At 43.6% G+C, this 288,358-nt stretch overlaps 4 protein-coding genes and 1 long non-coding RNA gene across 6 annotated transcripts; 2 read left to right on the top strand and 3 right to left on the bottom strand.

Annotated features, from left to right (window-relative positions):
- Positions 1-2,425: 2,425 nt before the first annotated feature.
- cpda (carboxypeptidase D, a) lies at positions 2,426-60,002 on the top strand. Its single transcript, XM_056282834.1, has 21 exons — positions 2,426-3,081; positions 7,292-7,539; positions 22,575-22,717; positions 24,982-25,151; positions 25,388-25,812; positions 26,449-26,640; positions 28,433-28,600; positions 30,359-30,468; positions 30,701-30,803; positions 31,275-31,417; positions 32,171-32,340; positions 32,883-33,185; positions 34,164-34,359; positions 34,816-34,951; positions 36,413-36,559; positions 37,001-37,099; positions 37,211-37,275; positions 37,548-37,679; positions 38,052-38,237; positions 56,904-57,006; positions 57,267-60,002. The coding sequence occupies exons 1-21, from the start codon at positions 2,426-2,428 to the stop codon at positions 57,491-57,493; spliced, it is 4,122 nt and encodes a 1,373-aa protein (XP_056138809.1). The 3' UTR covers positions 57,494-60,002.
- A 328-nt stretch (positions 60,003-60,330) lies between these two features.
- On the top strand, positions 60,331-118,643 carry gosr1 (golgi SNAP receptor complex member 1). 2 transcript variants are annotated; one of them, XM_056284144.1, is made up of 9 exons: positions 60,331-60,376; positions 61,069-61,180; positions 62,033-62,120; positions 64,413-64,520; positions 64,802-64,893; positions 75,247-75,321; positions 98,858-98,887; positions 117,261-117,343; positions 117,593-118,643. In XM_056284144.1, exons 1-9 carry the CDS (start codon positions 60,343-60,345, stop codon positions 117,715-117,717), a joined length of 747 nt encoding a protein of 248 aa, XP_056140119.1. In that variant the 5' UTR covers positions 60,331-60,342; the 3' UTR covers positions 117,718-118,643. The 2 variants fall into 2 exon arrangements, with proteins under 2 accessions (XP_056140119.1, XP_056140120.1); XM_056284145.1 differs by lacking the exons at positions 117,261-117,343; positions 117,593-118,643 and adding an exon at positions 99,480-99,653.
- Positions 118,644-126,956: 8,313 nt separating this feature from the next.
- Positions 126,957-185,284, bottom strand: trarg1a (trafficking regulator of GLUT4 (SLC2A4) 1a). The gene is made up of 3 exons (XM_056282835.1): positions 184,874-185,284; positions 128,193-128,319; positions 126,957-126,967 (listed from the first exon to the last, which is right to left on the bottom strand). Exons 1-3 carry the CDS (start codon positions 185,282-185,284, stop codon positions 126,957-126,959), a joined length of 549 nt encoding a protein of 182 aa, XP_056138810.1.
- A 1,897-nt stretch (positions 185,285-187,181) lies between these two features.
- aipl1 (aryl hydrocarbon receptor interacting protein-like 1) lies at positions 187,182-193,066 on the bottom strand. Its single transcript, XM_056283907.1, has 6 exons — positions 192,896-193,066; positions 191,427-191,606; positions 189,309-189,497; positions 188,918-189,094; positions 188,598-188,739; positions 187,182-187,647 (listed from the first exon to the last, which is right to left on the bottom strand). The coding sequence occupies exons 1-6, from the start codon at positions 192,998-193,000 to the stop codon at positions 187,448-187,450; spliced, it is 993 nt and encodes a 330-aa protein (XP_056139882.1). The 5' UTR covers positions 193,001-193,066; the 3' UTR covers positions 187,182-187,447.
- Positions 193,067-262,750: 69,684 nt separating this feature from the next.
- Positions 262,751-277,836, bottom strand: LOC130116127 (uncharacterized). The gene is made up of 4 exons (XR_008810539.1): positions 277,779-277,836; positions 276,786-277,070; positions 266,480-266,553; positions 262,751-262,829 (listed from the first exon to the last, which is right to left on the bottom strand). It is a non-coding gene; the product is annotated as an uncharacterized LOC130116127 (long non-coding RNA).
- Between the last annotated feature and the right edge of the window lie 10,522 nt (positions 277,837-288,358).

Raw genomic sequence — 288,358 nt, forward strand, 5'->3', positions numbered from 1 at the left:
TTCCACACATGCTCCTTCTAACAAGGGAAACACTATGACTTAACAGGACAGACATGGATTTGTGGGCTACTTCTCCTCTCGTCCGTCTTTTCCTACATTCCCCAACAGGCATACAGCACCAGTGGTGGTCATTATTAACCCGGGCCTCAACCGATCCGGTATTTCATTCCAGGTCTTGTCAATCCGCATAACGATTTGGCAGAAATTACATCCGATACTGTTCCTGACACAACTACTAACCCTATGGACAGGGGCACAGGTAAAGTGCTGGATGCCACCCCAGTATTCATGGGTGTAAATCCTAGTTTGATAAAATCCTTTCCAAAATCGGCTTGCTGAGAAGCACAATGGAAGAACTCCAAATGTGCCTAACTATGACCGTATAAAATTGCAAGTAGTTTCACTGTACATTACTGTACAGGGAAAGTCAGCTAAAATTACACTACAAGAATCATAATTTTCTCATATTTCAACTGTCATAAAAAAATCCTTAAGAGGTTTGCTGACATTTTCAATGGAATCCTGTTCATAGCAGGGGTCATACTGAACACGATTCCATTGAAAATTTCAGCCAACCTCAAGGATTTTTTTATGACAGTTGAAATATGAGAGGGACATCAGGTTGGATGGTTTGGAGACAAAGCAAGCGAGGCAAGACTGAGACGGTTTGGACATGTGCGGAGAAGAGATGCTGGGTATATTGGGAGAAGAATGCCGAAGATGGAGATGCCAAGGAAAAGGAAAAGAGGAAGGCCAAAGAGGGTCCACGGGAGGTTTATGGATGTGGTGAGGGAGGACATGCATGTGGCTGGCGTGACAGAGGAAGATGAGGAGGACAGAAAGACATGGAAACACATGTTCCGCTGTGGCGACCAAAAGTAGTAGTGGCAATGGAACGATTGTTGAAATTTCAGCTGACTTTCCCTTTAATTTTCTCAAAAACTGTTACAGTAAAATAGCTCCAACTCCAAACGGCTCGGACCCTTTAGTCGACTGGTTAAGGTAGTCGCCCGTGGTGCGGGAGACCCGGGTTCGCGTCCTGGCTGCGACGGTTCCCAACTGCCCCCCCGAATTCACTACATTGCCCCCTTCCTTCGGGATCGTCACAGCCAGGACGCGAACCTGGGGCTCCCGCACCGCAAGCGACTTCGTTACTTCTCCATGCACGTTTACGCTGTGGCGACGGTTCCCGGGCTGCCCCCCTGATTCCTGCATTGGTGTCAGAAGTGGGATCTTCGGCTGTGACGGTCCGGCCAGGGACGCCCTATCCCGAAGGAGGGGTATAGTGTAACTACACGAATAAATAGACCGGACCGTTTAGTCGAGCAGTTAGCGAAGTCGCTTGCGGTGCGGGAGCCCCAGGTTCGCGTCCTGGCTGTGGCGATAAGCGGGGAGGCGAATCCCGAAGGAAGGGGGCAATGTGGCGAATTCGGGGGGGCAGTCGGGAACCGTCGCAGCCAGGACGCGAACCCGGATTTCCCGCACCACGGGCGACTATGTTAACCAGTCGGCTAAAGGGTCCGACCCGTTAGCCAAGGGCTAGCGAGCCTATTTATCCGTGCACGTTACACTACCTCCCTCCTTTGGGAAACGCTTCCGCTTTCTTACCTTCCCACTTCTGGTATTTCCTGCACCGCAGCCAACAACGTTAACCAGTCGACTAAAGGGTCCGACCTGTTAGCCAAGGGCTAACGTGTCTACTTATCCGTGCACGTTACAATATGTTACAGTGTCCTCTGAGTTGCCTTTCCCTGTACAGTAATATACTACAGTGAAACAACTTACAATTTTACATATTCATAGTTAGGAACATTTTGAGCACTTCCATTGCGTTTCTCAATAAACCTATTATGGAAACGGTTTGATCGAATTAGGACTTACGTCACATATTCAATAAAACTTATTTAATATATGTATTTTAATGCAGGTTTAAATTGGTATACAACGGATTGCTGAATTGCGACTGTCCTTTTTTCCCGCTCCAAGCACCGGTACACTTTACCGCAGTGGGGCGTGCGCTTTAGTGAAACGCGCGTGAGACTTACTAAAGGTTGCCATTTGGCAAAGCGTGCGTGCGATTTACATAAAACGCGCCTGCACACGCGCTTCTTAAAAATTACGTCTATGTCACGTCCCCGCTCCGTAAACTCTGTCAAGATCTCCTCGGTCCACCTTAAAACGGCCCCGCCCTGAGATCTGACGTCACTGCACAATACTTCCTATCTGGGGTTAAAGGTAGTTGATATGGATAGGCTAGTGTTGTTTGACAGTGAAGATTGAACGAGCTAGCAGACGAGTCTTAGATTTGACCACTTTTGCTATATTCGTCTTACAGTTTAACGACTAAATGGTGAAGAACCACGTTTACTATATTCATCTTATATTTGTAACGACTAAATGGTGAAGAAGTAGGAAGTACGCAGACATGGCGACACCAGTTTGGCAACACATCCCTGCGAGGCTGAGACGACGCGTCTCACTTTTTCTTCTTTGCGTTGTTGTTGTCGTTTCTCCGGACGTTGGTGAGGCGTCGCTGGGCAGGAGAAGAGACGTTAGTCCCTCTCCGGAAGAAGTCGAGTCCTACAACAGATATTACAATTATGCCGATTTAACCCGGCTTCTTCATTCTCTGGCACAGAAACACCCCCACATCGCTAACCTGTCAAGCGTGGGTCAGTCTGTGCAGGGAAGGGAACTGTGGGTAATGCGAATCACAAAGGACCCCAACACAGACACGCCGGGGAAACCCAAATTCAAGTATGTCGGCAATATGCACGGCGATGAAACTGTGTCGAGGCAGGTGTTGGTGTACCTGGTGGAGTATCTGCTGGCGAAATATGAGGAGGAACCACGTATTACCCAGCTGGTGACAACCACTGACATCTACATCATGCCGAGCATGAACCCAGACGGATTCGAGAGGTCCGTGGAGGGGGACTGCAATGGTGACGCTGGGGGTCGTGCAAATGCAAGGGATTATGATCTCAACAGATATTTCCCCGACCAGTTTCAAAAGATAAATGTCAATCAAGATGATATTCCTGAGATTATGGCTGTTATCAAGTGGATCCTGGAGAAAAAGTAAGTAGTAAGTCTCCCCCCCCCCTTTCTCTCTCACACACACACATACATATCTCCCTCTCACCCTTTTTCGGGTGGTATGTGTCTTCCTCAAGCTCGGGCCCTCTTCCAGAGGCCTGGGAGTTTGAGGGTTCGGCACAGTATCTTAGCTGTTCCTCGGACCGCACTCCTCTGGACAGAGACCTCAGATGTTGTTCCTGGAATCTGCTGGAGCCACTCTCTCAGTTTGGGGGTGGGGGGGGTGTCACAGCCCTTAGTGCTCCTATTACCACTTGAACTACTGTGGATTTCAACTTCCACATCCGATCTAAACTTAGCACAAAAAGTAAGGAAAGTTGCGTTTGGTAGATTATTTCTTTGTTGTAACAATGCTTCTTGGCAATAAATCTTATATCAGGCACCTGATTGTCAACACCTGGGGTACCAGAAGCTCAAAACAAGAGTCAATAGCAACAGCAAAATAAGCCGTTTGGCACTGGCAGAGAAGATTTGGCAAATTTTTCATGAACGCAACCCACATACTCAGCTCTGCTGCTCATCCCACAAATGCATGTTCCTTACAAATATGGCACCATTTAAAAGAGAAATAAATAGGCTTTCCAACGGTATAAGATTTATTGCCAAGAAGCATTGTTACAACAAAGAAATAATCTACCAAACACAAATTTCCTTACTTTTTGTGCTAAGTATAGTTCTTCCCTCAGCCCTTGGTATTTCTCTAGCTTCTTGTGCTCTTGCTTCCTGATGTTGCCGTCACTCTGGATTGCTACATTGATCACTACTGCTGTCTTCTGTTCCTTGTTGACCACCACACTGTCTGGTTGGTGAGCCAGCACCTGCTTGTCAGTCTGGAACTTGAAGTCGCACAGTATGTGAGTGCTGCCATTCTCAGCCACCTTTGGTGATGTCTCCCATTTGGACTTGGGGACTCACTCTCTCTCTCTCTCTCTCTCTCTCTCTCTCTCTCTCGCTCTCTCTCTCTCTCTCTCTCTCTCTATAGAGGGAGGAGAGAGAGAGAGAGAGTATATCTCTTTTTAAAATATATCTCTTTTTAACAACTTCCATGCCCCATATACTGCACGTCCCTGGGAGTACTCTTTTATTCACACCAGCCAGAACAGACCTGACAACATAACGATCCCCCCACCCCCCACCCCCGATCTCCCAACTGGCAACATCAGTCTGAGTCACGGTCCTACAAGTCAGTCAGTAAACAGGCTTCTACTTCGTCTGAGTCGAACCCCCAAACAAGCAACACAACAATAACGCCCCCCCAGCACGAAACTGCTTACAGTCGGATTGACCACCTCCTCCGGTCACTACATAGCCGCCGCCTGAGGGGTCAGTCATCCCCCACGACCTCATCACCCAGTACATAGTCCCTCAGATGTCCAGGGTGTTGCTGTTGGTTAACAGACCACCCAACGCACCGTGTGTCACAGGCCCTCTTCTGCTGCACTCTGGAGCTGGCCCGGGCCTGGCGGGCGCAGGAGTTGCAGCAGTGCACATTCAGCTCCACGTCTCGTTGACAGCCAGGCCAGTAGAACCGCCCCCTGAGATGGTGGAGGGTCTTTGTGATCCCAGAGTCCCCCGCCCCCACTGAGCCATGGAGCATTTGGATGACCTGGGGACGTAGCACATGGGGCACCAATAGCTGCAGGAGACTGCTCCCTTGTCCGGGAGCTTGCCACCACTGTTGGCATAATCTGGCCTCATTCCTCCCACCGCTGGAAGCAGCGCACTCTGCACCGGGGCTCTGAGCCTGCTGAGTGGCAGCTGCTCGGTGACTTGCTCATCGGTCCCTTAGCCCGCTCCTTCCTTGGCTGGACCGGAGTGCCACGGTCTTCATGCCGAGGGTGATGGTTGCCTCCAACACATTAACATGGGCTCCCCTGCGGGTCAGCAGGTCAAGGTTGATGATGCATGGATCCTGGATGTTGGCGAGTCAGAACTTGCATGTCAGCTCCTGGTCTCCGGCCTGGACTCGCAGTGACATTTTCGCTCTCATGCCAGCCTTCTCCCCGTCACTGTCATCAGCTGGGTGTTGGTTGGTGACCATGCCACTGAGAGGGGGCTGGGGGCCGGTGGTGCCCAGGAGGATGCCATGTCGAATTGGGGAAATGGCAGGATCAGTCATTGTGTTGGTAGTCCAAATACAGTCCCTTGGTGTGACTTAGGCGGCCAATCAGCATGCATTGGTCTTGAAGGGGGGCTGGAGACTGGAGTGGCTGTCCCCTCACTAGACCACTCCACCGTCGTTTCCCTGCCAGCCGGTTGACTCTGGCTTTTGCTGCCGATGCTGGGCAATCACGGGCTATGTGTCCAGGCCCATCACACAGTTGGTCGGGGCCAACATCACCTGGATGTTGGAGGCCATCGCCGAGACCGCTGTGGTGGAAGCTGAACTTGGTGGACCTCTTCTACCTCTTTCTCATGATCAGCCAACCTGACGTGCGGTCGAAGAGTGGTGCCTTCTCTCGGTAGGCCATGTGGACAGTACCACCTTGGCCTGTTAAGCTTCGCAGAGAGCTTCACTGAGGGACTGGGGCATGGCGAAGTGAACATGCTGGCATAACCGCTCTGGTGTGAGCCCCCACAGGAAAACGTGCAGGGCCAGCTCATCTTGGGCGGCTGTGTTAAACTGTGGGTAACAGTGTTGGGCGTGTAGCTGCACATCTGTAGCAAAGGTACCCAGGCTCTCCCCCTCTTGGCAGCAGTGACTGGCTAGCTGCTCCCTGCTCTGGTCAGTGAAGAACCGTTGCCCAAATCACCTCTCCAGTGCCATGGTCAGGGCTTGGAGGTCCCGCTGCTCCACTGGGGCTAGGTCTAGGAGCACCTGCAAAACCTTTCTCTCCAATGCCAGAGCCAGGTCTTGGCAGCCTTTTTGTTGCTCCATCCGCTGTGCTATGCCTTGGACTTGAGAAAGGCATGGCTGTAGCTGCTTCATCCTGTTGTACTTGGGCAGCTTGGTTGGTATTCTATGCACAGTATCTCTCGTGCTCACTAGGGGGCAATTGGTGGTGGTGGGCAGCATGCGCGCCCCGGAGCTGGTCATCCTGACCTCTAGGGGGCGATCAGTGGTGGCGGGCAGCATGCACTGTCTCAGGGTGTTGGTCCTCCTGGCCTCTAGGGGGCGGTGGAGCCACTGTACACTGGAACCATAGGCTGGAAAACTTCCATCTCTGGCGGACTCTGTCTTTTGCCATGCCAAGTTTTCCAAGCGCCAACGGGTCTGCTCAATGTCCCGTTCCAGTCTCTGGATCTCCCTCTCCATTCTTCAGCTCAATCTCACTTCTGATACCAATGTGGCGAGCCAGCGTGGAATAGTGAGTCGAGAGGCAGAGATCTCTTTCTAATCTCAACTCCTGTGCCCCATACGCTGCATGACCCCGAGAGTACTCTTTTGTTCAGCTCCCAGCATTAGGAAGAGAAAACACCCTAGTATCCTAAGTCAAGTAGCAGCAAGGTGACATGATAATTGGGCGACACTGCCGTTCAACCAGAGGATGGCAAGCATTCATACTGCTTAAAGGTCCTTGATCAAATTACATAATCCATACCACCTCCAGGAGTGCTATTCTGTAGCAAACCTTGTAGTCCAAACTCCCTGTGCAGAGGGGCATGCCGAAACGGAATATCTATATAGGAATAAAGTTAAGTAAAGTTTATTCATATTGCACTTTAACACACAAACCTGACAAAAGTGCATTCACTTTTCCAATCCCATCTCAAGACACAGTTTTTCTCCATTGCCTTCTCGTGCCCCCCCGTCTGCTCATACACCCCTGGTCTGGGTCAGGCTGGGGACTGAGCGCTTGACCTGCATCTGTGATTTATGTTTGTTTTTCTTTCCCTTTATATCTGTCCAAGTCAGAGAGTACTGCTGGCGTCGTGTGTGGCTGCTGCTTCTCCCTCTCGTAGCCCCCCTTCCCATCCACCCCTGTATGTCTGTGTTATGTTCATCTGTCGTCTTGTTTCACTCCATTTATTGTAAAGTGACTTTGAGTACTAGAAAAGCGCTATATAAGATTGATTTATTATTATTATAACAAGGATAAGCACAGACAACAGAGGATGTAAGATGAGCCAGAGAATGAAACAAAATGTGAGGAAAGGTATGATATAGCATTACTTTGTCTTAGAGCTCACAAATGGAATCAGTTAATCAGGCTTTTAATGCTAATGGTGGAGTTTGCTTTTGCTTTTCCAGATTTGTGCTCTCTGCGAACTTGCATGGTGGCACTGTGGTGGCCAGTTATCCCTTTGATGATTCAGCCTTCCATCAGCAAAGGGGTCAGTACAGTCAGTCATCTGATGATGGCGTGTTTCGTTACCTTGCCCGGGTGTATGCAGAGAACCATCCTGTGATGAGGACGGGCGAACCCAACTGCCCAAGCACCCCTGAGGAGAAATTCAAGGATGGCATCACCAATGGGGCCCAGTGGTATGACGTGCCTGGTAAAGTGACTCTTTTTTATTCCCTTCTTTTCCAGTTTTTCTTTTTTTTTTGCTTGAGATGATCTGAGGGGTATTATTTGGATTGGAGGTTCACTGTTCTGTGTCACCTACTTGTGAACAATCACACACATTGTTCTGAGGAAACACATTTTCCTGTTTCCATGGTGATAAAGCCTGGGAGGTTTTTGTTTTCATCTCAATCGCATCATGTGGTAATTCCATCTGGGAGGTGGTGAGACTGACTGAGTCCTGCTCTGTAGGGTCGTGTCTGTCAGAGGTGCCTCATAAGATGAATGAAAACTAGTTGAATTGCATATATCGGTGATATGGGCTGTAGAATAAAATAAACATCCTGATGTGATACATTGTCTATATGTTGTCATGGAGATAGTGTTAGTGCTTGGTGTTGTGTTGATTGTGAATTTCTCTGCAAGTGCTGCCATAAAGGTACTTGAAAAAAACATTTTCTCATGTTTCCATGGCCTATATCGACTCATGTTGTTGGCGTGCCCTTTGCATGTAGGATTAAGTTGGGTTTAAGTTGGGTATGGCTTTTATCCATTCCTGGACAGCTGGCAGTTAAATCAATACTACATTATTTTGCATGCAATATGTCCTAGCTAGCATATGTGGGTATTTAGATGCTGTTTGTTTTTTCTTGTCGCTGTAATTATTTGAGGCATTTAAAAGAACGAGAGCCCAACTGATAAATCGGCCTGCCGATATTATTGGCTAGTATGAGCTAATTGCAGATAAATCGGTATCGGCGTGTATAACAGCTGATAAATGATAACCCATTAATACCGGATGCAACATTTGTGTATTTATCCCTTTTAAGACTAGGTGCGACATTTGTGTGCTTCTCCCTTTTGAGCTGGGTGTAACGTGAGCATGTTTTAGATGATGTCATCGTTTTCAAGCCACGTGACCAATGAAATGCATTGTACTTTGCTGAAATATACATGGGGAAGGTGAGATGCATTATGGGATGCTTTTTTTTGCGTTCTTGGCCCCGCTTAGCCTCATAGCCTCCGTGTGGACAGCAAAAAAGTTTCTCAAGTCCCCCATGTAATTCGCTCAATGATTCCTCCCTTTCCACCTCTAGCTGATGTGTAGTGAGCGTTCTTGCACAAAATGACTGCCGTGCATCACCCAGGTTGGTGCTACACATTGGTGGTGGTCGAGGTGAGTTTCCCCCCTTCAATGTGAAGCGCTTTGAGTGTCTAGAAAAGCACCATATAAATGTAATCCATTATTATTATTATTATTATTATTGTTATTAATATCATTATTATTATTATTTCTTTCACATTTCCTGTTTTACATCCCGTAGAGCCGGGTCCAAACTATGGACCTGAGGCACTATAGGGCAGATGTCACTTGATTGACAGTACTTGTCGTAATATGTGGGCTGTTCCGAGTAGGGCGATCTTCTTGACTGCACTGATGTTGATGTTTCCTGGGATACAGTTGGTGAACTTTTCCATTCCCTTCTTCATGAGTCCTAGAGCTCCAATGACCACTGGTGTTGTTTCGGTCTTCATTCCCCACATCCTGTCAATTTCAATCTCCAGGTCTTTGTACTTGGTCAGCTTCTCTGTGACTTTCACTGAGGTTTTTTTTTTCGGATGGTATTGCCATGTTGATGAGCATGCACCTCTTTTGCTTCCTGTCCTTGATAATGATGTTGGGCTTGTTGGCTTTTATCTCTCTGTCAGTGTGGATGGGCATGTCCTAGAGGATGGTGACATCATTGTTTTCAGCGACCGTTTTTGGCTGATGTTTGTACCACTTCTCAGTCTTGATCTTGTAACTCCTGCAGATCTTCCAGTGCAGGTATGCTGCTGCCTTTTTGTGCCAGTATATTTACTTGATCTTTGCCAGTTCTGGGCAGCCTGAGACAATGTGGTCGATGGTTTCTTCGTACATTCCACAGATTCTGCATTTTGGGTCTTTTCCATCTTTGATGATGCAATGGTGATAGGATCTGGTTGCCAGGCTCTGGTCTTGTGCAGCAATTATCAGGCCCTCCGTCTCTGCTTTCAGTGCAGTGCTCCTCAGCCACTAGTGTGTTTTTTGTTGGTCAGTGTCTGCATCTTTCATTCTTTTTGAGTCCTTCCCGTGCATTGCTTTGTCCTCCCAGGGTTTTGCAGTTGCCGCTGGCCATGAAGTTTTGCCTTCTGCTTCACTCATTTGGCATAGATGGAGTTGCCTTATTTTTTGTTGGTGGGGTTTCTGGGACATCAAGCTCTTTCTTGAATTGCGCAGCTTCTTTATTGATGGAGTAGATCTGATGTTTTATTGTTCGGAGGAGTGGGTCATCTGTTCTTGTCAGGTATGCATCCACCCCGATAGTGGTAGTCTTGAAGGTCAGTTCGAGTTGGACTAGGCCTCGTCCTCCAGAAGCTCTTGGTAGGTACAGCCTGTCCACATCTGCTTTCGGGTGGTGCATTTTTTCCATGGTCAGCATCTTTCTTGTCTTGGTGTCTAGTCTCTTGATGTCGTTCAGTTTCCAGTTGATGATGTTGAAGCTGTACATCACTACAGGTATCGCTAGGGTGTTGATAGCTTCAATTCTGTTACCGCATTGAGTTTGCTCTTCAGTACTATACGCACTCTCCTGTGGTACTCTTTCCAGATCTTCTCCTTCATGGTTGAGTGTTGTATGCCATGTCCTTCGTTCACTCCTAGGTACTTGTATGTGCTATCTTGGTCTAGCTCTTTGATTACAGTGTCGGTGTCAAGGTCTATGTCTGCAGTCTTGGTAAGTCTTCCTTTCTTGAAAGTGGCTTTGGCACACTTGTCGATTCCGAATTCTTGATGATGGTGAGTAGACCCTTCTGCTGATTGTCGTCCTTGGTAAACGTCTTGAGGTCATCAATGTAGAACAGGTGGGTCAGTTTGCCATTCTGTGATTTGTACCCATAGCTGCTGTTGTTCAGTAGATTGCTGAGTGGTGCTAATGCAAGGCAAAAGAACAGTGGTGGTAGTGAGTCCCCTTGGAAGATTCCGCTTCTGATGTTGATCAGTCTCGGATGTTAATGACCCCTCTGCATGATGGAGATTCAGGGTGGTCTTCCAGGTCTTCATGCTCTCCGTGATGAATTTGACAGTTGTTGGGCAGACTCTGTAGATCTTGAGGCTCTTCTCTATCCAGGAGTGTGGCATGCTGTCAAATGCCTTCCTGTAGTCAATCCATGCTGTTGACAAGTTCTTTTTTTTCCCCGATTTGACCTCTTGCAATATAGCTTTATTGATGAGTAGCTGGTCCTTGCATCCATAGCTACCTTTCTTACATCCCTTGTGTTCTGCTAGTAACAAGTTGTTTTTGTCGAGGAAGCTGTAGGTCCTCTCTGTGATGATGGAGGTGAGGATCTTGTACATTGTTGGTAGGCAGGTGATGGGTCTGTAATTCTTTGGGTTCTGTGTCTCCTCTGTCTTCGGGAGCAGGTACGTGGTTCCCCATGGATCGTTGTCAGAGCTATTGATATGCGTATATCAATGCACATATTCCATAGCTCTGACAACGACTCCTAGAGGATAAATACTGAGTCTCATCACCAGCCAGTCAGACTAGCTTGGTCTAGTCAGAAAGGCACGAACTGAGGAAGCCTCTTGGATGAGAGGCGAAACGTCTTCACAGATATATACCAAGTCCAGTTGCACTTGATTGAACTCCTTTGGATGTTTCTTGTATATGTTTTTATCCTTTTCAGTGCTGAGAATGCTCTCTCCATTGAAGCTGTGGACACAGGGATGGTTAAGACCAGGCAAGAGAGAAGGTGGAATTGGGGCATACTTTTGGTCAGTCCCTTTTGCTGGAGAAAGTGGAGGAGATCAGAAGGGCTCCATCCTTCAAAGTCAGACTTAGCGTACATTACACATAGCTCAGTCTTCAGACGGAATATGTCGAAGAGGCACCCATAACTTTCCTCCAGACTGCAGAGAGCCGTGTTGGGGAAGCTCTGCCTATATGCAGTAAACTGCCGTGCGTCTAGTAGTGTGAGACACAAGAGTCTCTCATGGTCTTTGAACCTGTCCCTCACCTGTGTGTGCAGGTTGCCCATTATCCCACTGTGTAGTTGTTGGTAATGAGTGCGCACGTCATACTGTGCACCAGCCTGCTGCCTTCTGGGTAGCCCCGTCTCACCAACTGTTTCCTCATAGATGGCATGGAAGCTCACCTTCTCCCTCTCAATTGTGTCACAAAAGCCACTAATCCTCTTCAGACAAAACTGCATGTCCTACACTTTAGTCTACAGAATGTCAAACAGTACATCCGAGTGTGCAAAGATGGAGTTGAAGGTAGCCAGAAAGAAACAGAATTCAAAGCTGGACATAAGGTTGACATACCCATCTGCACAGCAAACACTGTCAGCATCAAAGTCCTCGTGATGATCTACAATGTGCTCAAACACCTCTGGTAGCTCTTCTCGCCTCTCGTACACTGTGTTGACCAAGCAAGATGAATACGTCCACCAAGTTGGGGCAACTCTGGGTAGTTGACGCTGGCATATGTCATCCAATAATTTTGTGCATTTAGGTGATCTTGAGAAAAACGCTGCCAGGCCACTGAGATGGGTAAACAGAAGATTTTGCATTTCCTGATATTTGCAGCACCGTGAGACATGACCAAATTCAGTGTGTGTGCATAGCAGTGAACAAACCATGCCTGTGAGATTTCTTCCTTTACCTTGGCCTGAACTCTATGTAGACCAGAGGCTGTCACCACAGCTCCATCATAACACTGAGCAACTACTTTGAAGTGCATTCAACCTTGTTAAGAAAGGCAAGAATATGAGCTGCAACAGCTTCCGCCCACTTGTCCGCAGTGACATCCTTAAATTTGAAAATTTGAAAAATCTCTCCTTCACGCCACTGTCAGTGATGTAACATAACACAAGTGACATCTTTGCTGAGTTACTCACATCTGTTGTCATCAACCATGACCACTACAAATGGTGTGTTCCTCACCTCATCTTTCTTTGCATCCCATAACACCTCGGCAGTGGCACTGATCAAGTCATTCTGGATTTTGCTTGACGTACCAGCAAACACCTTAGATGTTGCAAGGTGGCATCTCAGCTCACTGTCATATTCAGCTAAGTAGTCCAACAACTCAAAATAATTCCCCTTGTTCACCGATTTTCTGCTCTCATCATGTCCTCTAAATGGTAGTTCCTGCTTCCCCAAAAACACCACAGTGTGGATGAACCGTTTCAAAATCTCCCTGTTCTGTTTCACCTATGGGCAGAGATGTGTGTCACTAGAAACTGAATGTGAATCATTTATATTTGAATTTGAGTTGCTCAACTTGAATAATTGCATTAAAAACTGAATTTGAATCACATAATTAGAATTTGTATTGTTTAACTGGAATAATTGCATTGAACAACTGAATCGGTATAGCATAATTTGAAATTGAATTTATTAGTTTGGAACTGAATTCCAGTAAACTTGAAACTGAATTTAATATTGTGAAATTGAATTAATTTGCTCTGAAACTATTTGATCCTCACTGAAAATAGAGTTGAATTTTCAGTGAGGATGAAGATCAAGGCTGACATTTTGCGACCTTTTTTTCAAGATGTGAGTGGTTTTTTTTTTCCGAAGGTAGCACCCGGTGCGACTACACAATTGATGGATGTTTAGAAAAAGAAAAAAAAATCTTTTTTTGCTGTCTGACTGAAACTGTTTTAGCCTGATTGTCAAATTATATGCTGGTGCGACAAACTGGAAAAGTTAGTCTGGTGACATTTCTGCACATACTCACCTTCTGGTTGTGTGCAATAGTATCTCCGGTGTTGCTCTCTCAGCTGCAGGTCAATATGTGTGTTTCTAAATGTTTTCAGAGAAACAGTGGCACGCAGGTGCCTAGGGGTGGACTGGTGTTTCAGAGCTGCTTTAGTTAAGCAACTCAAATTATTAAATCCTATGCTGGACCAGGGCCCCTTGTCGGCATTGAAAAGCAAGCAATCCCAGCAGCACAGCATGGTGCGCAGGCTGCCCGTTAGCCGCGGATAGCAACTGTAACTGCTAGTTTAAAAATTCCTCTGGTAGCTCTTGGTAGCTTGTGCCAATCCTGGCAAGGCGGGTGGTGGTCGACCTTTCTGGATCATTTCAATTTTTTTTTCTCCTGAAAAGGCAATCTAGAAAATGGAGTTTTCAATTAATTCAGTCACACGGTCTTCTTCACTAGCTCCCACCATTTCACTGCTCTCTAAATCCTTTGTTGTCATTCTGTCATCTCTTTTTCCCCTTGCTCACTCACTGACTACCTTCGCTGGTCGCTTATCAAATTCGCGAATACCCGGAAGATGTCAGGATATTGTTCCACCCACAACTCAACAAAATATGGTTGCCCAAGACAACTGTCAAAATCAAAATCAAATGCAGGCCCACAGTGACTTGAATTACACAGGCATTCGGTTACAGCTACCGAAAGTCCTGGCACGGGGGAGCCGCTGATTCACGCAGAGGCCATCGGAAGAAAGATTGTGACTGGTCCATTTCCTGTTCCATTATATTAACCCACTGTTTGCCAAGATATTTTAGTCCAAGTTTATAACGAAGATAATAAAAACAATTGGAATATATTTATTAGGAGTACAAAAATTCTTTCAATATTTTTTCTTGGGTATTCACTGAATACCTTGAAGGTCCAGAGGGTTCGAATAATTGAACAAGCGTTATCAAAGCTTCCATCCAACTCAGAAAGGGTGAAGCGAATCACAAAGTTGATGGCAATTTTTATTGCCAACGATTTGTGCCCCTACTCAGTCATTGAGTACCAGGGCTCTCGCACTATGCTGCACACTTTGGAGCCAAGATACAACATTCCATTTTGACGTTTTTTCACCGACACAGCGATACCCACAATCTACAACGAAACCAAAACCAAAGTCATGGAATCATTGAGGAAAGCGGTTAGGATAGCGATAACACGCGATGCATGGACGTCCATTGCTACAGAATCTTATGTCACTCTAACTGCGTACTTTATTACCGATGACTGGCAGTTCATGTCTCACATGCAGGGGATATAGTTACTGCACAGAGGAGCACACTTAGACCGGAGCATGTAGACCAACTCTTGTATTTACACAAAAACTTACACATTCCAGTATTCACCAGCTAAGCACATTTGCTATGTTGCACTTCCATGCATTTCCATGATTTCATTGTGGCCTATTATTTGTATTTTCTCCATTGTGTATTATTTTACCACACATTCTACAGGAAGTGTTAGTTTTGCATGAAAGCTGGTACAGAATTCTAGTTGTTTTTGTATGAAAGCTGTTTTTGATTTTGATATACAGCAAAAGGATTTTTTTTCTTTTTGTCTGAGGTATTCTGTGCTCACTGCCCATAACAGGAGGATTTCGGTTGAAGTCTTTATTAATCATGTGTGAATGAGGGCAGCTTTTTATGTTATCAAGTAATTGCTGAAGTCTTGCTGAAGCCCGTGCTAATTTACAACAAGGATGCTGCTGCAGGCACGCTTTTGTTTCTTTTCATATTGGTTCTTTGCAATGCTGGGAAATGTGTCAACCTTTGTGCTGACACTTCTATTTGTTACTTACTATATTAATAAAAGATAATGGAAGTAAATTAATCTGTTTATTTTAATTATGGCTCATTACAAATATGCAATCTTTTAAAAGTAGCAAGTAGTCACACAGTGAGAAAAAAAATAAATCATGTATAGAAATAAAAAATGTTGATGCATCAAGCTGCATCAATAATCGTTTTGTAATTGCATCATAGCCCTTTGAATCAGAATCGAATCGTGAGGTGCCTAAAGATTCCCACCCCTAGCACCTTAGGTCATAATGGGTTAAAATAAACAGAGATGAAAGATGGATCGTTCAACCATTTATGAGTGTTGTCGTTGTGTAGTTTGCAACTCCACTGTGGCAACACGTGTATGGAATGCCACAAATCGCAACAATCAGCTGACCCAAGCTGAGTCGAGCAGAGTAGCCCACAACGGAGATCATGTGTGTTCATGGTAGGTTGATAATTGTCACGTGAAATGTATTACTTAAATAATAATAACTATCCCCCATCACTTCTCCTCTTAACCTAAATAAGCCTGACAACATTCATGTCAGCCATGACTGGTTTTGCTGCAATACCGTGAAAGCCGGCACTGTCAGTCAGACTTCAACATTACGCTTAAGGTTACTATAGTTGAGTGGTGTAGGCTAAGCTGTTGACAAACTTGATTGTACAGTGTGGCTGTTCTAGCGAGTAAACAAACAATGTTCCTGTCATTTTTCCCTAGTCACTTCTAAAAATTCTCTTGCAACATCACTTACAGCAGCTTATAATGCTGTCCATTGCTGAATAAGGTTACCCAGTAAGCTAGCTAATGCCATGTTTAAACTATAGCATTTAATTTATTCTACCTAAATGAAGCAATGGTAAATATATATCTGTGACTTGCATGTCTGCAGTTACAGTCGATGCGTTGGAGGGACACGTGAATAAATGTGAGCTGAATAAGTATTGAACATGGCTTGGTAGACAAAGTTATCTAGCTACACATAACAAATAGGCACCAACTGATTGATACTGAACAGTAATGATGCTTATTTAGCTATTTATTTTTATTATTTATTTAAATGGTCAGCAATTGACTGATACTGAACATACAAGTACTGATGTTTATTTTTATACATATTTTATTTTCTCAATGTTCACTTCTAGAATTGGTTAACAGTTTATAATAATGTTAAATTCTGTTTAAGAAAACAGCCTTCTGAGTACCTTTGCATAGTCATATCGGTGCAAAATCCACATAGAAAAGGTCTATTTTCATTCCAGCTAAAAAATTCACTATATCATCCGTCATATCGGTTAATCGGTGAATTTTCCCCTCTGAAATTGGTAATCGGTATTGTTCTCAAAAATCCCATATTGGCCTGGGTCTAAAAAGAGCTGGTTACAAAACCAGCTCTTTTTAGACCCCGACCGATATGGGATTTTGCAGTTGGGGTCAATCTAAAACAATTTAATATTTCATTTAAATCAATAAATCCTTCTGTAGTATTATCCAGTGGTGGTTCTGCCAGATGACTGTCCTAACCTCTAAAATGTGAGCCATCAGGTTCAATGGGCTTAGTCCATTTGATTTTTTTTTTAAATTAAACCCTGTAATTACTGTGTAGCAAAGTAGGAAGCAGGTTTACTATTGTGATGCTCTCCTCAGATAGCCCAGTTGATACAAGGGTGAACAAGCAGGCTTTAGCAGCTAGTGGACTGATTCCCAACAGTTTCCCTCAGCCACTAGCTTGATCTGCTTGCTCTGTGATTGTTGATTTTCTTTGTCTTGGAGGTTTAGGTTACCTTGTCCTCTGTAAACGTGCTGCATAATGTCACTGTGTCAACATGCATGTGTTGGTATAAAGGCTGCCAATGGAATGACTTTTTTATAACTGAGATATTCTAATAATAAAAAATGGTATTATCTGTAATTCTAGTCCCACACTGATGAAGCCATTGAAAGCCATTGAAGCTCACCCCCAGGTGGATCAGTAAAAAGTTCTGTCTTAATGAGATACTTATGGCCTTTCCTGCTGGCGTACAATAGACTGAATGTCAATATTTGTGCATCCAATCTGCATGAGCTAGGGCAGAGTTTAATCTCACAGCCTGTTTCTCTCTCTTTCTTTTTTTGTGATTTCCCCCCCCCTCCCTTTTTTTTTCTCCCCAATTGTATCTGGCCAATTACCCCACTCTTGTGTCACCAGGGGGACGTAGCACGTGGGAGGTTCATGCTATTCCCTCCAGTTCCCCCTCCCCCCTGAACAGGTGTCCTGACCGACCAGTGGAGGCGCTAGTGCAGCGACCAGGACACATACCCACATCCGGCTTCCCTCCCACAGACATGGCCAGTTGTGTCTGTAGAGACGCCCGACCAAGCCAGAGGTAGCATGGGGATTCGAACCAAAGATCCTTGTGTTGGTAGGCAACGGAATAGACCGCTATGCTACCCGGACGCCCTTGTTTCTCTCTTTTGACTTGATGTGCTTCATTGCTGAGAAGCTGCTCTCGCAGATGTAAGTGCTTCCAAACATGCTGGCCATTGAGAATGCAAAATCCCTGAGGAGTGGAAAGCGGGAACTCAGGTAGTAGTCTCTAAAATAAAATTCCTCTCTCATTGCGCTATGTTTGAAAGAAGGAGTCTGAAAGAAGGAGTCTGACTGTAGTTCGCAAAGTTCAAGTTGCAACTCTGGGGGTTGCTCACTGACAGCAGCAGAGACGGGGTCAGGGAATAACGCAATTCATGGCTGCATGGCATGGAAATCTTGAAAGTGCTCCTTGAACTGCTGCTGCAGTGTTTCTGTGTCTGCTCTGTACTTGAGAAATGTTTTCTCACATTTGAGGACATCTTTGCGCATCTCTTCACAGGTGGAAAAATTGCCCAAATTTGGATGGTCAGATGAACAGCCTTTTTGAACAGGGCTAATTTATGCTTAAATGCGTTCATGGGTGCATAGAGATCCGACACGGTTTGGCCTCTTCCCTGCAACTGCATATGAATGTAATTAAGATGTTAGGTAATATCCACAAGGAAGGCCATGTCGCAGAGAACATTTATATCCTTGAATTTACCACAGTAAGCACTTGTATTACATCACATGCTGTCCTCCAAGAACACTGGGATTCCAGTGTGCAGCACAAAAAAAATATCTCCAAGCTCTTCCAACGGCTAATCCATCTGATCTCAGTATTCGTCTGTAAATCCCCATAAGCAGCACTCACTTCATCCAAAAAGGCTACAAACATCCTATGATTGAGAGACCTGTTCCCTCCTTGAATGAGATTGGTAACCTTGGTAATGAAATCCATGACATGGCTGAAGTTTGTTGTCTTGGCACAGAGGTTTCCTTGTAAGATCAAAATGAAATAGGATTTAGCCTATGATAAAAAAATTCTCACAAAGAAAACCCACATTCATAACCATATATTAATAGTTAGCTAGCAATAATGTTACCCACCTGATGTATGATGCAGTGCAATATTGGACAGTCAATGCCGCTTTGTTGGAGGAGAATCCAGTCCGTCATCCTCACATTGAGGCTGTGCCATCAGTAAGAACAGCTGAAAGCTTGTCAAAGCCCCCATGCTCACTTACAACACTTTTGATGCCGTTGAAAACATCCTTGTCCTTGGTAGTGTCATGCAAAGGCACCAATTTCAATAACTCTTCATGCACTTCAACTGAACTGTCAATGGCTCTTGTGTAAATGAGAAGCTGGCTAACATTCATCACATCTGTACCCTGATCCAACGCTAAGGAGAAGTACTTGCAGTCATGCATTGTTTTACTTGTTTTAGCTTTCCCTCAACATGATTTTGAATGTAAAAAATGTCTTCGCGTGACTATGGGATGACAGAGAGACGATTTCAAAGTTCTCCAAAAGCTCTAGCCATCTGTACTGGACATAGCTTCACTGTTTCGCCATCTGACAAAGGCTTCTTTGCTTTAGCAGGCTCGAGGGAAACAGAATAAGATGTCTTGAGAGAAGACTCCTGTGTAGACGTGGCTTTGGTAAAAAGGCTCTGCTGTCGGTGTATTTTTCGTTTGAGGTCAGCGATGATAGTGGCTATGGCACCTCCAGTGTACATGCCATATTTGTCTTTGTGTGTGATATTGTAGTGTCAACTCAAATTGAAATCCTTCATGGCTGATTTTGTTTCCAGGCACACTAAACACAGAGGTTTTCCTTTGAATTCTGTAAAAAGATATTCTGTTTCCCATCTTGCCCGGAAGACACGGTTCTCTAGGTAAAGTTTCCTTTTTTGGCTGCTCATGTCTCTCCTTGTCGTGTGTCATTGTGGAGGAGGCCCACCGAGACCATGTGCAAGCAGTTGCTTGGCTACAGGCCTCTTGTGTTTTGAGGGAGTGCCCTCTATCCAGTGGACAGTATAATTATAATTGGGATCTGGTTCACATGTGGTCAAATGGCCCGCTTACCTCCAATGCCCGTGAAATTTATTGATATTTGGAAATTGACCTGCGGGCCGTACTGAGTGAGGACAGGGGCTGAATGTGGCCCGCGGTCCACCAGTTGCCCATGTCTGGTCTAGAACCAAGGATACAGTTGATGGAAAATGTCACTTCTTTCTATGTCAAATGCATGAAAGGCCTTGTTAATGGGAGTCAATTATCAACCAAAAATGCCACAATTAAGCACAAATGACAGTATTTTCACGATGTGGCACTGATTGCTGGTGATAATGCTACTGCATAACAGACAGTTATGCCTCATGGTCTTATGTCACAGACTGGCCATGGAGAATGGTTGGAGGATGCCTCAAAAAAATTAATCACCATTTACTTTCTGCACTAAATGTGAGCAGTAATTGGATTCTGTTTTAGTTCATATAACCTTCACGAAAGGTGGACCTGTCGAGTATTAGTTCTCCTCAACACCACAGGGTGGGGTTTTCAAGTCTTCATGTTCGGTTTTAGGTTCAAGGTAGGTCTCATGTATTTTGACTTGTATTCCTCTCCCAGTTGTTAAAGACTGCAGCCAAATAATGCTTAAGATTTAAGATGGCCCTTAAACTGCTCTGGAAACCAATGGTAATTCATGGAATGTGTAAATTGAGTTGTGTTTGATCATGAATCGCTTGTTTCTTTCTGGAGCTGTGCATTACCATGAGCGGGATAAATAATAATGAAATGAAATGGAATAATTTTGGTTCACTTTTTTCCTTGTGGCAAAAGCGTTACTTTAATCAGTGCTTGTACTATGTGTTTGTTTGCTGTTTTAGAACTCAAGCGACAATTTTCAGTTAATTATTATATTTTGTAGTTATCGTGCCGCACTAATACACCTTAATTTTTTTTTTGTAAGATCGGTATCTGTTCACCTGGGCTTGTCATCTTGTACCACATTCATCATTCTGTGTCATGACTTGTCTGCCAAGGAAGTGGTTTGGTTTTGGTTCAGGGTGTGTCTGACTGCATCCTGTCTGTGGAGAGGATGTTTAGGGTTGGGGCTGCTATGCTTTGCCTGTCTATGAAGGATGTTTGCTTTAAGTTTTTGTAGACAAAGTTACCAGAGTTACAAAACCAAGGTAAATAGGGAGACAGATGGTTAGCTTGTATTGCTACCCAACACGATCTATCTCAAGCAGGCTCCTAAAATCTTTAGGCTGGGGAAAAGAAGAAAATTAGGCTGAAGATGTCTATGGTTTCAAGGTTGCATTCAGTAACTGACTTGAGCCATATGGGTGAATGTAGTTTGAGGCTTGCTAGCCTAGCAAGACCAATAATCATGCCTGAGCAATTCTGAAACTTTTTTTTAAAGGCTTAGAATGTGATAAGGCAAGGACACTTTTGCCTAAAAACATTTGCCTGACATAGCACAGTGCTGTTTCTAGTGCCGCCACAAGGGGGTTGAAGCCCCTTGTGTACCACTCTGAAAAATCCCTACAGACCACCCCAATTAAAAACAAGCTTGGAGGGCATAGTTCTTTTGATCTCGACTAATGTGCTGCACTAGCAGCTTAGCAGTACTGAATTAGTCTGGTGCTCAAACCCTCCTTGCACATATTGACTATGTTTATGTTATCTTAACTGAGACCTGACCAATAAGATCAATAAGGTCATGAAGCTAATATGTGAAAAGTACATTGGGAAGAAGAAGATGTAAAATTCTAGGTTATATCTCTGGTATTTTTAAAGATAAAAATGGAAGTGAGCAATAGACTGTCAAATAAAGACAAAAATGTTGGGGAAAGGGCTTTTTTTTTTAAGTTGTTCCTTCCACTCATAGAATAATATTAAAACCTGGAAGCAGTGACCAAATTGATTTCCACTTGTATGCTTTCAAGCCGTTTTTGTTTTTTTCCCACCCCAAGATGTCAGTTGGTCATTTGAGGGAAAAATCAGTTGGATTCTGGGAGAAAATGTGGCTACTCTGGGAAACAGTGAGATTTTATTTAACTTTAATGATGGTGTCTTGCAGTATGCATCATACTGCCTGGCAAATAAGTCCCTGACGAGGCTGCCCATAGAAATCAGAGGCTACTTCACTTCATGGACATACTTTATGTGCAGGCAAACCATGCTATAACTTCAAAATCATAGGCTACCTATAGCCAGTCAATGTTTTTTGACAATATAGCTAAATTTGTATCTTTATTTATTGCATGTAGTCTATGAAAGGCAAGCATTTTCTAATCTATCCGACGCTGCCATTGAAGTACATGTAGCCTAAATGTGGTGTGTTTTTAAAAAAAATGTATTTCTCATTGAGATAGGAAGATAGCTTCGCTGGGCCATTTGTTGTTAGTGAAAGTTGGGCACGTGAATACATGCATACACCTACATTGTGTCCAGACATGTTGTGTTTGGCGGTGTGTAGGGAAGCAGCACACAAACTTGAGTTCATTCTTTTTTTCTCTTTTTTTTTAGTGTGCGTATGTGGCAAGGGATATTGAACTTGCTAAAACACCACCCAGTAGGCAACCATGGCAGCCCTCCGGCCAGGGTGCTTCTGTCAGACTGCCGTGTGGCCAGTGAGAAACATGCCTTCCTAACTGTCTGTGTATCTGCCTCACTAGAGGACCAAGTTGGCTCGCAGACTCTGGGTAGCTTGGTGCCACAGTAAAGACAGTCCTTCTTTTGGAACCCTTGGGGGATAGAAGGAGTGCAAGCGATAGGGAGATAGGCCATAGCTGGGACAGGTCCATCCATCCATCCATTATCCAAACCGCTTATCCTGCTCTCAGGGTCGTGGGGATGCTGGAGCCTATCCCAGCAGTCATTGGGCAGCAGGCCAATCTTGCACTTGATTGCACTGATTTGGAGCCAACATTTGAGTTAGCTGGATTATTTTGAAGGGTTTAGCAAAGCAGTGTTTGTGTTTGCGTTGTTTTGTGCTTATGAATTGAATCTGGGTTTTTTGGCTGTGCACTTGTTGTTTTATATAGTAATTTTTCCCCAAACTTTTTTAAAAATGTGGTTTTCTAACAAATTAACCTGTCATTTTTGGCCCTTAATTGCCATTTAGGAGGGATGCAGGACTATAACTACCTCCATGGAAACTGTCTGGAAATAACCTTAGAGCTGAGCTGCTGCAAGTATCCGCCTGCCTCCCAGCTCCATGAAGAATGGAACCTTAACAGAGAATCACTGCTGGCCTACATGGAAAAGGTAGGGCTTAATCTGATGATGGATTGAATAACACTTCTGTATGCACTGATACAGTATTATCTCTGTTCTTCAAGGTTATTAAATTAATCTATAAATTGGGCCTTTTTATTAAATACTTGTGATGTTCAGACATAACTGTCAGCATTGTGATTTTTGCGAAACCCATGCAAGTCAGTATCTGTGTCTGAAATCATTCCCTCCTTCAGTTATTCATTATTCCCTGTGAAACACTCATTAGGGTTCGGGTTCTCTGTAGAGTAACAAATTAGACACTACTGAATCACCATTTTACAGCTTATTACAGCAGCACGCAAATGAACAATTTCTTTACAAACATCCAAATAAAGATAAAGAAATAAAAAGCTGCTTGCTTGTAATGTTGAATGGCAAAGGCGTCCGCCACTTCTCCAAGCTGTTGTGCAATGTTGACTCCTGTACAGCGCACCTCTATTACTTTGGTTTTCAATATGAAGGCACAGAGTTCCCACTCCTGAGTTGTAAAGTGACATGTGACAGCTATGCACGCCTCCATACTCACCAAGGTCCAAATGTCCGTTGTGAAACTTAAGGCAATTGGTTTTCAACGAGAGTTAAAATTTGGTCACTTAGTGGCACAGTGGCGCAGTGGTAAGCACGGTCGCCTCACAGTAAGAAGGTCCTGGGTTCAAGGCCCAGGGTAGTCCAACCTTGGTGGGTCATCCCAGGTTGTCCTCTGTGTGGAGTTTGCATGTTCTCTCCGTGTCTGTGTGGGTTTCCTCCCAGGGCTCCGGTTTCCTCCCACAGTCCAAATACATGTAAGTCAGGTGAATCGGCCATACTAAATCGTCCCTAGGAATGTGTGTGTGTGTGTGTGTGCGTGTGTGCGTGTGTGCGTGTGTGCGTGCGTGCGTGCGTGCGTGCGTGCGTACGTGCGCCCTGTGATGGCCTGGCGGCCTGTCCAGGGTGTCTCCTCGCCTGCCGCCCAATGACTGCTGGAATAGGCTCCAGCATCCTCGCGACCCTGGGAGCAGGATAAGCGGTTCAGATAATGGATGGATGGACATTGATGTACTTCAGAGACAGGGTGTGTGAAATACTGGAGTGTTTGGGTACAGTGTAGTCAGGCTTCATCTTCTTCATTAATTTTCTGAAGCCTTCGACAATGTTCATGGGTGTCATATCCATAGTGATGAACTCTGCTATGGCTGCTGTTATATCACTTTTTTCCTTAAATTTGCTAGCTAGGATAGTCTCAGTTTTTTACACCATATAAGAATAGTCAACTACTTACAGCATTCAGTTGATTTATCATGCTTGTGCCACCATCGAAGGCCAGTTTCAAATTTCATATTTGGCATACTGCCTTGTCATCGCTTAATTTAAAGTGTCGCCACACAGCTGAGATCTTCAGCATTTTGTTTTCCCTTTAACGGCCAAGGTGAACTAAAGCGTGACGTCACTACTGAGCATGAGAGGGATGTCAGGTGCCGCAGCTGAGATGGTATATATTTCCACATTTTAACAGTGCAATTAAAAAGTATAAATATAGTACAAGAGTGGACTGACAGACAAATGTATTTTGCAGTTTGTCTTTATTGATAGCCTACATTTAGCAAAAAAACAAAACAAAACTGAATATCCAAAAATGCCAAAATTGAAACCGAATGCCTACCCAAATGAACGAATGTCTGAATACTCGGCTATTCGGGTCCAGCCTTATTGTGTTGTTGCGTTGTTATTCTATGTTAGGTACACTGAGGGAGCCACAAAACTGGAGTTGAATTCCATGTATGTGCAAACCTACATGGCCAATAAACTTGATTCTGATTCTAAAGACTGCTGGAATAGGCTCCAGCATCCCCGCGACCCCAAGAGCAGGATAAGCGGTTAAGATAATGGATGGATGGATGGATGTATATATGTCGGAAACTACATTTTCAGTTGCACTGGGGACTTTTAGACGGCACTAGATAGTGAATAAATGTTACAGCTAGACTTCAGACACTTAAACAAAATGGAGGAGAGTGAATATAGTGACTATATAGAAAATAAGGAGAGATTTCAATGCTAAGCAGTGTCCCAAAATTTCAATAAAATTCACATTTAAAAAAAAAGTTCAACATTTCTTTCTAAGTGCTTCTATTCTTCCTTTTTTATTGACCCCCTGAATTTGACAGTGACCTTCTAAAAAAAAAGATAGGGTCAATTTGGCACCCTCTGAATCCTGGACCAAACACCGAGCCATTCATATTCTCGTTTATTCATGCAGTTCTGTCCTTTCCTAGGTCCATATAGGTGTGCGTGGCTTTGTGACAGAGGCCAGTGCTGGCACTGCTCTTCCTGATGTCAGCATTGTGGTGGCAGGCATCAACCACAACTTGACCACAGGCCAGTTTGGGGACTACTTTCGCCTGTTGCTTCCTGGTGTATACAACATCTCTGCCATGGCTCCAGGGTAAACAGTAAAATAAGTAACTGCTTAGCATAATTTTTTCTTCTAAGGTTACTGTGAAAGGAAAGAAAACATGGTTCACAAGCTTGGTGTTAAGTTACTTCCTATTGTAGTGATACATTTGAGGCTGAGTTAAGTGTGCTTTATCCGTTTCCTCCTATCTGTCTCATACTAAGGCTTCTTGGTGAATTTAAGGTGGAATTGAATGATAGTCAAGAATATATGTTGCATGTCCACAGGTACACATCCATGGCTGTCTATAACATCCAAGTTTCTGAGGGCAACGCTATCGAACAAAACTTCACCCTGGCACCTGTGGTCAATATACATACAGGTAGCATTACAGTGCCTATGTCCTCCACGCAATCTGCTACCACAGCCCCTATGCCTACTCCCACTGCCACCAGCACTGCTAACTCTACACTGAACAGAGTAAATCTCCCAGGGGGGACTGAGAGCAGCACCCCCCCTTTTGTATCAGAGCAGCAGCCCGTCCAGCCACAGGAATTCCGCCACCATAACTATGCAGACATGGAGCTTTTTCTCCGCAAGTACAGCAGTGAGTTCCCCTCGATTGCCCACCTCTATTCTGTTGGACGCTCCGTGGAGGGCCGTGAGCTGTATGTCATGGTCATCTCGGACAACCCTACAGTCCATGAGCCAGGTATGCTATACAATGTTATGGAGTTGCAGATTCTTTAAAGAGAGTTTTTATTTAATACTGCTATAATTCTTAATCCAGAGAAGTTAAAAAAAATCTACCCACGCCAAAGGGCATGTTTATAATTTAGGATGTCAATCACACATAGTTGGAAATTAGAGAATGATTGCACTTATGTCACCTGGTTGTAAAAAGACTCGATATAAGATATAAGATGTAAGACTTCAACAAAGAAATGTATCCTTCCATTTGACCAGAGGCAGGTTTTCTTTCCAGGGAAAAGATAGGAAAACAATATCCTAAAATATAAATTCCCCAGATAATGCAGATTTTTCAACCTTTTATAGGTTCTGCTTAATTCTAACAGACTCTCTATAGATTTCTTTTAAGCTTGAACTCAACCTTGACCATAGTGGCTAAATTTGTTTGGCTCATCATGAGTAATGTTTTGGTCTTAGCCTTGTGATTGCCATCATCCTTCCTCATCTTGGTTATTTGCTCATTGTCATCGCTGGATTTTGCAACTTGAAATACTTTCTGGCCAATAAAGCCATGACATGATCTTGAAAGGAATGAGCCTTCTTCTTTGCCTGTGTCTTTTTGTCTCAATCTTTCCCTCTCTTTCTCTCACCATGCCAGGTGAGCCGGAGTTCAAGTATGTGGGCAACATGCATGGTAATGAGGTGGTTGGCCGTGAGCTGTTGCTCAACCTCATCGAGTACCTTTGCCGTAACTACGGCAGTGATCCTGAAGTCACACAGTTGGTCAACAGCACACGAATTCACATCATGCCCTCCATGAACCCTGATGGCTATGAGGTAGCCAGGGAAGGTAGGGGGACAGAACAGACTTAAACACATGCATGCACGCATACATACACACACACACACACACACACACACACACAATCTGACATGCTTCAGTGTGTATGTGTGTGTTTGTTTTGCACAGTATGTATGTAAGGAATACACATCTATTGCTGAGAGCTGATTTTCTTTTGTCATATTTGAGCAACTGTATAGTTTTAAATTCAGTGTTAAGCATGTTCCACATTAACTAGTTACTAATGATTAACTTCATTGAAAAAGGTGCTACCCTCATGCTCTGTCAATTTGAAAACTTGTGTACCAAAGAAAAAAAAATTCTCTGAAATTCATCTGGAACTGTATTTATCTTCATGCATATTAATTTAAATCAAGAAAACTGTTATTTAGACAATGGATAAGATGCCCAAGACAATTTATCACTTTTTGATTGTTGACAAATATCGGCATAGGAGCGAAAGGTGTTGTGGGCCATTTGAAGTATAAATGTTCCACGATTTTGCTATATCATATATTGGTGGCACAGTGGCGCAGTGGTTAGAGCTGTCACCTCACAGCAAGAGGGTCCTTGGTTCGAACCCCAGGGTTGGCCAACCTTGGGGGTCGTCTCAGGTCGTCATCTGTGTGGAGTTTGCATGTTCTCCCCGTGTCTGCGGTGGGTTTTCTCCGGGTGCTCCGGTTTCCCCCACCATCAAAAAGACTTGTATGTTAGGGTTAATACTCCTGTCTGTGCCCCTGACCAAGGCATTGCAAGACGAACTGGAGTTGGTCCCCAGGCGCTGCATGGCGGCTGCCCACTGCTCCTAGCTACACAGCTAGGATGGGTTAAAGACGGAGCACAATTTCCCTATGGGGATGAATAAAGTATCTTAAAAATATTAACAATTTCCTCTTGGTCTGCCCAACATAGACGTTGCTTTTCAGTGTTGTCTCTATCTATAAACAGCCAAACATAAAATTTGACCACAAAACTTTAAATGTGATAGTTTGTCTGTCATAATAGATATTTTTGTGTGCTTAATTGTATTCTTGTGCTTGTGGATGTGTTTGTGTCTGCTTAGAAACGACATTAGTTGTAAATGGAAAACAGTTCTATTTCTAAAGAACATTGGTCCTGTCCAAATTAGCTTTCCTTCACATATTTTTGAGGCAAGTGGCCTTTCTTACACTCGTATTCCTTTTCGCTCTGCTAAGTGTTTTGTAATTTGAGCAGAGGTGGACATACATTATTTGCAGCATGTAGGAGGAGGTTTCTGCTTGACATGCTGGTAGAGGAAGAGGCTTCAGTTGTTGTTCTTATGCTTATAGTATGTAGGATGACTCTTGTTTGACATTTTAGTAATTGGAAACCAATTAAATCATGTCTAGTATGAAAATAATATGTACTTTTAGCAAATTGTAATATGTTTAACTGACTTCCCAATCATTATGGTTTAATTTTGGCCAATTGTGCATTGCCGTGTTTTTAAAAAAAATTCAAGACAAAAATGTGAGAGCTTAGTTATGCGGAAGTAACATTATAACCCCCATTTAAAGTTTGGTGCAGAATTTTTAAAATTATTAAATGTGTCAGTATTAAACTCTGTCTCAGTTTGACAAATCCACAAAGCATTTACTGGTGTCACTTCGACTGGTGTAATTTTAAACTGCTGGTTGTTTCTGATAAGTATCAGGGAGTGCACAGCAAGTGGAGCAGAGAAAAATATAGGTCAGTTATTCCATTGCTTTGTTAATTTACTAAACATAGATTATGGATATAGATGTATTGTATAGATTGTTCATCAGTTCTCTCTTTACAGGTGATGTAAAAGGCTACAAGGGACGCAACAACAGCAACAATTATGACCTGAACCGTAACTTCCCAGACCAGTTTGCAACCACCAGGGATCCCAGACAACCAGAGACTGTGGCTGTGATGAACTGGTTGAAGAGCATTCCCTTCATCCTGTCAGCCAACCTCCATGGAGGCAGGGCCTTACCTTGAGCTTGTTCTAACTAAAATAATTTTTGTTTGCATTTACCTTTAGTCGTGATAGCCAGTGTCACCATTAATTATTTAGGTTATGGTGACATTCGTATAATCACAGAAGGTTGAATCAGTTCATCTGGATACAACGTTTATTGACAAATACGTTTCATCACTCATCTAAGGGACATCTGCAGGTGTCCCCACCCTTATAAACAATACATTTGCATAACGACCGAAACCAACGACCAGTTTCATATGTAAATATGGGTGTGACCATTAACTATGTAAATATGGGTGTGACCATTAACTAGAGTTACGATGGCCATGTGTACTATTCACAGATGATTTGGGAATGTTTGCAATCACGACATTGTAAGATACCGACAGATATACTCTAAACCCCCCCCCCCCCAGTTCAGGGATGGTCATTCTGTCTTAACATAGATGACCTCTTTGACTAGGAGTCATAAGTCAGGAAACTAGGAGTCATCGGGACACTGTACCACGGAGCTGACAATGTCCCCACTGACACAGCGGCCAGGCAATGGGCCTTTGTCAAAGCCAGGAAGACGCCCAAACAGTGCACCAGCCAATCGAAGAGAGGAGAAGGACAATCGAAGAGAGGAGAAGGACAACAGCTGCCTAAGTGTAAACCAGTAGTGATACCGTATGTGGTGGGAGTGTCGGAAAAGCTGAGATGCGTATTTTCCAAGCACCGCATCTCAGTTGCTTTCAAACCCCAAAACACGCTGTACCAGAAGTTGGTCCACCCCAAGGATCGGGTCCCCCGGCACAAACAGAGCAATATAGTGTATGCTGTTAAGTGCCAGGAGGATTGCCATGACTTGTACATTGGGGAAACTAAACTAACAGCCACTAACCTAAACGAAACTAAACAGACACTGGCCAAGATGATGGCACAACACAGAAGAGCTACGCATCAGGCCAGGACTCCGCAGTCTACACCCATCTGCAGACCAGTGGCCACTCTTTCAGGGATGAGGACGTGCACATCCTTGATAGGGAGGAACACTGGTTTGAATGGGGAGTCAAAGAGGCCATTTATGTGACGAGAGAACAACCATACCTGAACTGGGGTGGGTGGGGGGTCTAAAAGTACATCTGTCGCCATCTTACAATGCTGTGATTGCAAACATTCCCAAATCCTCTGTGAATAGTACCCATGACCATTGTAACGCTAGTTAATGGTCACGCCCATATTTGCATACAAAATCGGTTGTTGGTTTCATGGTTATGCAACTGTATTGTTTATAAGGGATGAGGATACCTGCAGTCAGTTCAGACTGAAGATGTCACTTAGTTGAGTGATTAAACATATCTGTCAATAAATGTTGTATCCAGATGAACTAATTCAACTTTCTTTGATTTTCTTACCTGAATAATTGAGCATGTATCAAGACACTTTTGTGTGTGTATATATATATATATACATTTTTTTTTTAGATTTTTCTTGTTTGTTCAGCTATGCAATTTCAGAACATTTTTCACAATCTCTTGAAGGAGATTTCTGGAGTTGGATTGGTCTGCAAAATTAATCCTAAAAGATTACACAATAGGCACAATGTTCTATATTTTGATCTGTTAAATACTAAGTTATAAAAATAAATTGGACATGTTCAGAATTCATTTTCATTAAAATTGTCACGTTTAATTTTTTTTGGTGAACTCTGTAGCTTTGCTTCCCGCCAAATCCTCCCTTGACATCTGATCTGTCTATTCCCTGTATTGAACTCAGGCTCCTTGGTGGTTAACTACCCCTATGATGATGACAAAGAGGGCATCTCACAGTACAGCAAATCACCTGATGATAAGGTCTTTCAGCAGGTGGCCAGAGCCTACTCGCAGGTAAAAGGACACCTTACGCTTTTGAGCTTGTTTTGAGCTGGCGATGGTCTGCTAATAATACTGTTATGTTACCGAAGACAAAACACGGATCAGTGGATTGTTGATGTTTGGGGATTTTGTTTTACAATGACTGATTCTCATTATTGTGTGTGTGTGTGTGTGTGTGTGTGTGTGTGTGTGTGTGTGTGTGTGTGTGTGTGTGTGTGTGTGTGTGTGTGTGTTTTACCCACAGGAGAATCCTCTCATGCACAATGGGCACCCTTGTGAAGAACTCTACCCAGATGAATACTTTGAGGATGGCATAACCAATGGTGCCAACTGGTACAATGTTCCTGGTAAGCCTGTCTCTTTTAGTTAATAAAGGTACAATGGAAAAGCATCTGTTTAGCCTGTAAAAGTTTTTGTCCTGTCAGTAACTAACCTATATTCATTATGTCACATATGCATTTTATTCACTAATCCAGAATTTAAATGGCTTAGTGATTTTTTTTAATTTTAATTTTGTAAGAAAATCAGATATTTGTAGAAACATTTTACTTTGGTGACCAATGTAAACAACTCCACCTCAGCATTTAAGACTTATCTATTACATAACCCAGTAATCTGATTTGAGCGGAAAATATGTATTCAATCCACTGAATAAAAATGATAAAAATAAAGCCAGTGTTTGGGCTGTAGTTCATTAGGGAGTTTTTTTTAATGTCATTATGTGTCGAGATTTAACGCTTTAGTATTTCTTGCAGTAATCTTGAGTCTGATTGTCAAGTCAGTGTTTCATTTATTCTGACACGAACTTATCTCTGTAGGTGGCATGCAGGACTGGAACTATTTGAATAGCAACTGTTTTGAGGTGACTATTGAATTAGGCTGTGTCAAGTACCCCAAGGCAAAGGACCTGCCCTCATACTGGGAGCAAAACAGACGTTCCTTGTTGAAGTTTATACAGCAGGTAATCATCAGTCACTAAGATCCAGTGTTGAATCCTTGTAAATCACTGAGTTTTTCATTCACTCATTCGCTTAACCCTTTGAATTCGGCAATAGAAATGGTCCGCCAGTGCCTATATTGGTATTTTTTGCTTATTGTGATTGTGATGTCATTTCCTGAAGTACCTTCAAATGCTTCATATCCCAAACATCTGTACAACCTAAGGTAAAAGGTCATGTAAGTCAATAAAGCATAATAATTGATTAAAGTATTGAAATTGTGTCATAAATTAAAAAAAAAAAAAGCAAAAATCGGACCTGTTTTTTTCATCAAATTTTACTAATTAAACACACAAATCATCTTGATCCAAAACAATTCTGAAAATTGAAAAAATATTTCTTAACACTCCATAAGTTATTTGAACTATGTACATTTTTTTAGTTTTTGAAATATGTTAATTTTTATGAGCAGAGCGCAAAGGCATTTTGATAGTCATCAGACCTCCACAGGCGGCCAGTAGATCCACGGCCGGCTGGCAAGTGCTGCCCACAGATCTCCCACGGGTAGCAAGCATAACGTAACGTAGTGACATCATCAACCTGCAACACAAGTGTACAATATGATGATGCGAAAGACAGAGCCTTAGTTTTCAGCTGCAAAAAGAATGAATGTTCTTGCTCTTACGGTTTTTTTTAAGATCAATTTAAAGTGCTAATCATTTTTATTTATTTATTTATTTTTGTGCATGTGTGTTTGTATGGATTACTCATTGCAGGTTCACAAAGGCGTGAAGGGCACAGTAACAGATATTAAGGATGGTACAGGCATCCCCAATGCCACTATCCAGGTGGAGAAGATAAAGCACAACATCACTACAGCGCAGACTGGAGACTATTGGAGACTGCTGGTTCCTGGGACCTACAGCCTCATTGCCTCTGCCCGCGGGTGAGGCACAAAGAAACATTAGGCAAACGAATCAGGAGAATATAAACTGTATAATTTTACTAGACAATGTATCAGGAGTGGTACGGTGGCGCAGTGGTTAGTGCGGTTGCCTCACAGCAAGAAGGTCCTGGGTTCGCATCCCAGGGTTGTCCAACCTTGGGGATCGTTCCAGGTCGTCCTCTGTGTGGAGTTTGCATGTTCTCCCCGTGTCTGCGTGGGTTTCGTCCAGGTCCTCCGGTTTCCTCCCACATTCCAAAGACATATAGGTCAGGTGAATCGGCCATACTAAATTGTCCCTAGGTGTGAATGTGTGTGTGAATGTATCAGCCATGTGCCGGACTGTCGGCCTGTCCAGGGTGTCTCCCCGCCTGCTGCCCAATGACTGCTGGGATCGGCTCCAGCATCCCTGCAACCCTAATTAGGATAAGCAGCTTGAATAATGGATGGATGGATGGATAATGTATCAGCTCAACATGCAGTTACGAAAACAAGTTTTAAGATTTATGTTTTGTGAAGGAAATTTTATGTTCCCGGTCTCTCAGATACACGTCCGTGAGGATCTATGCCACAGTGCCAATTAATGGAGTAGAGGTGGTGGACTTCAGGCTGACGCGTGTCCACTCAGAGCCGAAAGGCCAGACTCCCAAGGGGCCCGAGGCCACTCAAGACCCATCTGAGGAGGAGTTCCAGAGCTTCATCAAAGATCTCTCCCTGGGCCAGGGCCTGGAGCAGCTGGTCAGGAGCACAGCAACAGAAAATAGCTTCCGCTACAGAAGCTACAAGGAAATGTCTGAGTTTCTGAGAGGCCTCACCCTAAACTTCCCCAAGATCACTTCCCGGCGCTCGTAAGCTGGCTATATCTTCTAAGTAGTCTAACACTTGTTCTTTCTGTTGAAATAATGTTACCACAATACTTGGTTTTGACCTGACTTTATTTAATTAAGCAATAGCTCATGACAGGCTGTGATATAGTGTGATTATATAACAGCTAAGGGGCGTTATTCGGCTCGACGGAATAACGGTCCGTTTCATATGGCAATATGAAAGACCGTTTTTATTAACGTGTTCATAAAGCATTGTTGTTGCAAAGAAATAGGCCTGCCTCACTGCTTACACAGAGTGCAAGGCAGCTGCTATGCAATGTACTAGCTTACCATACAACATACTGGTGGAGTGATGCTGAATTGTGTGAAGAAATTGGACGTCATTGCTGTTGTATGCGGTTACTATACCATGGCTGACAGCCAATCAGATTGCTTGATTTGAGCTATCTGTTTTATAATTGGGGACATTGTTGCGGGGCTTTTATAATTGGGATGGACATCATGTTGAAGTTAAATCTGACCTACGTATGTATTTCAGCATGGTAAACAAAGTAACTTTGAAGGGACTGTTCATGAACATTAAGTTACAGTAGAAATTTGGTTTATGTTGATAAAAGCTCAGTTTGTTTAAAAATAGTAAATGCTAACATCCTCTGAATTTCCAAATTAAATTAATTCAGTATCATCGCATCAGTATCAATTTTCAGGGCTTTAATGTCACTGGATAATTTTCTCATTCTTAATGTTGTAATGCTGAGAGTATTTATTTTTTCATGAAAGTTAGTCAACATAGTTTCTTAAAAATACTTACACATTTATTCTGTTTAAAGTCTTAAAATGTTTAAACCAAAATTCTGGTTATAAACTTAATTCAGTACTGTTAGAATTTACATCTTGTACTCCTCATGATAGCTTCATTCTCCCCTCTGCTATAGGTGGACAAAACTGTGATTCTTGTTTTTCTAAGTTTTCTTCTCGTTCCTTTATTCTGGCGGCTAGTTTGGGGCAAAGTTTAGAGTTTCGAACCATCTGGGCTCTAGAAATCTCCAATAAGCCAGATGAAGCTGAACCATCGGAGCCCAAGATCCGTTTTGTAGCAGGAATCCATGGCAATGCCCCAGTGGGCACTGAGCTGCTGCTGGAGTTTGCTGCCTTCCTGTGTATCAACTATGGCAAGAACCCAGCCATCACCAGGGTGAGTTTTAGAGCCTCACAGGAATAAGGGTGTGCCACTGTGGACACTTACTGCAAGATTTAAAAGATAGTAACTTGATGATTCTTTCAATGTAGTACCATGCTTTTCAAAAGAGATATAAATGATTCTGCACAGTCTTGTACTATTTTTACATTTCTCACCACATTGGCTATTATGCCCATTTTGTAGATTAAAATGGTTGAAAGACAGCGTTAGATAAATTAGGTGGTAGTGCAGAATAGATCTGCTGCTACCATTAAAAAAACAAAAAACAATGTGGGAAACATTATTTTGATTTATGGCAGCGTTAAATATTGAACACTGATTTGATTCTACTTTTGCCTGTCCTTATACTACATCCTCTTAATTATTGGCCAAACATTCTTCTGAATATCCCAAAATTAAAGCCTTGCCTTCAATTGCTCCTACTCTACACCCCCCCCCCCCCCCCAATAGCTGATCAATGAGACACGGATCGTCATCCTGCCCTCCATCAACCCAGACGGACGGGAGATAGCTAAGGAGAAGCAATGTACTTCTACCTTGGGTCTGACCAACGCACATGGAAAAGACCTGGACACAGACTTCTTTGGTTAGTAGTGTACATGGCTGTGAAAAAATGAGCAATTAAAAGAAGGAAGGGCCGCGATAACTGAATGTGTGTATTCAAGCTAACAGTATTTTTGAAACAACAGATTTACATTGTACATTTTCTCATTCGGCAGATGCTTTTATTGCAAGCGGCATGCAGGATAATCAGCAGTTAGCAGATATATTTGTGTATCAACCCATATTGTAATCATATCATAACCAAGAGTGTATGTTGTGTCAGTGCGCAATAGGTAGCTCACCAAGATATGATTAATAATAGTAGGGGATTCCAATTACATCTTATCCAGACAATGCCGATGAGTATAACAGTCATTGTTAGAGACCGTGTATGGAGGTAGACCTGTAAAATTTATTTTTTTATTTTTTTTAAGCCTCACTTGAATGATGTGAGTGAATCTGCAGCTCTGGTAGAAGCTGGGAGTTCATTCCACCATTTTGGGGCCAGGTGAGAGGAAAGCCTGGCCCTAGAGCTTGGTCCTTTTGAAGTGGGTGTTGACAGCAGCCTTCCAATTGCAGAATGAAGAGAGCGATCAGGATTTAACATTTTAATATGGGTTGTAGGTAAAAAGATGCCGTTTCTTCAACTGTCCACAGAACTAACAGTGAGGTTACGAAGTGACTCAAGAGCAGATGTAATGATACAAAGAGGCGAGATGTGCATATCTTGGCAAGTTGAAAACTAAACACATAGTATGGCAGATTTGACTGCATTGTCCTCTAAAGTAAAAGAAATGACATTGGTTCCTTATTGAGAAGAACTTTCCCAAGTTCTAAAACCCTTACCAATGAATACATTTTTACCCCTATACTCTATACCTAATACCACGGCCCGGCCTGGAGCTGCGTCCGAGGAGGAAACACCGAGGGCGGTCTGACAGGACGTGGAAGCGGGGCAGGCTAAGCTAACTGCTAGCCCATGCAGACCGCCAGTTCCGGTAACACTGTGGGCGGTCTGGCGGCGGCCTCGCCTAGCGTTGACTGTGTTTTTGGTGTTGTCGTATGGAGTGTGGGGAGGTGTATCGAAGGTGTCTGGCTGGGAGAGCTGGCGTTCGATCGGCTGGGGGAGCCTGGTCTGCTGTGTCTGGTTGGCAGAGGGACCACGGCCTTGCTTGGAGCTGCACCCGAGGAGGAGACACCGAGAGCAGTCTGACAGGACGTGGAAGCGGGGCAGGCTAAGCTAACTGCTAGCCCATGCAGACCGACAGTCATCCTGGCATTCGCTCTCTTGGACAGTGATTTTTTTTTTTGGACATGTAGCAGGATAAGCAGTTCGGATAATGGATGGATGGATGGATAAATGTATTTTTGCAGTTTGGATGTGTTTTTGTCTTTGTGTTGCACTGCTGTGGGTTGGGGGAAACAATATTTTGTTTAATTTCATGTGCGCAGGTGCATGGAATGAAATGACAAATGTTCCAGATTCCTTATTTTTCTGTTTTAGGCAATGCATCACAGCGTGTGGTGGAGGCCCAACCTGAGACCAGGGCAGTGATGAATCTTATCCTAGAGAGGGGCTATACTCTGTCTGTAGCCTTAGATGGTGGCTCCCTTCTGGCTACCTACCCCTATGACAAACCTGTCCAGCCTGGTAAAACCAAAGAGCAGACGACTGCTTTACATTTGAGTTATATCATCTTCAAAATAAAATCCAATAGCCTTTATTTTCAGGTTTATGCAATTTTACTATTTACTGAATGTCTCAAATATACAATTCTGTTATTCATTTTTACTGTCGTATTTGGAAACCAATTTGATTTTTTTTATCCTATTTGCTATAAAAAAAAAGCATCACAAATGCCTTTTTTCCTACTCGGAATTTAGTCATAGCCCTGATCCATAGTTACATTAGAATGAAAGAGTTTCTATTTTAGACTTAGCATCTTTTTATTCACAATTTCAAATTAAGCAGGTTTTGGCTGATGACAAGTCACAGATTTATCGTATCATGTATATCAGATTTAACTTTGTGTAATGTAATGGCACCTCTGTATATTTAGAAATTAACAATATATATTTTTTTCCTCATCAGTGGAAAACGAGGGCACTCTGAAGTACTTGGCTAATGTATATGCCAGCAACCACCCCAAGATGCACCTTGGAGACACTGGATGTCCAAATAATGGACAGTGTATGTAATTTAAAAAAAAGCTAGAAATCGCTGGCATTGTCTCTTTGAAAGAGTAATAGTGGAATGATGGAAATAATGGGAGTGTGCTGATTGAACTTGTCTCTTCCACAGTGGGCAACATCCCAGATGGTGTACTTAGGGCAGCAGAAAGACAAAGCCATATGGGTAGCATGAAGGTGGGTCTTGGAAGATTTTTTTTTCTGGATGACTTCATCATACAAGGTTTAAAATCATTTAGAACTAAATGTCTTTTTATGTAAAATTTTGGAATCCTATGAAGGACCACTGTGTTGTCTGTTGACATGTCATGGTTGAAGCATAGACTCGAGAGGCTATCGCGCCCTCCTGAAACCAGCACTTCTTGCCTAGTTCATGATTTGTTCTGTTCATTGCAGAAGTAGATGCAGACAACACAAACTGCAATGTGTGTGTCTGTGTACCTTTCCAGGATTTCAGTGTGGACTTTGGCCACTGTCCAGAGATCACAGTGTACACTGGATGCTGTTTGTTCCCCTCCGCCGAGCAGCTGTCCACACTCTGGGCAGAGAACAAGAAGGCTCTTCTTAGCATGCTGGTTGAGGTACAGTCATTTGTAGGTTTTTTTTAAGTGAAGCTCACAGTATGTATTGAAAGTTTTATATGCAATATCAATCCCAGTATTTATTTTAAAATTTTGTTTAAGTGGGGTGGGATGGCAGTTTTATCTGCAAAATATCAGCATATTTTTTACTTTGTCACAATTTAAATTTCCATCAGTTTACTGTAAATTCTGGCAATAACAAAGCTGGGCTCCACTTTATTTCTAAACAGCAGCTGAAAAGTTGTTGATGCAGAAGCATGAAGAAAACTTGGTTCCCCATAGAAAGTCCTTTTGCACATTTGCGAATAAAAAACATTTTTTTTTCCATAATCAAGTGTTCAGTTGTTCCTTTTACTTCCCTTCACCTTCCAGGTCCATAAAGGTGTACGAGGAAAGGTGAGGGACAAGAGTGGGAAGCCTATTGTAGGTGCTATGATTGTGCTGAATGGGGGAGTAAGGGTCTTCACTGCAGAGGGTGGCTACTTCCATGCCCTACTGGCTCCTGGCAACCACAACATTGAAGCTGTGGCTGATGGTTATCAGCAGCAACGCCAGGAGGTATGTATATGCAACCAAAGACAAATGATAAAACATGCAGATGCATTCACTCTCATATAAACCAGGTCAAGACATGGTAGGACAAGCCAAATAATGGGTTTCTTGGTATGATTGGTAAAAACAGGATTAATACAATGTCACTTAATCCCCTCTTGTTTTATGGTATGCAAAAACGAGGCTTACAAGGTGTGTTACTGAGTTAGTTTTTTTATGTTAAGAACAGAAACCCCCTATTCGCAGCCATGCTTTCCCGTGTATATGTGGTAATAATGCACACATTTTAGAAGTTTGTTGGTTGGTAAATGGTGAACAAGACTGCACACAGAGCAGCTGACCGCTGTATGAATGAGTCATAAACTCTTACATATATTGTAAAAGGTAGCTCCTAATTCAGATGCATACATGTAACAAAATTATTCTTAATTCTTTTAATGCTTATGGAAACAACAAACCTGAGTAGACACATCAGGGCCACTCTACAGAACGTCTCTGGACAAATTGCATGGTGGCTCCCCATCAACATCGACCTCCATACAAGGAGTGGAGCGGAGCACACAAAATCTCTCCATTACTTCCACCTTTTCATTTGGCTGCGCTGTAATCTGCAGTGTAGGGTAGGAAAGCGCATCAAATAGATGCTCTTTGATAGTACGGCCCAGCTCCAGGGTGTAGGCTGCAAGTTTCCCAGAGGGTGTGGACAACAGGGGCTCTACCACTGAATGATATATCTGCTGGTACTCTGGCACTGTGTAGCCATGGATCATCAAAGGTCCTGGTTGACTTGTCAGGCCACTTACATAGCCATTTTCTTGAACTGTGAGGGACTTTGTATTGTGGCATGGATACAGGTCAGGAGGAACAGCAGCGTTCTTTGTGTATCTCTCGTCCAGTGGATTCTGATCCTCTTCACTTTTCTCTGGCCCCAGGTCCAAATCACATGTTGAGGCTAACATGATGACAGCTCTCTCCTTAATTATCTCCCCATATTTTTTTGGGCTTCGAATACTGCGTCGCAGGCCATAGGAACGCATTGCATATCTCCTGTAAATTAAAGTGAGATCTGGATAAAAGTCAGTTATGTCAATATACGTACATGCTGCCCCTTAGCCAGGTCATTCAAAATCCCAATGTGCTCAACCGTTTTTATGCTGACGGCACTCAGTTATACATGCCACTAAAACCCACAGATCCTAGCACCCTAGCAAATCTCACAACATGCCTCTCTGACATTAAATCCTGGATGTCTGACAATTTTTTCAAATTAAATGATTGGTCCCGAAAATGCCATTAGCTCTTTTGTTGCTTATCTTGGTGGTCTGTCAGATAGTCTGCTAGGAATCTTGATGTAATATTCGATGCTAACCTTAGTTTAAATAATCAAATCAAACATGGTGTTCAGTCATGCTTTCTCCACCTCAAGCTAATCTCCAGAATTAGGTAATTTTTATCGACTGCCGATCTATAAAAAAGTTGTACATGCTTTTATCTATTCTTGGCTTAACTATTGTAATGCACTTTACTCTGGTATCAGCAAGGGCTCCCTCCACCGTCTGCAGTTGATACATCTCCGTGAAGTCGGCACCCCATGTAATCAGAACATGAATAAAAATATTATCATTCGTTAGTGCTGCGTTTGTGCTGTAGGGTTTTTGAGATATCAAGCATTATATTTTATAGGATGTGATGTCATCCTCCACCCCATTATTGTCCAAATCATTCAAAACTGGTCTCATTTGTGCTCTTTTAGTATTTTAGATATAAAATAACATTTGCCAAAAGGAGTGACGTCATCGTACACCCCATTATCATCCAAATCGTTCAAAACTGGTCTTGTTTGTGCCTACTGGAGCATTACCAATCAATCGACACACAGTTAACCCAGACAAGAACCTGAATTACCTATTTGTACTAATTACACTAACCTTATACGAATAATCTTAGCAACATAGCTGAAATAACAATGAAATCATGTTATGAAAATGAATTCGAGGATTGCAATGCATAACTTTGAAAGGGGAATGAAATGTTTTTTAAAATTCAAGGGTAAATCTAGACTTTGTGTCCAGTTCTCCAGTAGGTCATGGGGAACAAAAGCTTACCTACGTATATTCCAAACTTAAAATAATAAACAAATCAGACACTATTCACCTGATTAGCAAGACTGATTGCAATGAAAAAGGAAATTGACATTTGCTTTGCGTTTATATTTAATGGCTAATGAATTATTCAGAATGTTTGAATGCCATTATTAAAGAGAATGACTGCATCAGCTCTAGAAATGAGTCAAAGAATCTTGCCATTCAGCACAGGACATACAATATACATGTAAGCATACACATAGCTTTGTGATTAGAGTGTGCTGTGTGTGCAGGACGTTCAGGCTCATTGAGTAATTTTTAAATTTGAGTAACACATTTTTCTTATTTTGATCAGATGCCAAGGAAGCCAGCTTCTCATAAAGATGATATATCGTGGAAATCATCTTATCTGCTAGGGAAGTTGTTGAAGGCCAGTGTATAGCACCTCCCTCAGAAAAAGTATGGACACACCAGAGTCAGCTACTCCACAACAAAATCTCGCTAAAGGCTGTATATACATTTGTAAGATTGAACAGGCACAATACATGGAAAATCCTGGGCTACAATGATGATAAACAACTCAAAAGGTATATACTACATAGAGTGGCAGCCCAGATGAGACTGATGTTCATCCCTCAGTACAGGCAGAATAATTATGACCTGCACTTTGAACTTGTACTTTATCTCAAAAGGGGAAATCCTTTACAGTGATACATATTTAAAGTCCCATGAAAGACAGTGCACTCTATTAAAATGTGACACATGGACTCATGTCCTGAATGAGGAGATATGGGAAAAGGGGAAATCTCAATGCACGTTAAGATTTTGGTGGGCGAAGGTGCATCCAAATGGTGCCTCAAGCTATATTGACATCATAGGTAACTGCAGTTAGTGCAACGCAACACTGTCCATTACTACAGATAAGATACCAGAGATTGATCAATCAGTGGTTCTTAAATGCAAAATCCAAAATATTGATGACAGTCTCCACACTGGAAAATATAAACAAAGATTATCTGCTGGAGATGTGTACAACTCTGGGAAGGTCGAAAACAGCCACACATATGGCAGGCTGCTGAAGCTCACAAACTCAAGCCACTTACCAAATTTGGAATTAAGAAAAGCCAAACGAGAGAGGTGACAAGGAGCTAGGAGACCCATTCTTTCACTTCAGCTATTGAAATACAGTGTACCACACAATGGTAGCATACATGACATTGGCCTTGATAATTTTTTTTGTCATTACTGGACTCCCTCCCAGATGCAGGTTTACAAATCACAATCTAAGAACTGAGGCGCCACTTATGAGTGTTGATTCACCAGACACGGTTGTCAAAAAAAATAAAGACCTATTGTAACCTCTGGGTACATTTTTTATACCACGGAGTTCTGTCCTCAAGAGCCGAAACTGCAATTCATATTCCAGTGGTGCAAGTGCTCTCTGAACATCATGACTTAGACTATTTTACTGTCATTGCCTCATATGCATGTCTCATACATACAAGGGAACAAAATTGTGTATCACAAGGACCACAGTGTCACATAAAAACAAAAAGTATATTCAAAGCAAAAATTACTTCACAGACTTAACACCACAAGCACACCTGACACGGACAGCGAGAAAGATGGTCAAAAAGTCATTTTGTGGAAGGTCCAAGTGTTCAGGCTGTTGAGGAACCTCACAGCCTGAGGAATGAAACTATTGTATAGTCTGGTAGAGGCAGCACGGATACTCCTGCCAGAGGGTAGGAGGTTGAAGTGGATGTGGGAAGGGTGGGTGGGGGTCTTTCACAATGCTGAGCGCCTTCCAGGTGCACTGTGCATCATAGATGGCTTGGATGGATGGGAGAGCAGTTCCTAAGATATTTCCAGCTGTCTTCACTAGCCGCTGTAGCGATTTGCGGTCGGATGCCTTGCAGTTCCCGTGCCAGACAGTGATACAGCTGGTCAGAATGCTCTCTATGGTGCCTCTGTAGAATGTGATGAGGATGGGTGGGTGGGGGGGGGGACTCACCTTCCTCAGACACCGCAGGAAGTGAAGATGCTGCTGGGCCTTCTTGGAGAGTACAGTGACATGTGAGGACCAGGAGAGGTCCTCTGATGTGAACTCCCAGGAACTTACACTGCTGACTCTCTCCATGTCCATACCATTGATAGTCAGAGGAGTATGGTGGGCGCTGGTCTTTCTAAAGTCAGTAATGACCCCCTTAGTTTTTCCTATGTTTAGGAAGAGGTTGTTGTTTTTGCACCTCGTCACCAGTTGATCCACCTCCGCTCTGTATGATGATTCATCGTTGTTGCTGATGAGAGCTACCACTGTGCCATCATCAGCAAATTTTATAATGAGGTTGGAGGTGGATGATGCTGTGCAGTCATGAGTCAGCAGGATGAACAAGAGTGGACTGAACACGCAGCCCTGTGGAGTGCCGGTGCTCAGTGTGATGGTCCTGGAGGAGATCTTGCCAATTTGCACTGACTGTGGCCTCCCCGTGAGGAAGTGCAGCAACCAGTTGCAGAGGGGGGTGTTAAGGCCCAGCTGGCTCAGCTTTTTGATCAGTTGTTGTGGTATGATTGTGTTAAAAGCTGAGCTGAAGTCAAGGAACAACATCCTCACATAGCTGTTCTTTCTCTCTGGGTGGGACAGGGCTGGATAAAGAGCAGGGGTTATGGCATCTTCTGTGCAGCGGTTAGTGCAGTATGCAAACTGGAGAGGGTCCAGAGTGGAGGGGAGGCTGGACTTGATGTGCTTCAAGACTAGTCTCTCAAAGCACTTCATGATGATGGGAGTCAGTGCAATGGGGCAGTAGTCATTGTGGCAGGACACACGGGACCTCTTTGGCGTTGGTATGATGGTGGTAGACTTGGAACACGTGGGGATGATTGCCTGGGATGGGAGAGCTTGACTGGAGGGGTTAGCCTTTAGCCTAGCATGGATGCCTCTGCGCACACCATGCTTCCGGGTCCTCTCGCACCTCCTCCAGCGCTTTCTCAAGCGGGGAGCCGCAGGGGGATGTCCTGTAGCAATGGGGCCTGGGCCGCGTAGTAAGCCGAGAAAACACAGATTGTCCAAACAAGCTGGTATCTGATAGTTTCCAATGTCCAAAAGTTCTCTACTGTTGTAATTGTGCTTCCCAATAGAGTTGACGTTCTTTCTCAGTGTCAGACACATTAGACAACAAAAACACCAAGTTGTTTGGTCCAAGTGAGGTCACTGCGTCTACATGCGCTGCTATGTTAAGTTTGACAGCCATTGGAAACTGGCTATCAGAATGGCAGCAAGCAGGTGCTGCTATTGCAAAAGAAGCAGTGTGTGATTTCTGACTGTGTTGCTGGGGGGACTTGTCAAGGCCTTCACCCTGCTTGCTGACTTGAAGGCTTAAATTAATGAATGCTTTGGGGTGCTCACAGGAAATGCACCATCCAAACTACCACCTTTTGTTTTTTTCTTTTATTGGAATGGATGTTGCACTTTGAATTAAACCGATTAGTCAGTGGGACTGTCTCCGGAAAAAGGGCAGTCGAGTGAGGGACTTCTCCTTAAGGTGCATGGCACAACTTATACAATCAGTGACCCTACAAGATGCAAGGGACCTTATATGTTCAATTGTCATTGTTACCTTGAGTGAATCTGAGGGGAGTGATGACGGAGGCATGCCAGTAATCTCTGAGACTTGCCATGTGCAACTAAAAAGAATTTTAGAAGGAATTGTCCCGCTTGCATCCATAAAAGGCAATGACATGGAAGTGATCAATTTTAAAGAAGCTGTTCATACATGCCAAACAGATCTGAAAGCAGTGGGTGATAGAGATCTGTCATGACAGCACAAAGCTTGCAGTGGGTGATGGTGATCAGGACAATTTACACTTTCTTCCTGAGCTTGTCCCTCATATCACACGAAATGGCATGCTACCTGCCTATTTGGACAGGCATAATGGTGCCTCACTTAAAAAGTGAAAACCTTACAGCAAGTTCTGCCAGTGTTGAGGCAGAATTCAGTAATATCAAACATGGTCTCTTCAATCATGATAACTTCACAATCCATGTAGACCGCTTTTGTCCATCACCTACAGCCAAGGCTCGGCGTTTTTGGTTTTTACTGATTTTCACTGAAAAATACCCAGATTTTTTTAAAAGGAGCAGATTGGTTTAAACTGATTTTTATCTGGATGTTATGTTTCCACGGATCCAAAAGTTGTTCCTGTTCGTGTGAGGTTATGTAACAGTGTCCTCTTGTGGCGAAATTCGGCATGCTGGATGGCTTTGAAAAATAAAAACTGAAAACGCTGAGCCTTGCCTACAGCATATTGAAGGCAAGATAAAGCCGTCCTCTGCATCTGTGACGATTTCAGCTCACACTGAAAAAAGACCTTAAAAGTCGGAGGAATCCACATTAGGTTATGGGAAACAGCATCAGGAGGTCCTTGCAATATCAGAAGAAGAACATACAATGGAAGGAGAGCAGTCTACCAAGGGATGAATTTGTTGAAAACTGGAGAGGCCTTGCTCGCCACCTAAAGAGTTTTTCTTACGTTAATCCTTGCCCTGAGTGGTCGCATGTAGATACTAACTTGAAAAGAAAACAAACCAAAGTTTGTTTAAGAAATGGCAACTACATGGCCAAACAGCCTGTTAAAGTCAGAAAAACCCTTGAGTAAATAATACTTGTGCCTTTGATTCCTTTTGCCAATGTCTCCATTGTGCATTCTGTGACAGTATGTTAACAAAGAAGAGAAAATGGAAATTTTTCACTTGGTGAAAACCATCGTCTCAAAGGGAGTGCAACATAATGTTTATGCACAGAGGGCAAAAATACTGTCTTATACATTTGAATCTGCACAGGTGTTAATCAAATGGATGCAGAATGTAACATAGCTCACATCATTACTACAACTATGAAGCAAGTTGCTAGTGTGACAAGTAAGAGTCAGTGCACCTCCCCACACTGTTGCCAAAGCATAGGACATTCAAGGGAAATCCCTCTGCTCCCTGTCAATGTTAACATTTTACAAGCAGGAGGAATGGGTCAGCTACAAGCTGCACTGCAGATGGACTACTACTCAATCCATCCACATGTTCGAGGCCGTTGAAGTAATCTGATGAGGGCCCAGATAGCTTGAAATGTGATCCTTCATCATTGAAATTGCCCTTCCATGGCTCAGTCACACAGCCAACACTACTCGATAACTATTGTGCATACAAACGGGTGCGGACACTAATTACCCACTGTCTGAATTTCCAGTCAACTTGCAACTAAAAATCATTCACACTCTGAGGAATTGTTAAATTCACATCAGGGCCGTCGAGGGATGCTCTTGGTCACTATGTGGCCTACTGCAGAAGATTCTCTGTGATCTGGGAGAAACAGCCTCTGAAAAAACAAAAATACAACCCCACACTGTGTTTTTCCACAAAGGAAGGTTAAAAGCCCGAATCATAATCTGACTTACACAACAGGAAACTTTTGTAAATAGTTTTGAACAAACAGGCTATATTCTATCCCTGATGAACACGTTGAATGGTCCTGAAACAAGGACATTGCATATTTTTCGTGAAGCCTTCGTTGGGAGATGATTTTGCAGCCATTTTTGTATATTGATTTTTTTTTAACTTTTTTTTTTTACTTTACTGCTGTGAGGTTACCTGAGTTGGACGACATGGTGGAGAGGGTACCCAAGGAGGAGAGAGTGGTGATTGGAGCGGACTTCAATGGACATGTTGGTGAAGGGAACAGAGGTGATGAGGAGGTGATGGGAAGGTATGGAGTCAAGAAGAGAAATGTGGAAGGACAGATGGTGGTCGATTTTGCGAAAAGGATGGAAATGGCTGTGGTGAATACATATTTCAAGAAGAGGGAGGAACACAGGGTGACGTACAAGAGTGGAGGAAAGTGCACACAGGTGGACTATATCTTATGTAGAAGGCGCCATCTAAAAGGGATTGGAGACTGCAAGGTGGTGACAGGGGAGAGCGTAGCTAGGCAGCATCGGATGGTGGTCTGTAGGATGACTTTGGAGACCAAGAAGAGGAAGCGAGTGAAGACACAGCCGAAGATCAAATGGTGGAAGTTGAAGAAGGAAGACTGTTGTGTGGAGTTCAGGCAGGAGTTAAGACAGGCACTGGGTGGTAGTGAAGAGTTGCCAGATGGCTGGAAAACCACTGCAGAAATAGTTAGGGAGACAGCTAGGAAGGTACTTGGTGTGTCATCAGGACAGAGGAAGGAAGACAAGGAGACTTGGTGGTGGAATGAGGAAGTACAGCAAATTATACAGAGGAAAAAGTTGGCAAAGAAGAAGTGGGATAGTCAGAGAGATGAAAGTAGACAGGAGTACAAGGAGATGCAGCGTAAAGCAAAGCGAGAGGTGGCAAAGGCAAAGGAAAAGGCGTATGGTGAGTTGTATGACAGATTAGACACTAAGGAAGGAGAAAAGGACTTGTACCGATTGGCTAGACAGAGGGACCAAGCTGCAAAGGATGTGCAGCAAGTTAGGGCGATCAAGGATAGAGATGGAAATGTGCTGACAAGCGAGGAGAGTGTGCTAAGAAGGTGGAAGGAATACTTTGAGGGGCTGATGAATGAAGAAAATGAGAGAGAGAGAAGGTTGGATGATGTAGGGATAGTGAATCAGGAAGTTCAGCGGATTAGCAAGGAGGAAGTGAGGGCAGCTATGAAGAGGATGAAGAATGGAAAGGCAGTTGGTCCTGATGACATACCTGTGGAGGCATGGAGATGTTTAGGAGAGATGGCAGTGGAGTTTTTAACTAGATTGTTTAACACAATCCTGGAAAGTGAGAGGATGCCTGAGGAGTGGAGAAGAAGCATACTGGTACCGATTTTCAAGAACAAGGGCGATGTGCAGAACTGTAACAACTACAGAGGTATAAAGTTGATCAGCCACAGCATGAAGATTTGGGAAAGAGTAATAGAAGCTAGGTTAAGAGGAGAGGTGACGATCAGCGAGCAGCAGTATGGTTTCATGCCACGAAAGAGCACCACAGATGCGATGTTTGCTTTGAGAAGTATAGAGAAGGCCAGAAAGAGTTGCATTGTGTCTTTGTAGATTTAGAGAAAGCTTATGACAGAGTGCCGAGAGAGTAGGTGTGGTATTGTATGAGGAAGTCAGGAGTTGCAGAGAAGTATGTAGGAGTGGTGCAGGATACGTATGAGGGAAGTGTGACAATGGTGAGGTGTGCGGTTGGAATGACAGATGGGTTCAAGGTGGAGGTGGGATTACATCAAGGATCGGCTCTTAGCCCTTTCTTGTTTGCAATGGTGATGGACAGGTTGACGGACAAGATCAGGCAGGAGTCTCCATGGACGATGATGTTCGCGGATGACATTGTGATCTGTAGCGAGAGTAGGGTGCAGGTTGAGGAGAGCCTGGAGAGGTGGAGGTATGCACTGGAGAGAAGAGGAATGAAAGTCAGTAGGAGCAAGACGGAATACCTATGCGTGAATGAGAGAGAGGACAGTGGAATGGTCAGGATGCAAGGAGTGGAGGTGACAAAGGCATTTGAGTTTAAATACTTGGGGTCAACTGTCCAAAGTAACGGGGAGTGCAGTAGAGAGGTGAAAAAGAGAGTGCAGGCAGGTTGGAGTGGGTGGAGAAGTGTGTCAGGAGTGATTTGCGACAGAAGGGTATCAGCAAGAGTTAAAGGGAAAGTTTACAAGATGGTTGTGAGACCAGCTATGTTATATGGTCTGGAGACAGTGGCACTGACGAAAAGACAGGAGGCGGAGCTGGAGGTGGCAGAGTTGAAGAAGCTAAGATTTTCACTGGGAGTAACGAAGAAGGACAGGATTAGGAACGATTATATTAGAGGGACCGCTCAGGTTGGACGGTTTGGGGACAAAGCAAGAGAGGCAAGATTGAGATGGCTTGGACATGTGTGGAGGAGAGATGCCGAGTATATTGGGAGAAGGATGCTGATTATGGAGCTGCCAGGGAAGAGGAGAAGAGGAAGGCCAAAGAGGAGGTTTATGGATGTGGTGAGGGAAGACATGCAGGTGGCTGGTGTGACAGAGGAAGACGCAGAAGACAGGAAGAAATGGAAACGGATGATCCGCTGTGGCGACCCCTAACGGGAGCAGCCGAAAGTAGTAGTAGACTGCTGTGAGGTTACCACATCACTAACCCTCAGTCTTCTGTTTTTCCCTGAGGAAATCTTATTTGCCAACTGTTATCTCTTAAGATAAACATGAAAAAAACAATATACCATTTCAAATGGTTATTTAATAATTTAGGATTAGGGTAAGTGTGGTCAGCTGAAAAAAAAAACCTTCATATTTCTTCAGAGAGCACATGTAATTGCACAAACGAGTCCAAATTGAGCTCAAACGAATGATACCAGTTTGGGACGATTTTGACCACAATGGGGTTTAGAATTGTGTTGTTCCTTTGGTAAAACACTGTAGCAACCAGGGGAGGCAGTCACTCCGATTGTCGGTGGCTCCTGCTGGGGGAGTGCAGGGGCAGATCTCTGTCTCTTAACTTATTCTTCTATGCCGGCTCGCCACAAAATTTTTTTATTTCTGAAATACTAAAAGAGCACAAATGTTTCTTTTAAATGGCACAAACAAACGAGACCAGTTTTGAACGGTTTGGATGATAATGGGGTGCAGGGTGACGTCACAGCCAGGGTTGCCAACTGTCCCGTATTAGCCGGGATGTCCCTTATATTGGTCCAAATTGTTTTGTTCCATACGGGACCTCCCTTGTCCCGTTTATTTATTGCTACTCTAACTACGAGAGGGCACTCTCACAGTTGTATCAAATCTGATACAAAAGCAGTAGCAGCAGTGCTGATCACGATGGGTGAGAATGATCACCTGTCATCGTCCAATCACAGCCCGCCCCTCACATGCATCAGTTTTACATGTACAGTAAATGTGCCAATTCCTTCAAAAACAAGTTCCGGCTATGTCTGGTGCCAGTCAGTCAGTTTGGCATGTGGAAATATGGATTAACCTGCAAATATGGATAAACCTGCAAAAAAAAGAAAAGACTGTGCAGCTACAATAAGCAATGGGAAGTAAAAAAGACATGGGTTAAGCCTGTCAGCAGTGACTCAACGAAAGCCTTCTGTACTTTGTCGCAGAGAATTTTTAGTTGGCCATGGAGAGGAGAATGACCTGACTCGGCATGCTTCCACAGAAATGCACAAGAAGGCCACACTAGCTAAAGGTGCAAGCAATATCAGTGCATTCTTTGTGGCATCTACTGTGTAAAATGACAAAATTGCGGCAAGTGAAGCTTCATATGTGTATCATACTATTAAACATGGACTCAGCTACAACAGCACCGACTGTCTTGTTAAGCTCAACGGCGTTGTTTCATGACTCAGATGTGGTGAAGAAGATGCACTCGGGAAGAACGAAAGCTGAGATGATCACAATTAATGTTTTAGGGCCAAAGACTGTGCGGGATATTCTGGATGATCTGTCTCCGACTGAAGGTGAGCCTGTGTTTTACTCGGTTGCCACCTATGCCTCAAACAATGGAAATAGAAATTTTTTTCCAGTGTGCGTGAGATATTTTTCTGTGTCTGATGGAGCAATTTACTTGGCTTTTATGAAGACAGTGATGAAACTGCACATGGTATACATCAAGCTCTGATGAACAGTCTGGAAAAGTATGAACTGGATGTTAAACACATCACAACCTATGCAGCACATAATGCCAATATCAACTTTGGAAAACACCACTCCGTTTACCAGTTATTGAGCAGTGCCAACAGTCGCATTCTGAAAGCTAATTGCCCGGCTCACATAGCTCATAACACCTGCAAGCACGCCTGTGATCAGCCGTCAGTGGATATTGAGTCACTCGTTTTATTAAAGATCTACATCCACTTCTCAGTATCTGCTTCCAGAAGAGAGGAACTGCGTGCATTTTTTGCCTTTGTTAACATTGAGTGGCATGAAATTCTGTGTCATGTTTTCATGTGATGGCTGTCTCTTCATCCAGCTGTTGATCGTTTCCTGCAGAGCTGGCCAGCTCTCACCTCATACTTCAGGTCCCTTGGGGAGACCTGTCCTGTGGCATTGAAGATGATTTTTGAGGATGAAAAAACTGGAGCTGCTGAGATTTATCTGTGCTTTTTCCACAATGTGGAGTGTGTTTTTGACACACTCGTTAGAAAGCTGGAGGAAACAACGCTCTGCATCACAGATGTTTACGAGGTGGTGGGAAAATTCAAAGCGAAGATGCTTCAACGGAAACAAGACAACTTTTTTGGATACCAGACCAGGCAGCTGATGGACAGACAAGTGTCAGCACAAAGATCAAAGCAGCAAAAGGACTTTCTGTAGTTCTATGACTCCGTCATTGCAAACATTGACAAGTGGTTTGATTTCTCATCAGAAAATGAAATGATGAAACTGAACCCGATTGGCCTACATGAGGAGCTCTCCTTCACTGACCTGGAGCAGGTGGTGGCTGCCCTTAAAATGACAGAGATAGTCAGTATGGACCAACTCTATGAAGAGTTTTGTGCTAGCAGGGAGGAAATACAGAAAGCCAGACAGGATACCACAAAATCCACCAATGAGAAGTGGGTGGCAGTTTTCCAAAAACACAGGGAAAGCCAACTTGATCACCAGGTTCAGGATTGTCTCATTTGTCCTCAGTGTGCCGGGCTCAAATGCTTTTATAGAGAGAATTTTCTCTCCGATGACCATTAAATGGTCAGACTCAAGAAACAGATGCAGTACAGAGCTGATCAAAAATGAACTTCAAATATCTGAACTGTGACTTGTCATGTAAGGACTTTTCTGTTGCTGCACAAAAGGACAAAAGACTGCTTGTATTGGACAAGAGCAGCAAAAAATATCCATGGAAAAAGTAGGCTTGGTGAGCAGAGACATACCCCTCTTTTCCTCTTTTGCATTTAAATGTTTTTGTTGTTGTTGTTGTTGTGAGGGTCCAAGTTGTGATTTCCAACTTATATATAGTTTTAGTAAATAAGAATATGAAGCATTCATTCCCCACCGCTGTTTATGTACACAGAGGGCACACCTGTGAGTCTCTGCTGTTTGATTCCTCTGCAAAACTACAGCATACAGAAGTTATTGATATTTCTAGTTTGTTACTTGCAGGATTAACAAGAAGGCGACAACTTTCTGTAACCTACAGTGCAAGAGTCAAGTGTTTTCACCTAGACTAATAGTAAAGAATGGTTCAAATAAAGGACTGTGTTAAAGGTACCTGCTGTAAATTAAACTATTATTAAACCTACCGTATGTTGCCAAGGCATGAGAGTTGTGTATTGATCTTTAATTTGACTGTAAGCGATTAGCTATCATTATGAGAAATGGCTTAAAACAATACACTGTATATTCACACAACACCATACTACCCACACCGCCGTGGCACACAACCTTTTGTCCCTTATTTGGTAGTGTAAAAGTTGGCAACCCTAGTCACAACCTATATTATCATTATTATTATTATTTCAAACCATTACAGCACAAACGAGTTTTTGCGGCAGAAATCAGCACTGATAATATTGTAGCGAATTCGGGGGGCACCCCGGCCGGACCGTCACTGCCGGGACGCGAACTCGGATATCCCGCACCAAGGGCGACAACGTTAACCAGTCGACTAAATGGTCCGACTTTTTGGCTACCGAGCCTATTCATCGGTGATCGTTACATTATTTTTATTCATGTTCTGCTTACATGGGGTGCCAACTTTACGGAGGTAGTTGGTGCAAAACGTCGCTGCTCGGCTCATTACCAGGATTAGGAGGCATGACCTTATCACTCCCGTGCTTGCCTCCCTACACCGACTCCCTGTTTATTTCGAATTGATTTAAACATTTTATCGCGCACTTTTAAGGCTTTAAATTGTCTCGCTCCTACGTACATTTCTGATGTATTGACCTGGTATACGCCCTCTCGACCATTAATATCTGCAGATGGAGCCCTGCTGGTTATTCCCAGGTCTCAGTTTGTTACAAAGGGTGATGGGGCTTTTGCTGTTAGAGCCCCCACACTATGGAACTCTCTTCCTGATGAACTAAGACAGACCAAGTCTCTACCTTCTTTTAAATCTCGTCTTCAAACTTCTTTTCATGAAAGCTTTTACAAATGTTTGAGATTTATTTAAACCGTTTTTATTTTTACTCTTATTTGGTCTTACTCATTTTTGCCTTGTGAGACCTTGTCTGGTTTTAGTTATTTGTAGAGCAAATGCAATCCATCCATCCACTTTGTAATATTGTTTTAAAAAAGTTGTTATTAATAACTTTACCTTGTTTTCCTTAATATGTTAAGCAAACAATTTGTGCACTTACTGTTTGGCAAGTCTTGTTGTAAAGGCAGATGACGCCACCATTTTCCAGTCAAACAGGCAAGAACACATTTGGAATGCTGGTTACTTGAGAGCCATTAACTTTTCCTTCTTCTTTAAGCTACAAATAAAGCACATGAGTCCTAACTACCCTACAGGCTGCAGAGATGCCACACGTTACGAAACATACCAAAGTGGAGATTTGATGTGTTAATTTAGTCTTTGACTTTCAAAAATAATGGCAACTAATTTCTTATTCTTGCAAGCCTGGCCTCAAATTCTGACTCGGACATTAATGAGATCCTGCTGTTAACCAAATGTAGCAGTCACACCTGCCAATCATTGAGGGTCGTTAATTAGCTAATTGACCATCTGGTTTCTGAAGGACACGAGCGCGGGCAGCTAGACGTAACATGGCGAAGTCAGCCATAAGCCAGGTCGCTACGCGAAATGAAAGATCTATTGTGAGTCGACTGGTGCTCGTTTTCGGTAGCTGGAAGCCAGACCAATCAGCCAGCTATGGGGGGCGATTTGGACGAAGACAAACGAGAAGCGCCGGGCAGGTCAGCGTGGATGCTGCAGTAACGTTAGTTTTATCCGACATTTGTAGAGGCAAGAGTCGTGCCGTCATGCTAATTCGACCATGTTGGTGGTGGTGTCTGCTAGCAGACCAGCGTGTTTGGAAATGTGGCGCTCCGGTTCTACGTCAGTGGAGTTGGACTGACTAATCGTCTGCAAAATAATTTCGGTCCCCGACCACTGACGACGAATACCCTGATCTATAATTAGCTCAGATCAGTGACCAGACGACTATAAAGGCCGTACCTGTGGACTAGCTTTGTGAGGCTCACCTAAAAGCCCAAGCATTTCGTAAGTTTAGCTTTTTCCCCCCTGCCCTTCCTCTCCGACTTGTTTTACTCTAGCCTTTCCGTTTTGGAGTAGTTTGAGTTGAATCTTTGTGTGAAAAATATAATTTATTTGTAAAAAAATTTTGAAAATTTTATGCAGTTATCCATTTTATGAATGAGTATTTATTCAGCATATCCTTAAAAAACAAACGCGGCAGTGCCACAACTGTATTGGGGAAGGAAGGTAGCCTATTGTGATTTTTAACTACGTCAGTGAGTAAAAATGTTGTTCTTCTCTCGGTTTACTGGAGGATCGCAAACAACTTTAAGGTGCATACTGCTACCTACTGTACAAGAGTATGTAACGTCATGTCATTGGACCCTATTTCTTAAAGTCTACCTATCAACCTTGTGTTATTTAAAGCAGTTAAAACGATTCACTGCTTCAGGCATTTTGACCAAACTACCAATTGTAAAAAATGGTTTGAAATGGTGGGTGGCATTGTGGCGCAGTGGTTAGCGTGGTCGCCTCACAGCAAGAAGGTTCTGGGTTCGAGCCCCGGGGTAGTCCAACCTTGGGGGTCGTCCTCTGTGTGGAGTTTGCATGTTCTCCCCGTGTCTGCATGAGTTTCTCCCGGGTGCTGCGGTTTCCTCCCACAGTCCAAAGACGGTTAGGTGAATTGGCAATACTAAATTGCTTCTAGGTGTGTGTGTGTGTGTGTGTGTGGGGCGGCGGCGGCGACCTGTCCAGGGTCTCTCCCTGCCTGCTGCCCAACGACTGCTGGGATAGGTTCCAGCATCCCCACGACCCTGAGAGCAGGGTAAGCGGTTCGGATAATGGATGGATGGAAGGGTTTGAAATGGTGAAATAACACATTGAATGGGGTGGGAAACTTTTTACTTTTAAGCTTATGTGTGTTTGCTGACTTGTGGAATAGGTACTTTTTAAACTACAGTGTTTTTGATGAAATCATGCTTCTCTTGGTGAGAAAACATGTTTAAGAAAGTAAAGAGTGCCTTCCTGGTGATTTAATTCCCTCTCCTTCTGTTCCCAGTATCCCTATCAGATTCCACTCCCGTCCCGCCTCTCGGACTTTATCCTGTAACCTTTCTCTTTCCACTTTATACATGTTACAATGCAATATCACATGTTCAGTGTTTTCTTTAATGCTACAGTTATCACACTTGCCACTGTCCCTTTTCCCTATTATAAACAAACTTTTACAAATGTAAATTATCTAACTTATGACCCTTATCTTGGTTGAAACAGTTTTCATGAAATATTCACAAGGTCTGGAGACCATAATTTTATCTCAGAAATTACATTTAAGCCCTGTGATGGCCTGGCGGCCTGCCCAGGGTGTCTTTCCGCCTGCCGCCCAGTGACTGCTGGGATAGGCTCCAGCGACCCCGTGACCCTGAGAGCAGGATAAGCAGTTTGGATAATGGATGGATGGAAATTACACTACCGTTCAAAAGTTTGGGATCACCCAAACAATTTTGTGTTTTCCATGAAAAGTCACACTTATTCACCACCATATGTTGTGAAATGAATAGAAAATAGAGTCAAGACATTGACAAGGTTAGAAATAATGATTTGTATTTGAAATAAGATTTTTTTACATCAAACTTTGCTTTCGTCAAAGAATCCTCCATTTGCAGCAATTACAGCATTGCAGACCTTTGGCATTCTAGCTGTTAATTTGTTGAGGTAATCTGGAGAAATTGCACCCCACGCTTCCAGAAGCAGCTCCCACAAGTTGGATTGGTTGGATGGGCACTTCTTTGAGCAGATTGAGTTTCTGGAGCATCACATTTGTGTGGTCAATTAAACGCTCAAAATGGCCAGAAAAAGAGAACTTTCATCTGAAACTCGACAGTCTATTCTTGTTCTTAGAAATGAAGGCTATTCCATGCGAGAAATTGCTAAGAAATTGAAGATTTCCTACACCGGTGTGTACTACTCCCTTCAGAGGACAGCACAAACAGGCTCTAACAGGTACTATTTAATGAAGATGCCAGTTGGGGACCTGTGAGGCGTCTGTTTCTCAAACTAGAGACTCTAATGTACTTATCTTCTTGCTCAGTTGTGCAACGCGGCCTCCCACTTCTTTTTCTACTCTGGTTAGAGCCTGTTTGTGCTGTCCTCTGAAGGGAGTAGTACACACCGGTGTAGGAAATCTTCAATTTCTTAGCAATTTCTCGCATGGAATAGCCTTCATTTCTAAGAACAAGAATAGACTGTCGAGTTTCAGATGAAAGTTCTCTTTTTCTGGCCATTTTGAGCGTTTAATTGACCCCACAAATGTGATGCTCCAGAAACTCAATCTGCTCAAAGAAGTGCCCATCCAACCAATCCAACTTGTGGGAGCTGCTTCTGGAAGCGTGGGGTGCAATTTCTCCAGATTACCTCAACAAATTAACAGCTAGAATGCCAAAGGTCTGCAATGCTGTAATTGCTGCAAATGGAGGATTCTTTGACGAAAGCAAAGTTTGATGTAAAAAAAATCTTATTTCAAATACAAATCATTATTTCTAACCTTGTCAATGTCTTGACTCTATTTTCTATTCATTTCACAACATATGGTGGTGAATAAGTGTGACTTTTCATGGAAAACACAAAATTGTTTGGGTGATCCCAAACTTTTGAACGGTAGTGTACATTGAAGATAACTCCAACCCAAAAGAGCGTTCACATTTTATGCATTTTGTTGGAAGGTCTTGTTGATTTTTTTTTTCTTAATGAGCAAATGTGTTTCATAGCTAAAAAACAAGGTGATTTGTCATTAAAGAGACATCTGGGCCAATACAATGAATGGGCGATGTGCATAGACACCTTAGCCATGAGGATATTTATGCATTTTGTAGCCATAACTTTGAGAGCTACTATGAAATAAAGCACACATTTGTAAATGACATCTCAAACAAACATTAGACGTTCACAAAATATGCCTGCATCGTTTGGGGCGTTGACTTTTTTTTTTTTTTTTTTTCTTACAAGACCAGAGCTTTTTTGTACTCCAAACTTAAGAGTAGTTCATGTTTGAGAATCTTGGAACTCCAATCCTTGGAATGACATGGATTCTGTTTTGAGATTATTTTTCCCTGGAAGACTTCAATATTGAACATTCTTTTTGTACCTACCAGGTTTTTCCACCTCCGATCTAGCTCTGATCTGATCATTTTGCCCAGCCTGTTAGCAGAGGCTTAACGGTTATCCAGTATTTTGCAAATCATTGCTCTTGAGTTGGAGCAGGATACTTGTAGAATGACTTAAGGACAAAGAATCCTCTTCGTAATTGGAATTCTATTTGTAATTATTAGTGAAACAAGTTCTCTTGTAACTTCATGTGAGGTTAGGAGAAAGTGAAATATTTTGTCTATTTTCTGCAGTTCGTTCACCATTATATTAATCAATGCTTTGCATTGTTCATTTTTTTTCCCCCTAGGTCGTGGTATCATCATATGAAGCTGCTAATGCTATCCTCATTGAGTTTGACATGGACAACAACATCTTTGGACTGCCAAGGGAGTTTGTCGTAGCCACTGCAGGTAAGCACTTGCATATGGCCTTTTCTAAAAAAAACTTTAACAAATATTCGATGCGTCACTTTAAAAAAAAAAAAATCCCATTTTCTTTACATTGAGCATTAGTTAACAATAAAGTTTGTGTTTAAGAGACGAGGCATTCTTTTGAGGGGAATTTTGCTCTGGTGTGTACTGATTTGATGATTTTATAGTGATGTGCCATTGACCCATACCAGAAAAATGTGTCGACAAACAATGTATCCATTATATTTGTCTCTCTGCAGCGGCCTCCATGACAGCATTGGTGGTAACAGCATGCATCATCTGGTGCGTGTGCTCAGCCAAATCAAACCGACAAAAGGATGGCTTTCACCGATTGCGGCAGCATCGCGATGATTATGACGACGAGATCCGCCTCACCTCCATGGGCTCCAAGAAGTCACTGCTGGCTCATGAGTTCCAGGACGATAGTGAGAGTGATGAGGAGACGCTGTATGCTAACAAGCTCTGAGAAACAATTTGACTTTGTCTCCACCAATTTGTTGTTATACTTTTGTTTTTTTTTCCCCCTGAACTCCTGGCCAAGGAGAACAAAATTCTGGCTAACACTTTTGCCCTTCTCTATGGCTGATATTCCAAAAGTGACAAAGACACTTATTCTGCTATGCCAACAAAACTCTCTGAATATTTGTGCTACTACAGTAATGCTATAAAAAGAACCCCTGCTCCTCTCTGGGACTGAACTGGGCTGGCCCATGTTTGCTCCATATCTCTGCCTGACTGGAGAAAGGAGAGTGAGACGGAGTCCAGTGTGCCGCTTCCCGTCCCCACAACATGCCCTGAATCGCACAAGGTTACACTGATCAGTCAGAATAAACTGCAGAGGGTCATACTGTCCAGTTCGAAATGAACTGTGGCTTATAATGCTTATCTCAGTCCCTGGATGCGTTGCGAAAGCTGGAGGGAACTGCATGGTCATGCCTTCAACAGATACCTGTCATACCTGTACATTTCTTTCATACTACTTTCAGTGAGTATAAATAGGTGATTAGAAATGGAAAGTTTTTTTTTTTTAATATAAGTGATATAAGCATCCAAGCCTTTGGGGAAAGAAATCCAACACTGTGCCTTGGCTTTTGTAGAATTAGACAGCGGCGTTACGCTCTGATACGGATGGCAGCAGCTGAGCTGAAAGATTATTCTTGGTCCAGGTTCTAATCAGATCTGTTCTTTACTCAGGTGGTAGGAAGGAGACACTGACAGAGTAGTTGAGGAGTGCTAAATTGCAAGGTTGCACTGTTCCTGCATAACCTAACAGCTATAGCCTGGGCTGCCAGGATTTTAAGTTTTATCCTTCACTGGGTCAGTGATGTGTCCAAAATCCTGCTGGTACAAGCTTTTCAAAGGCTCTGTGGATCAGGGAGATCATAAAGCTTGGTGGAAATCCCTTCTATTTAGTGCAGGGTTCTCTATGCTTTGTACTAAATAGAATTGTCCAAGGATAGGCAGTAGTGGGAAAGGAGACGAACTTATGATCAAATCATTCAAACGTTTCCCCCCCCTTTTTTTCTTTCAAATAGACCAGCATTGTTGAGGGATGATTTGTAATTTTCTGTAAATGGAAAATTAGTTTGCAGTACATTTTAAGGATGATGGACTGTTTAAACAGGTTTCTTTCGTTAATTATTTATCCTATATTTCAGGGAAAGGGAACCATGTGCCACAGATAGCCATGTGTATGCAGATTTTCATTTCAACCGGACTCCACACCAGGGAACTTCGCTGATTAGCACACCTTCAACCAAAGAAGAAGGACTAATTGGTGAACTTACCTGGTGTGGAGTGCGGTTGGAATCAAAACCTGCATACACATTATTTGCTGTGGCACATGGTTCCCTATCCCTGCTATATTTCAGCATGAGTGTGCATCTCAACTTGGCTGTGATCGATGACTCAACCTATGGAGCATCAGTTCAGGCACTGGAGCACAGCACAGAACAATATCTAATGCCCTTAACTCCATGGTGTCCAACCATGTGCTGTGGAGAGCCAGCCATGTGTATGCAAGTTTTTTTTTCCAGTGTAACACTATACTAGCTGATCTCAACAACTGGTCCTTTTCTGCCTGATTGAAGGTGTGTTAATCAGTGAAATCATCATGTGTTGGGTGGAAAGAGAACCAGCATACACATGGCACATGATTGGACACCACTGCCATAAGTTAAATTAGGCAAATGTTTAGTTTCCTTTATTTATTTCTTAAAAATCTGAGTAACAGACTGCTTTTTATTGCCTTCACCTACTAACCAATAACTGGAAAATGAAAATTGCAGCACTGTCCGTCCATGAATGATCTCATGTCAAAAGTCCTTCAGGGCAACACCTGCCAGAGATATGTTTTAACTCCAGAATCCCCATGCACAACACTGAGATCAGTGATACTCGCTCATTTGCCACGGAGAGCCATGTGTATGCAAGTTTTCGTTCCAACACTACACCAGCTGATTTCACTGATTAACACACCTTCAACAGTGAGAAGACAAGTTGGTGAAATCACCTGGTGTAGCGTTGGAAACCTGCATTCACGTCTCTCCGTGACACGAGTATCACAGACTTAAAGGAATACTTTCTTGTATGATAAAGAAAATTGCGTTAATTTGCAAGAAAAAAATATTTTTGTTTGTTTGGGCCCCTGCACAGGTTGCAACTTGAAAAAAGCATAGCAAATTCAGATTTGTGTGTGTGGAAAATGTGTATTTTTTGTTTTCGTCTCTTTTGTTCTTAGTTTGAACGGAGAGTATGTATGCACATGTGTGTGACTCCTGGAAGTTAGATATGTTAACTTTTTATAAAATGAATCGGCTGTAACTAATGAGATGTTTGCCAATTGTAAATGAAAGAATAAGTGCAATTCAAATTAACCACAAGTCTACACACAACATTTCATATATCTTTATATTGTGCTCATGATAATGTGCTAGCGTGAACACAAATGTATGAAATGAAATAAACCACAAGACAAGGAAGCTCTGCTTTTCCTCTTTAGTGTATGACGTTGCCACCAACTTCAGTACCATCTCTCTCTCTCGCTCTCAACCCAGATGACCACCGCTGATATTCTAGAATTCAAATTTTCACCCTCAAAACTAAGTTAAGCCCTCCATAAGGCTTCTACAGCCTTCTCTCTCTCCCTCTCTCTCACAAAAACACACGGCTTCGCTTTGGGTTACGGAATTAAAACCACTAAATAGCATTAAATTGCTCAGTACGACCAATTGCCACGGGGAGACGCCATTTAGTCACATGTTTTCCACGAACATGTGACGCGCCAGCAGCCGATGACGTCGGTGGACAACAAAGATGGCAGGAGTAGGAAGCAGCAACTATTGGGAAGGTGAGGTGGCGTATTGACTTGATAGCCAATGTTATTTTGATTCAGCCCGATAGCAGTGTTTGGGAAACCGTTATCAGTGTCCAGTAAAACGTTTTCAGTGCCATGGAAAAGGAGCTAGTGAGCCCGTTTTTCCCCGTTTGTGCGTACTACTTCACTCTCGCTACAGGCTAACGCTTGATTTTGGATAACGTCACCCTAACTAGTTAATCCAACTGACACTAGTTAGCTAGCGTGCATCGAAGTTTGGGTACTGAACCTGATGCCTGCTTGTGTCCGGCTGTAAAAGAGGTGGCTGACTTTGTTTAATAAATACGACTCACTCTGTTTCCACACTTCTATTCGTAACAAATCTGCTAACGTTAATCTGCGTTAACGTTGCCCGATGCAGCTCCAAACTGGCTAGGCATAGTTTGAATGACGAGAGACTCGCACATTACAGCAACCAACGTGTCAAAACAATCAGGGTTTTAAGTCGATTTACTTCTGTAAGTAATATTTTAACATGCATGTAAAAGAGATGAGAGTCATGCACGTCGTTATTTGTCAGGGTTAGCAGTTCAAACATGGCAGCCTCCTGCAGCTCTACATTTAGCTGGCTTGTTTACTCTGTCAGCCACATAATTATATACACATTTCGCCTAGATAAGAAGTTCAAATTAAATAGTTAATATCTTTGTTTGCATTTGTCGCAGATCTGCGAAAGCAGGCCCGGCAGTTGGAGAATGAGCTGGACCTCAAGCTTGTTTCCTTCAGTAAATTGTGCACCAGTTACAGCAGCTCCAGGGAGGGACGTCGAGGAGACACGTAAGGCATCCTCTTTATTTCTTTTTCTACAGTGACCACAAACAGGCCGCTGGGCATTTGTGTCCCAGCAAATCTTTGAAACAAGTGTCAATAATCTTAGTAAAAAAGAGTGACCTCGATTTAGTGGTTGCCTTCTGACAGTGGCTATAAAAACTCCTTTCACAGGAGACAATAATATGAATTTCCCTAGACATAAACTGGGAACAAGTTTATTGAATAATTGAAATCCTTAAGCATCACATTTCTAATGTCATCCGACATGAGAGGAATTAACTAAGGTTTCCACCACCTTCAAAATACTGCCATGTTGTTAACCTATAATTCTGACCACAAATGCTCTTTGATAGTCACAGAGGTAACAAAAATCTTAAGGATCATAATGAAGGGCGGAGTGAGACCCTTATTCAATCAGAAGAGCTCATAAGAATCATTTCAATGCATTCAGTACATGAGATACAAATTTAAATAATTTTCTAGGTCAGTGATTCTCAATTTGGTCCTTGGGTACCACAGTTACTGGTTGTTTTCCATTCTTCCAGCTAGTAGGTTACATTCACCTATTTTTTCCAGTTATTCCAGCCACGGGGTTTTTGACCTGGAACAACAGGTGAATGTAATGAACTACCTGGCAGAATAGAAAACTAGCAGTACTGCTGATCTTTGAGGACTGGATTGAGATCCATCTATCTATCCATTATCCAAACTGCTTATCCTGCTCTCAGGGTCGCAGGGATGATGGAGTCTGTCCCAGCAGTCATTGGGCGGTAGGTAGGGAGACACCCTGGACAGGCTGCCAGGCCATCACAGGGCTATTCTAATTTGTTGTTCTGCTTTATCTTTTCCTCCTTCCAGGTCAGACACCACCCCCTTGCTTAACAACTCTACCCAGGACAGAATGTTTGACACGATGTCAGTGGAGATTGAACAGCTTCTGGCAAAAGTAAGACATTTCATAGGACACTGGACTTAAATGGACAAATGCTGCATAAAAACATTGTTTTATTCCATCACAAGAATCTTTATCTTCTACTAATGAAAAGAGGGGGCTGACAAGTTCAAAACTTGTAATGCACTGCACCGAAACCATGCCAAGTGGTTTGTTCTTCTCTCGTTCATTGTTGTTTTTGTTTTGGTGAAGTTCGGACTACATACAGTGTGTGAGTTTTGGACCATGTGTATTTTGGAGCATTTATTTCCAATCTGTATCATGTGTGTTTGTCCGCTGTTGATCCTTCTCTTGGCCCTTTCAGACACAACACAATTTGATTTGCGCTTGCTGCTGGGTTCAGCGTTCATCTGAGTAGATGTTCAGGGAAGTCGTGGAGGACAGAGCAAAATAGGCAGAGCTTTCAAAACTTCTAGCGGGACTTTTCAAAACTTCTAGCAGGACAAGTTCATAATTTTGTCTCGATATAAGCGTAAATTTGTGTTTTACAATTCAGGGAATGCTGACACACAATATTATCTTTTCCTTGATAGAACGACCCAGGCGGTCATTATGACCATTTTGGATTTTCAAAGTTTAATAACTTTGGGGGAAAAAAAGATACAGACCATTCCCTGAATTCTCCAAAAACTGTATATATTTGCATTAAAACGAGTTTTAGACCAATTGCACAAAAAAAGTTATGATAAGCTGTACCTAAAACGACCGTGAGCGGTCGAAATGACTGCTCGTAATTTGCTCGCGATTGTGCGGGTCATGTCACTATTTATGACGTGTTTTGGTCGCATCATTTCCTTTGTGAACTTCATTGCTCTGTCCTAGAAAAAAACTAGTGTTCTCCAGTGCAGTCAAGTCAGGTTTATTTATTTAGCACATTTAAAACAACCACAGTTGAACCAAAGTGCTGCACAAGCTTAAAATACAATATAAAATAAGTGACACATATGAATATAAAAATATATGTATATTTTTGTATACATACAGAGTAATAGTCTAAATTTGATTTTTGATTATTTCCAACATGTCTGGTTACAGACGCCATTTCAGACGCACCATGACTACCACCGACGTGTTGTGGTATTTACAGGCATCAGACAGTGGCAATTTTAAATTTTTTGAAAAATAGTATTAAATTTTTTAAAATGTTAATTTTTGGTGTCAGTTTATTAACAGACATAATAACATATGTATGCATTAATATCTCAATTGGGTATTTATCTTGACAGAATATAGAGTTTAAAAACCGGCAGTCATTTTGACCGCCCATGGTCGCTTTAGGTAGGAGTGAAATCCCGGTCATTCTAGGGTTAATTTTGCCTTCCGTGCCTGACTGGCTGCCTCATTTCTATTGGCTACACGGGTGTTCAGCACAGTGCCCAAAGTTCAACCTATCTCGCCGAGGGGCACGCTTTGCTCGACGCAGTGAAAAGCCGTCATAGCGCAATGCACGTAAGAGTGTAGTTGTGCCCTTGTCATTTGGTCTGCCTGTTGTGCACCAGGCGTACACAGCAGTTTTCAGCTCTCATGGAAAGATGGCCACATATTTACACTACTCTTAAACAAAACCAAAATCTCGACAATTCAGCTTTTTTATTGTTTTAATTTTCTATGAAGATGCACTATCCTACAAAATCACCCAGTCATTCTAGAATGATTCTTTCCAAACAGAGCTATTCAAGTCATCTGGTGAAAATTCCTGTATTTTTCCATATCGCAATATATATCGCAGAAAAAAAAGATCTCAATGTGTTTTTTTTTTCAGTGTCATGCAGCCCTAATACATACAGCATATATTTGAATATAGGGCTGCACTTAACTATTTGGCTAAGTTTAATGCTCCCACATCATCCGTTGCAGCCATAGCACCTGCCATGTCTTTAATGTTTTCACTTCCATAGATATGTAGCTTGCTGCGTAGAATGTGCCATGCAGCTCTGACTAATCAATTTTGAAATTCTTTGCCAAAACGTTTTGTTATTTATCAATTTTATTTTTCAGCCTAGTAGCTGTCACAGCCTTTGAATACCACTGCTATATAGTAACAACCAAATCAGGATGCCGTGTTGACCATTCAACCAGCATGTTTAGAATTATAGCAGATAGTTTAAAGGGCAAATTTCACCCCAGAAGTATTCAATGGTGCACATTTGCAAGCTGAATCATGTTTTCTGTAGGTTTGTGAAGTGTCTGGGTCTTTTCCCAGACACTCTTGTTTCTTGTTGTGTCTCTGAGATTCTCTGTGGATTTGTTATCTTATGGGCTGTCTGCTATCTTCACCTCTATCAGCTCACCGCGGTGAATGACAAGATGGCAGAGTACAGCAGCACCCCAGGCGCGGCTTCTCTCAATGCTGCTCTCATGCATACACTCCAGAGACACAGAGACATCTTGCAGGTCTGCCCCTGCCTTCACCTTCCTCCCCCATCTCTTCCCTTTGTTTATTGTTGCAAAATTTTGTTTCATTTGTTTGGGTTCTTTGTATTGTAAAAAGAACTTTGTGAACATCTTGTTTGTTGAACGTGATTGAAGAATTGTTTGATTGCTTGGTAGAAGTTATAGTCACTACAGTAATCACAAAACACTTAATGTAAGAAGTGGACCTCAATTTTTATTCTTCTTCTAGATGTTAACTTTTTGTAATACCCAAGTTCTCCTGCTTTGTGTTTTTCCATTAGGACTACACTCATGAATTCCACAAAACCAAAGGCAACTTCTTGGCCATCAGGGAAAGGGAAGATCTACTTGGGTCTGTGAGGAAGGACATTGAGTGAGTCGTCATTCATACTCGCATAGTGTTACATAGATTGATTTGCTTATGAAACCAATCATCTGCCTGTGTCATGTATGAGAGAATAAGGCATCTGTAGCCGAATATAGACATGCGTGGTGAGTTCAGTTGACTATTGTGGGCCAACTGCATTGTTGCCAGCTTGATGTAGTTGGCCTTCTACACAGCCATGAACTCAATACCAAAAGGGGGCAGAGTCAAATTAGTGCGTTCTAGCAAGAGGGAAGGGGAAATTGGTTATAGTATAAGCATGTGATTCAATGATAGATCAATCAATCAGTCAATCAAGTTGCATTTTATATAGTTCTTTTCTAGCTGCAACAGCCATTCAAAGCGCTTTATATTTCTGGTCAAATCTGAATTTCAGACACCTGCTATAATAGAACACAAGCAGATTTCTGTACAATCGCTACCTATTTCATATGCATAAAGCCACCGAAATATGATTTACAATGATTAACTTATTCACATGTGTATTCCAAAAAAATTTGACATGGGCCATTTTAGACTATTGACATTAAACGACCAGTGACAGACCTTAGTTGGTATGCAGATATTGGATTGTCGACAGCATGGTATAACATCTTTGGCTTTGAACAGACCAGAACTGCTTGGCATTACTCGATGTATTTCTGTGGTTTGAACATTGATTCCTACCACTGTTAACCTTATTCTTAAGAGGGGTAATTGAACCTTGACCCCCTTCTTGGCAATCCTCTCGAAAAATGTAGATTGTTAAAACCTAAATGATTCATGGTCATCTATTGAAAGAGTCTTGCCTCCTCTTATCAGCTTAGTTGTGAGTGAGAGTATTGAAATGAGGTGGATGTTTGACCAGACCATGACTCTTGGTGGGTTTTTTTAATGGCTTATTGATCTCGAGGACACAGTAGTGAGCATAAGGAAGGCTGTTGCAGGCTCCCAATTGATCCCCAGCAACCGTTCTAGCATGCAGATAGCCTATAGCCTTTTCAAGCAGTCATATATGTTCTGAGGATCACCCTTCATCCTCCAAATTAACTTCTCATAGTGCAAAAATAAAAAAAGTATACATTTAACCAACATAAACATAACAGTGCCTTTGCGAAGTAATGCTGACGAGGAAGGCCTGTGTTGTCATTATGAGCTAAGCCACTGTGTCATGAAAGAATTTCAATATTTAAAGGCAATTTCTTATCAGTTTTCCCTCTTAAGAGATGATGTTACTTAAAAACTATTCATTACAAAATTATTTACATCAAATTAAGGCCATAAGAAAAGCAGCCGAAAAATATTGTTTATAATGAACGGTTGCCCATATGTACGCACCCCATTACAGAATCTGAGAGAAATATTTAGCATGTTCTTATCATTTGCCTGTCATTATTTTTTTAAGAAAAAATAAGACCATAACCGTCCTCTTTAAATACCCTTGTGTTTGAATAGCAGTTGCTTAATTTTGGGCTTTTACTCTAATAATCAGAAACTCCATCTCTGAATTCCTCATTTATATTTGTACTTGCCTTTGGCATCAAGAAAATCTGCTTTTTCCTCTCGACACAAGTAATCAAATGGAGGCTCCAACTAAATAGAGTGATGGGGATCAGCCCAGAAGGTTGATAAATGCTATTTGAGACTGAAACCCCATAGTTCCTTGCTCAGTGTATTTTGGCTAAGAGTTAGTATATGTTTACGGCCTAAAGCTATGACAACACTTGTGAGTCTAGTCTTTTGCTGCTTCAGTATTCCACAATCGGGAACTCTTATAGATAATGATGGTTAAATCTCAATTTGCTTGTTATACAAGTGTTGTGTCACATTGTGTCAGGTTATTCTGAAACAGCTGTTAAAGGTAGAATGAGTAGGATTTTCCTAAAAATCAATGTATAGACTCATACAAAAATAATCCCTCTCAATCATCTTTTATGACCTACTAGACGTGTGTTGCAGTGTCTGTATCTGCAGAGATCCTGTCCTCTGCCTGTATTTTCTCATTTTGTTGTGTATGGGACGTTTTGGTGCGTTAACCTTTGGGCAGTCGGACTGTATAAAAATGTAGCGACCAGGTTCCAGATTGAGATTGTAAGCACTTGTCCAAGCTACGACAATGGTGGACACAGCCCCGAAAAGATGCAAATATAGCAAGGTGAAAACACCAAGTGGACAAAGCTAATTTCAAAGTGAGAGTGAGTCTGGTTTTAGCTTTCACCCGCTGGCAAGAACTGAAGGAGAGGATAGGAATGAAGAGCGACACAGAGTTGGCCTGTACACTGCGATGCGTTTTGGCAACTGCGGTTGGGGGGCGTGTCCTTCTGGTGTCTTTGAGCCGGGGAGGAGGGGCCAACTTTGAATGTTGTGTTTACAAGTCGCAACCAACAAATCCTACTTATTCTGCCCTTAAGGCATTTGTCCATCACCAATGCTTAAATCCATGTGTTCTGCTCTGCATGATCAGTGGCAAGACAAAATAATCAAAATATATTTGACGCAATGTGGAAGTTGACCCCATTAGGCTCCACAGTATCATCTATCATCTACCAAAAATTGTCTTATTAGTTTTAAATACGCAAACACTGTACTGCAGCAATCCATTTTTTGATTATATATCCATTAAATAGGTGACATCCCAATTAGTCCTGCACTACATTCATCAGTTTCCCCAGCCTTTGGCACCTTCTTATTAAATCAAATGGCTATTGAACTCTAACTGACCTTACGCATAGGCTCAGTGTCAGTTAATCTAATGTACAGTGCATCCGGAAAGTATTCACACCCCTTCACTTTCCCCCACATTTTGTTACGTTACAGCCTTATTCCAAAATGGATTAAATTTCTTTTTTTTCTCATCAATCTACACACAATACCCGATAATGACAAAGTGAAAAACGTTTTGTAGAAATTTTTGCAAATTTATTAAAAGTAAAAAACTGAAATATTGCATGTACATAAGTATTCACACCCTTTGCTATGAGACTCAAAATTGAGCTCAGGTTCATCCTGTTTCCACTGATCATCCTTGATGTTTCTACATCTTGATTGGAGTCCACCCACCCATAATAAATTCAATGGACTGGACATGATTTGGAAAGGCACACACCTGTCTATAGTATAAGGTCCCACTGTTGACAGTGCATGTCAGAGCAGAAACCAAGCCATGAAGTCAAACGAATTGTCTGTGGACCTCCGAGACAGGATTGTATCGAGGCACAGATATGGGGAAGGGTACAAAAACATTTCTACAGCTTTGAAGGTCCCGAAGAGCACAGTGGTCTCCATCATTCGTAAATGGAAGAAGTTTGGATCCACCAGGACTCTTCCTAGAGCTGGCCGCCCAGCCAAACTGAGCAATCGGGGGAGAAGGGCCTTGGTTAGGGAGGTGACCAAGAACCCGATGGTCACTCTGACAGAGCTCCAGCGTTCCTCTGTGGAGATGGGAGAACTTTCCAGACGGACAACCAATCAGGCCTTTATCTTAGAGTGGCCAGACGGAAGCCTCTGCTCAGTAAAAGGCACATGACAGCCCGCTTGGAGTTTGCCAGAGAGCACCTAAAGGACTCTCAGACCATGAGAAACAAGATTCTCTGGTCGGTCTGATGAAACCAAGATTGAACACTTTGGCCTGAATGCCGAACGTCACGTCTGGAGGAAACCAGGCACCTCTCATCACCTTGCTAATACCATCCCTACAGTGAAGCATGGTGGTGGAAGCATCATGCTGTGGGGATGTTCTTCAGTGGCAGGAACTGGGAGACTAGTCAGGATCGAGGAAAAGATGAATGGAGCAAAGTACAGAGAGATCCTTGATGAAAACCTGCTCCAGAGCGCTCAGGACCTCAAACTGGGGCGAAGGTTTACCTTTCAACACGACAACGACCCTAAGCACACAGCCAAGACAATGAATGAGTGGCTTCGGGACAAGTCTGTGAAAATCCTTGAGTGGCCCAGCCAGAGCCCAGACTTGAACCCCATTAAACATCTCTGGAAAGACCTGAAAATAGCTGTGCAGCAACACTCCCCATCGAACCTTACAGAGCTCGAGAGGATCTGTAGAGAAAAATGGGAGAAATACCCCAAATAGAGGTGTGCCAAGCTTGTAGCTTCATACCCAAGAAGAGTTGAGGCTGTAATTGCTGCCAAGGGTGCCTCAACCAAGTACTGAGTAAAGGGTGTGAATACTTATGTACATGCAATATTTCAGTTTTTTATTTTTAACAAATTTGCAAAAATTTCTACAAAACCTTTTTCGCTTTGTCATTATGGGGTATTGTATGTAGATTGATGAGAAAAAAAGGAATTTAATCCATTTTGGAATAAGGCTGTAACATAACAAAATGTGGGGGAAGTGAAGGGTTGTGAATACTTTCCAGATGCACTGTATATAAATGAGCCGGTGTTGTAGACTGTTCATTCAGGCTAACAATGACTAATGAGCCAAGAGTCCACTAACAAGGAAGCTTTGTGACCTCACAGGTGAGAAAATAACTGCCTGTGCAAAGTGCAGAGGGATGTTAAATCATATGCTTAAAATCAGACCATCTCCCTTCCCTTGCTTTTTCGGCCCTAAAAATTTGACAGGGCAGGGTGCAAAGAAGAGTAGCAAGATAGCTCATTAGAAAATCTGAAAGCAGCCATTCTTGGATTGCTAGTTTACCTATTATAAGACTTAACCCATTGTCTCATCTTGATTGTAAACCTGCTTGTGTGGATCACAGTATTCGGATATATAGAATTTATCTACTTTACTCTTTTCCTTGGCCAAAGTGGGCAAATGAGTTTAGGGGATCAAGAGTTTGTATTGCTACAAGAGGGTCTTAAAAAACAACCTCTAGTAAAGCTACAGCCTTGACTAGGGGTTTTCAAAGTATAACACAGTAAGCCTCATTTCAGAGAACATCAAGTCACCGGGGCCCTCCCCATTTTAATAAAAGGCATAATAATAATAATCCAATCTGTTTTAAAATAAAGGGTTGCAACCATAAAAGGTTTGAAAATTATTCTTAATACAATCTCCCACATTTTAATAAAAAACAATAAAAGTGATTCGAATTAGAAAATAGGTCAATGTCTATTTGTGCATATTTCTGAAGTTAAAAAACAGAAAACTGAACACATTTCCTAACACATATTGGGTGGCACAGTGGCCCAGTGGTTAGCACTGTCGCCTAACAGCAAGAAGGTCCTGGGTTCGAACCCTGGGGTTGTCCAACCTTGGGGGGAGGGGGGATCCCAGGTTGTCCTCTGGAGTTTGCATGTTCTCCCCATGTCTGCAGTGGGTTTTTCTGGGTGCCCCGGTTTCCCCCACCATCAAAAGAAACATACATGTTAGGGTTTATACTCCTGTCTGTGCCCCTGACCAAGGCAATGGGAAAAGAACTGCAGTTGGTCCCCAGGTGTAATATGAAGGCGGCAGCCTACTGCTCCTAGCTACACAGATCACAGCTAGGATTGGTTAATTTGCAGTAACTCAATTTCCCCAAGGGGATTAATAAAGGAAACTTAATTATTAATCAATCAATCAATTAATATCCATCACCTTTTAACAAAACAATGGAGAACATGAAAATCTGGTGCACAATGCTGCTTCCGGACACAAATGTATCCTCAACCTGACCTGTTAAGTAAAATTTAAAACATGCTCTGAGAAAATACACATTGTTCATTCCTTTTAACCCTACCATGGATAGCCTACATAGCCTTCTCTACCTTAATGGGAGCAATGAGTCTGCATCTTGGCTGCACACAGATGGTGGATGCGAGGCTGTACTGATGACGCTTCCTGCGGTGTTCAGATATTCTCTTGTATTTCCCTGCTTTTTTTTCCCTCCTCCCTTGAAACTCTTTGGCGCCCTCCAGGGGAGGTGGGCCTCACACTTTGAAAAATGCTGGCTTAGACAGAAACGCAGACAAGCATGTATCTAAACTAAAATTATACCTGAAAACACTACTGCTAAATAATGTATTATAGAGGAAACACTAAAGAATTTATAGCCAACTATCCAAATATAGGTCCTTCTGGATCCATCTGGTCTGGATCTCGTGTAGTTTGTTGATCAAAAATTCAGAGCTCTCAACACAGTGGGCCTAGATTAACAAGCCAACAGTCATACTGATGTGACATTATTCATTAATTTTGACAACCAAAGAAAAGCATTTCCTAATTTTTTCACACACTTGTTATAGTGGATGGTGGTAGATGGTATATCCATCCATTAGCCAAGCCGCTTATCTGAATTTGGGTCACTTGATGCTGGAGCCCATCCCAACAGTCATTGGGTGGCAGGCAGGGAGACAGCTCGGATAGGCCACCAGTCCATCACAGGGCCAACACATTCACACCTAAGGACAATTTTGTGAGGCTGATTTCACTTGACCTAGATGTCTTTGGACTGTGGGAGGAAACCGGAGCACCCAGAGGAAACCCATGCAGACATGGGGAGAACATGCAGACTTCACACAGAGGACGACCCGGGATGACCCCTAAGGTTGGACAACCCAGGGGTTCGAACCCAGGACCTTCTTGCTGTGAGGCGACCGTGCCAACCACTGTGCCACCATGCCGCAATGGTATATATAGTTATTCATAAATGAAGAATCATTGCATTTTTCAGTGACTTGACAGCAATGTGTAGACCTAGTATTCATTCCTTGGTGCAGTATTGTATCTGGACTCTGGAGTAGCCAGCAGTCAGTTTCTTAGAAGGGCTGGGCGATATGGCCTATAATATTGCGGTACTTTTAGGCCATATTGCGATACACAATATATATCTCAGTATTTTGAAATCTCCTCTAAAGCACTTCATAAATGCTCGATTTAACCCTTTGATGCATACAATCACAGCAGTATGATAATTCTAGTAGTCCCTGCAGCATATGTCTACATTAAAACATTCTTGTTTATAGTCACAAGTGGTTTCTATTGGAACAATTTTAAACTTGTATGCAAAAAGGGGAAATCACAACCAAGTTAAATTTAACAAGACAGTATTTATTCAAGCCAAGCAATTGCACACATAAGCTTTTAACAGCTGTTTAATGAAAATAAATAATGGCCTGATTTAGGGCTACATACTGTAGCATATTTCTACAGCGATTAAGCTCAACAAAGACCTTTAACAACAAGCATGAAACTGTCCAGATTCACAGTGCTATTTGTTGTCATTATTTGTAGCCCTCCGTGAGTCCATATATCAGTTGCAAGCATGTCCTACTAAATGTCCTTCTCCAGTCATCCATGAGTGGGTGAGTGAGTGACACAATTTCTGATGCATAGCCCACAACGGCAGTTGCACTTGTGCCGTGGGAAAAATGAGCTCAAAGAAACAAATCCAGTGCTGTTTCTTTTCAGAACCAATTCGTCCACCTCCATCTTCTATTACCATTTCCAAACTCAACACGTATAAACTCGCTTTGGCGCTTCACTTCTTTCACCCTCCCCAGGCTTTTTCCCTGTTCCTTCGAGATACAAAAATACATCTCATATATATACGTCAAAACACGCTTGCCCAGGAGAGTGGTCTGGATGGGTGGACAAATGTGTGTGACGTATGCGAGTTTTTTTCTTTTTGTGTCTGTGAGAGGGAGAGCGAGAGAAGTAGAACGCCAAAGTTAGTCTCATGTCGGTGGCTTAAAAAAATTACATGACAATTTATGCTCGATGGCATTAGTAATTTACTACATCCCATGTATATCACCCACCACTATTTCTGAGTAATGTTGCTAAAGCCACGAGGTGCTTGGTATTTATGCTTTTCTCTAACGATATAGTTGGAGTGCAGTTGAGCTCATTATTTTGATTTTTGACACTGCAAGCAACTATTTGTGTTTGGACTGCTTTGGATTTGGATCCAAAATATTTTGATCAAGCATGAGTCAGGTATTATGGTTCATGTCAGGTGCTTGTAAGACATCCATTGTGCAATAGTGAAAAATATACAGTACATGAGCCTCTTATACTTTGTGACAGGTAGATGGCAGTGGAGTGCTCTTACAGCACACTGAATGAGTGCACGAAACCAGGAAGCTGGTCACTCTATTATATTTGATATTTTAGGAATACCGTTAACCAATATATTGTAATAACATAGATGATTATAAATAATACTTTTAAAAACGATGTGAATCATCTTCTTAAGGGAGACATGCAGAAACAGTCGTTCAAAAAGCCGTATAAACCTTTTCCCATATCTGTATCTACATTAACAGCACAGCTTTACCAGTCATTGCATCATTAATAGTGTTTTGTGTACTTTCCAGTTTTGCAATTACCAAGACACACACACACACACACACACACACACACACACACACACACACACACAGCTAGCCATCCATCCTATTCACTACAGCGCTGAGCTCAGGCGTGATGCTCCCTCCATTACTGCGTTGACTCTAAATGTCAGCAGCAAAAATGACAGCTGGCTTCTGATTTACATTGGTGCCCTTTTAAAAAGCCTTGCTGGAATGATGAAACTGTCCCTCAATGCCAAGAATAGTTTTCCTCACCAAAGTAGTAGGACTATTGGCTGGCCATCTAGTTTATAGCCTTGGGGGCAACAACTGAAGTGAGTGCTGTGTGTACCCTGACTGTAGTAATAACATTCATGGCTTGGTTTGACTGAGGTAGTTCTTGGTGGGGGTGGGTTTATGCATTTTTATTTGTTGGTCTTATAGAGTCCACTGAGCCGTGTTGACAGTAAATTATGTGCATGCTCTGTCATTGCGCTGATCTGTTGGTTGACACCCTTTCTCTTCAACCGACCAATCACAATATTCAGCTGCATTAAATGGTCATACTGGGGGGGATGCTGAAGGCTCCAGCAGAGGAATGGGTGTAACTCGCTACTGTAGCTCTGCAAGTTCTGTTGACAGCCCACCATTAATTTTGACTGTCCTGGTGCCTGATGATGGCTTAGGAACAGCCTACAGAGTGAACTGCTTTAGCTCTGCTATCTTATTAACACGAGGTTGCATGCTGCTATCAATATTTGGATGGAATCAATGCATTATGACCATGCATAATGTATACAGAACAGAGAGATGGAATGGGGAACAATCAATAATTTATTAAATAGCCCAGACTCTTCCAAGTCATTCTGAAGCTTTTCTTTCTTTAAAGCAACTACACATTTACCCTGTATTCATTATTAAATAATGCCCCACAAGTTCCTGAAATTCAGTTTGCAAGTTCATCCAAAGTAAATGATGGTTAGTCTAGCTGTCACTTGCCTTTTCTCTTCTTCTGCTGTTTTTCTCCCTCTTATTTGTCTTTCCCTTCCCCTGCTTCTCATATTTATTATTTATGCTTGTCTAAATGCCTCTGTGAGATGGGGTGGGAAATTGGAGGAATCAAGAGCGCAGTGAATGAGTGTGCCCTGCCCTGCTTCTTGGTTGGTGATGTGAGAGCAGGGAAAAAGCCCCGAGAGCTCTGAGCAGCCAGTGTTATTACACCTGCTCTTTGCCAGCTTTCTTCTTTTTACATTCCTTAGTCTGCATGTGATTCAAATTCATAGTCGGGGACAAACCATATGCACCCATGTTTAAAAGAAAACACCATATTGTTTGCCAGCTGGTTCATCACATGTTGAAGACAGATTGGGTTGACGTAAATTTGGCTTTGAAGAGACTCACTCGTTCAAGAGATTTGGTTTCCTTGTGCCCAGTGGTATTGACAGGTCATGGAGAAAGGTTTTTGCAAATTTGATCCATAATGGTTTAGTGTTGAGCTATAATACCTTGATATGATACTTTGCTTGAATAATTGTGAATGAAAGATAACAGGGTGCTCGATGGGAATGAAAGATAACAGGGTGCTCAGTGGAGTTGATGGGGAGAACATGGACTCATCAAATTGAGAAGGTACTGGTAGAACCACAGAATGTGGCAGATGTCTTTGACTGCTTTCTCAAACATTAGGGCCCATTGCAATGTTGTGACTACGGCTGCAACTAATGATTATTTTCGGTTAACCTATCTTTTTTTTGATGAATCAGTCTATAAAATGTCTGACAAATTGCTTGTTTGTTTATTTACCGTTAAACAACTCTAGCTGTACAGTTACATATCTAAAAGTTGTTTTAGTCTGACTATCAGCTTAAAAATTTTTGATTTATGATTATGAATCAGAGGAACGGAAGTAAATCTTAGGATTTTTGAAGCTGTAACCAGCCAATGTTTGGTGGTTTTACTTGAAATTATTACTCCAGTACCAAAATGTTAATATTTTAATTTTCTATCAGTCAACTAATCAACTAATCATTGCTGCACTAGCTGTGAAGGAAGACATCGCTTCAATTTGTGCTGTTCTTCAGAATAACATCGCTGTTTGTACCATTCTGTCAAATGTACATTTCTCAGGACATATAAGAGTGGCTCCGGGGTCAACAACAGAAGAACAGAGCTGTTTCTGAAGGAGCATGAACACCTGAGAAAGTAAGTAACAGACCCCTCCTTGCACACGTGTGCATGCGCACACATCCCTTGTCATATCCATTGAGCTATAATAAATAAATTCACAGATACATCGTGTCATTTTACCCCATGTTTCTTCACCCCAACATCTTCAAAGCCATGGCTCTAATGCCGTTTCTCCCGAGCTTTGCTGTCTTGTAGTGAAGCAGCAGCTACTACTTACCAGTAATCAGGCTAGCAGAGCATCTAAAATGCTGGGATAACTCATCTCAATAGAGCTGCTAAACCATTTGGAATAACCCTAGAAATCATTGTTGCCACAGATGGGTGCTTGCTAAAGCGCTCTCTCACTTTCTCAGTCATTCACAAACTTTGGAAGCTTTACTCCAATTATGAAGTTTGTTTGTATAAATCAGATATATAGATCAAATATAATTTGGATTTGAAACTTTGCGTGGCTAGTTGGCTCCGAGAAAAACATTTTTAGTGCTGCAGTTTATGCTCAGGAAAAAGATATGTGCAGGGAAAGCTTTGCGTTTAAAGGCATCTCTATTACGTAGTTGTCCATTTCAGAAATGGAGGGTTAATCACAACAGTCCATTGTAGAGACAAAAGGTTATGCCATAATCCCTACCCAGTTTCATTAGTATCCTGCCATCATTTGGCACACTCGCAACCACAACTGAACAGCTTGGGATGTTGATATTCTAGGAATCATTTCCTCTGTACCTTTGGATGCTTGTGAGTATCAGAGGTGTCAGAGGCACCCTGCACATGAAGTGAAATAAGATGCCAGCGGGGCACACACACATCAGAGTTAGTAAACTGGGCATAATCACGGACTATAAAACAGTGATTTGTCCACTCATTGCGGTTAAGCATTTCTTTCATGCCACATCCCCTCCAAGGAATAGGGCCTCAATTATCCAACCTAAAGATCTTCACAACCCTCTTTTCACTTATGATTTGGCTTTACATGCTCTGACACAAAATATCAAAAACTCATTCTTTCAGTATTTAGGTGAAGTGGTGTTTGCATTGTAACTTAGAGGTTTTTAAATGTGTCAAATTTTGCTTTGAAAAGAAATGTGACATAATTTGATTTAGCAGCTTTGGGACATTTCTTCCAAACACAAATATAGACTAAAAACAAACCTTTCCAAAATGATCAAAAATAAAATCAAAAGACTGTAGACAGTCTAACCTTGCAACAACAGTATTAGATGTTGATACATGGTCAAGTACTGTGCTTTGTTTTTAAGTTGCTCATACTGTATATGACTTGTCATTGGCACACATGGACTTGACTGACTTGGGGAGTGGAAATGCCCACTGGAGTGGGCATTTCCACTGGGTTGAAATCTTCACCAATAATCCTCTGCTAGCCTCCACCCTGTATTTGTAGAACTCCTAAATCGTTGGCAGTCTGTAGTTGATGACCTGCTCCATTGATAAGATAATGGAGCTTCAATTTGCCTTTGTTTCATACAGATACACCTCCATACTAGTTGTGTATAGAGCAAGGATGTGCTCAGGGATGGCTGTAGAGAGGAAGACAGACTCTGGTCGTAGAATTTGTATGTAATCTTAGTTTAAGATTTTGGCAGTAATGGTCCCTAGATCAACGATTCGCCATGCAGAAGTGTATTCTTGCATTGTCCTAGAAATGTTTTTAGTAAAAAAATTTTTTTTAAAAATTCCTCATTGAAATTAATATTATCGTTATTTTAGTTTTCTTGCTAGATTTTACAGATTTTCACCTGACTGTGCTTTATCTGTCACTTAAAATGTTTTTTTTCAGGGAGCATAGGAAACTCATCAGATTCTCAGCAGTCTTAATTGGCACCAGCAGATATCAATTTACACTTTGGTAATCTTTGTTGGCACTGGATATTTCCAAGAAGGGTTCTACCAGATTGCTGGTAGACCTAAACTAGTGCATAGGATGATTCTTACATTGCATTCAGATGTGCATGCTTCATTCAGAATATCCAGGATTCACTGTATTCATGGTCATAGTTCTGCACCGCTTTTTTTAACTGGTTCTATTGGGAAGGGTTGCCTTTCTGATGTGTAATGTGTAATATAATGTTTGATTTGGTAATGCAAGCTCTGTCACTGAATCCCCTGTTGGTAGGGCTGACTAAAAAACTCGACTAACTAGCTTATATGTAGGGATTGGTATCGTTAAGATTTTAACGGTACTACTACTTTTACCGATACTGCTTATCGATACAGTATTTTAACTGTACTCTAACTGGTTCTTGTTGTTATTTTTGTAAAGAGGAATAACAAAACAAATTAATAACAGAATTAATATTGCTTTATTTTCTCATGTCTGGACAGAGCGTTACTTTTAACCATCAACCCATGTTTGTATAATTTAGTTAACTCCATGTGGGCTGTAGGCTGCTAGCATATGTAACATACCTGGGGTGGATGGGGCAATGAGAAATGAACTATGAACTAGGTGGTCGAAAACTGTTTATTTCTCCGCCTATATTTGATGCACTTTCGCCAGATGTTTTGAAAGATTGCTTGTGTTTCCATCCTTGCATACAAAAGACTTGTTGCACTTGTGGCAACGAGCATTATCAGCATCGACTGTAGTGAAGTATAACCAGACTTTTGACCATTTAGTCTTCTCTTCACCATTGTCACTAAGAGCTGTGCAGATGTGTGGGCGTGCGTCTGAGAGAGCGGCAAAGAGCTGGCTCCGCCCCTCGGCTCGCACATACAACAGGCTTTGAGAGAGAGATCTCTTCTGAATTGGGGACAGTGAAAATGCATCATAAACAAATGTCTTATTCTTAAGCTTATTATTTAGAAATGGCGTTGGTGAGATAAAAGGTGCAAGATAATGTTTATGTAGCCTAAATAAATAAGACTTTTCTTAATTTCTCCAATACCGGTAGCAGAACCACTAACGTCGGAGTTGATTATTAAAGACTGTGGTCTTTAATAAGTTGGCACCGATGCCCGTTTAATACCGGGTTTCGGTACCTACCCCTACTTATATGTATTGAGTTGATGATGCAGATAGACAGTCACGTCTTTCTCCGTCTCTTACTGAAAGAGGCCATGAAAAGACCTTCCCATGCAGAGTGTACACACCTGCTGTGTCCCTAGTTTTGTATGATGACTGTATGGAAAAGGGGAAGGTTTCTGAGTTATCTGCTTTTGAAAGGAAGTCTGCTATATTGAAGCTAGCTGCTTCTTTCTGCTCATCAAAATATCAGCAAATGTCGATTGGTCAAGAATCTCAGAAGTGTGAGCAACATCACAGTGGTCACTTTGCCATAATTTGGACAATCAGCATTCTTCTATAGTTCAGTGAGTCTAGCTTCTGCACCAATCTGATGGACTTGGAACAGGATACCAATGATAGAAATTGCATATTAAACCGCAACCCATCTTATTGGGCTTCACATAGAACAATGACAGCGATAGGAAGGGAGAGAGGGAAGTTACGAGATGATAATTGGGTTACACTTGATTAATCCAATTAAGACCATGGAACAGGAAAGGATGCTTAAGAGAAGAGAGCTAAAATGTGTTACTAGCTACACTAATGGTCTAAAGAGGTTTCCTAAGTTCAGCAAGGGCCAAGCCTTCTTTGTATCTCTTGCTCTCTCTCGCTCATCTGCTTATGGGAGTGTACGCATTTCAGGCTTCCCTGAGCAGTTTAGTCTTTGTCTTCTCTTATGCGTCACTATGTCAGGGCACATCCTCTCTAGATGGCTCTCCATAGGCCACGCATCCCCCTTAAACCTGCAGTGCAAAACTTTTGTATCCCCCTTCTGGCAGTGAGAGTAATTACACACTGTCAATGTGTGCCTAATTAATAGTTACAAAAATACAAAGAAATTGCCACAGTTCCAACACAATAATCCGTTATTTAGGTAGAGTAAATGTAATGGCTACATAACCTACTCCAAATATTTTACAAATACCAACCTGTCCAAGAGCAGTAATGTGATATCTATGTCTGGCCTCTTCTTTCAATGCTCTCCAATGTGGAACAGTTACACCAATTCTTATCCATGTTTGTCTTCGCCGTTGATCACTTTTTTTTTTTGTGGCTTTAATCCTTCCTCTGAACGCAGTTTCTTTTTTCTCTGGCGTATCAGAAGCTACTCCATCGCTACTTCAGCTCTGGCAAAACAGTTGTGTATATAAATTGTCCGAACAACTTTAGATCCAACTTCCGTGTGATGAAAGCATTCACATGGCTCTGACTGGCTAACCCTAACCCCACCTTAACCAATCAGAGGCAGAGTTTGGTGGTTGACATAAAACGCATCACTACCAGTGCTCCAGCACTGGAAAGTCGCCCCAGACACCAGGGATACATCTCAAGTCTCTTATTTGATATTTCCTCGATCCTGGCTTCAGTCAGAAGTAGTTCTGGCCCGCCATTTTGAAGGCTGTCCTAAAACTCTTATTTCTGCTCTGAGGAGTGAGGAGGGATCTCTGAGGAGCCATGAGCGAGGATACACAAGAGCAGCCTTCTCAGAAGACTTTTAGCAGAAGGCCATGACATATAATTACTCCACCCCGCACATTTGATGACAAATGACTCAATAACAATTTAAATACAAGTAAATGTGTCTAAATGGTCAAGGCAGGGGGTGGGGGCTATTGATGGCCACTTTATTCAGCAGAGCTGTGCAGCCATCATCAGAAATGGACGTTCACATGATGCTTCCGAGGAAAGGGTATCTCATTTCTGTAAAAACATTTCTCTCTCCCTGTAACTAGTCTCTCCATGCATCCCTGGTCAGAAGGACTTGGACGCAAGGAAAAGACGCAAGTGAGGGAAACGTGAATGCAATTAAGAGACTTGAGAAGTACCCCAGATTTAAATCACGGTATATTGTGAAATAGAGAGGTTTACCTGGCGGTGATGGGCTTAATCAGCATTGTGTGAACTCGTTTGGCAAGGACCTGAATGTAACGGATGTTCATTTATATTTAAAAGCTCCCACTGTAGCTTTAAACAATCGCTTTGCCAGGGTTGCTCCTGCAGTTTTTCCTTTATCTTGATAAAAATATTCAAACATTCAGTGATCAAGGAATGGATCTGAATGAGAAAGAGCAAACCTAATTTGCAGAACCTAAATTAGTCCTATCCATCTGCAAATATATAGGAAACAGTAGCCTTTTCCTGTTGACATGTTCATAACACAAGAAGACCTTAGGCTGTTTACTCTTTATATGTGCCAAGCCAGAGAGAATCCAGGGTGATATTTGAAGAGGCAAGACTATAAAGGAAACCATCAAACAATAATTAAATTACCCTTTCAATAGGTCAACATAATAGTGTGTGATAATTTGGTGATGTAGTTGGTAGTTTAATTTAACAAATAATTAAATCATTTAGATTTATATATACTTTTAACTGGACAGTGCCCTTTTTTGAAGTGCCTCTGTGGTGTAGGCAGAGGTGTTTTCAGGGAGGAATCCCATGTGAACAAATCTGGTATGTGAGAAAGATATTTTCTTAATTTGTCAAAGTAACCCTCAGGAACTGTGAATTTTATTTATTTGTTCTGTTCTTTTGGCTCAATAGTAGACTTTATTTGACACAACAAATTCATATTTAATAAACATTTCCTGTCTCTGTTATTTCTGCTTGCCTGCCATTTTGTGTTATGTTTGCTTGATCACACCCCTTTCCTGGGAGGGAGGGAAAGGGAGATTTTGCTTTTTTTATCGTAACTTTCTCACCTGGTTGCTCCTGCTAGTAGTACCATGTCTCTCACTTAGCCTCTTTCCTCCATCTCTCTCCAGACTTCTTTCTATACCTCCATCTTTGCCTGTTTCTGTCTTGCTCCTTCTCCTTGCTTCCCTCCATATTTTTTTTCCCCAAATTGCTCTTTGCCATAGAGGTCAGTGTTCATAAATAAACCAGAGGAAGGGAGGGGCAGGACCATTAAGTTCATGGTAGAACAGCTCTAATGGTGGCAGTCACTCTGCTATGAAAACTTGCTATTAAGCGGAGGATGAGTTTTCTCACTTTGATACACATGCTTTTTAACTTTCTTTTGTGTAGCCCAGAAAGCATCAACTGCCTGGTCTTTTACCCCATCCTTTTTTGTCTAGCCTCTCCCTGTCTCATGTACCACTGTTTTCATCCTGTATGAACTCCAACTCTTTTTTGGTTCTCTCTTCATCTCCTTTTGTCCTCAGCTAAATGTCATTGTCTATGTATATTCTCCTTTCACATTTCCCCGTTTATATCATCTATGTGCTACTTTAAGCCATATATTTTCTCTTTAGGCTGAAATACCAGCCTCACTCCAATATTTAATTCGCAATAAAAGGGAAGCTTCACTGCTAGTATTGTGGATGTTTTGTCAGTCTTGAATCTTACCTAAATTTATAGAAGCAAAAAAATCTCAAATACACATGATAATGGATGAGAAAATTCAATTTTTCTGCTTACAGTCAAGTTCTGACTAGATTCAGCCATTCCTACAATATCCAGAATTCATGGTGAACACTATGGTCAGAGATTCAGCCCCACCTGCTCCATTTCACATTAACTCCACCTCAGTGTACTCTAGCTTGTACAAGTACCAGTTGTACTCTAGACTTCTCCAAAATATTATGAAATATGTCATCTTCCATCACATCTAAACCACTATTTACCACTATCTAATTGAAGGAGTCTGCTGTAGGTGAATGTGTATGGTTAGCAATTTTTTTGGTTGAAGTTGATCTCCTGCTCTCTGTGCCTTTTTCCCTCCTCCTGGAGGCATGGCTGAGAATCAGGAAGAGAAGGGGCTTGTTTTTTGTTAGATTGAAATCTCTGTTGGTGTTGTCATGAGTGGGTAGATTCACAACCTATCCACAGTGCTCCCCAGTGACAATGAGTAGACAACAATGGTGCTGCCTTATAGTGACCATTACTGAATATGGATTTTATGGACTGCAAGGTTGGAGAGGGATAAAGGCCAGTGCCTGTAGTGATTGATACTCATGTAACGCCGTGCAAAACCAATTTGATGGTGGATAAGTTTGACTCTGGAAAATGTCCAGAGATGAAATTGAACTAAGGGCCAATTATATTTGCCTCTGTTATCTGAAGGCTTTCATTTACTCTAGCAATTTAGGTCTGTGTTGTAATGATTGTCTGCAGGGCTCAGCATTAACTGTTGTCTGGGACTAGCAGCCTTTATATTCAGACATGTAAAATGCTTTTGGTAGTTGTCCGATCAGACAAGTAAAAATAAAACTGTAAAGTATCGGTAAATCAAATGAAGTTTTCCCTCGTATTTGACTCACACCTTCTCTTTTACCAGTGACATCTACCTGCTACTAAGACAGAATGCCATTGGTCCGATAGGGCTCATGATCCTATTGGGCTCTTCTGCCACAAACACCATCAACCGCCCTGCTGCCAGCACCTTCTTGGATTTGAATTCGGGGTTACCTTCCCCTAGCCTTTGCCTAAAGAGGCAAATCTACAAGGCAGTAGAAACAGATGCAGATAGTACCATTTACTGTCATAATAGTAGCAGCAAAGGCTGACCTGACTTGTTTCACATAACCCAACTGAATATACAGAAAAGTGAGTGTTTTCTTATTAATCAGTTGGCCCAGGAAATACCCCAGTCTAGTATTCCCTTCAAATTATCTAGCACCAGGCTTAAATACTTACGAATAAATATTACTACTTCTATCCACTCTCTATGTGAGGAAAATCTTACCACTGTAACAACAAAGGTGAAAACTGATCTTCAGAGACGTGGAAGTATTGAGACGTGCTGGTGCTGTCAGTGTTGAAGCCCTAATAACAGCCTCCCAGCTCAGATGGGCCGGCTACGTGAGAAGAATGCCAGACAACTGCCTACCAAAAGAGGTTTTTTTACGGGGAGCTGTGCCAGGGAAAAAGGAAGCAGGGAGGCCAGAAGCTATGCTTCAGAGATGTGCTCAAGCGCCACTTGAAGATCTGCGGCATAGATGACTTCAGCTGGGAGACAGTGGCCCTGGACAGACGGAGATGGCGCTCCACAGTAAGATAATCGAGAACAGCTGTTGAACAAAAGAGACAAGAAGCCTATGATAAGGCCAACCATGCAAGACATAACAGACCAACTCAAACAACATTTGTCTGTGACAAATGTGGACAATATCGTTGCTCTAATGCGGGCCTGATGGCCCACAGGCGTGCTTGCCGAGCTTAAACTGCATCACAGTCATCATCGTTTCGATGGACTGCCGAAGAATACTAAGACAGAATACTGCTTCGAGTTCCTTGTGTGTGAGGTTGTCATCAGCGATCGAGCCTCCTCTATTTTCACCTGAAGTGCGTCCTTAATGCTGTCCAGAGTAATGTTAAGCCCTCCATAAGGCTTCTGCAGCTTTCTCTCTCTCTCTCTCTCTCTCTCTCTCTCTCTCTCTCTCTCTCTCTCTCTCTCTCTCTCTCTCTCTCTCTCTCTCTCTCTCTCTCTCTCTCTCTCTCTCTCTCTCTCTCTCCCCCCCCCTCTTCCTCCCCATTACATTTGGGGACAACCACCAGGGCCGAAAGTTGAAGCCAACGTTAATGTGCCTTAAATTGCAGTTCCACCTTGGCCACTAGGCGGCTGGCTTCAAAAAGCGTCCAATTAAAGAAAGTTTAATCCGGTCATCTGGATACATTTATTTACAGATACGTTTCATCACTCATCTAAATGACATCTTCAGTCTAAACTGACTGCAGCTATCCCCACCCTTATAAACAAGTTGTATAACTGCCAAAACCAATGACCAGTTTCATATGCAAATAAGTGTGTGACCATTAACTACAGTTTCAATGGCCATGTGTTCTACTGAAAAGGAGGATTTGGGAATGTTTGCAATCACAGCATTGTAAGATGGCGACAGATGTATTCTTAGCCCCCCCCCCCCCCCACAGTTCAGGGATGGTCGTTCCCTCTTAACCTACAGTGCATCCGGATAGTATTCACACCCCTTCACTTCCCCCACATTTTGTTATGTTACAGCCTTATTCCAAAATGGATTAAATTCCTTTTTTTTCTCATCAATCTACATACAATACCCCATAATGACAAAGTGAAAAAGGTTTTGTAGAAATTTTTGTTAATTTATTAAAAATAAAAAACTGAAATATTGCATGTACATAAGTATTCACACCCTTTACTCAGTACTTGGTTGAGGCACCCTTGGCAGCGATTACAGCCTCAAGTCTTCCTTGGTATGAAGCTACAAGCTTGGCACACCTATATTTGGGGTATTTCTCCCATTCTTCTCTGCAGATCCTCTCAAGCTCTGTAAGGTTAGATGGGGAGCGTCACTGCACAGCTATTTTCAGGTCTTTCCAGAGATGTTCAATGGGGTTCAAGTCTGGGCTCTGGTTGGGCCGCTCAAGGACATTCACAGACTTGTCCCGAAGCCACTCCTTCGTTGTCTTGGCTGTGTGCTTAGGGTCGTTGTCGTGTTGAAAGATAAACCTTCGCCCCAGTTTGGGGTCCTGAGCGCTCTGGAGCAGATTTTCATCAAGGATCTCTCTGTACTTTGCTCCATTCATCTTTCCCTCGATCCTGACTAGTCTCCCAGTCCCTGCCTCTGAAGAACCTCCCCACACCCATATGCTGCCAACACCGTGCTTCACTGTAGGGATGGTATTAGCAAGGTGATGAGAGGTGCCTGGTTTCCTCCAGACGTGACGTTTGGCATTCAGGCCAGAGAGTTCAATCTTGGTTTCATCAGACCAGAGACTTTCGTTTCTCATGGTCTGGGAGTCCTTTAGGTGCCCTCTGGCAAACTCCAAGCGGGCTGTCATGTGCCTTTTACTGAGCAGAGGCTTCTGTCTGGCCACTCTACCATAAAGGCCTGATTGGTGGAGTGCTGCAGAGATGGTTGTCCTTCTGGAAGGTTCTCCCATCTCCACAGAGGAACGCTGGAGCTCTGTCAGAGTGACCATTGGGTTCTTGGTCACCTGGATGTAGATGGATTTTCTGGCTCCCACAACTGACAAGATGGTGGAATAATAAAGCCAAAACTCTAGGCTACAAAATGACCCCTCAGAAACCAATGGGTGATGTCACAGGTGCTACGTTCATTTTTTTTTTAACACAGTTTTTGCTCCTTCCCCACTTTGATTGTAAATCCCTGCTTGAGTTACCATTTCTTCACATGCTAATGTAATCAGTGGAAATGGAGGAGACCTCTGGTTAGTCTGGCAACAATCTGTTTATTCAGCCTGTTCAAAATTGAGACCTAGACGAAGAGAACTTCCTCCGGAAGCTATCATGTTCAACTGACAAAGCTCATCCAACCGGAAAGTATTTTGGCCAATGAAGACAGTGTTCATGAAAATGTATTCCCCTTCGAAATAACCGAGGCAGGCGATCATAATGCTCAAATTTCAGATTGCAGCACTAGTAGTATGCTAGTTGTGTGCATGGCTCATACCTATAATGCTTCAAACCCAATATGGTGGAAACTATACCTGTTGCACCTACTAAATCAGTTAAAAGAGGTTGGTGACAACATTAGACATAATTTGACATACTGATTTGTTTCCCAGTGGGAGTTATTTATGTGACTGAGGGAATCAATGTATTACAGCCGCAGAGAATGCTCACTTCTGATAGGAGTTAGAGAGAAACTGAATCACACAGTCAAATCTAACTTTATTTATATAGCACATTTCATACACAGGCAACACAGTGTGCTTTACATAAAGTGACGATAGAGTCAATTTTTTTTTACAGCCCATTATCACAAATTACAAATTTGCCTCAGTGGGCTTTACACCAATACAACATCCTGTCCTTAGACCCTTGCATCGGATAAGGAACAACTCCAAAATTGAAACACAATCATAAAAATGTAAATGTCAAAAATAAATATGCATATCAACAGGTGTTAGTTACTGATACCGATTTTCAAGAACAAGGGCGATGGGCAGAACTGTAGCAACTACAGAGGTATAAAGTTGATCAGCCACAGCACGAATATTTGGGAAAAAGTAATAGAAGCTAGGTTAAGAGGAGAGGTGACAATTAGCGAGCAGCAGTATGGTTTCATGCCACGAAAGAGCACCACAGATCCGATGTTTGCTTTGAGAATGTATAGAGAAGGCCAGAAAGAGTTGCATTATGTCTTTGTAGATATAGAGAAAGCATACGACAGGGTGCCGAGAGAGGAGGTGTGGTATTGTATAAGGAAGTCGGGAGTTGCAGAGAAGTATGTAGGGGTGGTGCAGGATATGTATGAGGGAAGTGTGACAATGGTGAGGTGTGCAGTTGGAATGACAGATGGTTTCAAGGTAGAGGTGGGATTACATCAAGGATCGGCTCTTAGCCCTTTCTTGTTTGTAATGGTGATGGACAGGTTGACGGACAAGATCAGGCAGGCGTCTCCATGGATGATGATGTTCGCGGATGACATTGTGATCTGTAGCGAGAGTAGGGTGCAGGTTGAGGAGAGCCCGGAGAGGTGGAGGTATGCACTGGAGAGAAGAGGAACGAAAATCAGTAGGAGCAAGACAGAATATGCGGATGATTCACTGTGGCGACCCCTAACGGGAGCAGCCAAAAGTTGTAGTAGTAGATATCAACAGGTGTTAGTGCAGTTATACAGGAATGGAGCAGAATATATAAATATCAAAATATACAAAACACACTCACACACCAAGAACTTAGCCATAGGCTGTTGTGAAAAGTAAGGTTTTAACCTGCTTTTAAGTGTTCAGTGTGGGGGGCCTCTCTCAGGTCCTCAGGCAGGGCGTTCCATATCTACTTGAGGTATAAATACAAAAGGCAGCTTCCCCTGCTTTAGAGTTAGTATGAGGGATGGTTAGAAGACCACTGCCTTTGGACCTGAGTTCTTGCTGGTTCGTATCTAATTAGCATGTCTTTTATATACTCAGGCACAAGGCCATTTAGAGCTATATGTATACAAGTAACAGAATTTTAAAATCAATTCAACTTTTGATGGGGAGCCAATGCAGAGATCTAAAAATGGGTGTAATGTGTTCATACTTTGTAGTTCCGGGGACAACACGTGCAGCCTCATTTTTGAATTGACTGTAGTTGCTGTACAAAACCTAGTCTAGTCTAGTCTACTCCTGGATTAATTTCTCAGTGTGATTTTTGATTGAAAGCCCCTTAATTTTGAAATGTTTTTAAGATGGTAGAAGGCTGATCTTGTGAGAAGATTGATATGGCTCTTAAAATTTAGATCGCCATCGATGATTACACCCAGATTTCTGGCTTTGCTTTTGCACTCCAGAGACAGATAACTAAGATGAGCTGCAGTTCTCTGTCTGAGTCTTTGCACCAAAAATTAGTATTTCTGTTTTGTCTTTGTTCAATTGTAAAAAGTTCTCTAACATCCATAGATCAATATCATCAATACACTGAGTTAGGGAATGTATGGGATCTAGGACATCAGGAGATAGAGATATATACAGTTGTGAATCATCTGCATAATTATGGTAGTTTTTTTTGTAATTCTGTATAATGTATGAGTGGGAGCATATAGAAATTAAATAGTAATGGTCCAAGAATCGAATGTCTCCAATGGACACAAAGAACTGCCTGTCCTGTAGGTAGTTTCTAAACCAGTTCAGAACCAGGCCAGATAGGCCAACTCATTTTTCTAATCTCTCGAGTAAAATATCATGGTCAACATTGTCGAAGGTGGCACTACGATCCAGGAGCACAAGAATAGATAATGTATTAGAATCTGTGTTCATATATAGATCGTTTGCAACTTTGATAAGTGCTGTTTCTGTGCTATGGTGAAATCAAAAACCTGATTGATAAGTGGCTAGAAGGTTGGTTGAGGTTAAATAGTTAGTAAGCTGAGAGTAAACTTTTTTTTTCCAAAGTATTTTGCTGAGGAGTGGTAAATTGGAGATGGGCCTTTAGTTGGCAATAACTGTCACATCAAGGTTGCTCTTCAGAAGTCGTTTAATGACAGCTGTTTATAAGTGCTGCAGGAAATATAATTGACTCGAGAGTAGTTAATAATTTGTAATACCTCAGGTACTAAGCAATAAAAACAAATTTAAAAAGTGTGGTATGGAAAAGATCCAAGTAGCAGGTGGAGGACCCGAGCTGCCCAACAATATTATAGTTTTTTAAGGTCTAGGGGTCAAAGTGTGACATGGGACATGGTGCCGGTGATATTTCAGACAGGGGTAGGCACAAGCCCCCATGTCTGGTATGAAAGACTAGGCTGTCAAAGGAACGCATTGTCTCTTCTTTCTGGCTTGCCTGCAACAGAGGCAGAGAGTGATGGGTCAGTCAATCCATTTTCATGGTTCAGAAAGCCCATTTTAGAGATTTAGCAGATTATACTCTGTGGGGCATTTGGGTTTAATACAAACCCCAATTCCAATGAAGTTGGGACGTTGTGTAAAACGTAAATTAAAAACAGAATACAATGATTTGCAAATCCTTTTCGACCTATATTCAATTGAATACACTACAAAGACGAGATATTTAATGTTCAAACTGATAAACTTTATTGTTTTTTGCAAATGTTCACTCATTTTGAATTTGATGCTTGCAACACGTTCCAAAAAAGCTGGGACAGGGGCAACAAAAGACGGGGAAAGTTGAGGAATGCTCAAAAAACACCTGTTTGGAACATACCACAGGTAAACAGGTTAATTGGAAACAGGTGAGTGTCATGATTGGGTATAAAAGGAGCATCCCCAAAAGGCTCAGTCATTCACAAGCAAGGCTGGGGCGAGGTTCACCTCTTTGTGAACAACTGCGTGAGCAAATAATCCAACAGTTTAAGAACAACATTTCTCAACGTACAATTGCAAGGAACTTAGGGATTTCATCATCTACAGTCCATAATATCATCAAAAGATTCAGAGACTCTGGAGAAATCTCTGCACGTAAGCGGCAAGGCCGAAAACCAACATTGAAGGCCTGTGACCTTCGATCCCTCAGGTGGCACTGCATTAAAAACCGACATCATTCTGTAAAGGCTATTACCACGTGGGCTCAGGAACACTTGGGAAAACCATTGTCAGTTAACACAGTTCATCACTACATCTACAAGTGCAAGTCAAAACTCTACCATGCAAAGCGAAAGCCATATATCAACAACACCCAGAAACACTGCCGGCTTCTCTGGGCCCGAGCTCATCTGGGATGGACTGACGCAAAGTGGAAAAGTGTGCTGTGGTCTGACGAGTCCACATTTCAAATTGTTTTTGGAAATCATGGACGTCGTGTCCTCTGGGCTAAAGAGGGAAAGGATCATCCAGATTGTTACCAGCACAAAGTTCAAAAGGCACCATCTGTGATGGTATGGGGGTGTGTTAGTGCCCATGGCATGGGTAACTTGCACATCTGTGAAGGCACCATTAATGCTGAGAGGTACATACAGGTTTTGGAGCAACATATGCTGCCATCCAAGCGACGTCTTTTTCAGGGACGTCCCTGCTTATTTCAGCAAGACAATGCCAAGCCACATTCTGCATGTGTTAAAACAGCGTGGCTTCATAGTAAAAGAGTGCGGGTACTGGACTGGCCTGCCTGCCTGCAGTCCAGACCTGTCTCCCATTGAAAATGTGTGGTGCATTATGAAGCGCAAAATATGACAACGGAGACCCCGGACTGTTGAGCAACTGAAGTCGTACATCAAGCAAAAATGGGAAAGAATTCCACCCACAAAGTTTCAACAATTAGTGTCCTCAGTTCCCAAACACTTATTGAGTGTTGTTAAAAGGAAAAGTGATGTAACACAGTGGTAAACATGCCCCTGCCCCAGCTTTTTTGGAAAATGTTGCAGGCATCAAATTCAAAATGCGTGAATATTTGCAAAAAAACCCCAATAAAGTTTATCAGTTTGAACATTAAATATCTTGTCTTTGTAGTGTATTCAACTGAGTATAGGTTGAAAAGGATTTGCAAATCATCGTATTCTGTTTTTATTTACGTTTTACACAACGTCCCAACTTCATTGGAATTGGGGTTTGTAGATTTCTGAGTTTTTCACCCAGTGGGTTTTCCAACTATTCTACTCACAAAGAAGCCATTTCTGGACTAAAGTGGCTTAAGTGACACAGATTTTGTTTTGAGAGCATTAACTACACCAGTGGTCACCAACCCTGCTCCTGGAGGGCTACCGTCCTGCGAGTTTTCACTCCAACCCTAATTTAACACACCTGATTCAATTAATCAAGGTCTTGTTAAGTAGGTAATCAGTAGAATCAGGGGTGTTAAATTAGGGTTGGAGTGAAAACTGGCAGGATGGTAGCTCTCCAGGAGCAGGGTTGGAGACCCCTGATAAACACTGTTCCCGGTGCATTATGATTTACATAAGTGCTTGATATTTCTCTACAAAGACATGATGGAGATTAAGAATGATGTCCAAGTTGTAGCATCTTTTTGTGATTGGTTTTGTTTTCATCATTCTTCTTGCAATGCACCACACTAGTGCCATGTATATGTGGTTCTGAACTCCAGAGGGCTCTGGGACACCCAATGCTGCAGGTTTTCTACTCTGCTAGGATGATCAAGTCCCTGATTAGATGGCCCAGATACCTGACAGAGGAGACGTGTAGCTGCACAGGGGGTCACTGAGGGCCACAGTTTATAACCACTGCCATACACTGGCTGTCTCAGGACCCAAACAGCTGAACATTGACATTTGTGAGAAGTTTTTTTAGCCTGTTTTAGCCTATTAGGATGGGACTTCTAAAAATACCGGTGGGGGGGAATGAAAAATGATGCAGTATCAAAGCGTCTCACAGAATCTCAACATTCACATATATATTTTAAAAAAAAACATTTTTTTTTTACTTTTTCCCCTTTTTTCTCCCCAATTGTATTTGGCCAATTACCCCACTCTTCCAAGGCGTCCCGGTTGCTGCTCCACCCCCTCTTCCGAGCCAGGGAGGGCTGCAAACTACCACATGCCTCCTCCGATACATGTGGAGTCACCAGCCGCTTCTTTTCACCTGACACTGAGGAGTTTCACCAGGGGGACGTAGCATGTGGGAGGATCACGCTATTCCCCCCAGTTCCCCCTCCCCCCAGTACAGGCGCCCTGACTGACCAGAGGAGGCACTAGTTCAGCAACCAGGACACATACCGACGTCCGACTTCCCACCCTCAGACACGGTCAATTGTGTCTGTAGGGACGCCCGACCAAGCTGAAAGTAACACAGGGATTCGAACCGGCAGCTCCTGTGTTGGTAGGCAACGGAATAGACTGCTATGCTACGCGGATGCCCAGCATTCACACATTTGACATTTTTTTGACGCATTAAGTTAAATGGGCAACCACAAAACATTTTGTTACAAATCTGGTTAAAAACTCCAATGCCATTTCTCCTAAACATCTCCATGCCTGCACAGGTATGTCATCTGGACCAACCGCCTTTCCACTCTTCATCCTCCTCATAGCTGCTCTCACGTCATCCTTGCTAATCCACTGCACTTCCTGATTCACTATCCCCACATCATCCAACGCTCTCTCCTTTTTTTCATTCATCAGGCCCTCAAAGTACTCCTTCCGCCTTCTCAACACACTCCTCACTTGTCAGCAAATTTCCATCTCTATCCTTCATCACACTAACCTGCTGCACATCCTTCCCAGCTCGGTCCCTCTGTTTAGCCAATTGCTGCAAGTACTTTTCTCCTTCCTTGGTGTCTAACCTCTCATACAACTTGCCATGCACCTTTTCCTTTGCCGCCTGTCTCTTCACCTTACACTGCATCTCCTTGTCCTATCTACTTTCGTCATCTCTCTATCCCACTTCTTCTTTGCCAACCTCCCCCTGTGTACTTTCCTGTACTTTCTGATTCCACCACCAAGTCTCCTTGTCTTCCTTCCTCTGTCCAGATGACACAAAGTTCCTTCCTAGCTGTCTCCCTCACCACTTCTGCAGTAGTTGCCCAGCCATATGGCAACTCTCCACCCAGTGCTTGTCTTAGCTCCTCCCTGAACTCCACACAACAGTCTTCCTTCTTCAACTTCCACCATTTTATCATTGGCTCTGCCTTCACTTTCTTCCTCTTCTTGATATCCAAAGTTATCCTACAGACCACCATCCATTACTACCTGTTTACATTCTCCCCTGTCACCACCTTGCAGTCTCCAATTGCTTTCAGATCACACCCCCTGCATAAGGATATAGTCCACTTGTGTGAACCTTCCTCCACTCTTATACATTGCCCTGTGTTCCTCACTTTTCTTGAAATACATAATCAGCACAGCCATTTCCATTCTTATCACGAAATCCACCACCATCTGTACCTCCACATTCCTCTCCTTGACACCATACCTACCTACCATCACCTCCTCATCACCTCCGTTCCCTTCACCAACATGCCCATTGACGTCCGCTCCAATCATCACTCTCTCCTCCTTGTATACACTCTCCACCACTTCATCCAACTCACTCCAGAATTCTTCTTTCTCTTCCATCTCACACCCAACTTACGGGGCAGATGGGCTAACAACATTTATCATCACACCTTCAATTTCCAGCTTCATGCTCATCACTCTGCCCAACACTCTCTTTACCTCCAACCCACTCTTGACATACTCATTCTTCAGGATTACCCCTACTATCCACCCCTACCACACCATGGTAGAACAGTTTTTACCCACCTCCGATGCTCCTGGCCTTACTCCCTCTCCACCTGGTCTCTTGCAGCTCTCTTCCTTTACCAGTCATAGTGCCGACATTCAAAGTTCTGACTCTCACCTCCACACTCTTACCCTTTCCCCTCTCCTTCACCCAACAGTAGCATAGTTTCCACCGGTACCCTGCTGGCCAACAGTACTGGTGGCGGTCATTGGTAACCCGGGCCTCAACTGATCCAGTATGAAAATCTTATTCATGAACTGCATATTTGATTTGGCAAAGATTTTGCACTGAATGTCCTTCCTGATGCAACCCCCCCCCCCATTTATCCGGGCTTGGGACTGGCACTAAGAATGCACTGACTTGTGTGTCCACAGTGACTGGGTTCAGTTTAACCCTGCATATCTTGCCATATTCCTTAAGTTGCTCAAAACGTGTGCTAAATGACAACAGCAAATGATGGGGGGGGGCAGTCTCCTTCCTAAATGTGTATAAGTCAAAATGGGTTTTGAAAAAATGGGAGAATTCAGCATGTTGTGGGTAGATCATGGATCTTGATGATTAATCTCATCTACCTTAAGTGGCCTAGGTCATTTCCATTAAATATATCATCCAAGAGATTTAGGGGATGGTGAATGGGTGATGGGTCATGCCCTGATGAATCACAGTGGGTCAATACTTGACTGTCCCTGTGACCTGAACAAGATTAACACCCACCCCTATAGGTAGAATTGAATTAGGACCCTTTGTTTATTTTGCTTATGCGTAGTGCATGTGGATTGAAGAAGAATGCTCAGCAGTTTTGTCTTTTCCCCAATTAGCTTAAGGCTTCCAATTATCAGTGCATCTTTTTGAAATTATGTAAAAAAAGATTTGAATCTCTTAAATTGTTAATCACTTCGGACAAGCTTTAGCTTGTTGGAGTAAATGAGACTGCATAAATCCTTGGCGATTTTTCCTTACACCTTTAAAAGTCAACTCAGTGTCCACAGCAATAAGGAGAGTCTCAAAACTCCTGCTTTTGATGAGCTAAATCTTTCTTTCCCCTTGGTGGAAAAACATCTGTCGAATGAAAGAACTGCTAGCTCAGCATATAAGCCTTGATCAATATACACTTACTTTCCAGTAAAAACACACACACACACACACACACACACACACACACACACACACACACACACACACACACATTCAGCTTTATGTTGTCCTCAGCCTAGCAGTTAAAAATTGGGGCTGACACACAAGGGCACCTTTGAACACCTCCATCTGTTTCTTTGAATACACTGTGTGTGTGTGTGTGTGTGTGTGTGTGTGTGTGTGTGTGTGTGTGTGTGTGTGTGTGTGTGTGTGTGTGTTTATGAAGCCACTTATGTTATCTGTGTAATGCCTGTTAACAGCATTTGTATAAACAGTATACTTTTGATTTCCCTGATTGTTGTATTACTTGCTTTTAGAGTGTCTTATTCCTAATGTAATACATCATCAAAGCCATGCCATCAATGGACCTTTATAATTGAGCAGTGATGAACCTATTCAATTGTTAATTTACAATATCTGATTTTATTTTTTTTTAAATTCGGTAGTTGTCGCCAATCTTGGCAGCATTAATCTGCTGCTTGCATCTGTTTGGCTTTGTTGCTGGCACAGTTGCCTTTAACTGAGCAAGCTCAAAAATCCCATAATAAACTTTCGGCAGAACAAGTTAACCTCCTCATTGTAAATATTATCTATGATTCCAATTTTCAGACCTGGTTTAGATAGCAATTGCAAAGATAACCAAATTCTGAACTTCTTTAGGAGGTGGTCACTACTGTACAACCCCTATATTTAAATGGGAATATTGGAATTATTATTGTTCATTATTGCTATTTAAATTATTTGAATTTGGAGAATACAGCTTCTTCTGCTGTTACAATAATTTGTCAAGTCTAGTTTACGCTCTTCATTTCCTGTGAAGCCTAATCCCAACCGATAGCTGCTAAGTGTTTTGTCATTGAGTAAAACATGAAGCATATGTGTTTACATGTGTGTTAACTACAGTGAAACCATTAAGTAATAGGTTGTTTCTTCTGGGGTTAAATGTTTCTTTCTGTTTGCTGTTCTCCAGAGGGAGATGGGCACACAGAATCAGCCCAGTGGGCAACTGTCGATGCAGTTGCCCACTGGGGACCAGGGTTTGCGCCTCGGTCTCGTCAGATCCGACTATGGCCGGACTCGATGAAGCAGCAATAATTGGCAACACTGTCTTTGGGAGAGGGTCGGAGTTGGCTTGTGTTCGTCACGTGAATACGTCTCTGTGTGTGTCGGAAAAAGCAGTGGTTCGACCTGGGCGTCTCCTTCGAGACTGCCGGCTGGAGAGATGCAGTTGGCGAACGCATGCAGTATAGTACGAGGGTGGGTGTTTGCAGTCGGCTTTACTTTTGTCACCGTCGTTTACTTTGAAATATCTCCACATGGTTGACATTGCTCCTCCTCCACCGCCTACCTGCTCAACTGAGAGGTGAATGAAACGCTGCTGTTAAGTGGTATCGGGTGTTGTTTTATCGGATCAGTTTTATGATTACGAGGACACACGCACAGCAAGGGACCGATACCCGATGCTGGTATCAGTATCGGCACATCCTTAAATCATACATAAAAGGACAATGTTACTTTAATTTGTAATCACTGACTTAGGAGCTATTTTCTGCTATCTTTTATGCAGAAGTTGATTTCATCCTATACACTTTGCCTTCTCTGTGCTGAAGAGTGAAACCAATGGAATTTCTCCACATTGAGCCGATGGGAAGTCACACATTGCTCTTGCAGCCGACTTTATGGTTCATCCTAGTGGCATTGAATAACAGTACAAAAACCTTTACAACTATCTCATAAATTGTCTAACGTCTGAAACTTTTTTTTACAGGCTCTCAGTATTACAGGCTACCTTCATGTATGTAATTACTTTGCATTTTCTATTAATTTGAAGAGAGTCTAACAAACAGATTGAGACACAGAATGATTGTTTACGTGAGTGAGTCTGTATGTGTGCTTGTTGGTTCATTGTCCCTTCGAGATAAAACCAAGTAGACTTATTGACTGTGCTGTTGAGGTCGCAGGGGACTCCCTCTCTCAGGGAGCAGCCTCCTTGGGTCTACTTAGCGCAGACCTCTTGAGAGAACTATCCATATGCAAGAAGACCAAACAAGTGATGTATCCCTACTACAAGCAGTGAACAAAAAATTATTACCTGCACACTGGTGATTCCTCTTTCATTAACGTGATGACAACCTTCCTGAGAGTTCAACACCCCTCCAAAATACAAGTCTCTGGCACAAATAACCCCCGCCCAGGTTGCCACAGATCTGTGCTGTCAGTGCAAGCTTCCCTAAATCAAATTTTGTTTACATCACCCTGAGACAGACTGCAGTACACTGTTACTTGTCACTTAAGTGTAATTGATGCATTACTAGTTTCTCTGTGGAGCTACTTTTATAACATCCTTTCATTGGTCTTAACATCAGGAGAATCATATCTAGTTCTTCAATTCTTTGACAGATATTTCATTATAAGCTCTACATAAAGGTGAAGGGCAATTTAAAATGTTTTCAATAGACTTTCACAACTATACCTGCAATGTAGTGTTAAGCTGTTGCATTAGCTCATTGTAACACTCATTTCACTCAGTTCTGGCCGTTATCTATTGAGTGGTCTTTTTTGTTGTTTTGATGACACTACAGTAAGTTGAGATACTTAAGCTCTGCATACTCTGTCCTTCTGCTCACAATCATTTTGCTACTCCATTCTCCATACTTAAAGTATATTTTTCTCGGTGAAGACCAAAAACCTAGACTAAGGATGGATAAGGATTGGTGTGGCACCTATGGTTGTGTTTGGCTAACTCGGGTGAAATTAAATTGTTGATTTGTCTAATGATATAAAACAAGTGAAGTGATTTTTTTTTCTTTTCTTTTTTTTTTTTTACTAATTAGTGCTACTATAAACTGGCCAGAAAACCTGTCATGTTGGACACCAGGAAACCTGCAGTCACAAAATGGCAGCCAAATGTCAATAAATTTCTCCTCTAATGAGTGTAGACTGACAGAGCAGGAGAAGCTCTGTCAGCATAGACTGGGAACCCATTTATAATAAGTCATGCAGAGCCCATTTTGTTGGCTGAATGTGTCTCCATTAATTGTGCTTGAGTCTGAAGAAAGGGCCAGCTGTACAGTAGGACAATACAAGATGGAAACTTTTGATTTAGTAGAAAGAAAAAAGAATGAGTTTTCAGAATCAGAATCAGAATACTTTATTCATCCCCAAGGGGAAATTGGGTGTCTGTGTTAAGAAGATCTGAAAGGATTGCCACTGTTTTCAGAGTTAAAGGGAAGAAGTGCGGGCCTTTTGCTAATTTTGCACAATTCCGATGAAATGTTTTGTTTGCCTTCCTCTGTTTGTGGTTTAAGTTGAGTAGGAATAATTCTAAATCCTGCACCCTTCTAATGTTTTCTCACAGGTGATAGCTTTACACTCGTCCCCTCAGACTTTGACCTAAAGTTGTTTTCTGTACTTGAGTCTCACGAGCATTAAAATAGATATAGTTTAATTAAGACAGGCAAGAAAAATTGTCCAGTGTTACCCTGATTAAAGGAAACTGGCTCACTTCAATGCTCAGACTGATTTATTAGGGATTAGGGAAAATTAAAATTTAAAAAACATCTCAATGTATAATTTTGTCATGTTTTCAGTTTAGAAGAATGTGGCATTACACTTTCATGGAGATTTGTTTTTGGAAGACAGTATTCACCTTATAATGCAAAAAATAATTTTCTTCAAAGCTCCAATAAAAATCATGCTTGCTTATTTTAGCACTCGTTTAGCTTTGGCTTTATAGATAGTTTTCTATCACTTTGACTAAAGTAAATCTACAACTTGGTACAATGCTTTTACAAACCTCACAGTTGAAGTTGGATAGGCCATCTTGGTTGTCTTCCGTCTGACATCTCTAAATAGTAATAGAAATTGTGGTTAAAGGAAAGGTTCTTTATATGATATTCAGCACCAGCATCTCAGACCAAACCAAAACAAACCTTCCTCCTCCCTTTGCATTCCTCATTTCAGTTGGAATATTGATTTTTACAGTATAGAGTTATTTTATTAACATTAGTCATGTATTCAGCTTGGTAAGCAGGTATTTCTACAATCTTCGAGTGACCTAAAATTCATGTAATATAATTATTATCTTGCTAGCTATCCCACGTGCATGCGCAATGCACTAACATGCACATGTGGCCAGACCGGATCCAAAACAAAGAACAGAGACGCTCAGATTATAGCACACACAAGAGGGAGTGTGACTTCATTCTCTGCTCAGGATGCCATTACTCCACTATCTCGTCACGTAGAAAATAGTTGTTTGCTGCTATATTAAAGTTCAAAATCTAGTATATGGCACCTTTAAATTGTGGTTCATGGATTCCAATTTTCAAGCCTATTCTATTGATTAACAAGTCCTCCTCTTAAGACAATTAAAATATGTTTATGCTATAATTCAGAAATTGGCAGTAGCTCTCTGTTGGCGGTTTTTCACAGCAGTGTAGTGATTTTGACACATGATTTCAATCCCAACTCAATTCTATGTTTCTGCTGCTTATTGGTATCATTGATACAGCCCAGTAATTTAAAATTGGAATCTTTGATGAATTTTGTGAGAAATATTGCATTTAAGTTCACCAAATTGCTTTGCGAGGCACCGTAGAACAGCTGTGATTCTAGGAATTAAGGGAAGATCAGGAAGTCCTGCTCAGTGCAAGTAAATGTGCAATGAAGACTTCTAGGATAGCTTGGCATTGATTGCTGCCAGTCTCAACCTGTCAAGCTGTGGAGGGGGTTTAATCATTTCATCCATCCCCTCTTGGTTTTCACCACACTGTTCACTTTAACGTAACTAACCAGTTTCTTATTCTGTTCCTCTCCCCCATTCCCTCCCCTTGTCTGCAGCTCTGATAGATTGATGGATGACACAATAAGGTAAGCCAGGCTCATTTTCACTATGATTTAAATAAAGCAAAATCTTTTTGTGTGATTGGAACCCCCCCCCACACACACACAAAACACATGCATGCACATTGAATTTATTGAAGAATAGCCCCTGGAGATGTAGTACCTCATTTTTAAGGTGGTCCTAGGTCCTGTAGACAAATGCAGAATTATGAAACACATGCAAACAAAAACAGCCTTACAAAACAAACATACACAGCAAATACACAGATTCAAACAACTTGTTAACCCTCTCCCACCCACACCCCCAGTCCTCAGAAGAGGAAAAATTGGATACATCCATCCATTATCCGAAACCGCGTATCCTGCTCTTGGGGTTGTGGGGATGCTGGAGCCTATCCCAGCAGTCATTGGGCAGCAGGCAGGGAGACACCCCGAACAGGCCGCCAGGCCATCACACAGGGCCGACATACACACTCACACACACACACACACACACACACACACACACACACACACACACACACCCACACACACACACACACACACACACACACATTCATACTTAGGGACAATTTTAGTATGGCCGATTCACCTGACCTATATGTCTTTGGACTGTGAGAGGAAACCGGAGCCCCCGGAGGAAACCCACACAGACATGGGGAGAACATGCAAACTCCACACAGAGGACGATGGCTCAAACCCAGGACCTTCTTGCAGTGAGGCGACCGCATTAACCAGTGCACCACCATGCCGCCCAAATTAGATACAATGACCCGGATATTAAATCAATTATTTCAACAAAGAGCAATTCAAGTGGTTTGTCTTCAAGTACACATAAATGAAAGTCAAGTCAAGTTTATTTATATAGCACATTTAAAACAACCACAGTTGAACCAAGGTGCTGCACAAGTTTAAAATACAATATGAAATAAGTGACACATATGAATATAAAAATATATGTAAAGAAGACATAAAATAAAGAATATAAAATATAAACAATAAAACAGAAGAATAAAAGTATATTTGCACAATAAAATCATGGTATCAAACTCAACTTGAATTGAATGCCAGCGAGAAGAGGTAGGTCTTTAACAAAGATTTAAAAGTCTCTAGGGTCTGAGCAGATCTTATGTGTACTGGTAAGTTGTCCCAGCGATCAGGGGCAGCTACTGCAAAGGCTCTGTTGCCCCTATTCTTGAGCCTGGATGTCGGAACGTGTAAGAGCATCTGGTTTGTTGACTTGAGTGCTCTGACTGGTGTATTATGATATATTAGCTCAGATAAATAAGATGGTGCCAGCCCATTTAAAAACTTAAAAACAAGTAATAAAATCTTAAACTGGATCCTAAATCAGACAGGAAGCCAATGAAGGGAGACCAGTACAGGCGTTATGTGATCACGTCGTTTCTTTCGTGTCAGAAGGCGAGCAGCTGCAAAAAAAAAAAAAAAAAGAAAAGCATAAAAGCATAAACAAGTTGTTTTAAGATGAGAAAATAAAGATGTCCTGAAGCAGCGGAAAGAGGTATAGTGGGGCAGCTTAGCATAAAAATTGTGCATTTTGTGATAAAAGCATCAAACTTGGTACATATGTAGCTTAATATATTTAGAAGAAATTTGGATATGGAGCCACTGAAAATTAACCCCGTAGTGGCCATGGCAGGCATAGACGTTATTAGATTGCTTTTAGCCAGGCTGTGGCCTCCATAAATTTCATATCAGCCATTATGACAAGACAGAGGAGAATGTTACCTTTCCAGAGATACCGATATTATTGTTCTAGTCCAAATAGAACCAGAGATATGCCATTTTACATATTGAATGTCACCAATGCATGTTGAAAAAACTAAGTTCCCAGTCACTTTTGAGACATTGTTCATCTATACACTATGTATAGACATCTATACCTAAACACTTCTCTTCTGTTGGTCAAGGTTTAGAACCAGCGATTGCAGGAAACAATACACAATTCAGTACTTCAACAGTGTTTATTGTTTTTTTTTGTTTACAAAAGTAACTGCTTATCAACTTAGTTTTTTCATAGGGTCAATCCAAAGTCCAAAATATTTGAACAAATCAATTTTCTCAAGGGGTGAGCCATCATCAAAATAAATATGCAGGGCGTCCGGGTGGCGTGGCGGTCTATTCCATTGCCTACTAAAACAGGGATTGCCGTTTTGAATCCCCGTGTTGCCTCCAGCTTGGTCGGGTGACCCTACAGAGACAATTGGCCGTGTCTGCAGGTGGGAAGCCGGATGTGGGTATGTGTCCTGGTCGCTGCACTTGCGCCTCCTCTGGTCGGTCAGGGCGCCTGTTTGGGGAGGGTGGGGGAACTGGGGGGGGGGGGGGTAGCATGATCCTCCCACGCGCTACGTACCCCTGGTGAAACTCCTCACTGTCAGGTGAAAAGAAGCGGCTGGCGACTCCACATACTATGTTGGAGGAGACATGGTAGTCTGCAGCCCTCCCTGGATTGACAGAGGGGGTGGAGCAGCGACCGGGATGGCTCGGGAGAGTGGGATAATTGGACAGATACAATTGGGGAGAAAGGGGGGGGGGGTCAATAAATAAATAAATATAAATATGCAAATCAAAGGGATATGAATGACTGTCACGTGCTAAACACCATGCTGCAGGACTTATTCATATAGGTTTGTTATTATGAAACCAGTTTTGGACCAAATTTAAATCAAACTACAAAGAATTCTGGATTTGCAATAAATCAGAGTTCGAAGTGTAAATAAGTGTCATCAGCATAAAGATGAATGAGACAGTTATAGCATATTTTAGGTAAGTCATTAATAAAAATAGAAAAAAGAAGTGGTCCCAGGGTGAAACCTTTTAACAGTTAAATAGTCAGAATGAGAACCTTGAAAGACAACACACTGACATATATTATGAAGATAGGCATTAAACCAGAGAGGAGAGCATTTTGAGTTAAACCAATGGAATAGAGCTTGTCAAAGAGGAGGTAGTGATTAACTATATCAAAAAGCTTTGGAAAGATCGATTAAAATTGCACCTGTGAGTTGGCCTTTATCCAGTGGTTCTCAAACTTTTTCTGTCATGCTCCCTTTAGGAGGAAGAAAAAATGTCATGCCTCCTGCCCCAACAAAATGGTGACAAAACAGGCCAAGTTTCTTTAAATAACATCAACTTCATGAAAATGCCTTTCACTTTTCTTTCAGTAATTTCTGTTGTGCAAACAAACGCAAGTTCCACTTCAACTTTATCAAACCTCTTTTTGTGACATTTGTCACTAGATTGCTCCATCAGTCTGTGTGCTTTTTCAAAAACAGAAAAACGAAATAAAATTTAAAAATCCCTTTGCTAGAACAATAAAGTTCAATCTGTGCAAAAAATAGAACAAATGCAGATATTTGGGAAAAATGATGAGCTGATCTGATGGAACAGCTGTGACCCATCTAGTAGGGTTGGCTGAACTTGATCACATCCATGGAGAAAGAGCCCTAAATACTAACAAGTCGCTACTTGAAATGCAGAGCCACCCAATCCAAACTGGTGAATACACAAAATTAGTGCTTTTGGAGCAGATGGTGCAAGTGTTAACATGGGTGCAACAGGGGGAATAGGGGCACATTTCAAAGGTGATATAGGTGAACATGTCCCATCCTTCCACTGTCTACCACATTGTCTGGAACTGGCAATGCTAAGCACCCAAAGGTCAGTGCCAATGATTGAGAAAATCTATGACCTTTTGCAGTTTGTGTGGAAAACATATTACTTTGGTCCTAAAAGCAAGTGAGAACTGAAAGCAATAGGTGCAGAATTGGGCTGTACAGTATGAAACCCTTTGGTTGTTAAAACTCAGCACTAGCTGCCACACATTTATCGGGCACTCTCGGTTTTCCTTCAGTCAAATTATGCAACAGGGCAGGGGCAATACACTGCTGTGCATCATCACATGGAGCACCTTGCAGCCACATTCAAAAACATTGACATAAAGGAAAAAGGGGGGGGGAAAAGTGGTGTGAGGCAGCCCTTTAACATTGCAGCATATGACATCACTATATTTTGGCCTCTGAAATTTTGATTTGGCTTCTAAATATTTTGGCTTTCGGAGCCTAATATATATATATATATATATATATATATATATATATATATATATATATATATATATATATATATATATATGTATTTTTTTTTGCCAGGAGCTCAGTCTCTTTATTAATCTATGGCCTTGTTCAAACTGTAGGCAAATCGGATTTGTTTCTCAAATTAAAAGACAGACTGTCCACACTGTTATTTGCAACTGATCAGATCAGATTTGTGTCCAGACATCACCAACGTATCTGCATGGATTGCTGTGATAACAATGCAGGCATGAGTAACTATGTACACTGGTGACACGGTTTATGAAATGCGGGAGCATGAGAAATGACGATCCATCATCTCGCCCTCAAAACAATCGCGCTGTCATGTCCTTGTAGTTATTACCACTACCACTCTGCTAGTAGCAGCATGGATGCTGCTCAGTCACTCTGATGCACTTCTGTCACACTGGATTTGATGTCATCGTGTGTCACATTGCGAGTGATGCAAAAGACGGTTTGAAATCCGATTTGGGCAGCTAGAGTGTCCAGACTGAGATGCACCTGACGAAATATGATTGGAATCACATTTCAAACCACATCCAAATGTGGTTTAGATCCATCCATTATCTATTATCCAAGCCGCTTATCCGAATTTGGGTTGCAGGATGCTGGATTCTATCCCAGCAGTCATTGGGCAGTAGGCAGGGAGACACCCTGGACAGGCTGCCAGTCCATCACAGGGCCGACACATTCACACCTAGGGGCAATTTAGTATGGCTGATTCACCTGACTTACATGTCTTTTTTCGGACTGTGGGAGGAAACGGGAGCACCTGGAGGAAACCCACACAGACACGAGGAGAACATGCAAACTCCATATACAGGACGACCTGGGATGACCCCCAAGGTTGGATAACCCCGGGGTTCGCACCCAGGACCTTCTTGCTGTGAGGCGACTGCGCTAACCATTGCGCCACCATGCCACCCAGCTCCATCCGTTCTCCCTTCAATTTAAACAAGGTTCAAACTGGTCTAGATCCAATTTTCAAAAATCTAAGTTTTGCGGTCCAGACTTTTTAAAATCAATCTGGGTATGTCAAAAAAACTGATTTGGGCTCAGCAAGGCCTACATCTGTCCCTGGTCCATAAATTTCCATTTCTTGATACCTCTTCCAATTTATTTACTTTATTTTTGCCAGTATTCTCCTTTTTGTTTTTTCCTTCTTCCATCTCTGTCATATTCCTGTATAAGGAAAATTGCTGCCCACCATAGCAATATCATTGTCCTTCTTGGTTTAAAACCCCATCCACTGAAAGAAAATGATTAACTCTCTTCAGTTTCTTAAAGGAGGAGGTTCGGATAAGCTTAAGGGTGAAAAATTAGATCTGTAGCATTAGAATGCTTTACTGGGCTAGGGTTTGAAACTGTCACTTTGCAAAGATTGCCTCTATGAAAGCATATCAATTACAATTATTTTCTAATTGCCATTTCCTCAAAAACGATCTGAACCCTGGGTACATGTAGTTTGGCAACCTAAGACAAGCTAGTTTGAAATGATAAATTGCTTGCGTTTGTGCTGCATGAGAATAAAACAGTGGACTATCTTCTATCTTTGATTCCCATGAGCAATTTGGCATTGAGCTACAGGCTGATTGTGAATGTCTGAATTGGCAATCGGTTTCTGTCTGACTGTGGAGAACATGATCCACAACAGGGTTGCTCCCTGGCCTCTCCATCCCCCTCTGCAGCTTCAAATGCATGCCACTCTTTATCACTACACATACACACACACAAAACGGGGATCTTCACAAAACTTATTTTTGTACTAATTGTCCTATTCACCCACAACAGGGCACTCATGCAGATGTACAATGCATCCGGAAAGTATTCACACCCCTTCACTTTCCCCACATTTTGTTATGTTACAGCCTTATTCAAAAATGGATTAAATTCCTTTTTTTTCTCATCAATCTACATACAATACCCCATAATGACAAAGCGAAAACGGTTTTGTAGAAATTTTTGCAAATTTATTAAAAATAAAAAACAGAAATATTGCATGTCCATGAGTATTCACACCCTTTACTCAGTACTTGGTTGAGGCACCCTTGGCAGCGATTACAGCCTCAAGTCTTCTTGGGTATGAAGCTACAAGCTTGGCACACCTATATTTGGGGTATTTCTCCCATTCTTCTCTGCAGATCCTCTCGAGCTCTGTAAGGTTAGATGGGGAGCGTCACTGCACAGCTATTTTCAGGTCTTTCCAGAGATGTTCAATGGGGTTCAAGTCTGGGCTCTGGCTGGGCCACTCAAGGACATTCACAGACTTGTCCCGAAGCCACTCCTTCGTTGTCTTGGCTGTGTGCTTAGGGTCGTTGTCATGTTGAAAGGTAAACGTTCGCCCCAGTCTGAGGTCCTGAGCACTCTTGAGCAGGTTTTCATCAAGGATCTCTCTGTACTTTGCTCCATTCATCTTTCCCTCGATCCTGACTAGTCTCCCAGTCCCTGCCGCTGAAAAACATCCCCACAGCGTGATGCTGCCACCACCATGCTTCACTGTAGGGATGGCATTAGCAAGGTGATGAGAGGTGCCTGGTTTCCTCCAGACGTGACGTTTGGCATTCAGGCCAAAGAGTTCAATCTTGGTTTCATCAGACCAGAGAATCTTGTTTGTCATGGTCTGAGAGTCCTTTAGGTGCTTTCTGGCAAACTCCAAGCGGGCTGTCATGTGCCTTTTACTGAGCAGAGGCTTCCGTCTGGCTACTCTACCATAAAGGCCTGATTGGTGGAGTGCTGCAGAGATGGTTGTCCTTCTGGAAGGTTCGCCAATCTCCACAGAGGAATGCTGGAGCTCTGTCAGAGTGACCATCGGGTTCTTGGTCACCTCCCTGACCAAGGCCCTTCTTCCCCAATTGCTCAGTTTGGCTGGGCGGCCAGCTCTAGGAAGAGTCCTGGTGGATCCAAACTTCTTCCATTTACGAATGATGGAGACTGCTGTGCTCTTCGGGACCTTCAAAGCTGTAGAAAATTTTTTGTACCCTTCCCCAGATCTGTGCCTCGATACAATCCCGTTTCAGAGGTCCACAGACAATTCCTTTGACTTCATGGCTTGGTTTCTGCTCTGACATGCACTGTCAACAGTGGGACCTTATATAGACAGGTGTGTGCCTTTCCAAATCATGTCCAGTCAATTGAATTTACTAGAGGTGGACTCCAATCAAGATGTAGAAACATCTCAAGGATGATCAGTGGAAACAGCATGAACCTGAGCTCAATTTTGAGTGTCATAGCAAAGGGTGTGAATACTTATGTACATGCAATATTTCAGTTTTTTATTTTTAATAAATTTGCAAAAATTTCTACAAAACCTTTTTCGCTTTGTCATTATGGGGTATTGTATGTAGATTGATGAGGGAAAAAAAAGGAATTTAATCCATTTTGGAATAAGGCTGTAACATAACAAAATGTGGGGAAAGTGAAGGGGTGTGAATACTTTCAGGATGCACTGTACATTACATGCACGCACTCTTCCTTACTAACATACAAAGTGCTCACCCAATTTGCCAACCAAGTAAGTAAGTAACATGGCGATATATCCATCTTATTATTTGGCCTCATCAGTTTCTTCCTATAGGGCCCTCTCACCCCATGGCTAGAAGCAGCCCTTCCCGATGGGCCATGGCTCACTGCTCATCAACACAGCCATGGTCTCATTGTTGCATAATCCTACCTGCAGAGTAAAATAAATTGGAACAAGTGCCATTTGCTGACCATATTTACACTTCAGATAGTTCATTGGTTTACTTTGCCCTTGGTCTTCAGTAATAAAAAAAAGAAGGTTTGGCTGAAGTGATATCGGTTGCTACATAAAACCTTAAAACCTACATACTACCTTAAAATGAAATTGGAAAGCTACTGAGATGATTGTTGCGGTTAATTTACAAACCCCAATTCCAATGAAGTTGGGACGTTGTGTAAAACGTAAATAAAAACAGGATACAATGATTTGCAAATCCTTTTCGACCTATATTCAGTTGAATACACTACAAAGACAAGATATTTAATGTTCAAACTGATAAACTTTATTGTTTTTTGTTTTTTTTGTTTTGCAAATATTCACGCATTTTGAATTTGATGCCTGCAACATTGTCCAAAAAAGCTGGGGCAGGGCCATGTTTACCACTGTGTTACATCACCTTTCCTTTTAACAACACTCAATAAGTGTTTGGGAACTGAGGACACTAATTGTTGAAACTTTGTGGGTGGAATTCTTTCCCATTCTTGCTTGATATATGACTTCAGTTGCTCAACAGTCCGAGGTCTCCGTTGTTGTATTTTGTGCTTCATAATGCGCCACACATTTTCAATGGGAGACAGGTCTGGACTGCAGGCAGGCAGGCCAGTCCAGTACCCGCACTCTTTTACTATGAAGCCACGCTGTTGTAACACATGCAGAATGTGGCTTGGCATTGTCTTGCTGAAATAAGCAGGGATGTCCCTGAAAAAGACGTCGCTTGGATGGTAGCATATTTTGCTCCAAAACCTGTATGTACCTTTCAGCATTAATGGTGCCTTCACAGATGTGTAAGTTACCCATGCCATGGGCACTAACACACCCCCATACCATCACAGATGGTGCCTTTTGAACTTTGTGCTGGTAACAATCTGGATGGTCCTTTCCCTCTTTAGCCCAGAGGACACGACATCCATGATTTCCAAAAACAATTTGAAATGTGGACTCGTCAGACCACAGCACACTTTTCCACTTTGCGTCAGTCCATCTCAGATGAGCTTGGGCCCAGAGAAGCCGGCAGTGTTTCTGGGTGTTGTTGATATATGGCTTTCGCTTTGCATCGTAGAGTTTTAACTTGCACTTGTAGATGTAGCAACAAACTGTGTTAACTGACAATGATTTTCCCAAGTGTTCCTGAGCCCACGTGGTAATATCCTTTACAGGATGATGTCGGTTTTTAATGCAGTGCCGCCTGAGGGATCGAAAGTCACGGGCATTCAATGTTGGTTTTCGGCCTTGCCGCTTACGTGCAGAGATTTCTCCGGATTCTCTGAATCTTTTGATGATATTATGGACTGTAGATGATGAAATCCCTAAATACCTTGCAATTGTACTTTGAGAAACGTTGATCTTAAAACTGTTGGACTACTTGCTCACGCAGTTTCGGGGATGCTCCTTTTATACCCAATCATGAGACTCACCTGTTTCCAATTAACCTGTTCACCTGTGGAATGTTCCAAACAGGTGTTTTTTGAGCATTCCTCAACTTTCCACAGTCTTTTGTTGCCCCTGTCCCAGCTTCTTGGGAACGTGTTGCAGGCGTCAAATTCAAAATGAGTGAATATTTGCAAAAAAACAATAAAGTTTATCAGTTTGAACATTAAATATCTAGTCTTTGTAGTGTATTCAATTGAATATAGGTCGAAAAGGATTTGCAAATCATTGTATTCTGTTTTTATTCACGTTTTACACAACGTCCCAACTTCATTGGAATTGGGGTTTGTAATTTAACAGAGCTATGAAATGCTATAACAATGCCATACTCCCTCATGTAAGCAAGAAATAGAATAATAAATGTAAGGTGATATTGCTATTTTAATTATGATAAAATACAAGCATGCATACACTAAAAATTGATATTTTATGTAGAATGTGTTATTTTTGTAGAAATCAATAATTTTCCAGATTTTGAGTGATAATGTAAGTATGATATCACTGGTCACTTGAGGCACAGATGTTACTCGTTTCATCTCTGAGGCTGAAGGGAGTCTCGATAGACATTCTCTTAGAAAACATGTGATTAGACCAAGATAGCCAAATCGTTGAATAGCAACTTCGTTACCTAACCTAGACCAAATCCCAACTTTAATCTGAAACATAACCACTGTAACTGTAGTCGTCATCGCTTTTGTATGAAAGTTGACTTTTGCGTGTTCCTTGCATGATATTTTCAAGTCATTATTTGTATGCTGCTTGTTGAGAATGTGAATCTGCAGTCCTCATTGGTCATGTGATTTCCAGGACACAAGCAGCATTGATCACAAACAAACAAAATCTGTTTGTAGCATAAAAGGGGTTGGGACATAGGGAAATCGACCGATGGATGATTTAAAGGGAACTAAAAAAAGAAAAAAGGTTGATGTATTCCATTGTCCAGTTAGGACATCACCTGAATACTACAGAATGAGTCATCATTCAGAGGGAATTGATGTAAAGCAGGGTTATGAGAACATTTTAGTTGTGGAGTAAATCCGCTCTGACTCTGCTATAGAAATGAAGGCTGAAAGGCAGGCTTAGTAGGTTCTATTGATTAGCTTGTGTAACGGATGCCACGGAAGGCTTGTGCAGAGGAGGAGAGTTTTCCTGCGGAGCTGCACTTTTCAGCCCTCAAAGATGCTGAGGTCCAAGTTTGAGGGTGAGTGGGTACAGTGTCACAGCAACCCTATACCCTTCAAGACCCAAATAACTCACTCTGTCACACACAGGCACGTACATACGTTAAACTCACACAAAGTTGAAGGAGAATACTCTTGGGTGACGATTGTTGCACTTGAGACCAAAGTTGTCTGTGGGTGTTAGACTGGATCTTCTGACAAGTGATGAGTTAACACTGCAATCCTTCTCTTTGTCCCAATAGAGCCCAAAGATTTTGGCAGAAAACGGTGTCTTCAACCTAAAAAAAAATGCTTTTTCAAAATATCATGTACAGCACAAGAACAGTGTTCTGTAGTGGTCATGTTTTTTTAAGCAGCACCAGGTAACTTTTTTTTGCTTTAACACATTGAATTCATTTTGGTGGCATATTGTAATGGTTCTGGAATAATGATGTAATGATACCAAAAACTATGATTATGCTACGATTAAAAAGTCCAAGATATGATATGTATCGCGATATTAAAAAGAAAAGAAAAGATGATTTGGAAAAAATGTCCTTTCTTAAATAATAAATCTTATGTGTACAGCGTTGTTTATTCGTAGAAAATTCGTTTTTCCTTTTTTATTCAAGTTTTTTTTGTGTGCATTTTTTGCTTTTATTTGATAGTGATAGAGAGAGAGACAGGAAAGGCAGGGGAGAGAGAGAGGGGATAATGGGATATACAAATAAAATTGACTTGACATGCAGCAAAGGGCCTGGGCTGGATTTGAACGCAGGCTGCTGGATTAAGGACTGTGGTACATGCTCTACCAGGTGAGCCACCGGGGCACTCTGTAAAATTAGTTTTTCCTTTTAACTTAAAGTGTTTCTTCTTTCCTTCTTAATAAAATAAAAGTAGCCAGCCATAACCTAAACATGTGTGAAACATTTGCGTACATTGTCTTGGCAATGAATGACTGAACTATGTACAATTGCAAAACAAAAACGGGTAACACTTTATTTTAGGGGGTCTGAAATTACCTAGTAATTTCCTAGTAATAAGGTGGTAATTATCACGTAATTTCTTAGAAATAAGGTTGAAATTACCTTGTAACTTCCTAGTTATAAGGTGGTAGTTTTTACAGGTAATTTTTCAGCTAACCCTAACCCAATTCACAAGGTAGTTTCAACCTTATTTCTAAGAAATTACGTGATAATTACTGTTGACTACTAAACTTGTTCTGAATAAACACGACGTTTATCTTCAGTGAAACCGACTTTATTCACTCCATTTCTTCACGACACCAAGCGACCAGCAACTTGCTCTCAGCATCCGCACCACCACAACTGCGCATGACAAGAGACTCCCGCTTAGAAGGGGCAATACACTGCACATGCATAACCTGACCAGAAGGGGAGCTGTCCTCCATTACATTAACTAAATAGGGATGCATAGAGATAACAACATGTTAACAATCTCATTCTCTTTTTTAAAGAAATAAACAGAAAACAAAAAAAATGAAATTCACAGCGTGAATTATGGAACATACATTTCCAGAGAAATCAACATGTCATGGAAACATTTGAGAACAAAATCAATTGTCCATCCAACACCCTTTTAACCCGGGTCCCATTGTCCTTCACAGAGTGCCTTTAAGAGCACAAGAGCCGATGCTCCTTTCTTTGTGAGACAGTCAGCGAGTTGAGTTTTCGTGTCTGACCAAAGAAAATCATCTACATGACATGCAAGCACCCCAGTGACCTTACATTGCTCATCCAACCAATAAAATATTGCTGGATCCACCTGAGACACTCTACCACCAGTAGTCTGCATGATTTCCTTCACTTTGTTGTACCAATATAGTGATGCGTCTGCAAGTCCATAAACACATTTCTTAAGTTTCCATACAACATGTTCACAGCCTGCTTCTGTAGGGGGGCGGATATAAATATCCCTGGATAGCTCCATACCCTGTAAAAATGCCGATTTGATGTCCATAGAATGCACTTCCCACTGGTTTTGACATATCACTGATAACATAAGTCTAAGTGAATCAGTAGCACATGTAGGGGAATCCTTTTGTAGCTCTTGAATATTTATCTCTTCAAAACCTCTGGCAACCAGTCGTGCTTTAGGCACAATACCCTTAGGTGTTTCTTTAAGACTACAAACCCATCTAGTAGAGATACATTTCTGACCTGCATCTTTAACTACCTCGAAGACATTATTATTGTGCCAGTTCTTTATTTCTTCCTGTTTAGCTGCATCAAATGAGATGTCTTTCGTTGTAAGTACATCAGCTTCTCTGTCTGTTTCTATGTGGAGATTATCAACTTCTGAGATATCAACTGATACCTTTTGCCCATCACTTCCATTATTCTCTAGATGTTGCATGTTATACCATGTTTTATATTTCCCTGTAGCTTTGCCTGCTCTCCCCAAGACTCTTGCTCTAAGTAGAGTATTGTCACCTCTGTTCATATATGTTACAGTCTGTCCTGTTTTTAAACTCGTACCTGCAGAGGGGACAGGATTATCATGTGCATTAGGCTTATGGGCCATTTCAGTTTGTGCAACATTACTTTCAGGTAACTCATTCTCTCTATTTTGTTCACTGTCTAAATCATCAGCTACATTGTTTATACCTTGTTCATCATTTCCTGTTTCTGTGTCTTGTTCATCATTTACTGTTTCAGCATCATTTTCATGTTGTACCATTTGTTCTTCGTTAACCCTTGTGTTCACCTTGGAAAGTCTAGAGTGATGTACTAAGATTCCACCATGCCTTACAAAAACAACAGCTCCATCCTGACCAATAACAATTCCTGGTCCTTTCCACTCATTACATTCAGCTCGTTTGTAATACACCTTGTCACCCATGTCATATTTTTCATCTGTAGCTCTGAGCTGTTTACGTAGTGCTCGTCTTATCCTTTCTGAGCACTCTGCTTCAGTGAATGCTTTTCTAGCAGCATGTAGGGCCGAAATGTGCTCTCCTACTCTAGCACTCATAGTAGTACCCTCTAGTGCGGGTGGTTTATCAACCAGTACAGAAGGAAGGTTAGGATTCAAACCATACACAAGTTGACGTGGACTGTAGCCGTGCACATTATGCATACTGTTCTTAGCCATAAGAGCCCAGTCCAGGGCCGTTTCCCAGTCACAGCCACTTTCTCGCCTGACCTTCAGAATGATGTCGGTGAGGGTCTGATTATGCCTCTCCAGTAGTCCGTTGCTCCGGGGACTGTATCCCGCTGTTGTTTTCGTCTCAATGTTAAAGTTCTCAGCCATATCACGGAACTCTGCATTATTGAATTCTCCTCCGTTATCGCTGTAGAGCCTCTGGGGGGCGCTGTGGATTCCTATCCATGTATGAAGAAATGACTTGATGATCTCTGAGGACTTCTTGGTTTTTACAATGCTTCCTGCGCTGAACCTTGTGAATTGATCAATGATGTGGAGGTACCATACCCCTGGTTCCAACTCATGCAAATCTACTGCCAGCGTTTCATTAAACGTTGAAGCAAGAGGCAAGCCCACAGCAGGCTTTGGCTTCATCTTGCTGTATCTCTGGCAAATGTCACAGTCCTGTACTATGTGCTGCAAAATCATGTCACACTCTGTGGTTTTATTTCCAGAGCTATGGATGAGCCGCTGTAGCCTCTCGGCGGAGGCATGACCGAACTGTTTATGCAATTTCAGAAGAACTTTGTGTTTCTCATTTGCGGTCATATTTTCTGTGACTGTGAGGACCTCATCTTCATTCAGGCTGTTCTCTGGAGCCGTCAGTGCTTCAGTTTCTATTGGCTTTGTTTCTGTGCTCTTGTCTCTGATATCTATACAATAGTGTCCCGAGCTGGTTAATTCAAGAGGGATATTTTGATTATACATCACAGCACTATCATTCTCCATATCCAAAATGGTCCCTGCCCTTTTCAGTGAAGTCTTACTCAGAAGCAGTGGGATATCAGCTTTAACTACTTCAGTTTCCACTTGACATTTTGTCTGTCCTATTTTTGCAGGCAGTTTCAGTATTTTGGAGGAATGTACTATATTCCCATCTCCAAAGCAAAATGGTCTGCTGCTTGGAATTTCACTTTGCGCTATCTGGTTCACTTGGCTTTGACTGAGGTCTGCGACAAAATTTTCCAACCACTTTTCTCCGCATACTGTGCGGGTACATGCAGTATCAATGATAGCTGTCCCTAACGACTCAGTCAAAAAGATCTCTGATGCTGATTCAGACAGCGAGGCTTTGGTAAACAATGTGTCCTCTACTTTTGCTGGCTCGCTATTCTTGTGGGGACAGTCCTTGGCCCAATGGAACGTGCTCTGACATACAGCACATTTTGATCGCCTACCGAACCTATCCAGTGGGTTAGTACCTTGTAACGGTGGCTTTTGTTGTCCAACCTGTGTTGTCTGTGACTCTTGTCCAGCTTGTTGCACAACGTTACTTGTTCGTTTAAATCTTCCTCGCGAGCGTTGCTCTGTGTAGAACACTTCATCTTTTACTTGTATGCCATTAGTCGCGTCGACTTGTATTTTCCCTCCAAAAATCCTCTTGAGCGCGGACTTCATTGCCGCAAACGTTAGATCCGTACATGCTGTCAGCGCCATTTGCCTATTTTTCTCATCTAGACAAGCCGTATCCAAAAGTTTAAAAGCTAATACGGCATCGGGAAGAGTCATATCATACTTTTTCATTCTATTGTATCGCTGCTCAAAGTCAATCACATAGTCCGCCATGGACACAGAACTGTCCTTCTTGATACAGTCAAAATACGAATAAGCATCGTAAGCGCGGTCCCTCTCTTCTTTGAGAAACATTCCATCTAGTTTTGCAATTAAAACGTCCATACCCCCATCTGTATTCAAGTCTGCAGCGGGTATTTCCATGGCAATATCCCTTGCCCTTCCTTCAAGCCCCAGGACGACAGCAAGGGCCTGTTTCTTCTTATCCAGCTCAGTAACGAGCTTCCACATAGCAACTTCATTTTTCCAACTCTCGTACGGTCGGGACTCATCAAACTTCGGTGGAACTTTGTAGCTAGCAGAAGCCATTTTCTGCTAACCATCCTCTGCTACCAATGTTGACTACTAAACTTGTTCTGAATAAACACGACGTTTATCTTCAGTGAAACCGACTTTATTCACTCCATTTCTTCACGACACCAAGCGACCAGCAACTTGCTCTCAGCATCCGCACCACCACAACTGCGCATGACAAGAGACTCCCGCCTAGAAGGGGCAATACACTGCACATGCATAACCTGACCAGAAGGGGAGCTGTCCTCCATTACATTAACTAAATAGGGATGCATAGAGATAACAACATGTTAACAATTACCACCTTATTTCTAAGGAATTACGTGATAATTACCACCTTATTACTAAGAAATTACTAGGTAATTTCCGACCCCCTAAAATAGTGTAACCCAAAAACAAACAGCAGTAAGTAGCAATCCTTTTATAAAATAATAATAATAATAATAATAATAATAATAATAATAATATTGTCGCTGCTGCATCTTGTAAACAAAACAAGTCACACTCGCAGTGGAACATCAGTGTTTTTAGTACCCTACCTACCTAGTAGGCTAGGCATTTATTTTAAAGTGCCAGAACCATAGTCAAGTCAGTAAAGTGTCTCTTAACTGCCTTCTTTTACCATTTAATTGGCCTGCAGTCTATTGTGGGCCATTTAGCAGTTAAGTTGTTTAATCTGTCACAGGTAGACTTGCTCACTCTGTGTCTGAACGCCTGTTCGAGTGTGGCTTGATGAGACTGGTTGCTCATGTAGCATCAGGGGCTGAGCTAAGTAGGTCCAACCTCCAAGTTCGCTGCTAAGTGCTTTGCGTTGAGGTGATATATCATGCTTGAAGTACTCTGATGGTACGAAAATTCTTTACTGCAGAAATTGCACAGAACAGACCTCTTATCAACAGTTCCATCTGATTGTTTTTTAAATGTAATGTCTGTGTGATTAATCTGAGTTACATTTTTATTGAATTATTACTATTTTATAATTTTTACTAATTGTTACTATTTCCCCATAATTAATTAATCTAAATTAACACATTATTTTGATGGCCATAAAATAATCAAACCCTGCAATAAAATAAATCAAGTTTCACCAAATGGCTTCTCATATTTGCTGTATTTCCCATATTGTAGCTAAATGTCTTGTGGCAGTATTTGCAAATGGTTTTGCATTTGTCAGTTTCCTTTTAGCCATTGTCATTTCTTGAAAAAGGAAACCAGAAATGTTGCTACCCATCAGCTCTAAAAGTCGATGGAGCATCCTCAATCTCAAATTAAAATTCATCGTTCGTCGCTACGTTCATCTACTTCGTTCGCCATTTTCTCGTTGGGTCTGAGCCTGTGAAGACAGCAGTTATCAGTGCTTACATTACATTACAGTCATTTAGCTGACTCTTTTATCCAAAGCAACTTACAATAAGTGCATTTAACATAGGAAATAAGGAGAACTACTAGTCATCAGAGGTCATAAGTACATCTAAATAAGCATCTAAGAGCAAAACCAGTGCTAAAGTAAAAGTGCAAGAAAGAGATTGTTTTTCTTTCTTTTTTAAATGAGTGAATACAATTAGTGCTAAGAACAAGTAACAGGGTAGTAGTTCTTAAAGAGGTGAGTTTTCAACCTGCCCCGAAAGATGGGCAGCGACTCCGCTGTCCTGACATCAGTGGGGAGTTCATTCCACTACTGTGGGGCCAGGACAGAAAAGAGCCCTGACCGGGTCGATCGGCAGCAGGGGCCTCTGAGCGATGGGGCAACCAGGCATCCCGAGGCAGCAGAGTGAAGTGGTCGGGCGGGGGTGTAGGGCTTGACCATGGCCTGGAGATAGGAAGGAGCTGTTCTTTTCACTCCCCTATAGGCTAGCACCAGAGTCTTAAACTGGATGCGATCAGCTACTGGGAGCCAGTGTTGGGACATGAGAAGGGGAGTTGTGTGGGAGAACTTAGGGCGGTTGAACACCAGATAAGCTGCAGCTTTCTGAACAAGCTCCAGAGGTCTGATGGCTGACGCCGGGGCACCAGCAAGGAGGGAGTTGCCGTAGTCCAGCCGGGAGATGACCAGAGCCTGGATGAGCACCTGTGCCGTCTCGTCGGTGAGGAATGGGTGAATCCTCGTGATGTTATAGAGGAGAAATCTGCAGGAGCAAGCAACCAATGCAACTGATGCAACGTTTGCAGCAGTACTTGGCTTACATGCAATGGATGACGGGAGTCCGTCTTCTTGACTAGAATGATTGTGCCATTTGCTGTTCAAGCAAAAACAATACAGTCTTTCGACAAGGCGAGATGGAACGGAGCTATACTGGTGAAATAACCATGTAATAGTGCGGTAGATATCGTCAAAGCCCTACAACGGTATTGAGACAGTTTTTTATTGTCATATCATGGAATTCAGGTATATCATTACAGCTCTACTATGGAAGAGTGACACAATCGCTGTTCACGTCAGCCTCAATTTTGCAGTCCATTTTGTTTGCCATTGGCTGTGAAACAAGGATTTGCTTTACGGAGTGCATAAGTATAGAAATGTAAATTTACCTCATCTGTGATCATGACTCCTCTTTCAAGAGTCTTTTGAGCTACAGCTTGTGAATAAATGCACATATCTTGTTGATGCTCTATGAAGAACGAAGGGGGGGGGGACTTGCAGTTGTCTTTGCAACAGTTGATGTAAAGGGTGTCATCATAACCCAAATAGCTACCTAGTGCCATTTTAAAGATGAGTTGACCTGAATATGCATTTATCTTGAGCAGTTTTGCACATATATCCTGCTGAGACATTAATAGGGCACATAGCGAACTGTTAAAAAAATCCTTGTGTATTTAAAATCCAACCATCAAGGCCACAGCCACAAGAATCCTAGGAGAAGTCACAAGGTTTTAAGGGGAAAACATCCAAAGATGCTTTGTTTTTTGTATTGTCTCTTTCTCTGCAGTATTGCCATGGCAACCAAGGAAAACATGACCTCTCAGAGGGGCCTGCTGAAGTCCATACAGAGCAGGGTGAACACACTGGCCAGTATCCTTTGTCTTGTGTGCGTGCTTACGGGCATGTAGTATGTATGCATGAGAAAAAGCAAGGAGTCAATGAGTAAAAGAAACATTTGATTTATCCTGCACTCTATTACACTATATCCACACTCCTTTTATCCCTCAAAAAGGGAGTCTTGGGATCTTGCTCCTTGGTTGAATTGAAGTGTGATCTTATTGCTGGTTAAGTGTTTGAAACCAGAAATCCTAGGTCTTCTTTAACCTTTTCCTTTCCCAGACCGCTTCCCAGCCATCAACAACCTCATCCAACGAATCAACCTAAGGAAGAGGCGGGATTCCCTCATTTTAGGTGGAGTGATTGGTGTCTGCACCATTCTTCTGCTGCTCTACGCTTTTCACTGAATGACCATCTAACGACAAATGGGTTTATAAAGGTGTGGGGTTACTGTCCTCCTTGTAGTATTGGAAGGCCCCAGGACATGGAGGTTATTGGCTGGATGACCCTGGATGCTGCTGAGCAGGACATTTGGTTGGCCCAATCCTAGGACAGGACCAATATTGCCCAGCACACACTACTCAATTTGTATTTAGCCGAGGGACAGGATGAGAATTGGTGGTTGGATGCTGTTCTGCCAATAAGGAAATGGAGACCCTAAGTACTAATAGAAAAATCTTAAAGAATTCTATCGACAATTCACTTGGAGAGAGACTTTATGCTAAAGAAGATCTGAAGAGACTGTGACTCTAATACTGCTTGTGGTTGTTTTGTGAAGTGGAAGGATTTTTATTTGAATGGTCCTTTTTAAATGATGAGGTTTGGTGTATGGTTCATCTTGGGCTGTAAAATGTGCATTAATAAATTATTCATATTCAGTATGTTGAAAACAGTGACATGACTATATGCTTAACACTTAAAATATTTTATTTTTCAATATGATTTAAATTATATTAAACTTCATTGAAGAATTGGGAATTGAATTTTTCAGCCATACAATAAAGCACCTTAGCATGACTAGCACAAGATCAGAACCACACTGAGGATGAATGCATGTATAAAGGGAGGTATGTGAAAATCATGTATTCAACTACAGTAGGATGGACAGTTTTGGTATCAAGGTGTTATCTCTTTGGATGTAGTGGTAAAGCATAAGCTATGTTAAACATTTTATCGTATCTCTGTCATTAGGCTTTTTGTGTAACTACTTTAACTCCTGCTAACTCGTCTTTTATCAGCTGTACATACATCTCTAAGTCTATTTCTCAAACAAGTGCCCTGCATAAGATTCTGTTTATACATAAATGAATCTTCAGTTACCAGAAAAAGTAATGGTAATTTCTTCTCTTTAGAGCAGTTCAGTTGAGTGATGTTCCTTCACAGATGATGTGTAGTAAAGAAGGAACTTCAGTCCTTAGAGCATTCTCGCATGTTAGTTTTTCCTACACACACACACACACACACACACACACACAAATAATGGATATCTACTCTGATGTACATAGGCCGTCTCTTTGGGTGACCACAGTCGATGGACACATTAGCTAGGACACCTCACTAAGCCTGTTAACAGATTGGAATATGCGTTGGAGAAAGGGAACTTGTAGGCTCATCCAAATGAAAGGAAAGTGATTGCTGCCAGGGTTGGACAGTCACTCACTAAAAGTCTGAACTTCTTGATGGGATTGTAAAATTAGTGGAGCAATATGCCACTGCGAGAAACATCTCTTACTGTTTGAGGCTGGTACATAACTAGAATCACATTCTTTAACCAAAGCAGCCTCACTTCAGCAGAAGATAAATTTAGATTGTCCTAATTCCTGTGTTGGTACCTTGCTTGCAAACAAAGGATATATGGGAAAGTTGGCACGCAGTTTTTCATAGGTGTCACTGACTGAGTATCAGGTATTTTTCTAACAAAAATACCTGGAGTTTTTTTATTTTTTGTGTTTTCAAATTCAGCTCTCCAATTACACACTAAAGGGGATTTGTTTTTCTGCCCTTTAAAGTGAATACCGTAAAATTGCTAACTAAACCCTTTGTAGATTCTAAGGATCAGTTTCTTTATTTTAGTCTGATGGACTGATATGCAGGGAAGGGATATGTCGTCATCGATCCCAGTTTTATTTAAGAGACACAAAGTTGAAGTTTTTTGTTTTGGACCTTTTGCTCAAAAAGAAGCGATAAACTAGGTTTGCACTGACATATCCCAGCACCCTCAGGACTACACAGGGAGCTGTTATTCAAGCCTCTCCACAGTAAGCCCATCGCTTTGCTGTCACCTCCAGCATGACTCATCTTGCCTCACACAGGCCTCATCCTACGTGAGTCTGGACTTGACCTCCAGTCCACATTTTGAAGGTCTTGGACTCCAAAGCATAATGACCCAGACTTCACTTGATCTTGGCTAGCGTTGACTTGTGATAATTTTTCAAGACCTGTGAAGTCCAAGACGTTGATTAACTTTTTTTTTTAATATCAAAATTGCCCCAAGATCAATAAAGTGCAGTCTAATCTACACTCACTGGCCACTTTATTAGGTACACCTTGCTAGTACCGGGTTGGACCCCCTTTTGCCTTCAGAACTGCCTTAATCCTTCGTGGCATAGATTCAACAAGGTACTGGAAACATTCCTCAGAGAGTTTGGTCCATATTGACATGATAGCATCACGCAGTTGCTGCAGATTTGTCGGCTGCACATCCATGATGCGAATCTCTCGGTCCACCACATCCCAAAGGTGCTCTATTGGATTGAGATCTGGTGACTGTGGAGGCCATTTGAGTACAGTGAACTCATTGTCATGTTCAAGAAACCAGTCTGAGATGATTCGAGCTTAATGACATGGCGTGTTATCCTGCTGGAAGTAGCCATCAGAAGATGGGAACACTGTGGTCATAAAGGGATGGACATGGTCAGCAACAATACTCAGGTAGGCTGTGGCGTTGACACGATGCTCAATTGGTACTAAGGGGCCCAAAGTGTGCCAAGAAAATATCCCCCACACCATTACACCACCACCACCAGCCTGAACCATTGATACAAGGCAGGATGGATCCATGCTTTCATGTTGTTGACGCCAAATTCTGACCCTACCATCCGAATGTCGCAGCAGAAATCGAGACTCATCAGACCAGGCAACGTTTTTCCAATCTTCTATTGTCCAATTTTGGTGAGCCTGTGCGAATTGTAGCCTCAGTTTCCTGTTCTTAGCTAACAGGAGTGGCACCCGGTGTGGTCTTCTGCTGCTGTAGCCCATCTGCCTCAAGGTTCGACGTGTTGTGCATTCAGAGATGCTCTTCTGCATACCTCGGTTGTAATGAGTGGTTATTTGAGTTACTGTTGCCTTTCTATCAGCTCGAACCAGTCTGGCCATTCTCCTCTGACCTCTGGCATCAACAAGGCATTTTCGCCCACAGAACTGCCGCTCACTGGATATTTTCTCTTTTTCGGACCATTCTCTGTAAACTCTAGAGATGGTTGTGCGTGAAAATCCCAGTAGATCAGCAGTTTCTGAAATACTCAGACCAGCCCGTCTGGCACCAACAACCATGCCATGTTCAAAGTCACTTAAATCACCTTTCTTCCCCATTCTGATGCTCGGTTTGAACTGCAGCAGATCGTCTTGACCATGTCTATATGCCTAAATGCATTGAGTTGCTGCCATGTGATTGGCTGATTAGAAATTTGCGTTAACGAGCAGTTGGACAGGTGTGCCTAATAAAGTGGCCGGAGAGTGTATATTGTTTGTATTATGTCTTTGAAAATTTAGTTAACTGGAATCTGAAATGATCCTTCCATAGCAGAGGGGGGAAAAACGCCTAAACATTACAGCATAGTGAAAGTTTGACTTTTACTATGAATGTAGACCAGTACATTTACAGTCATGGTGTTTAATTGGACTTTCATTGTTATGGTGTCAGTGTTAACATATGCTTTGGCCCCATTGGTCTTGGACTTGACTGGGACTCTTTAACAAATAGTCTCGTACTTGACCCGAGGACCCCCCCCCCCCCCCCAAAAAAACCACTTGGTTTGGATTTAGTCTTAACAAGGCTGCATCACACGAAAACTTCCTTTTAGAATATGGAAACAATTGCCATGTACACTTACGAATTTTCAGGTCCATGAACAACAAACATTGCAAATAGAGGATCTGGGACCCTTTCACAGTTCATAGTATTTTCTCACTTTTACAGCGGTAAGACCAGATGATGCTTTCTTTCCCCTGAAATGTCAGTTTGTCAGTTTGTATCAAAAGGCAAAATTGCACATGTTCAAACACACTTTTGCAGCTGGCCCAGAAAGAGGTGCTGGTATATTGAGCTCTTGAATATTTTATCCATTCTCGTTTAGGCTGAAAACCCATCAGAGCAAAACTAGGAACCAGGATATCCGTTGAGCCCAATGTCTGTTTTTGAGCACCAAATACACAGTTCAAGACACAAAAACACACTTCTCTGAATGAGTATCTATCCAAGAAAGGGGGCATCCTTGTTTCCCACATTGTTTTGAAATCAAAGTTATTTTGATAAGCATGTACTGATCCAGTGCTGTTGAATTCTCTTATCAATTTTTTCCAGATACAGTTTTGCCCATCAGAGTTAAAATGAATCCTTTCAAGTCAATTTAATTTGGATAGCCAGACACAGAAAATCTGTCTTTTGAAAGAAGTTCTAGATTTCAGTTTGTTCTGCAAAACACCACTTTCTCTTCCATGTGAAAAGAAACTTGTGCTCTCCAAGTCAAAGCCAAGGTAATAATCCACTTCTTACCAGGATTGCTAGCAAACGGCTCACAATCTTTGACAAGTCAAGTCAATTTTATTTGTGTAGCCTAATAACACAAATTCCAAATTTGCCTCAAAGGGCTTTACAGCAACAAGACTTTGCGTTTGTCAATATGTATTTCAGTTTACTTAGAAGTCATTGAGAAGAACTGGAAAAACAAAATATAATTGGACTTGTCTCTGCACGAAGAAATTTAAAGAGTTATGTGCTATATTTCTTTTCCCATTCTATCTGAATCCATTATAAAAAACAACAACTTATCAGGAACTACTCAGGAGTTGACATTTTGAATGGACTCCATGCTGTTTCAGGATGGGCACCAGACACCAGTGCTGTGTGTGTGTGTGTGTGTGTGTGTGTGTGTGGTGTTTTTTTTTTTTTTTGGGGGGGGTTGGTTGGTCATTGGATGTATATTATTCATAATTGTTCCAGCTAACAGCGTGAAAAATGTGTGTGTGTGTGCTTGTGTGTTTCATGGTATGTATCAGCTTCTACTTTTATTGGAGACAAGTCAAGCATTTCAACCTTGCTAACATTATGAGCCCTCATTTCCCTCTTAGCCTTCCCATGATGGTACTACACTACCAATAAAATGTAGCTTTTGCACGGGTTCATTAAGTTCAATGCCAGGCGTGAAGTTAATTGCAAGGCCACTAAAATCGTACTTTGTCCTTACTGCCTATCAGCAAGAATGTCACGTCAAAAACCAAACAAGACATAGACCATGCATGGTAACATTTATTCCAGACATGCAAAATGTATACAAAGATGGAAAAGTGGCGTAGATGTATTTAAGACAAGGAAATCATAACATTGAAAGTTGGGAATGAATTGAAAGTTTCAACTGTTTTGCTGACAGTGCAGCGTGTGGGCTCGGCCTTCTGCTCAGGACCAATCCACTTCAGCAATCACACATTATGACCTTGAGAGATTACCACTTCGTCTATCTTGTAGAACAGGATGAGTTGCTTTACACAATTATCCGGGGTCTTGGTTAAACATAGATTCTTTTTTACAACTCACTAACCATGAAATGCAGTATATCTTTCAGTTGGGTCATTGAAAATCTTTGGATTTTGCTGCTTTTGGCTGTTTGGTTGAAGTTTTACCAATTAAACATCTTGTGTAGTCTATTAGTTTGCATGCTTTGATGGCGTTGATCAAAGCTTAAGAAAACCGGATGACTAAAAGCATTCACACATGTTGCTAAGTGTTTCCCAGCTAGCAGTTGTATGTCAGTTTGTAACATGCCAAAGGCAGCCAAACTTTCACTTTGCAGGAACAAGCGACATAATTTGTATTGAACAATCTCAGTTTCAAACCAGATTTGAGGTCTATTAAACGTCATCACTCGTCAGGTGTTGACTGGACATTATTTTCCCTCATCTTACGGTTGTACGACAGAGCTCATAACTATGAATTTGATGGAAATGGTTAAAAGTTTGTCACCAATTTAGGTTGGGGTTTTTTTTCTCTTTAAGGGGCTTAAAATAAAACCGTTTCAGTCGTTTGATTTAGTAATTATATTTTTAGAGAATAACAAATATTGTGTCATCAAAACAGTCCTGTACGTCCAAAAGGAACTTAATACAGAGTGCCTCTTCTGATGAATGTGACGAATACAACCAATGCACCATGCTTGCATTAGAGAGATGCTTTAAATGCTCCTAATTTCTAAGTCAAACTCAAAACCAACATTCAATATGTGGATCATTGCTATGATATTACAAAAAAAAAATTCATCGTTATGTCTTTTTTGGCCCATGGCATGCCTATAATATATGTATATATTGCATAAATATCTACCCATATAGATACATGTCATACCAACACAGCAGGAAGGATAGGTACATACAGGGAGGTTAAGTGGATCGGACTCTGCTATGTAAGACATTTGGTGAGGTAACCGGACTGACAGCATCATGATGGAAAGGGTAACGGGAGAAATTAGGTTATGAAAGGATTGGGAGATTTTAGCTGTAGAATGGAACTGTGGGCTGTAAGGTTGAGGGTTCACATAAATGGGAAGGGACAGACAGAACTACAGTTGGCTAGCATGGAGTTGGCCATGGTGGTTGGTATGGGATGAAATGGAAGGAGTTAAGCGGGTGGGAGGGTGGGCATGCACATAATTATAGTCGAGCCCCTCCTAGAGCAAGGCAAGCTTCCAGGGCTGCAGGAGAAGTAAAGGGATGTAGATGAGGGTTAGGTCAATGTCCACACATTGATCAGGGGCAAGACTCCCACCATTTGTCCACAAATCACTCCTCCATTGTATCATCTTCAGCCTTCTCGGTCTCTCAAACCCAGACAAAAAATAATAATAGTTGAACCTTATTAAAATTTAGGTTATACATTCAGGCATGCACTTGAATGTATTACCTATATTTTGATTAGGTTAGAAAATACATTAAGGAAGGAGAAAATGACTTGTACTGATTGGCTAGACAGAGGGACCAGAATCAGAAGCTGTGAATGGTGTGTAGCAGGTAAGGGCGATGAAGGATAGAGATGGAAATGTGCTGACAAGCGATGAGAGTGTGTTGAGAAGGTGGAAGGAGTACTTTGAGGGGCTGATGAATGAAGAGAAGAGAGAGAGAAGGTTGGATGATGTGGGGATAATGAATCAGGAAGTGTGGTGGATTAGCAAGAAGCAAGTGAGGACAGCTATGGAGAGTGGAAAGGCAGTTGTTCCAGATGACATACCTGTGGAGGCATGGAGGTGTTAAGGAGAGACAGCAGTGGAGTTTTTAACTAAATTGTTTAACACAATCATGAAAACAGGATGTCCGAGGAGTGGGGAAGAAGCATACTGCTACCGATTTTCAAGAATAAGGGTGATGTACAGAGGTGTAGCAACTACATAGATATATATAGATATAAACTAAATATAAATATATAGGTATAAAGTTGGTCAGCCACAGCATGAAGATATGGGAAAGAGTAATAGAAACTAGGTTAAGAGATGTGATGATTAGTGAGCAGCAGTGTGGTTTCATGCCATGAAAGAGCACCACAGATGCAATGTTTGCTTCGAGAATGTTGATGGAGAAGTATAAGGAAGGCCAGAAGGAGTTACATTGTGTCTTTGTGGATTCAGAGAAAGCATATGACAGGGTGCTGAGAGGGGAGGTGTGGTATTGTATGAGGAAGTAAGGAGTGGCAGAGAAGAATGTAAGCCTGGTGCAGGATTTGCATGAGGGCAGTGAGACAGCGGTGAGGTGTGCAGTTGGAGTGAGGGATGGGTTCAAGGTGGAGGTGGGATTACATCAAGGATTGGCTCTGAGCCCTTTCTTGTTTGCAATAGTGATGGACAGGTTGACGGACGAGATCAGGCAGGAGTCTCTATGGACTATGACTATGGAGAGCCTGGAGAGGTGGAGGTATGCACTGGAGAGAAGAGGAATGAAAGTCATTAGGAGCAAGACGGAATACATGTGTGTGAATGAGAGGGAGGACAGTGGAATGGAGAGGATGCAAGGTGTAGAGCTGATGAAGGAATATGAGTTTAAATACTTGGGCTCAACTGCTCAAAGTAACGGGGAGTGCAGAAGAGAGGTGAAGAAGAGAGTGCAGGCAGGGTGGAGTGGGTGGAGAAGAGTGTCAGGAGTGATTTGTGACAGAAGGGTACCAGCAAGAGTTAAAGGGAAGGTTTACAAGATGGTTGTGAGACCAGCTATGTTATATGGTTTGGAGACAGTGGCACTGATGAAAAGACAGGAGGCTGATCTGGAAGTGGCAGAGTTGAAGATTCTAAGATTTTCACTGGGAGTGACGAAGAAGGACAGGATTAGGAATGAGTATGTTAGAGGGACAGTTTAGGTTGGACGGTTTGGAGACAAAGCAAGAGAAGCAAGATTGAGATGGTTTGGACATGTGTGGAGGAGAGATGCTGGGTATATTGGGAGAAGGATGCTGAATATGGAGCTGCCAGGGAAGAGGAAAAGAGGAAGGCCAAAGAGGCGGTTTATGGATGTGGTGAGGGAGGACATGCAGGTGGCTGGCATGACAGAGGAAGATGCAGAGGACAGGAAGAAATAGACCGGGTGATCCGCTGTGGTGACCCAACAGGAGCAACCAAAAGTAGTAGTAGATTCAGGCATGCATTTGGTCTCAGTTTTAGTGTTCATATAATTATACAAAATAATAGAATAACAAAAATGCAAAAAACATCCAAATTGTGTTCATTGTCCCTTCATGGGCTTGAATTTGCACCAATAATCCAAGCCCTGACCAAGGGGCCATTGTGACAGTCTCCACCAACCCAGCACCATTCAGCATACAAACACTTTTAAAAAAGTACATTTACTGAGCTCTGTGTCATCATATTTCAAATATAATATCTGTAATTTAGTTGGATATGCCTTTGATGAAAGAGGGTTTTACTGCCGCTATCCAACGTTTGTATCCCAAACCCAAGTCCGTCCGGAAAAGTGGCCGTTTCCTGACGTAGAAAGCATCTACATTTAATCTTCTTTTTCCTTCTCTTCATTTCCAACTCTTCATGATTCATCCAGTCCTTTTCATTTTCAGAAGTCCATCATTCCGAAGAGAGACGTTTGTGGGTCCTCCTGACCAGCTAAAAACTGCACTTTCCTTTTTTTCTGCTCTCCACTTAATTTTATATTACTTTTTCTTTGACAAGCGTTTATTACTGAATCTCATGCATGCATCTCTGGCGTTTACTGATTATTTGATACACAGCTGGCTCTTCTTTTGTTGGATTCTTTTGCTTTCAAAGGGTTGTTTTGATGTTATAACTGTGGCATAAATGAGCTAAATTTGTTTTTGTTTTTTAATGGATCCATCGTCTGGCTTTGAAGGATCGCACCTTTTCCTCCATTCCCCTCCCCCACGTCACTTGGTTACTGTGGAAGAGAAATGGAAGGGGTAAAGGGAAACCAAAAGGGTCAGTGGGGAAAGGGGTGAGTTGATGAGAGAGAGAGAGAGAGAGAGAGAGAGAGAGAGAGAGAGATGGTTACATTGACATCCTAGTTAGTTTGTCCCGCCGTTTGCCTGGTGTATTTAGTATGAAGGGTATGAAGCAGCAGACAAGTGGCTCTTCCCTGGCACACAGTGAGCTCACTACAGCTGCTGCAGTGCTTCATCATGCTGCACACACAGTTGGGAAACTGCTGAGTTTAGACAGACAGAGGCAGACACACCTCAGGCCCGTGTGATGGGCTCATATATCACAGCGTAAATGTAATGCAGTAGTACATTTGTAAAAAGTCTGTGTGAAGAGAAGAGAGACTTTATTCATCTTACAGCTACACACACACACACACACACACACACACATGCAGGGAGTGTTGGCTGAAGAAATGTTGCTTCTGCATTTTTCCCCATCCTGCTGTCCTTCCTCCAGGGGCAGCCAGGAGCAGTAGGCAGACTTCTCCTTCAGCACCCAGGGACCCATTCCAGGTGGACATCCATGTTGTGGTCAGGGACGGGACAGGAGAGTCTTCTGCATGTTTTTTTTTCATGTTGGGTGAAACTCGTGTGAGCATGGGGGGATACAAGGAAACTCCACACAGAAAGGCCCCTAGTCTAAAGATAGCGGGGAGAACATGCAGAGTACACGCAGACAGCCCCTGCATACCGACAGGCCTGGGGAGAACATGCAAAGTCCCCCAGTGGCAACTCTGCTCCAGGCAGGAATCGAACTTAGAACCTTCTTGCTGTGAGGTAACAGTGCAAGCACTGTGCCAACGCCAACACACACACACACACACACACACACACACACACACACACACACACACACACGGGGAGAACATGCAAACTCCACACAGAGGACGACCCCCAAGGTTGGACTACCCCGGGGCTCAAACCCAGGACCTTCTAGCTGTGAGGCGAACATGCTAACCACTGCACCACCGTGCCGCCCTATCTTAGCATATGTTGATATCAATTTGAACAAGAAGAACTATAAACTTCACAAATCTAATTAGATAACACTGTGTTTAAACAAAACGTGACATAGATATCTCATTTATTAGGTTTGCCCCAATCTCTCAGAGCCTTTAATGGTCATAGTAGTGGAATCTTCATAGCCAGACACCCATAAGTGTGTCCTATCTACTATCATACCTGATACTGAGACGTAGACAACGATGACTATCAAGCCCAGGATGATGGAGACAAAACTAAGCAGGCGAGCCAGCCGACCAAGCCTCTTGGCTCCATCCATATCTCCAGCCTGCAGACTGTTTCTGGACTGGAGAAGAAGCACATACATACAAGGTAAGACCAGAGGGCACCTTTTGGGTTAAAGTTAAACTATAAAAGATATATGTTTTGACTTCATATATTGATCTGTTACTATTATTCTTTAATCACGAGTTTGAATTTGCATTATGTGTCATGTGCTGGATTTAGTAATGCAGAGTGAATTACATGTAAAGATACTTCACAATAACCTCTTCAAGATCTGGCCATAGATACCACTTCACTTTCAAAGCCAGCCATCAAACAGCCATCAAACATGACACAAGTTTCTTGTGTCTCAAAACGTATTTATTGTTCCTAATGATGCAATTAATATCTAAAATTAAAAATGCTTTCGTTGTACAATCAGCAAATAAGTTGATTAATCCTTAGGTGGAACATAGATGATGACTTAGATGTCTTATTCCTGTGGTCTTGGACAGTCATATCATTGAGTCTGAACATGGGCAACTTTTCCTCAAGGGTAAGAAAGAACACATAACATTTCTAAAATGTCTTTAATCATACAAATTTTGAGTTTATACACCTAAATGTGCTTCATTTTACACCTCAACTGGCAGACAGAGATCAGAAAAGCTGCTCTTGTGGAGGTCACATTTCCATCTTTTCCAGTTAAATCTTAACATTGCTGTGGCATTTATATTTCATGTTTTACTTAACTGTACTGATCCAGAGTAACCTACAAAGAGACCAGTAGCAGAATAAGATTTAACTCCAACACCACCAACTTTGCAAGGAATCAACAGCAAAAATGTAAGGCTCACTTCTGTTGCACCGAGACACAACCACTGTGATAACAAGATGATGACAGCTGTGATGTAAATAGGTTTTCAATGTAGTGAGTCCCCAAGACCCACAGTGGTCATTTCAGTGGGTCCCCAGTAAAAAAAAAAACAAAAAAAAAACTCGTGTTTGGTGTCATATATATATATATATATATATATATATATATATAATTATGGTTATATTCACGCATGTTGAAAAATTTATCTGAAAATGAAACAAATAAAATACCAAATCTGAAAACTTATTTACAAAAACAATGTCACATCATTTTTTTCATTTCGATATATGATATTACGTTCTGCATTTAATCCACCCTAGCTGTATAGCTTGGAGCAGTGGGCAGCTGCAGCACCCGGGGACCAACCCCAGTTCGTCTTGCCATGCCTCGGTCAGGAGCACGAATAGGAGTATAAACCCTAACATGCATGTCTCTTTTGATGGTGGGGGGGGGAAACCAGAGCACCCGGAGAAAACCCACTGCAGACACGGGGAGAACATGCAAACTCCACGCAGAAGACAACCCGGGATGACCCCCAAGGTTCGGCAATCCCGGGGTTCAAACCCGGGACCTTCTTGCTGTGAGGCGACAGCGCTAACCACTGCGCCACCATGCCGCAAATGATGTCATCATCATGACGTACTACAAAATTCAAATAAACAAAATAGTGTCTGTAGTAACATAATAGCACCAAAATCAGTTATCAAATAACACATGTGAACAAAACAGTACACAAATGTCTCATCATGACAGTCTACAAATAAACTAATTTCAACGAAATATCTACCCAGATCAGATGTGATAAGAAAATGAACTGAGTCAATCACTGTGAAAACCGAAGAACTCCAGCGAGTCCTCACTATATGTCAAACCAGAGGACTTCATCACCCAGACTGCACCATGTTATGCTGTTCTAGAGTCTGCCACATTGCTGCTCTACCAGTCTGAAGAGCACTTCATTACGTAGCAAACGTGTTTCACTATATTAAAGGACACAAGGTGTAATGAGATGATGTTACTGTAAAAACTGATAACTTGCCTGAATTCATTGCCAACTCATTACCGTTTGCATCGCAATAATAGGAAAACATAGTGTAGAAAAATGATGCAATGACTTGGGTGATAAAAATCATTTTTGGTTGAAAAATCAGACATACACTTTCACACCATAGACTGTACCATGGCAATACAATATTGTGGTCATTAATTTGTAATTTCCGAACTATAATACAATTGAAATTCATTTCCCTTTTGTTGCAGAAATACATGTTGTGAACATTTGCAATACTGCTCACTAATAACTGTAGAAATCCCAAACTTAATACCAAAGGTTTTGCCAATACACAAACCAAAACACTAACAAGAAGAGTATCTGCATTTTTTTCTTTTTTATTTCAGGCACTGCGAAGATGCTGACTCTCACTGGCACCACTCACACTGAGCGTTTGACTTAGATGAATTTATCAGGTGGGTCTCCATCAATCATCAGCAAAACCATTTTAAAGGGGAAATGACAAGTAGTTCACACTCGTAGACCATCTCTGGTGGCTGCCATAAGGTAGAATATGAACTGAAAAATGTATTCCCCGCTGAGAACAGGATACGGTCTAGTATTTCAAATTGGTGACGTTGAAATTGATGGAAAGAACGTGACACGCTTAGCCCACTGGATTGTGAAGCTGCGGGGATGGGTTATTTATCAGTTTAATGCTGCATGCATATTGCTTTATGTCTACCCTATATACATGGAGACAGGATGATATATGGGTGTGTTTGTGTGCCAAAGTGTTTGTGTTTAAGTTTGTCTATGGAGGGCATGAGTAACGTCAAATCCTAGATCGTGGACGTCGCTTTCGTGACCAGGAAACTCCGTGACAAATCACATGAGGTTGATTTCAAAATATTTTCTCTATGCTTTGGTTTTCCTTGATAAAACAAAAAAACAAAAAAACAAAACACAGGAGTCAACATTTTGGGTAGCATGAAAACATCCTCTCATGCATACTAGGGAACAACCACACACTAGTAAATAAACACACAGACACATGCACATACAAACCCATGAGGATATTATATGAAATGGTCTGCACTACACTGAGCAGTGTCACTGGGTCCCAAGAAAAATAAACTTTGGCGTTTTATCATAACGTGAGCAATTAAAACCTCCCATCCACAATTTCATAACTCTGAATGACCTGTGTCTCACATCTACACCTACACCTCTTCTCAAGAACGCCAAGAACACCATGATGGAGTTGAACTCCATATCAGCAGACTCCAGATTACAGTTTCCTCCTCGAAAAGGGCCAATGGTTCAAATACGCTTACATATCCAACACCCAGAACAAAAAGTCCCCCTCCTGCCCCTTTTTCTCTCCAATTGTACTCGGCCAATTACCCCACTCTTCTAAGCCGTTCCAGTCGCTGCTCCACCCCCTCTGCCAATCCAGGGAGGGCTGCAGACTACCACATGCCTCCTCCGATACATGTGTAGTCAGTCGCCAGCCGCTTCTTTTCCCCTGACAGTGAGGAGTTTCGCAAGGGGGAAGTAGTGTGTGGGAGGATCACGCTATTCCCTCCAGTTCCCCCTCTCCCCTGAACAGGTGCCCCGACCGACCAGAGGAGGGGCTAGTGTAGCGACCAGGACGCATACCTACATCCGGCTTCCCACCAGCAGAGATGGCCAATTGTGTCTGCCTGACCAAGCCGGAGGCAACGCAGAGATTCGAACCAGAGATCCCCGAGTTGGTAGGTGTAGGGGACTGAGCCATCACAGTATGGTGTGGCCATCACAGTAGGCAACGGAATAGACCGCTATGCTACCTGGACGCCCCCTTTGAAAACGTTTTTAAAGGTAGACCACAACTGTTTAAATATACCCCAGAATGATCATTACTGGCTAAATGACCTCAAACTTGCTTATTAAAAGAGAATATCTTATTTCTTTGCATAACAATCTATTTTCATTGTAGAGGCCAGACGCAGTGAAAAGCGGTGTACGGACAGAGGAACACAGCACCGACTTGGTCTATTTCATGCTTGCAGCTGCTTACCACAGTAGATGTGCATAAGTATGCATTTCCTTAATTACAATTCAAATAGCTGTTAGTTAGATTATGGGCAGGAAACTAAAGGAGAGATGGGAAGATTGAAATTACATCTTTACCTATTTCTCAATTGTTATTCCAGTAATGAACGTAAGACTGTTAGGGTTTTTTCTCTCTTTTATTCTATAGAAATAAAAACACTGAAAATACAACACATACACTACCGTTCAAAAGTTTGGGATCACCCAAACAATTTCGTGTTTTCCATGAAAAGTCACACTTATTCACCACCATATGTTGTGAAATAATAGAAAATAGAGTCAAGACATTGACAAGGTTAGAAATAATGATTTGTATTTGAAATAAGATTTTTTTTACATCAAACTTTGCTTTCGTCAAAGAATCCTCCATTTGCAGCAATTACAGCATTGCAGACCTTTGGCATTCTAGCTGTTAATTTGTTGAGGTAATCTGGAGAAATTGCACCCCACGCTTCCAGAAGCAGCTCCCACAAGTTGGATTGGTTGGATGGGCACTTCTTTGAGCAGATTGAGTTTCTGGAGCATCACATTTGTGGGGTCAATTAAACGCTCAAAATGGCCAGAAAAAGAGAACTTTCATCTGAAACTCGACAGTCTATTCTTGTTCTTAGAAATGAAGGCTATTCCATGCGAGAAATTGCTAAGAAATTGAAGATTTCCTACACCGGTGTGTACTACTCCCTTCAGAGGACAGCACAAACAGGCTCTAACAGGTACTATTTAATGAAGATGCCAGTTGGGGACCTGTGAGGCGTCTGTTTCTCAAACTAGAGACTCTAATGTACTTATCTTCTTGCTCAGTTGTGCAACGCGGCCTCCCACTTCTTTTTCTACTCTGGTTAGAGCCTGTTTGTGCTGTCCTCTGAAGGGAGTAGTACACACCGGTGTAGGAAATCTTCAATTTCTTAGCAATTTTTCGCATGGAATAGCCTTCATTTCTAAGAACAAGAATAGACTGTCGAGTTTCAGATGAAAGTTCTCTTTTTCTGGCCATTTTGAGCGTTTAATTGACCCCACAAATGTGATGCTCCAGAAACTCAATCTGCTCAAAGAAGTGCCCATCCAACCAATCCAACTTGTGGGAGCTGCTTCTGGAAGCGTGGGGTGCAATTTCTCCAGATTACCTCAACAAATTAACAGCTAGAATGCCAAAGGTCTGCAATGCTGTAATTGCTGCAAATGGAGGATTCTTTGACGAAAGCAAAGTTTGATGTAAAAAAAATCTTATTTCAAATACAAATCATTATTTCTAACCTTGTCAATGTCTTGACTCTATTTTCTATTCATTTCACAACATATGGTGGTGAATAAGTGTGACTTTTCATGGAAAACACAAAATTGTTTGGGTGATCCCAAACTTTTGAACGGTAGTGTATATACCAAACAAATAGAGAAATAAAACACTTTACAAACCCATCAAACTCTACAGAATCAAATATTACAACACAGGTAGACAAAACAGAAAATAGTGAGGTAACCTGTTGGCCTTGGCATGGCTTCCAGCCTACAGACCCCCCCCCCCACACACACACACACACCAAACCAAAGAAATCAAACAAAAAATACACATAAACCACACACAGTATACTGTTTAACCAAAATCTAACATTACCCTCCCTCCTTCCCCAGTCACAACAAAAGTGCTCCTCTCCATGAATCCACCAACAAACTCTTCTTCTCTAACATAACCATGCAACATATTAACATCTATTTGCATTATACACCTAAAAATATCCCACACCTCAGCTTTCCTCTTTTTGTAACGGGCTCTATTCCTCCTTAACTTGACAGCAAAACTTGCATGGCTTAAAACACAATTTAATAAATTAACATTACATCCATTCACTTTGCCAGTCCCCCCAAACAACCACAATTCTCTCCTTTCCATTCTGTCAACAAACCCACCTCTCCAACATCTACTTATTAATTTGTTTTAGTTTGCTACTGTATAGCTGTGACCCAAACATTTTATTCCATAGTAAACTGTATGAATAAACATTAAACTGCGCTAACAGAAGGTAAGATATTGTTTAGAAACGAGTCGCATGTTTGCCGTTATGTAAATGATTTTGTCTCTATCTTTATTCACCTGCTTGATCCTTGGTTTTTCTTAAGTTGTGAGACTGCTTTCAGAAAAAAATTCAAAAACATAATCTTTTGTGTGTGTGTGTGTGTCCATTGTTGCCTCTAGCAGTACAGTGTGTGCTGAGGTGCTGGGGTTGCCTCAGTAGAGGATAAAATTACACCTCCATCACTGCAGTAAGAGCCCTGCCTCCCATCTATCTCACCTACTGCCTCGCTCACCCTCTCTCCCATGAGCCTCTCTGTCTCCAGGCTGTCTCCCATGTGGCAAGACCCACAAAGTGCCTGTGTAAAGTGGATGGGAACAGCGTAACACTGAGCAATGCACTGAGCCAGAAACTGACTTAGGTGCTTCTTCCAAACAAACAGGAAGTGAGTTTAAATGCCACCTCTGGTCCATTTTTATTTTTTATTTTTTGTATTGCAGCACATAAATGCCATATCTCACCGGCATTAACCGCACCCCCCCCCCTTCTAATTACCTACGAGGCCGTCCTGTTTATGAAACCCGAGCATGGTAGCAGTGAATATGCTGATATAAGCAAAACGCATTATCTCATTCTCTGTTGTTTGCAGTCGCTGTGATTTATGTTTCCATGTCAGTATTTACATTATTCTGTTTATTCATGTTTTACAGGGATACTAAAGCATCGGATAGAGGAGGCTTATTAACAGATGTGCACTATTATCCAGAACACTTCACATACGCTCTGTTCCAGAGCAAGTTTTCACTTGAAAAGAGAAGAAGGCCTTTTCTCAGGCGTTTTACCCTTTTCTGAATCCTTCTCCCGCGACCCTGATAGCAGGATAAGCCGTTTGGATAATGGATGGATGGATGAATCATTCTCTGTTTTTCTATCACATGCACAAACATAAGTACATACATTTGTACACACACACACACACACACACACACAGAAACTCAGGGTGTTCCAGTGGAGTCAACTATTGAACCCCTCTCCTCTCGGGGAAAAGACATATCCTCACATTCAGTCACCGGGAGACCCTGTCTAATCTGGCCTTCACCTGCTTCAAGGAAAAGATGCTTGAAAGTTGAAAAATTGCGTTGAAATTATTTTCCATCTTTCCTAAGCGCATCCAAAAAATAGGAAGCGTCAAATGAGGGTACTTAAAACCAGAATGGGTCAAAAGTGACGTGCTTCAGGGCTATGTGGTCTATATTGTGTGTGTGTGTGTGTGTGTGTGTGTGGAGGGGGGGGGGTGGTTGGGGGGGGGGTTAAGAGTATGTGGTTTGTTGGAGGAACCCAGGCTGATTCATGTCTATAGTATATTGATTGGCAGGGACTAGTAAGCCCAGTCATATTTGTCTTGTGAATGGGAAATTCTACCCTGTTGCAAAGAAAGTGTCTTGTCTTATCTTGTGTTTGCTGGGCTACTCTACAACCTGACAAGCACACACACACACACACACACACACACATAGTTCATATGGTAAATGGGAAGTTTGTGTGTGTGTGTGTGTGGAGGGGGGGGTGGTTGGGGGGGGGGGGTAAGAGTATGTGGTTTGTTGGAGGAACCCAGGCTGATTCATGTCTATAGTATATTGATTGGCAGGGACTAGTAAGCCCAGTCATATTTGTCTTGTGAATGGGAAATTCTACCCTGTTGCAAAGAAAGTGTCTTGTCTTATCTTGTGTTTGCTGGGCTACTCTACAACCGGACAAGCACACACACACACACACACTAGTTCATATGGTAAATGGGAAGTTTGTGTGTGTGTGTGCGTGTGTGCGTGCGTGTGCGTGCGTGTGTGCGAGAGAGCGTAAGAAAGATATAAAGAGAAAGAGGGGGAGAAAAAGAGGGTTGTAAATCTTTAAGTGCTCTCCGTGCTCTCCGTGCTCTCCTCCTTTCATCAATAATGGAGAGGAAGGAGCAGCCTGGTGGGGAGGGGACACCGTACAATAAGAAAAGGGTTGGATGTGTATTTGATGTTGAAGTGCATGTGGGGGGAAAAAAACACCAGTAGTCCCTTTGTTTCAGGTAAGTCTTAATTTCTAATATTATTTAGAAATACACACAGTTTCAAATATTCTTCATTTTAACCTCGATCCAACAGCATGAACTTTTAATTGCTGAGAATTGCTTCCTTTATTAATCTCTGCAATCTCATCTCCTCTATTTACTTTATCATACATGTACAGACCTTATGGTTTAACCCCTGCTTGATCAAGCACTGTGTTTTAGCCTTCTTTATAAGCCCTCTCAATATTTTGGTGCTATTTTGCTATTTGAATTATCCGTGTTTTTAACTGAAAAGTATGAATGGTCCCTTAATCAAATTTAAGGCTATTCTGTACCGACACCACGTCACTAAGTCTGTCATGAGTTCTCATTGTATCAAACCGTACTGTGATCAGAAACAGGTTTTTTTTGGGGGGGGGGGGGGGTTCAGACAAATTCTCCTCCAGGATCTCATTTACAACCACAAACCACTCAGTGCCATCTGATGACGAACACACCAATAGGAAGACCGCATGATAGCGCCGCTTTTAGACAGCCATCTGTAGACATCTATCAGATTTATTTGTTACTCAGCCATACGTATTACCAACTATTCTTTAAATCAAATTGACTAGCCATGTCACAGGGGCATCTGGGTAGCGTGGTGGTCTATTCCGTTGCCTATCAACACGGGGATCACCGGTTCGAATCCCCATGTTACCTCCAGCTTGGTCAGGTGTCCCTACAGACAAAAATGGGCCGTGTCTGCAGGTGGAAAGCCAGATGTAGGTATGTGTCCTGGTCACTGCACTAGCGCCTCCTGTGGTCGGTTGGGGCGCCTGTTCAGGGGGGAGGGGGAACTGGGGGGATAGCCTGATCCTCCCACGCGCTATGTCCCCCTGGAGATACTCCTCATTGTCAGGTGAAAAGAAGCGGCTGGCGACTCCACATGTCTCGGAGGAGACGTGGTAGTCTGCAGCCCTCCCCGGATTGGCAGAGGGGGGTGTAGCAGCGACCGGGACCGCTTGGAAGAGTGGGGTAACTGGACGAGTACAAGTGGGGAGAAAAGGGGGGCAAAATAGAATTTAAAAAAACCTAGATGTCATTATCTTTTTCATTTAGGGAGATAATAAATGCATGTTGGCTAAAGGAGTGTGGTAACTTCATCTGTATTTCCAAGTTTTCATTATTTGTTTCTTATAATATTAGTTTGACATCCCATATACACTTAGTGTCCACTTTATCGGATACACCTGCATGTTACTGCAAACGGCCTGTTCTGTGTGGCCAGAGAATCTGAGTGATGCTTAAGGGTCATTATGGAAAAAAGTCCCTGTGGACTTTCTCCGCCATCACATTGAGGCTTTTCTGCATACAAAACAGGCTCTGTATCTTCCCTTCTACAGTACTAGTGAGGCATGACCAATAAAGTTGCAACTTTTTGCTCGACATTGCAAAATTACTCTGTCACAAGGAGCTGCAGCATCGTTGTGATCTCAAAAAGCCACTGTCATGTAAAATATTGTAATGCCTCCCACAACCCAACTGGATAAAGCAAGTATAGTATACAACAGATGGATGAACGGATGACAGGATGGACGGTTTAGTATACACCAATCAGCCAAAGCATCAGACAAAACTACTGACAGGTAAGTGAATAACATTGATTATCTCATTGCAATGGCATCTGTCAAGGGGTGGGTTGTATTAGGCACAAGTGAACAGTCAGTTCTTGAAGTTGATGCATCATCAAGATGGCTCCGCAAACGGTACCCTCTTGTACTTTTATACAAGAACTCTTGTTTTTGTTTATTTGTTTAGTTTCCAGCACCCACTCACTGATCACATACAGCAGGGAAGAATTTTAAGCCTCCAACTCTCCTCTTGACAAACTGAACAGACTTGTTTTTTTTTTGGTTTTTTTTTTTTAACTGACTTTAACTGAATGTTTTAATGAAAGTCTTGCTGAGATTTTGGCTGGTAAAAGCCCTGTGCAGACTACACCAAAGATGCCGCAGGGGTAAGCAAGCCAGAGCACTCGTTAAACTGTGACGGCGAGGATTTAGACCTGCGCTCCCATCAATCCACCTGGCAAATGTCCGCTCTGTGGCCAACAAGATGGACGAGTTGCTACTCCCAAATGGAAAAAACTCGGAATTTTCCAGATGTGCTTTCCTGTGTCTCACTGAAACCTGGCTTAGTGAGCATATATTGGACAGTACACTTCATCTGCCACAGTTCCAACTCCTCCGATCGGACCGCGAAACGGAGCTATCAGGAAAAAAACAGGGTGGCAGCATGCTTCTACATAAATAAAGGTTGGTGTATGGATGTCACAGAGTTGAAGAAATCATGTAGCCCTCACTTAGAGACCCTTTTCACTGAATGTAAATGTAGCGCTATCTATCCCTTTTAACTGTCAATGACAACGCTCCTGAGTTCTCTATACAACTCGGTATCCAATAAACTATTGAAGTATGTTAACTTCGCTTATTATGTGTTTAAAGTATGTTCTAAAGGCTCTAAATGCCTTACAGTGTCATCAGGTAACTCCAACTAAAAAGTTGACTACCTCTTTAAGGCGCTTAAATATGGCATATGACCCCTTTAAGGCAATCTAACATGGTCTTGACATCTCTGGGTGTCAATAGGTTACTTCCAGTAAAAAGGTGGACTAGCCCTTTAAGGTTGTCTCAACATGTCACTTACCATAGCCTAGACACCACAGGAATAAACACACATGAATAATCCACACTCACACAGGTACATAGAATTATATATACAAATGTATTATGAGTAATAATTATTGGAATAAATGAAAGTAATAAGCCTCAATGGCTAACAAGCATCTGCATTCATATACACACAAATTAATCAGACCAACACATTAGCATACAGCTCAACAACCCTATAACTAAGCCGACAATAAAAATAAAAGAAAGCCAACCCCCAGTTGCAGGCCTGTTTCTTTATCGGGTACGTTGGGACCCTAAACAGCCCTCTTCGCTCCCCTTGGAAGCCCGCACATCCAACTTGTACTCACAATTAATGCTCCTCTTCGTCTCGCGCTTCTCACCGCAGCGCAGCAGCGAACGTCAGGCAGGCAGCCAGCCATCCTAGCTAACTGGCTAGTTAGCCGTTAGCACCATCTCATGGTCGAACCGTGCGCTCGCCTCGGCAGCACAACACGGCAACAGACGACTCCTTCTGCGTTCCTCGATGGTCGCGTGAACACACTACTACACTGTAACTGATAACGTTACTTCGCTAAACTAGAAGACGGCCCGATTCACTGTGGGGCAAGCCCCTTACCGCATCCATTCCATTCGCGCGTCTTGCTGTGCTAGCAACGAACACCGACTGGCTAGCTCGCTCCGTAACGTCGCTGGGTCCACATATGGGACTGACGAGTAGTCAGTTTGTCTCCCCAGTCCACACAAACAGTTCCCACTGTTCACTAAACTTCAATTACATTTCTCTCACCGCAAAATAGCATATAACAACTCGACATCAAACTGCTCAGTTTTGCTCACACAAGGGACGAGTGACCTACTTTCTCCCACTGTTCAGTCTGCTCGCGCTGACGTTCCGCGCTGCCCTCTCAACCAATCACATTCAAGGTATGTTATTCTCTCCACAGCTAACCAATCACAACAATGGTAAGTTTTCAACAATAAAAGTAAATGCATTTCACATTGGTAAACAACTGTTTTGCAGAACAATATCAACAATTTAATATATTCATATTCAAAAGGTTAACAAAATAACAAACATAGGCCAAAGTCTTATCTAATAGTGCAATATAATATATCTAAGGCCTATAATTTAACCACAGGGTTACATAAACCATTCTATTCACCATGGGAATTTTCATCATTTATTCTGTTTGGTGTCTATATCCCACCCCAGCCCTGTGTTAAAGAGGCCTTAAAACACCTGGCTGATCAAATTGCTTTTTTTTTGTGATCAAATATTTTTTATTTTATCATTTTTTAAACAAGACACACAAATGAACAATAATGCAAACAAAAACCCACCCACAAACGAGAAAAAGAAAAGAAAAGAAAAGAAAAAAAATTACAGAAAAAATTGCAAAAAAAGAAACAGCATACAGTACTCAGTCAGTGTTCAGTCAATAAAGTTCTTCAACTCAGCGGCCACAGAATTCCACATGTCTATAGTTCCAGCCCTTGCTCCATGGATCCTTGCTGTCGAGAGCTCCAAATATACAATGTCCAGATATAAGAGGGACCAATGACGAGATGACAAATCATCTGGAGCTTTCCAACGCATAGCAACCATCTTCTTGGCTGCTGTGAGTCCCGCAAGCAATATGCGCTGCTTGATTTGTGGTACATGTAGTGCAGAGAAGTCATTGAGAAGTAATACCGCAGGCTCAGCGGGTACAGTAATCGACAAAAATTGGGACAATTTATCAGCAACCATTTCCCAAAACCCTTTCACCCTTGGACATTCCCAGACCATATGAAAGAAGGTTCCAACCACATTCAGCGAACAAAGTGTACAGTTTGGGCTATCAGCAAGTTTCATACAAAACCTCTGTCGTGGGGTGCGATATGTCCGTTGTATAAAATTATAGTGTATCTGCTGATGAACTCAGTATCCAGATCGGGCACATCTGTTCTCCAAATTGTGTCCAGCGCAAGGGGTTTGTATGTTCTTTCCAGGATAAAGCCATACAGCACAGAAACTAAACCCCTAGTACTAACCTTTTCACTAATTATTCTATAAAGTGGATGCACTGGGAGAGAAGAGAGCCACGGCACCCCATGAGCCTTCATGGAAGCCCTCAACTGAAGATAGAAAAAAAAGACCAGGCCGGTAAATCATATTGATTCCTGAGATCCTCAAAAGAGCGCAGACCACGGTCATCACACAGATTACCAAGAGAGTGTACACTCCTACTGGACCAGCTATTATGCGGGATAGGACGATGATCAACTAGGAGACCTTGGTTGTAAAATATAGGAGAGCAAACGTTCCACTTAGCGGTGATCTTACATGCCGACTCCACAGATCTCCAGACCGCAACCAGGTGTGATATGATGGGGCCAAATCGTTTCCTACACTGGGCAGTAGAAATATTAGAAAACAGTCGTATGGGGTGAACCAAGTTTTCTTCCAAATATTTCCACGCGACCTCTGCACCAGGATCGAGCCAGGTCGTAAGTGAACGCAAGGTGTAGGCCCAACAGTAATACTTTAAGTTAGGGAGCGCAACGCCACCATCTGATCTGTTACGATTCATGGTCGTGCGTTTGAGGCAAGGGGGCTTGTTCTTCCAGACGAATTTGGTAATCGCTGAATGGAGTTTATCCCAGTACCGAGGAGGGGGCGGAAGAGGGAGCATAGAGCCAACAAAATTAACCCGCGGCAATATATTCATCTTGACGATGGAAACCCTAGCACGAATGGAATTGGGCATTGAAGCCCATCAAATCATGTCCTCAGAGACCTTCTTAAAGGTCAAGTCGAAGTTAGATTTTGTTGTGACTGTCAGAGACGGAAAGACGTCAATCCCTAAATATTTGAAGTGGCTTACAATCGGAACAAGCGGGGGAAGTACGGCCGACCGCATGGCCTCGTTCAGGGGCAATAACGCTGATTTGGTCCAATTAATTCTGTAACCCGATAAGGAACTAAAATGGTCAAAAATATCCAGGAGAGGAGGAATTGATTTGGGGGCATCGGCTACATACAGGAGACAATCGTCCGCGTATAACGAAATAAGGTGAGAGGTACCATTGAGCACGAGGGGAGCAACGAGATCAGACTGCCTAATAGTCTGTGCTAGGGGTTCCAGTGAAAGCGCAAACAGCAGGGGGCTAAGGGGACAACCCTGCCTGGAGCCCCTGGCTATATCAAACAAGGGTGAAGAAGTCTTCCGGGTAAGAACTCTAGCAGTAGGGTTAGCATACATCACCCTGATCATATTAATAAAGGGATCACCGATACCCATGGCAGCCAGCACAGACCAGAGAAAAGACCACTCAAGGCGGTCAAAAGCTTTAAGAGCATCAAGTGACAGCACAGCAGCAGGCGTTCTAATGCTAGAAGCTTTGTCAATAATGTGGAGCAAACGTCTGACATTGTCAGAGGCCAGCCTTGTTCTGATAAACCCAGTCTGGTCGCAGTGTACTAACTTAAGCATATAATTTTGGAGGCGGCCTGCTAAAGTTTTAACGTAAATCTTAACATCAGCATTGAGCAGAGAAAGAGGTCTATAATTGCCACATTCAATGGGATCTTTGCCTTTCTTCAATAATAATGAAATAATAGCAATATTTACATCCCTTGTGAGAGACCCTTCATCAATAGAAAACAATATCATGTTGAGAAGGTGTGGACCCAGAACTTCCCAAAAAGTTAAATAGAATTCGGGGGGGATGCACCCAGGCGATTTGCCTCTGCGCATAGCCTTAACCGCCTCCTTCAACTCATCCAGAGTGACAGGAGAGTTCAGTGAGGCAGATTCCTCTTCTGTGAGACAAGGTAGCACGAGATTGTCTAGAAAATCTTTATGCTTGGCTGCATCTGGAGTAACCTCAGAGGCGTACAGGTCTACATAAAAGGACTGGAATACCTTGTTCACCTGCACAGGATCAGATCTGACTATGCCATCAGCATCCTTGACAGTAGAAATATCAACAAAATGTTCATTAGATTTCAAACGCATGGCAAGCAGATGACTCTGCCTTGCCCCATTAAAATAATAACACTGCCTTGTGCGGTGTATTTGGAATTCAGCTGTGCTGTCACTGTATTTGGCCTGTAACTGACTGTCCAGAGCGATAAACCTATTTTCAAGATCACAAAGCTTCCTAGCCCTCGCCTTACTTAGAGTCGAAGTATATACTGTAGTATTATTCAAAGTAAAACCCTTAATCACATTCCAAAGAATCCTTGGGTCACCAACTGATCCGACATTAAAACTAAAAAGTCTTTCATAGCAGCCACAAACTGTGTCTTCAATGACTCATCATTCAGGAGGGAGGTGTTGAAGCGCCGGGCGGGGCCTTGTTTAAAGATGGGCGGATAGAGGCCTTAGCTAACACTGCTTTGTGATCGACAAGGGTCATGGGGACAAGTATAACATTATCAATATTTTGGAATAAGCCCTGCGAAACAAAAATATAATCGATTCTCGAGAAGGACTTATGCCTTGCTGAATAAAATGAGAAGTCCTTAGCAGATGGATTAAACCTTCTCCAAAGGTCCATCACACCCACCTCATCAGCCCACCTTACGAGCATATCAGAGGCCGCCTTTTGGTCATGTGATGCACTACTCCCTGACCTGTCCAGCACATTATTCATGACCGCGTTAAAATCGGCCCCCACAACGAAAGCACAATCGGAATATTTTAACATAGTGACAGTAAGTAGATTGAAAAAGTCTTTGACACAGCCATTAGGAGCATACGCAGATACAAGAGCAATACGCCACCCTTCAACAAAAACCTTAACCAAAGTTATCCTACCCGACTCGTCAGAGAAACACTCATGCACAACCATATTTAATCTGCAGCGGCAGAGTATCGCTACCCCTCTCGTTCTACTGTTTGCGCACGATGATGCCACAACCTTGAAATATTTATTAGCTAGTCCGTTCACATCAGAGGATAATCTGTGGGTTTCTTGTAAAAGGATGATGTCTGCCCCCCTCTTACGAACCACCTCCATCAGTGCAACACGCTTGCTATGGTGATTCAGACCATTGGCATTAAGGCTAATAAATGTTAGAATCGCCATGGGCTGAGAGTGTAAAAACGGCTGACTATACAGACCACTGACCTGGCATTCGTCCGAGTGAAAGATGCATCAATGAAAACAGTAACAAAAAAAAACCCCAACTAAACCCACCCACATAACATTAACCCCATTACGCACACAGGCATAGAGATGTTCCTGCATTTCTCTAGGCTGTGACTGGTATGCAAAGCAATGCTTCTATCCAGCAAATTCGACCAGAATTATATTCAAGAAACAACATGAAAGATAAGCAGTATATGAAGATAATTAGGCCACTACGAACAGTAGCCCAGAAACAACCATCGACAATAACATTAGAAGTAGTCCTACAGCTAGTGGAAGTGCGACCAATATTGAATTATAGCCTAATGGCTAGGCCTGAGTCGGGAGGGGAGAAAAAAAAACACATACTGTGTTATGAAATAAAAATAATTGCAAAAAGCCTCACCTCCTCACACTATAAAAACAACATAAAAGATAGGCCTAAGCAGTATATGTAGATAATTAGGCCACAACGAACAGAAAAAACAATCGACCTTAAAAGTAAAACCATAGGCTATAGGCCTAGAGCCCAGGCGGAGGCGGAGAAAAGTGTAGGCCTATTACGAAAATATTGATAGGCCTAGGCTAATAAGCCACTAACCTAACCTTACTCGGTAATGAGTGTTTGGCCTATCACACAAACCACACTTCCATGGTAGGACACAGGAAATACTAACATTCAGAAGTAGGCCTACAGCCAGAGGGAGTGCGACCAATATTGAATTATAGCCTAATATGTGGCTGAGTCGGGAGGGGGAAAACAAAAACACATAAGCCTACTCAACAAAATAAGCTTAATGATAAATGTATTATGAAATGAATTACAGAAAGCCTCACCTCCCTACACCTTAGGCTAGATAAATAAACAGCCAGGTAGGCTATAATAATATGTATAATATATATTATTAAACTGGCAACTTCTTCAGGACATTGAAGACGGCCTTAAAATGGCGCATAAATCTTATCCAAACTGGCGTCCAATAATGTAGGCTAGGCCTGTAATGATCTGTGCCCTCTGGCTATGTTAACTTATAACATTAATAAAGCAAGGACGACTTCTCTCGTGCTGGGTGTTTATTCACCGACCGGATTCCGACTGACGTTGTTACGTACATCACGTGACTTTGTTGTGGCGCTACGGAAAGCCGTAAGGGACATTAGCAAATCAAATATTACTAGCAAATATTACATCTCCCTTTTTCTGAAAAGTGCTGCTTTCTCTGCAGAGATACAGACCACGTTGAGCACGTTTATAAGCGAATACAATCTTAATAAGAAAGAATATGAAAGTGGAACTCTTATATAACTGGACTGCAACAAAGTAGTGTAAAACATTTCCTTCACTGTCTAAATGTGACACCGTAATAACCTTTCATCTTTTTTTTCATTTCATTACTGGTAACTGCAAACAGCAGGTAGGTACACAAGGTAAGTGAACGCTGTAAATATTTCTTTTCAAAACATAGCAGGTATAGTACAGGTTGGTGTAAAATTCTCTTTTTTTTTTAACATTCATAAGTCAAGGATTTGTCTTGGTTTGATCGTGCGACCTGACCTCGTGGTGTAACCAGGCTGTGTGTCTGGTTGTCGCTGATTGTTCGTGTCTGGAGGTTCAGCATGCTCTTGCTGATGGGCTTGTGTGTTGTTGTTAGCGCTGGTAACAGTCTGCTGTGAAGTGTGTGTGTGCGTAGTGTGAGTGTTCACTCTGCTTTGTCGCAGGTGTTGACGGTTGCGTTGGTAGATCTGACCTTCTTTGGTTTGGATGTGGTAGCTCCTGTCTGTGTTCGCTGGTCTTTCCACAGTTGCAGGTCTCCAGGATCCATCCTCCTGCCGGAAGCGGATTGGTGTGCCTGCGGGCAGGTGGGGCAGAGGTTTGGCTGTTCGGTTGTAGTATGCCTGCTGGCGCTGTTGACATACCTCTCTCCTTTTGTGAACATCCTCCTGACTGGCGATCTGTGGCTGCAGGTGTTTTGCTGTTGATGGGAGAATGGACCGCAGCCTCCGACTCATCAGTAGCTGTGCCGGTGATTTCAGGTTGTCCACCGGTGTGTTGCGATACTCCAGTAAGCTCATGTAGGGGTCTTTGTTCTCAGCTTTGGCTTTGTCCAGGATGCGTTTGGCCGTCTGGACAGTCTTCTCGGAGAGGCCGTTGCTCTGTGGGTAGTGGGGGCTTGTGGTGGTGTGTGAGAAACCCCATGTCTGTGAGAAGTTGCGGAACTCACCAGAGCTGTAGCACGGACCGTTGTCGCTGATGATAGTCTCGGGGATTCCGTGTCGAGCCATTGCTGCTTTCAGCTTCATGATGACGGCAGATGAGGTGCAGCTGTAAAGTCTTTCTAGCTCGAAGAATCTGGAGTAGTAGTCCACAGTGACTATGAAGTCCTGTGAGTTCCATGTGAATAGGTCTGTGCCTATCACTTGCCACGGCCGCTCGGGTATGGCGTGTGACATCATTGGTTCCTTTGCATTTGCGCTGCGCCGTTCTTGGCATATGCTGCAGTCTGCTACCGCATCCTCGATCTGTTTCCCCATGCCAGGCCAGAACAGTAAGTCTCTTGCTCGGCATTTGCTTTTTTCCACGCCAAGGTGGCTGGCATGGATGCGCTGTATCATGTCCTTGCGAAGCTTTTGGGGGACAATGATTCTCTCACCTTTGAACAGGATACCGTCCATTTCTGAGATTTCTGCTCTGTGGTTCCAGTATTCCTGGATGCTGGGCGGGCACTTTTTCTTTGTGTCTGGCCAGCCAGTGAGTGTGGCTCGTCTGAGTGCGGTGAGCTGTGGATCTTGCGCTGTTTCCTGCTTGATTTCTGTGAGTCTTGTGTCGCTCACAGGGATGTTGCTGAGGACTGTGTGCACTTGGGCCTCCATCCCTTCCTGTAGGTCACTGTCGTGGTGTTCTATTGACTTGCGTGACAGTGTGTCGGCCACCGGTATGTCCTTACCGGGGCGGTGGATGATTTGGATGTCGTATTTTTGGAGCGCCAGGATCATCCGTTGCAGCCGGGGTGGTGCTGCTGCCAGTGGCTTTTTTAGTATTGCCTCCAGAGGCTTGTGGTCTGACTCCACAATCACTTTTCGTCCGTACATGTACTCGTGGAACCTCTTGCAGCCGAAGACCACAGCGTAGAGCTCCTTCTCTATCTGTGCGTAGTTTTCTTCAGTGCTGTTGAGTGACTTGGACGCATAGGCAATTGGTTTGCCATCTTGGAGCATGACAGCCCCAAGGCCACTTTTGGATGCATCCACTTGGAGTCGCAGCTCTTTCTGCGGGTCGAAATATGAGAGTACTGGACCTGGGTGCTGTGTAATGAGATTCTTCATCTCTTGGAACGCCTTGTCGTGGACTGCATCCCACACAAACTCACTGTCCTGTTTCAGAAGCTGTCTGAGGGGTGAGTTTATCTGTGAGAGGTGTGGAGCAAATCTGGCGAGGTAGTTGATCATGCCGAGGACTGTCTCCAGCTCTGCTTTGTTCTGTGGGGGTTGCATGTCCTTGACCGCCTTCACCTTGTGTGGGTCTGGTTTGATGCCTTCGTGTGAGAGCGTGTGGCCGAAGTAGCTTACCTCGGACACGCATATGTGACACTTGTCGGGGTTGAGCCGCACCCCTCGCTCCCTTGTGCGCTTCAGCATCGCTCTGAGACGCTGGTCATGTTCCTCTTTAGTCTTGCCGAACACTAGTATATCGTCCACTATGGCCGTCACACCGTCCAATCCTTCATATGTTTCATCCACGCGTCTCTGGAACTCGTCTTGAGCGGACACGATTCCGAATGGCAGTCTGAGGAAACGATACCTGCCAAACACTGTGTTAAATGTCGTCAACATTGAGGATTCAGTGCTCAGTTTGATGGCCCAATAGCCTGACCGCGCGTCTAACACGCTAAAGTACTCAGCTCCAGCAAGCTTTGTGGTGGCGTCCTCCAGCGTGGGGAGGGGGTAGTGAGGTCGTTGTATCACTTTGTTAAGAGCTCTGGGGTCTAAACACACTCTAAGTTTGCCTGTCTTTGGCTTCTCAACAATGACGAGTGCGTTCACCCATTCTGTGGGTTCTGTTACCTTACAGATTATGCCGCCTTTCTCCATGCTGTCAAGCTCGTCCCTCAGTTTGCTGCGTAGGGCGATGGGGATTCTGCGTGGCGGGCAGACGACCGGCGTTGCATCTGGTGTGACGCGGAAGGTGCACTCGCCTGGGAACTCTCCTATTCCTTGGAAAACATCTGCATACTCATCCATTATGCTCTGTGATGTGACATTGTTTTCCTCGCTCACAGCCATCACTATTTTTACCAAGTTTAGGTCACGGCATGTTTTCATTGCCATGACTGGTGGGGCGTTTGTGTCAATGACGTAAAAGTCCAGCATAATTGCATTGTCTCTGTACTTACATTTGAGTTTGCATGTGCCTTTCACGCTCAGCGCGCCTCCTCCATATTCAGTGAGTCTGTGTATTGCTGGTTTCAGTGTCACATTTTTGAACAGCGCCTGGAACAGGTTGGTGGGAATAGTATTGGCCTGTGCCCCAGTGTCTAGTTTAAACTTTACCTTCTGTGGAGGTGTGCCAATTCCAACCTCTACGTAAGCCTGCTCGTTGCTTTTTCCGTTGTTCTCTATTGAGATGCAGTCTATGTACAGCTCTGTCTGTTCTCCCACAGCGGTGCTCTCCACTGTAATGTTGTCGAAGTACAGTTCTTCCTGTTCTCTGTCAGTGGTGCACTCTTCTGGGTTCTCTCCGACGGCATGTACTGTGCCGCGGTAGTACTTTGTCTGTCCCTGGGAGCTAGACTTGCATACTTTAGCAAAATGATTGAGCTTCTTGCATTTAATGCATTGTTTACCCTTAGCTGGGCAAGTGGCTTTAGCGCCGTGTAGCCCTCCACAATAGCTACACGCCCTGGCGGCGGTGCTAACGTCCCTTTGTCTGAAGTTAGCGTTAGCTGCTTTGGGTGCGTTCGGTTTGTAAGTCTTTCTGCCTATTGCGTGCACCGTTTCATGTGTGCTGCCCTGGCCCATAAACGTTAGCTGTTGCTTTGCTAGCTCGTGTGAGCGGGCTACATCTATGGCCTTTTCTAGCGTTAGCTCAGCTCCCTGGCTAAGTAGCTTTTCTCTCACTCTGGGTGAGTTGGTGGCAAACACGATGCGGTCCCTGACCATCTCGTCGGCATTTGGGTAGCCACAGTCTTTGACTAGGAGCTTTAGCTCAGTTATAAATTGTTCTAAGGATTCACTCTCTCCCTGCATCTTTTCATGAAATTTATATCTGGCATAAATCGGGTTTGCTTTGGGGGTGATGTACTCAGTGTACTTATCGTAGTACGTTTCTAGCTTCTTGGCTTGTTCTCCGCTGAGTGTCCAAGTGTTGTGCACATCTCGCCCTTTTTCCCCTATCCAGAGCAGGAGGTAGCTGCATTTCTCCTCTTCATTCTTCCCGCGCAGGGGGCCCGTGAACATTAGCTCCGTTGTTTGTCGAAATCGTCTCCATGCTTCAGGTAAGTTCGCCGATTCCCAGTCCATCCGTGGAGCTGGAACGCCGTACGAATCCATATTGGGTATTTAAATTCCGCTACTCTGACACCATGTAATGATCTGTGCCCTCTGGCTATGTTAACTTATAACATTAATAAAGCAAGGACGACTTCTCTCGTGCTGGGTGTTTATTCACCGACCGGATTCCGACTGACGTTGTTACGTACATCACGTGACTTTGTTGTGGCGCTACGGAAAGCCGTAAGGGACATTAGCAAATCAAATATTACTAGCAAATATTACAAGGCCTAGATCAGATTATTGTGTGGAAAAAAAGCGACCAGATGGGCTAATATAGAAACGAAAAATATAGCCGTCTAGCCGACTACAAGTAGCACACAGACATCAAACTCAAGAACAGGGCACCTACCCCAGCAAAATTACACATTAGTGAACGGCATCAGACGTCAGTCCAGGTCCACAAACGAAGGTCAGTGGCAGCTAGTAGCGGAGATTAGCCGCCAAGATCAGGCTGGACCCAGGGCGTCCAGAAACCGCATGGCTTTCTTGGGGTCGGCAAAGACGTGACGCTCTCCGGGTTTGGGGAGCAGGACCAGACCGGCGCTGAAGTTGTAGTGGTATCTGAAGGAGGGGTGGTCCTGTCGCAGCCTCCTCCGAACCTCATCGAACTTGGCCCGTTTCTGCGCGTGGACGGTAGAAAGATCCGGAAAGATGTGAATCCGTGCGTCCTTGTATTTAAGAACACCCTGTTATGTCTGCACACATCGACAGTGCTGCATTTGAGTTGGTGCTGTTCTATTGTGCTGGGATCGATTGGTGATGCCTGCGGGCTCTGGGTTGTTTGATCGGGTCTGCCTGTGATGCTGTGTCAGTCTAAATAAAGAATGCAACGTAGCGGTTGTGTCGAGCGACAGCGCTGTGTCCTGACGTGATTTCTAAATACAATACTGGCGACGAGGATGGCTGATATCTCTCTCCCACCACCTGCCCCCTTCCTGGCATTACCTGGCGAGCCTCCGGTACCATGGACTCGCTGGCTACATAGTTTTGAAAATTACATCATCGCCTCAGGGCTCGACGACGTGAGCCAGGCTAGGAAGACGGCTCTGTTGCTACACTGCTTGGGAGCAGAGGGTCATCGTGTGCTCGGGACTCTGGGGAACGTCACAAACTTTGACGAAGTTGTGGGACTTATGAGCACCCATTTCGCTGCTCCAGAGTACCCTCTGTTCTGATCCATTATTCCCACCTATATGCTTATTTAGGTGTCGTTGATTATAAATGATTAGGCACACCGTTATTACACAATGCCTAACGTGGCTTGCTTTATTCCACCGTATTGCAAGACTGCCCGAACAATATTCCTCGCGCTTCTCCCCACATCAACAGGTGACGTCACATACATACGGGTGCCCTTACATGCCAAACCGGTACATGACATCCCTCCTTTTCTGGGAAATAAACTTCAGGTTATTTTCAATTCAAAAATATGAGCCCATATAATGACAGTATCAAAACTTTCCTAACCAAAACACATACCACATATTATGTATGCTTTCACCTTAATTAGAACTGTAATGTCCGTAGACGCCTTGTCTTACTGACATAAGAATAATTCAAGAACGAGCCGACTTCGTAGGTTCTTAACTGTGTAGCTTTTACTAGCGTTCATCCGACATACAACCTTCATAACATGCGCTTCTCACTTCCTGTAACGTCACACGCACTGCACGTACACCCGTGAGTAGGTCAAGTTAAACACGTGACCTTTCATTCATTACATCTCCCCCTCTAAGATTATTTTCTAAACATTTCTCTGAACATTTACTGCCAACAATTTTAACCTGTATATCACCCCCCTTTTCACAAAAAATAAAAAATCTCCCACAGTACACAAGTCCATACGCCTCACAAATCCAGCCGGATTGCAGGCTTGCTCACCCTGCCAGAGCGAGTAACATATGGTGTGGAAGTTGGCATTTCTGCTGCTCGGGACTCATCCGTGTTTCCACTCTCCCCTGGAGTGACATGGTCATTATCCCTGCTGACAAAGGTGAGTGTTTTAGGTGTGGCCAACAGGTGGCGCCTGTTCCTTCTGTAATGTTCACCTTGAGCTGTCTCCACTATGTAGGATCTGGGAGTGGAGCTCTGACTGTGAACAACTGCTGGCATTGTCCATGTTTTCTGTCCATCAAGTTTGGTGAGTACTGCGTCACCCGAGTTCAGTGGGCGCAGTGTCCGCACGCCGTTCCTGCGGTTGTAGTAGAAAGCCTGCCTCGATTTGGCTGCGGCGTCAGCGGTTTTGATCAGTTCCTCTTTAGGCCAGGCCGGTTTCAGGTTATGCTGCAATGTGGGTAAGGTGGTTCTGAGTCTCCTACCCATGAGCAATTCCGCTGGACTGGCTCCAGTGGAAGAAGAGGGTGTAGCTCTGTATGTCAACAGGGCGAGGAGAGGGTCTTCCTGCCTTAATATGCTTTTGGCTATCTGAACAGCCCTCTCTGCCTGTCCATTACTCTGGGGGTAGTGTGGGCTTGAAGTCACATGGATGAAATCATAATCCTCACTGAACCTCCTCATCTCTTCTGAAACTAGCTGTGGCCCATTATCACTAACTACAATTTCAGGGATACCAAAACGTGCAAATGTAGCCTTCAGCCTAGCTACAACCTGACTGCTAGTAGTTGTTGGTAGATTTAGGATCTCCAAAAACCTGGAATAATAGTCAGACACTATCAAGTAGTTTTGCTTTTTGTACTCACACAGGTCTATGCCAACTTTCTGCCATGGTCTGGATGGGAGCTCACTTGACATTAAAGGCTCTTTTCTCTGTGTGTTCTTGTGTTCTCTGCAGAATTGACATTGCTGTATCTTTGTTGTAATGTGCTCTGTCATTTTGGGCCACCACACTGACTGGCTAGCTCTCTCTCTGCACTTAACTATCCCCTGGTGCCCGTCGTGTATTCTGTCTAAGATCACCTCCCTCATCTCTGTGGGAATGACGATACGACTGCCTCTGATGACTAAACCATCTACCTCAGATAACTCCCCTCTCACCTGATAAAAGTCTCTGACTGTCTCCGGCACTTTATCGACATACTCAGGCCAGCCGTGTCTGATGAAGCCCAACACTGTCTGGAGCTGCAGATCCCCATCCGTGCTCTGTTTTATCTCCTGCATCCTTTGAGGTGTGGCAGGCACCTGGCACACGATGGCATCAATGTGCGCTGCAACATCATCATGAGAAGCACCATCTCCGTAGCGCTGCTCTGGGCCTCTGGAGAGTGCATCAGCCACAGCTAAAGTTTTGCCTGGTGCGTATTCAGCCACTGCATTGAAACGCATCAGCCTCATTAACAGTCTCTGGCACCTAATGGGCACATTATCCAAGTCTTTGCTGTTCATGAGAGGCACTAGTGGTTTATGATCGGTGACAAGTCTGAAATTGTCAAGCCCAAACAAGTACTTCTCGAACCTTTCACATGCCCAGACGCTGGCTAAGCACTCTTTCTCGATCTGTGCGTACCTTGTCTCTGCGTCACTCAGCCGTCGGGAGCAGTAGGCCACGGGCTTCCAGTGTTCCCCGTGCTGCTGGAGCAGAACGCCTCCCAGCCCGTAGCTGCTGGCATCTGCTGACACCACCGTAGCCTTAGTGACGTCATAAAAGGTGAGTACCGGGGCGGTGGCGAGTGCTGCTTTAAGGTCTTGGAATGCTGTGTTCTGTGCAGGTCCCCACAGCCACTCTGTCGTTGCTTTAAGCAGTCCATAAAGCGGCTGACCTACAGTGGACAGCTCTGGGACGTATTTTGCCAAATAGTTCACCATCCCGAGGAACCTCTTGAGTTCCGTCACGTTCTGGGGCTGAGGAAAGTTCTCTATTCCGGCCACTTTGTCCGGGTCAGGTCTGATGCCTGCCTCGTCGATGATGTGACCAAGGAAGCGGACTTGTTTCTGTTTGAACTTGCATTTCGCTTGGTTCAGTTTGAGACCTGCTGTTTCAATGACCCCCAGCGCCTCTGCTAGGCGCCGGTCATGGATTTCCTCAGTCTCTCCATGTATAAGGATGTCATCCATGTACACCTCTGTGCCCTCTAGCCCGGTCAGAGTTTCCGCCATCTTTCTCTGGAAAATCTCTGGAGCACTCGTTATACCAAATGGAAGGCGGCAGAAAGCATACCTCCCAAATGGGGTGATGAAAGTGGTGAGCCCCCTGCTGTCTTCATGCAAGGGGATCTGGTAAAACCCACTTGCTGCATCCAACGTTGTGAAGAACTTTGACCCTGCGAGCCTTGGCATTATTTCCTCCATAGTGGGCAGCACGTATTTCTCACGTTTCACCGCTCGATTCAGCCTCCTGAGGTCAGCGCAGCAGCGAACCTCTTTCTTGTTCGGTTTCAGCACCGGCACCATAGCGGCGCACCATTCTGTGGGCTGAGTCACTTTTTCAATAATGCCCTCATTTTCCATGCGCTGCAGTTCTTTCTTAACCAGTGGTACAAGTGGCAGCGGTATCCGTCTGGCTGTATGCACCGCGTATGGCTGGGCACCCTCCACCAGAGCTATTTTCACTGGGTCTGTTTTCAGCAGTCCACTTGAACCGAAAACTCCACTGACCTCATTCATCCACTTCACTAGACCCATCTCCACTGCCTCTGGACGACTCAGCAGACAGCTGCCTCTCCCCTTGATCACATACACTGGAAAGGAGTATTGTTTCTCCTTGTAGTTGGTTGTGGCTTGAAACTGTCCTATGCAGCTGATGTTTCCACCTGGGCTTATGAAGCATGTGTCAGGAGGTCCCAGTTTTATGTTTGGCTTCAGCTTTTTAAATGTCCCTTGGTTGATAACAGTAGCGTCAGCCCCCGTGTCAATTTTAAAGGTTATTGGTACATCACTTATTGTTAAACTAACAGTCCAATCTTCCTGACTGCTCTCTTTGCCAACTTCTCCCAGAAAGTACAGCTGTTTAACCTCTTCAGTGACTTCTCTCACCGCTTTAGAGTGACATACACGCTCCCAATGTCCCTTTTTATGACACTTGTTGCACTTACTGTTCGTTGCAGGACACTTCCGCTCATCGGTGTGCTGCGTCTTGCCGCACCTCCCGCATTCATCTACTTTGTTGGTTGCCGGACTGCCGCCACCATGACGCTGTCCGCCCTTTTTGTTTTGGCGTTCGTCCCGCCATCGGACAACATTGACGTTAGCCAGCTGGGCCTCTGGTTGGTTAGCTTGGAGGCTGAGCTGCTTTGTTATTGCCTCCGCCTGGCGCACTTGTTCAATGACTTTCACCAGAGTAAGGTCCGCTGTGAGCTGGAACTGACGGGAGAGCACCTTATCTTTTATGCCCACTACCAGACGATCTCTGATATGTTCATCCCTCTTGTCCCCAAACTCGCAGTGTTCAGACAACTCATACAATGTCCGGATGTACATCTCCGCTGTCTCTCCTGGCTGCTGGCTACGTTGATAGAAGCACGCCCTCTCATGTATGATGTTACGGCGGGGAATAAAGTAGCCGTCGAACTTTTTCAGTACGATATCATAGTCCACTTTATCACCCTCCGCCGCGAAGTCAAACGAGCTGAATATCTTTTCAGCCTCGCTGCCCATTGCATAAATCAGCGAACTCACTTGAATCTCCCCGTCGTCTTTATCCAGCTTTGTCGCGAGCCTGAAGCGCGAAAACCGTTGTCTCCACTCCGGCCATTCAACGGGGCAGTCAAACTTGAATTCACTCGGCGGATTAAACTTCGGCATGACCGCTCGTGTTCAGATACACAGACTATTCTGACACCATGTAATGTCCGTAGACGCCTTGTCTTACTGACATAAGAATAATTCAAGAACGAGCCGACTTCGTAGGTTCTTAACTGTGTAGCTTTTACTAGCGTTCATCCGACATACAACCTTCATAACATGCGCTTCTCACTTCCTGTATACGTCACACGCACTGCACGTACACCCGTGAGTAGGTCAAGTTAAACACGTGACCTTTCATTCATTACAAGAACCATGTATTAATTCTCCATTAACACATATTCACTTATGAACAGTCTGTAAACATATAAGACCTTTTAACATGTTAATTTCACATTTGCATCATCAAATAACAATCGTCACTGAACTTGACCCAACAGTTTTTTTTACATTTCTCCAGTCTATGTCATATCATAGTCTGCCAGCCTCGATGGCAAGCGTCTCTCTCTTGGAGGCCTGTCTGCCCCCGGGGTGTCATTGCTGGTGTTGCTCCGCTCTGCGTTTTGAGCACCCAGTGTCTCTCTGTTTGATGTGCAGTCCTCGGCATCCTGTGATGCTTCTGCTCCGGCAGGTGTCTCCTGAGTACTGGTGTATCGCTTCACGAATGTTGTGTTCCGTGTGTATCTGGCACCGGTTGGAGATTCGACGACAACTTGGTTTCCTGATTTGCTCACCACCTTGTGTGGCGTTGTGTTGAATAGTGTTGTCAGTTTATCAGTCTTTTCTTGTCTCAGCAGGACCGTGTCACCGACATTGACATCCGAGTACCTGGCGTGACGCCGTTCGTCTGCATAGATCTTTGATTGTCCTTTCTGTTCTGCGTCTCTGTCTCTTACCTCCAGATCAGCGTGTGCTGCTGTGATGCTTGGCAGCTTCCCCCTCATCTTTCTTTTGAAGAGCAGCTCCGCGGGACTCTGCCCTGTGGTCGCGTGATCGATGCTCCGGTATACTGTCACATACTTTCTAAGTTCTCGCTTCCAATTGAGTCCACCTGAAACAGCGATGCGAATCCTCTTCATCAGCGAGGCGTTTTGACGTTCTACCTCGCCGTTCGCCTGCGCCCATCGTGGCGTTGTTTTCACATGCTTGATTCCGTTGGTGTCACAGTACTCACTGAACTCCTCTGATTTGAACTGAGGACCCTGGTCCGACCTCAGTGTGACGGGAAGTCCATGTCGACTGAAGATTGTCTCTAGACTGTCTATCACTGTTGACGTGGTTGTGGACTTTAACACGTCATACTCATAGTAGCGGCTGTAGTAATCAACTACAACTAGAATCGAGTCACCTGTCGGCAGGGGTCCGAGTAAGTCAATGGCAATATCTTGCCAGGGCCCCTCTGATAACTCTGTTGGTCTTAACGGTTCCGGTGCGTCTGGCCGAGCAACAACTTGGCATCCGTGGCATGACCTACAATGTCTCTCGGCTGCTCTGTCCATTGTTGGCCACCAGACTTTGCTCCTGAGGTGCTGTTTAGTTCCGACAATTCCTAAGTGTCCTTCGTGTGCTAGTGAGAGAGCGCGTGCCCGCAGTACTTGTGGCAGCACAATACGCGTTCCACGTAGAACCAACTGTCCTATTACACATAACTCACTAGCCACTGCGGCATATGCTGCGCACTTCTCAAAGTGTCCACTCTCAATAGCTTTACGCACCTCGATCAGCTCCTCGTCGTGGGCTGATGCCTCCTCCACCTCGCGGGTTGTCAATGCTCTGGGTGTGGCACTCACTGCAACAAATCTCACATACTCGTCGGATCCGTGTGCATGTTTCTGTTTCAGTGCGCTGTTCCCCAGCAGACGTGATAGTGGGTCTGCTATGTTCTTTTTGCCCGAGATATGTACTACTTTAAAATCATAAGGCTGTAACCTTAGGACCCATCGCTCTATACGAGCGCATGGTTTCGAGCGTGGGCTGTAGATAGATTCAAGAGGTTTGTGGTCTGTAACCAAGTCAAATCGTCTACCATAGATGTATGGGTGTAACCTTTCACACGCCCATACTAGACCTAAGGCCTCTTTCTCTGTCTGAGAATACCTGCGTTCACAGTCGGTTAGACCACGACTGACATAACAAATGGGAACATTTTCTCCATTCTGGGTCTGTACTAACACTGCTCCTAATCCCACTGGACCAGCATCTGCAATGATTTTGGTCGGTGCGTCTTTGTTAAAGTAGGCTAGTGTCCCTGCTTTGGCTAAGCCCTCTTTCAGCGCCTCAAACGCTTGTTTCTGTTCTGGACCGAATTCAAACGGAGTGTCTTTTATCTTGGCCTCCACAGGCGCCCGTAGGTTGAAGGGTATACGCCTGAGTGGCTGTGCTACTGGTGTCACCTCTGGGTCTATGTGTAGCTTTATCTGTTTTGTTTTCAGCTTCCCTACCCCCTGAAATACAGTCGGGTACTGCTGCTGAAGTGATCGGTTCATGTCTCTGACAGCTGATATGTTGGCACCTATTTTCAGTACACCTAGTTTCATGGCCAACTCTTTTCCTAGTAGTGGTTCTCCATCACCTCTGATTACTATGAATTCTGCTTGTTTACAGCGTTCTCCTATTTTTACTTTGCATGTGAACGCCCCTTTAATGGGTAGAGGTTGGTTAGATGAATAAGAAAATAGTTTCCTTTCCGGCTTTGGGACATATGAGTGGCACCTAATTTTCTCTGACTTTAAACCCTCCCAGGTCTTTTCGTCTATCACATTGCAAGTAGCCCCGGAGTCGACAAGCATCTTCAAGCTAACTCCTCCCACATTTATGTTGAGCCTATCTGACTTGTTTGTATCACTCAATACAAAGGCATAATCATGTTCTTCTATCTCTATTTTATGCACTTTTTCCTTTCCTGTTGCACCTTTTGTTTTGCATTGCTTTGCGAAATGGTCTCTACCATTGCATTTGCGACACGTTTGGCCGCGCGCGGGACAATTGGGGTCTTTCCCAAAGTGGTCTGAATGTCCACATCTAAAACACGTTTTGTCCATTTTGTCCGTTTTTCCTCTATCCGCGCCCGGTCTCCCTTGTCCTCTTTTCTGACATTTCCCTCCTTTCTGTGAGACACGACTCACAGTCGCCTCTGCTTTCCCCTCCCTCACAGACATCTCCGCCATTTGTTCTTCAATTTGTTCACACTGTGCCGCCAACTCGAGAGCGCGAGCAAGCACCAAACCACGCTCCTCGAGGAGTCTACGGCGAACATAACTTGACGTGCATTTGCTTACAATTGCGTCTCTAATCTGATCGCCTGTGTCTCCACCAAAACCGCAGTCTTTAGTCTCAAGCGTGTAGCGAATTGTTGTACTGTCTCCCCTTGATTCTGAGAGATTTTCTGAAATGTCTGGCGGGCGAATGTAGCATTTACTTGAGGCACGAAATATCTGTTCAAAGCTGCAATAGCGGCATCATAATCAGTCACCTCTCCGGTGCCGTCCAAAGTTGAAAAGATGTCCTGTGTGTCTGGACCTGCGTGATGCAAAAGAAGTGCTCTCCGGCGCTGCTTCACTGCATCCTCGGTGTTATCATCGATGATCAGACCTTTCCCATCAGCAAACAGTTCAAATGACATTAGCCATCTTGTCCACCGCGGCCCCAAAGTCGCGGGGTCGGAGTAGCAATCAAACGCCGGTACGCATGCTGTCTTTTCCATGCTGCCGCGCTAGCTAGCTACAACCGTTAGCTACACTTCAGATCTAACTATACGTTACGAACCTTAGCTCATCACTTAGCTTAGGCTCGGTACATCACTCGTCGCCATTGTTGTGATCCGTTATTCCCACCTATATGCTTATTTAGGTGTCCTTGATTATAAATGATTAGGCACACCGTTATTATACAATGCCTAACGTGGCTTGCTTTATTCCACCGTATTGCAAGACTGCCCGAACAATATTCCTCGCGCTTCTCCCCACATCAACAGGTGACGTCACATACATATGGGTGCCCTTACATGCCAAACCGGTACATGACACCCTCCTTCGGCGATGTATATTCCGTCAGCGACACCAACTGCCTGGTGAGTCTGTGCAGCAGTATGTAGCTAATTTGCGAGGGCTAGCTAGCTCATGCAAGTTTGGCGCGCTTCAGGACGAGATGGTTCGCGACCAGCTAATCGAACACACCAACAACGCAAAGGTGCGTGAGACTCTCCTGCTGGAAAAAGACGATCTGCTGCTGTCCAGAGCACTTACCATCGCACTACAGGTTGAGGGAGCAGCTGAGTGTGCTGCTGTGCTAAATACACAGCAAGTGGCCACCTCCAGTCAAGCTGCCAACGACTCCTCCCTCTACTCACGGCTGCCCCTCGGGACGCAACCCAGCCAGAGCGAGGCGGGCGCCGACTCCACTGGGGACGTCTTGCAACTGCAACGACGGCGTTCTCGGCCCCGCCCTCAACAGTCCTGTGGTAACTGTGGATCTCGGTCTCATGTTTCAAGGGCTCAGAACTGCCCTGCCCGTGGCCAGACATGCCGTAGCTGCGGTAAGCAAAATCACTTTGCCAACGTCTGTCGATCTTCCCCGGCTGGGTCAGAGGGCCACACCCCCCAGTCTTCAACCGCCGTCATTCACAAGGTGAGCTCTGGGCCAGTGTCATTCAAATCATGCACAGTCAACATTAATGATGTGTGCATTCCCCTGCTGTTGGACACCGGTGCAGGTGTGTCTCTCCTAAATGTTGATACCTACGGTCAATTTTTCGGTTCACTGCCACTGTCCGCACCCTCAGCTGTCCTCTGTGGGTATGGTGACTCCAAAATCGATCTGGCTGGCTCTCTCCAAGTGACTGTCCGCTATGGAACCAAGCTGGTGCCCAATGCAGTTTTTCATGTGGCACGCCGTGGGGCCAACCTGATGGGCCTGGACCTGTTCTCCGCTCTGGGGTTCTCCCTCTTAGACACAAGGGGGGCAGCAATACTGACTGTTGCCACACCTTGGCAGCAGAAGTGGCCATCGCTGTTTATGGGGCTGGGCTGCCTCTCCGCCTTCGCCCATCAACCTCTCCTCAACCCTGCTGTGAAATCTGTCATCCAACCACTGCGCCGCATCCCGCTGGCTCTCCGTGATGGGGTCTCCGCCGAGCTGCAACAACTGCTGGAAACTGGCATCATTGAACCGGTGGACGCGTCACCTTGGGTCTCAAACCTCGTGGTGGCTAAGAAGAAGTCGGGGGGCCTGCGTGTCTGCGTCGATCTACGTGCAGTAAATAAGGCAGTGGTCCCTGATAAGTATCCACTGCCCACCTCAGAAGAACTCACTGCTCAGTTCTATGGCTCTGAGGTGTTCTCCAAGCTCGACCTCAGACAGGGGTACTTACAGGTGCCCCTCCACCCCAGCAGCCGAAACCTCACAGCCTTTGTGACACATGCAGGAGTGTTTCGCTACACCAGGATGCCTTTCGGTCTCAGCTCCGCCCCTAGCTGCTTCCAGAAAATCATGGTCTCCGTGTTGGCTGGCATACTGGGCGTGGCCATTTATCTGGACGATATAGTGGTACACGGGCCCACCAGTGAAATCCACGACAAGCGCCTCAACATGGTCTTCGCAGCCCTGTCCAAGCACAAGCTAACTCTCAATGCTGAGAAATGTGTCCTCTCTGTGCCAGCCATCGAGTTCGTGGGGTTCCGGCTGTCAGCGAGCGGTGTAACTCCACTACAATCCAACGTGGACGCCATTCAGGCCATCCCTGAGCCCAGCTCGGCCGCCCAGGTCGCCTCCTTCCTGGGTATGACAAGGGACTACCTGAGGTTTCTTCCCCAGTACTCTGCGACCACAGCCCCCCTGCGCCAGCTGCTACGTAAGGACGAGCCATGGGTGTGGTCAAAGGCATGCAGTGACGCTGTGCGTGATCTCAAGACTCAACTGACTTCACCACCAGTGTTGGCTCACTTCGACATCTCCAGCTCCACCTTTGTGACCTGTGACGCATCAGCCACAGCAATAGGGGCTGTGCTGTCTCAAACCCAGAACGGTGTGGAGAAGCCCATCGCCTTCGCCTCCCTTGCCCTCAACCTGACCGAGCAGCGGTACTCCGTGGGTGAGTGTGAGGCATTAGCCTGTATCTGGGCTTGTGAAAGGTGGCACCTCTACCTCTATGGCCACTCCTTCACCCTCAGGACAGATCACCAGGCCCTGACAGCGCTGCTGTCCACATCTGGGACAGGCCACACACCCCTGAGGTTGCACCGCTGGTCTGACTGCCTCCGCCAGTACAACTTCAGCCTGCAGTTCACCCCAGGCAGAGACAATGTTGTCGCCGACCTGCTCTCTCGCTCTGTCTCCACCCCAGCTCCACAGACGGACACTGACTGTGTGGAAAAGGACATTGTCCAAATGCTACACACACCCCTTCAGGCCACTGTCTCTCTGCAGAAGCTGAGGGCAGCCTCCGAACAGGACCCTGTCCTCTCCCAGCTCCGCACCTACATCCAGAACGGTTGGCCTCACAAGGTCCCAGAGGAGCTGGCTGCGTTCGCCCGAGTCAGACAGGAGCTCTCCTGCTGGAACGACACCTGCGTGGCACGTGGGTTTTGCACAGTGGTCCCAGCTGCTCTCCGTGCACGTGTTTTGAGTATGGCGCATGAAGGCCACCTTGGCATTGTGAAACTGAAACAGCGCTGCCGAGACCTGGTGTGGTGGCCGGGGATAGACAGAGATATTGAGGCTCTGGTGAAGGACTGTTCTGCCTGCCTTGTGAGTGGCAAGACTGGCCACCAGGCTCCCCCACCCCTGCAACCTCTCGCCTGGCCCTCTCAGCCCTGGGAACACCTGCACTTGGACATTTGTGGTGAGATCCATGGAGTTCCCCACCACCAACGCTTCATGGTGGTCGCCTACGATCTACACTCAAAATGCCCTGAACTCACCACTTCCGGCACTGTGACCTCACAGATCATCATCGACTTCCTGGACTCTCTTTTCTCTCGCTGGGGCCTCCCAAAGACCATCACCACTGACAACGGCCCTCAGCTGGTCTCTGCTGAGTTCACTGCTTATCTCGAAAGCAAGGGCATCCGTCATATACGCACTGTGTACTACCACCCCCAGGCCAATGGCGGCGTTGAACGCTTTCACCAGTCACTGAAGAACGGCCTCAGAGCACACATGGCCCAAGGGTGCTCTTTCACGCAGGCCATCCGTCACACTCTGCTGCACTATCGGGCCACACAGCACTCGACCACAGGCGTCTCCCCAGCCTCTCTCATGCTAGGCCGGGAACTTGCATGCCCCTTGACAGGCTCCGCCCCTCCACACCCCAGGCACCTCCCTCTGGGGTCAGAGCCTCAGTCACTCGTCAGCAGACGCGGATGAAGCAATGGTTTGACCAGCCAAAACGAACCAGGGTGCCAGACATCAATGTGTCAGACTGGGTCAGGGTCCGCAGGCCCCACAGGGAAAATAAAATGGCTTCATACTGGTCCTCTCCTCTCCAAGTCACCCGTCAGTTGGGCCCAGCCACTTACCTCCTCAGCGATGGCACTCGGTGGCACTCCAGTCGTCTACGGAAGGTGTCAGCTCCGCCACACACAGCTGGTGACACAACCTTAGCCATTCCCTCAGCATGGCGAGACGCCCCGGGGCTTCATGCAGCTCCTACATGGGCCCCAGACATTCCTGGGCCTCAGCTTCCCCTGCCTTCTCCCTCCCCACCTCGGCCTGCCCAGCTTCTGGCCGCCCTGCGACCTGTTCGCACACGTTTACGCCCTGGCCACCTAGAGGACTTTGTGTCAACCTTTCATGCTTGAAATCCTGCCGGGGGGGGGGGGAATGTTATGTCTGCACACATCGACAGTGCTGCATTTGAGTTGGTGCTGTTCTATTGTGCTGGGATCGATTGGTGATGCCTGCGGGCTCTGGGTTGTTTAATCGGGTCTGCCTGTGATGCTGTGTCAGTCTAAATAAAGAATGCAATGTAGCGGTTGTGTCGAGCGACAGCGCTGTGTCCTGACGTGATTTCTAAATACAATACACCCATCTTCCGCACCTTCTCCAGAATATCCTCCTCCTCCCTGAAGGTCTGCAGGCAGAGCAGGTAGTGCCTGGCCGTGGGACGGTTCCCTTCTTCCCCGCTCCGCACGCGTCCCACACGATGAGCTCTCTCAACTCTGGGCAGAGTGGTCAGGTTAAACATGTCTTTCAGGAACCTCGCAGCAAACTCGTGCTGCGGAGGCGACTCAGAACTCTCCGGCAGGCCAATGATTCTCAGGTTATTCCTCCTAGACCTGGATTCAAGATCAGCACAGCGTTCGGTCAGATATTCCACCTGAAGTTCCAATTTACCGATTTTTTCCATCTCTGGTATCACCCTTGTTCTGAAGCTCGAACACGTCCGCTCGGTTCAACTCGACAGACTCCTCGCATTTCGTAATGCGAGGAGGCACTTGTCCATCTGATTAAACTTGGCTAGAATCGGGTCAATGTGCCCCTTGATCTTCTCGTCAAACGTGTCTCTGATTCCCTGACCATGTTCTGTACCTCCTCCATCATTTTGGCCAGCAGCTCAATCTGTTTCTGCTCTTCTTTCGACTAGCGGCCCATCTTCCTTCTGGGAAGCGACTTGTTGCTAGCTGGTGCCTGGCTGGACCTGCTAGCATCGGAATTTTCATCCCCAGACGACATTCTTCGGCCAAGAAATCTAACAAAAAGTCGAAATACACTGCGATAACGTGAACTTGAATACGAATGTCAAGATTACAGGATTTTGCTCGATAGAAATATGAAATAAAGTCACGGGCCTCCGGAGCTCACAGCAAACGTGGCATTCCGCTTGCTGGCCAAACCGGAAAACCCGGCTGATCAAATTGCTAACATGGAGAGCAAATATCCAGACTCCCTACTCATTATCCTTGGGGATTTTATCAAGTAAACCTCAGCCACGAACTGCCAAAATACAGACAGCATGTTAAATGTCCCACCAGAGACAAACACTTTGGCTCATTGCTACACAATATTAAAGGACGCCTGTCGCTCTGTCCCCCATGTAGCCCTGGGCCTTTCTGATCACTGTCTGATTCATCTTATCCCAACCTACAGGCAGAAGCTAACATCTGTAAAGCCTGTGGTTAAAACTGTGAGGAAATGGATCAATGAGTCAAAGCTGGAGCTCCAGGCCTTCCTTGACTGCACTGACTGGAGTGGGTTTTCTATTTTTACCCTCCCCCCTTTTTCTCCCCAATTGTACCTGGCCAATTACCCAACTCTTCAGAGCCATCCCGGTCGCTGCTCCACCCCCTCTGCCGATCCGGGGAGGGCTGCAGACTACCAAATATCTCCTCCGATACATGTGGAGTCGCCAGCTGCTTCTTTTCACCTGACAGTGAGGAGTTTCACCAGGGGGACGTAGCACGTGGGAGGCTCATGCTATTCCACCCAGTTCCCCCTCCCCCCTGAACAGGTGCCCCGACCAACCAGAGGGGGCGCTAGTGCAGCGACTAGGACACATACCAATATCCGGCTTCCCTCCCCGCAGACACTGCCAATTGTGTCTGTAGAGACGCTCAACCATGCCAGAGGTTAACATGGGGATTCGAACCGAAGATCCCTGTGTTGGTAGGCAACGGAATAGACTGCTATGCAACCCGGACACCCTAATTGGCGTGTTTTTAAGGCTGAGCATCTACAGACTTGGGCAAACTTACTGACACTGTGACATCTTACATCAGCTTTTGTGAGGACATGTGTGTGCCCACCAAAACTTTCTCTACCTTCAACAACAATAAGCCCTGGTTCACAGCTAAACTCAGACAGCTTCGTCAGGCCAAAGAGGAGCCTACAGGAGTGGAGATAGGATTCAGTACAACAAAGCCAGAAATACACTCACAAAAGAGATCAGAATGGCAAAAAGGTGCTACTCTGAAAAGTTGAAAAACAGGTTTTCTGCCAACGACCCATCATCAGTCCGGAGAGGTTTGAAAGACATTGCCAACTACAGGAGACCATCCCCCTACACTTCAGGGAATCATCAACTGGCTGATGACCTAAATGGGTTTTACTGCAGGTTTGATAAGCAAACTTTCGCACCCTTCACCCTCTCCAGCCACAACACACAACCAACTGCACTCCCTTCCAGCCACACTCCCCTCCCCTCCGAACTCCCACCCACACTCAGGATCTGTGTCGAGGACATGCGCCAACTCTTCCAGAGACAGAAGCCCAGGAAGGCACCTGGCCCGGATGGTGTATCACCCTCCTGTCTGAAAGTCTGTGCTGACCAGCTGGCCCCCATTTTCACACTGAACTTTAACAGATCACGAGCTCTGTGAAGTCCCCTCCTGCTTCAAGAGCTCCACTATCATCTTGGTCCCCAAGAAACCCTGTATCACTGGATTAAGTGACTGCTGCAGTTTACCTACTGAGCAAACTGGTCAGTGGAGGATGCAGTCAACATGGGATTGCACTACATCTTCCAACACCTCGACTCCCTAGGGACACACACAAAGGTTCTGTTTGTGGAGTTCAGCTCAGTGTTCAACACCATCATCCCAGATACCCTCCACTCCAAACTCACCCAGCTCACTGTACCAGACTCCATCTGCCAGTGGATGAAAAACTTCCTGAGACAGAAGGCAGCTGGTGAGTCTGGGAAACGTCACATCCAGCACCCTGACAATCAGCACTGGTGCTCCCCAGGGATGTGTGCTCTCCCATCTACTCTTCTCCCTCTACACAAACGACTGCACCTCAGGTTACCCGTCTGTTAAACTCCTGACGCTTGCGGACAACACAACCATCATTGGCCTTATCCAGGATGGTGACAAGTCTGCATATTGATGGGAAGTTGAACAGCTGGCTCTCTGGTGCAGCCAGAGTCAGGAAACAGGCAGGCAACATCCTTGCAGGCCCATCACACCCGGTTCCAACTCCTCTCCTCTGGTAGGCGCTACAGAGCACAGTACACCAAAACAACCAGATATAAAAAGTTTCTTTCCACAGGCTGTCATTCAAATGAATGCTTAACATTGTCAAATAAATCTAACCATTTTGTATATACTGTGCTGTCCAGCTACCTCAGGCAGGTATGTAAGTAACATGCTAACATTTATTATGCTAACATTTATTTCAGCATCTCTGCACCATTGTACTTTATCGCCTCTTATTTTGCCTGTACATAGTCAATCCCTGTGTACATACCTGAAGATTGTTGTGTTGTCTTATTATTCTATGATGTTAAGTACACTGACAGAGCCATGAAACCGAAGTCAAATTCCATGTAGTGCAAACCTACATGGCCAACAAACTTGATTCTGATTCTATTTCTGATGTGTTGGAAGCAGGAAAAATGGGCACACCTGCCTGAGTGACTTTGACAAGGGCCACATTGTGATGACTAGACGACTGGGTCAGAGCATCTCCAAAATGACAGGTCTCATGGGTTGTTCCGGGTATGCAGTGGTCAGTATGTACCTACCAAAAGTGGTCCAAGGACGGACAACCGGTGAACCGGCAACAGGATCATGGGCACCCAAGGATCATTGATGTGTGGGGGGAGTGAAGGCTAGCCCATGTGGTCCGATCCCACAGAAGTGCTACTGTAGCTAAAATTGATGAAAAGGTTAATGCTAGCTATGACAAAGAGATGTCAGAACACACAGAGCATCACAGTTTGCTGTGTATGGGGCTGCGTAGCTGCAGACTGGTCAGAGTGCCCATAATGACCCCTGTCCACCATCAAAAGCACCTATATGGGCACATGAGAGTCAGAACTGGACTATGGAGATGTGGAGAAAGGTGACCTGGTCTGATGAATCACATTTTCTTTTACATCATGTGGACGGCCGGGTGCATGTGCGTCGTTTACCCTGAGGAAGAGATGGCACCAGGATGCATGATGGAAGCTGGTGGAGGAGGCAGTGTGATACTTTGGGCAATGTTCTGCTGGGAAACCTTGGGTCCTGGTATTCATGTGGACGTTCATGTGGTATTCATGTGGATGTGGTGTCAAGTACACCCCTTCATGGCAACGGTATTCCCTGATGGCAGTGGCCTCAGGTGGTTTTAATGCTTTGGCTGATCGGCATAGTTAAGACATATTAAAGTTGACAGGAATAAATCTATCAGATCAGGAATATACAGAACCACCATAAAGCTCATTTCAGGAGGAATTAAATTAACGGTCAGTTAGAGGAAGGCTTGGGTTGGTTTGACCGCAGAGGAAAGATTAGGAGAAGATGACATCATCTCAGCCAGTCAGGACCTGGTACGTTTTAACATGCATGTGGTTTGAGATGGATATTTAAGTATAGCACTAAATCTACTGGCATTTCTTTGTACTCCCTTCTTTATGACAAGGCAGTGGGGATAAAGTTCAGTTATAATTCTGTAAATATTAGTTTCAGGCCAGAGAGAGCCTGGCTGTGGATGGGAGAGCAGAAGATTTAAAGTGGACTGATCTTAAAGTTCCCAACTTAAATGAGACATTGTATGCCCTCCAGTTAGTAATAATAGTCATGTGATTTGACAATAATGATAACTGAAGTGAGATGATGAATTTTGAAGTTCAAGAAGCACAGCAATTTGTAAATGAAAAGACAGACTGATGCAATCACTCAACTGAGATGTAAAACTTTCTATTTATGAAATTAGGGTCAGCCATAGGAAAACAATAAACATGTTGAAGTTATATTTGCGAATCTTATCTGACTTCTGCTCACTTAACATTGGTATCAACTTCATGTAAGCAATACTATGTTGGACATATCTGATGCTCTGTAACATTGTAAATGCTGCATAATGTATTCTATCATCTGAACAGAGACTTATCCCTCATTTATTTGACTCCTCTAGGGCTCTTTTCAGAGGTTTTATAGGAATAATTGACTACAAAACTATGGCGTGCGCCTACTGCTGTGGCTACGGCATCAGATTGCTAATAGGAAGTCATTTACATATACATCCACACACAGGGTCATCCATCTAGCAGCCGCCATGCTTGCCCGTATTTCACAGACAAATCTGCCGAGCGTGCAATAATGGCCCTGCAGTTTTGGCCTTCCCATTACTGGGATAGGCTGGTCTGGGCAATAAAAGCCTATTACCCCTGCCTCTCCACTCCCCGTAATTGACTCCACATCTTCTGCGTGTGCCAGCCACAAACCCTCACCTCCACCAGAGCATCTGTTAAAGATCTGCAGTGTCTCAGTTTGCTCCCAGGACAGCTGGAAGTCAGCTTTTAGATAGAGCTGTTACTGAACGTGACGGTGGACGGTGATGGATGCCACATTATTGGTCCAATTGTCAGCATTTCAACCAAGATGCTGATTCTCTGAAATGGCTGAATGAGGGATTAAACAGATTCTACTAACTTCTTGGTTTCTTTGGTTTGTTTCCCAAAGCAAATGCAGATGTTTACCTGAGTCTGTGTATCGGTGGACACTGATAACAGATTCTTAGCTTGCTGTGCTTTCCCTCTAACCTGCCTTAATATGCACCATTTCACCACGAGAATGGAAATGGCAGGCCTTTTTTTTTTTCTTTGAGAATTTTCTAAACTTGATTTCAAATTATTCAAGCTCAATACATTAACCACATTAGTACTGATGAAATTGTTCAAAAACGACCCCGTGGTGCTTTCTGATATATTCCCAGCTCAAACTCATTCACTTCACCATGCTATCTCATTCCATTCTACGCTAATCCATTGACAGGAACTACTTTGTGGCCATTTACTGTCTGTCCCACACACCCATCCTCTCCGGTAGCCAGTAATGATTTGATCTTGTTTGCTTGCCCCATATACCTACTTTTCATATGCCCAGGGCAGAGAAAGGCTGTTGACTAGTGCTGTGGAACTTAACTGTTGGGATGTGCCCTCTGCAGAAAAACTAAATTGACTTTTCTCGCCTTCTATTGAATTAATGGCAGGTGGGGGTCTGGTTTCTGTCTCCTTATCTTTCATTCTAACTTGCCCTCCATCCAGTATGCCCTCCCCAACTTCTCTCTCTCTCACACTTGTTTGCTCATACTCACTCTCTCTCTCTCTCTCTCTCTCTCTCTCTCTCTCTCTCTCTCTCTCTCTCTCTCTCTCTCTCTCTCTCTCTCTCTCTCTCTCTCTCTCTCTCTCTCTCTCTCTCTCTCTCTCTCTCTCTCTCTCTCTCTCTCTCTCTCTCTCTCTCTCTCTCTCTCTCTCACACACACACACACACACACACACACAGAATCACTGGGAAGAGGCTGAGTTGTGAATGTCAGCGGGTTCAAGATGATGGCTCAGGGAAGTACAGGCTATCTCATGTTATTGCCTGATAGTCCCCTTGGTGGGCCCATTGGAGTGATATTACAGCACAAATGGGCCTGCTACACAGCCATCACTGTGTTTCTTTAAAGTGCTGGAGTATTGGCTGCCCAACCACTGAAATAAAGTGCCCTGAAACCCAAATTTGTGGCCCTTACACCCAAGCTACAGTACTTCTACTAATCAGTGTCAAAACTAGGATATTTGACTGATCAGTCAGTGTGCCTTGGGTCACTGCAGCGGTGTCTGAAAGCCTTTTTTATGATCAGATCAACCACAGATTCATTCTTAAGAGGTAAGATTTGCAAATAGACATTTTCTTCCTATAGTTACACATTTTTATAAACATAGGGGAGTAGTAGATTTATCTCTGTGTTTACATATAAAACAAATCTAACTAGTTATTTATGGTACAGCTTCACATACTCATATTTTAAGCATCTTTCGATCATTGTAACAACAGCTCAAATAATCAGCTTCAGGCCAGAACCATTGCATGGGCTGTGCAAAGTGTGCGATCGCACGGCGCCTCTTGCCTGCCCTGCAGTCCTGTTTTTTTTTTAATATATATATTTTTTTATGAAAGTTCTTGACCCAACATGCTTCTAAAATGAAATTTCTGTATGTCAATTAGCCAAGGTCATATGAAAAAAATCTTAACAAACTATTCAGGTTTTGTTTTATTTTCGATATTGCGTCATTATGTAGTGCATGCTCCATCTTGCTCCTCACTGCGAGGAAGGAGAAGGGGAAACAGTGTCGGCTGTATGAAAGCGCCAACGATTTTGTAAATACGAGTCGGGGGATAAGAAAAGGAAAAAAATGAAAAAGAAGGAAGAATTTCATAAGTCACAGTGAGGATCGCTGGATAAATTTGTCAACACTTCCAGAGATACGGTGGCTGAGCGGGTGTCTAAAGCTAGTGGGTGCATATGACTGTGACAGTAGGCTACGTGTAATGACCGGTCTGAAAAATAATCTAAAATCTGACCGAAATGTAGGCTATAGACCTGAAATATTGAATTGTTACATACTGTCATACTTCAAAATGCCTAAATAAAGTGACAGCTGAGCTGACTTGATGATGTAAAGCTATTGGTTTACAGTTGATTTCTTTTTTCCTTTGAAAGACTATAATAGTACAAAGTCAAAGCTTACGACTATGTGCATGACGATGCTGTATTATTCTACTTTTTAAAAATGTATGGCGCCATGATTACGGATGCAGTAGAACTAGAATAGCTATGTGCATGTGACCGTTGCATCATGGTCACACAATGAGCAGAGCCTCGCACGTCAAGTTTGCACAGGGCCTTGCACCGCCCCCCCCCCCCGCGCGGTGGCCCTGATTAAGGCAGAATTAATTTCTTGTTCAATAAATCCCAACATCAATGCCATATGTTGGAGCATGTACCTTCTTCAAGGAGAAAGGAGAATTTCATCCAAATTATGATTTCCATACCACAAAAGGAGAATTTTTAACGGTTTGATTGAATTCCATATTTTAAGGTACTGGTTCCAAACGCCAGTCGCTTAAAACTGATGAAACAACACATCCATCCATTATGCAAACTGCTTATCCTGCTCTCAGGGCCACGGATGAAAAGTTTTAAGAACCAAGAAGTCGATGTCAGTGACAGTATTTTTTTTTGTGTGGATTTTTCCCCCTTTTTCTCCCCGATTGTACTTGGCCAATTACCCCACTCTTCCGCGCCGTGCCGGTCGCTGCTCCACCCCCTCTGCCAATCTGTGGAGGGCTACAGACTCCCACATGCCTCCTCCGATACATGTGGAGTAGCCAGCTGCTTCTTTTCACCTGACAGTGAGGAGTTTCGCCAGGGGAACGTAGCGCGTGGGAGGATACGCCCAGTTCCCCCTCCCCCCTCACAGGTGCCCCGACCGACCAGAGGAGGCGCTAGTGCAGCGACCAGGACACATACCCACATCCGGCTTCCCACCTGCAGACACAGCCAATTTTGTCTATAGGGACGCCCGACCAAGCAGGAGGTAACACGGGGATTCAAACCGGTGAGCCTCGTGTTGGTAGGGAGAGTACTTTTAATACAAACTGGATCTGGTTCATAAACTTATAATTTTACGAGTGAATTATAGTGATTGAAAACTTATAAAGCCATGAGGATGCTCTTCAGTATAGATTCTATATCACGATGTTTTCTTTTCTATGATGTTCCCTTCCTGTTTGAGAACCATTTGTGTGGGAGTGGTTTTGTGAACAAAAATGTAATGTGTTGTGTATCAGGCACCGGGGCCTTGTACACCTTAACGTGAAAAGGCCTCTCAGCATCGGAGAAAACTTTCTGTATCTGAGTGGTGGATTGAATTTTGCACAACTCTGAATATCACTGAAAAGACTTAGGAAGTTACAGCATAAAAGGAAACTGAAAATCTTTATTTCAGTATGATTAACGTTTTACTATGGTAAGACACAGTTGAAAAGGACAGATATATTACGCTGAAGAGGGCGGGTCAGTAAAGTACAGACACACTTGTGAACATCATCTGCTTTTAACTTTAATGTATTCAAATGAAATGAAACCCCTAAATCTGTGTCTTTATGTTGCCTCTTTAGTGTCAAATCTTATCAGAATCAGAGGGTCGGAAAGGACATTTAAGCCACTGGGTTTTCTATTCTTATTTTTCTTTCGTTTTGAACATCATCTCATATTACCTGAACAACACATAATACATTTTGTTCATTTCAACACAAAACCAAAGCCTTCATTTGTTTGAGTGACACGTTTCCAGCGATTTCTTTTTCTGTCTAAAGCCAAGCAAAGATCACTATCAATCAGTTGGGTTTAAATATCCTAGATAGCCATTTACAAAATACATGGTGCCAAATGGTATTGCAAACTTAATGGGGAGTTTTACCGGCATCTTGCATCATCAGTCATAATGTCCTGAAGCCATCACTGGGGCGGTTAATCACAACCTCAGTGCTACTAAACCAGCAGGTCTTACACAATCAATGCAAGTTTTGAATGAGAAGATTTGCATTCTAGAATACGAGCAGTGGTCATTTGGGTTGAGAGAGAGAGAGAGAGAGAGAGAGAGAGAGAGAGAGAGAGAGAGACAGACAGACAGACAGACAGACAGACAGACCCACCCAAAGCTACAAACAGAACAATACGTCTCTCAGATAGACTGAGTTCATATAAATTCACCAACTGTGTCTGGCTGGTCTTCAAGCATCCAGTCTCTGTCAGTCATCATGACTAACTTCTATTTCCATTTCACAAAGAAATTCAAAAATGACCAGTAGTATTGTCCCAACACTGAGCTTTGCACTCCAATGTCATTCTTAAAAGCCGTTTTTTTCTGATTATTTATCATTTTCACATTTAAGCTGCACTAAGCAATATTTCTCATACGGTGAATCACATGATGCCCTGGAATGTGAAAGGATCATTTGTAGAGAATCAGCACCGCAGCAAACAGTTTTCCTTTACCAGGAAAACTGTAGGCTGCGGTGCTGATTCTCCAGGGTTCCTGCAGGTTTCAACAGGTTAAATTTAAGACTTTCTTAAGACCTTTTAAAGACCAATTTGAATAACATTTAAGACCTATTTCACGGCAAAAAAGAATGAAGGAAAATTACTATGAAAGAAAAGAAAAGTCCTAGAATTATTTACATAGTAAATTTATTAATGATCAACACGAACAACTTCATGTTCCATCAGAACAATTCTTTCAATGAACATGCAGTAAAAAAGCAACTACAGTACAGGCACCTCCTACACATCACAGACTATGTGTGGGGGTATGAATGGCGTTTGGGGACAGTTAGTGTGCTTTTATATCTGCCAGTCACACACTGGTCTATACACAGCTGCACATTTTATAGAATACTGAATGTATGTGTGTGTGCGCGCGTGTGTGTGTGTGTGTGTGTGTGTGTGTGTGTGTGTGTGTGTGTGTGTGTGTGTGTGTGTGTGTGTGTGTGTGTGTGTGTGTGTGTGTGTTATTCATAGTATTACTGAAATCGAATGTATGTCTAAATACCAATAACTAAGTATGCCAAATACATATAAAAATGTAATGGTCAATAACTGATTACTTACTTTGACATGTTCCAGCAAATCCTGTGCTTTTGCATGTCCCATAAACTGCGACCCCAGGTACCTCGACTGAACTTGCCCCTTCTCCCAGAAACGTATGTGTGGATCCATCTGCTTGGTTTTGGTCGTCTGGTTCAAACTTTCATCAAACATGAGAACGAACGGACCGTTTTTTACTTTATAGACGAGGTCTCTCTCTTGATGTATTCTGCTAAACCAAATTTCGTGATGTAGGCAGTTTTGTCACCACCGCACGCAAATGTTTTCGCTATTTCTGAATCTGGGAACATGCTTCTAAAAAGCTCACCTATGCCCTCGTTGGTGCTGTAGGAATGGCGTTTAGCTACAGTATTTAGCATCCAGAGCCTCTCCGCTTTTAGGGTTGGTGTAGACCCAAACGTCTTCCGGAGTTCGATTATTCCTGATGTTGTTACGGCAGCTGCTGCTCTTGATGCTCCCACAGCAGTGGTGAACACCGAACAGATGACAGGCGTTTGTTGCTGGCTTTTCAGTTGGGTCTTGCGTTTCTCTGACCGACCATGTGATTCTAAAGCATTTACCCCCCAATGTCCCAAGTTTAATAGTTTTTCCTTGGCATTAACCAGAGTATTGAACCATCTGTTGTTGACGTGAAGTCGATCACTGCCAAACTGACCGGTCTGGAACGCAGAGTGGAACAAGTAGAACAACCTGTTAACCAGTTACAGAGGCATGTGGATGAGTTGGAAGTGTACATGAGACGATGCATCTTAAAGCTACGAGGTGTTCACGAATCTGCCCAGAAGAACATTCGGCTTGAGGTTATAAAGATTTGCCGGCATGTCCTTCCAGATGAGAAAGATGAGTTCCCTGCTGCCATAGATTTTGAGCATCGCCTTGGTAAAGCACTGAGAATAATGTCCAACTCAGAGCGATCATCATTCGGTTTACGTCACGCTTCTACCGAAATGCGATATGGAGAGCTGCTAAGAATTCATCCTGGTCAAAGACTAAAGGTATAAAGTTTGGTGAAGATCTCTCAAAGGGTGAACATGAACAGAGACAGACGTTATGGCCTGTGGATAGCAAATAGTTTAAATGACTCTGGCAACCCTTTCAGAATCATTGCAATTAAAAGTCCATCACTAAGAGTCTCTTCAGCATTTCTCAGTGCTGTTATAGCTGTCTCTGCCTGAATAATATAGTCCGCATATCGATTCACATGTAGATCCGCAATCGCCTGTCCTTTAGCCAGTCTAAGTCTCACTGATCCTCTCCCTGCTAAGTGGCCTAGGTAAGTGATTTGGCCCCTTCCAAACTTGCACTTAGGGAGTTTCACAACCAGGCCAGTAGCTTCCAATCTCTCAAAAAGCTGATCAATATGCACAACATGATTGGTCCATGACGAGCTATACACAACAACATCGTCAATGTAGGTTACCACATTGGCTAACCCCGCTGTAATGATGTTCATCAACCTTTGAAAGGTTGCTGGGGCATTTCTCATGCTGAAGGGTAACACTCGACACAGGTATAACTGATCGATCGGCAGTACAAAAGGCTGACGCCTGCTTTGCTCAGTGAGTTAACGGCACCTTCCAGTACCCCTTTAGAAGATCAAACTTGGATATGAAGCTGGCCTGACCAATTCAATCCATGCAATCCTCTAATCGAGGGATGGGATAAGCATCTGTCTTACTCACACTATTGACCTTTCTGAAATCGACACATGGGCGCACATTATTATCTGGCTTAAGAACTGGTACCAGTGGAGAACTCCATGCGCTTGTCCCCTTCTCAGTAGCCCCAATCTCTAACATGTACTGTACCTCAGCCTTAACAGCATCTTGCTTGTAAGGTGGAATTCGATAAGGGTTCTGCTTAATAGGAGCCACATCCCCTGTATCTACATCATGGGAGACAAGGTTGGTGAGACCAGGGGTGTCCGCGAATAAACATGGGTACTTCTTTATAAGTTTCATGATGTCTTGTGCATGTTCAGGCTGTAGGTACTCTAAATGCTGGCTAGAATTGGCTAGTAATACCGAATTGAGTAAGCAAGCAGATACTGCTTCCGGGGACTTTGGGACCGGCCTCTCCCCCATCAGGCTCACCACTCTCCACGGTTACTACCAGACACAAAGGGCTCTCAGCATCCTGCTCAATATAGGGTTAATGTGGCCCAACCTTGTTTTCTGTCTACATTCTGCGGTGCTAATGACATAGTTGCACTCAAGCACACGCTTGATCACAGTATAGGGGCCACAAAATGTTAGCCCTAACTTAGGCTGATTCATTGGCAACAATACCAGCACTTTATCACATTCTGCAAAGGTGCGCTGTACTGCTTTCTTGTCATACTGCTGTTTCATTTTGCCATTCGCTGCCTGCAGATTCTGCCTAGCCATGGCACAAACTGACTCTAGTCTATCTTTAAATGTGGCTACATACTGCAGTGTGTCATTCTGAGGAGTTGACTGGTGCAACCTCTCCTTCATCATCTTGAGTGGTCCTCAGACCTCATGTCCGCAGACTAACTCAAATGGACTGAAACCTGTAGAATCATTAGTGCCATCCCTAATGGCAAATAACAGAAAAGGCATAGCCATATCCTAGTCCTCAGGGCACTCCATGCAATAGGCTTTTATCATAGTCTTGAGTGTTTGATGACACCGCTCTATTGCACATTGGGACTGTGGGTGATAGGCAGGCGACATCACCTGCTTAATGCCTAACTGGCAGACAACTTCCTGAAACAGATTTGATGTGAAATTGGTGCCTCGATCATGCTGAATTTCTTTCAGCAACCCTACCTGAGATAAAAACTGTAACAGGGCTTCTACTACAGGTCTGGTTCTGATGCTGCGTAATGGCACTGCCTCTGGAAACTGGGTACCCACATCCATGATAGTGAGTAGGTACTCGTTACCCTTCTTTCTTCCGGGGATGGGCCTGTACAATCAATCATTATCCTGGAAAACTGCTCCTCCATCACTGGAGGGGGACTCAATGGTTCAACTGTAATAGTTTGGTTGGGCTTGCCACTAGCTGACACGTGTGGCAGGATCTACAGTAATTAATCATATCCTTGGATACATCCAGCCAATAAAAATGGCACATAACCCTATCTTGCGTCTTCCGGACACCAAGATGGCCCGCCCAAGCACTCTCGTGAGCCAAGCCCATTGCCTCTCTTCTGAAGCTACTGGTTAACACCACCTATGAGAGTACTGTCCAGTGTTCATCATCTGGGTGGTGCAGTGGGCGCCACTTTCACATTAGAACATCACGATGTAAATAGTACCCCATGGCTACCTCTTGGCTTTCTTCTAATGACATACCTGTCTTCCTGAGGGCCACTATAGAGGGCTCCTTACACTGAGCTTCAACCAGAGCTTCTCGAGTAGACTGACTGCCTTCCTATATTCCAGCCAACTGAGCCAAAAATGTGTCAGACAGGTCGACAGGAGGTTTCTCTACCTGAGCCTCCCACGGCTCCTGGGACTGTGATCTGGTCACAACACAGGCCGTGAAAACTTCAAGGTGCTCTAAGGCAGCAGTTTGTGGTTGTGGTGCTTCACATGGCTGTTCCTGCACAATAGGGGTAACACTTTCACTCTGAACTACCTCTGCCAGAGCGTCTTCGGGGTCACTTGGCTGCATCCAAGTGCCTGCCAGGTCATTACCTAAATTGAAGGAAATACCTTTCACTTGTAGAGTGTATATAACTCCCATGGCCACTACCTTAGTCACCAGCTCAGTTTTCACAAAAAAAAAATTGTGCTTAGGAGCAGGAACATAATGGTCACCAACCCCCTTGATCACAAACGACGCCCCAGTGGCGATGGACGGTGGTAAATCCAACACTCCTTTCAGAAGTAGTGAACGAGCTGCTCCAGAATCTCTAAGCACCTTAACTGGGACCTCTGGACCATCCCGAGACACTGCAACTGTACCTTGAGCTAGACAAACCAATGTCATCTTTTAGTACCCCTTCCTTAAAGGGATCCATAAACTCACTAGTTTCTAGTACTTGAGGCAAAACACCTACACAGGCTACGGGCTTTCTAGCCTCCTTGTGCTGCAACCTCTGGCAAACAGACTTTGTGTGACGGGTTTTTTTTACAATAGAAGCAATAAACCTTAGTTCGAGGAGGTCGCTCAACTCTTTTTGACTCAGGTGGAGGAGAGATAAGTTCAGACTTAACCTGGATCCTCTGGGGTCAGTCAGAAAACTTAAAGCCAGAAGCATTTTCCCTGCCACACCAGGATCTCATTTAGCTTCCCTATCTTGTCCGAAAGATCTTCCTCTACCAGACATGCTACGGTGAGTTAGCTCATACTGGTTGGCTAATGTGGCTGCTCTTTCTCATCCCACTCATTAAGACGTATGTCTATGTGCTGGGGCACACACTTTTAAACTGTTCTATTAGCAAAAGTGCCCAGACGCCTTCAAAATTGGAGGTCCCAGTAGAGGCCTGCCACCTTCCAAACATCAACTCCAGTCTCTTAGGTAACTCCAGAAAAGATTAATCACTTTTCCTTTTTAGGGGCCATAACTGCTGGCGGTATGCTTCCAAACTAACTCACATGCCGCTAGCACATTTTTCTTTACCACACCATAATTCTTAATTTGTGTGGCATCTAAAGCGGCTTATGCTTCCTGAGCTCTCCCTTCCAAATTCCCTTGAATCAGCAATGTCCACTTGTCCCATGGCCATTTCATCTCCTCAGCAATCCACTCAAAGGCTTCAAAGAAAACACCCACATTGGTTGCATTGAACTTGGGTATTAGCCTCAGACAGCTAGTGGAATCAAAGCAGCTTTCTGGGACCTGTCACAAAGCAGGGTCCTGAGACAGCGCTGTCTCTCTTTCTAGTGCTAGGCAGGGTTGCTCAGTCTTTTGCTCCTCCTATTTTAATTTAATCCAGAGCTTCTCTCTGTCTAGCTCAATTCTCTCCATTTCTGCCTTCCTATTCCCCTTCAACTTTGCTACTGTTGGGTGAAGGAGAGGGGGAAGGCATGTCCAGAGGCAGCGAGAGAGGAGGAAGGGTAGGAGTGTGGAGGTGAGAGTCGAAACTTTTAATTTTGGCACTATGACTGGTAAAGGGAGAGAGCTGGCTGATATGATGGAAAGAAGAAAGGTAGGTGTACCGTGTGTGCAAGAGACTAGGTGGAAGGGGAGTAAGGCCAGAAGGATCAGACATGGGTTCAAACTATTCTACCATAGTGCAAATGGGAGGAGAAATGGGGTAGGGGTAATTCTGAAGGAAAAGTATGTCAAGAGTGTACTGGAAGTGAAGAGAGTGTCAGACAGAGTGATGAGTAAGAAGCTGGAAATCAAAGGTGTGTTGATGAATGTTATCAGTGCATACACCCCGCAAGTTGGGTATGAGATAGAAGAGAAAGAAGAATTCTGGAGAGAGTTGGATGAAGTGGTGGAGAGTGTACCCAAGGAGGAGAGAGTGATGATCGGAGCGGACTTCAACGGGCATGTTGGTGAAGGGAACAGAGGTGGTGAGGAGGTGATGGGTAGGAATGGTGTCAAGGAGAGAAATGTGGAAGGACAGATGGTGGTGGATGTTGCGAAAAGGATGGGAATGGCTGTGGTGAATACATATTTCAAGAAGAGGGAGATGTTTGTGAATGTTCTCATTCATCCAGGTTATGGTTGTCCAAAGGAGTTGAATCAAGTGCAACTGGACTTGGTATATATCCGTGAAGACGTTTCGCCTCACGGATATATACCAAGTCCTGTTACACTTGATTCAACTCCTTTGGACAAGAAGAGGGAGGAACACAGTGTGACGTGCAAGTGTGGAGGAAAGTGCACACAGGGGGACTATATCTTATGTAGAAGGCGTGATCTGAAAAAGATTGGAGACTACAAGGTGGTGATAGGGGAGAATGTAGCTAGGCAGCATTGGTTGGTGGTCTGTAAGATGACTTTGGAGACCAAGAAGAGGAAGCGAGTGAAGACAGAGCCAAAGATCAAATAGTGGAAGTTGAAGAAGGAAGACTGTTGTGTGGAGTTCAGGGAGGAGTTAAGACAGGCACTGGGTGGTAGTGAAGAGTTGCCAGATGGCTGGGCAAGCACTGCAGAAATAGAGGGAGACAGCTAGGAAGGTACTTGGTGTATCATCAGGCCAGAGGAAGGAGGACAATGAGACTTGGTTGTCGGATGAGGAAGTACAGCAAAGTATACAGAGGAAGAGGTTGGCAAAGAAGAAGTGGGATAGTAAGACAGATGAAGAAAGTAGACATGAGTACAAGGAGATGCAGCGTAAAGCGAAGAGAGAGGTGGCAAAGGCAAAGGAAAAGGCATGTGATGAGTTGTATGAAAGGTTAGACACTAAGGAAGGAGAAAAGGACTTGTACGGATTGGCTAGACAGAGGGACCGAGCTGGGAAGGATGTGCAGCAGGTTAGGGGCAATCAAGGATGAAATAGAAATGTGCTGACAAGCGAGGAGAGTGTGCTGAGAAGGTAGAAGGAGTACATTGAGGGGCTGATGAATGAAGAAAATGAGAGAGAGAGAAGGTTGGATGATGTGGGGATAGTAAATATGGAAGTGCAGTGGATTAGCAAGGAGGACGTGAGGGCAGCTATGAAGATGATAAAGAGTGGAAAGGCAGTTTTTAACTAGATTGTTTAACCCAATCTTGGAAAGTGAGAGGATGCCTGAGGAGTGGAGAAAAAGCATACTGTTACTGATTTTCAAGAACAAGAGCGATGTTCAGAACTGTAGCAACTACAGTGGTATAAAGGCGATCAGCCACAGCATGAAGATTTGGGAAAGAGTAATAGAAGCTAGGTTAAGAAGAGAGGTGACAATTAGCAAGCAGCAGTATGGTTTAATGCGATGAAAGAGCACCACAGATGCGATGTTTGCTTTGAGAATGTTGATTGAGAAATATAGAGAAGGCCAGGAGTTACATTGTGTCTTTGTGAATTTAGGGAAAGCATATGACAGGGTGCCGAGAGAGGAGGTGTGGTATTGTATGAGGAAGTCGGGGTTGCAGAGAAGTATGTAGGAGTGGTGCAGGATATGTATGAGGGAATTGTGACAATGCTGAGGTGTGCGGTTGGAATGACAGGTGGGTTCAAGGTGGAGGTGGGATTACATCAAGGATCGGCTCTGAGCCCTTTCTTATTTGCAATGGGGATGGACAAGTTGATGGACGAGATCAGGCAGGAGTCTCCGTGGACTATGGTGTTTCTGGAGGACATGTGATCTGCAGTGAGAGTAGGATGCAGGTTGAGGAGAGCCTGGAGAGGTGGAGGTATGCACTGGAGAGAAGAGGAATGAAAGTCAGTAGGAGCAAGACGGAATACCTATGCGTGAATGAGAGGGAGGACAGTGGAATGGTGAGGATGCAAGGAGTAGAGGTGACAAAGGCATATGAGTTTAAATACTTGGGCTCAACTGTCCAAAGTAATGGGGAGTGCAGAAGAGAGGCGAAGAATAGAGTGCAAACAGGGTGGAGTGGCTGGAGAAGAGTGTCAGGAGTGATTTGTGACAGAAGGGTACCAGCAAGAGTTAAAGGGAAGGTTTAAAAGATGGTTGTGAGACCAACTATGTTATATGGTTTGGAGACAGTGGCACTGACGAAAAGACAGAAGGTGGAGCTGGAGGTGGCAGAGTTGAAGATGCTAAGATTTTCATTGGGAGTGACGAAGAAGGACAGGATTAGGAATGATTATATTAGAGGGACAGTTTAGGTTGGACGGTTTGGAGACAAAGCAAGAGAGGCAAGATTGAGATGGTTTGGACATATGTGGAGGAGAGATGCTGGGTATATTGGGAGAAGGACGCTGAATATGAAGCTGCCAGGGAAGAGGAAAAGAGGAAGGCCAAAGAGGAGGTTTATGGAAGTGGTGATGGAGGACATGCAGGTGGCCGGAAAGAGAAGTTTATTTATTTGCGCTCCTGCACATATATAACAATCACTCACTTGAGACATCACATCGCCACCACTGGCCAGGAGGCAGTACAAATTAAATCACTGCATGCCATGAGCACAACAATCCCCCACAAATCAACAAGATCCAGTAGCATTCCGTGGAGTGCCGATACAGCCAACCTAGCCATATACAAAATACACTATCACGCACTATATGCAGTACATGATCAGCACCAAAAAGACAGCTCATCTTCAACAACCAAAACACACACCACTGTGCAATATAGCAGCTATTGCACCATCACCAGATTTTCATTTATGTCACCCAGGAACCACATTTCACACGCATACTACATGGCACAAAAACAACTAGAAGAGTCAGAGAGTGCACTCAACAGAGTACAGAGCTCCGCCAGGCCTATCTCCCCTTCTCTGGTGCTCGAACTTGACGACAAACCACCCCTTTGTTCACCTACTGGGAAAGGGGGCCATTATTAAAAAACTGCATATGTGTTTAACCATCGCAGTTTTCATGATATAAAATGAATAAAAAAGGTAAAAAAAAAACCATAGCTCAGGCATGGGAAATGTTTTATCGTAGCTACTGGGGTGATTTTCAGCGGTGACTGTGATTAATCCTGCTCTTGAAATTGTATTTTTTATGGCGCAGTTTTAACATTGGATTCTATGGCATTTCTAATCCCTCTGATGACTTCAGTTAATCAAACATGGCGGCGAGGTGATTAATACCATCAGGTGTGGAGGTGTTCGTGAAAGAGATGGGTCTCTAGCTTCTTCTTAAAGATGGAGAGGGACCCAGCAGATCGAATGGAGTTTGGTAACTTGTTCCACCACCGGGACAACTACAGAAGAGAAGAGCCGGCTAGCGACTTGGGGCCCCGTTGTGGTGGAAGTGCCAGGCGCCTTTCATCGGCAGAGCGTAGTGAGCAGGACTGAGTTTAGACCTGAATTAGGGAGTTCAGGCAGGTGGGAGCCGTTTTAGTTGCTGTTTTGTAAGCGAGCATCAAGGTTTTGAATTTGATGCGGGCAGCTGCTGGGAGCCAGTGCATGTGTGTGTGTGTGTGTGTGTGTGTGTGTGTGTGTGTGTGTGTGTGTGTGTGTGTGTGTGTGTGTGTGTGTGTGTGTGTGTGTGTGTGTATATATATATAGTATATATATAGTATATATATATATATATATATATATATATATATATATATATATATATATGAAAAAACTATGGCAAGACATATATCAATGTTCATTAGAGAGAAGCTATTGGACAACTTTGAGTTATTTTATAAAATTTGTTTGGTTTTCATACTCAGGATAAGAATTTGGAAAAGGTGCTGTTGTGATTAACCTCGCTGTCTTTCTGGCAAAATTTCGCATTCATCGATACAAGTTTTCTAAAAGGACTTGGAACATTACATGGACACAAAATCTTTAAGTTACAATAAGAAGGCTGTAAAAACAATGACTTTATTTAATGACTTTTTGTTATGGGAACAGAATTGATAGCCTTACACCCAGCAGAGCTATCAATCCTGTAAATAATAATAAAGAATTACTTCTGTAATGGGTGAAGGGAAGAAAGATAACCGTAATGTACTCAAAAATACGTTTGTTTTTCTTTTCTTTACTAATTTTATTGTATCTCTTTTTCAGCCCCTGGCATTTATGTTCTTGATTGTTCTATAATGTTTGTAAATTCATAAATATTGCTATTAAAAAAAAGGAAAGGCTAGCTATACCATTTGTGCTGATCCAAGGAGCTGTGACGCGTTTAGATGACGTAGAAAATTCCTGATAAGCCCCACGAGAAAACAAGTCATTGAATTCAGACACATTTCAGACACACTTCAATTTAACTATGAAAAACAAATTCTGATTTTGACAGGGCCAGCAGAGAAGGCCCTGATGGCCTTGACAGCCCACCACAGGTTAGATCAAACTTCAAGTTGCTTCTGCTGACTTATAAAGTCCTAGATGGGCTTGCCCCATCTTACCTGTCTGATCTCCTTAACTGTACATTCCATCTCGAGCTCTCAGCTCTCAAAATACAGTACACCTGTGTGTGCCCAAAGTTAAAAAGATGTCCACTGGTGGCAGGGCCTATTGGGCCAAGTTCTTGTGGAATAACCTGCCTGCTGCCATCAGACAATCGGAGTCTATTGAGTCCTTTAAATCCAAATTCAAAACTCATCTTTTTGCTTTAACCTACAATTAGTTGACTTTAAACTGAATACTTCACAACCTGTACTGCATGGCGGGTCGGTTTCTGTCTCAACAAATTTACCAAGCACTGTTCTGTCGACGTGACCATTGCAAAGTGTTCTCTTCTCTCAGATGTCTTCTCTCTCTCTGAATGATGTCTTCTCCTTTCTCTTTTATTGTGTATGTGAATGGTGTGATGTGTCTCCCCTGTTTGCACGTCTGTCCACCTCCCAGGTCTCCATGGTGACGGTGGTCGCCACCAGGACACTGCTTGGCATCCTCCTCATCATGTTCTTTATATAGCTTATAAATCCATATAATTTGGTTATCCTGTTTCAATGTTATATCCTTCTCTCACTTATGTGACTAATGTTTTTTCTTGTCTCTTCTCCTGTGTACGTGAAGGGAGTGATGTGAGTCTCCCCTGTGTGCATGTGTAGTGTATCCTCTTGTCAGGTCTACATGGTGAGGGTGGTCACGTGGCTCAGATCCTGGGCTGTTCCAGTGGCGTCAGGACATTGCTTTGCATCCTCCTCATCATATTCTTCATATATCTTATAAACCCATTATAATTCTGTTATCTTCTTTCAATGTTATATTCTGTAAATTGTGTAAACACAACATCCATTGCACATTGTCCATCTTGTGAGAGAGATCCCCCCTCTGTTGGTCTCCTTGAGGGTTCTTCCTATTTTTTCTTCTTGTTAAAGGTTTTGTTTTTAGGGAGTAGTTCCTTATCCAATGCGAGGGTCCAAGGACATGATGTATATTGCTGTAAAGCCCACTGAGGCAAATATGTAATTTGTGATAATCGACAATACAAATAAAATGGACTTGACTTGACAACATGATTGGTCTGTTGCAATGATGGTTCTGGAGCAGGAACAACACCAACACGGCGATGTGAACATGCAATGCACCACAGGAGGTTTAGAGATTGTATTGAAGTTGGTTTATAGAAAATAAAACGGTGACATTGTTTCACTGTAAACTGTTCCAGTTACACTGGATGTCTTTTTAAAGAACCACACGTGCAGGTTATGTGACTTATGAAACACAAAGCATCTCTCAAGAAATGATAAAATATTCACATCATTATCCTTCATACTCACGTATAGAGAGATGGAGACCCCCCCCCCCGGCTTATCTCTACAGCGGCACACTCACCATGATGGAGTAAACCAGCGCCACAATGCTGACGGGCCAGACAGGGCAGAAGCAGGAGAAGATGACCAGCAGGAGATAGTCTTTGGGCTTCGGGGTCTCTTGGACGGCGGCGTTGCCAGTGGAGGAGGTGCGGCTCAGGCTGACCCTGGATGGAGAGAGCGGAGCCGCGGCCAGGTGTCCGGTGGAGCCCAACCTCCCCGGCACACCATGGCCGTTCTGCTCGGCCTCCGCCTGTTTGTCGCTCCCCATGTTGATGGAGAAGGAGGAGGTGGTGGTGGTGGTGGTGTTCATCCCGGGGCCAGAGGTCACCGCCAGTAGCTTCTCTGTCTCCTCCTGATGACAGCCAGGCGGTGCTCCTCTGCCCTCCGCCAGGCTGCATTTCTCAAACTCCCTGTCCGTGTTGATGGCCATTTTCTTTTAAAAAGTTAATGAACTTTTTTTTTAAAATCAATACTCAAGTTTTGAATCTGTCACTCAAAAAAAAACAATAAAAAAAAACAACAAAAAAAAACAACAGATTTAATTTTCCATAATAGGAACTATAATAGCTTTCCCCTCCTGTGACTATCTTCAACTTTAAATGATCAGCAGCACCAAACAGATGATTTGTTGAATAAATGGACCAAACCAACAAATGGAAAAAAAAGAATAATGATGATAAGAGGAGGAAACCGATGCAGCAGGCTTCAGTGTAATATCAGCATTCCTTTTGGATCGAGGAGGTCTCCATTCATCCCACAGCACCTTCTCCTCTTCCTCCTCAGATTAGGCGGTGAGTCTTCTCCCTCCAACCCATTCGGAAACAGTCTGAGAAACAAATCTGTCAGATCAGCTCCTGTCTCCTGTCTCTCCCATCACCACCACTTCCCTACTGAGGCTGAAGGAAACGCTTTAATTCCCCCCACGACAAGGGCACACGGAGCAAGTGAGTTTCCCCTTCACATTACTGTTTACTCCGATGCCTCTTAACGCTGCACCAGTACTGTGGCTGCGAAGCCCCCGCCTCATAACTCCCCCCTCCTCCTCCCCTCCCTCTTCCTCCCCCCTCCCCTCCTTCTTTTCCTCCTCTCAGCATCAGCACCAGATTCAGATTGCTTTGCGCTGCATGATTCCCACGTCTGCTCAGGGCAGACACACTTCCCTCGTGGCGACACGACATAACGTCACATGCCACGAATTCAAAATACACAAGACTATGAGTGCAAACATGGAAGTCGATGAAAGGTGTGTTTGTGCAGATTGTATGATGCTCACTTGGAGAGCACAGCTTTCCTTGGCTGCTGCTGAATGGTTCATAATCGGTTTTTTGCAATGATGTTGCTTATTGTGTGTGGTTTTTGTTCTGTAGGGTTACATGTGGATCCTGCTTAGGCTTATACCTTTCAAACAGGCAAAACAGTCAAATATGTGGTGAAAAATCTTTTGATTAGGCCTGTTTTGATTTCAAAACGTATTGGCTTATGTAGATTTCTTCATTACATCACTCAGATAATGGGGATCGTCTTCGTTGCTCAAGCAGCAAGAGCTGCAGTGCTAGGCATGGTTGAAGTGGGCTGCATAGCGTAGGATGAGACGTTTCATCTCAGGCCTTCACAGCAATCATTAATTTGTCGTTTGTCTGCTCGTATTGTTTTTAAACTGGTGCATTAGCCTGTTTACAGTCTGTTTCCCATCCTCTGGTAAACTGTTGTGTGTCTGTCGTATTGACGGAGGAGCAGGCTGACGGAGATGGGCTGGGATTCCCTGAATTATACCGAGCTCTCCATGTGACGCGAGAGGCCTGCCACTGATTTAGTTTGCAGCTGCACACTAACAAAGACATGCACAGACACAAAAGGTTTTTCACAGAAGCTCAAAGTTAGCTGCATCCTGATGGTCAAGGTCATTAAGCTACACAAATATGTCCTCTCTGCCTTTCTCTCTTTCCCCTTCTCACGCCGTTTTCACTCAGTCTTTCACCCCTCCCTGTTTCCCCCTTGGTTGTAATTGGAGGAGTGTTTAAGTATCATACTTTTAACATGTGATCTCATTGGTTCAAAACAAAAGTGTTTGCTGAGGGGTTTGTGGTGTAATGTTGTGGTGAGTAGTCCCAAACAAGTCTTGCTTTTTTTTACTGGAAATCTTGATGGAAGCATGTGGAGGAAAAGAGACAGAGAGACCACAGAAGAGACACCCCTGCTCATCTATTGAGACAAAACAGCCCACTTCTTTGAAGATATACAAATATTGAGCAGGCCAGTGATATTTCTCCCATCAGAGCTTTTATTGAGAGCCTACAGTACAGTTCAAGTTGACCCAGAGAAAAAAATATGGGCATTGCCCCACCTTCTGGATGTATGATGCAATTACAAGACAATCATTGGTTTTTATTTTACTTATTTGTATTTTTTCATGACCTATAACAAGAACAAAACCTGAGCAACAAAGCGGTGACTTGATGTTTCTCAACATAAAAAAGTGATATATGCATGACTTCATGCCATATTCCTTCTTTCATCCGCCGTCCATACTGTGAGGTCAACGGCCAGTCTGGGCATGATGGACATCCGGACGGACCCCTTCACTCTTTCTCGGTCAAAACATGCCCTTGTACTTGTGCTTATCCTCCTGGTTCTTCTCTTCCATGCGCATGTTTAGCAAAGCCAAGTCCCTCTTGACGGCCTTTTTCATACCAGGGTTCAGGTCTAGCACCCGGCTGAAGTCCTGCCGGGCCTCCGCCTCATTCCACACCTCCATGTGGGCCTTGCCACGCAGGTAGAGGGCTTTCGCCATGCCTGTTCAGCGACACAGATGCATGCATACATGTGTTACAGGAGCCTTTCATGCTGATGAAGACTAGCGGTCACATGAAGATGACTCTTCAGATTCTGACAGCATAACTTCAACTGGCTGAAAGGGAGCACTTTTACCTCAGGATTGAATTAAGTCAGGTTTTTTTTCTTTCTTTTTTTAAAAATCTTTTTAATCTTTGTGATGTATTCACATGGGTGTCTACTTTCAAATAAAGATCATGGAAACAGTGCTAATTACCATTTCAACGTAGGCACCATTTCTACTTTTATGGGCATGAAACACATACAGCTGTAGCTATTTCAGAAATGTGGGTAAAGCCAAGCATAGACACAACAATGTCAAACATGCACAAACATTCTCAGCCAAAATATCCTGTTTTAAAGGCTGACTAAACAGTGAGGTTGTAATACCCGTGCACCATGACACTTTCTTGATAACTTGAACATTTTTTTTAAATTTTGGTATACTTTAATGATCCCCGTAGGGAAATTACACTCTGCATTTAACCCATCCTAGCTGTGTAGCTAGGAGCAGTGGGTAGCCACCCTGCAGCACCCAGGAACCAACTCCAGTTCGTGCTGCCATGCCTCGGTCAAGGGCACAGACAGGAGCACTAACCCTAACATGCATGTCTTTTTTTTTGGATTGGGGAAACCAGGGCACCCAAAGAAAACCCACCCCAGACACGGGGAGAACATGCAAACTCCACACAGAGGACAACCTGGGATGACCTCCAAAGTTGGACAACCCCGGGGTTCGAACCCAGGACCTTCTTGCTGTGAGATGACAGCACTAACCACTGCGCCACCGTGTCACTCATATGAATGTCTGTTTAGCAGAGGAAACATTATCTTATTTGGTGTTTCAAATTAAACTCCTAATTAAACATACTAAAATCATATGATTCCCATTGCTCTTAGTCAGTATGCACCTGGATGCTGGTTGATGATGTCACTGGTGTGTTCGATAACCTCGTAGTATTCCTCCATACGCAGAAGACACTGGCAGTAGTTGAGTGTCAGCGTATTGGCCATCTTCTCTAGTTTCAGCCACGGGGCCTCCCATGCTTTCTCCTGAGGAGGACACACATACAGTCAGGCCAAAGCCAACATCTGGGTTGAGCTCATACATGCATACATATCCTGTACATACTGCATAGACATGTCTTTTCAGAAAATCAACATTAAGCCGATGGGTGATGATCTGTGTGTTTTGCAGCACTGATTTCCTTTTCAGCTAATTATTAGTCACCTTCGTCTGTACGTTCTTAATGCAGATGATGGCCTCTTTATATTTTTGGGTGGCCTCCTGGTAGCGTCCCAGCTTATACAGCTTGTTTCCCTGGCCATGCAACACAGGCACCACTTTCAGCCTCTCCTCATCATTCAGAGCCCATGACTCCCTGTTGTACTCACTGGGTTGTTGTACCTGTCAAACACACACACACATGCACACACACACACACACACACACACACACACACACACACACACACACACACACACACACACACACACACACACACACACACACACACACTCACACTCACACACACACACACACGCACACACACACACTCAGACACGGGTGGGGTGTTTGATATAAAATATGATGTGAGCAGTGTAATTGTTTTCTCTCCAACCCTGAGCAGCTCCAGGACAAAGTAGAGAGGCTGTGGCTCCTTCATCAGTTCATCGAGGTCATCGTAGCCGAGGGTGTGGTAGGCAAACATATTAGCCATACCACATGTATGGATGTGCCAGTCCACTGGATCTTTTCCCTCTGCAATGCGTCTCATGCTCTTGGAGACAATTGGATAAAGCCCTGTGTGCTGGGAAGTAGAGGACATTAAAAAAATATGAGCACAAGAAAGTTTCCCTCCATTTTGTTTTTATTTTTACAACCAATTGTTGAATTTCTATTACTCCCTAAAGTGCTTAGCTGGGAAACTTTCAAGAGTTCCTCTATCCAATTGTTTGAAGATGACTACTACAGTAATGAACATCTAACACTTCGCTAGTAGCTTCACATAAAGCCTACTCAGTGTTGAACTTTCTCTGCTCAGCAAGACAAGTGTGCCCCTTCATCAAGAGGACAATACAGCGTCATTAGAGTTTTGACACCGGAGGCTATGTCTGGTGCCTTATGCATGCCGTTCTGTCTATATGAGGCGACAAATGAAAGTCTTAAGCCCCATCAAATCTAATCTGAGTTTGGCTGTGGTGGCCATGCTGACTCAGCGGGAATTTGGCGATTAAGTAAAGGTGAGGCTGCTGGAGATTAATGACGCTCTGCCTCAACCCCATCTGTCTCCGCAGTGACACACACACACACACACACACACACACACACACACACACACACACACACACACACACACACACACACACACACACACACACACAAACCATGTCACCCTATACTTGTGGGGACCCCTCATTAGCTACATTCATTCCCTAGCCCTTAACCCTAACCATCATAACTACATGCATAACCTTAACCCTTACCCTAACCTTAACTGAATCCTAATTCTAACCTTAACCCTAAACCCAAGTCCTAATGCTAAAATGGACCATGTTCCTCATAGGGACCCATGAAATGTCCCCACATGGTAGGTGGTTTCAGGTTTTTCTATACCAATGGGGACATTTGGTCCCCATTAGGATAGGAAAAACCTGGCGTGCGCACACACACACACACACACACACACACACACACACACACACACACACACACACACACACACACACACACACACACACATTCTGTTATGAAAGACACAGACTAGATACAATCAAATGAACAGATAGAAAGAATAGATGTAACACATATTCACACACACGTGGGGATGCACAAACATACAAACCAACATGTGAACATAGCAATAGATACAAGTAAAGCACACACAACACTGACACCGAGGGAAAAAAACATCAATGTCAGATACATTATTAAGAAGAATCCATACTACATCAAACCTAGGTTTGTGGCTATCCATTGCAAGCAAAAATCTAAACCTGACGTGTATGTGGCGACTGATATGATCAACCCATCAATCCTTTTTTAGTTGACCACAAAAAACACCAAAATGTCATTTAGTCTTCCTGTTCTGCAATGCTGAATAATGTTGTATTTGTTTGGTATATCTGTTATATCTGACGACAACCGAACGTTATGGTACTACATATCATGATGTAATATTAAAGCTGAGAAAGGAGGAATAAATGAGGGGCCTGTGTTTTATGTTTACATTTTGCTTTGGACCTAATTAATTCAGAGGGTTGCATAATAACGAATAGTGTATAGTTTAGTTGCTTTAAGAATACATTCAAGTGTATTCTTGAACGTATGTGTGGCTTATTATGTAAGCCACAATGCCAGGCGGTCATTCCCACATCAATATTATTATGTTGTGCAAAGTGCCAGTTTTAATTCTGAAAAAAAATTCTGGAGGAAAATGTATTCTTTTAAATCCTTCTGTTCATGTGTATTTTTCTAACAAAAATAGCCAGTCAATCAACTCATCTATAAGATCTGGACCAGGAATTTTCAAAATATGTGTGTGGGTCTAAAGCAAATCACTGTCAGGATATTTTACAAACGTTCCTCTCCGAATGAGGTTCCTCATCTCGTATATCCCTAAAATTAAGATCTTGTTTACTTTCAATACAGTCGTAGATTTCATTCATTCGTTCGCGTCAGCCGGTCGGGCAGGACATTCCCCCAGCATTGAAGCCTATGCAGGTGACTGACCACTCACAGTTGTGTCGCAGCAGAACTCGGCCACCTCGCCGGTCCTCATAGAAGACAGCAGAGTCTCCCAGATCTCCAGCTTGAACATATTGCCGATCACCAGCTCCATGGGTGTGCCGACCACCTTGCTGTCATCTATCACCGTCCGCTCATCATTACACAGCTGGGTACGGAAGTGGAAGGTCACCTGGAGGAAGAGAGGGAGTACGTGGGATGGAAAACACAGAGACGAATGAGAGGGAGTATTGTATACTCCTTCAACATGTAAACACCTATGGTCCTAGGTTGCTCTTATAAGCCTGGGTCTCAGTACGAGAGTCGTTTCCCTAAGCCAGATTTGTGTTTTTTTTTTTTTTTTTTTTGCTTTGCATCGGTGAATCTCAGAGGAAAGTGTCAGAAGGGCAAAAGGGGGTTTGGGAAAAGGAAAGAATACAAACAATGCTATAACAGCATGAGTGGGGAAAAAAGTCAGTTTCATATCAACCTAAATCAAATCAAATTACATTGTTAAACATAATATGAGGGTAGGCCAGCTATATATACATGGTTGGGTAAAAATAGATCATGTACAGTAATAAATTAAACAAGTAATAAAGAAAAGTATGGGTAAGTACACAAAAAATAAATGATCATCAAACCATAAATTGTGATGCACGAGTGCAAATGCTATGTTAGTATGCAGAATATGGTCCTGTAGATGCAGATGATATCCTCAAGGGCATGCAACACCCAAATATGCATGTGGTGAGTAAGGAAGTGACAGGTGTGTGTGTGTGTGTGTGTGTGTGTGTGTGTGTGTGTGTGTGTGTGTGTGTGTGTGTGTGTGTGTGTGTGTGTGTGTGTGTGTGTGTGTGTGTGTGTGTGCTCCCTAAAGACAAGTGCCATGATCAGCTACAAATATGTGGGGTATATAATAACAAACAAGATCAATAAAGATCAATAAACCAGGAAGGAAAACAGACAGCCTACAAGGGAAATGTCCAAACAGAGGCTTTATATGCCTGTTGCTTAATTATTATACTGTTTTAGGTCATTACCTTTTGTGACCATTGACTATGCAATGTATATAGCAATACCAGACTCTATATGAAATTCGAAAATGTGGTACAACCACCATTTGAATACTGCTGAGGATGGTATTTATATTATAGAATATAGAGGGCCACACTCCTTTGTTGTCTTTCAGCAGTTTGCAATACAGAGACACATTGGTCAGCTGGTCTCTTCCGGGATGTGTGGTTTTCATTTGATTTTTGGGGTTTTTGAACTGAGAGTCTCTACTGTGTAGCAAAGGAACAATGTCCCGAAAGACCAGCGGGCTCACAGCTTAGTTTGTAATTGCCAGGGGCTAAATTGCTTGAGAGATAAAATAAAAAGGGATGGCACTCTCAGGCTAAAACTTGTTGGTGAGATTCTTGTTTCAAGCTCACAGTCCAAACAGGTGGAGTAAAAATAACGATGTGAGGTTTACAATACCTTAGCCCCCGTGATGAATCTTGGAATCTCTCCGGTTCCTCCATGCAGGATGGTTTTCTTGATGCCCTCCACCCCCAGCATCAGCGTATCCCCCATATCTGACATTTTACTGCCTACAAGGAGTAGATCATGTGAGTGTGTGTGTGTGTATGTGTGTGTCTTGTCAATATGTTTATATGTACCATGTACTGCTGGGGTACAACAGGTGTTGAGTTTATCAAGATGACTAGGTGTTGCTGTGGTTTGGATTAGCCTGGGCGGAGATAATGAGATTAGATATTGGGCCCCCACCCCATCCTCCTCTCCTCCCCCACACTCATTTCCTCATCCCTCCATCTCCTCTTGGATCAGCTCTCATCAGCACTTTCTCTGATGATTATCAGCCACTGGAAAGACCCAGAAAGGACAAGAAAAAATGAGAAAGTTGCAGAATCTTGCATGCTTTTGGAAACACAGAACAGCAGTGAATGCCTCACATGTGGGCATTCATATAAGTACGACCTTGTGCATGTGTGTGTGTATATATCTATATCTATCTATTTATCTATCTACATACACACACACACACACACACACACACACACACACACACAACACACATATATATATATATCGGTGGCGGGTGTCGAGCTTAGTGGTTGTATTGGTGTAGTAAGGGTTAGGGTTTAAGGGGGTGACAATGTCAAAATCTGCCCGAATGTCCCGCAAGGAAAAGATGACCTTGAAAAGTAATCTACAGAAGACTGTTTTCATGCCTGTTTGACAAAGGCAGAGAGAAAATGGGGAACACAAATATCAAATGGGAGAGTGGGACATGGTTTCCATTCCAGAGGAAATTTCCTGGATTTACCAAAATGAAGCGATCTGAGTGCTGCAGTGAATACTGAGAAACGGTAGTGCAGACAATTACTGTATGGACTCTCTGACCCTGTCTATTACACATCTGTCTCCCATCTGGGCACCACGTGTGTGTGTGTGTGTGTGTGTGTGTGTGTGTGTGTGTGTGTGTGTGTGTGTGTGTGTGTGTGTGTGTGTGTGTGTGTGTGTGTGTGTGTAACCCAAGGCGCTTTCTAACTAAGTCTGTAAGCAGTTTAAGGGGCAATTATTCCCAAACATTACCCAGTTTTAGTGTCTTATTCTGTACTAATTACACAAATAGAAAACCCCATAGCTGCACCCTGGCAATGCTTATACTTGTATAACTTTATCACGCTGTCTTTCCTGAAGGCAGCTACTTTTTCATCGTGAATTATAAGGCAAATTTACCACAATATCTATATCAAACTAAGAACCCTATATCCTTGTCTTGAAAACAGTCTGTTCTCAAGTTTGCTTCCTTCCACTCATGTGATTATCAGGGTTGTGCAACAGTTCGGTATGTACTTGGTAGCTCTCCAGGGCAGAGGCAATAAACTGAATTGGTGTCCTCTTGTGGAAGACATTGGTAGTGTCTCACATCTACAAGGCAAGTCATCCCAGTTTACCAAAGTGCAAACAATTTTAACATGGTTAGCCTCAGTGAGAAATTAACTAGTAACCCCGATCATGTTAATGCAATTATTTACCCATTGTGCAATAAAGGTCAATGAGTACCTGCAGTGTTTGTTCACAGAATAGCCCAGGGGTCAGAACTACAATTGATATTGTTGCTGCTCCGTTTTTTTAAAGTACAGAGAAATAATAAATCAGGACACTTGTTTCTCTCTTGTCTGTCTGATTTTTTTTTTTGCAATATCCTCTGTCTCTAACATCACTCACATGTAAACTCTGAAATATCAACTCTCAGAAACACGGAAAAATGCAATTGGGATATATAGTGTGGGGCTCCTAGGGGACAAAGGATTAGTGTTACTATAGTTCACATTATATCACCTCTTTTAAGGAAAAGATAACATAACTTTATCAGCAATTTTACAGGAACAAAAATAATACTATAATATTGCACAATATGAGGAAAAAAGTCTTGTGGTAAATATTAACTTATATACCAAGTCCAGTTGCACTTGATTCAACTCCTTTGGATAACCATGACCTGGATGAATGAGAATATTCACAGACATGAACTTACGACATTTAATTCCAAAGCCCAAGAAACTCTTAGAGCTCTTCTGAGTGAACTGACTTGATACTGTCTTTTAAAAATTGCACTTTTGTCTTCAGCTTTTCTGTTTATCTTCCCGCATTTTAAAAAGTGGAGTAACTAGGGTGAGATGCAGATAGATAAGGGATTCTGCTGTGTCTCAGGTTTTGTGCCAGGGTGACTCAGGTTGCATCACACCACCTATACCTTTCTCTATAAATGTCGATTCATCTCTATAAATTAGCCTGTCTTTATGCACTTGTTTGTGTACTATGCATGTATGTGTGAGGTTGTGTGTATACATGTCACTGCATGTATTAGGGGATTCACGACTGCTGTATTTTAGTAGCCGTCAACTACTCCCCAAAAGTAGTCGAGTAGTCGATTAATCGTGGGAGACACATTTTTTCCCCATCCACTAACAACAGATCAATTCTCGTCAAAAAGGTCCCACAATGTAGGCGGGACTAAGATGGGGGTAGATGAAATAGCAGAGTCATCGACTGTCTCTGAGACGCCGTTTACAAATGAGCCGCAATTTGATTGGACTAAACCCCCAGCAAGCCCTGCCGCTCCCTGAATGCTCCTAAAATATATTTGCACTAAAATTAATTTTGGATCAATCGCACTAAAAAAAATTACGATAAGATCTACCTAAAACGACCATGGGCGGTCATCATGACCGGCGGTTTTTAAACTCTGTTCTGTCAGGATAAATACCCAATTAAGATATTGATGCATTGCATGTTAATATGTCTGTTAGGAAACGACTGACACCAAAATTAACCTTTTAACAACTATAATACTGTTTCTAAACAATTTAAACTTCAGAGAGACATGGTCGAATTTGAAAAGCAAAATTAAAAAAGTGAAAATATTACCTGAAAAACAAAACAGAAAACACATATTGCTAATCTAACAAACGTAACAGGGCCTATAAAACGTGAAATACAAAAAATGAACTGAAAACAACCATTTAAAAACTATTAGAACGACCAAGGGGGTCACTTTGACAGTTTTGGATTTTCAAAGTGTAATAACTTTTAGTGTGGGGGGGTATACAGACCTACCGCCCCCTGAATGCTCCCAAAACTGCATATATTTGCATTAAAATTAGTTTTAGATCAACTGCACAAAAAAGTTACGATAAGATCCTCATAAAATGACCACGAGCGGTCAAAATCACCGCGCGTAATTTGCGCGTCATCGTGCGCGTCATGTCACGTATGTTTACGCGTAATTTCCTTCGCAACGTCAATGGTGTTGTGAGTGCTCAACTACTGAGGAGCGGATAATCGCAACGTTCAATTCTTTATATATATACGTATATCACGTTTTATAGGCCTTGTTACGTTTGTTAGATTAGCTATATGTGTTTTCCGTTTTGTTTTTCAGGTATTCCAACATGTCTGGGTACAGCCCCCGTTTCACACTCACCATGACTATCACCAAGGCATTGCAGTATTTTCAGGCGTTGGACACCGGCGATTTTAAATTGTTTGTAAAATAGTACTAAAGTTGTTAAAATGTTAATTTTGGTACAAGTCGTTTTTTAACAGACATACTAACATATGTAATGTATTAATATCTCAATTGGGTATTTATCTTGACAGAATATAGAGTTTAAAAACCGTGGTGACCGCCCATGGTCGTTCCAGTTGTTTTAAAGTTCCGGTCGTTGTTTGGGACTGTTTCCATGGTTATTTTCGGTTCTTTTATTTTTAATTTTTAATTTTTTTTACATTTCACGTTTTATAGGCCATGTTACAGTTTAAACTGTTTAAAAGTAGTATTATAGTTGTTAAAATGTTAATTTTGGTGTCAGTCGTCTCCTAACCGACATACTAACATATGCAATGCATTAATATCTCAATTGGTATTTATCTTGACAGAATATAGGGTTCAAAACCCGGCCGTCAATTTGACCGCCCATGGTCGTTCTAGTCGTTCTAGTATCTTAAATTGAATGGTCAATAGAGTATATATATATATATATATATATATATATATATATATATATATATATTCATCTGTTCCCTTTTGTCCTACATTATGTACATTAAACGGTGTCGCCAACAAGAGGCATTCACATTTCTGGAAGTTACTTTTAATGTGGGGGGAAAATATTAGCTAAAATAAAATTAAACAAGTTAGCATCTAATGAGTAATTTAACATTACAGGTTAAATGACTGAATATGGATCATTTCCCGATTGAGGATCAATCAATCAATCAATCAATCAAGTTGCATTTTATATAGCGCTTTTCTAGCTGCAACAGCCACTCAAAGCGCTTTACATAAACATATAAATAAAAAGAAAAAAAACAATCAGATAACAGTATAATACTTAGGATAACGGTGCACTGTCAGCTGCGGTTTGTTTCCCACATTTATAAGAAACGTTACGAGAGGTGAATGAGTCTTGCTGAGCACAATTTAACTCACCTAAATGGTTAGTGTAGCATTAGCAATTAACCACGAATGAGTGTGTATCAAAATTGAGATATGTAACATTTAAAGGCTTTTAGGACACTCTCTGTTTTCAACAGCTGCCGTCACTGAAGTCACCAGTTAACATGTTCACTCGTTAAACTGAAACACGGGGATAGTGGAAGTCTTTCCTTCTGTTTATTTAACATGGCATAACGTAAAAAAAAATTGTTCCAAACTAATCTGTTGGAACCACAGCGCCCCCAGCTGCATATCTGCAGTAGATGCATTGCCGCTGCTTTATTACTGCACAGTGCTAAAACCACAGAGGAACGATTAGTCTACAATTATGCACAGTGTCGACTATTGGTTTTGATAGTCGACTAGTCGACTATTCTTTGAAATCCCTAGTAAGCATATCCAAAGGAACTGAATCAAGTGCAACTGGACTTGGTATATATTCGTGAAGATGTTTCGCCTCTCATCAAAGAGGCTTCATCAGTTCGTGCCTTTCCGACTAGACCAAGCTAGTCTAGTAAGCATACATGAGTTTGTGGCATATGCGATGTGAGATGTCTATTTGCATGCTTGCATGTTTATATCAATTTTTCAACTTTGTCAGTGTGTGTTTTTATGTGCGTGTGTACGCGCGTGCGCGAGTGCACATCCATTTAAAAGGGGCTCTATTGGGACAGGGCACACCCTATGCTCAGTCATATTTAGCTCTGCTAGAAATCCATTGCTGATGCATTAGTTCCCCTTCAGGCATGTCACACTCTATTTCTGGATAGTATAGCCAGAGAGCTCTCGGGGCGGAACCATTTACTGTATAAAGGCCATTCATTCATATACATAGCACATGGTGGGAGGACTTATTCCATGATGCAAAACATGCACACATGTGAGAGGAATAATGTGTGTGAATGCGCAGACCTTTTGCGCTCTCATTTTTAATGCGTCGGTGTGTTAATGCATCAGTGAGAAAAAGAGAATGAGAAAGAGTGTGGTCTTATTACTTGACTTGTCAGAGTGACATGTTGAGCTGCAAAAGTGAAGAGAAAAAGAACATCCAGTCAGTGTAATGTGGGAGAGCACTGTTGGAAATGAGGAGACACTCACACAGAGGGACAGATGTGTATACACTAACAAATACACATACACCATTTTAGGACTCCTTGTCATTATCTATCTGCCTCCTGTGTGTGTGTGTGTGTGTGTGTGTGTGTGTGTGTGTGTGTGTGTGTGTGTGTGTGTGTGTGTAATTATTCTCAAGGTTCAAGAAAAGTGACAGAGTAGAGATTAGACTGATGAATCACTCACTCCTCAGCTAACTAGCAACTGGGAGAGGTTCACACATGCACACATTCACAACTTGTTTTTGCATGCTTGCTTTGCCAACACATGCATCCATGGTCCTCAGTGGGAAATATAGATTTCATAGTGTGCTGAACACACACACACACACACACACACACACACACACACACACACACACACACACACACACACACACACACACACACACACACACACACAAATAGATAGACAAATAGTGGGAACGGTGGAACGGAATGTTAAATATCTCCAGCGGAGGCATTTTGCCAGTAGACTCATATGTACTGAGGAAAAGCAAGAAAGAACGCATGCTCTCTCTCTCTCTCTCTCTCTCTCTCTCTCTCTCTCTCTCTCTCTCTCTCTCTCTCTCTCTCTCTCTCACACACACACACACACACACACACACACACACACAGGATTCTGCATGCCATAGTTCTGATATTGTATGGCATTGAGTGTGATATCTGTGGCCATACGGTCATAGCAACTCGCCCGCTCAGGTCAAAGTAAGCAGTATGCACTGAATGCCATGGAACTAAAAATCTAAGTCAAATGCCCACTTTTGCGATTCTATTATTGTGCAGATCTTGTTCCACTTGTTTGTTTATAAATTGTTAGGAAACCTTTGCTGACAAAGCACTTTGTGATTAAAGATTATATGCTATCATCTTGTTTGTTGTTCTTTTTCTTGTACCTGTTATTGTTTATTGAGTTTATAATAATTGAAAAATGAAATGTTATATCCTGAAGGTGATGATGATGATGATGCTCAACTTAGTCTGACTTTAACTGAGAGAAAGGCTCCAGATTTCACAAAATCACTTTGCAGTTACAGCCAGTTCAATTAATACAGTGCAACAAGATGATACACAGATGGGATTGACTAATCGGCAAATCACAACCTGATACATTTACATTCAATTTTATGTCCGCGGTGGTGTAGCGGTCTAAGCATCAGCTTTGTGTCGATGCAGTTGCCCACTGGGGACCGGGGTTCGCGCCTCGGTCTCGTCAGATCCGACTATGGCCGGACTCGATGAAGCAGCAATAATTGGCAACGCTGTCTTCGGGAGGGGGCGGAGTCAGCTTGTGTTGGTCACATCAATGCGTCTCTCTGTGTGTCGGAAAAAGCAGTGGTTCGGCTTGGAGTCGCCTTGTCACGAAAGTGGGGAGGCGTCTCCTTCGAGACTGCCGGCCGGAGAGATGCAGTTGGCGAACGCATGCAGTACGAGGGTGGATGTTTGAACTAAAATAGGGATCGATTGGGAGAAAAAGGGAAAAATCACACAATCACACAAATAAATTTAGAAAAAAAAATTCAATTTTATAATCTGAAAATGTAGCCAGTTCCAGTTGAACTCCCTCTGCAATGCTAGCCCAGAGTACAAGCTGTCTGGAAAACAATAAGTACATTTTTACCTCCTTGCCATGTAAGCTTTCTTTTTTTGCACAAAAAGCACCCCTCTTTCTGATGAGGCTATAAAGGGGCCTAACCTGCTTCCTTATCATCAGTATTTGTATTCTAACAGTGTAGATCGTGGCTGTCAGAGTGGGTGACGTGAGGAATAACAAAACATTTTAAGCTAATGAAATGATGTGCCATCTTTCTCTCTAGCTTGGTCATGTTACTGTCTCTTAGGTTTATGGGGCTATGCTATGACATCCACAAGGAGTGGCATATAGCAATCGAACTGAATCGGCCACTTCTACTCAGTATTTAAGTCCTCGCTCATTTTGTCTTTGAATGACTGCCTAATCAGTCAAAGGTCCAGGGGGCTGGTACATGCCACATCATTCACGATGACCAGGGAGCAGATGAATGAATAAAGAGAGATGAGGCTCTATTTTTGGACCACATCAGCTAAGTCCCACTTTGTCACTGGGGTAAAAATCTTTCTTTCTGGAGCCAGAAGTAAAATCGGTAGGGTTCCCAGTCTACATCCCACATTTCCTTCACAGATCTCAAAAGGATAAGCAAAATGGCAGTGGTTCAATTAAGCCCATTAAATCCTCCAGACCCCAGCATATTTTGTGTTTGGGTCACAGATTCAACGGCATTTTTTCAAACACTTGTCAAATTGCACTTATACTATTTTTGTGACAAATACATTGAAAATGAAGCTGCACAGACCACTTTAATTTATAGATTGCAAATGTCTACATCAGACCAAGGCAGCACTTTTTCTGTCCTCATATGCTCCCAAAGCACTTATCTGTGAGCCCAATAATGCAAGGTCTTGATCTGGACACATTTCTCTCAGATGTGGCCATTTCAAGTCAACAGCTGACATAATGTGGGCAACACTGTCAGGTCAAGTTTATGAGTGCACTTACAAATTTTGCTAAGAGTCACAATTCAGCACATAGGTTTTTATTATTGTTATTATTATTATTATTATTACTATTATTAACAAGGCTAAGCCACTGGATTCACAGAGAGAATGAATTAAAACATCTGAAATTTGATCCTATGCAACCCAGCTTGGATAGTGTTTCTAAGTTTAGTCAAGAGTAGAAAGATCGAATCTGGGCCACGTATGGGTAAGGATTTTTTTTCATTCTCACTCATACTTGTTAACTCTTTCCTGTGTAAATCTATTCTAATATAATTCACTGGAAAACAGACCTCATATGTGCAGTGAAGGACAGAGGCAGCTTGATAGGGCCGGAGGTCAGTCAGTGCCTCTGTTCTCACTCACAACCACTGGGACAGTGACATGTGAACCCGCAATACTGATTTTGGCCAACAGGCGGACCAAACGGCAGCAGCGTGTGTGTGTGTGTGTGTGTGTGTGTGTGTGTGTGTGTGTGTGTGTGTGTGTGTGTGTGTGTGTGTGTGTACATCTTCTTGTGTCTTGTAGCTGTCCTGACATGCAAATCACTCTGGGAATACTTGTACCTGCACAGGACACTAATGAAGTCATGCAGTTAATAATGAGCAGGGCGATTACAGAAAGACATCAACTATGATTTCTGGTTATCACTATCAGCTGCCACTCTTTAGGTACAGACACATCCAAATCGATGCAGACTCAGTACAGTGGAGCATCTCACCCCGTCCTGGTGACATACACACACACACACACACACACACACACACACACACACACACACACACTAGGACTACTAGTCTTGCTTCTGGTCGTTTGGTTCTTCCCAGCCAAAGCTTCCCCCTCGCCGAGCCCCTGCCATCTCCCTCTCCGCCTGGCCCCGACCTTTAGCTACATTCCAGAGCACATAGCCGCCAGGACAAAGGGCAAATGCAAACTATACACAAACACACACACACACACACACACACACACACACACACATACACACACACATACAGTACATACCTACTCTCTACTTCTCTGACTCACACATCCATGCACATATGTATTTGTGCCCTTTACGTCTTGGCAAATATAGTGCACCCTGAGAATGTGATGGACGTTGTGCCATTTGTAATTAGGCTTGCTGGCACGGAGCTTCACAAAGCTTTGATGGAGTGTGTGTTCATGAAAACAAACACATTAACACACATGCACATGCCATATGACTGCTGACACAGCCATTTTCACACAGTCACATGGACTGAGGGTTTGTGGCCTGCAGGCTGAAGGTAGCGTTTCCCATCTCGAGGCACACAGAGAGCCAATGAAGCAGCCATAGTCAAAAGTTATGAGAGAGAAGAAACAACACACACACACACACACACACACACACACACACACACACACACACACACACACACACACACACACACACACACACACACACACACACACACACACACACACACACACACACACACACAATCACAAACATGCACAGGTACACATGCATACACACCAGAACTACCGATTACAGGACTGTCACAACTGAACCTGCTATAGAGTTTATAATTATACATGCATTGAAGTAAAAATGTGCAAACTTGCAGCAGGGTTGAATGTGTCATATATCAATTTTTATTACAGTAATATGGCTAAACTGGATCCTATGGTATTTGTTGAGGCACAGTTGAACATCTCATCTCATCATCAACCGCTTCTGCGGGGTCAGGTCACGGTGGCAGCAAGCTAAGTAGGGCACTCCAGGTGTCCCTTTCCCCAGCAATGTCCTCCAGCTCCTCCTGGGGGATCTCAAGGCGTTCCCAGGCCAGATTGGACACGTAGTCCCTCCAGCGAGTTCTGGGTCTACCACCGGGTCTCCTCCCAGTTGGACGTGCCTGGAAAACCTCCAAAGGAAGCCGCCCAGGACGCATCCTAATCAGATGCCTGAACCACCTCAACTGGCTACTTTTGAAGTAAGGAGCAGCGGCTCTACTCTGAGTTCCCTCTGGATGTCTGAGTTCGTCACCCTATCTCTAAGGCTGAGCCCAGACACCCATTGGAGGAAACTTATTTCAGCTGCTTGTATACACGATCTCACCCTTTCGGTCTCTACCCAAAGCTCACGACCATAGGTGAGGGTTGAAACGAAGATTGACTGGTAAATTGAGAGCTTTGCCTTCCGGCTCAGCTCCTTCTTCACCACAATGGTCCGGTACAACGTTGACATTGCTGCTGATGCTGCACCAATCCGCCTGTCAATCTCCCGCTCCATCCTACCCTCATTTGTGAACAAGACCCCGAGATACTCAAACTCCTTCAACTTGAGGCAACAACTCATCCCCAACCCAGAGGGAGCAAGCCACCATTTTCTGGTAGGGAACCATGGCCTCAGACTTGGAGGTGCTGATTCATCCCAGCCATTTCACACTCAACTGAAAACTACTCCAGTGTGTGCTGGAGGTCGCGTTCTGATGAAGCCAATAAAACCACATCATCTGCAAAGAGTAGAGATGCAATTCTGAGGTTCCCAAAATGGACACACTCCTCACCTTGGTTGCGCTTTGAGATCCTGTCCATGATATCACAAACAGAATCGGAGACAAGGGACAACCTTGGCGGAGTCCAACACCCGCGGACAAAGCTCTCACTTTGGTTATACAAGGACTGGATGGCTTGCAGCAACTGCCCCAGTACCCCATACTCCCGCAGTACTCCCCACAGAGTGACACAGGGTACACGGCTGTAAGCCTTCTCCAAGTCCACAAAACACACGCAGACTGGCTGGTCAAACTCCCATGCCCCCCTGAGTACGTCCACAAGGGTTAAGAGTTGGTCTGTTGTTCCGTGGCCAGGACGGAATCTGCATTGTTCCTCCTGGATCCAAGGTTTGACAATCGGTCGGAGCCTCCTTTCCAGCACCCTAGAGAAGACTTTCCCAGGGAGGCTGAGCAGTGTGATGCCCCGATAATTGGAGCACACCCTCTGGTCCCCTTTACACAATTGAACATGATTTGCCAAAATGCAAAATACCTGAAACAATATGGATGACTGGATCAGTCATGGAAAAAACACAAATTCCCAAGCAAAGTAAAAAGCAGAACTACTCTGACAGAGGAGTATTCAGAAGCAAACGTGTTTCATCCCAGGTTAGATAATGTTATCTATGGCTGTCCTTCATGTAAAGTCAAGCAAAGATTATTTGATTAGCCCTAAATAAAAGTCTTAATTTACAGCAGCTCTACATTTACAAAGTAAGAAAGATGTAAATACACTAGATGACACTGGATGACACTCTCCACCCTTTGACCCTGAATTTGGATGAGGAAATTTTTGACAGAAATTAAAGAATTTTTTTTTATCAATAACAGCATCGGAGGATGGATCCCTATTCCAGGACAGATGGAGTAGGCGTCGTGTGGGCGAGGTAGACAATGCGGTAAGACATTTCATATGTTATTTATATTATGTTTTCTGTCTTCTCATTATATATATATATATATATATATATACACTACCGTTCAAAAGTTTGGGATCACCCAAACAATTTTGTGTTTTCCATGAAAAGTCACACTTATTCACCACCATATGTTGTGAAATGAATAGAAAATAGAGTCAAGACATTGACAAGGTTAGAAATAATGATTTGTATTTGAAATAAGATTTTTTTTACATCAAACTTTGCTTTCGTCAAAGAATCCTCCATTTGCAGCAATTACAGCATTGCAGACCTTTGGCATTCTAGCTGTTAATTTGTTGAGGTAATCTGGAGAAATTGCACCCCACGCTTCCAGAAGCAGCTCCCACAAGTTGGATTGGTTGGATGGGCACTTCTTTGAGCAGATTGAGTTTCTGGAGCATCAGATTTGTGGGGTCAATTAAACGCTCAAAATGGCCAGAAAAAGAGAACTTTCATCTGAAACTCGACAGTCTATTCTTGTTCTTAGAAATGAAGGCTATTCCATGCGAGAAATTGCTAAGAAATTGAAGATTTCCTACACCGGTGTGTACTACTCCCTTCAGAGGACAGCACAAACAGGCTCTAACAGGTACTATTTAATGAAGATGCCAGTTGGGGACCTGTGAGGCGTCTGTTTCTCAAACTAGAGACTCTAATGTACTTATCTTCTTGCTCAGTTGTGCAACGCGGCCTCCCACTTCTTTTTCTACTCTGGTTAGAGCCTGTTTGTGCTGTCCTCTGAAGGGAGTAGTACACACCGGTGTAGGAAATCTTCAATTTCTTAGCAATTTCTCGCATGGAATAGCCTTCATTTCTAAGAACAAGAATAGACTGTCGAGTTTCAGATGAAAGTTCTCTTTTTCTGGCCATTTTGAGCGTTTAATTGACCCCACAAATGTGATGCTCCAGAAACTCAATCTGCTCAAAGAAGTGCCCATCCAACCAATCCAACTTGTGGGAGCTGCTTCTGGAAGCGTGGGGTGCAATTTCTCCAGATTACCTCAACAAATTAACAGCTAGAATGCCAAAGGTCTGCAATGCTGTAATTGCTGCAAATGGAGGATTCTTTGACGAAAGCAAAGTTTGATGTAAAAAAAATCTTATTTCAAATACAAATCATTATTTCTAACCTTGTCAATGTCTTGACTCTATTTTCTATTCATTTCACAACATATGGTGGTGAATAAGTGTGACTTTTCATGGAAAACACAAAATTGTTTGGGTGATCCCAAACTTTTGAACGGTAGTGTATATATATATATATATATATATATATATATATATATATATATATATATATATATATATATATATATATATATATATACTATAATGGCCCTAATATAATGGCCCTAACTGCTTGCACTAAAAAAAATAGCTTGTGTGAACTGATCATTTGTGGGCTATTTCCTGTCAGAGCTGTTAAGAGTAACTGTAAAACATTCAACAATGGAAATCTCAAATAATGCACAATGACTTGAGACAGGAACTGGCTTGTACTCTGGTAAATGTCTTTCCTGCAGTGAACATGTGAAACGAAACAGGCTGATCAGACACTGCAAATTTTACAGATCTACTGTATTTGAGTGGATCTAAACTGTCATTGGTGTCAGTAGTACTTGGTGGTATTGTTTTGATAAGGCACTGATGAAGACTAGAAAATCCTTCTGTGCCCATGCTGTGAGCTAATTGACCCAATAAACCCAATAGACCTAATCCCACTGTTTACTTTGCTAACCATCATGTCCCATTCAAATGTCTGGCTGCAGTATTCTCCTTTCGATAACTTGAAATGCTTCAATATGCCATTCTACATCAGTCGAACGATATTTAACCTAAATTTTGGCTGTTGAATATTTGCCCAAGCAACTGGTACTGCAAATATTGAGCTTTGAAAATGACACTTTTTTTTTTACTGCATAGACGATAAATAATGTAATTTCCATAAAAGCTCTCATGTCCACTTGTCACTGCTATTATAACCGATATTTTAAGCAGCCCTCTGCTCTAAGCAAGCTGTGGGATGGTGCCATATTGACCTTTACTGCTAAGCCTATGGGGATGTGAGAAGGGGAAATTGGGATATTGAGTGTGATGGAAGCGCAGTGAGCTGAGAGCAACTGGACTGACCTGAGCGTTTCCTCTAACAAGCCGCCCTAATATATCTGTTGCACCAGATCAGCGGATTGGTGGAAGAAGGGACTCAGTTCAGCAACCATCCAAAAAACATACTGAACCTGTCCCAACCTCACAAAACACAGAAGGCTTTTAACCTGTCTCTACATCAAGTGGGAAAACCACAAAGAGATGCAACACTTTGATGGGTATTTGTAATGGAAGTACAGCAAACAAGTATTGTGTGACTTTGATCAAACTTTTGGCCTTTGCACTAAGCAACATTAAATATTTTGCATTTCTTACACCTAAAGACTCGACTTAATGTTTGGCAGAATTTTGCTCTCAGATTGTATCTTTTGACCAAGCGACGGTTTCTTTGCACATTCTTAAATGGGCACCATTTTGGATTCAGGCAGATCCATCGCCAGTCTCTCTCCACTATAGACGTTTCTTTGCACAATGCATTTACTGTAGATGTACTGTGTCAGTGTAAAAGGTAACCAGTTCTATTGCAAACTACCCTGGAGCCATCCAAGCTCTGTGAATAATGCATCGATCCAAGCCTTACAGTATGATTGGTACACTGTGCATGGCTGAGCCCAAACTCACTGACCTCGGAAGAGTCTAACACTCCTGGGAAACATTATCCACTGAGGAGCCCCATTTTAAATGCAATGTCATTTCCTGACCAAGGAAGACCATTGAAATGGCCAGACATCTGAATGTTGAAGCTGATGGCTAGTATACCCTTGTTGGAGACTGCTCTGTCTGCCCTAATGTGGACCATGTGCTCCCCAGGCTGTGGACAATGCTATCCCACTTGCCTGGCTCTTCATGGGCAACTACTGACAATTTCCTCAAGTATGCGTGAGACGCACACAAACTTGCACATCCTAAGACAGGCTAACATGAGCATGCTTCCTGCCATCTCAATGTCTTTGTGGCGGGCAGCTAAAATCAAAGATAAGCCTGCTCTCACATGTGGCATGTGGCAACTCAAACACATGCACACACGCATGCTTGCCTGCTTTGTCACACAGGGCCAAAGTGCTTAAGATGGGCAAATTTTATCTATTGACTCTTGTTTTACTTTGCATAAACCTCAGAAATGCATTTATATCATACAATGAAATAAACAAACTAAACTGAACAGTCAGAAGAGGGGGATGTACTCATCATTTCTTCTGAGTCTTTCCCTCCTCAGTTTCCTTTGATATTTCCACTCATCCTCTGTTCCCTCAAGGGAGGCCTCCTGCTATATTCAGGTTATTGCTTCATCCTTAACACGGTACCTGACTGCTGTACTCCACAGCATGTGCCACTTAAGCTTGTGGTTCATGACCCCTGAGGGAAAAGCCAAGGTATATGAGGAGCAAAACCTACTGATTACACACCAAACCCTGTATTTCTAACACTGAAAAGTTTTCAGAGTATTGCTTTCTTTCTTTCTTTCTCTTTCTTTCTTTCTTTCTTTCTTTCTTTCTTTCTTTCTTTCTTTCTTTCTTTCTTTCTTTCTTTCTTTCTTTCTTTCTTTTAATGTTTCCTGGGGGACTGGAATGAGCTTGCTCTGTTTCTGAAAATGTTAATGAGATGAAACATATTGTCAAAAGACAGTCTCAAGTGTACAAAACGTTGCACTTACCTTTGAAATGTGCAGTTGTGATGTACTAAGGACTGTGTGACAGAATTTCTAGAAGCCTGTAAGATATTTGCATTAAAGAAACGACCACTCATGCCTGCAGACTATTCAGTGAAACAATAAAAAGCCACCTTGCTGTAATTAAATGTAGTGAGGAAAAAAACATCTCTACAGGAGGGTTTCTGTTCTCAGTCAATTTCATTTAATTAATCATCACATAAGTTTAAAAGGAATCATAAATTCCTCATTTCAAAAGAAAAGAATAACATTCTATTGATAATCTCATAATTTAAATCCCTCGTGGTCCTCTGTTGACCCTCCCTCCTGACCAAGAATGCATTACACACAAAATTAGTAATTTGGCACTACAGTATGCATCTTTGTATGTGTGTGTGTGTGTGTGTGTGTTTTGTGTGTGTGTGTGTGTGTGCATGTGCGTTGGTTATGTGTTGAGTATGTCAAAAGTGCTCTATAAGTTTAATTTATTATTATTATTATTATTATTTTGTCCACATATTTTGTAGACCTGCTTGCTCCTTAGTGTCTATCATGATTACTTTTTCGCTAGACATAGCTTGGTCCAAATTTAGGGAAATGGGGGAAATTTCCTTCTCCCACTTTTTATAAGTCACTGTGCTATCCAACCCATGACTATTTAATAGGGATAGCGGCTTTTTCTCTGGAAATTTGATAGTGTGTATCCACCCTGAGGCAATGGACATAAAATTACAATGCACAATGAGCTCTCTACGCATGTGTTTTGTGTGCATGTGTGTATAGTATGTGAAATTGTGCAGGGTATGCATGTATGTATTGCAAGCTGAATGGTGTCCAAACAGAATCAATGTTTAGTGCTGTTCTCCAAGTGCTAATAAGCAACAGTAGCTTCGAAATCCAAGACACCCAAGCGTCCACCCACCTCCCTCTGCCTCTCTCTTACAAGGGATTAAGTTGTCAGGTTACATTGAACTCTGGGCACCCTCCACCCAGACAAAACCGTCTTAAGGTACAGGCCATCCAGTTATTTATAACTGTGTTGGGTAAGCAGCCTTTTTCAATGGCCCACTTCAGCACATACACAGGTCATGTGTGGGCCTCTCAGTTCTGTTTTATTACATGGGCTCAAGGGTGGTTTGAGAGAAAAGTCAGTGTGCTTGTGCATTTTTGTGTCTGTGCAATGTGGATAACATGCTATATGTTCTGGCAAAACTGTGAGATGTTAGTCAAATAGTTAATGCTATGTTTTTGTATCTATCTATGACAGTCATTTTTTAATAAACTTGTATGGCTTGTATGTGTGTCACCGCTAGTCAGGCTTTCCAAGGAATTACATAATAGACTTTTGCTGAAGAGCGTGAGGCTTAAAGGCACACCTTTCCACCCGCCTACACACACACACACACACACACACACACACACTAACTGAAATAAAAGGCAGTAGACTGCCAACACATAATACCACCCTTACTCTCTTTTTACAATATCCTCCCCCCTGTTCTTGCTTCCTTTCCCAGTTTCTCTCTCTCGCTTTCCCATTGCCTACCTATCTAGAGCGACCATCTATTTTAGGAGCTCAGAACTGGCCAAGGCTCGGGTGCAATGTGTAAAACATATCACGAGTAAAGGCCTGTTTGAGACCGGAGGATACCTGCCGACTTAAGTACAGTAGAGGATGGTTGTACTTGGATAATCTTGCAATCCCTGTCTGAAGGGTGCACAGGAGCAGTAAATCTGATTTCAAACCTTATGTGAAACAGACCTTTACATCAGTGGTTCAACATCTTAAAGTTATCTGATATGGGTACGTAAGTGTTTAGAATCCAGCTTTTGGTGTCCATTTCAATCTGACCCCTGCTCCGTCGCTGTCACTTTTATGTCAGCAGTCAATTTATGTATTATGTTCAGGATGTTGCCCCGCCTGCCCAATGACTGCTGGGATAGGCTCCAGCATCCCTGGGATCCTGAGAGCAGGATAAGCAGTTTGGATAATGATAATGGATGGATGGGGATATATATATATACAGTGCATACGGAAAGTATTCACACCCCTTCACTTTCCCCACATTTTGTTATGTTACAGCCTTATTCCAAAATGGATTAAATTCCCTTTTTTTCTCATCAATCTACATAGAATACCCCATAATGACAAAGCAAAAAAGGTTTTGTAGAAACTTTTGCAAATTTATTAAAAATAAAAAACTGAAATATTGCATGTACATAAGTATTCACACCCTTTACTCAGTACTTGGTTGAGGCACCCTTGGCAGTGATTACAGCCTCAAGTCTTCTTGGGTATGACGCTACAAGCTTGGCACACCTATATTTGGGGTATTTCTCCCATTCTTCTCTGCAGATCCTCTCGAGCTCTGTAAGGTTAGATGGGGAGCATCGCTGCACAGCTATTTTCAGGTCTTTCCAGAGATGTTCAATGGGGTTCAAGTCTGGGCTCTGGCTGGGCCACTCAAGGACATTCACAGACTTGTCCCAAAGCCATTCCTTCGTTGTCTTGGCTGTGTGCTTAGGGTTGTTGTCGTGTTGAAAGGTAAACCTTCGCCCCAGTCTGAGGCCCTGAGCGCTCTGGAGCAGGTTTTCATCAAGGATCTCTCTGTACTTTGCTCCATTCATCTTTCCCTCGATCCTGACTAGTCTCCCAGTTCCTGCCGCTGAAGAACATCCCCACAGCATGATGCTGCCACCACCATGCTTCACTGTAGGGATGGTATTAGCAAGGTGATGAGAGGTGCCTGGTTTCCTCCAGACGTGACGTTTGGCATTCAGGCCAAAGAGTTCAATCTTGGTTTCATCAGACCAGAGAATCTTGTTTCTCATGGTCTGAGAGTCCTTTAGGTGCTTTCTGGCAAACTCCAAGCGGGCTGTCATGTGCCTTTTACTGAACAGAGGCTTCCGTCTGGCCACTCTACCATAAAGGCCTGATTGGTGGAGTGCTGCAGAGATGGTTGTCCTTCTGGAAGGTTTTGCCATCTCCACAGAGGAACGCTGGAGCTCTGTCAGAGTGACCATCGGGTTCTTGGTCATCTCCCTGACCAAGGCCCTTCTCCCCCGATTGCTCAGTTTGGCTGGGCGGCCAGCTCTAGGAAGAGTCCTGGTGGATCCAAACTTCTTCCATTTACGAATGATGGAGAAAACTGTGCTCTTCGGGACCTTCAAAGCTGTAGACATTTTTTTTGTACCCTTCCCCAGATCTGTGCCTCGATACAATCCTGTCTCGGAGGTCCACAGACAATTCCTTTGACTTCATGGCTTGGTTTCTGCTCTGACATGCACTGTCAACTGTGGGACCTTATATAGACAGGTGTGTGCCTTTCCAAGTCATGTCCAATCAATTGAATTTACTACGGGTGGACTCCAATCAAGATGTAGAAACATCTCAAGGATGATCAGTGGAAACAGGATGAACCTGAGCTCAATTTTGAGTGTCATAGCAAAGGGTGTGAATACTTATGTACATGCAATATTTCAGTTTTTTATTTTTAATAAATTTGCAAAAATCTCTACAAAACCTTTTTCACTTTGTTATTATGGGGTATTGTGTGGAGATTGATGAGAAAAAAGGAATTTAATCCATTTTGGAATAAGGCTGTAACATAACAAAATGTAGGAAAAGTGAAGGGGTGTGAATACTTTCCGGATGCACTGTATATATAAAATCCAGGATTATTCTGGTCCTTCTTTGTTGAGCACTTTCCCTTCCATTGAGTGTTTCTTTAAACAAAGTTATATATATATATATATATATATATATATATATATATATATATATATATATATATATATATATATATATATATATATATATATACACTACCGTTCAAAAGTTTGGGATCACCCAAACAATTTTGTGTTTTCCATGAAAAGTCACACTTATTCACCACCATATGTTGTGAAATGAATAGAAAATAGAGTCAAGACATTGACAAGGTTAGAAATAATGATTTGTATTTGAAATAAGATTTTTTTTACATCAAACTTTGCTTTCGTCAAAGAATCCTCCATTTGCAGCAATTACAGCATTGCAGACCTTTGGCATTCTAGCTGTTAATTTGTTGAGGTAATCTGGAGAAATTGCACCCCACGCTTCCAGAAGCAGCTCCCACAAGTTGGATTGGTTGGATGGGCACTTCTTTGAGCAGATTGAGTTTCTGGAGCATCACATTTGTGGGGTCAATTAAACGCTCAAAATGGCCAGAAAAAGAGAACTTTCATCTGAAACTCGACAGTCTATTCTTGTTCTTAGAAATGAAGGCTATTCCATGCGAGAAATTGCTAAGAAATTGAAGATTTCCTACACCGGTGTGTACTACTCCCTTCAGAGGACAGCACAAACAGGCTCTAACAGGTACTATTTAATGAAGATGCCAGTTGGGGACCTGTGAGGCGTCTGTTTCTCAAACTAGAGACTCTAATGTACTTATCTTCTTGCTCAGTTGTGCAACGCGGCCTCCCACTTCTTTTTCTACTCTGGTTAGAGCCTGTTTGTGCTGTCCTCTGAAGGGAGTAGTACACACCGGTGTAGGAAATCTTCAATTTCTTAGCAATTTCTCGCATGGAATAGCCTTCATTTCTAAGAACAAGAATAGACTGTCGAGTTTCAGATGAAAGTTCTCTTTTTCTGGCCATTTTGAACGTTTAATTGACCCCACAAATGTGATGCTCCAGAAACTCAATCTGCTCAAAGAAGTGCCCATCCAACCAATCCAACTTGTGGGAGCTGCTTCTGGAAGCGTGGGGTGCAATTTCTCCAGATTACCTCAACAAATTAACAGCTAGAATGCCAAAGGTCTGCAATGCTGTAATTGCTGCAAATGGAGGATTCTTTGACGAAAGCAAAGTTTGATGTAAAAAAAATCTTATTTCAAATACAAATCATTATTTCTAACCTTGTCAATGTCTTGACTCTATTTTCTATTCATTTCACAACATATGGTGGTGAATAAGTGTGACTTTTCATGGAAAACACAAAATTGTTTGGGTGATCCCAAACTTTTGAACGGTAGTGTATATATATATATATATACACACACACACACACATATATATATATATACACACACACATATATATATATATATACACATACATATACACATACCTATACACACACACATATATATATATATACACACACATATATACATACACACATATATATACACACACACACATACATACATACATACATACATACATACATACACACACACACACACACACACACACACACATATATATATATATACACACACACACACACATACATACATACACACACACACACACACACACACACACACACACACACACACACACACACACGTATATACGTATATACATATATACATATATATATAGCACAAAAAGTAAGGAAATTTGTGTTTGGTAGATTATTTCTTTGTTGTAACAATGCTTCTTGGCAATAAATCTTATATCAGGCACCTGATTGTCAGCACCTGGGGTACCAGAAGCTCAAAACAAGAATCAATAGCAACAGCAAAATAACCTGTTTGGCATTGGCAGAGAAGATTTGGGAAATGTTTCATGGGTGCAACCCACATACTCAGCTCTGCTGCTCATCCCACAAATGCATGTTCCTTAACAAATGTGGCACCATTTAAAAGGGAAATAAACAGGCTTTCCAACGGTATAAGATTTATTGCCAAGAAGCATTGTTACGACAAGGAAATAATCGACCAAACACAAATTTCCTTACTTTTTGTGCTAAGTATAGGTAGACGTAGGAAAAAAAATGGAATAAAGATAAGAAGCAGGAATACTTTTGGGTTTTTTTTTGGTTTCATTCAGAATTGCTGAAATGCCTCATTGCAAAGACAGAGAAATTCATAAGAACGGTCAGATGGAGAGCATTCTTCTTTCTTAATCTGGCTAACGCACCTGAAGAAAAGCTAACATATGTATTCAAGTCATCTAAATCACCGCTGCCTAACCCAGAGCTGAAACCTTTTGAGGAGGGTATGCTCAGAATCATCCAGAACATTAAATTTAAATGCCCAAACAAAGCTTTACAGAAGAAACTCCACAAAGATAAAAAATTGATTAAAAAAAAAAAACAAAAACAAAAAACAAAAACAATAAGCTCTTCATTGCAGCCGACAAAACTTCCAATTTTTATAAGCTAGGGATTTTTGTTTTTATTTATACTGTTTTTAATTTTACTCTTATTTGATCTTACTCTTATTTTTGCCTTGTCTAGTTTTTCTCATTTTTTGTGAAGCACTTTGTAACATTGTTTTAGAAAAGTGCTATATAAATAAAATTATTATTATTATTATTATTATTATCAGTATGACAACCTTCTACATAGCAATGTCACCAAATCATACAAGAAGACTAAGAAGTCTGCTGAAACCTGTAGGCAGTTGTTTCATTTTACATGGTTGTGCGTACAAATAGTGGATGTATTAGTCTGTTTTGAGTTTATATGAAATTTACATGTATTTTATCAGTATGTTTAGTTTTACAGATTTTCTTGAGTAAAGGCTTTAAACGGAACTCCTTCCGAATCTGAGCCTTTCTTGGGAAACTGTTATCTGTCTGCTGAGCTAGAAGGCTGGATACTACATGTTAGCAGGGGCAGAACAGTAAAAAGGCACATCTTCCAATGGCCAGCAATCCTCAGACCTGGAAATAGAAACATCGGCAATCTGTGATTGTGACAAAGCACAATGAAGAAATGGACCTTGGTGAATTTTTGGAGACCAGATCACAAATATTCAGCTGCTCATGAGGCAGCAAACGATCTGTAGCAAGCTCTATGGGTTTGAGAGCACGGACAAAAGCAGAAGCCGCTCGAGCCGAACTGGCATTTTCTAAAAAAAAGAGGCAGATATGCTAAAACAACAAGGTATACTACAAGCAAATTTGTATGAACTGAAGCTGGAAAAAGCAGCTGGAGATGCAGAAGCCAAAGCCAAAATGCTGGAATCAGCTGCTGAGGATGAATATAAGCAGATAGGCCTAACTCAGTCGAGAAAAACGGATATGGCCCCAGTTGAGCATCACTATGAAAGTGCTACAATTCACACTCCAGTGCAACATCCCACTGTCCAATCACACCAGAGTTTGAAAACCACTAACTTGTTAAATCCAGTCACCATCCCATCACCTGATGTGATGCAAAGCCACCCATAGTTTCATACCCACCAGTGCACCAACTAGCCATAGACAGTGGTGGGGCAGCGAGGAGCTGTGTGAAACAGGGCGATATGACACCAAGTGAAATCAGCACGAGTTTAGCGAGTTAGTTCCACAAAATTCTTTCAAAGAAGCCACCTGGAACCCAATGCAATTAACCAGCACTGTTAATCCATTCATTATCCTAACTGCTTATCCTGCTCTCAGGGTCGTGGGGATGCTGGAGCCTATTCCAGCAGTCACTGGGCAGCAGGCGGGTAGACACCCTGGAGAGGCCGCCAGGCCATCACAGGGTCCACACACACATGCATGCACGCACACACACACACACACACACACACACACACACACACACACACACACACACACACACACACACACACATTCATTCATTCCTAGGGACAATATTTAGCATGGCCAATTCACCTGACTTACATGTCTTTGGACTGTGGGAGGAAACCGGAGCCCCCGGAGGAAACCCACGCAGACACAGGGAGAACATGCAAACTCCACACAGAGGACGACCCGGGATGACCCACCAAGGTTGGACTACCCTGGGGCTCGAACCAGTGTTGTAGTCGAGTCACTAAACCTCGAGTCCGAGTCGAGTCTCGAGTCCCCAGTGTTCGAGTCCGAGTCCAAGTCCGAGTCACCAAAGAAAAGTCGAGTCGAGTCCGAGTCGAGTCCCCATTACCTGAGTCCGAGTCGAGTCCCTATTACCCTAGTCCGAGTCCGAGTCATCAAGGTTGAGTCTGAGTCGAGTTCCAAGATGGCTCCAGTGATCCACTCGGGCACAGTCAAAGATCTGACATACAAATAAAAAAGGTCTACATTAAACAAAAATGACACATCTGTCACCATTACAAAGGGAGTTTATTTACTTTGTGACACGATAGCCAAACAAATGCACACCCACACACTCGCACACATGCACGCGCAAGCATGCGCGCACACACACATTTTTAGAACAGTCTGAATTTCTTTGACATTTTGAACATTGGATGTGCTTCAAAACACATTGATAGCTGTAAATAGCATGATATTAGCAAATGGTGGAAACAGTATACAGAAGTAAGTTCCACAGCATACAATACATTCATAAAAACAAGTCAAAAGACATTGTCTCTCAGGAATAGTTAGGAACAAAAGGCTGGTGGCACTAGTTTTAAGCATACACGTTGCATTTCAAAAACATAAGATCTGACAGCATGGAACTACTCATCCTTGCACGGTGAGGCCTCATCAAAATGCCTCCATGACTAAATACCCTTTCAATGGGCGCACTGGAGGCAGGGATAGAGAATACCTGTGTGGCAATCTGATAGAGGGTAGGGAATTTGGATTTGTTTTGCTGCCAAAACCTGAGGCACGGGACTGAGTCAGAGTCCTGCTCAGCAATCAAGTTGAGGTATGCAGTCAACTGAGCCTGGCCAGACGGCTTCTTCTCGGTGGAGAAGGGAGTCCTCCTATAGTGGTTGAACATTCTCAACTGCTTCTCAGGAGGAGACTCTGAAAGTTCACCTTCCCCTGGTCCTGTTGCTTCTGCTGCATCTGCTGTTGATACCGCTTGCTTGTCACCCTCTGCCTTTATATACTCTGAAATGAGAGGGGGGCATGGAGGACTCATTACAAATATGTTATTGACTAGGCCTTCATGACAAATGACACGTCTATGTGCTTTATTGTAACACCTTCAATGATATAAACATCACAACAATCAAATAGTTAATCACTTAACTAACATTAATCAAAACATTTCTCACCTTTGATCTCAGTCTTCAGCACATCTTTGATGTCACTGTCCAGCTGCATATCATGTTCTAGCCACTGGAAGCCAAATGCTGGGTCCAACACAGATGCTATGAAGTAGGCATTGGTGAAAGGAAATTTGGTAGGGCCTCTTCCTTCAGCTGGCTCACATCCTGGTATCTTGACTGCACTGAAAACCTCTGCAAACCTTGTTTTCAAGGAGCTCTCCAGAGCTCTCACCAGAGGCCCACAGTATCTGGCTTTTCCTCTTATTTCCTGCAGGTGACAGCGCAGAGTGAGGACACAGGGCACAATCACACTGACGGTGACAGTAGTCTCACCCTGAGTTAGGTTGGTTGCCTCTAAGAACGGATCAAGAACTTCGATCAGTTCTTTAAGCTGAGCATACTCTCGCGGGGATAAGATAAGGCTTTTGTGCCCCTCTGATTCCAACACACTGGACAGCTTTTGCATGTCTAAATGCACATAAGCCTTCACCTGCTTCAGAGTGGAATTCCATCGTGTGGCATTCGCTGTTGGAATTGTTGCATCACCAAAACACGCTTCAAAGCAGTCTTTAAACGAGGTGCCACTGTGGAGGAGGTTGGCTGCACGGGATAGCTTTGCTAGGGTGCTTGACAGCCCACTGGTGTCTTTCAGACCATCTTTTATGACCAACTGCAGTGAATGTGTGAAGCATGATAGTCTCTGCATCTTACAGTTCTCAGCCAAAGTGTCATTGACTGTCTGTTGATCTTCTGGCATCAGGTCTTGCCATATTTCATCATCCTCCTCAAATGTGCTGGGATCATGAGCTTCAGCATCACAAGGATCCTCTAGGGGAAAGCTGGCCTGGAAAGCTTTTCTCATGTTGGATGCATTGTCAGTTATGACAAAGTTGATCTTGTCCTTAATCAGGTATTCTTCAGCACAGCATTCAAACATCATTGCAATCTTCTCTCCTGAGTGTTTCCCATGCACTCTTTTGCAGGAAAGAAGATATGACTGAAGGCTGAGTTCCTGTTTTTTTTTATCCATTGCCACTGTGTGTGCTGTCACTCCAAGGAATGACCGCATCTTTCGATCACTCCAAATGTCTGTGGTAACAGCAACACTCGATGCTTCTGCCAGCTGGTTCTTTATCTGTTCTTTCTTGACTTCCACCATTCCTGGAATGGTCACAGAGGAAATTGTGGATCTTGCTATGGGCCGGTACTGAGGGTCCAGGACATGCAGGAAGTGCTTGAAGTCCTCGTTGTCAACGATGGAGAGTGGCAAGCAGCACTTAATGATTAGATCTTTTACAAGGGCATCACTTATAGCCTTCTGACGTGGATGTTTGAGGTCGTACATCCTTTGCTGTCCATCATTTAAAAATGATGTGATAGTCTTCTGACCTGAAGCAGCTGGCATCACATCTGAAGCAGTGGAGGCACGGTATTCTTGAAACCTAGGGGAAGATAGGATACACACTTTAGCTTGCTGATGCCAAACTGTTTCAAGTAATCTTTCTCACAGCAAAAAATGTGTAACGTTATAGCTATAACAATATGCAATAACAATACAAATGTTACACATTATACACATAGTTGTTTGAACCATATCCAGTTAAGTTACATATTTAGTTATCTATATAACTAACATTACCATATTAGTAGATTAACTAATGTAAGCTAGCTGGATAAATGAAAAGTATGAGAAAAGATACATAATTTATGAGACAAACAGGAAAGGGATTAATTAGCAAAACCCAGTCATTTAATTATTGATTTAAGTATGTTACATGCTACCTAGCTGAGCTTTAACTCTCTATCCTCCGTGAGTCTGTATGTTTATTCTGTATGGGTCAGGGAGGGTGTGACTTTGTTAGAAGACAGAGCCAGTTCATAGTACTGTTCAAAAGCTACGTCGCGCGTGTCTATTTTTAGAATTTGGCACACCCAATGCTGCATATATGCAAAGAAAAATATCCCCATATTTACAGTAGCCTATGCCGTGTCACCAATCGTGATACGGTTCGGGGGGGGGGGGGGTGCCACATCCGTCAAATCTCGTACCGTCTCCAGCTCTCAAGAAAACCAATGGCGGCATCCACATTAGCTTTCTTCAATTAGTCCATTTGGCGAGTAATAGCCTACAATTATTTTTATTTGCATTGTAAAGTTGTGCACATTTTATCAACATTATGTGTGGATGCATATAGGCTAGACTTCTTCCTTCTCCGCACGTGGAGAATATTCATGGCGGAGACCTGCCATGTGCAGATTTGTTATTGCTAGTTAAGATTAATGCTAACACGGTAGTTCAGAGTGGTGTGTTTTTTTCTGTTAAGTGTATGCTACTTGGTAATTAGCTAAATGATAAATAGGAAAAATCAGTTTTAATCTCCCTATAACACGAAGACGCTGCGTGTTACTTACCAACTCATCATTAGTGAGATGGATGGCACGCTCGTACCGAAAGCGAACCGTACTGTGACTTTTCTGTGCAATGTTGCATTAGCACTCTAACAGTAACGTTACTTAACTTACTTATACAATCTCACTTGGTTCTAGTGATATGATATACCCGCCACACCACCTAACCGAACATCTTGGACCAGTGGTTGAGTTACTTCAGAGGCTATTGTTACCGTAGCTAGATAGCTAGCTAGCTAACGGTAACTGATCACCAACCATATCATCAACTGACTGCATATCACTTACTTTTCTGGGTGCATCCTTGACAGATGTCTGTTGAAGTTTGAGGTTGTCCCGGTCTTCTCCTCAATGGTTCGTTTACATATCGAACATCTAGCAGTGATCTTGCTGGAATTTGTTGTAAAATCTGTGTAAGCAAAGCGCACAATTCGGGGCGTCTCTTTCGGCATCTTCGCGCTACTGAACATGACGGTATGCACGCCACGTGAATCCGCATGTAGGTGGAACACACGTGCCTGCCCTTACACGAAATTGAATAATGTTACAGTACTAATATAGCTATCAATATATTTTAATAGGGCCTATTATTAAAAAAAATCTAACAAAAACAGCCTTTATCAATTAAAAAGTCAGAGTCCGGGTCTCCAACTTCCGAGTCCGAATGCAGTAAATTCGCGAGTCCGAGTCCAAGTCCGAGTCATCAGTGCTCAAGTCCAAGTCGAGTCACGAGAATCAGGACTCGAGTCCGAGACTCGAGTACTACAACACTGGCTCGAACCCAGGACCTTCTTGCTGTGAGGCGACTGCGCTAACCACTGCGCCACCGTGCCACCCTAGCACTGTTAATCCCCTGAGGAAATCATACAGTTATAGAGAGCCTCCCCATCACACCAAAAACTCCAGTGATGATTATCAACCTCTCCAGTCATATCCGGCCCATCCAGTTCCAGCGCACGGCATGAACCCATCCAGTCCAACAGCTGCAACGGACCGGGCAAGGTACCTAAAGCGACGGGAGATGGTGAGTTCAGGCCTACTAAAGTTTGAATTATTGGGCCTGGAAAACATCCTTCCTCAGCTCCACTGATGATTTGAAACTCTCCGCTAGAGAAGAGCTTGACTTGCTGTGCAAATGGCTTGGACCATAATCGTCTGAGCAAGCTAAGAGAATCAGAGTGGTGAATATTCACAATATGAGTACAGGTCTCAAGATGGTGTGGCAGAGACTGGAAGATGTTTATGGCTCGCCTGACGTGATTGAAAACACACTCCTCAAAAAAGTTGATGACATCCCCAAACTCTCAGCCAGGGATAACCACAAGCTAAGGGAACTAGGAGACACCCTTAAGAAACTGGAGGCAGCCATAGCAAATGGGTACCTACTTGGTCTCTCGTACCGCAATATTTCTTGTGGGTTCACTCCGATAGTCCAGAAACTCCTGTATAACCTGCAAGAAAAATGGATCACAGTAGGATCATGCTATAAGTAACGACACAAAGTGCCATATCCTCCATTTTCAGCACTTGTGAAGTTTGTTTGTGAACAGGTGAAAGCACGCAATGCCCCAAGCTTTGTCAGCATAACAACAGGAACCTTGTTTGCTGCCAAAACGGAAAGAAGTGTCTCATCCAGCCATCATGTGAAAACATCAGTAACCATAAGAAAGACAGAAATCTCAACAAATGCTGAAGACCTTGGCAGCGCTATAGCAGTCAGGAAGGATGGTGACCCTGATAAGCAGTGCCCACTACATAACAAGCCTCATCCACTGAGAAAGTGCCACAGCTTCAGAGACAAAACATTGGATGAAAGAAAGACGTATCTGAAAGACAAAAATATCTGTTTCAAGTGCTGTGCGTCATCTACCCACATTGCTAAGGACTGTGACAAGCCTGTACAGTTTAAGGAGTGCAACAGCAACAAACATCCTTCAGCACTACATACAGGACCCGCTCCGTGGAAAACTGATGTCCAAATAAACACTACGGATCAAGGCGGGGAGCAGCTATTGAAGGTCGTTTCATCTGTGACATCCAAATGCATAGAAATCTGTGAGATTACAAACACTTCAAAATCATGCTGCAAGATCAGTCTGGTCTGGATTTTTCCTGTGGGGCAAAGAGATCAAGCCATGAAGACGTATGCTGTTCTCGATGAGCAAAGCAAGTCACTAGACAGATCAGAATTATTTGATCACTTCAGTATCAAAGCAGCAGGAACAAGCTACACTCTAAAGACATGCTCAGGAGTGGTTGTGACAGTAGGGCAGTGCTCCAGTGGCTTCATCGTGGAGTCACTAGATGGTACCACCCAAATTCTTCTGCCTGCTCTCATCGAATGTGACATGTTGCTGGACAACAGATCTGAAACTCCCTTGCCAGAGATAGCCAGATGTCATCATCACCTCAAGTGCGTGGCAGATAAAATTCCAGCTTTGGACCCAGATGCAGTTATACTACTCCTTCCTCCTCATTACTCCTATGAGTGAGAGTAATGAGGAGGAAGTCTCATTACTCCTATGAGACTTAATCCAGGAGCACAAGGTTCAGGAGCAATGTAATGGGCCTAACAACACACCATTCACCCAGTGACTCGATTTTGGGTGAGTCATAGTAGGGGATGTGTGTCTTGAAAGGATGCACAAAACCGACAGTGTTAATGTTTTAAGGACCAACGTGCTGATGAATGGGCGCTACTCCATCTTTGCACCATGCACAAGCAGCATAACTGTGAGAGAGAAAATCTTCAGCCTGGTCTTATCCCACACCCCTCCAAGAGTATCACATACTACTAACTACAGCAGTGTTACAGAAAGTCTCGAAAGAAATGTTTTTCAAACAACCATGCATGACGCTAAACTTGGCATGTCCGTTGAGGATGAGCTGTTTCTCAAGCTCATGGACAAAGACGTTTTCATGGATGAAGCTAACTGCTAAGTAGTTCCTCTGCCATTCGGGCCAAACAGGCCGCGAATGCCTAACAACAAACAAAAAGCAGTCACCAATCTCACATCCCTACGCCACATGCTGGAAAAGAAACAAGATATGAATGGCTCCATGCCAGCAGCCTGGTTGAAACACACCAACTGGGTTAAAGGTCAAGCCTTTTTGTCCAGAGACACACGCTTACAGCCAGAGACCTTTGCCCTCATAGACCCTGGTGCAGATGCAGACATATGCCCACAGGTCACAGCTTTCACTACCAATGCCCTTGAAAGTGATCTTCTCCAGTTGGAAAACTCTCTGTCGAGCTACAGCCAAACTAATCCACAAGGTCAGGTCCTGTACAAAAAACTCAAACAGTAAGACAGATGAGGTGACACAAGCAAAAGTAGTTATCATCAGAAATGCACAGCATTATGGATTCGCTGAAGGGATCAAGTGTCTTTCCAGAAGTGATGTCATCTCAAAAGCTAGTGCTCTAAGAAAACTGAGCCCCATTGTTGATGCAGAGGGCCTGCTGAGGGTTGAGGGCGAATGCCTTCAGTCGATGTACCCTGGGAAGAGAAACATCCTGTCATTGTCCCCCCCAAAAAAATCACATAGCTACCTTGTTAGTGAGACATTACCACGAACAGGTTGCACATCAGGGAAGGCATCTTACAGAAGGTCTGTGGCTAATTGGGGGCAAGAGGCTGGTGTCAAGCATTATGCATAAATGTGGGATCTGTAACAGGCTGAGAGGAAGAGCGGGAGAGCAATAATGTCAAACTTACCTGCTGAACAAGTCATCCTATGTCCTCCGTTCACAAATGGAGGTGTTGATGTGTTTGGCCAATGGATCATCAGCTCACGGTGTACCCAAAGAGGCACTGTAGAGAATAAGCGCCGGGCTGTCATCTTCACTTGCTTGGTTACAAGGGCGGTGCATATTGAAGTACTTGAATCGCTGTAATCTTCAAGCTTTGTGAATGCACTAAGGAGGTTCACAGCTGTCCCTGGGCCTGTCCACCTCTTCTGTTCTGACCAGGGTAGAAACTTTGTCGGGACATGCATGAACTTAAGATAAACTCTAAGGACCCTTAACTGACAGCTTACCTTCAAGACCAAGGCAGCACCTGGAAGTTCAATCCTCCCCCACTCCTCACACATGGTGGCGTGTGGGAGCGGATAATAGGTGTTGCTCGTAGAATACTGGATGCACTACTGCTAAAGACAAACGCCTCTCATCTGTCTCACGAGGTTCTAGTTACATTTATGTCGGAAGTTATGGCTATTATGAATCACATACCTCTGGTTCCTGTGTTATCTGACCCAGACATGCTGACTGTCCTCACGCCTGCTATGCTTCTTACGCAGAAAGTTGAGAAAGTGGCACCACCCCCAAGAGAGCACAACACCAAGGACCTCTAAGGCAAGCAATGGAAGCAGGTTCAGACTCTGGCCAACTCTTTCTGGAAATGCTGGCATCAGGAATATCTGACATCACTCCAACCAAGGAAGTGGCACGCAGAAAAACAAAACCTGAATGAAGGAGATGTTGTGTTTCTCAAGGATGCACAAGTCAAGAGGAATAAAGAGCCTACAGAAGTGGTAGTGAACGCCATTCCCAGTCAAGACAAAAAAGTTCACAAGATGGGTGTGAAAGTGGTCAAGCAGGGGACTCAGAAGATGCGCTCTAGACCTAGCTCTAAAGTTGTGTTACTCATGAAAGGGACATAGTGTTATAATTTATTATAACAGGTATTGTCTGGCTGTAGGAGTGTTTTGGCAGTGCTTGGGGTTGATGGCAATTTTGCAGTTGCCTTTTTAATCGTGACTGTACAGCCGGACGCGAACCCGTATCGCTTGCACCGCGGGAGACATCGCTGACCACTCGACTAAAGAGTCAGACCTGTCAGCCAGCGGCCAACGTGTTTACTTATCCATGCACGTTACAATATATACAACAGATATGGTATTGTCTTCTCTTTTGTCTCTCATTTTCTGGCCATAAAACGTTTGCCTCTAAGTAAGAGAATACTGAGGAGCTCTGGGCAGTGCTTGTACACCTTATAGGGTACTCCACTGGGTCCCGGAGCAGAGCTGGTTCTGGCTGCAGTAACCACTTCCTGGACTTCCTTTCGGGTGGGCTCTCTGGTGTTGAACTCCGCCATGGGTGATGGCATGTCCAAAAGGGCTCTATGGGGCCCTAGCTCTTGCTCTCTTTCAGGGGCACTCAGTTTATTGTGCAGGAAGTGGTCTACCTCTTCTGTAGAGCAGGCAAGATGACCATTGCGCTTCTGCCCTAACAGCTGCCTTGAGAATCCAAGTGGATCAGCTATAAACACAGTATGCTTCCTGGCTCTCTCTCTCCTCCATCTCCAATGCCATTCGGCTCTGCGCAGGGTCTGGAGCTTCTTCCTGATGATGTAACATAGCTCAGGCAGTGGTGGTTTCTCCTTCTCGGTTGCTACCTTGAACTGTCTTGCCAGAGTCCAAAGCTCTTGTCGCAGTTGGTGGATCTTGTTTGCCTTTCAGTTCATGGTGTAGTTGGGTCTGGTGGTCTTGCCCTCTTCAACACCAAACCTCTGTGCTACAAAACTGACAATGATGGTTGTCATCATCAGAAGTCATCCGTCTGCATGTCCCTTTGCTGTTGACATGATGATTCTTGCCATATCCTCCTCAAACTGGCGCCACTCTCTGTGCTGGCGGCCACTTGATTCAACTCTGCTGAACTACTCTGCTGGGAGCCAGAGAACTTAGCACATGGAGGTTTGGGCTCTGTGGGGTGTCTCCCAGCTGGGCTCCTCCTGCGTCTCACCTGGAGTGGATCCTGTGTGCTGTACTGCTCCCTCTCCTCGCCAAGCCTTTCATTCAGTCCTGATGTACGTATTTTAAGGCTGTGCTTGTTCTGGCAGACCTTGCCGCAAATGCATCTTTGAGTTGTCGTCATTGATAATACATTTGCCAAGGTCGTCATCGTTAGGTCCATCCTATTTGGGTTCTCATTCTCCCCCCCTCTCGGGCTCCACTTGGGGTATATCCCTGTGTGTTCTGTAGCTTTTTTGGGGTTCTTCCTCATGAAAGATGCAGGTTAGGCTGCTACCCCTTCCTGCCCCAGTTGCTGTCATTCTGAGCTGTCAACTGTCTCTCCAGTCGTCACCAATCTGTTCTTGGTGGTCACCCAGCCTATTCCTGGGCATCACTGGCTGAACCAGTGTGTGTGTGTGTGTGTGTGTGTGTGTGTGTGTGTGTGTGTGTGTATGTGTATATATACGTATATATATATATACGTATATATATACGTATATATATATATATATATATATATATATCTTTGAATCTTTTAAAACATGAAATCATTTCCATATTAAACAAACCAATTCATATCTGATTCCCTGCAGTTTTAAAGATTGGGGAAAAAAACCCTGATAAATCTGAGAACTCATTAATAGCAAGATCTTACTATCATTTTCTGATGGGCTGAAAGCATAATAGTTACAAGTCCATGTTACTAACAACTATACTTAGTATGGTAAGGAAAAGTCCCACAGATTTTTTATCTGTTAGAGGTGGAAACATAATTTGCCATGGAAGCTGTCAAGGCATGTGGCTTGGTGTGACAAAATCAAAACATTTTGATTTCACATTATTTATCATGCCTTTATAGGTACACAACTTTAATTTTCTTTTAAAAATACACAAAAAAACCTCAAGTTTAATATTAATTTGAAATGCTAAATATCAGATTTACACTGGATCAAAGCACATATTATTGAAATTGACGTTGTTTTGAATCCAGTGGCACCAAACATTTGCTATTAAATCCTTATAGTTTTTGAGATACAGCCCTTTCTGTATCCTACTATATGTGGGGTTACTCATTTTATCATTTTCCACAAAAAAACTAGTGGAAATACAGGTTCCTATGATCACGTTCAAAAAAGTATGCACTTAATGAGCAGATGGACTCAAGTAAGAATTAATTATAAAAAAGATTTTCCAATGTGCTTTTAGGGAGAAATGATGAGAAATATATAGCTCCGTGACCAAGCATTTCTATGGGGTTTATGGGTATGGCTGTATTCTGATAAACTAATGACCTCTGTTCCTTTTGGAAGTGTCCCAACCACTAACACACACACACACACACACACACACACACACACACACACACACACACACACACACACACACACACACACACACACACACACAGGGAGAGAATCAAGCCCAAAACCTGATGCTTGTTTACAAACATTTTTGATCGTTGGTCTTTGAAATTCTGGTGCAGGTGTATTCTTATTCACAAATCCTGTAGCATAGGCAGAAATCACAGTGTGGGTGGGCACAGAGAAAAGCAGGTGGGCCTAACCCATCCAAGACCAATCATACTTAATAGGTTCTGAAATGCATATGCTAACCAAAATAGGCCATTACAACTAAACTTGCCTGAATGCATCGCAGTTTAATCATAAGCATTATACATAATCGGAGGTAATGTTACAGGCACCAAAACAAACCTTAACAGCATCGCATAGACTGGCACAACGGCCACATATTCACACACACACACACACACACACACACACACACACACACACACACACACACACACACACACACACACACAGAGCTGACAGACGCAATAGCATTTATCAAGCGTATGGATAGAGGTACATACAGGGCCGCTGACACTAGGGGAACACTGGGTCAGTTGTCCAGGGCTCTGGGTCAAGGGAGGGCCCAACACTGATGGCTCCCGCTGCCACTCCATCAGCCCTCACAGTCAGTCAGAGTGCACAATGAGTGATGCCATATAGCACCGCTGGAGCAGTGGGACCCACGCAAGCCTGGTCGGGATTGAGGTCCAGACTAGAAGAGGTTTACATGCACACCGTGAAAAAAAAGAAAGAATGAGAACTAGTCCATTTTTGGGGGCTGTGAACTTAGTTCAAAATTCAAAATTGTGAATTATGAACATGACCTAGATCATTTTAATCTGTGTGAATTGAACTTTGAGCTAGCTCTTATAAAGTATAAACTTGCACAACACTTTACACACACACGGCAGATGCAGCAAAATCAGCATAAAATTCAATTGTACACCCAACAAAAACTATACCCTATCAACAATAACATTGAGATAGGCAATTGGTTACTACAGTCTGAAATTGGCTTACTTTTGATGATTACAGAAGGAGATGACTGGGCTTGGTGTGGGTTATGAGTTCAGTATGAACAGTTAAAAGACTTTCAAGTTAAGCTGCACATCAACATTCAGCTGACCCGTCAGCCACACAGGCGAGTGCTGTTTCACATCCGATAACATCATTGAAACAGTCACAGGCCCTACGCCATGGGTCTCACCCATCGTCACACCACCCAAGCCAAAAGATCCAGACAAGGTGAGAGTATGTGTCGACATGAGACAAGCCAACACTGCCATCCAACGTGAACGTCACATCACCCCCACTATGGATGACATGATCCACGAGCTGAATGAAGCGACAGTCTTCTCCAAGCTTGACCTGACAGCTGAATACCATCAGCTTGAACTCCACCTGGACAGCAGGTACAGCACGACGTTCACAACACACTTAGCCTTGAGACGCTACAAGTGCCTGAACTTTGGGATATCTTCAGCAGCAGAGGTGTTTCAGAATGCAATCTGCCAGACATTACAAGGGATCAAAGGGAGGAAGAACCTGAGTGATGACATCATCGTCTATGGGAAAACGCAGACTGACCATGATGACAGCGGTGTTCCAGAGACTGAAAGAGAGAGGGCTCACGCTCAACAGGAAAAAGTGTGAGTTTAACAAGTCCAAGCTCGAGTTTTTCGGGTTCATCTTCTCAGCCAGCGGAATCTCAGCTGACCCCAAAAAGGTCGCCACCATTCAGCAAGCCAGCAACCCACGAGACTCGACTGAAGTCAGGAGCCTACTAGGTATGACCAACTATTGCTTACGCTTTATCAAAAATGTTGCTTCAATTTCAGCACCACTACGCAAGCTGACCAGAAAAGACACACAGAGCAAGACAAAGCACTACAGACCATCAAAGAAAGCCTGACCAGCAACACAATAATGACATATTTTGACCCTAGCAAAGACACAGAACTTGTCGTGGATGCCAGCCCTGTCAGCCTGGGCACCACTCTCTACCAAAAGGAAGAAGGGGAGAGACGCACCATAGCCTATGCCAGCCGTGCCCTCAGTGATATGGAAAGATGCTACTTGCAAACAGAGAGAGAAGCACTAGCCATTGTTTGGAGTTGAGAATACTTCCACCTGTACCTATATGGCAACCCTTTCACCCTTGTCACAGAGCACAAGGTACTCGAGGTGATCTGGAACAATCCCCGATCGAAACCACCCGCCAGGATTGAAAGATGGGGACTGAGACTACAGCCCTACAACTTCAGGGTGGAATACAGAAAAGGAGCAGAGGACCCTGCGGACTACATATCCCATCACGCTGTTCCAGTGCAGACAAGTGGAAACACAAGAGCAGAGAAGGTGGCGGAGGAGTATGTGAACTTCGTGGCACAACATGGCACACCCAAAGCAATGACTCTCACAGAGATAAAAGATGAGACACTTAAAGACCCAGTCCTGCAGAAGGTCAGTACCCACATCAGAGACAATACATGGTACAAAGTTGCAAGTGACACACAGCATGCTGAAACACTCAAGAAGTACAAACAGATCAGTAGTGAGCTTACTGTGTCACACACTGATGACATCATCCTGCAAGGCACAAAGATTGTCATCCCTGCATCTCTTGAACACAGAGTGCTACAGCTAGCCCATGAAGGACACCAGGGCATTATAAAGAGAAAGACACTCCTCAGATCAAAGGTATGGTTTCCTAACACTGACCTGAAAGCAGAAATTACTGTGAAGAACTGTCTAGCATGCCAGGCAAATACACCCATAGCACAGTTGGAGCCTTTGAAGATGTCTGAACTACCAGTAGCCCCCTGGCATAATGTCAGTGCAGATTTCTATGGCCCACTCCCTACTGGAGAATACCTGTTAGCTATCATAGACGAATACACATGCTACCCGGTAGTTGAAATTGTGAGATCCACTTCAACCAACACAGCAATCCCAGCCATAGATAAAGTGTTCTCCATATTTGGAATTTCGAGAAACCTAAAAACAGACAATGGCCCTCAATAGTGAACAATTCTCCAAGTTTGCTGGCCATCTAGGTTTCCACCACCAGATAATAACGCCCATCTGGCCTCAAGGAAATGCAACTGCAGAACACTTCATGCGCACGCTTAGAAAAGCCATCCGCATGGCAGAAACTCAGAGCATCCCATGAAAACAGAGACTCAACACGTTTCTCCGTGAGTACCGCTCCACACCACACAGTACCACTAAAGCGTCACCTGCAGAACTGATGTTCCAACGCAAAATCCACACCAAGATCCCGATTACCACCACGACCACTGAAAGTGACATTGACCACAAAATCAGAGAACAAGACAAGACTGCTAAAGCAAAGATGAAGTCTGACTCAGACGCATACTGTCATGCCCAGAGGCGAAGCTTCTGAACAGGCAAGCCAGGCAACTGTTTGGAGCCCCAGGCACTAGGGGCCCCCCGAGGACTGACAGAATTTAGTCCACAGCAGTGACCGCAACCCCCTCCGCCTTAAACAGCCAAAGGACGATTTGCAATGACATTACATCACAGTAGGAACTCTCCTTTGTAGGGACCCCATGTCATTCGCATTGCACGTGCACTGCCTGCATTCTTCGAAAGTGAAAGTTACTCTCAGCGTCCACACCAAGATATGTCAACGAAGATAAATGAAAAGGAGTTATCCCTCGGGAGCAGAAAAGAAGAGGTGAAAAAAGAGGAGGAAAAAAGAAAGAAAGACAGTAGCAAGTGGAGCAGAAAAGCTCCTAATTAAGCAGATAACTGAATGATGTTTAGTATAGCCATAATGGGTGAGATACTTTAATAACTTCAGCTAGCTAGCAACGGTGTCACGTTTTTTTGTTAGTTATATTTTGAAAATTACATTATGTCCATATTTGAAAACGAAAAATTTTTATATTTCGTACATTTTTTGGTTGGTGTCAGATTAATTATAACATAATGGCAATGAACGCTGGTTGGGGGCCCCTCCTGAGAATTTTTGCCTAGGGCCCCAACAGACCCAAGCATCGCCACTGGTCATGCCAAGTCAAGCACACTCACCCCTGGTGATACTGTGCTTCACCAACAATCCAAGCACAACAAGATCACCCTTTCATACAACAGTGATCCTTACAGTGTTAAAGGTCAAGGGCTCGATGGTCGCAGCAACCAAAGATGGGACATTCCATAACCAGAAACGCTTCCTTCTTTAAAAAGGTCAATGCTGAGATACAGGACACTCAAACAGATCCTGACGAGGATGATAGTGACACTGTTACTGTTGCAATACCGAGGTATCCTTTCAGAAGCAATCGCCAGTGCCCGTCATACCTCAATGACTATGATTAAGATGGTTACCTGTAGGCCATCAATGTGGCTAAATTAATGAGTTTAACAATATAGATGAAAACTGTTATGTGTTTCAGACTGTTTACATTCAGTGCACTAATGGATTCATCTGAAGGACTCTAAATGACTGTTCTGTCTTTAAAACTATTTACAGTGGGTACACTATGAATGTATTTTAATGATTGTGAATGAGGGTTATATCTTTGATACTGTTTTCACTAAGCACACCAATGAGTTTATTTGAACTTGAACTAAGAAAATGTAGCATTGGAATTTTAAATTGTATTGTAACCGGTTATTTTTTTGCCCGGTGCGGGATTCGATACGGGGTGTACTGCACCACAAGGCGACATCACTAACCGCTCGGCTAAAGGGTCAGACCCGTTAGCTAGTGGCTAACGTGTCTTATTAGTAGTTTACAGTCGTCACCCTCACCGGAAGCGCGCCCTCGCGCTTTGTTATTCCCGCGCTCCGAAGAGACTTCCGGGGATCTGCACACTTCCGGATCCCACCGCTGCCACCAATAGTAACCGGTTATTTTTTTGCCCGGTGCGGGATTCGATACGACTGTACTGCACCACAAGGCGACATCACTAACCGCTCGGCTAAAGGGTCAGACCCGTTAGCTAGGGACTAACGTGTCTTATTAATAGTTTACAGTATGTTGAGTTGTCATTGAGAATTAATGTTGCTATTGCAGATGGTAAGTGAATCAGTTATGTCTAAGACCTTATAACTTGCCTGTGAAGACAATGGTGTTAATCTTTTTTTTAAGGAAGTGATGTAATGTTTACGGATATGTACGACATTACAGTGATTAATATTTACGACAGTGACGTATTGCAGCCATGTGCAGTCATACATTACGTGAGGCAGAACCCGCGAAATCAGTTAGTCAGACAGTAGTTCACAGTACGGCTGTATGCATTGCACCTGAGCTTCTCTAGTAAAGTTCCGCGTTTGTTTCATAAGTTGTCTGCCTATTTGTATTACACACGAGAACATCACACTGTGTGCGTACATGACCTTCTTCGAAGCTGGGGGGTTACTCGGAGTAACAGGCAGTGGTGGCAATTCGTCCATATCGTCTCCTTCTCCAGGGAGGGTCAGGGTGGCAACGTAGTCTTGACAGTTGTCGATTAGCACATTTCCAGCACTAGCCGAGTTAGCTTCGTTTAGTGTTAGCTTAAACTTGGCCACTTCGGGAGCTCTTTTTCTGTCGCGTAGGTTCGGCTTTTTTTTTTACTTCTCTTTTAAATTTGCTGTGTATGTTTATTCGGGGAAAGGAATCAGGTATTTGGCAAGTAAAATATTCAAGTTTTTCCTGTTTTTAAAACTTAATTTTGCAGATCTCGGCAGAAAGCTTGCGCTCACTCAGCCATCTTGACACGCCCCCTAGCATATATCTGGTTTGTTGCAGGCGGAGCCGTTGAGAGAGATCGTTTTTCAACCGCTCTGGTTGCAGGTGGCAAGAGAGGGTCGCGTTTAGATGGTTACCCTGGATTTGCAAAACTCGCGCATACTCTCGCACATGCGCACTTGATTCAGCAAAGTAGCTCTTGTCAAATAGGTCAGCACAAAGGGTTAAGGTGAGTGGTTAAGTTTAAGGTTAAAGTTTGGGATGGGGGTGTAGGGCAACGCACATAATGAAGAAACAACGCGGTACACAATGACAAAAAACGCGCAATGAAGAAACAACACATTAAAAAAAAAGAATCCCACGAGTTTCGCAAATCTAGAGTTACCATCTAGACACGACCGCAAAGGAGGCTTCAACCTCCAGATAAGGAGCTGTCACCAAGCAAAGAATTGTTGAGCACTGTTGTGTATGATAGATTAAATTGCTATACAATTGTATAATTTAATGTTTGAAGTGAAATATTCCTCAAAATTACAATTTGCATGAATTGCTGTTTGTGAAATACTGTTTATGGACTACTGCATTATGGGATATTTTATGCATTACATTTTAAATGCATTGCTTTTGAATTGTAAAGTCAGATATTTTGAAATACAGTTGAATATAAGCTACCTCTTGTACAGATTTCAAAATGTTTATATTAATATAACAAACAGAAATGCTGATAGTAGTATGTATAGTTGTGTGTGTGTGTGTGAAAGGGAGGGGGAGACAATGTATCAGAGATATTGAGCTGGGGTGAACAATTAAGATTTACAGCAGACATTTTATTAATATTGAAAGTCCCACAGGAATACTATATACAATGTCTCTTAAGATCTGCACAATTGTCAATACTGGACAAAGAAAAAGCAACAAATTATATTTTTTCTTTTTGAATCTATATTCTAAGAGTCCAGACTATGTGTCTATCAAAAATTATGAAGATCTGAAATTCCTAACCTAGAGGTGTTTTCGTGGTAAATCCAGAAACTGGCCACCCCTTGTGACTAACGACTAAAAAAGAAAGGATGTTAAGAAAAACTTGCACTGTAGCCTCATACTTTGACTGATATGAAAAATTTCAATGGATTGGTGCTTAGGTCAGCTGTTACTTTAAGTGATGTAAAAGGAAATTCTAAAATTCCACTGAGGACATTAATGGGTTAAAGTAGTTATTAATTTGCCCTGAACCTGACATAAAGAAGTATGTAGGTTCGTACCCAATCCTGATTTACAATCATTTGCACAGTAGTTGAACAGAAAGTGTGTTAAGTGGTGTAAAGCATGTGATTTTACAGTACAATAGATTTGTTATAATAGGAAACCTTTCAATTTTGCATGTCAGAAAAATACAAAACACATCTATATAGTCTGAACATTTATTAACAAGTTCAGTACAAATTTTAATGTGCATTCAAATTGTCGTGTATGAAACACTAATAATGTTCTAAGCTGTTTAAGCAGATAACTGGAAAGTGCACACGGCAAACTTATGACAGTAACGAAGTATATTTATTATTAAACTAACAACCTAGCTATCCAGAGTAGAGCAGAGTACCAAGAGAACGCCCTGGTGGCGATTCTGCCTTATATACTATTCAGGAACAACCAATAGATGACATCCACCTTATTCAGTACCAATCACATTGATCTGTGTATATTCAAAACTAATAAAACCACACTGGTTAATATTCTGTGTTGGAAACACCACAGCTCCTCCCCTGTAAATTCAAACTTCATTTTTTTCTAGGATTCTAACATATCCCTTTTTCTCTTAAGGTCATAACCATGTACAGTATTTCTTCAACAGTAACCATACATTACATTACAGATTTCTTTTTTTTTTCAATAACCAATCTGCATGTCAGTCACAAGTTCAGTCTATCAGGAGGACGTGTCTCTCACAGGACGAGTGTTCCTTTCCACAACTGGCGGTGGTGGTTCTACAGGTCGTTCTTCCACAACCTGTGGTTCAGGATGTGCTGACACATCAGTGCCTGCATTGAAATCATCAATCTCCCAAGAAGCTCTATCACAAGAGTCCATTTGAGTCTGATTTGGATTTCCCTTGACACCCAACATTTGGTTCACATGTCTTTTCACACAATTTCCATTTACTTCAACACTGTATGTGACAGGACCCGACACTTCACTTATAACTCCATTCAACCATTTCTCCCCTCCCCTGTAATTTTTTACCAACACGTGTTGACCAACCTTAAAAGACCTAACACGGGGAAGATTTGGTTCAGACTCGGTCTGCATTCTCTGAGAGAACTCTGGTTTGATAAAACACAACCTGGTTCGCACCTGTCTTCTCAGAAATAGCTCAGCTGGGGTCTTTCCTGTCTTAGTATGGGGTGTGTTTCTGTACCCAATCAGAAAATTTGCTACACAGTGCTCAAGCGTCATACCACCAATGGCTCTATTCTTTGCAAGGGATTTCTTAAGATTTTGGACCAATCTTTCAGCTAAACCATTACTTGCAGGATGGTATGCAGGTGACTTGATGTGTTTTACTCCATTTTTAGTCAAAAATGACTCAAACTCTTGCGATACGAACTGAGGTCCGTTATCAGTTACAACCTCTTTAGGCAACCCATAAGCTGCAAATAAATTTCTCATTGCTTCAATTGTCTTAGATGAAGTAGTAGTGGTCATGGGAACTATCTCTGGCCATCTAGCATAGGCATCCATCACTACTAAAAACATCTGCTTGTGGTCCTCAGCAAAATCAAGATGTACTCTTTCCCATGGACTCGAAGACCATTTCCATGTATGTATCGGTGCGGTAGCAGGCATACTACGCTGCTGCTGACAAATAGTACACTGATTCACTTCACGTTCAATACTGTCATCTAATGTAGGCCACCAGAATAAACTTCTGGCGAGGGACTTCATTTTAATTATTCCCCAGTGGTGCTCATGTAATTCAGACAATAGCCTGTCTCTTAGTTTATCAGGCACTACCACACGGTAACCCCATAATAAACAATCATCCTCAATGCTAAACTCTAATTTTCTCTGAAAATAAGGCTTCAGTGACTCATCCTGTACATGTTTAGGCCATCCATTTAACACCAACTGTTTAACCACTCTTAACACAGGATCTCTGTCTGTTTCTTTGGCTATTTCTCTAGCAGTAAGAGGTAAGTCTTTCAGGTAAGACACTCTGTAAATTGGGTTTGACACCACATCTACATCAGGCTTCACAGGTAATCTTGATAAAGCATCAGCATTGCTATACTGCTCTGACTTCTTGTACTGGATTTCGTATGTATACGCTGCCAAAATTAGAGCCCACCTTTGTAATCTAGCGGCAGCCAGTGTTGGCACACCTGTTTTAGGCCCCAGAATTTTCAACAGTGGCTTGTGGTCTGTCAATAACAAGAATTTCCTTCCATAAAGATACTCATGGAATTTCATAACTCCAAAAACAAGACCCAGTGCCTCTTTTTCCAGTTGAGAGTAATTCGGTTCTGTTTTAGTTAACATTCTGGATGCAAATGCGATAGGTCTCTCACTTCCATCTTTCATTTTGTGGCTGATTACAGCACCAACTCCATAAGGAGAAGCATCACATGCTAGTATGATATGTAACTCTGCATCAAAATGTACTAACAATTTATCTGACTGAAGAGACTTCTTTGCACTATCAAATGCACTTTGACATTTCTCTGACCATTCCCAGGTTGCATCTTTATGCAGCAATGCTGTCATTGGCTGAATCAGAGTAGATAGATTAGGGATAAACTTCCCATAGTAGTTTAACAGAGCTAAGAATGACCTGAGTTCAGTTATATTTTTCGGAACTGGAGCCCTCTGAATAGCATCTGTCTTATCCTTCATTGGATGTATGCCCATGGCATCGATGACATGCCCTAAGTATGAAACGCTGTTCTGCACGAATGCACACTTCTCTCTTTTAACCCCCAGATTGTAAGTTTCAAGTCTGCTAAGCACCTCTTCCAAGCTAGTCAGGTGCCTTTCTGTATCTTTTCCAGGAATTAAGATGTCATCTAAATAACAGATGACCCCTTCCATGCCCTGAAGAACCTGATCCATAATCTTTTGAAAAATAGCAGGGGCGCTAGCAACACTGTAGGGTAACCTATTGTAGTGATACAACCCTCTGTGTGTGTTGATAGTTAGGTAATGTCTTGAATTGTCCTCTAACAGAACTTGCTGATAAGCCTGCGACAAGTCTAATTTGGTAAACTGCTGACCTCCTGCTAGATTAGCAAATAAATCTTGGGTTTTGGGTAGCGGATACTGTTCCACATTCAACCATGGATTGATGGTGACCTTGTAGTCTCCACATATTCTCACACTATCATCCTTTTTAGGCACACAAACTATTGGAGCTGCCCACTCACTGTAATTGATGGGTGAGATGACACCTTCAGCTTCCAATTTTGCCAGTTCTCTCTCTACGGCTTCTCTTAATGCATAAGGCACGTTTCTAGGCTTACAGAACTTGGGCACAGCATCTGGAACTGCATGTAGTCTGGCTTCAATACCCTTTAACTTGCCTAGCTCAGGTTTGAACACTGATGCATGTCTGGCACACACATCATCCACTGTATCAAGAGCCACTCTGTTGAGTCTTGACCAGTTTAGCTTTAATTGACTTATCCAGTCTCTGTCCATTAATGCAGGACCTCTTCCTTTCACGACTACTAGTTCTAGCTTTTCTGAGTGTTCCTTGCATTCAGTGATTAAAGTGGGCCGGCGCTACCCGGATCCCGACACCAGCACTTCCCCTCCTCCCCCAAGTCAACCGGAGCTGAGATCCGGCACTCTGTAGACAGGAGTAATTTCAACCTTTTTGTCACAGTAAAATGTAAAACAAAAAACATGATGCAGCCAATTCACAAGCATTACAAAATAAATCGCAAATAAACTTGTTCTTCTATTTTTATACTACTTTACTTTTTCTATAAGTTTGAATGATATCGCGTCCTCACGTGTCCCGCACCTGCCTGCTGTCTGGCTTCACCAGACTTGACATCAAAAGAGACTGGCTTCACGCTCACGGGTCAGGGTCAGTTCACCGCACCAGGCAGACAAGACTCGAGAGAGCGTCAACCTGCTACCTGCACTATTATCTTGGATTGGGGGGCATAAAGAGTGAGTATCTTCAGTGCATTTTCAATAGTATTTCCAATAGTTTTGTCTAGCTCTGCTGTGGTTTTCATTCAAGCAACTAACGTTAGCGAACGTAACGTTAGCTAGCTAGCTTACTAGCTATCTTCCACCCGGTAACATTGCTAGCTAGTTGCTGACGTTGCTGGCTAGTTGTTTGAATGCTGCTAGGCAATCTAACTATCGGTAGCGTCCGGTAACGTTACCGGTAGCTAGCTAGTTATGTTTGTCCAACCTTAGCTCTGGCCATGCAATATTTTCGTTCAAATAACTAACTAGCTAGCAAACGTTAGCTACCGGTAGCTATTATTAGCTAACAATGCTAACGTCGGGAATACTGGACCAGTGGTTAGCTAGCCTAACGTTAGCTAGCTACCTAGCTAGCTAGATAACATTCAAACAACTAATCGCGATAGCTAGCTAGCTAACGTTAGCTAGAGATCCCCCACTTACCAAATCCCACTTTAAGCCCTGCTTGCATTTCACCTTTGCTGTGAATTTTCCTATCAATGGCAATGATTCCTCACTGTAGGTTTTCAGCACACAATTTGCAGGACTAAGTTTCACATCTTTAAACCTGCGTTTAAGTAGAGTTTCAGATATCACTGGCACGGCTGCGCCAGTGTCTACCTCCATTTTCACCCTTGTACCATTTACACTGACATACACACAGTAGGGTTTCACAATGTCACCTTTACCCGTGTCCATTGCAAAAAGTTCGGCCCCTCTACTGTCCAATGTCTGACCAGTGTCAATGTTCTGTACAGCATCCACCATGCACCTTGTCGGCATACAGCAGTCGTCTCTGGCACTGCAGAGCTGAGGCTGGATAGGATCTCCATCTGCCCGAAGACTGTGAGCGTTGCTCTGGTCCACGTGGTGGGGAGCGTTGCAAACAAGTCTTCCCTGCTGCTTGATAGCGCTGGAATGTCTCGTGCTTGAGAGCGTGGCAACATTCCAAATGCATGGTCCCTTTCGATGCCTTGCCATAGCTTCCTTCTTTAGGTGAGCGGCATGCTTTTGCGATGTGGCCCTTTTTCTTGCACTGGTGACACTGCGTCCTTGAACCTACATTCATCCGGTCTGTGGCCTTTTCCATTGCAGCGATAGCAGGGCTTTCCGTTAACTGTAGACTTTACCGTAGCCTCTCTATGCTTTATGTTAGCCTTCTTTTCCACCACATTAGCTTTATTGTGGTGGACACGTATTGGGGACAGAATTCAACCCAGGAACTAAGGGTTAAGTCATGGTTGCCCTGGCAGGTTAACGCAGGGTTAAGTTATGGTTGTCCAGCCAGTTTTCTGGTTATTCTTGCCACCTCCGCTCAGTCGAGCTGTGGGTTTTGTTTGTCTCGCTGATTTACCGTGGATTAAAGAAAGTTGCCTACACGGCTAAAGTGTGAACCTACGGTCTTCTCCGTTACTTCGGCTCTACACTGGTGACCCCGACGTCGGTTTTCGGATAAGTTTTCTGAAACCACACACATTATGGCTACGAACGCCGTTGCAATTAAACTGCCGGAGTTTTGGGAGTCTTCCGCGGCTACATGGTTCGCGCAGGCTGAGGCACAGTTCGCGCTCAGAGACATAACAGCAGACGAGACCAGGTACTACTACGTATTGGCAGCGCTGGGGTGCGATACGGCTTCCAGGATTAGCGGTTTCATAACCAACCCACCGGCCGATGGTAAATACGCCGCACTTAAACATCTCCTCCTTGAAACTTTTGAACTGTCTGCAACGGAGAGAGCACGTCGCCTCTTCGCAATTCAGGGCTTGGGAGATGGCAAACCATCGGAACTAATGAGCAGGATGTTAAACCTACTGGGTCAAGAAAAGCCATGTTTCCTGTTTATGGAGCTGTTTCTGCGCAACATGCCGCCCCACGTCCAGACTGCGCTCGCTAACTCCACCATCACTGATCCCCGTGAGCTGGCAAAGGAGGCTGACCGATTCTTCGTCGCTACACAACGTTCCTCCCATGCCGGGGTGCTGGCTCCTACCTTCACTGGCCCCCCGCCGACATCGCGGGCGTGGCCCGACGGTGGCGCCACAGCATCAGACCGCTACAAGCCCTCTGGACTCTGTATGTACCACGCTCGATTTGGTGCGAAAGCTAAACGGTGCCGTTTCCCCTGCAACTACAGGCCGACGGGAAACGAGAGGGCCAACACTCAGTAGTGGCCATGAGTGTTGGCGATACGAGCAGGCTACTCTTCATCCTCGACACCATCTCCGGTCGGCGATTTCTTTGTGACACGGGCGCACAGAGAAGCGTGCTCCCTGCTACTGACGTCGACATCATGGGCGGGGAGCGGGGCCCCCAGTTGGCGACGGCTGACGGTAGCCCTATCCACACCTACGGCGTGCGGTCTGTAGAACTGTGTTTTGGTGGACAACGTTTCACGTGGGAGTTCGTCATGGCCAATGTAACGCTTCCCCTCCTCGGAGCTGATTTTTTGTGCGCTTACGGTTTACTAGTGGACATTCAGAACAGCCGTCTGGTCGATGCCTTAACCTTCTCCTCCTTCGCATGTACGCGGAGGGAAGCGGCCTATGCAGGTCTAGCCAACTCTCTCTCAGAGGCAGACAAGTTCACCCGCCTCCTCGCTGAGTTCCCTGACCTCACCCAGCCTACCTTCTCTGCACCCACCGCTAAGCATGGGGTGGAGCATCACATTGCTACGAAGGGGCCCCCGGTCTACGCCAGAGCCAGGCGTCTCGACCCCGCCAAACTCGCCATTGCCAAGTCTGAGTTCGAGCACCTGGAACGCATGGGGATCATCCGCCGCTCTGACAGCCCGTGGGCGTCCCCACTCCACATCGTCGCTAAGCCTGATGGAGGTTGGCGCCCATGCGGGGACTACCGCCGACTAAATGACGCCACCACGCCTGACCGCTATCCTGTCCCGCATATCCAGGACTTTTCTGCAAACCTGTCTGGCAAATGCGTCTTCTCAAAAGTCGACCTGGTCCGTGGTTATCATCAAGTTCCCGTGCACCCCTCAGACATCCCCAAGACAGCGGTGACAACCCCATTCGGCCTATTTGAATTCCTACGAATGCCATTTGGACTCAAAAACGCGGCCCAGTCCTTTCAGCGGCTGATGGATTCAGTGCTCCGTGGCCTTCCTTTCATCTTCGTCTATTTGGACGACATACTCATCGCCAGCGCCTCCGAGGAAGAACACCTGTCCCATCTTCATGCCCTCTTCACACGCCTCAGCCAGCATGGGCTGATCGTCAACCCGGCGAAGTGCCGGTTCGGGCTGACAGCCATGGATTTCCTCGGGCACCGCATCACTGGGGACGGGGCAGTCCCCCTGCCCTCAAAGGTGGAAGCGGTGGCGGCCTTTCCGCGCCCCCAAACAGCTCGTGCGCTCAGGGAGTTCATCGGGATGGTGACATTCTACCACCGCTTCATTCCTCGAGCCGCCTTTATCATCCGGCCACTGTACGAGGCGCTGAAAGGCATGTCCCCCAACCAGGCGGTCGACTGGACAGCAGAGCGGGACCGTGCGTTCACCGAGACTAAAGCTGCGCTCTCCCAGGCTACCCTGCTAGCGCATCCTTCACCTACAGCGCCTATTTCCATAACCACGGATGCATCGGACTATGCTGTTGGTGCGGTTCACGAACAGTGGGTGGGGGGGGCTTGGCAGCCTTTGGCCTTTTTCAGTCGCCAGCTTACACCCCGAGAGCGCAAGTATAGTACTTTTGACAGGGAACTCCTCGGTCTCTGGCTCGCCGTCCGGCATTTCCGTTTCTTGCTAGAGGGCCGCGAGTTTACTGCGTACGTGGACCACAAGCCCCTCACGTTTGCCATGTCCAAGACGGCCGAGCCATGGTCCGCTCGCCAGCAGCGACAACTCTCCTACATTTCGGAATTCACTACCGACATCCAGCACGTCGCTGGTAAGTCTAACCAGGTAGCTGACTGCCTGTCTAGGGCAGTGATTGGAGCGGTCCACCTAGGCCTTGACTATGCACAGATGGCTGCTGACCAGGCCACGGACCCGAGCATCCTCCGTCTCCGGGCCTCCGACACGGGGCTCCGCCTGCAGGACGTTCCTTTCAGCGACACAGGTGTCACCCTCCTGTGTGACGTCTCCACAGGACAGCCCAGGCCCATCGTCCCGCACAGCTGGAGACGCCCCGTATTTGAAGCTGTGCACGGCCTCTCTCATCCAGGCGGTAAGCCATCCGTGCGCCTGACCTCTGCTAAGTTTGTGTGGGAGGGACTTAAGAGAGACGTGAAAGCGTGGGCCGACTCGTGTGTTGCCTGTCAGCGGGCTAAGATACACCGCCACATTAAGGCGCCCCTGGAACGCTTCGCAGTGCCGGAGAGACGATTTGACCATGTCCACGTCGACCTGGTTGGTCCCCTACCCCCCTCCCATGGGTTCACCTACCTCTTCACTGTGGTGGACAGGACTACGCGCTGGCCTGAAGCTGTTCCCCTGGCATCCACGACGTCTGCTGATGTGGCCCGGGCTTTTATTGGGTCGTGGGTCTCACGTTTCGGTACGCCTTCCGACCTTTCATCTGACCGTGGGCCACAGTTTACCTCAGAGCTATGGAATGCTGTGGGTGAGGCTCTGGGCGTCAAGCTTCATCGCACTACCGCCTACCACCCTCAGGCGAACGGCCTATGTGAGCGCTTCCACCGGTCCATGAAGGCTGCGCTTCGGGCTACTCTCAAGGACTGCAACTGGGTTGACAAGCTCCCATGGGTCATGCTGGGCCTGCGGACCGCCCCGAAGGAAGACCTACAAGCCTCCTCTGCGGAGCTGGTGTACGGCACGCCGCTACGAGTCCCAGGCGATTTTATGCCCAATGCAACGCGTCCCTGGTCAGCTGTGGACCAACGAGCCTCCTTGCTGGACGGGGTCAGAGCTTTCACACCCGTCCCTACCGCCCAACACGGCGCGCCGGTGTCCCAGGTGCCCCCAGGTCTGCAGTCAGCGGACTACGTGTTCATCCGTCACGACGCACACCGCCCCCCTCTGCAACCCCCTTATGACGGCCCCTTCCGCGTCCTGGAACGGGGAACTAAGCACCTGGTGGTGGATTTTGGGGGCACGGCCGAGCATGTTTCAGTGGACCGAGTTAAACCCGCACACCTGGACTTGACGCAGCCGTTGGAGTTAGCCCAACCTCCTCGTCGCGGTCGTCCCCCGGCTCCGCCTCCTCCCCCCGTGGAGGCCCGAGCTGCCTCGTCTGCCCCTCAGGCCGACCTCCACAGGCCCGCGTCAATGCCTCCCAGAGACACTCCGGCCCCTGTTATCCGGAGCCGCTGCGGACGGCCTGTCGTCCACCCGCGCCTGCCTGACTTCGATTACTAGGGCGAATTCTGGGGGGGCTCATGTGGTGGACACGTATTGGGGACAGAATTCAACCCAGGAACTAAGGGTTAAGTCATGGTTGCCCTGGCAGGTTAACGCAGGGTTAAGTTATGGTTGTCCAGCCAGTTTTCTGGTTATTCTTGCCACCTCCGCTCAGTCGAGCTGTGGGTTTTGTTTGTCTCGCTGATTTACCGTGGATTAAAGAAAGTTGCCTACACGGCTAAAGTGTGAACCTACGGTCTTCTCCGTTACTTCGGCTCTACATTATAGCCTTTCTGTGCAAACTGTTGCGCACTGTTGCCTTTTGTTACCTCAAAAGAAAGCGCCATTTCAACTGCGAGCTGTAACGTTAAGTCTTTTGTGTGAGCAGCATTGAGTAACCGATCTCTTAGCTCACTGCTCTTAACTCCACAGACAAACCTATCAACACAGTGCTTCATCTAAAAATGTTCCAAATTTGCATGTGGCTGCTAACTTTCTCAAACTTGCAATGTACTCACTTATTGTTTCGTTTTCCTTTTGGTTTCTTCCGTGAAACTTGCATCTCTCGGCAATAAAGTTGGTTTTCGGGATGTAGTGCTTTTCTAGCATTCCGACCAGTACTTCATATGTTTTACCCGATGGCTTATCTGGCGCGCACAAATCCATCAGCAAGCCATGCGCCCTTTTTCCTACCACCGTAAGAAATTGTAAACTACTAATAAGACACGTTAGCCCCTAGTTAACGGGTCTGACCCTTTAGCCGAGCGGTTAGCGATGTCGCCTTGTGGTGCAGTACAGCCGTATCGAATCCCGCACCGGGCAAGAAAATAACCCGTTACAAAATACCGCTTTGGTTTCCTCATCTCGAGTGTCCAATCCATTTGCTGCGAAATACTGCTCTAACCGCTGGCGATAACTATCAAAACTTTCCTCGAAGTGGAAATCTTCTGGCTTACCGAATGCCATCTTCTGTTCGACGGTCCTTTTACTCACCGAACGTCTCTCTGGTTGTTCGTCGTTGACTTCTGCCTCGCTGGAGCTGCTTGACATGCGAACTCTGTGACTTCAAACTAAAACATCCCATCCTCGTCGCCAAACTGTCGTGTATGAAACACTAATAATGTTCTAAGCTGTTTAAGCAGATAACTGGAAAGTGCACACGGCAGACTTATGACAGTAACGTAGTATATGTATTATTACACTGTAACAACCTAGCTATCCAGAGTAGAGCGGAGTACCAAGAGAACGCCCTGGTGGCGAGTCTGCCTTATATACTATTCAGGAACAACCAATAGATGACCTCCACCTTATTCAGTACCAATCACATTGATCTGTGTATATTCAAAACTAATAAAACCACACTGGTTAATATTCTGTGTTGGGAACGCCACACAAATCCCTCAGCTTTAAAGCGGGATGACAGATGCATAGATTGATTCTACCTTGTTTCAGCATATTTTCAAAAGTCATCTCAATGGGCAACATTGGTGCTACCAGTTGCCAAACCAGTGTGACTTGATTTACAGTCATGTAGAGCATTCCTGGAGATACTCCAAAAAGCTGTCAATGCAACATAAACGGCCTTTTTCCTTCATCAATGTCGAAGCGGTGCAACCCTCACAACAAGCTGAATGAGACAAAACAGATGGAACATCATTTCAAGTCCTGGGCGAAATTCCCTACATTTAAATGAGGCTGGGGAACCCAGAGGAGCTGCATTATGAAGCAAACCAGACCTAACCACAATTCAGCTGCTGACATTTCTACAATTACTCTTTAGTTTTCTACAGTGTATTGCTGACATCTCAGTTCATCTCACAAAATGTTATTCAGTTACAATCAGTGCCCAGAGCTGGATCTATTTATGATGTTTTGACGAACAAATTAAAGTTCAATACAAATTAAACATTTTCATAGATATCTCTCCCAATGGCAGCTTGTCTTGCTGGAACCCACTTACAAGACACATCAGGGCAACGGGCACGAGTGAAATGCTTATATATCTACATGTCTAATGTCAGTGTCCTTCTCTCATTTGACTTAAGAGAATACAGAACATTTTTTTCTCATTTAGTTTTTCCATTTAGATCAATTACAAAGTGCTGTTGTCTCACCACTCTGCATGGTATTATCTTGCTTTGTGGGTTGTGTAAAGGCCCCTGAAATCAATGCCTTTCATAACCGAAAATGATTGCAAGCACACCAAACATTGTACCTTTGCGCAGGGGTAAAAAAAAGTCAAGCACACATTGGGTAGCATGGCTTCAGGAAGAAATCTGCCTAAGAGGTCATTAATACACAAAAAAAAATCTATCTGAAGTCACATTTCCTGCATTTCCACACATTCCCATACCTATTTCACTCATTGGATACATTAGTTAGTAGATTGATGACAAACCTCTTTAGCAAAGGATAATTTCAACCATTTTGTTGAAAATCCAGTTTAAGTTAAAAGGTTTACCAGTAGCTTTTTGTTTCATTCATTCATTCACCAATTTTACACAAGACTATTAAAAAAAACACACACACTGTAAAATAGTTGAGAAATGACCTTTGCAGTCGCAGCCCTGGTTATTACGATAGCTTTGTTGTCATTGCGGCTATCATCCAATATTACCTCAGTTCTCCTCAGCAAGCAACGCAGGGTCAGCTAGACAGTACAGCACCTCCAAACCTTTAGGAACATGGAACATTGTGCAATGCAAGGGGATGGTTAGGACAGAAAGGTATTTTTCAGGACATAGGTGAAATGGATTTGAGAGACAGATAACGACTGCAAATACTTCTCGCAGGCAGGTACGCAAACTGTAGTCATGTATAGTCCACACTGTCCACTGGATAAGAGGTAAAATAACCTGTACAGGTTGCAAAGTTCACCAGACACACATCCACACAAAATCACTCACACTTATGGGCAATTTGAAGTCTCCGAGTCACCTAACATGCAGGTCTTTGGGCAGCGGGAGGATACTGGAGTAGCCAGAGGAAACCCATGCAAACTCAGGGGGGACGTGCACACTTCACACAGAGAGGAATTGTTTCTGACGGAGCCAAGGATGCTCTTTTGAGGCAGCAGTAACCACTGAGCCCCTGTTGTACCCTGCAAACAACCTAAGCAATTCATTAAAGTGACAATAGACCATCTTTTATTAGCAGGTCAAGGAGAAAGTTCAGTCTTAGTCCATGTAGATATTCAGTCTTCATGCAGGCCGTTGAAAATGTAGACCGGGCACTTATAAATGAGCACCTCAAGATCTGGGTCAGCATCAAGAGCTAAAATTGCTTTGGCTCATACCTCTTATGTAGAACCTCCTCTTCCTCAGTGCCCATTATACAAAGTCCTCAAGGTTTAATTTTTGGCCCTGTCCGTCCGTTATTTTCCTTGGTCCTTTTGGGTGTATTATCCATATACACAATGTATCTTTGCTGTTCTGAAAACACAGATATACCTTCATCTGCTATCCCATGATTGAAATAACATAGCTACTCTTTGCCTCACTGATATTGAATAGTGAATCTAGAAATAGCTTGCAGCAAAATGCAAACAAATCAAAAATTATTTTTATTTGCCCCCCCCCAAAAAAAACAAAAATGTATGAACTGTAAGACATTCCTTATTGCCTCACATCTGGAGTTCTGTGACTCTTAATTCACACTATTGATTCTGAATAGTCAAAACGTAAATCCAATGTCTCCAGTGTGCACAAAATATGGCAAGTAGGACTTCAGCTGGAACAAACATTATTCTGCAATGCAACATTTTCAAGGTAATTTTGGCACCATGTATTGGTTACTGTTTGGTTGAGGATGATTGTAGTGAGCTCTCTGAAAGCATCAGAAGTCTGCTGTGGTATAGCTTGTTCTGGCCCTGACTTTATTTGCAGACCTTTTGACCTCCTATGAGCCAGTAAATAGCCTCATGTCCTCAGGAAGAGCTCCAGCAGCCACTCTGAAGTCAAGGCTTAAATCCAAAGGAGACCGGGCTTTAGCCACATGGTGCCTGAAGATCTTAGGTTATCAGAACAAGTCTTTTAAATTACTACCTATACCTTATTTCTGTAGACTTGTATTCATGTAACATCTTTTATCCTGTTGGGGCTTTTACCTCTATAATATCTTAGTTTTCAATTTATTATTTTTGAGAGTGGTAAAATTGAGAGAAAATTTGAGAACATGTTAACTTTGCTAATAATCATTATCATAATCATTATCCTAATAATCATAATATAGCATCAACTTTACGATCTTGATCCAGATCAGGGTCAGGGGCACTGGTGCTTTTGGTAAAGCTAATGAGACATCCTGGAGGTTTTGTCAGTCCACTGTAGACCATACAAGCAATGACTCACTCCCAACCACATCTATGGACAATTGACATTCTCCAATTCAGCAAACGTGCAACTGGACTGTGAGAGGAAACAAGATTATGTTGAGAAAACATGCGAACACATAAATCCACACAAAAGAGTTAATAGTACTACTATATTACTATCACTAGTAATACTACTACAAACCCCAATTCCAATGAAGTTGGGACGTTGTGTAAAATGTAAATAAAAACAGAATACAATGATTTGCAAATCCTTTTCGACCTAAATTCAATTGAATACACTACAAAGACAAGATATTTAATGTTCAAACTGATGCACTTTATTGTTTTTTTGCAAATATTCACTCATTTTGAATTTGATGCCTGCAACACATTCCAAAAAAGCTGGGACAGGAGCATGTTTACCACTGTGTTACATCACCTTTCCTTTTAACAACACTCAATAAGCGTTTGGGAACTGAGGACACTAATTGTTGAAGCTTTGTAGGTGGAATTCTTTCCCATTCTTGCTTGATGTACGACTTCAGTTGCTCAACAGCCCGGGGTCTCTGTTGTCGTATTTTGCGCTTCGTAATGCGCCACACATTGTCAATGAGAGACAGGTCTGGACTGCAGGCAGGCCAGTCTAGTACCCGCACTCTTTTACTACGAAGCCACGCTGTTGTAACACGTGCAGAATGTGGCTTGGCATTGTCTTGCTGAAATAAGCAGGGATGTCCCTGAAAAAGACGTAGCTTGGATGGCAGCATATGTTGCTCCAGAACCTGTATGTACCTTTCAGCATTAATGGTGCCTTCACAGATGTGCAAGCTACCCATGATGCCATGGGCACTAACACACCCCCATACCATCAGAGATACTGGCTTTTGAACTTTGCGCTGATAACAATCTGGATGGTCCTTTTCCTCTTTAGCCCGGAGGACACGACATCCATGATTTCCAAAAACAATTTGAAATGTGGACTCGTCAGACCACAGTACACTTTTCCGCTTTGCGTCAGTCCATCTCAGATGAGCTCGGGCCTAGAGAAGCCGGCGGCGTTTCTGGGTGTTGTTGATATATGGCTTTTGCTTTGCATGGTAGAGTTTTAACTTGTACTTGTAGATGTAGCAACGAACTCTGTCAACTGACGATGGTTTTCCCAAGTGTTCCTGAGCCCACGTGGTAATATCCTTCACAGAATGATGTGGGTTTTTAATGCAGTGCCGCCTGAGGGGTCGAAGGTCACGGGCATTCAATGTTGGTTTTCGGCCTTGCTGCTTACGTGCAGAGATTTCTCCGGATTCTCTGAATCTTTTGATGATATGATGGACTGTAGATGATGAAATCCCTAAATTCCTTGCAATTGTACATTGAGAAACGTTCTTAAACTGTTGGACTATTTGCTCACGCAGTTGTTCACAAAGTGGTGAACCTCGCCCCATCCTTGCTTGTAAACGACTGAGCCTTTTGGGGATGCTCCTTTTGTACCCAATCATGACACACACCTGTTTCCAATTAACCTGTTCACCTGTGGAATGTTCCAAACAGGTGTTTTTTGAGCATTCCTCAACTTTCCCAGTCTTTTGTTGCCCCTGTCCCAGCTTCTTTGGAACGTGTTGCAGGCATCAAATTCAAAATGAGTGAATATTTGCAAAAAACAATCAAGTTTATCAGTTTGAACATTAAATGTCTTGTCTTTGTAGTGTGTTCAGTTGAATATAGGTCAAAAAGGATTTGCAAATCATTGTATTGTTTTTATTCACGTTTTACATAACGTCCCAACTTCATTGGAATTGGAGTTTGTACTATTGCAACTACTGCTATAATTGCAACTACTACTACAGTTATACTACTGCTATTGCAACTACTGCTATAATTGCTACTACTACTACTACCCCTACCACTACTACAACTACCACTACTACTACTACTACTACAAATACCACTACTTCTACTATGGCCTACAGCTACTACCACTACTACTGTGGCATATAGTGACTACAACTACTACTACTACAACCCCTACTACTATGACCTACAGCAACTACCACTACTACTACTGCTACTACTACTACAGCCTACAGCTACTACTACGGCCTACAGCTACTACTACTGCTGCTGCTGCTATTACTATTAGTACTACTAAGGCAGACACCTACTACTACTAAAAATTATCAAAATAATAATGGTAATAATAATTTCATTATTATAAATATTGAGATATATGTTTCTTCAGTCCGAAGAAGAGCATGTAGCTTGAAAAATCACTTTTTGGTTGTCAGAATAAATTGCATATGAGGATACTATGATGTGTGGGCCTTTGTTTATCTTTATATTATTACAAATATTATCATTTCATGTATCTGCAGTAAGCTCCTCATTTTTATTACACCTTGTTTGAATTGTGGGTAATGACAACAAATGAATTTTATTGGCATGGGGCATCATTTTTTCATCAGCTAAAACTGCACCTGGGACCCAATTAAAATATACTTGGACAAATAATGTTTCAGTTGGGGATTTTCCTAATTTATAAAAATTATACTTTCCACACAAATGGCAAGTCCCACAGGAATTTGGGCACAGTTTGACAGGCTGTACAACACTTGGGTCCAAAGCTAATGGCTGGATATTAATTAGCTCAGAGCATTTTCTATCTGAAAATAAGCACAACATACTGTGGGCTCTTCACAATACTGCAGTTATCTCATACTTTACACTATTTGGTCAATCAAACTGGATCTTTCTGTTTTCACAAGTGAATACTCTTTTTTAATATGCTGATTGTAACAGGGGCTGGGTAGAGCTGGTGGCTTTTCTACATTAAATTCAGCGGCGTACCATTACATTAGCATGTCAGATTTGATGGAGTGTGTCACACTGATAAAGGAAACATATGACCTAGCTATAGTTTGACATTTGTTCATCCATCCATCCATCCATTATCTGAACTGCTTATCTATCCTGCTCCAAGGGTCACGGGGATGCTGGAGCCTAAATGTCTGTAATCATATGTAGTCCCCCTCCTCCTGCCACCAACCAAATGCAATGTTCACATCAGGGCAACCTGCTGAAGTCACAAGAGGGACCAATGAGCAGCAGTAAGCAGGGTGTTCAAACATGGAAACACAGGTCTACCAGGCATGGCAAGACGGCCCGCAATAGGGCATCTGGGTAGCATAGTGGTCTATTCTGTTGCCTACCAACATGGGGATCACTGGTTTGAATCCCCGTGCTGCCTCCGGCTTGGTTGGACATCCCCACAGACACAATTGGCCTTGTCTGTGGGTGGGAAGCCAGACGTGGGTATGTGTCCTGATCGCTGCACTAGCACCTCCTCTGGTCGGTCAGGGTGCCTGTTCAGGGGGTAGGGGGAACTGAGGGAATAGCGTGAATGTAATCATGTTAACATCTGTTAGCAAATGGTAACATAGTCCATGATATTACTCTCATTCAGTAACAGAACTGTGCTTGTGTCCCACAATGAAAACTGAATGAAAATGACATCATGCAGCCACCATGTAATAATAATAAAATTTTAATTATATAGCACTTTTCTAAAACAATGTTACAAAGTGCTTCACAAAAAAATCAAAAGACAGATAAAATCAGACAAGGCAAGAATAAGAGTAAGATCAAATAAGAGTAATAAATAAAACCAGTAAAAATAAAAACAAATATCAAACATTTGCAAAAGCTTTCATAAAAAGAAATGTTTAATACGAGATTAAAAAGAAGATAGAAACTTAGTTCGTCTTAGCTCAGCAGGAAGAGAGTTCCATAGTGTGGGGGCTCTAACAGCAAAAGCCAGATCACCCTTTGTAACAAACCGAAACCTGGGACTAACTAGCAGGGCTCCATCTGCAGACCTTAATGGTCAAGGGGGACATACCAAGTGAATAAATCACAAATTATAAAGGAGCAAGACCATTTAAAGCCTTAAAAGTGAGCAGTAAAATTTTAAAATCAATTCGAAATATAACAGGGAGTCAGTGTAGGGAGGCAAGCACAGAAGTGATATGGTCATGCCTCCTTGTCCTGGTAATGAGCCGAGCAGTGGCATTTTGTACCAACTGCAGACGGTGGAGGGAGCCTTGACACCAGAATAAACTGCATTACAGTAGTCAAGCTGAGAAAACATAAAAGCGTTTACAACTTTTTGCAAATCGGCAATTGATAAAAATGACCTAATTTTGGAGATTACATTGAGTTGGAAAAAGCATGAATGAACAACATGTTTAATTAGATTGTCAAATTTGAGGTTAGCATCAAATATTACCCCAAGATTCCTAGCAGCCTGCTTAAGACTACCTGACAGACCACCAAGATTTGTAGCAAACAGACTGATGGAATTTACGGGACTGAACAGAATGACCTCAGACTTATCATTAAATTTGAGAAAATTTTGGGACATCCAGGATTTAATGTCAGTGAGGCAAGTTGTGAGATTTAATAGGGCGCTAGGATCTGTGGGTTTTAGTGGCATGTATAACTGAGTGTCGTCAGCATGAAAAATTGTAGCCCACATTGTGATTGTGAATGACCTGGCCAAAGGGCAGCATGTATATAGAGAAGAGAAGGGGGCCAAGAACTGAGCTTTGAGGGACACCACAACTTAACTGAGCCAACGAGAAGGTAGAGTTACCCAGAACAACAGAAAAAGTTCTGTTGGTGAGGTAAGAGCGTAATAAGTTAAGAGCCATGCCCTTGATGCCAACCCAAGTCTCTAAGCAATGTAGGAGGATGTTGTGATCAACCGTGTCAAAGGCAGCACTTAAATCCAAAATAACTAAAATTGAACAGTCACCTCTGTCTGCATTCAGCAGTAGATCATTAGTGACTAGAGCTGTCTCAGTACTATGAAGTGCTCTAAAACCAGACTGGAAACTATTAAAAACAGTATTAGTGTTCATAAAAGAAATCAACTGAGAAGAAATTACTCTCTCCAGAATATTAAAAAAGACAACTTGGAGATTGGCCTGTAGTTACTTAGGGACAGGGGGTCTAAATTGGGTTTCTTCAGCAATGGGTGAATGATGGCATGCTTAAAACTGTCTGGAAAAGAACCAGAGGCCAGAGAATTATTAAGAATTTGCAGAATAACGGGGCTGATAGTGGAAAGTACCTCCTTGAGTACCTAAGTGGGAATGATGTCTAGGATGCAGGAGGAGGAGCTCATATTGGAGACTATAGTCTCCAACACTGAAATTGTAATTGGTTGAAATTGGGTGAAAGAGGCAGAATTGACATGGGGAATGGAATGAAAAGAGCCTGGCTGGATTTGGGACCTAATATTCTCCACTTTGTTTACAAAATGAGTGAGAAATTTTTCAGACAACTCAACATTAGGTTCAAAAAGAGAAGTGGATAAACCATTAATGACAGTAATGTAACCATATTTATTACTAGATGGAGGTACAAATCTCGATATAATCTTATCGATGTAATCTCATTCCTTCAATCATTTCTCTGTAAAATCAACTAGTCGCCATTATCATTGGTTTCAGTAATTCAGTCTTTTCAAGTAATCAAAAAAATTAAGTGTTTCAAAATGTTTTGGAATCAGATCCCATCTTGTTGTTTATGTAGTTACTATAACATTAATTAGCCAACCAACCACTTTGCATGTGCGTGTGTGTGTGTGTGTGTTTGTGTAAGTCTCCTTGCGTGCCTCCTGCTTGCTGCAGGCCACTAGATCCACCTTTTACTGCGGGGTTAAAGGTCATGGAGGATTGTGTGAGCATGCCGAGCCACAGGCTGAGGTTACGCCACCGCCAGTGTTGGGTCAGGTGCGCTCATAAGGATCTCATTCTGCCAGCTGCCATCGGGCTGGGGATAATCTGCCTAAGCAGCTTTCACACGATTTCAACCACAGGGAAGAATTTAGGAGAGGTTTGTAAACCTCTTCAGACTTGGCTTCCAAGTCCTTGGAGCTTCTTCCTGCTTTGGTTTAAATTAACAGGTGAACTGAGGTTGCAGTTCAAGCAAATTATGATTTCTTTCAGCTGTTTTCCCTTTTCAGTGGGATAGTAGTTTTTTTAAACATTTAAAGGAAACATACACATTTGTCCATGTCCACACCTCCAAAACGTATTGATGTGGTTTGTCTTGTTTGTATTTCTGTACACGGTTCTCTGACTTTCACTTTAATGGTTTGATGGTAGGATGAACCAAGGATGGCATGTTGTGTATGCTAATGCCCACTCTGTCCTTCACATCCTTAGATCCTTAGCCATTACACTAAAAGTAGAAACTAACGAGTGATTCGAGAGGAAGATCAGATGTCACACAGATGTCCTCAAGCATAATCAAGTTTTCTCACAGACTGAGAATGGAGATACATTCTTCATTAAGATATTGTGGAGTTTCTCTGACCTTTTGAGAGTGTCAACACATTTACTTTTCAAAGAGAAGAATGGTGATTTAGACGTTCCCAGAGACATTAGCTGCAATTGAGATCAAGTATGTTGGTAGAGTAACACCATGCTTAAGCCTGTTTAACCTCTCTGTGAAATAAGTAAATACCCATGTGGAGCCAAACGTGTGGAGATTCAGAACTGATAAAAATATAACAGTTGTTCAAAAGTATTTGACTTCTAAATATCACCAAATATTCAGAAATTATTTTTGTCATTATATGTCCTGACTGTTTTAGACTATTTCATTTAGGTTCTCAGAGGTCTACATGTTTTATGAGTAAATGACTGGAAAATTAAGCATATAGTAGTTAATTAAAATTATCTTGGAAAGCTCAAATGGAAAACATGTAATTGTCAAAGCAACAGCATAAACCAAAAGAGCCAAAACTTGTCCACTTAAACGGAGGCTCATTTGAACATACAACCTGCAGATTTGTCTGTTAAGTGAAGCCTAGATTAAGGCGAAATTCTTACATGGCGCCTTCACAGAAGAAATTGAATCTTTGTTTGAGCTTTGAGAGCCGTAAGAGTGACTCATGGTAGTTGTTCATGACCTGATACCCTGAACAAATTAAAACATAAGCCCTACCCTTTAGCAAAAGCACTATTCTGTTAAAATGTCCAAAGTCACCGTTAATGGGAAGCTTCAACCTTTGGCTCTGGATATCAGTGTGAATAGATATTTTTTGATGGATAGATAGATGGATTGATTAATTGATTGATTGATTGACTGGAAGAAAGTCACTGTTTGTAAATAAACACTGAGCTGACTAAGAGGCTAGCAATGCCTTCTTTTTAGGGTGAAATGTCATGTTTATAGACCTCATTTAGTCAGGACACATTGGAAATTTAAAAAAAAACAGACATGTTTAGAATAACAAGCAAAAAGGCGACAACGGGGGGGGGGAATGTAACAGGTCAGCAAACTAGTCCACAGCAATTTTCAAGGAAAATACTTTTCTGCTATGTAATTACTTTTGGTCCTTGAGACTGCATTGTTGGCCAGGATTGTTATCAGCTACAACTAGGAATGAGCGAAATGTTTCAACGCTCTGAAGATTCTTTCGTCAGACTGGGATTCGGATCCTAAATTCAGGTTTGGCTAGTTTGGTTTTTTTGTACTCTGTGGTGACCCACATCTATATATCGAGAGACATTCACCTAAGAGGACGGTGTACCTTTAAGGGAAGAGGCGAGGGGTCAGATAATGCACTTCCGCTTCCGGTTCACAGTCAGTTCAGTGTCGTTGTCGAACGTATGACATGCAAAGTTGGAGCTAGTAAACTACCTCGACTACGTCTACTCTCACGTCTCCTGTCTCGTTGTTTTCTAACTCCACAACTCATCATTTAAAAATGGTAAGTAGTTTCTTATTACTGGATGTTCTTCAACATATCGGTTTCTCTGTATTGACTGAGTTTTGAATAGCCTGGCAGTTTATCAAATGTGTAGCCTGTAAAAGGAATGTGATGCCAGCACCGTTCAGCTTCCTCTTGACTCATCCTCACACTCGCTACCTGGTTGCTCAAAACCTGAGGTGACATTCCAGCGAGATGTGAAAGAAGTCCACCATATACAAATATTTCAATGTTACACTTGATAATCTAAAAAAAAAGTGCAATGTTATGAGAATTGATGCAATTGCACTTCCGTTCCATCTACACATCATTTAAATGAATATATATAATTGCCTTCTCCATTGGACGTATGTTTAAAGGACCCTTTAAAAATATTTTTAAAGCGAAAGTAATGACTTTTTATGATTTTTTTTAAGCCTGAAATGTTGCTTTTAACCCCAGGATGGCAAAATTGAGTTAGCACCAATTCAAATCTCTGGACAGACTTATGAGAAGCAGTGGTATATCCAAACCTTTTTGACTGGGGTGGCCCAAGTTGGGCAGTGTCCCAATGAAAGGCGCTTGGCACTTCCGCCACAACGGGGCCCTAAGTCACTATCCAGACTCTTCTCTTCTGTAGTTCCCCGGTGGTGGAATGAGTTACCAAACTCCATTCGATCCGCTGACTCCCTCTCCATCTTTAAGAAGCTAAAGACGCAGCTCTTTCACGAACACCTCCACACTTGATTGTATTAAAAAAAATACAAAAAACCCGCTTCTATGCTCCCTATGCATTGCCTTTGTGCACTGCCTACTGACACCTTTATGTTCTGTCGGACTTTAACCTAATTTTTTTTGGCGCTTGCTTGCGTTGTTGTCTCCTGACCTTGCTTGTGCTGTATTAATTCTCAGATGCACGTTGCTTTGGATAAAAGCGTCTGCTTAATGAAATTGTAACATCATACCAATGTATTCTTCTCTGAGTTCAGGTGCATTACTGTGCCTCGGGTTTTCTTCTTCTATCTCGGTTTACTAGCGGATCGTACCCTCGGGTTTAAGACTGAATTGCGCCGATAAACGAAAGTTCGGTTTACGCTACAGTTCAAACTAAGTCCCGCCTCTTACAGGACAGCTAGCCAATCATAGTTTTAGATAATGGGGCGGCACCTGCATTGGCCAATCAGATTCCAGGACTGGCCTGCACCACACCAGGCACTCCCTGGACACGCCCATGGTGAGAAGGTGGGATGTGTTGATCTACTACAACACGGCCACGCCACCATCTCTGTCCTCTACATCTACTCCTCTATTGTATCCTGTTTCTAAATGCGAGAGGTGATGACAGGCTAAAAACCAGTGTTTATCTGGTATCTGGGTTCCAGTAGGCCCAGGTCTAAATTGAAAAACTTAAATTTGAATGCGACAAAAACTAAACTCAAGGGTTGTCACTATCTGAAACAAAAAAGGACCTAGTACCATTTAGACATAGACAGAGTAACCGCTGCCAGTGAAACAATTGTCTCTTCCTGGCGCCAACAGCACTCATCAACCACACCACTTTATGCTATAGGTCATTATTAACATTAAGTTTAAGATTAAGTTTCCTTTATTAATCCCCTTGGGGAAATTCAGTTACTGCAAATTAACCCACCCTAGCTGTGATCTGTGTAGCTAGGAGCAGTGGGGTGCCGCCTTCATGCTGTGCCCGGGGACCAACTCCAGTTCTTTTCCCATTGCGTTGATCAGGGGCACATACAGGAGTATAAACACTAACATGCATGTTTCTTTTTGATGTGAGGGAAACCGGAACACCCGGAGAAACCCCACCACAGACACGGAGAAAACATGCAAACACAGAGGACGACCTGGGATGACCCCTAAGGTTGGACAACCCCAGGGTTCGAACCCAGGACCTTCTTGCTGTGAGGCGACAGCGCTAACCACTGGGCCGCCCCATTATTATATGATATGCTATGCTAACCCTCCCATGCTGTAGGAGGACTAGTGAATAACCCCTCCTCAAATAAATTGCCTGAGTAAGGCCTTGCTATTACTGCACAGAGAGTAGCGCACACCTTAAGCAGGTTATTGTTTAAGTTTCCCATAGCAATATAGGTCTATGTCTCTAGCAGGGCTGCGTTAGCAAAGTTTATTAGCTCAGAGCTTATAACTAAACACTATGAGATGCAGCAACTTTGACTCCAATCTTGGAAATTAAAACCCTTTAAGTGTGCCACAAAATGATCTGTGTTCGATTTTAAGAATTTAAAAACATAATCTTTGTTTAACGTAGCTACATTTAAAAAGCTTTATGTTTGTAATAACTGTAATACATGTTTTTTTTTCTTGTTTGACCATGAATAGTTTTTAATATATCTTGTTCTAGTGAGCAATGAAATAAACTAAAAAAGAAAACAAACAAACAAATCGCAAAGTCCTCCTCTTGTGTCAGCGGATCACAGTAAAGCATCTACGTGTTTTACATGATTACATCCCAGGTCTTGGTTGGTTACAAAGGGTGACCGGGCTTTTGCTGTTAGAGCCCCCACACTATGGAACTCTCTTCCTGCTGAGCTAAGATGAACTAAGTCTTTCTTGTCTTAAAACTTTTCTTTTCATGAAAGCTTTTACAAATTTTTGATATTTGTTTCTATTTTTACTGTTTTTATTCTTACTTTTATTTGATCTTACTCCAGCCTTGTCTGTTTTTTTTTTTTGTGAAGCACTTTGTAACATTGTTTTAGAAAGGTGCTATATGAATAAAATTATTATTATAAAATTATTATTACATTTACGAGCAAAAAGGTTTGATAACTAAGCAGCTTGTCAGACACTTGTAAGACCACTGTGCACAAGGGGGGGAGATATCTTGCCTGGTCCATCTCACCACACACAGATATTTTCTCACTCAAGTTAAGTTACTGCTGCGGAAGATGTCCTAACTCGTTCCTGTGCCTAAAACACCACATCCCAGGGACTCCAAGGACTACAGACTGATAGCATTGACTTCACACATCATGAAGACTCTGGAAAGACTCATCCTGGAGCAGCTTCGGCCAACGGTCAAGCCACACTTAGACCCCCTTCAGTTTGCCTACTATCCCCAACTGGGAGTTAAGGGTGCCATATTTCTTGCTTAACCGTTTTCTTGCTCCACCTGGATAAGCCAGCAAGCATTGTGAGGGTCATGTTCTTTGACTTTTCTAGTGCCTTCAACACCATCCAGCCAGCTCTACTGGGCGAGAAGCTGACAGCAATGCAGGTAGATGCCCCCCTTTGTGTCCTGGATTGTTGACTACCTACTGGTAGACCACAGTATGTGCGCTTGCAACACTGTGTGCCAGATAGAGCGGTCAGCAACACTGGGGCTCCGCAGGGGACAGTCCTGTCTCCCTTCCTTTTCACCCTAGTGTTTCCCAACCCAGTCCTCAAGGACCCCCTATCCTGCAGATTTTCTTTGCAACCCTGAATAGGTATCTGTCTGTTTGTAGTTATTCAACCAATCAGCAATGAATGTCAGATTTTGCACACTTTGCATAATTAAGTGCTATGAGATGATTGGTTGAGTAAGTACAAGCAGGCCTACCTACACAGGGTTACAATGAAAATCTGCAGGATATGGGCTCCTTGAGGACTGGGTTGGGAAACACTGCGAGTCTACATCAAGGACTTCAACTACCACACAGAGTCCTGCCATCTTCAGAAGTTCTCTGATGACTCTGCTATAGTCGGATGCATCAGTAAGGACGAGGAGGCTGAGTACCACAGGGTTGTGGTAGGTAACTTTGTCACATGGTGTGAGCGGAACAATCTGCAGCTCAACGTGACTAAGCCAAAGGAGCTGGTTGTTGATCCGAGGCGGGACACGACACCAGTGACCCCTATCTCAATCCAGGGGGTCAGTGTGGACACTGTGGAATTCTACAGGTACCTGGGGGTGTATAAAGACAATAAACTGGACTGGGCTAAGAACACTGATGCCCTCTACAAGAAAGGACAGAGCCGTCTCTACTTTTTGAGGAGGCTTATGTCCTTCAACATCTGCCAGACAATGCCTAAGATGTGGTATGAGCCTGTGGTGGCCAGTGCTCTCCTGTTTGCTGTTAGGTGTTGGGGCAGCAGGTTGAGGGTAGCAGATGCAAACAGGCTCAATAAACTGATCTGCAAGGCCGGTGATATTGTGGGGGTGGAACTGGATTCTCTGGCGGCAGTTTCTGAGAAGAGGACACTGTTGAAATTGTGTGCCATCATGGACAATGTCTCCCACCCACTCCATGATGTGCTGGTTGGGCACAGGAGTACTTTTAGTAATAGACTCATTCTGCCGAAAAGCACCACAGAGCACCACAGGTCGTCATTCCTGCCTGTGGCCATCAAACTTTACAACTCCTCCCTCAGACTCAAGCTGTCAGACACTCGGAGTAAATGGTCATTGGACTGGCCCTGTCGGGTTTTGTGCTGTGGTAGTGCAGTATAGATAGTGTGTTATATGCACCATGCTTGTTGATATATTTTGTTCTTATTTCTGTTTATTGTATCTTTTATTTCTATTTTTTTCTGTTTTTCTTGTTTCTATTTGTTTCTATTTTCTTATCTTGTATCTTGTTAGTTTTTAGTTATTAGAACATGAGTGTCTGTGATAGAACCCAATTTCCCCTCGGGGGTGAATAAAGTATTCTGATTCGGATTCTGATCACATCGTCATGCCTTTAAGACAAACCCACAGCACTCCTACTCATAGGCACCAAGGCTACCAACCAGCCAAAGGGCCACCATACCAAATGGTAGACTTAACTGTACCAATACGTCTTTCCCTGCTCCATGTATCAGTACCAATACAATGTTTGCTTGGTAATGGCTACATTACAATGGAAGGCTTGTAGGGGGATGTTCCCTCTCACTGATGATGCTCCTGTCTGTATATCTGTTTGTTTCCTACTTTTCCTGTCAGCTGTCTTATCTTCTCTCTCTATGACATAATTCTTCTCACGCTCTCTCTACAGCTGGTATAACAGGTGGCACTGGAATGGGCAAGGAGGCCTTGGGAACAGGAGCACTGCAGATATGCCTTACCTAGAAGCAAAGGAGGGGAACAGGCACACGTGCATGTGCATGCACATGCATACATAAAAGAAGAGTGAGAAAGACTATGTGAATGCAGTAAGCAGACAGTTGACCCATGCAGCTGAGTCAGGTGGAGTTAGCTTAAGTGTCTGCCTTTATGTCAAGTCTCAGCACACCCCACCCTAAGCAATCTCTTAATGCACTCACAGGCCGATTGCTTTAGAGCAGCTCAGGCAGGCAACCTTGGTGAGTGACCTGAAACATATACCCACACGTACATTCACACATACACACAGTTAAGGAATGACCATCAAAAGCACCGCTATGACACATTACTGCAGTGTACTGGCAGTGCTGTTCGAAGAGGATCTACAGAAGGGTGGAATTATCTTGTCTTGGTGTGCCACACGCGTGTGTGTGTGTGTGTGTGTGTGTGCCAAGTATAAGGAGTGAGAGGAGTACACTAGATGATAAGGAGATTGGGATTCAGGCAGAGAGTTTAGATCCAGACCAAGTACTCAGATTGCTAAAGGTACACAGAGAATATACAAGGCGGGGAGGTGGGATTCTTGTTTTTGGGTCCTATCTACAGTGGTTGAGTCAGAGCTAGAGGGCTGGCGGACAGAGAGCGTGTGAGCAGGAGTGAGTCAGTTCGGGCATCTGGTTTTGTTAAGTCTCTAGAACATTCTTTTCCTTTGTTTGAGTCTGGCTGGCAGCTTTTAGAGGGACACGTTCATGCTCATATCCTGCTATGGGTACCACCCTTTTTCTTGAAGTGATATTCATTGTCTGCTCAGGGTGATGGACGGATAGCTGTCTATAAGTGTGTTTGTGTGTGCGTGAGTGTGTGTTCTATGTGAAACTATGTTGTAATCTACAAGATAACATTGCAAAGATATTCCTCATGACAAAGAAATAACCTAAAAAATGATGCAAAAAGAAGAAATAAAATAAGACAGTTTGTTAGGGGTGTGTCAATCATGCATTCTTGAATAAAAAGTTAATAGTCGGTATCTGTAATTTTTTAAAATGTTAATAAATACTATATTTGGTACCTTTTCCCAGTTGCATTTTTGGAGCAACAGCCAATCAGTGCACAGATAAACATGCTCCTCTATATGCTATTTTCCAGGCCAAGTATTCAAATGTAATGGCACCCGAAAAAGCTAATGAAGGTGGAAATTTAATGTAGAGTACGGAAGAGAAAGTGATAGGTGCTAAAATACAAAGCTAAATGCTATCTTATTCAAAAATTTGCTACGGATTGCTGGGGCAGCATGATGGCCCAGTGGTTAGCACTGTTGCCTCACAGCAAGAAGGTCCTAGGTTCGAACCCCAGGCCATCCCAGGTCCTTTCTGTGTGGAGTTTGCATGTTCTCCCCGTGTCTGTGTGGGTTTTCTCCAGATGCTCCAGTTTCCTCCCACCATCAAAAAGACATGCATGTTAGGGTTAATACTCCTGTCTGTGCTCCTAACCTAGGCTCAGCAAGAAGAACTGGAGTTGGTCCCTGGGCACTGCAAAGCGGCTGCCCATTGCTCCCAGCTAGTGTGTGTTGGGATGGGTTAAATGAAGATGAATTTCCCCACAGGGATTAATAAAGTACATCTTAATGCTGTTCAACATTATCGTATACTAAGATTGCATTATTGATCAGTCTTCTCTCCCCAAAACATGCCTGTTACTGCTGGTTCTTAATGGTGTTACTTCAAAATCTGTGATTGTCGGAAATTCTGACCTGCACGTGAATGCTTGCTGCATGTGCAGAATTATGTCTCTTTTGAATTGGACGCTGGGATTTGCAGTATGAAGACAAACTATTGAAGAGGTTATGGGTTACCACTTTACATTTGACAGATAAACTGGAATACTTAAAAAAAGGGTTGCAGTCATCTTGTTCCTCTCAATTTGATTTTATTAATTTCTTGAGGTGAAATTAAATAATGATAAAGCATTAAGCACAAATTCCATATGCATTTATGAGTGGGTTTTTTTGTAGTTACCTCTTTTGTATCAAACACAGAAAGCAATTTTAATATTTAAAAAAAAAATCCACAATTATCTACCTTAACCTGGGATTACTTTCACTCGCTTTTATATCAGTTATATTTTTGAAAACGTTTTCATATCTTAACCAGGCTTTTGTGACAACTGAACTTAAGGTGTGCTGATGTTAACAGCAAACCGGTTTGTTTTATGGGACTGAATGACATGCCAAATTCTGCCCTCAAATCAACAAAAGTAATCCCAGTTTAATAATCTTGAATGTTGCCATTGCCACTCGAGCAGACACATGTCAGATGAAACTTATCATTTTGTAGAGATTTTTTTTAAGTAACATTCAAATGACATGCAAAATCCTAAAAAAAAAAATAAATCCTATTGCCAACATGTAAATCAATGCTGTGCAGCAGATAAAGGCTTGTGGGTCATGATGCAAATGCTTTTGTTACATGATGCAGTAAGTATCATGGTATGAATTTAAACACATGAACCTACTGAATAAGTAACAGGATTTTTCTGTGGTGGATGTCCAGTCGTGTTAAGGGTCGGGCCTCGGCCTGCTGTCTGGATTCTGTCCACTATGTCACTAGCATGTAGGGATCTTTGTTGCTGGAAAGAGCCAACCACAACAGTTCTTCAGCTGGCAGCTTTAGTTGGTACATGAGGACATAAAGCTTGCCAGTGAAGAACTGCTGTGGGTCAGCCATTGAGCACCTAGTCCAAATACAAACATGCACTCACGTGCACATACACTTTTTTCTGTGTTGGTTGAGAGGAACCTGTCACATCAGCAGCAAGAGGGGAAAAAATAAAAAAAACATAAGTAATATTTTAGAACATAATACATGTAGAAAATGATGATTAATTAATTACTGTGGCCTATAGCACATTTACATGTAGGCATACATGGCAAACATGACAAGTGCATAGCATATCCACACAGTCACATGCCTCCTCACTAGAGCTAATCTCTGTCCGCCATGCCAGCCTGCTGCTGCTTTAGCAATCTCGCAGTTTTTGCTATAATTGAATACAGAAACCATCGCTGGCTACATAACTTGGCCTCTAGCTTCAGCCTGGAACTCTTGATAGAAAACAGCTCTCGTCCTGTGGGGCAGTTCAGTTTACAGCAGCTATAGAAGGCTGAATGAAAGAATTTTCCTTTCAATTTGGACACTTCCGCTCCCCCGGGTCATGGACAGCTTCACCAACACCAAGGATTTTGTTATTTCATCTTGAGTAAAAAATTACACAAATGACTTGAAATGACACACTCAACAGACAGCAGTATGGCGACATTTTAGCACACATGCTTTCACCAAAAAAACAAAAAAAAAAAGTTATGCAGATGAGTGCTACCTAAACTTAACCAGTGGTACTTTCAAGCCAAAACAAGACTGAAGGAATTACCACTAATTTGTTCTGTGTTGTTTTCTACCAAATGGCAATAGAAGTTGTTGTGTGATGTACCACTTTAGCATCTCCTGTGAGTTGGCTTCCATGTGATACTTAGGACTAGCCAAGGATTTGTCTTGCCTGGCTTTCATTCAGCTGGAATGTCTTCAACTATTGCAGTCAGCCAGGCTGAAAAGCCTTCCCCTAGCAGCATATTCTTTCTCAGTTCAAGGACAGGGCTTTGGGCAGACCAGCTCTCAGCGGCACTGTGAACCCAGCAACCCCTGGAAACCCAACGAACCTCACACTGCTCTGAGCGACAGTGGAAAGCTCTGGACTGCAGCAGATGCAGACGCCTGCGCACACGCACGCGCACGCACACACGCACATGCGCGCGCACACACACACGCACATGCGCGCGCACACACACACACACACACACACACAGAGGGCCCTTTTCAATATGACCATACCGCTGAGACTCTGAGACCAGTTTGAGAGAGATTTCTGAATGGACTGTAGGCTGAGATCTTAAACTGAATCCAATGGGATCTGCTGTATTTTTCAAGTGCAATATGGAAGATCAGACTAAGGGCAAAGTCGTCTCCTCAGCGACTATTGAGTCTGTCCACAGAGAGGCACCTGATAGGCTGAATTGGCCTTTGTTAGACAGGCAGAGATAAAATTCTTTTGCTGTGCCACAGAATGTGTGCAACATGGCAAGGAGGGGACGTGGATTACGCCTATAGACAGATCAGAATAGAGAAATGAACCGCTGAATAGAAAAACAAGCTGAAAAGTTACAAAAACGACAGCTACAGAATAACTCTGCAGCAAACAACACAGTAAGGGCAAAGATCAGCACTGTGAGGGGAAAGCAGACTAGTGACTATTGAGTAACCATAGTGGGACATATTGTAATGCATAACCTTACACTGAATGAAGCAACTTACCTACATCTGCTTTATACAGTCTAATATTGTTACATACAATGAAAAGTGCACAGTGCTGGTATTCATCTGGCTACAGATGGCAAAGCAACACATAAGAATCAGGATCAACTTTATTGGCCAAATGTACCTATACACATGAGGAATTTGACTAACTATTTAACAAAAAGATTTTGAGTGAAGCTGTAGCATTAGCTTTCATGATAACCTAGCGGTGTTCTTGGGAAACAGGCATTGTAGAGTGCACGGCAACCTCTAAAAACAGAGTAAAACACTCGGGTTTTGTCCTAGTAGAGCACACCCAGACCTGGTGTTGCTACTGCCCTTTTGTTGTATCCAGGAAATGAGTGATTTGTAGTGCAATGTGTTTGCAGTGTGAAAATTTGCCTTAAATTCACTGCCCAAAGCTCACTGGAAAGTTTTGTGTGGGCCATCCGAACACACTACCTTAAAATTGTCTACGCGGTAGCTTAGAATCACAGTGCATTAGCTCCACAGCTCCATGATTTATTTTATTTATTTTTTATTATTTATTTTACTACTTATTGATCCCCATGGGTAAATTCTTCCTCTGTCTTTAACCCATCCTAGCTGTGTAGCTAGCAGCAGTGGGCAGCTGCCGTGCAGTGCCCGGGGACCAACTCCGGTTCGTCTTGCCATGTCTCAGTCAGGGGTACAGACAGGAGTATTAACCCTAACATGCATGTCTTTTTGATGGTGGGGGAAACCGCAGCTCTGAGAGAAAATCCACGCAGACACGGGGAGAACATGCAACCCCCAAAGTTGGACAACCCTGGGGTTCAAACCTAGGACCTTCTTGCTGTGAGACGACAGCGCTAACCACTGCGCCACCGTGCCGTGCCTAGATAGCCTATCCTGTTATTATCCATCTGCATGCTGTTAATAAAAAAAAAACTCAAGAGTCAACAACGAAAATAATCTAAAACATTAATTCATTCATTCATTCAACTGCAGCCACTTCTCTGGGGTCGGGTCGCCGTGGCAGCAAGCTAAGTAGGGCACTCCTACTAAAGCCTAATCTAAAACATATTCAAGATAACCATTGTTTCATCATCACTGTTTCATCGCCCAGCCTTACAGTAGTACGAGGTAGCCCATTAAGATGTGTATGGGTGTGTGCTTGAGGTTACTGTGAAAACCTCCTTTTGTTTATTTAAAAAAAAAAGAAAAAAAATGTTTGCGGTGTTGCATTCCTGAAATCTCATCATGTTTTCCTCTCATAGGATCAGGCAGATTGAGATGTGCAAAAGGGCAGCCGGCCTCACAGCAGACACAGCCTACAATAACAGCAGCTTTTAAAAAGCAAAGACAATGTGAAAAGGCATAAAGCAAGAAAACTGTCTGCCATGCCAGTCTGTCGAAAGACGTGTAATAAAGCAAATGCCTCAACAGTCGAACCCTGGATATCTGCTACCTCGGAGAGATTTCTTGTACACACAAATCCCCACAATCTAAACTGAAGCTTGGGACATCACAACCCTTCAGCTCAAAGAAAAACACATGTTATTCCTGTACAACTGATCTAATGGACCAGCAGGGCTGCAAGCACATTTATGTCTATTACTCTGCAGTACATGACCAGGACATGAGTTGAAATCCTGGTTTTTAGGCTGTCATGGCCTGAATATAAAACACAGTCTACACTATTATTTGTGCGTAGTGTCCTTGTTGTAATATATATGATACTCTAATGTATCTTGGCAGAAATTATTTTCTTTATTTTTTTTTTACTCAACAACATGGCTATGCCACCGCTATAAAGCTGATTATGTTATTGTTCAGTTGTATTTTGCTAATTGTCAAAAAACAATGTATACTTGAATACTACTTGTAGGCAATACACCACAATTTTCACTGTTCATAGTTATCTTAAAAAGTGTCCAGACTCCACCACATGGCAGTCCTCTCTGCTTTTTTAATGGTGGTATTGAATTGGGTATTGAAAATTGTGGCATTGCACCAAAATTATGGTACGTTGTCATCATTAGCTGGGGCTATTACAGGATAATGCTGGGTTTGCCATAAAGGTAGTCAACATGGTATTCACAAATCATAATACATACCCTCCACATGCCACCCAACCACTTTGCATTCACTTCTGTCTGGAGGTTAATAGGCAACACCCGGTCTTGTTACTCTGGACAATAATGGTGGGAAAGAAAGATTTGTTGGAAAAAAAGGTGCAAAATGAACAGTACAGCATGTGCTTTTATTACAACCCAATTACGTAAAAAACATGTCTAGAAGAAAAACAGTTGATTAAGGCAATTTTTCTTGTAAATTAAAAACCTGTTGTGTCACAGAACAGCAGTGCTCCGCCTTTATAAATGTAACTTCAGCCCTTGCTATTGCCAAGCTATCCTCTTTGCCTTCACTCTGTGTTAAGCATGCACACAACATGAACACACAGAGGCCATCTCAGAGTAGAGAACACAGTGTACCCAAGGAGTGATTTATTACACAGAACTGACGCTTCTCGGGACAATTACAGCGCCTGAGCAGCAGGCTGAAATATGAACACACACACACACACACACACACACACACACACACACACAATCTTACTCAGGTTGATGTGAGTAAGGCATTTTATGTGTGCATTTAATTCAAGGAAGGTTTATGTACATTTGTGTTTGCATGTGTGAGTGAGTGAAAGAGAGAGACAGAGCAAGAGACAGAGAGACAGCAAGCAATAGCAATATAAAAAAATACCTAGAAACAGATTTGCGATTGAAGCTCGAAGCAGTAGAGTGGCTGCTTAGGAGGCTAGACTGAGTAAATGCTCATCACAGAAATCATCAACTACCTCTGTGTCAAGCACTGACACTTAGCTCAACAAATAACCAAGTGTGTGTGTGTGTGTGTGTGTGTGTGTGCATGTACAATGTTAACTTGGTGCAAAAAAAAAAAAGATGACTGCTTGATGTTAAGATTACAGTGAGGGATGGAATTAGCCAAAGCATTGGCAAACCACAGTGGTCATTTTGACTGGTTTAGATTTTCAAAGTTTAATAACTTTGTGAAAAAAAAAGAAAAGATACAGACCTGCCCCTCCATGAATGCTCCTAAAATTGCATATATTTGCATTAAAATTAGTTTTTGATCAATTGCACAAAAAAAAGTTATGATAAGATCTACCTAAAATGACAATGGGCGGTCAAAATTACCGCCCACGGGTTTTAAACTCTATATTCTGAGTTCTATCCCAGTTGAGATATTAATGCATTGCATATGCTAATATGTCTGTTAGGAAATGACGGACCAAAATTAACATTTTAACAACTATAATACTATTTTTAAACATTTTAAATTTCAGAGAGACATGGCTGAACTTGAATAGCAAAATTGAAAAAGTGAAAATATTACCTGAAAAACAAAATGGAAAACACATATTACTAATCTAACAAATGTGACAAGGCCGATAAAACATGAAATGTAAAAAAAAAAAAACAACCCTGAAAATAACTATTAAAACAGCCCCAAACAACAACCGGAACTTAAAAAAAACTACTAGAACGTGCAAGGCGGTCATTTTGACCATTTTGTATTTCAAAGTTTAATAATTGTGTGGAAAAAAAATACAGACCTGCAGCTCCTTAAATACTCCTAAAATTGCATATATTTCCATTAAAATTAGTTTTCGATCAATTGCACAAAAAAGTTATAATAAGATCTACCTAAAAGGACCACGAGTGGTCAAAATTATTGCATGCAATTTGCACATCATCATGCCCGTCATGTCACTATTTATGACGTGTGTTGTTCACGTCATTTTCTTCACAACGGTCTTTTTTTACATTTTACAATTAATAGGCCTTGTTACGTTTGCTAGGTTAGCAATGTGGGTTTTCCGTTTGGTTTTTCAGGTAATATTTCCAACATGTCTGGGTACAGCCCCCGTTTCAGACGCACCATGACTACCACCGAGGCGCTGCAGTATTTACAGGCGTTGGACAGCGGCCATTTTAAATTGTTTGAAAAATAGTATTACAGCTGTTAAAATGTTAATTTTGGTGTCCGTCGTTTTTTCAACAGACATACTAACATATGCAATGCATTAACATCTCAATTGGGTACTCATCTTTACAGATTATAGAGTTTAAAAATCAGCGGTCATTTTGACCGCCCATGGTCCTTTTAGGTAGGAGTGAAATCCCAGTCGTTGTAAGTTTTTTTAACCCCAAAACCCCAAAACTCAGTGTGAGATCCAGCTCCTGTGTAGAGTTAATTGACACAGGGCACATCAGCCAACAATTACAAGTGGCCGTGTCATTTCAGAAAAAGCCCTCTCACCCTGGAAGAGGAAAAACAACCTTCCCTGTTGGCAATCCAATAGAACTTCTTTTGAGATTGTTAGGGCTATTAGTGGTTTTGTAGCTTTATGTTCATGTACTTAACGGCTAAAATCTAAATCCTGATAAATTCTTCTCAAGTCAACCAACAGCAGATGAATATATTATCCAACACTTTCCTACTTCCGAGTTGAACTGGACCAAGAGACACACAATCTTTCACTCACACACACCGTAAGGTGCAGCTGAAGTGTAAATCCAGTGAAGAAGGATGCCAGCACTAGCACTCCGGCTTTTGAGCTGCTGGGCTGGTGCTTGCATTTCACAGTGACCAAGATAGAAAGACTAGGTGATTGTGTGAAAGAGAGGGAGAAAGACATGACATTAAAAGTGAGTGTGATTGTGACAGAGAGAGAGAGTGTGTGTGTGTATGTGTGTGCCTTCGTGCGAAAGAGCGCTAATGTTTATGCATGATTGAAGGCTGTGCAAATGCGTCAGAGAAAGCCTTTGGGTGTCGATGTTTGCGTGAGAGAGCAACCATATGCGTGCAAGAATGGAATAAAAAGACACGCCCAGTTTAAAAAGGTGTATGAGCAGTTTGTTTTGTCAGACCTGCACATTTAATATGCACACACACACACACACACACACGAACTGCATGCTTATTAATCTCTGTTTTTTTTTAATTAATAAGAAATATTTTGCAATTCACTAGCACTGCATACCCGATATGCAAGCTGGCTTGCTGAGTTTGAAAGTCTCTCACGCGCATGCGTGCGCACGCACGCACGCACGCACACACACACGCAGAGTCATTTGACACCTGCTGACAGAAAAACAGAAGGAACACAGTGTGTCTACATGCTCATGTGCATGAGTGCAATACATGTATACGAACTATAATGGGTAACCCGAGCCCTGTTAGCGGTTTATGTCAAAATGTGTTGATAAAAGAACCAAATGCGACTAGTTACCACAGAAGGTGAAAAAACTTCTAAAACACTATAGGGGCATGTGGTTTTTGTCTCAGCTTTACAGGATAAACTGTAGACCAGATAAAGAGAAGTTCCTCCTAAGAAGATAGAAATGTGTGAGCAAATAGTGGCTGTCCTCTAAATGATACGACAGAGGGGGATGGACAAAGAGACACAAGCAAAAAGCACAAAAAGACTGCTATGAACACGTGCACGAACACACACACACACACACACCATCTGATTTCAACTAAGCATTACTACTCAAAAGTTCAAGTACAACAATCTGACAGCAATTATGCCACAGTCATTATACACACACAAACCCATGCACACACCTGTGAAATTTCATGGCCTCCTTTGATCCATTGTGCTCGGCTTGTTAATATGCTGATTTCTATTGAGTACATGGTATTTGGTTGGGGAAGAGGTGATGTCACAAGGCAGGAAGTCAGCAGGTGGGGAAAAGGAAGAGGAAATAACCTTTCCAGTAAAGTCTCAGGAGGGTCTAACAAGCACTTAGACTTGGCAGCTGGAACTAGGAAAGAATAGGAACGATGGTATGGATTTTGTGTGTGTGTGTGTGTGTGTGTGTGTGTGTGTGTGTGTAGGGTTATCCGGCTCAGCGACGTCACAGGGTGAAAGGCAGACATCCTGATCCTCATGTTCCCACCACACACAGATGAGACAATGACGTGGTGGCTCTGAATGTGAGCTACATGCATGACTTCTGATTGCAACCTTGATTGAATCCTAAATGCCAGGAAGCATCAGGCGTTCTTAAAAGACCAACACACATGTATGTGCACATATATACACACACACACACACACACACACACACATACAATGATGAGTTGTAGTGTATGAGAGGAGCAGAGGGGGATGAATGATTAAAAGGGATAGGAGAGAGGAGAAGAAACAGAGCTATGGGTTGAATATTGAAACAAGTGTTCTGGTGGTTTCCTACAGCCCGCTACCTCCCTCCCACAACACAATGTTCAGTTGAGGCAGGGGTACACCACACCAGGCAAGACCCAAGATGCAGGCTGTGCAAAGACGTCCCTGAGACAGTCCAGCACTTAGTAGCAGGGTGTAAAATGCTAGCTGGGAAAGCGTGCACTGAAAGGGATAACCAAGTAGCTGGGATAGTGTACAGGAACATCTATACTGAATACAGACTGGAAGTCCCCAAGTCCATATGGGAGACACTGACAAAGGTGGTTGAGAATTGCAGAGCTAAGATCCTGTGGGACTTCCAGACTGACAAGCAGGTGCTGGCTAACCAACCAGACATTGTGGTGGTTGACAAAGAACAAAACACCGCAGTAGTTACTGATGTGGTAATCCCGAGCGATGGCAACATCAGGAAGAATGAGCATGAGAAGCTAGAGAAATACCAAGGGCAGGTGTAGCGGTCTAAGCATCGGCTTTGTGTCGATGCAGTTGCCCACTGGGGACCGGGGTTCACACCTCGGTCTCGTCAGATCCGACTATGGCCGGACTCGATGAAGCAGCAATAATTGGCAAGCTGTCTTCGGGAGGGGGGCGGAGTCGGCTTGTGTTCGTCACTTGAATGCGTCTCTGTGTGTGTCGGAAAAAGCAGTGGTTCGGCCTGGATTCGCCTTGTCACAAAAGTGGGGAGGCGTCTCCTTCGAGACTGCCGGCCGGAGAGATGCAGTTGGCAAACGCAAGCAGTACGAGGGTGGGTGTTTGAATTGAAACAGGGATCGATTGGCCATTAAATTGGGAGAAAAAGGGAAAAATCCGAAATAAATTTAGAAAAAAAAAAAAGGAAAGAAATACCAAGGCTGAAGAAAGAACTAGATCGGATGTGGAAGGTGACATCCACAGTAGTCCCAGTGGTAATAGGAGCACTAGGGGCTGTGACCCTCCAACTGGGAGAGCGACTCCAGCAGATTCTAGGAGCAACATCTGAGGTATCTGCTCAGAAGAGTGTGGTCCTAGGAACAGCTAAGATATTGCGCACAACCCTCAAACTCCCAGGCCTCTGGTAGAGGACCGGAGCTTGAGGGAGACACACACCACCTGAAAAAGGGTGAGAGGGAGATTTTTTTTTTTTTAATATATGTCTAGGCCTTCCCTTTCTAGCATTTTAGTTTGCTTGCTGAAAGCCAACAAAGGCCCATGGCAACTAAAAGGACAGAGGTAGCATCCCATTCATGGTCCAGGTCTTTTGAATCACCTCACTTTACATCCCTCGATTCCACCCTTCCGCCTTTCCTCACTCCACAAAAAGGAGCAACAAAGGCTGAAGACAGGAAGATCCCGACTCGTTTGTATTTTCCCTGTATCTAAGTTGGATTCTAGACTAGAAAAGCCTGATCAAACATGTCTGCATGTGAAATCGGCTCATATGGACACTTACCAGATAGAATCAAAAATGTACCTTGTGTGTGACAGTTTGGTGGGGAAAGTCTAACCCTGTCAACGTCTCTATGTTTGACACATATTAACCTTCATACAATGTCCACATCTTGATCCCTCTGGCAAATTCCTTTTGAGTGATTTCATAGCTGACCGACAAGTTAACGAATGGATGAACCAATGACACCATTTGACCTTTGGCTTCTGCCCACTTTTGTGAGTTTTTGAGACATCGAAACACACATTTGAGGCAGTCTGCTCCATGTAGATTAGAATATTTTATCTAGATCCTGGTTGATCAGAGCATAGCTCAAGACTCAAGGGTTACAGAGCTGATGTGGGTGTGTCCCTTTTTGTGAAAAATACGTACGGTCATTAGATTTAATGGCTCCCTGGCTGAGTGGCTCATTTTGTTGAAAAAGAAAATGGTGCCATGCCCACATGAACTACAGAGGGTGACAGGATAAGCGGATGGCCGTTTGCGTGGTCAATGCGAACACAGACAAGTAAAGGTCAAGTGATGTTAAACTGGAATCTCACTGTATTCCCTGGCCCACGAGATGTTAAAATGAAAAAAAAAAAAAGATGAGAGAGTTTAAGTAAGTGTGTGCGTGCGTGTGTTTCCTGCCGCTCTGGCCCCAGATGGCCAAACAGCAGAGCGAGCTACCCTAACAGAACAGTCTAGAAAGACATTCACTCCAAGTTACAGTATGCTGATTAATTAGAAGTCTGTTTTCTGATAACGTGGAAAGAATCGCACCGATCCTGTTCAGTCCAAAACCTTGGCCACACACACAAAAGCTACAGTAAATCAACTGTACACAGTGCAATCAAAATAGTCTCTACTCATATATATGGATGTGCACTGAATGAATGATTATGGGTGTGAAGTGAAGCTGGTGTCAACTGGCTTTAGTTCCTGTATAAGCTTGCAGGAAAGCCAAAAGCCTGCAACGGGGCTGTTACCACATGAAAGGACAGAGATAATAACTGACATATTTATTAAAACTGAATTGTCAAGACTATCCATAATGTGACTGACCTAATTTCAGAATAAAATGTATCTCGTTATGAACAGGACATTTTTATGCAACTTTTCCACACTGTGAATGCCACATCAGTTATAATTCTAAACAAAGTCCTAAAAGTGCAATGACGCAAAACAGATCACTTTTATCTGACAGTGAAGGTGAATTAAATGGGTGATGCAATGCATGGCTGTGAGTAGCACAGCAGCCGTTTGATGCAAAAAACAGTCATCAACAGGTTCCCCAACCCAAAAACAGACATTATACACACAGTGGTCCCTCTTTTCCTCTGCTTGAGGCTCACTCGGTACTCTCAAATTGCTTCACCATGTGCCTATTGACCCCCCTTTTCTTCTACCTGTTACCCATCTTTTTTTTTCCTTCAACATTGCTCCTCTCTGTTCTACTTACTCATTTCATCACTCCCAATTTCAACCCCAATCGTTCCCTTTTTCTGTCTCCCTTATCCAGCACCAGACTTTCTCTAAAAGTGTCTCTAGGTGCGTCAGTTCGGCAAGTCCTGAGTACATTCCTGGGATGCCTACTCCATATGGTCCACATTCCAGTCAGCCTGCCGAGAGGCCCCCACTGCTTCGCACTAGCTGAACATGGACGAGCCGATAGCCTAGAGTACCAGGGCAAGGCCCAGTTTAACCAAAGAAGGCCTTCATCACAGCTTTGGTTTTGCAGTCCATGGTAGCAGAGGTCTGGGCCCACTTTGGCCCAACCAACCAGGACCCACAGTTACAGACCCAACCGCAGCCTGCTATAAGTATTTCTTCAGCCCACTCTCGATTTTTGCTCTCTCTTCAGCTTGCTCTAGTTTAGAGATAAATCTTGATTCCTTCTCAGTTCATCCCCTCCAGCTACTAGCTCTCTCTCTCTCTCTCTCTCTCTCTCTCTCTCTCTCTCTCTCTCTCTCTCTCTCTCTCTCTCTCTCTCTCTCTCTCTCTCTCTCTCTCTCTCTCTCTCTCTCTCTCTCTCTCTCTCTCTCTCTCTCTCTCTCTCTCTCTCTCTCTCTCTCTCTCTCTCTCTCTCTCTCTCTCTCTCTCCTCTCTCTCTCCTCTCTCTCTCTCAGCCAAAGGTTGGCTTTGAACAAGTTTAAACTCTACATGTGTGTGCATGTGTGTGTGCATAGATTCCGCAAGGTACAATACAACCTGTCCTTTAACTGGGTCACTAAAAAAAAAAAAAAAAACTGCAAAAAACTAAACCTGTGCGCCATTTAACTGACAGATCACAAGATGTCAGCACACACCCACACCCCCACACACGACAGCTTCTGTCCAAGGTGGCCCTTCCAGGGTGAAAGTCACTAGACGCCCTAGTGACTTTCACCCTGGCTTGGTATAGACAGGTCTCCCAGGCTCACACCATAACCTGGGACAGCTGCTAGCACATTACAGTCCAGGACTTCAGTGCAAGGTCACAATACAGTTAGTTGAGCTTCATACATTATACAAAACCTGTCACCATCACCCTTAGCCCAGGATAAAACTGCATTTTTATTGAAGCCTTTACATTTTGGTTGCCAGAGAGGATTTTTCCAGTGTTGCCATGGTTTTAACAGCAACAAATTCTTTTGAAACATGTGTTCTACACATGTTGAGATTGTGGCTGTTCCCACTTGTGTAAGCCCGATTTGGCACTGTTGCGGAGAAGCAGTTTGCCTCATTACATATCTCTCTATGAGTCAGTTAAATTGCATGCTGCAATACAGATAGAATACTGTTGTCACTGTGCCTTCAATTACTCTTTTCCAAACTTGCCCTTGCAGCATTACCCCACATACATGGGGTAACGCCGCAAATGTGTGTGTGTGTGTGTGTACACGTGTGCGTGCGCTTGCATGTGTGTTTTAGCACAGACAAAGCACACCTATTTTTCCTTGAGATAACAGAAACATATACACGCTTCTATGTCTAAAATTACAGTAACACCTGTCAAGAATCTTCGGTTTTCTCAGCAAGGCACATGCACGCACAGGCAATTTAATGCACATAAAGACCTTTCAGCCCACTCACTGTTTCTATGCCCATTCACTGGTTAGAAACTATGTGGTATGAGATTTAGCTAATGGTGCAACATTTACTGACAGCTATATTGAACGTTAGTCATTAGTCTGTGGTAGCCAAGGCTAGCAGCTCAGATTCTGGTGGGTCATCAGGGTGTGGCCCAGAAAATATGCAACCTCACTGCAGCTACCGCATTTCTACCGCAGATCCCTCCGTCTCCTATTGGCCATCAATAGTTGTCAATGTAAAATCCTGCACAGCTCACCGATTCCACTATAGAGCACCATCATTAGCATGCTAAAGTTAGCAAAGGAGTGATGACTCACTAAAGGAAAACGTTTTCTTTTTTTGTATGCCACAGCTCTGATCAATGTCAGCAACACTCATGGGGCAGAGGAGTCCTACATCTTTCTGTAGGCATTTTGGGAAGTTATGTGGAAAGGCTGCTGGGTTAAAATGGATGTTGCTTTGCTGAACCACAAATATACATGCAATTTCATAGACTGAGAAAAATACTTATTAACACACACACACAAACAAAATTCATGACTTCTACATAGCCATAAACATATGAAGCACAGGGACTCTGTACTGCCAGCAAGGAATTGGATTCCAATCTTACATTCCTCTTACTTGCCCTTTCTCTGTGTGTTCGCATGTGTCTGGGGACATGGGGAGTGGTGCTATGGACATTTCTGCTGGACGGTGGTATTAATCTCATCCAGCCTCACAGAGATAAAGGCCATACCAGCTAAACACCAATGTGCACACCACATGCACACACACACACACACACACACACACACACACACACACACACACACACACACACACACACACACACACACACACACACACACACACACACACACACACACACACACACACACACACACACACACACACACACAATGTGTTTAAACAATCAGGATCAGGGCCCTACAGAGCAAACATTCAGACAGGATGGCAAGAGAGAGGGAGTTGGAGAAAAGTGGCCAAGTGAGAGTGGGATAAAGAGAAAGAGAATGAGTACAAGGGGAGTAACTTTTCAAGCAGCTAATAATGGTACTCTGTAAAGTACAATATTGTACAGTCCTACCGTAGATAAGGGACTCATTTGAGCAGTACCTAATCAATTTGGGATTTATTTAAAGCAATCACATCTCATTTCACAAATTAACTTCAAAGCAATTAACCTTGAACCACAAGACTGCGGCTTTATGCGTCTGTCTTAAACGTGGGTTCAATCCCTCCCCACACTCCCCGACCCCACCCCCCCGGTTGTGCAATTCTAACTCAGGGTTTTTTCTTCTTTCTTTCGTTCTTTCTTAATTTCTAATTTAAGTACTCCAAGCTCACTTTGATTTCCTAAACAGCATCAGTTGATTCTCTCCCTACGTGCTGGCCCTAAAACATGTATGATGTGTCATTGTATCCTCGATCCTGTAAATACAGAATTATTTGTGGAGGCTCTTATGTCAAAACTTGTGTTGAGAGTACAAACACCACACTGCAAGAAGGGTGTGTGTGTGTGTGTGTGGTTGGGGGTGTTAACATAATTGACATAATTTACAGTTGCTGACTGCGCACTGAGCTCTGAGGTGACATTTTGATAATCTGGACATATCCGCTGGTCTGTGTTCTGACAGCTGATAGTGTTATGTGTAACTCACCATGCATGTCCGTAAGGGAGGTAGATGCAAGCCAGGCTCTCACTGGGGTTGAAGAGGGAGCAAACAGGTGATGGAGGTGATTGAGGTGGCTTCTGTGCAACTTGCAAGAGTTTCCACAGTGTCTCTATCCAAAAGAGGGCACTTTTTTTTTCTCTCATAAAAGCATCAGATGGAGAGTGACACGTAGAAGGAGGTATAAAAGGATGGCCATCTTTCCTTCTGCTATCCATCCAAGTAAGCTTGTCATCATACAGCAGGCCCTGGGAAATTGACCGGCGAAGAAACCTTTTAGGAGAATTTCTCCCATGAATAAGGGTGAAGAGCATATGTGTTATGTAGCGGGGGATATGACAAGTCATAGGCAGATATGGCTGTGTCTTGCACAAGGTCAAGTCATCCCAGACTAGGTTTGTGCCGTAATTTGGATTGCACCGTTTGGCTGCAGGTGGAATGGAACCAAGAATGCAAAGAAGGTGAGATGTGGCTCAGTTACGAGTCTTAACTTAATCATAAATTGAATTGGCAAATCACAAGGAATTTGATCTTTGAAACCACAGCTTTGAGCTGTAATATTTTAACTAATTGCTCTCCATGTTGAAATCTTCATTGCATAAGAAGTTTTAGGGCCTTATAACTTGGTCTGAGATTACATAACCCCTGACACAAGACGTCACATAAAACGGGGGGGGGGGACCAGAGTACATAGTATAAGTAAACATGCAACAGGTTAAAGGCAAAAAGTAGAGTATATTAGTGAAGTACAGTAGTCACAGTGTCATTAAAAATGACATCAAACACCTTTTATTTCATGACACAAGAAACCTAACAAGCAACTAATTTCTGACGTAATTTCTCATTCACTTTTCCTCGCTCACACACTCAACTCTTGACTTTTCCATTTGAAAAGTCGACCCACCCCTACGCTTGTATTCTTACGCAAGCCATTCTATAGGCTCGCGCGCGCGCGCGCTCTCTCTCTCTCTCTCTCTTTACCTCGATTAGGGGAAACTCGGCAGATTCCCGGAAGTAGGTCCTGATGCCTCATCATTAGTTGGTTAGCGGGCGGACGATCTTCTCAAAGCAGACATGCATCTCTAAATATGTAAAGACATGACATTGCGGGGAGGGAGAAAAAAAAAACAACATAGGACAATCTCAAACGAGGAACGAGTGACGCGGCGTGAACCAAACTGTCCATATCCATGTTGCGCTACAAAGGGTGGGGCCTCATGGAATTCGCTCTCTATCTGCCTTTCTCTCGTATTAAAGCCTTATGTTGAGAGCCGTCCGTGTGGTGGGTGACCCCCACTATGATTAAGATGCTGTGAGATAAACTCGTCACAAGACCGCGGGGATGACGCCCCATTTGTTTCACTTTGACAAGTCGCCTAGACTGTTCTATACAGTTTAACTCTTGCATTCCGTTGACTGCCGTATTCGTATTGACTCAACACCCAGACATTTGGTTTAGTAATCTCACCTCCGCCCATCCCCTTCCACTAATGTCCGCCGATTGCATAACAGACGATTTAATTAGAAAAAAAATCACTGTTTGAAAATTTACGATTTACATCGACTAACCAACATCTGAAACCACTCAAGCCTTCTGGCAAATAATTCCTTTTGGTGGCCTATGTTGGGCCGACACGACAGATTTAGCCTACTAAAACAGCCAATGAGGCCGGCATATCTTCATTAAAATAACAACCCACAACGCTATCCTTGCATTTTAGTCCTCAATATAACCACCGGTTAAAAGTTTTCAAAATTAGTGTGATTGGGACACTTACTTTGTGGTTAGTTAAATCCATAAGTTGATTCCACCGCACCGTTTGTCAGTAGGTTTATTCTATATGTCAAAGATGCGCAAGTTGCCTCGCTCGGCTGAGATTTCGTGATTAGTCTGCTATGCGAGAAACGCTCTTTGCGGACCATTTCCCCACGCCCAGTCGCCTATATGGCACAGCTGACGTTACATTCATAAGGGCTGGCTGCTGTAAAGTTGCCACGTCCATTACATTTCGGAGACGTACGAGAGGAATTTGCCTTAAACAAATTGCGCATCAGTTAAAACAAAAACAAAACAGACTTGTTACTTTACTGTATAATGACAAGTTAAAAGGTGCGCAGATTCGTGGCAATACATCAGAGTTATGTAAGGATCCCTTTAATAAACATTACAGATCAGAATCGCGAGAGTCGTCGCTAAAATTTATATTCTGATCCGTCTGCCCCTCAGCACGTATAGTTAATTTAAACATCTGTTCGGTAAGACAGCCTTGAAAAGCCCTCAGCCACACCTTAACTCTCAATCGTTATCATCTTCACTGACAGTGCCACAGCTTGCGACAAGACGAAAGCTCCGCCACGAGTACTCCTCGATAAGGTTACCGCACGTATCTCCGATGTAACTTGTTATAAATGTCAAGAGAAATAAGAAGACGCCCCACTATGGAGATCCAGTTTGCCTGCTCCCCCCGTCTCTCGCCTCATCCTGGGCTCTCCCTGGTCTCTAGTCCAACTCCTCTCTTCAAACCGGCTTCTCACTCCGATCAGCTGGCAGCGCTGTGACGACAACAGCAGCCGGTAACCAATCAGATTCAAACAGGAAACACGTCTATGACGCCCGCTGCTTATGCGTCATGATTGTCATGTGTTTGGACCAATGGTGCTGTGGTTTATTCTGAAAAACAGGGCGGGTGCAACATACAGTGACCAATGACAATATATCCGCCCATGGGCGGGGTTCCCCTCAACCTATGAGCTACTTGAAAGTATTAACTATGAAGTATTAAAGAACGGAGAACTTTTCTAGGCTACTAGGATAAAGATTAAATTTAATTTATACAAAGCCGACATCTCGAATAGGCAAACCACATGCTAGGTATTAGATGGTTTAAATTACCTTAACTATTCGTGACCTAATTACCAAAATAGGCCTTATATTCAATTTAAGGGACTTTCAATTACTCTCCAGGTCAACTGAACACCGTTGTCCTCCCTAATTAAACCTAATCAAATGCATTTCTCTGCACTGTGTAGACTATCGTTGTTATTCCCTTCTCGTTTATTCCTTTTCTAACTGTCCATACCCACTTAATCTAGTTCAGGGTTGTAGGGGTTTATGCTAGCAGGCATTCAGCAGACGTTCTATTCTATTGTACTCTATTCTATTCTATTTCTAGAGACATCTAAATAACCTACTGCAGGAAAGGATTAAATGTCTGTACAAAACAAATGTCAGTGATTATTCACAATATGCACTCTTGGCTCATTTACTGCTCAGTTACTGCTCTGTACAGTACATTTCTATAACTATTTTACTGTTACACTTATCTATGTTGTCTTAATTGTATCTTTTGTTTTGGAATATATTACTGCATAGACATCTTACATTCAAAGACAGAGTATCACGTAGACACACTCTACGACCACCCTCTCTTTAACTAGAAAGTGTTTCTTGGCTCCCACAGTCATCATTGCAGTTCATCTTTTGTGTTTTCTTCATGTTTGATTGTTACTGCTCAATATGTCTTGTTGATACTCTTGCAAAGCGACACTGAGCTTTGGAAAGGCACTATAAAGATAAAAACTATCGTAATTATTATGTATGGCCTTGGAAATCTCATAACATGACCTTGAAATTTGCAGCCCTCGAGCCTAAATATATAAATGAATAATTAAATAACTCCTGAGCATTTCATTTGTTTTTAAGCATTCTCTCTTGCATCTTTTTTTTAAGCAAACAAAGCATTCCTGTGGTTGAGAGTGAAGTAGGAAGTGGCTTCCGCTACCAAATATGCCATTGCTCATCTTGCGGACAGAAACCTCAATTGGTGGCTTGCTTGTAGAAGTCACTGGAATTCCACGTTTGGAAAAGAGAATGAAATTTGCGCTAGTTTCTCTTCTCTTCACAGAGAAGTTAGACATGTTCTCATTTACTAGTGTAGTGGACATCATGCAAAGCAGGTTTATTGCTAAGCTACCAGTAGCAGGTTTTTGTTACAAAAATACTGTACCCAGTGTTGCACAATTAAATGGATCTAAAGCCCCTTCATGTATTTGTCTTGCATGTATGAGGAGAGAGAGGTCTGAAGTGAAATTTATCATGACCGTTTAATGTAGCGTGTTGTGTGTGTGTGTGTGTGTGTGTGTGTGTGTACTTGTATGCATGTACTGTACATAAAGGCATGAATTAATTCTGTGATGTTCAAACAGATGTACCTTTTATGATTTTTTTATTATCTATAAACTATAAATACACACTGTTGATGCAAATGAAGACAATGTTAACTGCACCATATCTGCTCTTGGGTTGGCTGAGACAGAGCAGAGAAGGCAACAATCCATCAATCCTTCTGCTGTTTCAAATTTCAAGCAGGCAGTAGCGTAATGCCACCTCAGCACAGTGACACAGCTTTCATAGCTTCCCTAAATTTATGTTGATGCAATTGTGAAACTGGGCAGGAATGCACCACAGGCACACATTGTTCAGGAAACAAATCCTTCCTCCCCAAGGCGTTCCTGCAGGGTCCCAACCCACACTGAGAGGTTACTGTTTCCTTCAGCAACAGACTGCTACTGATTTTTTTTCCCCCTTTTCTCACTGTCATTCGACTCAGACTCATCAGGAAAGAGTATGCGGATCAGATCCTCTCTCTGAGGTGTTGCATTCTTAAAATCCATGGCGTTATTTTAGAGCTGTTAACACCGTTTCCAGAGTTAAGATTAAAAGTACACCCAGGATGCTTACTGCTAGCTAATTGAAGGCACCATGGTTCATCCCCAGTTCCAAACCCCAGCTGTGCCTTGGGAAAAGTGCTGCAGTTGAGTTTACATATCTGAGTTAATAAGCGGGTCAGCCTCAGCTTTTCAATGGGATCAAAGCCAGTTTCTGTTTAATCCTCCCTCATTTTAAAGGATAATGTAATATATGACTTCAGCATGTCTCCGCCCAGTACATCATTTTGTAAAATGAACGATTTGTGGGTTGGAGAGGGAAGTGGGAGAAGGGTGTGCTTATCTAATGAGGGGTGTGCGTGCTCACACTAGGCACGGTTGCCTTGTACCATGCCCGAGCACAATTGTCCCCCCTCCCCTGCGCTCACATTGCGCTTTGTTCCAATTTACCCCGCTCTTTTTTGAGCCGTCCCGGTCGCTGCTCCACCCCGTCTCTGCCGATTCGGGGGTGCCCCGACCGACCAGAGGAGGCGGTAGCGCAGCGAACAGGACACATACCCACATCCGACTTCCCACCCGCAGACACGGCCAGTTGTGTCTGTAGGGACGCCCGACCAAGCCGGAGGCAACACGGGGATTCGACCCGGCGGTCCGGTGTTGGTAGGCAATAGAATAGACCGCTACGCTACCCGGACGCCCCTGTTTACATTGCGCTTAACATTCCAGGCCCAAGCATGCTTACATAATCACGCTGCGACTTTTTGTGTTGAAGAGAGGTGCTCTCGCATAGCACAATGGAGTTCACGATTTTATTTACCTTGTGGCTTATTTGGAGTCGTTTTGGGTGCGGTGAGACACGACCCGTTCATATGCCTTATAAATTTTAGCGATTATTTATGCATCGCCGCGATTTTCAGTAAATCATCCCGCCATGGTTTTTTTAAATGGGACAGTCGCTAATTGATGTCATAGTGTCCAAGTTCCGTGCTCGGGCACAGTTAGCAATCGCCGTAGATACGTACCATACCCGAGCCCAACTGAACCGTGCCCGAGCTCACCTGTTCACACTAGTCAAACGAACTGGACTTTGGGGATCAAACATGCTCAGGCATGGTACGGATCACCTACAAGCCTCTGACCACTGACAAGACAAGCTCAAAGTTTGTCGTACTATCTCACCAATACGAGTGGTGCTAGTATAACATAGCTCAACCAATGCCCGCTGCAGGATTCCATCCGCGACATCGCTGACGGCTCGGCTAAAGGAGCCAACCCCCCAGCCGATCTGCCAGTGAGTGTTTTGTAGTTTACAGAAGTCAGCTTCTCCTGGAAGCGCGCCCTCGCGCTGTCATTCCGTTCATTCCGTTCATAAGTCACATCTGCACGCTTCCGGACACTTCCGGATCCCGCCGCTCCCACCAATGTAACGTAGCTCAATCAATGCCCGCTGCGGGATTCGATCCGAGAGGCACTGCACCACAGGGCTGTTGTAGAGCCGAAGTAACGGAGAAGACCGTAGGTTCACACTTTAGCCGTGTAGGCAACTTTCTTTAATCCACGGTAAATCAGCGAGACAAACAAAACCCACAGCTCGACTGAACGGAGGTGGCAAGAATAACCAGAAAACTGGCTGGACAACCATAACTTAACCCTGCGTTAACCTGCCAGGGCAACCATGACTTAACCCTTAGTTCCTGGGTTGAATTCTGTCCCCAATACGTGTCCACCACATGAGCCCCCCCAGAATTCGCCCTAGTAATCGAAGTCAGGCAGGCGCGGGTGGACGATAGGCCGTCCGCGGCGGCTCCGGATAACAGGGGCCGGAGTGTCTGTGGGAGGCATTGACGCGGGCCTGTGGAGGTCGGCCTGAGGAGCAGAAGAGGCAGCTCGGGCCTCCACGGGGGGAGGAGGCGGAGCCGGGGGACGACCGCGACGAGGAGGTTGGGCTAACTCCAACGGCTGCGTCAAGTCCAGGTGTGCGGGTTTAACTCGGTCCACTGAAACATGCTCGGCCGTGCCCCCAAAATCCACCACCAGGTGCTTAGTTCCCCGTTCCAGGACGCGGAAGGGGCCGTCATAAGGGGGTTGCAGAAGGGGGCGGTGTGCGTCGTGACGGATGAACACGTAGTCCGCTGACTGCAGACCTGGGGGCACCTGGGACACCGGAGCGCCGTGTTGGGCGGTAGGGACGGGTGTGAAAGCTCTGACCCCGTCCAGCAAGGAGGCTCGTTGGTCCACAGCTGACCAGGGACGCGTTGCATTGGGCATGAAATCGCCTGGGACTCGCAGCGGCGTGCCGTACACCAGCTCCGCAGAGGAGGCTTGTAGGTCTTCCTTCGGGGCGGTCCGCAGGCCCAGCATGACCCATGGGAGCTTGTCAACCCAGTTGCAGTCCTTGAGAGTAGCCCGAAGCGCAGCCTTCATGGACCGGTGGAAGCGCTCACATAGGCCGTTCGCCTGAGGGTGGTAGGCGGTAGTGCGATGAAGCTTGATGCCCAGAGCCTCACCCACAGCATTCCATAGCTCTGAGGTAAACTGTGGCCCACGGTCAGATGAAAGGTCGGAAGGCGTACCGAAACGTGAGACCCACGACCCAATAAAAGCCCGGGCCACATCAGCAGACGTCGTGGATGCCAGGGGAACAGCTTCAGGCCAGCGCGTAGTCCTGTCCACCACAGTGAAGAGGTAGGTGAACCCATGGGAGGGGGGTAGGGGACCAACCAGGTCGACGTGGACATGGTCAAATCGTCTCTCCGGCACTGCGAAGCGTTCCAGGGGCGCCTTAATGTGGCGGTGTATCTTAGCCCGCTGACAGGCAACACACGAGTCGGCCCACGCTTTCACGTCTCTCTTAAGTCCCTCCCACACAAACTTAGCAGAGGTCAGGCGCACGGATGGCTTACCGCCTGGATGAGAGAGGCTGTGCACAGCTTCAAATACGGGGCGTCTCCAGCTGTGCGGGACGATGGGCCTGGGCTGTCCTGTGGAGACGTCACACAGGAGGGTGACACCTGTGTCGCTGAAAGGAACGTCCTGCAGGCGGAGCCCCGTGTCGGAGGCCCGGAGACGGAGGATGCTCGGGTCCGTGGCCTGGTCCGCAGCCATCTGTGCATAGTCAAGGCCTAGGTGGACCGCTCTAATCACTGCCCTAGACAGGCAGTCAGCTACCTGGTTAGACTTACCAGCGACGTGCTGGATGTCGGTAGTGAATTCCGAAATGTAGGAGAGTTGTCGCTGCTGGCGAGCGGACCATGGCTCGGCCGTCTTGGACATGGCAAACGTGAGGGGCTTGTCCACGTACGCAGTAAACTCGCGGCCCTCTAGCAGGAAACGGAAATGCCGGACGGCGAGCCAGAGACCGAGGAGTTCCCTGTCAAAAGTACTATACTTGCGCTCTCGGGGTGTAAGCTGGCGACTGAAAAAGGCCAAAGGCTGCCAAGCCCCCCCCACCCACTGTTCGTGAACCGCACCAACAGCATAGTCCGATGCATCCGTGGTTATGGAAATAGGCGCTGTAGGTGAAGGATGCGCTAGCAGGGTAGCCTGGGAGAGCGCAGCTTTAGTCTCGGTGAACGCACGGTCCCGCTCTGCTGTCCAGTCGACCGCCTGGTTGGGGGACATGCCTTTCAGCGCCTCGTACAGTGGCCGGATGATAAAGGCGGCTCGAGGAATGAAGCGGTGGTAGAATGTCACCATCCCGATGAACTCCCTGAGCGCACGAGCTGTTTGGGGGCGCGGAAAGGCCGCCACCGCTTCCACCTTTGAGGGCAGGGGGACTGCCCCGTCCCCAGTGATGCGGTGCCCGAGGAAATCAATGGCTGTCAGCCCGAACCGGCACTTCGCCGGGTTGACGATCAGCCCATGCTGGCTGAGGCGTGTGAAGAGGGCATGAAGATGGGACAGGTGTTCTTCCTCGGAGGCGCTGGCGATGAGTATGTCGTCCAAATAGACGAAGATGAAAGGAAGGCCACGGAGCACTGAATCCATCAGCCGCTGAAAGGACTGGGCCGCGTTTTTGAGTCCAAATGGCATTCGTAGGAATTCAAATAGGCCGAATGGGGTTGTCACCGCTGTCTTGGGGATGTCTGAGGGGTGCACGGGAACTTGATGATAACCACGGACCAGGTCGACTTTTGAGAAGACGCATTTGCCAGACAGGTTTGCAGAAAAGTCCTGGATATGCGGGACAGGATAGCGGTCAGGCGTGGTGGCGTCATTTAGTCGGCGGTAGTCCCCGCATGGGCGCCAACCTCCATCAGGCTTAGCGACGATGTGGAGTGGGGACGCCCACGGGCTGTCAGAGCGGCGGATGATCCCCATGCGTTCCAGGTGCTCGAACTCAGACTTGGCAATGGCGAGTTTGGCGGGGTCGAGACGCCTGGCTCTGGCGTAGACCGGGGGCCCCTTCGTAGCAATGTGATGCTCCACCCCATGCTTAGCGGTGGGTGCAGAGAAGGTAGGCTGGGTGAGGTCAGGGAACTCAGCGAGGAGGCGGGTGAACTTGTCTGCCTCTGAGAGAGAGTTGGCTAGACCTGCATAGGCCGCTTCCCTCCGCGTACATGCGAAGGAGGAGAAGGTTAAGGCATCGACCAGACGGCTGTTCTGAATGTCCACTAGCAAACCGTAAGCGCACAAAAAATCAGCTCCGAGGAGGGGAAGCGTTACATTGGCCATGACGAACTCCCACGTGAAACGTTGTCCACCAAAACACAGTTCTACAGACCGCACGCCGTAGGTGTGGATAGGGCTGCCGTCAGCCGTCGCCAACTGGGGGCCCCGCTCCCCGCCCATGATGTCGACGTCAGTAGCAGGGAGCACGCTTCTCTGTGCGCCCGTGTCACAAAGAAATCGCCGACCGGAGATGGTGTCGAGGATGAAGAGTAGCCTGCTCGTATCGCCAACACTCATGGCCACTACTGAGTGTTGGCCCTCTCGTTTCCCGTCGGCCTGTAGTTGCAGGGGGAACGGCACCGTTTAGCTTTCGCACCAAATCGAGCGTGGTACATACAGAGTCCAGAGGGCTTGTAGCGGTCTGATGCTGTGGCGCCACCGTCGGGCCACGCCCGCGATGTCGGCGGGGGGCCAGTGAAGGTAGGAGCCAGCACCCCGGCATGGGAGGAACGTTGTGTAGCGACGAAGAATCGGTCAGCCTCCTTTGCCAGCTCACGGGGATCAGTGATGGTGGAGTTAGCGAGCGCAGTCTGGACGTGGGGCGGCATGTTGCGCAGAAACAGCTCCATAAATAGGAAACATGGCTTTTCTTGACCCAGTAGGTTTAACATCCTGCTCATTAGCTCCGATGGTTTGCCATCTCCCAAGCCCTGAATTGCGAAGAGGCGACGTGCTCTCTCCGTTGCTGACAGTTCAAAAGTTTCAAGGAGGAGATGTTTAAGTGCGGCGTATTTACCATCGGCCGGTGGGTTGGTTATGAAACCGCTTATCCTGGAAGCCGTAGCGCACCCCAGCGCTGCCACTACGTAGTAGTACCTGGTCTCGTCTGCTGTTATGTCTCTGAGCGCGAACTGTGCCTCAGCCTGCGCGAACCATGTAGCCGCGGAAGACTCCCAAAACTCCGGCAGTTTAATTGCAACGGCGTTCGTAACCATAATGTGTGTGGTTTCAGAAAACTTATCCGAAAACCGACGTCGGGGTCACCAGTGTAGAGCCGAAGTAACGGAGAAGACCGTAGGTTCACACTTTAGCCGTGTAGGCAACTTTCTTTAATCCACGGTAAATCAGCGAGACAAACAAAACCCACAGCTCGACTGAACGGAGGTGGCAAGAATAACCAGAAAACTGGCTGGACAACCATAACTTAACCCTGCGTTAACCTGCCAGGGCAACCATGACTTAACCCTTAGTTCCTGGGTTGAATTCTGTCCCCAATACGTGTCCACCACACTGTAATATTTGATTTGATTTGCTAATGTCCCTTACGGCTTTCCGTAGCGCCACAACAAAGTCACGTGATGTACGTAACAACGTCAGTCGGAATCCGGTCGGTGAATAAACACCCAGCACGAGAGAAGTCGTCCTTGCTTTATTAATGTTATAAGTTAACATAGCCAGAGGGCACAGATCATTACATGGTGTCAGAGTAGCGGAGTTTAAATACCCAATATGGATTCGTATGGCGTTCCAGCTCCACGGATGGACTGGGAATCGGCGAACTTACCTGAAGCATGGAGACGATTTCGACAAACAACGGAGCTAATGTTCAAGGGCCCCCTGCGTGGGAAGAACGAAGAGGAGAAATGCAGCTACCTCCTGCTCTGGATAGGGGAAAAAGGGCGCGATGTGCACAACACTTGGACACTCAGCGGAGAACAAGCCAAGAAGCTGGAAACGTACTACGATAAGTACACTGAGTACATCACCCCTAAAGCAAACCCGATTTATGCCAGATATACATTTCATGACAAGATGCAGGGAGAGAGTGAATCCTTCAAACAATTTGTAACTGAGCTAAAGCTCCTAGTCAAAGACTGTGGCTACCCAAATCGTGTTTGCCACCAACTCACCCAGAGTGAGAGAAAAGCTACTTAGCCAGGGAGCTGAGCTAACGCTAGAAAAAGCCATAGATGTAGCCCGCTCACACGAGCTAGCAAAGCAACAGCTAAAGTTTATGGGCCAGGGTAGCACACATGAAACGGTGCACGCAATAGGCAGAAAGACTTACAAACCGAACGCACCCAAAGCAGCTAACGCTAACTTCAGACAACGGGAGGGTAACGTTAGCACCGCCGCCAGGGCGTGTAGCTATTGTGGAGGGCTACACGGTGCTAAAGCCACTTGCCCAGCTAAGGGTAAACAATGCATTAAATGCAAGAAGCTCAATCATTTTGCTAAAGTATGCAAGTCTAGCTCCCAGGGACAGACAAAGTACTACCGCG

Source organism: Lampris incognitus, chromosome 7 (assembly GCF_029633865.1).
Source record: "Lampris incognitus isolate fLamInc1 chromosome 7, fLamInc1.hap2, whole genome shotgun sequence".
Lineage (NCBI taxonomy): Eukaryota > Metazoa > Chordata > Actinopteri > Lampriformes > Lampridae > Lampris > Lampris incognitus.

Excerpts from the sequence above, each read along its gene's own strand:
- cpda (XM_056282834.1), top strand. The coding sequence starts at position 2,426 with ATGGCGACACCAGTTTGGCAACACATCCCTGCGAGGCTGAGACGACGC. Across the intron at positions 7,540-22,574 it reads CCAGTGGTATGACGTGCCTG|GAGGGATGCAGGACTATAAC; the intron begins GTAAAGTGACTC and ends ATTGCCATTTAG. Across the intron at positions 37,680-38,051 it reads TTCTTAGCATGCTGGTTGAG|GTCCATAAAGGTGTACGAGG; the intron begins GTACAGTCATTT and ends TTCACCTTCCAG.
- gosr1 (XM_056284144.1), top strand. The coding sequence starts at position 60,343 with ATGGCAGGAGTAGGAAGCAGCAACTATTGGGAAG. Across the intron at positions 61,181-62,032 it reads GAGGGACGTCGAGGAGACAC|GTCAGACACCACCCCCTTGC; the intron begins GTAAGGCATCCT and ends TCCTCCTTCCAG. Across the intron at positions 75,322-98,857 it reads GAGCATGAACACCTGAGAAA|CTCTGATAGATTGATGGATG; the intron begins GTAAGTAACAGA and ends CCTTGTCTGCAG.
- aipl1 (XM_056283907.1), bottom strand. The coding sequence starts at position 193,000 with ATGTCAGATATGGGGGATACGCTGATGCTGGGGGTGGAGGGCATCAAG. Across the intron at positions 188,740-188,917 it reads TTAAGAACGTACAGACGAAG|GAGAAAGCATGGGAGGCCCC; the intron begins GTGACTAATAAT and ends TGTCCTCCTCAG. Across the intron at positions 187,648-188,597 it reads CATCATCAACCAGCATCCAG|GCATGGCGAAAGCCCTCTAC; the intron begins GTGCATACTGAC and ends GTCGCTGAACAG.
- trarg1a (XM_056282835.1), bottom strand. The coding sequence starts at position 185,284 with ATGGCCATCAACACGGACAGGGAGTTTGAGAAATGCAGCCTGGCGGAG. Across the intron at positions 128,320-184,873 it reads CGCTGGTTTACTCCATCATG|TCCAGAAACAGTCTGCAGGC; the intron begins GTGAGTGTGCCG and ends CTTCTTCTCCAG.